Here is a 282,715-nt window from a genome sequence, read left to right on the forward strand (position 1 = left end):
CTGTAACCCTGGATCCTCTTATTGATCAAGAACCTATCCATCTCCATCTTAAAGACACTCAATGACCTGGCCTCCACAGCTCTCTGTGGCAATTAGTTCCACAAATTCACCACCCTCTGGCTGAAGAAATTCCTCCTCATCTCTGTTTTAAAGGACCATCCCTTCACTCTGAGGTTGTGCCCTCAAGTTCTAGTCTCTCCCACTGGTAGAAACATCCTTTCCACATCCACTCTATCTAGGTCTCTCAATATTCTGTAAGTTTCAATTAGATCCCACCTCATCCTTCTAAACTCCATCGAGTATAGAGCCAGACTCCTCAACCGCTCCTCATACGACAAACTCTTCATTCCTGGAATCATTCTTGTGAACCTCCTTTGGATCCCCGCCAAGGTGAGTTGGGACAATGGAATGTCTCAGGAAGGAATTTGAGTTAAAGGAACAAAGAACAAGACGTTGAACAAGGTCATGTTCAGTGAAGTTAAAGTAAAAAGCAGAGAATGTGCTCTGAGTTAAAGAGGCACCTGCAAGAACCCGATTTAAAGCCAGTTAGGTGAGAAGCCAGACATCCAAAGTACATCAAATGTTTGGTGACATATTAATACAGCATGTGAAGCATTGTGTTCTGTTGGCATGGTTGGGTGCCTGAGAGATTGTGTGGGAGCTTGAATGCAGGTGGCAATCCAAAGCAGAGGAATACTGAAAGGAGAGATTGAAATCCTGGAAGTGGATCCTTGGTGAAGATATCCGAGAGAAACCATTGTTTGGGAGAAGATTCCAAGGTGAGAGTGGAGTTTGGAAACACTCAGGTGGAAGTCAGAGTGACAGGCATCGGGAGGGATTTGATGAGAAATCCACAGAGAGGTTGTCTTGGGTGGCATCTGTCACTTGGTTTCAGAGTGTGGTGTTTCTGACCACATTTCACCCATTGGTTTACATTGGCTGTATACTTAAAATAATATTGGAATATAAGGCATATGTTGTAACTGGTGACATCTTTACAAATCTGTATACATTTAGAAAGTGGAGATGCTGGCGTTGGACTGGGGTAAACACAATAAGAATAACCTGGTGTTGTTAAAACTCTTACTACATTTATAAAGACATAGGTGGAGTGAAGGTTTAGTATATTGTAGTGAATCTTTTCTTGTTTAGTAAAGGTTTTATTCTTTTGTTAAAAGTTAATCGCCAGTCCTGCGACTCTATTCATCCATGTCTTTAAAAAGTTTTTAAAATTAATTTAGGGGATGAGCGCTCAGCCAACATTTAATGCCCATCCCTAGTTGCCCTTGGGAAGGTGGTGGTGAGCTGCTGTTTGGAAAGTGCTGTCTAAGGAACCTTGGTGAGTTCCTGCAGTGCATCTTGTAGATAGTACACAATGCCGCCACTGTTCATTGGTGGTGGAGGAATTAAATGTTTATAGAAGTAGGTAGCAATCAAATGGGCTGCTTTGTCCTGGATGCTGTTGAGCTCCTTGAGTGTTGTTAGCTGCCCTCATCCAGGAAAATGTTCCATCACACTCCTGACTTGCTCCTTATAGATAGTGGGCATGCTTTGGGGAGTCAGGAGGTGGGTTGCTCATCACATGATTCCTGGCCTCTGACCTGCTCTTGTAGCCACAGTATTTATATGGCTAGTCCACCTCAGTTTCTGGTCAAAGGTAACCCCCAGGATGTTGATAGCAGGGAATTCAGTGATGGTAATGCCATTGAATATCAAGGGGTGATGGTTAGATCCTTTCTTGCTGGAGATGGTCATTGCCTGGCACTTGTGTGGCACAAACATTACTTGCCACTTGTCAGCCCAAGCCTGGATATTGTCATTGCTGCATTTGGACGTGGGCTGCTTCAGTATCTGAGGAGTTGCGAATGGTGCTGAACATTGTGCAATCATCAGTGAATATCCCCACTTCTGACTTTATGATGGACTTTTTGCAGTCCAGAGCCAATTTTGAGGACTTCTGGGGAACTCCCTCATGACTGTATACCACTGTGTTACCATGTCGGCTGGGTCTGTCCTGCCGGTTGGACAGGACATACCTAGGAATGGCGATGGTGGTGTCTGGGACAGTACCTGTAAGGTATGGTTCTGAGTATGTCAAGCTGCTGAAACAGCTCTTCCAATTTTGGCACCAGCCTCCAGATGTTAGTAAGGAGGACAGTCTGGACAGGGCTGGGTTTAACATTGTCATTTCTGGAGCCTGGTCAATGCCGGGTGGTCCGTCCAGTTTCACTCCTCATTGTTTTCTTTGTAGTGGTTGAATACAACTGAGTGGTTTGCTCGGCCATTTCAGAGGACATTACTGTGGGCCTGGGGTCACACGTAGGTCAGACTGGGTAAGGACAGACCAGGCCCTTCCCTAAAGGATATTAGTGAACAAGGTGGGTTTTTACAACAATCAACAGTGGCTTCATGGTCATCATTAGACTTTTAATTCCCAATGCTTTTTTTTTATTGAATTCACATTGGTGGGATTCAAATTCGGTCTCCAGACCATTACCCTGGATCTCTGGATTACTAGTCCAGTGACAATACCACTGTGCCACTGCCTCCCCTTGAGAAACAATCGAGCCAGGGCTCCATTCTGAGACCCTGGCTAGTAGTAACATCAGCTAGGATCGCAATACTTGAGGGAGGGGAGGGTTCCCACAGCCTTGAGGGGATGGGAGGGGTCCCAGAACTTGGTGGGGGGGGGGGGGGGGGGAGTCACAGAGCTTTGAGGGAGGGTCACAGAGACTTAGTATGGAGTCCGAGAGTTTTACAGCACAGAAAGAAAGAGGCCCTTTGGCCCATCATGTCTGTGCCAGGCATCAAATACCTATTTATTCTGATCCCATTTTCCATCACTTGGTCCATTGTATTCTGTGGAGTTTCAAATGCTCATCTAAATGAATTTTGAGGAGAGACGGTCCCAGAGATTTGTGATGTGGCAACATATTGCTCTGAAGCTCAGAAGTGGGTGGCAGCCATTCCCCGCTCCGGCCCCTCCCCCGCCCCTGGACCACCTGCTACACAACAAGGGGCAATCTTAGACCAAACTCAACTCACCTTTTACTCTGTATGTGGGTAAAGGAAGGCAGCAAATGTCATCTTGTTCCAGACCATCACTCCTTTGCGCACGTATTATGCAGCAGCCAGGGTGATGTTGCTTTTCCGTCTGCAGGTTGCAATTTTAACTCTCCCTTTTACGAAAAGTAATTTTCGAATTTTCTGTTTTAACAACCAGAGACAGAAAGAGTTGCACAGTCCTGTGGTTCCAGATAGTATAACCTGTCTCTATTTTCCTCTGGATCTTACTGTGACGGCGTTTTTAAGAGGAGAGTGGGTGGCTTTTTTTAAAACCCATTTTGAACTTTTAATTTCGAATTTAGTCAAGTAAATGCGTTAAAATACGAATTAAAGCAATCAGTACATTCAAAAAAATCGGCCTTACATTAAATTGCTTGGCCCAATTACATTTCAAAGCGATCACATTATCTATTTCTATTTAAGAATTACTCTTTTCGTTTAACATTCAATATTATTTTACACATTGATTACGTGTTTCAAACCAAACTCCACATCTCACAGAAGTTGTTTTATACTCTTCCACCTTCCTCATTATTAGAAAAGTTTTGGATTTTTCACCAACAATGCGGAGTTACTGGGAGAGCTCTTACTGAGTCTGCCTGTCCCTGGGTGTTTCTGAAACTGGTGCCCGATACCAGACAAGGAAAGGTAGCAATCTTTAATTCAGTTCCGTCCAAAGGCCATGGGGACCTGAAAGCTTAATCGTGTTTCTCTCTCCACAGATGCTGCCTCGTCTGCTGAGTATTTCCAGCATTTTTTGTTTCTGAGTTTTCAATTCGGGGGTTGTTTCCAAAATCTGGGGCTTTTACATTGGAGCAGGACAGAGATATGCGGTTTGGGGGGATCTGTGCATCCATTGTTTTGGTGCCAAATTAAATTAAATGGCTTCTTTGATTCCTTTCCCCACCAATGTAGTCCCCCTCCCCCCACCCCTGTATTCGGCCGATTATTACGATGAGGAAGGTGACGGGTGTGAAATCAGGTGTATCCCAGAGTGAAGTGACCGTCTGCAGGAATGTGAAATGTCCCTGCCTCACTGAACGCCATTTATTTGACTAAACCTTTGGTCCCATCTCCTTCTGAGGAGTAACTGGAGATGGGCGATAAATGTTGGCCTTTCTGACGACCCTCGCATCCCGGGAACGGATAAAGATTATACCCCGTCCGTATTTGTTTGTTCTCCGTCTCTCTGGAAACCTACTTGGGACACATTTCTAAACCATGGGCGCTGTATAAAAAGTGCTGTTGTCTCTTTTACCACATCCTCTTGATCTGGAAGCTAAAAATAATCTGGACCCCCTGCAAAAGTTTGTGTCGTGGTACAAGCGTGCCCCAATAAGAGTCCTGGTTACAGAATGCACTGCATTAACCTTTCCCTGTCAGCTCCATCGCCGACCTCTCTGAGTCTATTCCAGCAATTGCGGCTTCTCTCACCTCGATATATTTCTCCACGTCCATGCGTAGTTAAAAGCGGTATCAGAATGTAACAGATTGCAACTTCCATCCGAATTCAGCCTGTGCTGCCCCAAGATTTATGTTTCATATATAATCCTACCGACCTCCGTCATAGTACACCGAATAGTTGGAACCCATTCAAACCCCCTCAGGCGCTGTGCAATGAATGTTTGACGCGAACAGTATATTATAAATATTGTAAGTATATATATATACAGTAAGGCACCTCATACATGATGTATCGAAAGTAATTGAACTGGATTGCATGTTACCTAGTATCGAATTGTTATGTATTGTATTTTTTTGCAACAACTTTAATGAATATATTTTTTTGAAAATTAAAGTCCTACTTGTGATCCGCATCTTCCCTCTATTAATATAGTTCCTCATGTGATCGTTGAGAGATGATAATCAGGGAATACGAAGGGATGGAATAACATGAAATGTTTACACTGTTCTCTGGGAGGGGATGAACTGTTAGAAAGCAGCTTTTTATAAAATGTAACAAGCTGTCATTGTGATAAAGAATTACCATCAGGGCCCCTATTAAATAAGGAGTGTGGGACAATTAGTGTTGTACACTCCGCCACAACCACACGCTGGACTCGACAACTGCGACTTCTGCAGCCTGTGACCAATGTTCTTATCTCAACCTTTCCACTCGGTCTAAAATAACACTGATAAAACACTTGTGTTCTCCCTGTGCGAACATGACGACATACTCATCCCAGGAGGCACTTTACTAACCGAAATTACCGTGAAAGAAAAACAAAGTCTTGCATTTATATAGCGCCTCTCGCGACCTCAGGATGAACCAAAGCGCTTTTCGGTCAAGTGAAGGATGTCTGAAATGTAGTCTCTGTTGTAATGTAGGAAACGCATTCTTAACATTCTGTTAGTTTGGCGTTTTATCCAACAATGAATGAAGCGAAAAGAAGCTGGCAGATAGCATCATCCGGAGGCTGTTCTCTCTAACAATTGTTCTTTTCATCCGTGAATCAAATCCTCTGCTTGGCACTCTAGAGTTCAGTGGCTCAAGCCAGTTCCCCCTGCAAAGTTTGGACCACTGAGCCCGGAAACCAATGATCAAAAAATAAATAAACCGCAACGATATCTTCCTAAAATTCTAATTAGAAAAAAGTTAATCACAATTACAGCATCCGCCTTAGAAACATCGCTGGTTGGATTATGCTTCAATGCAGAACAAGAGAGAGTTCTGGAAATGACCTGAAAGAGCGGCATTTAAATTAAGAAACGTTTAATTCATAAATCAAAAAAACATTTGACTTCTTGAATTCAATATGCATCTCTAACTTCCCAGACACAGTGCAAAGAGCTCAAAATCATCAGAACTACGGTACTTACATTTCAATTCACGTCCATACCTGTTCTAGTTTGGGCGAAATCGGAAGGCGAAATCATGATCTTAACAGAGCATAGCAATAAGTTGTCCGGGATATATGTCAATCCCTGGACACTATACCGCGGCCATTGCATTGAAGCATTTATACAAACAGCAAGTAATCCCTTACACCATACTGCAAATGCCTGGGGAATTCTCCATTGAACTGGCCACACTGAGTCCCTATTGGTGCTCGGTACTTGCCCATCTATTCCGCTTCTGGTTGGATGAAAGGAAAATCATCTACACTCTTGTATGCTTTCAGAAAGTGCTTTGCTTACTGAAGCTTTGGAGAAAGAGATAAGGAGCAGCACAGTACAGAGGCGACGTGGTTTATATTTACTGCACTGATGATTAGATATTGGCTCCGTGTTCCGTGGCATTTTGGAACAGAAGAAGGCACCTTTAAAACCTCCTTAAAACCTATCTCTGCACAGCACCTTGAGCTACTTCCTCTAATTTCCTTTCTGTCCTAGCTAGAGTTTGACCCCCAGTTGTAGGAGATTTGTCACGTTAAATGTACCGTGCAATTGTTACTTTCCGAAGAAAATAAAGTTATATTTTGATGGGCTCGCTTTATTCTCAATGAGAGGTGTGCGATTCTGAGTAACCAGCGCCCTCAGTCGTTTTCGATGTGGAATTGAAGCAAACCATTTAATATCGAAAATGTCCAGAAAAAAAAGGTTAGCAGTGGGGTCAGAACCCCATCATCAGGGTCACTGTAAAAATTAACCTTTCTTATTGGCTCAGGTTCTGATCGACTTGCGGCTGCGTTCCCACAATGAGCGCTTGCACTTTGATTCACATCATGACTTTGATTCAACACCAACTATCTGACAAATGAAAATGATGCAAGTTTCATTTGAAATAAAATTAACCCTGCATATGCCAACACTCCCGCAACCCCCAGCGTTTCATAATGTGAGTGAGTTGACTGCTGTGGTGTTTTCTTCCACCTGGAACCTCTCCTCAATTCCAGACACGTTCTCCCCGTGTCTGCATGGGTTTCCTCTGGATGCTCCGGTTTCTTCCCACAGTCCGAAAGACGTGCTGGTTTAGGTGTATTGGCCATGCTAAATTCTCCCTCAGTGTACCCGAACAGGCGCCTGAGTGTGGCGACTAGGGGATTTTCACAGTAACTTCATTGCGGTGTTAATGTAAGCCGACTTGTGACACTAATAAATAAACTTAAACTTAAACAGTAAGAATGCATTGTTTTGTTATCGCATCTGTTCTTCTTCTGTCCCAGAGAGAGAGAGAGGCACAACTGGCTGGGAAAAATGCAAATGGTTCTTAAAAAGATTGTTACTGTTCTTTGGAAGGAGGGATTTGATCTGATTTGATTTGATTTTGATTTGATTTATTATTGTCACATGTATTAGCATACAGTGAAAAGTATTGTTTCTTGCACGCTATACAGACAGAGCATACCGTTCATAGAGAAGGAAAGGAGAGAATGCAGAATGTAGTGTTACAGTCATAGCTAGGGTGTAGAGAAAGATCAATTTAATGCAAGGTAAGTCCATTCAAAAGTCTGATGGCAGCAGGGAAGAAGCTGTTCTTGAGTCGGTTAGTACGTGGCCTCAGACTTCTGTATCTTTTTCCCGACGGAAGAAGGTGGAAGAGAGAATGTCCGAATTCAGAAGAAATGAACATGTTTTTAATGTGGTGCCAGTTCTGTGATGGCAATTTGCCAACACGAAGATTTTTCAGTACATGAGGGATGAGGACTGTCAGTGCTGGGAAATTAGTCCCTTTGGCATCAATGTTTACATCAAGCATCACGGAAAGGTCCGGATATTGAGCAAATATCCATTTAATCCAAGAATTGCCACTTTATCTTCAAGCTAACTGAACTTTATATGTTTCAATTTATAGCATTCTCCTGCATCTTCTTGTAAGATTGAATCCTTAAGATTCAATCTATAAGTTGTACATATGTGAAGAAGTTTAAGCTTTACAATGAGTTCAAAGTGGCATCATAATTTGTTCAAACGCTGAATACTGACAGTAAGTGGGTCCAACGAAGAGGCGCCATTTCACACCATCATTGTTCCTGAGTGCAGTCCAACTTCAGTTTACTGTGAAGTCTGATTTGGGACTTATAAAGGTAAATGATAATATATATCACATGAAAGGCAAGTAATTATTTTCTCTCCACCCCTAACAAAAGATAGACACCACAGAAATAGGTAAGTCTGCATTGGGTAAGCATTCACACACAGAACCTCTTTCTCAGAATGACTTGAGACTGCTAGCTGGAATACAAGGGGATAGCTTAATGGACATTCCCTCTTTTTCTTGTGCATTTTACTCCTCTTTCAACCTAATGCTATCTTTATAGTAATTTATGGACTATTTCTTAGTAAAAATCTCCAATTTTTGTCTTCTTGTGCTAACATTGACTGGCATGCAAAAACCTATGGCATTTTCTATCTTCTATATAGAAACATAGAAAACCGCAGCACAAAACAGGCCCTTCGGCCCCACAAGTTGTGCCGAACATATCCCTACCTTTGAGGCCTACCTATAACCCTCCATCCTATTAAGTCCCATGTACTCATCCAGGAGTCTCTTAAAAGACCCCATTGAGTTTGCCTCCACCACCACTGACGGCAGCCGATTCCACTCGCCCACCACCCTGTGTGTGAAAAACTTCCCCCTAACATTTCCCCTGTACCTACCCCCCAGCACCTTAAACCTGTGTCCTCTCGTAGCAGCCATTTCCACACTGGGAAAAAGCCTCTGAGAGTCCACCCGATCTATGCCTCTCAACATCTTATATACCTCTATTAGGTCTCCTCTCATCCTACGTCTCTCCAAGGAGAAAAGACCGAGCTCCCTCAGCCTATCCTCATAAGGCATGCCACTCAATCCAGGCAACATCCTTGTAAATCTCCTCTGTACCCTTTCAATCTTTTCCACATCCTTCCTGTAATGAGGCGACCAGAACTGAGCACAGTACTCCAAGTGGGGTCTGACGAGGGTCTTATATAGCTGCATCATTATCCCCGGACTCCTAAACTCAATCCCTTGATTGATAAAGGCCAGCACACCATACGCCTTCTTAACCACCTCCTCCACCTGCGGGGCTGAAAATGCATATTGTAAATGCATTTGCGATCAGCCTCTCCAATATTAAGTGAGATCCTTGCTAAGAATCATAGAATTCCTACAGTGCAGAAAAAGGCCATTCAGCCCATCAAAACTGCACTGACAATAATCCCATTAAGGCCCTAAGCCCACAACCCCAAGTTATTTCAACCCCTGCTAACCCCCCTGACATAAAGGGGAAATTTAGAATGGCCAATCAACCTAACCCCACACATCTTTGGACATCTAAGGTAGGAAAAGCTCAGCAGGTCTGACAGCATCTGTGGAGAGAGAATAGAGCCAACATTTGGAGTCTGGATGACCCTTCATCAGAATCCTAGCTGCTATCAGACCTGCTGAGATTTTCCAGCATTTTCTGGGGTTTTTTCAGATTCCAACATCAGCAACAATTTGCCTTTATCTTAAGGAAGGAAAATGTTTCCCAAAAGATAATTTATACAGCAAAAAATAATGAGGCAGGTCAGAAATTGGTTAAAATGCAGTGATTTGCTTGCTCTGAAGAGTGAAGGTTATAAAAAGCAGGTTGCCTTCATTCACTCTGGCAGGAGCAGAATGTGGGTGGGAGATAGCTTAGTGGTATTATTGCTAGATTATTAATCCATAAACTCAGCTAATGTTCTAGGGATCTGGGTTCGAATCTCGCCATGGCAGCTAGTGGAATTTGAATTCAATAAAAATTATTTGGAATTAAGAATCTACTGATGATCATGAAACCATTGTTGATTGTTGGAAAAATCTGTCTGGTTCAATAATGTCCTTTCTTGAAATCTGCCGTCCTTACCCAGTCTGGCCTACATGTGACTCCAGAACCACAGCAATGTGACTGACTCTCAACTGCCCTCTGAACAAGGGCAACTAGGGATGGGCAATAAATGCTGGCCAGCCAGCGACACCCATATTCCGCGAATTAATCTTAAAAACCTGATCAAGAGTGACACCGTGGCTAGCACTGCTGCCTCACAGCACCAGGGACCAAGGTTTGATTCCCAGTTTGGTCACTGTCTGTGTGGAGTTTGCATGTTCTCCCGTGTCTGTGTGGGTTTCCTCCGGGTGCTCCAGTTTCCTCCCACAGTCCAAAGATGTGCGAGTTAAACGATCTGGAAGAAGGTGTAACTGGGGTGATCAGTAAGTTTGCGGATGACACAAAATTGGCTGGACTTGCAGATAGTGAGGAGCATTGTCAGAGGCTACAGATGGATATAGATAGGCTGGAAATTTGGGCAAAGAAATGGCAGATGGAGTTCAATCCAGATAAATGCAAAGTGATGCATTTTGGTAGAGCTAATGTAGGGAGGAGCTATACGATAAAGGCAGAACCATAAAGGGTGTAGATACGCAGAGGGACCTGGGTGTGCAAGTCCACAGATCCTTGAAGGTGATGTCACAGGTGGAGAAGGTGGTGAAGAAGGCATATGGCATGCTTGCCTTTATAGGACGGGGCATAGAGTATAAAAGTTGAGGTCTGATGTTGCAGATGTATAGAACGTTGGTTCGGCCGCATTTGGAATACTGCATCCAGTTCTGGTCACCACACTACCAGAAGGACGTGGAGGCTTTAGAGAGAGCGCAGAGGAGGTTTACCAGGATGTTGCCTGGTATGGAGGGGCTTAGTTATGAGGAGAGATTGGGTAAACTGGGGTTGTTCTCACTGGAAAGACGGAGGATGAGGGGAGACCTAATAGACGTGTATAAAATTATGAAAGGAATAGATAGGGTGAACGGGGGAAGCTTTTTCCCAGGTCGGTGGTGACGTTCACAAGGGGTCATAGGTTCAAGGTGAGGGGGGGGAGGTTTAACACGGATATCAGAAGGACATATTTTACACAGAGGGTGGTGGGGGCCTGGAATGCGCTGCCAGGCAAGGTGGTGGAGGCGGGCACACTGGGAATGTTTAAGACTTATCTAGATAGCCATATAAACGGAGTGGGAATGGAGGGATACAAAAGAATGGTCTAGTTTGGACCAGGGAGTGGCGCGGGCTTGGAGGGCCGAAGGGCCTGCTCCTGTGCTGTATTGTTCTTTGTTATCATAGAAATCATAGAAACCCTACAGTGCAGAAGGAGGCTATTCGGCCCATCGAGTCTGCACCGACCACAATCCCACCCAGACCCTACCCCCACATATTTACCCGTTAATCCCTCTAACCTACGCATCTCAGGACTTTAAGGGGCAATTTTTAACCTGGCCAATCAACCTAACCCGCACATCTTTGGACTGTGGGGAGGAAACCGGAGCACCCGGAGGAAACCCACGCAGACACGAGGAGAATGTGCAAACTCCACACAGACAGTGAACCAAGCCGGGAATCGAACCCAGGTCCCTGGAGCTGTGAAGCACTGTGCTAACCACTGTGCTACCGTTGAGTTAGGTTGATTGGCTGTGCTAAATTGACCCTGAGTGGCAGGGGGACTAGCTAGGGATAGGGATAGGGCCTGGGTGGGATTATGGTCAGTGCAGACACGATGGGCCAAATGGCCTCCTTCTGCACTGTCGGATTCTAAATTGGACTGAGATGGGCTCAGTGTGCGCGCATGCGCGCTGGCTCTCTGCCCCGCAGTGCGCCGCAGTGCCCCGCAGCTCCACATTGGACTTCCGGGTCGCGCCCGCGTTGGACTTCCGGATGAGTCGGGGCCGAGAATGGGCGGCGGGAAGGCGGGAGGCGGCTGTCAGACTTGTTTACGCCGGCGGAGCGCGGTCTGCTCGCGACTTGGCGGGGAATCGGCGGTGAAGAGAAGGAGAGGAGGAGGCGCCAAGCTGCGGCCGCTTCGCCTGTTTCCGGCGGCAGCATGATCAAAACGGAGAAGGTGCTGCACCTGCGGAGCTGCAAAGGGAAATCAGTTCGCGTGGTGAGGGAGCATTACCTCAGGGAGTCTGTTCCCTGTAACAGCTCCCTGTGCCAGGCTGAGTGCCATAACGGTAAAGTATGGGCATCTACCCCCAATAACATCCCAACCCTGCAGAGAAACCCAACTCTCTGCGTGGTCCACAGGGCTTTACAGCCAGTGAAGCTGTAAATGAGGAAATATAACAGCCAATTTCAGTTTAAAGTTTATTTATTAGTCACAAGTAGGCTTACATTAACACTGCAATTAACTTACTGTGAGAATCCGCCACACTCCGACGCCTGTTCGGTTACACTGAGGGAGGATTTAGCACAGCCAATGCACCCTAACCAGCACGCCTTCCAGACCACTCACCTGATGAAGGGGCAGCGCTCCAAAAGCTCGTGCTACCAAATAAACCTGTTGGACTTTAACCTGGTGTTGTGAGACTTCTTACTGTCTTTCAGACTCTGGGAGGAAATCGGAGCACCTGGAGGAAACCCTCGCAGGCACGGGGAGAATATGCAGACCCCGCACAGACAGTCACCCAAGCTGGGAATCGAGCCCGGGTCCCTGGCTCTGTGAGGAAGCAGTATTAAGCACTGTGCTGTCCCACACAGCAAGATTCCACAGTCAGCAATGTGACACTGACTGGATAATCTGTTTTGTTTTATTCATGTGTGTCATGTGGATTTCACTGTTGGGCCAGCATTTATTGTCCATCCCTAATTGCCCTTGAACTGAGTGGCTTGCCAGGCCACTTCGGAGGGCATTTGCGAGTCAACCACATTGTTATGGGCCTGGAGTCATATGTAGGCACATTGCCTTTCCTAAAGAGTGTTAATGAACCACGGGGGTGGGGTGGGGGTGTTTGCAACAATTTATGATGGTTTCATGGTCATCATCAGACTTTTAATTCCAGATTTTTATTGAATTCAAATTTCACCAAGTGCTGTGGTGGGATTTAAACCGTGGCCACCCGACCATTATATAAAAGCAAAATACTGCAGATGCTGGAATCTGAAGCAAACAAAAAATGCTGGAAAATCCCAGCAGGTCTGACAGCATCTGTCGAGAGAGAAAAGAGTCAACGTTTCAAGTCTGAATGGGTCATCCAGACTCATAAAGTTGGCTCTTTTCTCTCTCCATAGATGCTGTCAGACCTGCTGAGAATATTTCAGAATTTTCTGTTCTCTCAGAATATTACCCTGGGTCTTGGATTATTAATGATGTGGAGATGCCGGCGTTGGACTGGGGTGAACACAGTAAGAAGTCTCACAACACCAGGTTAAAGTCCAACTTGGATTATTAATCCAGTGACAATACCAGTACACCACCACCTCCCCAGTTGAGAGTGAGATACATATTGGCTGTAATAACAAGGAACATTCCCTTACTCTTATCTGAAATAGTGGTTGTGGATTCTTTTATGTCCACCCAAAGGGCAGTTTGGTTCAACGTCTCATCTCGGCACCTCGGACAGTGCAGCACTTTCTCATGTGCTGCACTGGAAATGTTAGCCTGAATTAAGTAGTCAAATTTCCAGAATGGGATTTGTATGTATAACCTCCTGACTCAGAGGTGAGAAAATGCTACCCATTCAGCCACAGCTGGCACAGTAAGAATTGAATAAAATGATACTTAAAGAATATTCATGATTAGGGTAGAACAGAATTTCTAATCTTGAAAGAATTTCCATTTGTACATGTCTTTCATCTGCGTGGGAAATCCCAAAATGCAATATGATTGATAATTGCTTTTGAAGTGCAGTTGGTGTTGTTACAAAAGTAAATCTGGAAGCCAATTTTCACCCAGAAATTTCTCTCCCAATTCAACCAAATGAGTAACTGGATAATGTGCTTTTGATAATGTTGGTTGAGAGAGGGATGTTGGCCAGAACATTGTGAGAGCTCTCTGGTCTTTCTAATAGTCATGATGTGGAGATGCCGGCGTTGGACTGGGGTAAACACAGTAAGAAGTTTAACAACACCAGGTTAAAGTCCAACAGGTTTATTTGGTAGCAAAAGCCACACAAGCTTTCGGAGCTGCAAGCTCCTTCTTCAGGTGAGTGGGAATTCCCACTCACCTGAAGAAGGGACTTGCAGCTCCGAAAGCTTGTGTGGCTTTTGCTACCAAATAAACCTGTTGGACTTTAACCTGGTGTTGTTAAACTTCTTACTTTCTAATAGTGCCATGGGATCATTTACATGTGTCTGAACATGGAGATGCTAGTTTAATGTCTTTGATAATCCAGTGGGGTTTTTTTTGCAACTAACATACTGTTAAACTGTAGCCTTTATTTTTTTTCTGCTAGTTGCTTAATTCTGTATTAACTTACTGTTTCAGAAGGAAAATTGCTGTCAGAAAGTGCAACTCATTATGTGATACCTGACTGGAAAGTGGTACAAGATTATCTGGAGATACTTGAGTTTCCAGAATTGAGAGGCATTGTCTTCATGCAGACGGCCTGTCAGGCTGTCCAGCACCAGAAGGGACGCAGGTTAGTGTTGGTTATCTACTAGTGCAAGATTTGATGGTTCTAAAGATCATGTAAATCATGGGTCAGCTATTGGTTGGAACAACAACTATAACCTCAACTCCACGTTCCTGGTAATAAACAATTCCCTCAAATTGTTGGAGTTGACATTGCAATCAGATCATTGGACAGTAGAGCAGACTCAAAGGGCCGAGTGGCCTACCCCGGACGCGTTTGTGATTTGCAACTAATCACGATGAAGCGATTCAGTTTTTAACTTTAGTTTGTTATCCTCAAATTTTTACTTCATGGAATTTGCATGGAACAACAATAATATACCATGTGTAGCATTGCCAAAGTAAACAAATCTGTAAACTGAAACTGGTGAAAAGGAGAGATTAGGAAGGGTGGCCAAAGGCTTGGTCAAAGAAGTGGGTCTTAAAGAAGATGAGGGGAGGTAGAGAGACAAGGAGTTATGAAGAAAGTTTTAGTGTGTGGCCCAGGTGCCTGAAAACACCGCTGGCAATGGCAGGGAGAAAGAAGTGGGAAAGGTACAAGTTTGAATGGGGATCCGGGTGGGATTAGAGGGCCAGAGGAGATTATAGAAGCAGGAAGAGTTAATGTGATGGAGCAATTTGAGCAGCAAGGTGAGAGTGATAAGTTTGAGGCAAGGCAGGGGATTCAGGGGTCGAAGTTAATAGAGATTAGTGGAAATGAGTATTATGGCTGAGCGTGACTTGGTGTGGGATAGGGTCTGCTTTGCAGAGGTTTTCATGAGCTGAGTTTGTGGAGCATGGAAAATGGGAGGCCAACCACAAGAGCAATGGAGTCTGGAGATGGCAAAGCAAGGATGAGGATTTCAGCAATTGGTAGGCTGAGGGTAGGGGCAGAGACTAACAGTGTTACAATGGAGGCCATATGCACAAGAAATGTAGTAAAACAGCATGTCAAAGTTGTAAACAGACTAGTTCATTCCAAGCCAGAAGAGCACAAGGTTCAAGTCCACACCTTTCTAAGCCAGTAGACAGTGTTGTTCACTGAGCCAAGCTTGATGTAGAGAAAGGTATGGTTTATCAATGTCTAGATATAAGAATAGCAGCATAGAAGCAGGCATGGTGGCACAGTGGTTAACACTGCTATCTCACAGCGCCAGGGACCCAGGTTCGATTCCCGGCTTGGGCCACTGTATGTGCGAAGTCTGCACGTCCTCCCCATGTCTGCGTGGATTTTCTCCGGGTGCTCCAGTTTCCTCCCACAGTCTGAAATACGTGCTGGTTAGGTGCATTGGCCATGCTAAATTCTCCCTCAGTGTACCCGAACAGGCGCCGGAGTGTGGCGACTAGGGGATTTTCACAGTAACTTCATTGCAGTGTTAATGTAGGCCACTTGTGACTAATAAATAAACTTAAAAAATTTTATAGAGACAATAGGAGATGTTGGAGAGGTACAGCTGCGTGTCATTGATATATGTGGAAGCTGTCACCTTGCTTTTGGATTGTGTCATCAGGGGTTGGTTTGTAGACTGGGAAGGGAGATGGATAATGGGGGACTCCTGAGGCGACTGAGTTGCCAGAGGAGCCATTGATAAAGATGCTCTGGCTGTGGTCAGATAGGACAATTTAACTGGACAGCCATCATCGCCTTCTGTTCTATTATCTTAAATATAGACGTTTGGTACAGAACATATCGCTGAAAAAGACGTTCTGTTTAAGTTTTTTGTCTTGCACTCATCACGACAGATAGCAAGATTACAAACAGTGAAGGGAACAACAGTTTATATTGTATGAGAAGAGAGTGCTGATTGGCTGGCATGTTGACTGATTGGTAGAGGTGTTACTAGGGAGAATGCAGCAGGGAACAGTTAACTGCCAAGCTTTTGTTCAAATTCAATCCAGGCAGGTCGACTCTGGTCAAAGCATTGCCATGGGGAATGAACCAGGAATGGCTGTTCCCAAGCTTTTATTTAATTGAAAAAGGTGCAATGTGTGGACCTGCTCCTCTGTCAGCCTGGCATTCAAATCAGCATGTGCACAATAGGGCTTTCAACTCTCGTGAAATGCAACTTTGAATTGAAATAAGATTCTCTTTTTAAAGTATATTTTTATTTCCCTCTTCCTGTATATGTTTCACCCTGTAGCATTTATCTCTCCTCCTCCCTCCTGGGCCCAGCTCACCACTGAATGCTATAATAGAAGGTGGAATTGTGGGAGAATGCCTTCCCTGTATGCCTCTGTTGATAATTCTGTGAAGGATTCTGAATGCATGACTCTACTGTTCTGCAGTGCCCTTGTTCTTTTTATTTAAAGACTTAATTAGTTTGATTAAAGCAGGAGTTAGAAAGATCAGCTATGATTACAGAAGGATACATTTTGTTAGTGGGAATGTTTTACATTCTCCTATTATTTTATGTTGATTGTTGTTTCTGATTGGCTTCCCCCAACCTCTGCCCAGTAAATGTCTGTGCTGAAAATGAATTATAGAAAGATCCAGCACAGAAAGAGGCCATCCAGCTCATTATGCCCATGCCAGTTTTCTGAAAGAGCAATCCAGTTGCTCTTTCAATCCCTTGCTCTTGCCCCAAAGCCCGGTAAATGTTATCTCAAGTGATTATACAAATTTTTTAAAATGTTGTTGTCAAATCTATTTCCACTACTATTTTAAGGCAGTGCGTTCCAGATCTCTCATTCTCTGTGTAAAATTAAGGAATGTATCATTTATAAACTTTGCTAAGAAAATTTATTTTTTTCCATATTGAAAATAGGAAAACTAGGATTTTATTTCATAGACCCCTACACAAAACTGATTAAATACAATCAATTTCTCAGAGGCCAGAATGTTTTACATTTCACTGAACATTAGAGTTTCTTCTTATGCTAGATTTAAGAGGCGTTGCCTTGTAAGGAGTTGTGAGAGTCCCTTTTTTTTTTAAACAGTCTCTCCTAGGTTTAAAGCCATACTCAGGAATGAGTGACTGTGATGTGAATTGTGTTAAAATGACAATTTTATTGAACAATGTTTATAATATGACAATTCTAATTGATAATATATAGAACAAATATATATATGAGAAAGATAATATATGTAAAGGAAGAAAGTAACTTTATTGAAAGGGGAAAACACTTTGTATGTAATTGAAGAAAAAAAGACAGACAGATGTTTGTTTAAACACAAACAATAACCTCCAATTTAGACTGCTCCATGACAGCTGCCCCAAAACAACACAGGTTATCGCCGCTCTCGGTACATACATTATACCAAGTCGCTGAGTAACCAACCACAACAGGTGGGCACTACAGTCATCAGTCTGTTTCTGCCCCTTCCTCCCATCATCCGTGGATGACTATTCCACCATGGTTGTAGCATTGCGCCAAAGGAACAATGATCTTTGTGCTGGATTCTTGGTTCTGTTCCAGTCTCTTGAGGCCTGCTGTACAGTTTTTCCCAAAACAAGTCTCAGTTCCTCCCACATAGTGCAGGGACCTCAAGCTTATCAGCAAACTTGGCAGTTTTCAAGTTGTTTATGTGCCTCTTGATAGAACATAGAACATTACAGCGCAGTACAGGCCCTTCGACCCTCGATGTTGCGCCGACCAGTGGAACCAATCTAAAGCCCCTCGAATCTACACTATTCCAATATCATCCATATGTTTATCCAATAACCATTTGAATGCTATAGAACATAGCATGATGGTGTCTTCTCACTGGCTATCGTTCAGGTGTTATGTCCATCAATTAAACTTCATCGTCTGATGCTTCAGGTGACCACAACTGGGCTGGGTAATGCTCTTTCGGAGAGTCAGTGCAGACTTGATGGGCTGAATGGCCTCCTGCGCTGTAGGGGTTCTATGGATTCGAATAATAAATCAACGCAAAGCAGAGAAAAATGCAAAATTAGTGGCTGCAGGGCTCAGTTGCACGACCTTCTCAGTAAAGTATTATACAAGATTCTTTATCCTCTGCAATAACATCATTAAGTGTAAAATGGTTTGGAAACTTTGTTTTTTTTTGATTTATTGAACTATACTCTAAACCCATAAAAGAACACTTCCCCATTAGATTACACAGCATCCTTTGAGCCAGAGGGGAACAATGTTACAATGACAGCTGGGAGAGTGTTCCTGCTGCTGTATGAACTGATTTTTCTTTTCATTTATATACTCATGACCTTCTAAAATTTTATGATTTTGAAATCTCGGATGCAACGTGATTGAGAGTTGTAAAATGTTCTTTCTGTGCTTTGCCTTGCTCTGTGCATCTCTGGCTGCTAATATTTATTATTATTTTCTTTCTCCCTCATTGCTAAAAACACATTATTAACCAATGTCATTGTCTCTCACTCCCTCTTTCCCTCGCGCGCCTCTCTTCTAACTGCAATTAACTGTTCACTATTTAGTTTACAGTAGTGGTAGACTCCTCATTGTTCAAGTATGTCCAAGTCGTAAGTGGTTTCGTCATCTTCTGTGAGTCCTCTAATGATATAAATGTCTGATGAAGGATCAGCATGGATGTCCACAGAATTTGCCGTTCATGTTACCTTTGTTGGTACTTGGGGAAACCTCTTCAGCTGTGCCACTTCTGGACTTCCCCTAGTTTACAGGAATGATGAAGGCCATTCACAACTTTAAACTGAACTGCTTAAGGACATAAGAACACGGAGCAGGAATAGACCATCTGGCCCCTCAAGCCTGCTCCACCATTCAATAAGATCATGGCTGATCTTTTCGTGGACTCAGCTCCACTTACCTGCCCACTCACCATAACTCTTAATGCCTTTCCTGTTCAAAAATCTATCTTTGACTTAGAAACATTCAGCTAGGTAGCCTCAACTGCTTCATTGGGCAGGGAATTCCACAGATTTGGATTAAAAAGTTCCTCCTCAACTCAGTCCTAAATCTGCTCCCCCTTATTTTAAAGCTATGCCCCCTAGTTCTAGTTTTGTCCGCCAGTGGAAACAATCTCCCTGCTTCTAACTTATCTGTTCCCTACATAGTTTATATATTTCTATAAAATCCTCCTCATTCTTCTAAATTCCAATGAGTATAGCCCCAGTCTACTCAGTCTCCTCAAAGCCAATTTCTCAACTCTGGAATCAACCCAGTGAATCTCCTCTTCACCCCCTCCAGTGCCAGTATATCCTTTCTCAAGTAAGGAGAGCAAAACTGTATACGTTATTGAATACCTTTTGGAAATCCAGATATACCACATCCACCGGTTTCCCCATTGTCCACCACGCTCGTAATGTCCTCAAAGAATTCCAGTAAATTAATTAAGCATGACCTGCCTTTCATGAATCCAATCTGCGTCCGCCCAATGGGCAATTTCTATCCAGATGTCTCGCTATTTCTTCCTTGATTCAAGCATTTTGCCCACTACAGAAGTTAAGCTAACTGGCCTTTAGTTACCCACCTTTTGTCTATCTCCTTTTTTAAAAAACAATGGCGTCACATTTGCTGCTTTCCGATCTGCGAGAACCATCCCAGAGTCCAGCGAATTTTGGTAAATTACCACCAGTGCATTTGCTATTTCCCCCTCCATCTCTTTTAGTACCCTGTGTGCATTCCATCAGGATCAGGAGACTTGTCAACCTTTAGCCCCATTAGCTTGCCCAACACTGCTTCTTTAGTGATAAAGATCGTTTCTAGGTCCTCACCTGCCGTAGCCTTCCTGTCATCAAATTTTGACATGTTATTTGTGTCTTCCACTGTGAAGAGCGACACAAAATATCTGTTCAATACCTCAGCCGTTTCCTCATTTCCGTTATTAAATCCCCCTTCTCATCCTCTAAATGACCAATGTTTACCGTAGCCACTCTTTTTCGTTTTATGTATTTGTAGAAACCTTAGCTATCTGTTTTTATATTCTGAGCTAGTTTGCTCTCATAATCTATCTTGCTTTTTTCTCCATAGAACCTATATCATTTCTCCCCACTTGCTAGCTTAAAATCCTTGTGACCATCCTATTTATCCTTTCGCTCTAGAACATTGGTCCCAGATCAGTTCAGGTGAAGACCGTCCCAATGGTACAGATCCCTCCTGTTCCGATACTGATGCAAATGCCCCACGAAAAGGAACACCTCTTTCCCACACCACTCCTTCAGCCACCTGTTTACTTCCCTCTTCTGCCAATTCACACATGGTTCAGGTTGCAATCCAGAGATTATAACCCTTGTTCTTTAATTTCGTTCCTGTGCCTGATAATCCCCAAACAGGTCCTCTTTCCTAGACTTGCTTGTTGTTTGTTCCAACGTGGATCACAACTACTGGATCCTCCCCCCTCCCACTCCAATATGCTGGGGGGATAGACTGTGTCTCTATCCCCCCAGGTGCATTGTGGCTGCAATAAAAGCAATCTACAAAATCCACTGCACAAATTCATCAAGGATACGCCCACAGTATTTCCTTCCTAGTGACCTCTACTACTGAGAAGGATAACAGCAGCAATGTCAGGAAACAGCAATCCCTCTCCATGTTACATTCTGATTTGGAATGGTATTGATGTTCCTTCTTCATTGCAAGTCTATACCCTCAAATTCCTGGCCTAATAATATTGTGGACACCATTTAGAGCAACCGTGCAGTTGTTCATTAATCCCACCACCATTTGAGCACAGTAACTAGGGGTGGTCAACAAATATGGATAAATACTGCCATATCAACATTGCTGACTTTGAGAACAAATCAAAAATTGCACAGTTTTTGCTGAGACCAGGCTTGAAGCCATGATATTTACCAGTATGTGGCTGGTCCAGTTATGTTTTTAGTCAGTGATAACTCCTCAGGGTGTTGTTGATACAGGATTCAGCGATGGTGATGCAATTGAATGTCATGGGAGATGGTTAGATTCTCTTTTGTTTGTGGTGGTCATTGCCAGGCACGTGTATGGTGTCAATATTACTGGGCACTTACCAGCCCAAGCCTGAACATTACCCGGGTTTTGTTGCATGCAGACATTGGCTGCTTCAATAACTGAAAAGTTGCAAATGGTGCTGAACATTGTGCAGCCATCGAACATCCCCACTTCTGATCTTATGAGAAGATTAATGAAGAAGCAGCTGAAGATGATTAGGCCTAGAACACTACCCCGGGGAACTCCTGCAGACACGGCTGAACTCCTTCAGCCTTGTCTTTTGCATTGATTTACTAGGCTGTGCCACCAGTGAAGGTGGAGCTAATTGTGGAGTGCACACCTCTGCTTAGTTGTTTAATTATCCACCACCATTGACGACTGGATGTAGCAGGAATGTGGAACTTTGATCTTATCCCTTGGTTGTGGGACCATTTTACTCTATTGCATGTTACTTCTTGTGTCTGGCATGCATGTGTTGTAGCTTACCAGGTTGACATCTCATTTTCAGATGTGCCTGGATAGGCTCCTGGCATGCTGTCCTGCACTGCTCATTGAAGCAGGGTTCATTCTGTGTCTTGGTAATAGTGGTAGAGTGAGGGTTCTGCTGGGTCATGAGATTGCAGATCATGGTTGAGTGCAATTCTGCTGCAGGTGATGGCCCACAGCAGCTCATGAATGTCCAGTTTTGAGCTGCTGGATCTGTTTGAATATATCCTAATCAACACGCTAATGGTGTCCACAACATAATGGAGGGTATCCTCAGTGTGCAGATGGGACCTGATCTCTACAAGGACTATGCGGTAATCACTCCTACAAATACTGCCATAGACATGTGCAGCTGCAACATATAGAGATGAGTGAGGTTAAAGTCAAGTGGATCTTTCCTTCTTGGTTCTTCTACTACCTGCCGCAGGCTCAGTCTGACAATATGCCTTTCGGGATGTGGTTAGTTGAGTTCTGCTCTCCTTTTGTGTACTTTGTTCAACTCAGTCTGTACTTTCTGGATTGTCTTCCAAGTTCAGTGTGCTGCTGAGTGTGTGATTACCTGCAAATTTAATTCCATTTAGCATCAAATAGAAATAATAATGGTCTCAACACTAAGTTTGGGGAACCTTTCGAACTCCCACTCCCATTCACCATTAACTGATATAACTCCCATTCTAACAAGTAATTGTTGCTCCTCACTCCAGTAAATTCCCAGCATTTACCCTGAACGCCTAAAGCTTTGCATTTGCATGTTGAACTTTGTCAAAGATCTCTTGGGCTTTTCATCATTCACGTTGATGTCACTTCCTCGGGAGGTTGGTTAGGGGATGTATTTGCCTTTTGCATCCATGCTGGCTACTTGAATAAGGTAATGATGGCCCCAGTTGAGAAACCATTGCATTGTAACCCTTATTTTGTGGAGACCCAAAATTTGTCCTGTTTAGATCAAGTATTTTTTTTAAAAAAACAAATAAAACTGTCCTGTTCACCTGCCAGTTGCTCCAAGCTAAGTAACCATGAGAGCCAAGCTTAGCTTCTGTCAAATTCTAAATTTAACATTGTGTCCAGGTCTTGGTGCCATATGTGATCAGGGAAATCTAGGTCACATTTTTCAAACAACTTAGCAGAGAGATAAGTTTAGCATGCTGTACCCCACCATTGTACATTCTTCCCCAACACACTGCAAGGATGTTCAGCCTTCCTCTGTGAAACTTCCAATTTCTCTACTCTTTCATGTTTAAAAACAAATTCTTGTTCAAAATCCTTCTAGTCAGTCTTTAGTGTACTATCCTAACTTGTCTAACGTGACATTCTGGTCCTCTCACTACTGTTCTGTAAAGTACAGTGGAGAATTTTGTATTTTAACGGTGCGTTATAAAATCTAGTTGTTGCTTAAGTGGACAATGAGTTTGCTTGTGTGTGACCAGACAGTCTTATTAAATGGTGTCTGAATTAACTGCTGATGTTTTAAAAGTTTACACTGTTCCTGTTTGTTGCATTGGGATACAGTGTATGGCCAAGCAGACTTGGAAGTATATGGTTGAAAAAATACAATACCTACAATTTTAAAAATACATATAGTCAAACAAAATGTCTTGGTTTTGGATTTTTTATATAACCAGTGTTGGTTATATTTTTCATTTTGAAGAAACAAGATTGTACCAAAGTCATCAAATGATTAAATCTGCAATCAGTTAAATTAACTTCCTACTGACATTTTGGAAAAGTTCCCCTCGAGGATTGAGCGTCTGTTAAAAGCCTTGGGCTATTTTAATCAAAGATCGTCAACTTAACAGATTGCAGTTAATTTTGTCCCTGTTGTTCGTTTAATTCCCTCTGTGTACAATATGGATAACTGTACCTGCTGTTACCAGTTAGCATCTGTGGTATTTTTAAGCACTGTAAATTATTTATTTTATAATTAAGAAATTTGACCTTTTGTCAAAATGTAGTGCCTTTAATGCAGTGAAACATCCAAAGGTACTTGGAAATACCAGAATTGGAAAACTTTTCATTGGTATGGGATTCCGGATTGTTATAAATAGTTCTGTAAAGATATAGGAACCATTTCTACCAAATCAGCAAATGTTAGAGGTCAAAGAAGGACATTCTGTGAATAATCAATTTGTTATGGGACTTGTATATAAAATCTTTTCCCCTTTAATGGAGATTGCTTGATGTAACTAGTTTGAAGCAACCAACTTGAGGATGATTAAATTTTGGTAAGCAGATAGTTGGAGAATGGTTTTTATTTATGATTAGATGTTTTATCTATTCCTCAAAATCAGTAAGGTTCTTGAGATGTGGACTTGACGTGTTTATTGTTTTTGTTGAGCTTATTAATAGATGCAATCGTACTTAGTTATACATTTAAAACCATTGTGTTTACAACCATACTTGATGGTTAGAGGCTTTGATGCCCTGCAGTTCAGAGCTCAGTATTTATTGTCCATCAAGTCTTCCCAATTGATATCCTCATCCTCCACTGCAACTTTCCATCTCAAAATGTCAAGCTGTATAGAACTGACCTTGCCTTGTTCACATGTTTAGCTTTAAATTTTTAAACTGCAGAGTAATGGATAGTTTTACAATACATGGGTGCAAGTATTAACTGTATACTTTCCACTTGGGCTGCTCATCTTACCCCTATCAGCATATTTTCACTTTACATGATTACACCAAAAGTTAACATACAACTCTATGTATAAGAAAATCTAATTGAAACTCATGCCATGTTAATTTCTTCAGTTAATAAATTGGCTTCCGTACTAATGAGCTCTGTAATCTTCTCCAGTCCCATAACCCCCTGAGATCTCTGTACTTCTCCAAAGCATAGCTTCTTGAGAATTACCTATTTTGTTTGCCCCACAATTAGTGGCCATGTCTTCAGCTATCAAAAACCTAGGTTGGTGAAATACCCCCTAAACCTCCACCACCCCCCACCCCACGCCCCCCAGCTACCTCTCCTTTAAGATGCTCCTTAAAACTTAGCTCTTTGACAAAGCTTTAAGCCATACGTCCCAATATTACCGTGTGTGATTCTGTGTCAAATATTGCTCTATAATGTTCCTGTGAAGTGCCTTGTTACATGTTATTACATTTTAAGTGCTGTACAAATACAAGTTGTTACTGCTTTTTTGGGGGGGCTAACAAGATCAGTGTAGCTTCTTCATGTTGTTAAAAATTCTCATTACATATTGCCATATGACCAAGTGAAGCTCATTAGAAATCTGTCTTTGATCTGGTACCATTTTTCACCGGCTTTGTTCCCCTCAACATTCTTCAGAAACATTAAAGTTAATGGTTCAAATCTTCATGGAAAAATAATGCCGCGTTAACGTTGCATGGATTTATTAATGTGCAAATCAGCCAGCAAGTTCAGAGGATAAAGAGAAACACCATGAGCTGTGAATCTCCAGAATGTGCTGGTTGATTTATGCCACTTTGCTGTTTTCCTCACATAAATGATGCCTCACCTTTAGCCTCCTCATTATTTTTTTAAAGTACCTACGTTTGAACACTAATTCATTATATAACTTTAGGTAGAAAGTTAATGTGCTGTTTTTTCCCAGCAATATTTGGCTCTTTATGATTTAAGAATTGTACTTCCTTACCTAATTAACAATGGCTAAAAGTTAAAATTAATACAATATAAAGACAAATCAATTGGGGTTTTATGTTAGAACACTTGAACTCAGTCAGAACAGAATAACACCAAGATACGGCACACTGCTCTTATCTTTTTAATGTTTGCATGGATGATATTCAAACTGAAAATGTCACCACCGTTCTGACATTGATAAACAGATGAACAGAGATTTGGAATAAATGGGTCTTTTTTGAAGGGGTAGGCTTTGACTAGTGGGGCCCCGCATGGATCAGTGCTTCGACCCCAGCTATTCACAATATACATCAATGATTTGGATGATGGGGCCAAATGTAATATTTCCAAGTTCGCTGATGACACAAACTGGTGGGAATGTGAGTGGTGAGGTGGATGTTTTGAGGCTTCAAGGTGATTTAGACAAGTGGGCAAATACATGTCAGATGCAGTGTAACATGGATTAATGTGAAGTTATCCACTTTGAATGGAGAAACAGAATGGCAGAGTATTATTTCAATGGTGATAGGTTGAGTAATGTTGATGTACAAAGGGACCTGGGTGTTCTTATACACTAGTCACTGATAGCAAACATGCAGGTACAGCAAGCAGTTAGGAAGGCAAATAGTATGTTGGCCTTCATGCAAACGGACTTGAGTATAGGGGAAAGGATGTCTTGCTGCAGCTGTACAGGGCCTTGGTGAGACCAAGTGGACAGTTTGGTCTCTTTATCTAAGGATATATTTGCCACAGAGGGAGTGCAGCGAAAGTTCACCAGACTGATTCCTGTGATGGCAGGATTGTCATATGAGGAAAGATTGGGTTGACTGAGCTGTATTCACTGGAATTTAGAAGAATGAGATGGGATCTAATTGAAATGTATAAAATCCTGACAAGGCTGGACAGACTGGACGCAGTAATGTTGTTTTCTCATTTAAGAAGGAAATAGATAGATTTCTAGACTGTTAAAGGCATCAAGGGGTATGGGGAGAGTACAGAGTATGATGTTGAGGATCAACCATGATCATACTGAATGGTGGAGCAGTCTCGATTTGCCGAATGGCCTATTCCTGCTCCTATTTACTATGTTTCCATCTGTGATTAAATGTTAAGTGTGCAGCTTTCCTGTAGTGCTGGTTGGACAGTGAGCACACATACCTGCTAAAAGTTGGTTTAAGATGGACCAAGTCTCATTTCACATTGCACAATATTACCGATGCTAGAAATCTGAAATGAAAATACTTTTGCCTGTGTGTCAGAGGGTTATGGGGTATGGGTTTGAGACCAGCTTTAGAGCCTCTGCATGTAATTGAGGGTGACAGCATCGCATTGTTACGGGTGCGATGCATTATGGATGGGCTCCACTTAACAATGTACTTAATGCAAACTTTACCACATGGGAACCCATCATTAATTTGTATACGGGTGCACCAACATGTGAAATCTTGGGATTAGGTTTATCCTTGCAAATCTTCCACGTTACTATGTCTCTTATCTCAGTAAGGATACCATGAAAAATCACCCGACAATGGCTGGGAACTCAGTGCATGAGGGAAAATTGGAATTCTATTTTTCATGTCCTAGTGACCATTTCAGATTGACTCGTCTGACCCCTAGATGTGTGGGCAAACAAACAGAGACAAGGACTGTTCATAACTTCATGAAAATTAACTCCCCAACATTCACATTTCATCTCCTGAGTTAGTATGGGTTTGTATAAAGAAAAAAAACTGGTGAAAGGAAACCGTAATTTTCTACTTTTTGAACTGCAAAAGTATGGACAGGGAGGGAGATTGTCAAAAAGAGACAACCCCACATACTTCTGCACCATTCGGTGACTGACTGCAGAGTGGTAATGTCAGTGCTGGACCCTTTCCCTGTTCTCTAATGAAAAAGGTGATAGGATCTAACGGTGTGATGAAGGAACGATACATTTTTAAAGGTGATTAAGAATGGAAAAACCATTGGAGTGACCTGGTTACACTCATTTGCTGTTTCATTGTAGACAGTACAACAAACTACGGAACCTGCTGAAGGATGCTCGTCACGAATGTGTTATGTTCTTCAACGAATTCCAGCTGTACTCGTATGTACCAAGAGAACAGGGAGAATCTGTAGAAAAATGGCAGACCAGGTTTGTTGTTGAAATTCAACTTGATGTTTGCAGCATTTTAAAAAATCTTGAAATTATATTGTAAAACCATAGAATCCCTGCGGTGCAGAAGAGGCTATTCGGTCCATCGAGTCTGCGGCAACTGTCCGAAAGAGCATCCCACCCAGGTATTGGGAGTATATTTTGTGGGAATGCAGAAGTAATCTGGATTATTTTTTGTGATAAGTGTTATTTTTATGAATCTGGAGTGGAGGCATTTGGTTGTTGCTGGAATATGATTGGGAGAGAAATGGAAACTGGGGAGAATGGAGTTCTGAGCTGTGTTGGAAGTTGATTAGTACCGATAGCCCTGCTATGCTTTGTGTCCCTAAACAGCATGCTAAACAACAACATTTCATCATGCAAAAGAAAGAATAAAAACGCTATTTATTTATTCTAGGTGCATTTACTATGCCACAGTCTGGTACTATAATCACCTTGCAGGACTGATGCCCGTTGTTATGGTAACCGAAGATGCAGAAGCCATTCAGAAGTATGGGAGTGAAACGGATGGAGTGTTTGTCGTTTCTTTTAAGGTATTTTCCACTTCTCTGCAATGTCATTGAGCTCACTAAGCTAGGATGTTACTGTAGAATTGTGTGATGTGGCGTCTTGGAAGACGGGAAGAAGGTGGGAGGTAAGGGATGGGACTTGGGTACGTTGCAAAGCCCAGGCTTCGAAACAGTCGAGAAAGAGAATTGACGTCCAGTGTTATGATCCTGCAGGTGGTAAGAGCCGTGCAAACCAAATCCCAAAGAGAAACTTCGCAAACTTATAACTATTTTCTTTTTGTATTTCGATCATGAGAAGATACATGTACTGAAGTCAGAAGCTACAAGTTCCAGTAACATTTTTGGGATTTTAAATATTAGAATAAAACATTTATTAAGAAAATAAAGTTTAAACACACAAGATTACATTTACACAGTTAAAATTAGTCTTAAAGAACAAGTAGGGAATATTATTGGGGGAATGGCTAGACTCCCAAATAACCATCTCTTTGGGCAATAATCCTTTATCAATAAAAATTCCAGTAATGCCACAAGGCAAATCCACTGTTGCTGTGGGGAAGGTACGTCATGCGGTTTCTAACATTCTCACTCAGTTGTGGACGTTCAAGAAACTTTAAAACTATACCCTGCTCTGTGAAAGAACAGACAGTTTTCTGGATTGGCTGGAAACACAGGCACACAGATGCACAACCACAAGCCAGCTTCACAGAATAACGCAAACCCCAGGAATATTAAAAATAATACCCTCTTCACACTAAGGGGAGGTCTACAGTGAAGTCTGAAGTTTCAGAGGACTCAGCTATTTGGGAAATACTAAAATTGTATTCTATGGATTTTCCAGAGGTTTTAATAATGATACATCTGACGCATGTAAATACTTGAAGCTCTGGATTAAAATAGTTGTATATGTTTAAGCCCATTGTTTGAGTACCACAAACTCAATCCTTAATATATAGCATCAAAAACTATTTAGTTCCGGAGTTGTCACTAAAAGCACACAACCTCTAACGAGAAAACACTGCTACCGATAAATCTGGGGGAAAAAATTATTTGACTGCTGTTTAACTTATTTCTGTATCTGCTGTCTTCCTTTACGTCTACATCTCTCTGCTCTTCTCCATGTTTTCCAATTATTACAGTCCATTAAATGAATAGGATGGCTTTCTACTCGTGAAAAAGGAATGTGTTTGTTAATGGTAATTCTTTACTGTTGCCACTAGATGGCAGTTGTGCTCAAACAATTTACATTATTTGGTTTAATTATATTTTCAGAATTGTGTGAAAGCAAATCTACAGATTTTGGATTTTCAGACATTAACGAGCGTGTTTTTAGGAGTCAACTAAAGAGGCTTGTGGGTTCTGGGAATGGTCTAGAATGCAGGAATGGGATTGAATGGGATAAAAGCAGTTTAAATCTCCTGACCTTTTGGGGCAGCACAATGGCACAGTGGTTAGCACTGTTCCCTCACAATCCCGGTTCGATTCCCGGCTTGGGTCACTGTCTGTGCGGAGTCCGCACGTTCTTCCCATGTCTGTGTGGGTTTCCTCCGGGTGCTTCGATTTTCTCCCACAGTCCAAAAGGTGTGTTGGTTAGGGTGCATTGACCCGAACAGGCGCTGGAGTGTGGCGACTAGGGGATTTTCACAGTAACTTCATTACAGTGTTAATATAAACTTACTTATGACACTAATAAATAAACTTAATTTCACAGGAACATGTCCTGTTGAGTCATAGAGTATTGTAACACTAAAGGCAGCCATTCAGCCCATTGAATCTATGCCAGCTCGGGTCAGTCAGGCCCATTTCCCAACTCTATCCCCAAAACTCTGCAAGTTTATTTTCCTGAAGTATCTTATCCAATTTCCTTTAGAAATTATTGATCGTCTCCACTTCCATCACCCTCACATTCCATCATCTCTTGCCCTAAAATCTATGTTCCCTAATCCATGTAACGTTAGCCAATGGGAGCAATTTTACTTTGTCTACCTTTACCTAAACCTGTCATGATCTTGCAGCACCAGGTTAAAGTCCAACAGGTTTATTTGGTATCACGAGCTTTCGGAGCGCTGCTCCTTCATCAGGTGAGTGGAGGAACAGCGCTCCAAAAGCTCGTGGTACCAAATAGACCTTTTGGACTTTAACCTAGTGTTGTGAGACTTCTTACTGTGCCCACCCCAGTCCAACGCCGGCAACTCCACATCATGTCATAATCTTGATAGTCTTGTACACTTCCATCAAATCTTCCCATAACGTCCTTTGCTCTAAGGTGGTTAACCCCAATTTCTCCAACCTAACCTTGTAGCAAAACTCCCTCATCCTTGGAACCATTCTGGTAAACCTCCTCTGCAACCGCAAGGATCTTCACATCCTTCCTAAAATGTGGTGACCAGATTTGGACCCAGTACTCTAATTGTGGCTTAACTTGAGTTTTATAAAGGTTTAGTATAATCTCCCTGCTTTTGTACTCAATGCCTCTTTTTATGAAGCCCAAGGTCCCATATACCGAGCTCACTACTCCCCCAATATGTTCTACCACCTTCAAATCAGTGTTACATTTTTGGTCTCCAGTGAATGCTATGAACATGCCTAAAAAGCATGTGAATAAAACATTTATGAACACCCTGCAGCTGCCCGTGAATGGATATTTCCATTTCGGCAATTTCAAACTTCCACCACAGAAAGGAGAACTTTATGCTGATCCACTATGCCATTTACATCACACCCCCACATATATTAGCATACTTAAAATATCAGCTGCATCCATGTAATCACTTACCTTTGTTTCAGATTCTGCAGTTCTTCACAATGAACTACCCATAAACACCAAACCTGTGCTCTGATCAGTGTCTTTCTTTTTAGAGCTATCTGGAGAATTTTTGGCCTGACTTGGAGGCTGTGCATCAGCTGTACGAGTCCATTGTTCAGTCTCGGAAAGAACGAGAATGTGAAAATCAGGAAAAGAATGGAAAAGAATATTTGGAGCATCTTGCTGTTGAAATACTGGAGGCTGGCATCAAATCTGGGAGATATATACAGGTGAGATCACTGATAGAATCACATCCTGATTATAAAATATTCCTTTTCAATCTCACAAAACATTGTCTCCACAGCAAAACTCGGAATGAACTTTGCACAGCTTAACAATTGTACAAAGCTGATCACATTGCCTTTAATGCCATGTGTTGGTGAATGTAGATATTTTTCTGTCTATGTTGTGGATGTCTGCTTCTTGCTACGTAACAGGAAACATTTATTTTACATTTGAGCATTACATGTTGCAGGGTTAATATTTGCAGAAGTCATTGCCTTTTTTGAAACTTTCATGAACAAAATGTATTGTTGAACATTGATGTGCGTTTGCTGGAGGAATGGTTTATTTTTTTAAAAACTTTTTTAAAATCCTGAGTATTGATAATTTGTTTAGGAAAATCAACTGGGTGGAGTAAGTTCAAGTATGGTAGTTGAAAATGACAGGATTACTGAAACCCTGGAGCGGTAGGCAAAAAGGAAGTGGAGGTGGGTTTGCACTCTTGATCAGGTACATAATCAGCACATCAGTAAGAGAGGGTCTTCGATCAAAGGATCAAGGTGTAGAATCAATTTAAGCAGAGCTAAGAAACAGCAAGGGGCAGCAAACATTGGTGGGAGTTGTTTAGAAGCCACCAAACTGTAGTGGTAATGTTGGGCATGGTATGAATCCGGAAACTAGCGATACATGTAATGTGGGTAATACTAGTAATAATAGGCACAGACTGAGTTAACCACATCAGCACTAATGCTCTGGAGGAGGAATTCCTGGAGTAGGTACGAGGTGAGTTTCTGGAGCATTGAGAAGCCAGTTAGGGATTGGATTATTTTGGATTTCGTGTTATGTAATGAGAAGGGGCTAATTAATAATAGTGCTGTAATGGAACCTTTGGGAAATAGTGACCATAATATGATGGAATTTTGCATTAACTTTGAATGTGGTTAGTTTCAGGATGAACTATAAATCTTAAATCTGAAGAAAGGAAATTATGAAGATAGGGACAAGTTGCTTATGGTAAATTGGGAAAATACACTAAAAGGTCTGATGGTAGATGAGCAATAGTCAGTATTTAAAGAAATATTACATGATCTAAGGCACAAACACCCAAAGGGAAAAGTAAATCAACCATGGTTAATGAGAGAAGTGCAAGATTGCATGAGATCAAAGGAAGTGGCTTATAAAGATGCAGGAAAGGCTGAGGATTGGGAGCAATTTAGAACCCAGCAAAGGAGGACCATTAAACTGATTAAGAAAGGGAAAAGAGAAAATGAATGCAAACTAGCAAGGAGCATAAAGATTCTTTGGATATGTGAAAAGGGAAAAATTAGTAAGGACAAATGTGGGCCCATTACAGGTGGGGACAGGAGAATTTGTAGTGGAGAACCGGGACAAGACAGAAAAACTGAACAGTTACTTTCCATCTGTCCTCATCGAAGAAGGTACAGAAAAATCTCCCAAAGGTACTAGGCGATCAAGTAACCTGTGAAACTGAGAACTAAAATATATTTTTTTATTAGTGAAGCGTAGTTGTTGAAAAGTTAACTGGATTGACAGAGCTTCATCCCAGAATGTTGAAGGAGGTTGCTAGAAAGAGAGTGCATGCATTGGTGGATATCTTTCAGAATTCTACAGGTTCTGGAAAGGTTCTTGCTGACTGGAAAGTAGCAGAGGAAGAGAGAGAAAATGGAGAACTGCAGATTTCTTAGTTGACGTCAGTGGTATGGAAAATCTGAGAATTTATTATAAAGGAGGTGATAACTAGACATTTAGAAAAGAATGATAACATTGGGCAGAGTCATCACGTGTTTATGAAAGGGAAATCGTGTTTGACAAACTTGTTGAGGATATTACTTGTAGCCTTGAAAGAGAATCAGTGGAGATGATGTATTTGGATTTTCAGAGAGCCTTTGATAAAGTCACGCGCAGGAATTTAGTAAATAAAATTAGAGCTCATGGGATTGAAGGAAATATGGTAGTATGTACTGAGAATTGTTTAACAGACAGAAAAGCAGAGAGTAGGAATAAGTGGATCATTCTCAGGATGGCAGGCTGTTACTCATGGGATATCACATGGATCAGGGTTGGAGCCACAATGGTTCACAATCTATATAAATTATTTAGATGTGAGGACCAATTGTATTATTTCTAGATTTGCTGATGATACCAAACTGGGTGGGAACACAAAGTTGTGGGGAGGATCCAAGGAGGTTTAAATAAGAACTAGGAACAGGGGTAGGCCATCTGGCCCCTCGAGCCTGCTCCACCATTCAATAAGATCATGGCTGATCTTTTTGTGGACTCAGCTCCACTTACCCGCCTGCTCACCATAACCCTTAATTCCTTTACTGTTCAAAAAGTTATCTATCCTTGCCTTAAAAACATTCAATGAGGTAGCCTCAACTGCTTCACTGGGCAGGGAATTCCACAGATTCACAACCCTTTGTGAAGAAGTTCCTTCTCAACTCGGTCCTAAATCTGCTTCCCCTTATTTTGAGGCTATGTCCCCTAGTTCTAGTTTCACCCGCTAGTGGAAACAACTTCCCTACTTCTAACTGATCTATTCCCTTCATAATCTTCTATGTTTCTATAAGATCTCCCCTCATTCTTCTGAATTCCAATGAGTATAGCCCCAGTCTACTCAGCCTCTCCTCATAAGCCAACCCTCTCAACTCCGGAATCAACCTATTGAATCTCCTCTGCACCCCCTCCAGTGCCAGTATATCCTTTCTCAAGTAAGGAGACCAAAACTGTACACAGTACTCCAGGTGTGGCCTCACCAGCACCTTATACAGCTGCAACATAACCGCCCTGTTTTTAAACTCCATCCCTCTAGCAATGAAGGACAAAATTCCATTTGCCTTCTTATTTACCTGCTGCTCCTGCAAACCAACTTTTTGTGATTCATACACAAGGACACCCAGGTCCCTCTGCACAGCAGCATGCTGCAATGTTTTACCATTTAAACAATAGTTCATTTTGCTGTTATTCCAACCAAAATGGATGACCTCACATTTACCAACATTGTACTCCATCTGCCAGACCCTCGCCCACTCACTTAGATTTTCTATATCCCTTTGCAGACTTTCAGCATCCTCTGCACACTTTGCTCTTCCACCCATCTTAGTGTCATCTGCGAATTTTGACACTCTACACTTGGTCGCCAACTCCAAATCATCTATGTAAATCGTAAACAATTGCGGTCCCAACACTGATCCCTGAGGCACACCACTAGTCACTGATCGCCAACCAAAAAAACACGCATTTACCCCCACTCTTTGCTTTCTGTTAGTTAACCAATCTTCTATCCATGCTAATACATTACCCGTAACACCGTGCACCTTTATCTTATGTAGCAGTCTTTGGTGCGGCACCTTGTCAAATGCCTTCTGGAAATCCAGATATACCACATCCACAGGTTCCCCATTGTCCACTGCACATGTAATGTCAAAGAATTCCATCAAATTAGTTAAACGTGACCTGCCCTTCATGAACCCATGCTGCGTCTTACCAATGGGACAAGTCTTGCTATTTCTTCCTTGATGATCGATTCAAGCATTTTCCCTACTACAGAAGTTAAGCTAACCGGCCTATAGTTACCTGCCTTTTGTCCACCTTTTTTAAACAGTGGCGTCACATTTGTTATTTTCCAATCTGCGGGAACCACCCCAAAGTCCAGCGAATTTTGGTAAATTACCACTAGTGCATTTGCTATTTCTCCCGCCATCTCTTTTTAGTACCCTGGGATGCATTCCATCAGGACCAGGAGACTTGTCTACCTTTAGCCCCATTAACTTGTTCAACACTATCTCTTTCATGATAATAGTTTCTAGGTTCTCACCTGCCGTAGCCTTCCTGTCATCAATTTTTGGCATGTTATTTGTGTCTTCCACTGTGAAGACCAACACAAAATACCTGTTCAATGCCTCAGCCATTTTCTCATTTCCAGTTATTACATCCCCATTCTCGTCCTCTGAAGGACCAATGTTTACTTTCGCCACTCTCTTTCGTTTGATATATTTGTAGAAACTTTTGCTATCTGTTTATATATTCTGAGCTAGTTTACTCTCATAATCCATCTTGCCTTTCTTTATAGCTTTTTTCGTGGCTTTCTGTTGACCTTTAAAGATTTCCCAATCCTCTAGGTTCCCACTAATCTTTGCCACTATTATTGCCATCTATTAAAGCGAACTTGAATAGGCTAAGTGAATGCACTGGAACTTGACAGATTAAATATATGAATAAATGTGAAGTTATTCACTTTGGTAGAAAAAACAGAACGGCAGAATATTTCTTAAATGGTGAGAGATTGGGGAGTGCGGGTGTCTAAAGGGACCTGAGTGTCCTTGCGCATGAATGACTAAAAGTGAGCATGCAGGTGCAGCAAGGAATTAGGAAGGCAAATGGTATGTAGGCCTTCGTCACCTGGGGATTGAGTACAGGAGTAAATGTCTTGCTGCAGCTGTTTGGAACTTTGGTGAGACTCCACCTGGAGTATCGTTTTAGTCCCCTTATCTAAGGAAGGATATACTTGTCACAGAGGGAGTGCAAGGAATGTTCACCAGATTAATCCTTGGGATGGCGGAATTGTCTTATGAGGAGAGCCTGTCTTCTCTAGAGTTTCAAAAAATGGGATGATGTGACCTCATTGAAACTTACAAAATTCTTATCGGCCATTACAGTGTAGAGGATGTACCCCTGGCTGGTGAGTCCAGAACCAGTCTAGGAGATATAGTCTCAGGATAAGGAGTTTTAAGACCGGTCTTTTAAGATTGAGATGAAGATTTCTTCACTCAAGGTGGTGAATCTTTGGAATTCTCTTCCCCAAAAGGCTGCGGAAGTTCGAGCATTGAGCGTACCCGAGACAGAAATCGATAGCTTTCTGAAGACTAATGACATCAAGGGATGTGGTGTTGAGGTAGATGATGAGCCATGATCTAATTGAATTGTGGAGCAGGTTTGACAGCACAAATGGCCTACTCCTGTTCCTGTGTGAAGAAGGCATATGGCATGCTTGCCTTTATAGGACGGGGCATAGAGTATAAAAGTTGGGGTCTGATGTTGCAGATGTATAGAACGTTGGTTCGGCCACATTTGGAATACTGCGTCCAGTTCTGGTCGCCACACTACCAGAAGGACGTGGAGGCTTTGGAGCGAGTACAGAGGAGGTTTACCAGGATGTTGCCTGGTATGGAGGGGCTTAGTTATGAGGAGAGATTGGGTAAACTGGGGTTGTTCTCCCTGGAAAGACGGAGGATGAGGGGAGACTTAATAGAGGTGTATAAAATTATGAAAGGCATAGATAGGGTGAACGGTGGGAAGCTTTTCCCCAGGTCGGTGGTGACGTTCTCGAGGAGTCATAGGTTCAAGGTGAAGGGGGGGGAGGTTTAACACAGATATCAGAAGGACATATTTTACACAGAGGGTGGTGGGGGCCTGGAATGCGCTGCCAGGCAAGGTGGTGGAGGCGGACACACTGGGAACGTTTAAGGCTTATCTAGATAGCCATATGAACGGAGTGGGAATGGAGGGATACAAAAGAATGGTCTAGTTTGGACCAGGGAGCGGCACGGGCTTGGAGGGCCGAAGGGCCTGTTCCTGTGCTGTATTGTTCTTTGTTCTTTGTACCCACTTGGGTCAGTGACTGTCTCTGCTGATGTTAACCTAGTTCCCCCAGTATGTTGGAATCAGAAACTTCTCAGTCCTTGTTTCATCTGTTTTTAACCATCTGCAACATCAAAGGGTACTGAAAGCAGACGGAAAATTGGTGAAAGTCATGCTAAGTCTAACTACATCATAAACCTTCTGGTTTTATTTCTTAAACAATTTGTGTACTGATAGATATGTTTTATGTTCTTAGGGTGTTTTAAATGTCAACAAACACAGATCTCAGTTGGAAGCCTTTGTTCGTATGCAAGGATTGACTAATAAAAAATCAGGTAATTTCACACTTTTAAAAAAAAAATCTTTTATAAAGTGATTTGTTTGTCTAAGGTTTTTCTGTTTGTTGTCTGTCAGAACTGGAAATGGACATTCTCATCTATGGCGCTAAGGCTCGAAACCGTGCCATTCAAGGTGATGTGGTGGCTGTGGAGTTGCTGCCAAGGAATGAATGGAAAGGAAGAGTTTCTGTGTTATGTGAGAATGAGTCTGAGGAAAAAGCTACTGAAGAAACTGAAAGTGAACCAATGGCTACGGGTAGGACATTATTGACCAAAACAACTACCCACATGTGTTTAATTGTAATCCTTTAACTTTTTTAATTGCTCCCATTTCTTTTCCTCTGTTCAACAATCCATATAAACTATCCTTTAATGTTATGAGAGAATGGCAGTATAGAGATCCTATTATTGCTCTGCTTGGCAAACCAGCTACGAGCCTTACCTTTTTTTAAAGTTTATTTATTAGTATCACAAGTAGGCTTACATTAACATTGCATTGAAGTTACAGTGAAAATCCCCTAGTCGCCACACTCCGGCGCCTGTTTGGAGAGACAGGGAATTTAGGATGGCCAATGCACCTAACCAGCACGTCTTCGGACTGTGGGAGGAAACCCACGCAGACATGGGGAGAACGTGCAGACTCCACACAGACAGTGACCCAACCTGGGAATCGAACCTGGGTTCCTGGCGCTGAGCGGCAGCAATGCTAACCATTGTGCCACCGTGCTGCCTGTACCTAAGGGATTTAAAGGAACTCTTGATCACGCTTCCTCTTCTCACCTTCATTTAAAAGTGGGATTCAGTTTTTACTTTTCCAGTTTGTGAGGGAGATGTTCAAAAGGCAGCGCGCAATGGCAAACTCTCTCAAAATTACCATTGTCAGGTGCCTCTCAACAGCCCATCAAGAAAGGGCATGGAAATGCACATTGAAACAGCAGAGTTGGGGGAGAGGGGGTCAATGGGTAGTGATTGGTGAGAAGCGACGCTAATAAAATGGAAAATTGTTTGTTTTGTGTATAATTTCCCTGACAAAAATTTTACAGTTAATTACTTCATCCATTATCTTTTACTTAAATATTATATGAAACAAAACAATAAATGATATAAGGGCGAAAACATCTCCCACATTTTCAGTAAAAGGGGTTCAGGTTGACATTGCCTTTTCATTTGTAGGTAGAGTTGTTGGAATTATCCAAAGGAACTGGCGAGATTATGTTGCGTCCTTCCCACCCAAAGAAGACATACAATCTCAGGGTAAAAATACTCGGAAGATCCTGGTTACACCTTGGGATTACAGAATTCCTAGAATAAGGATCAGCACCCAGCAAGCTGAATCCCTACAGGTGGGAATTATAGATAAATCACAGAATTGTTACGGTGCAGGAAGCAGCCATTCGGCCCATCGTGTCTGCACCGGCTCTCCGAATGAATAATTCCCTTACTGCCATTCCACACAACCCTGAACTACCTTCCTTTTCAGATAACAGACTTTTGCATTCTTCAATTGAACCTGCCTCCACCACACACTTTGGCAGCGCAGTGCATTCCAAACCTTAACCATTCACTTTTGCTTCTTTTGCCAATCATGTCTTGTTCTCAGTCTTTTCACGAGTGTGAACAGTTTCTCCCTATCTACTCTGTCCAGACCCCTCATGATTTAGAATACCTCTATCAAATCTTTCAGCTTTCTTTTCTCCAAGAGAAACAGCCATAATTTCTCCAATCTGTTTTCATACCCAAAGTTCCTCACCACTGCAACCATCCTCATGAATTTTTTCTTCATTCTCTCCAATGCCTTAGCATCCTTCCTAAAGCACATTGCCCAGAACTGAATGCAGTATTCCAGTTCAGGCCAAACTAGTGCCTAATATAAGTTCAACCTAACCTCCTGGCTCTTGTACTCTATGCCCCTATGGATAAGCCAGGGATAATGTATCCTTTATTAACCACTCTCTGAACCTGCCCTGCCACCTGCCAATGACTTGTGCACCCAAGTCCCTCTGTTCCTACAGCCATTGTACCCTTTAGTTTATATTGTCTCTCAATGTTCTTCATACCAAATTGAATTCCCAGTATTCAACTTCATCTGCCACCTGCCTGCCCACTCCACCAATTTGCCTATGTCCTTCTGAAGTTCTACAATATTCTCCTCACAGTGCTTCGAAGTTTCTTATCTTTATACCTTATATATCAAAGGAAACTTTGAAACTGTGCCCTATACACCAACTTCTATGTCATTAATATATATCAGGGAAAGCAAGGGTCCCAACACTGACCCCTGGGGAACACCACTACAAACCTTCCTCTAGCCCAAAAATCATCCATTAATCACTACTCTGTTCCCTGTTGCTCAGCCAATTCCATATCTGCGTTGTTATTGTCCTTTTATTCCATGAGCATAGCTTTACACGGAAGTTTGTTGTGTGGCACAGTATCAAATGCCTTTTGGAAGTCCATGTACATTGCCCTCATCAACTCACTCTGTTCCCTCTTCAAATAAACTCCAGCAAGTTGATTCATGTGATTTTCCCTATGAACTCCATGCTAGCTGACCTTATTATCCTACATTTGTCCATGTGGCTATTATTATTTCCCTGTTTACTGTTTCTGGAAGTTTGGCCACCACCAAAGTTAAACTAAATGGCCTGAAGTCATTTGCTGAGCTTTTTGAGCAAAGGTGTAACGTTTAGAATTCTCCAGTCTTCTGGCACCACCCTTACGTACACTGGAGACTGAAAAATTATAGCCAGTGTCTCCGCAGTTGCCCTTCTTACTTCCCTCAGTATCCTTGGAAATACCTTTTCCAGACGTGGTGCCATATCCACTTTAAGTGAAAACAGCTCATCCAATACAGCCTTTTTATTAATTTTAAACCCTTCTGGTGTCTGAATTACCTCCTTTTGCAACATGGCATCTTCTTCCTTGATAAAGACAGATGCAAAGCTGTGGTGGCATGGTAGAGCACGCTACACGGCGATTGAGCGCGAGTCTGAGAGTGCGGAGCAGCAGTTGACCCCCGGGGAGTTGAGGAGTTAGGTGATTTTGTGGTCCTCCCTTTTAAAGTTTTGTTCGAATAAACAATTTGGTTGCTCTTGCAATCGAGGGAGTGGGGGAGGAATGTCTGCCTTTGAAGATTTTTTAAAAATAAATCTCTGCAGCAACAGTAAGTGAAAATAATGCCACTTTTTGGGGAAAGTCGATTCTTCTGACCTAGAGAATGAACACTGGGTTCAGTATATTGAAAGATTCCACTATTTCTTTGCCGCTGATGAAAGTACAAGAGAGGACAAGCAAAAAGTCATTCTGCTTATGATGTGTGCACCCAGACATAATCTCACTAGAAATTTAACATCGCCAGAAACTCTGGATATTAACTCTTTTGACTAGCTTGTAACGTTGGTAAAGGATCATTATGACCCCAGATCATCTATCATCATGCAGTGTTGTAAGTTTAACTCTGCTGTAAGGGACCCGGGGGAGACAATTGAGACGTGCATGGCAAGACTAAGAACTTTGGCAGAGCCGTGTGAATTTGGACCATTGCTAAGTGACATGCTGCGAGACAGACTAATTTGCGGTGTAAATGATATAAATATACAGAAAAGGCTGCTGGTGAAGGATAAGATTTCCTTAGAGAAAGCCATGAAAGTAGCTCAGGCGATTGAGAGTGCAGAGAGAGAGGCACTCTCAAGTTACAGTGCGTGCATACAGGTGAAGTGAATCAGCTATGGTGCACAACCGTTGCAAGTTGGGAGGGCAGAATTGAGCGTGCAGAAGAGAGAGCAGAAACTCACCGAGCAAGGTAGGGAGGGGACAGAAGAAAATAGGTCAACAGCCCAGAAATTCTGATGAATATTATAGATGCGGGGGAGATCAACCCCAGGATGCATATAAATTCCAGAATTCTCTGTTGTGTCTGCAGTCATGGAGGCCACATCAGCATTTAGTGCCGAGTGAAACAGAATGTATCTGACCATAAACAAAAAAAAAGACCTGGTCTCCAGTGCATAATTTGGAATATGATTCAGAAATCCTTTTTGGTCCCTAAAGAACCCTCTTCCTCCTTTTGCCATCCTTTTACAGTTTAGACGGTTTTGGAATTTCCTATTATGTTGGCTGCCAATCTCTTTTCATACTCCCCCTTTGCTTTATTTGTTTTCACCTCTCCTCTGAAACTTCTGTATTCAGTCTGGCTCTCGATTGTATTTTCTACCTGACATCAATCATAAGCATATTTTTATTTCTTTATCCCTCTGGAACATCCTTTTCTCCAGCACTGCAATATTCTCCTTATTCATGCTACTCCTCCACCTTTTCTTCCTAACTTTTCTGGACACTTTGTATCCAGGAATATTTAACACCTATTCCTGCCTTTCATTGACCCAGCTCTGTTGTAGCGATAACATTGTATTGCCAAATGGCAATCTGCGCCTGTAGTTTAGCAGTCTTAATTACCATAATCCGTTTGTTCACATATGTGTACAGTAACCCTGATTTTCTTTATTCACCCTCACTCTGTCCCCACCTATGAACTTACTGTTTCTTATTTTAGAGCTATCTATCTCCCCATCTGGCCTGTACAGTCCCTTCTCCCCATGAGCAGGTCCCAATGCCCCAAGAATATAATATCTTCTTTCTTGCACCATCCTTCCAGCCACACATTCATCTGCTTTATCCTGTTTTTATATTCAGTTACACGTGGGACTGGGAGTAATCTAGAAATGACTATTTTTGAGGTCCTGCCCACTAATTTCCTGCCTAACTCCCTAAATTCGGACCCCATGGGCCACATCTATCTTTCTGTCTGTGTCATTTGTACCTATGTGGACTACAACTGCTGGCTGTTCACCCTTTCCCCTCAGGGTGCTTTGCAGCTGTGCAGTGACACCCTTGACCCTGGCACCGTGTAGCTAACACACCCATCCTGGACTATAACTTAAGAAAAGCCTGTCTATTTTCCGAAATATTAAATCACCAGTCACTATTGCTCTTCCAGGCTTTTTTGTACCCACTGTACAGCTGAGCCACCCATGGTACCATGGACTTGGTTCTGGCTGCATTCTTTAGATGCACCATCATTCTCATCAGTAATCAACTGAATATTCAGAACTGAATACTGGTTGCAGAGTAGGAGACGCCTGCATCACCTGCCTGTTTCTACTTGACTGTCTGGTGGTCACCTAATCCCTGTCTCCCTGCATACAAACTGTGGGGTGACCACATCTATCAGTGTGCTATCCACAAAGCTGCCAACCTCACAGATGTGCCAGCTGCTGCAATTGACGTCACTTGGAGGAGTAGGTCTCGCAAGCCTGCTCCGCCATTCATACAGTCATTGAGATTTACAGCAAGGAAACAGGCCCTTCAGCCCAACTTGTCCATGCCGCCCAGTTTTTACCATTAAGCTAGTCCCAGTTGCCCATGTTTGGCCCATATCCCTCTGTACCTATTACCCATCTAACTGTCTAAATGCTTTTTAAAAGACAAAATTGTACCCGCCTCTACCACTACCTCTGGCAACTTGTTCCAGACACTCACCACACACTGTGTGGAGAAAACTCTGGGCTGCTTTGTATCTCTCCCTTTTCACCTTAAACATGTGTTTTAGACTCCCTTTTCTTTGGGAAAAGATGTTGACTATCTACTTTATCTATGTCCCTCATTATTTTATAGGCCTTTATAGGATCAACCCCTAAGTCTCCTACGCTCCAGGGAAAAAAGTCCCAGTCTATCCAGCCTCTCATAACTCAATCATCAAGTCCTGATAACATCCTAGTAAATCTTTTCTGCACTTTTTCTGGTTTAATAATATATTTTCTATAGTAGTGACCAGAACTGTATAGAGTATTCCAATTGAGGCTTTACCAATGTTTTTGTATAACTTCAACAAGGCATCCTAACTCCTATATTCAATATTATGCCAAATGCATTCTTCACTACCATGTCCACCTGTGACTCCACTTTCAAGGAGCTATGAACCTGTAACCCTAGATCTCTTTGTTCTATAACTCTCCCCAATACCCTACCATTAACTGAGTTAGTCCTGCCCTGGTTCGATCGACCAAAATGCATTACCTCGCACTTATCTAAATTAAACTCCATCTGCCATTCATCAGCCCATTGGCCCAATTGATCAAAATCCCATTGCAATCCTAGATAACCTTCTTCACTGTCCGCTATGTCACCAATCTTGGTGTCATCTGCAAATTTACTAACCATGCCCCCTATATTCTCATCCAAATCATTCTTCACTTTTCACGTTTTTTTGTTCAGTTTCTACTTTGCTCCCAGTCTTAGCAGGGCTTGATCTTTTTCACTGCTCAGTACTGATCCAGATACACGTGCTTTCTGGCATGGATGAGTGGATAGAAACCATGGTCAGGAATCTTGGTGACTTTTGCCGCCCTTAACCCAAGCTCGCTATGTATAGCACTCTTGCCATTGAATTAGCTAGAATGAGCTCATTCATTGCAGACCGGGGTCTAAATGTGAGATCCTGCCTGATTCATTGCCTGTGCTTTAACCGATTCGCATCTCTATGGAAACAAAACGAAACACTGCTTACTGTAAGGAGCCTCCCTTGGTGTTGTGCATCATAGAATCCATAGAATCCCTACAGTGCAGAAGGAGGCCATTCGGCCCATCGAGTCTGCACCGATCACAGTCCCAGCCAGGCCCTATCCCCATAACTCAGTGCATTTAGCCTAGCTAGACCCCTTGACACTAAGGGGCAATTTACCATGACCGGTCCACCTAACCTGCTCGTCTTTGGACTGTGGGAGGAAACCGGAGCACCCAGAGGAAACCCACGCAGACACGAGGAGAATGTGCAAACTCCACACAGACAGTGTCCCAAGCCGAGAATCGAACCCAGGTCCCTGACGCTGTGAGGCAGCAGTGCTAACCACTACCGTGCCACCCCAGTTGCAATTGGTTTCGCATTTGGCACATTTCCAGGTCTGACTTCCGGGTTGTGCCCAAGCCGAAATGTTTGGTCAATTTGTTTGTCTTCGCAAGGTTGTGTACATGCAGCATGGTTTGGTGTGGGTTTGTGTGTGTATTGGTGTATATGTGAATACGATGTTCATCTGGATGTGAATGTTCATGTATTTCATTTCCTTTTTTGTGATCGTGTCCAGGTTTGCACATATATCCGTGCTGGACATGAATACTTTGAATCCATTCTGACTCTAATGCCCAGTTTAGCGTTTCAGATTTTGAGGTTCAACAGGTGGTACCCACTTGGGCAGCTTGCATATTAAATATAAATCATTCTCGGTAGATATAACTAAGGAGATTTAATAATCAGGGAGGAGGGAAAATGAGGCAATTTTTTATCCACCAAGTAGTCTTGTAAAATATTTTTAAATCACACGCTCCGGCAACTTGAAAGGATTCACCCGTAGTCAAAACAGAATGGCAGCCATACTGAACTTTGGAAAATCAGTCATAGAAAAACATAAAAAGATTCGGGTAAATAAAATGGTTTAAATCATGCTGGATTTGTAATGTGACTGTGCCTGCAGGGATCAGCTCCTGCTTTCACTAATGACTTCAATTTTCTACTCTTACTAACCAATGGTCCTGTAGGTTCCAGAGAAATCGTATTAGAGTGGATTACTGTATCCTATTCCCATTGGCTTCTTAATTATTCGGAGTTGGTTTCCTCTGATGAGCCAAAATATTTAAATTTAATTTTTAGAAAATGGTGCAAAGCGCTCTGAGATTCTGAAGGCACAAGGAGCCATTTTTACATCAGAAAGATTAGTAATGCATATTTCTTATTGATTTTCTGCTTTACTTGTTTTTTTCTTTGTGTCCGACTCTGACCAATTGCCAACCCTGTAGCTATGGAAATGTTGAATTGTATACTGTTGGTTGAATCGAGTATGCGCCTGGAGCGAAGTGCGGTAAAAAGAATTGCTACACTCTGTTCTTCAGGTAGTACACCTAAATATATTCATCAACTTTGGAGTATTGTCATGGACTCAAAAAGGATGTTGAATATTTTTTTCTTTCCTTTTCTCGATTACGCAGGATTGCCGAATTATTGTACGCATCGATTCCTGGGATTCTACTTCTCTTTATCCCAACGGACACTTTGTGAAGGTTCTTGGAAAAGCTGGCGATCTGGAGACTGAAGTTGCGGCCATTCTCGTAGAAAACAGCATTTCAGTTAGCCCTTTCTCTGAAGCTCAGGTTACACCGTTATACTTACTAAACCTTGTTGTAAAAGAATGGGATTCTTTAATTGTTGTTGTTGTTAGTAGTAGAATTTCATGTACTGCGATTCTAAAGTAAAGTTGATTTATTAGTCACAAGTAGGCTTACGTTAACACTGCAATGAAGTTACTGTGAAAATCCCCTAGTCGCCACATTCCGGCGCCTGTTTGGGTTACACTGAGTGAAAATGTAGCGTGGCCAGTCCACCTAAAGTGCAGAAACCAATGCAGACTCCACACAGACAGTGACCTGAGCCAGGAATCAAACCTGGCGCTAACTACTGTGCCACCGTGATTCTACACAATGAGCTTGCATTTTAACTAAATTACAAAGAAAATTATTGGACATACAGTAATAGCGCAGGCAGTCCTTGGATTACAACTCAATTGGTTCCTAAAAACTGAGTTGTAGGTCAAAATGTAAGTTGGAACCAGTTTTCCCACGGGGACAATGTTATAAACCTTTCATTATTAGTTCCTGAATAATGAAAGGTTTTTGAGAGTCTGCTTCAGTGTAACTCTCTTACAGTCAGCAATGTGGTTGACTCTCAACTGCCCTTTGGGCAGCTAGGGATGGATAATAAATGCTGGCCAGCCAGCGACGCCCATGTCCCACGAATGAAAGTAGTGTTTCGCGTGATAAAATGGTGCCTACACATTCAAAAACATTTCTGTGCTACATTTGAGCAACAATTTGCCCTTCAAGTCGTTATGAAAGGTGGAACGTTGAGGAACATAATTGGTAAAGACCTACAGTTCGCTGGCGAGGTGCCTTTAAAATCGATTCTGACGTTGAAACGGCGTGTCAGTTTATACATGTTGTAAATGTCGTTCGCTGTAACTCGAGGACTGCCTGTACCCACAGGGTTAGATTTGGCCATGTGACCAAGTAGCGCATCAGCATTCTCGTACTGAAAATATTCATGTGCTTTGTGTGTCAGTGTGGCTCTGTGGAAGCAGCTGACACGTCAGAGACAGAAGGTCGTAGATACAAACCCTACTCTAATTTATCCGAGTATAAATCCTAGGCTGGTGCTTTAACATAGATCTGAGGGAGTGCTAGATTGTCAGAAATGCTGCCTTAAATTAATCTCTGCCTGCCTGTTCAGTTGCAGTATTTGAATGTTTCTGCAGATCCCCTGCCCAACTTTAGACCCTCAACAAACACTGCCAGAAACAAGTCAAGTGGTCATTTATCTCATTGCAACTTCTGGAAATCTGCCATTGTTTGTCAACATAACAGTCACAGAGAACAAGTAAAACTACCTGGTCTTAGCTGGCACTCTTGTATTACTCTGACCACATGCTTGGATGGGAGCTGAGGACAGAGTTAGTTTTGTTTATGGTGCTTCCCACAGTTAGATAGCTTCTTAATAAGATTGTAGGGCTGCTGACTGTATGCTGTATCTTGGCAGCAGGAGGGTGGCAGGGAGGTAAAGGGAAATAATCAGGTAGAGAAACAAAAAAAGATTTTGATGCCAAGTCTATCCTTCCTAGAGGAGATTTAAATTTCATTGTGGTATGTAATCCTTTGAAACCTTGTTTAACAAAAGAAGAGCTGTGAGGTAACTATTGAGCCCCAGGGTGTAGTTGTATCACGTTTGTGTCCATGAGGAAAATCGTACACTTGCATGTTGTATTTTAAAAGTGGCATTGTAAGTGACTGCTCTGCATTTGTTTTGTTTCACAATTCACTGTAGTGAGTTTACCAGGTCTCACTCACAAAAAGGCACAAAGTTAGAGGCCAGATTTCTACTGGATTCTCTGTTTGGGGAGAGGTCACAGAGTGAACCTGTACCATTTCCCTTTGACCCTATTAACTGCATAAGGCTGGCAGTGGTCACAGATCATCAGACTGTGGTGTAAGGGAAATAGGATTCATGATGAGTTTATACCATGTATTAAAAGGGAAAAAATTAAAAATAAAAGAGTTTGACTATTTTTATTGAAATGCAAACTGAAGTATATTTGAAACTTCTCCAATATCTTTTGCTTGCTTGTTCCCATTCTGTAGGTGCGTGAGATGCCAGTGAACACTCCTGAGAATCCCTGGAAGATTGGTGCTGAGGAGCAAGGCCAGCGAGTAGATTTACGGAGTACTCACCTGGTGTTCAGCATCGACCCCAAGGACTGTGAGGATGTGGATGATGCACTTTCTGTTCGCAAGTTAGCAAATGAAAATCTGGAACTAGGAGTTCACATTGCAGACGTCACTCACTTTGTGAAATTAAATTCTTATACAGACCTGGAGGCTAGATCAAGGTACTGTAAAATAAAAATCATAACGGAAAAGACAGCTTTTGAAATAAAATAAAGGGTGGCACAGTGGTTAGCGCTGCTGCCTCACAGCGCCAGAGACCTGGGTTCGATTCTGGCCTCAGGTCACTGTCTGTGTGGAGTTTGCACATTCTCCCCGCGTCTGCGTGGGTTGCCTCCGGGTGCTCCGGTTTCCTCCCACAGTCCAAAGATGTGCGGGTTAGGTTGATTAGCCATGCTAAATTGACCGTAGTGTCAGGGGGGTTAGTAGGGTAAATATGCGGGGATATGGGAACGTGGCTTGGGTGGGATTGTGGTTGGTGTAGACTCGATGGGCTGAATGGCCTCCTTCTGCACTGTAGGGATTCTATGATTCTAAAGAGGAAAGAAATTCGGGGAATACATTCTGTTCAAAATACTATCTCAAAAAAGAATTCATTTATCAGAAATGTATTTGATATTTTCATTAACCAATGGGTTTTTTCCCTGGTGTGGAATTTTCCAGTGAGCACTGCTCTTATGGTTTTAGTGGTGTGGAGCAAGCCCTGTGTATTCTGGAACCTGAGCAGCTACAGCACAATATGTAGGTGCCCCCCAGAGCTGAGAGACCTGTGGGTGCCGTACCACAGAATGGGGAATTAGTAAATATACTCATTAATACACTTTTGTGGTAATCATGATGTGGAGATGCCGGGGTTGGGCTGGAGTGGGCACAGTAAGAGGTCTCACAACACCAGGTTCACTCACCTGATGAAGGAGCAGCGCTCCGAAAGCTCCTGATTCCAAATAAACCTGTTGAACTTTAACCTGGTGTTGTGAGACTTCTTATTTTGTGATAGTTGACACCTGCCATTGCTCCCCCTGTTGTGAAGTTGTGTAAATGTTATGATCTCCAGACAGGACTGCTGAGCATTGTTGGTGTAAATTTATCTCTATGCATAATATTCATGCGCAAACACCTGCCACTTTCTTGCAGGGCAACAACGTGTTACCTAGCAGATCGCCGATATGACATGTTACCAACCATCCTCAGTGCAGATCTGTGTTCTTTACTTGGAGGTGCTGACAGGTAAGTGTCACCTGTATCAGGTTTGCAAAATGCTATGAAAGAGAAAAATCCCATTGTTGCAATTGGGGGATTTGTACCTGTATTGTCTGTTTGCCCTTTGCCCTAGCAGAGAGCAGGTAGCTGTTCCAGTTATGGTAAAGCAGCCTGTACAGGGCCTTGGTGAGACCGGAAGATTGAACAGAACAGGGCAGGGTGGGAGAGGTAATTTATGCAGTACAGTTTTACGCCCCCCACCCCGTGGGGAAAATCTTGGTCTCCAATTGGCACCTCTACTGAACAATCTCTTTGAAAATGCAACCTACTATAAGGGCCCTGGTGCTAACACACAATCTGTGGCACCGTATGTTAGATCCCTGCAGAAGGTTCTTTGATTCCTTCCCTGTTAACTCCAGAAAACCGATGGTGCCTCTTCTGATTCAACAAGAAGTTTGTGTAACAGAAACTTATAAAATAATTTTTTCTCCAACTGAAACTGACAGCTTTGTGCCACCTCAAAAACCAAAACTATTTGTGATACACTTCATATTTTCTTCTCTAGCTTCTGGTGAAGGAAGATTCAAGGGCATAAAATCTAATAATCGTATAATTTTAACTTAAATTGGGACTCGGAGACGGGGAAAGGAAACTATGACACTAATGCAGTAATGAGTGCACTCGGGGAGGTTGAGGTTATGGCACATTGTAAGGAGACCTACCCTAAGCTTATGAGGATTTGCCCAGAACAAGGAAATTTCTCAATGTCTCTGTACATAAATATTTTTTTTAAACGTAAACATTTGAGGAAGCAAAACGTAGACACTGCTGCTGTATTTACTGTGAATGATAAATGACTTGTATACGGTCTGCTGTGGTTTCAATTCACCTTTCAGAATGAAGGTTAATCTTCTGCATCCATTTTGCTTTTCAGGTACGCAGTGTCTGTGATGTGGGAGCTGGACAAAACTAACTATGAAGTCCTTAAGGTGTGGTTTGGACGAACAATTATAAAATCTGCGTACAAGATGTTCTATGAAGCTGCTCAGGCCCTGTTGGATGGAGATCTGAGTGTTATGGCTGATATCACTGAGCTCAAAGGGCTTGACGAGAAAGATAAACATAAAATAATGAATGACTTGATTTGGGCGATAGAGAAGCTGACTGAAATAGCTCGCCACACTCGAGCTAAACGCGCCCTTGGCGGCGCCCTGGAGCTGGAAGGCATTGAATTACGAGTGCAGTTAGATGAGAAGAAGAACATCAGTGACCTGGTCCCAAAGCAGCCACTGGAAGTGCACGAGACTGTAGCAGAGTGCATGATTCTGGCTAACCACTGGGTGGCAAAGAAGATAACTGAGAATTTGCCTCACCAAGCCTTGCTGCGTCGTCATCCTCCGCCACAGCAGGAGTTCTTCACTGAGCTGGTTGATTGTGCAAAGGCAAAGGGTTTCGAAATAGATACACGGTAACATATAGATAAAAGCAAATTACTGCGGATGCTGGAATCTGAAACGGAAAGAGAAAACACTGGAAAATCTCAGCAAGTCTGGCAGCATCTGTAAGGAGAGAAAAGAGCTGACGTTTCGAGTCCAGATGACCCTTTGTCAAGACTCGAAACGTCAGCTCTTTTCTCTCCTTAGATGCTGCCAGACCTGCTGAGATTTTCCAGCATTCTCTCTTTTGGTAACATGTGAATAACATTGTGTGTAAATTCTCATGGGGGATTTTTATTCTATTTTAATTTTTACAAAGAGTAGGATAAAAGATAAGGTAAATGAATAAAGATTAATGAGTTGAAGGCAAGCTTGAATTCATTGGTTATATTAAGGGATATTTGGGTTTGGAGGGGGTGGAGAATGAGTAGTTCTGTAGTCTTGCAGAAAGTGAATTGGAGTAGGAGATTTTGTGATGAGTGTGTCTGTGTGTACACGTATGTATATGTTCTAACTTCAAATACTTACGTTGACAATTGTAGCTCCAACAAGGCTCTGGCAGATTCACTGGACATGGCAGAAGACCCAGATGATGCTCAGGTGAACAAGCTGTTGCGATCCATGGCCACGCAGGCAATGTCCAACGCTGTTTATTTTTCGACTGGCTCCTGCTCAGAGGATGAGTTTTATCATTATGGTATGTGAAGTTATATATAGGTTATTTTTATATTTCTATGTTGTAATGTTCTGATGCAGATAAAACCGAATGTACAGGGTATGGGATTAATTTGGAGAATGCAATCTCGGATGTTTCTTGAGAGTTTCAATTGGTTTTCTCCCGCCCCTCTATTACTTCCATATTAACTTCAGTTGCAGCAGAAACTAGGAGACGTAAATCCTTTAAATAATTTTAAAATGTTTTCAAATGTATTTTCTGTCCACTTTGGTGTCTCTTGAGTGAGACAGGGTTTATGATTAGTGAAAGGACCACAATAAGTATTTGGATATTCTGACCTTGAATAAATAAGTATCTTTTCGAGACATCCTGGTCAGTCATTGCTGCTTCTATTAAGCTTCTCCGTAATGCAGAAATCAGACTGTTATTCAGTGCCTGTTCACTGCTGCATTGCAGGTGTCTGTTAAGGTATCTTACAGAATTCCTGGGCTGAACTGACAGGAATCATGGCATTTTAGTAGATTAATGTTCCAATTGGATTACATGTATTTGCCATGAATATGTGGAAAATAAAAATAACCTAATATTTTAAAAGCCATTTTGCAAAATAGAGTGTGTTTGATAGGAACATACCTAAATGGAGCATTTATATAAGAATGGTGCTTCACTTACAACAACAGCTTGTATTTATATAAATAGCACCTTTACCATCGTTAAATGTCCCAAGGCACTTTACGGGAGCATTCTTGAATTAAATTTGACTGAGCCACGTTTTTAAAAATTCTGTTGGGTTTTTGAGGTTACGTCAAAGAGTTTGGTTTTAAGGGGCATCTTGCAAGGAGGAGGGAAAGGTGGGTGGATTTAATGAGGAAATTTAAGAACTTTGGGCCCAAGCAGGGATGCCAAAAGGGGCGCAGTGGAAATCAAGAGCATGCAAGAGGGAAGAATTGGAGTACAGAAATTTTGGTGAGTTGGAGGAGGTTACAGAAATAGGAAATTATGAGGCCATGAAGGGATTTGAAAACAAACTTGAGAATTTTAAATTTAAGGCGTTGCTGAACTGGGAGCGCACGCGGGGCCAGCGCACACCCGGTCAGCAGCACGGGGCCAGCGCACACCCGGTCAGCAGCACGGGGCCAGCGCACACCCGGCCAGCAGCACGGGGCCAGCGCACACCCGGTCAGCAGCACGGGGCCAGCGCGCACCCAGCCGGCGACACGGGGCCAGCGCACACCTGGCCAGCAGCACGGGGCCAGCGCGCACCCAGCCGGCGACACGGGGCCAGCGCACACCCGGTCAGCGACACGGGGCCAGCGCACACCCGGTCAGCAACACGGGGCCAGCGCACACCCGGTCAGCGACACGGGGCCAGCGCACACCCGGTCAGCGACACGGGGCCAGCGCACACCCGGTCAGCAACACGGGGCCAGCGCACACCCGGTCAGCGACACGGGGCCAGCGCACACCCGGTCAGCGACACGGGGCCAGCGCACACCCGGTCAGCGACACGGGGCCAGCGCACACCCGGTCAGCGACACGGGGCCAGCGCACACCCGGTCAGCGACACGGGGCCAGCGCACACCCGGTCAGCGACACGGGGCCAGCGCACACCCGGTCAGCGACACGGGGCCAGCGCACACCCGGTCAGCGACACGGGGCCAGCACGCACCCGGTCAGCAGCACGGGGCCAGCGCGCACCCAGCCGGCGACACGGGGCCAGCGCGCACCCAGTCAGCAGCACGGGGCCAGCGCGCACCCGGTCAGCAGCACGGGGCCAGCGCGCACCCAGCCAGCAGCACGGGGCCAGCGCGCACCCGGTCAGCAGCACGGGGCCAGCGCGCACCCAGCCGGCGACACGGGGCCAGCGCGCACCCGGCCAGCAGCACGGGGCCAGCGCGCACCCGGCCAGCAGCACGGGGCCAGCACGCACCCGGCCAGCAGCACGAGCCCATTTCCAATGCTGGAAACAACTTGCCAAATTGGTGGAAAGGTACTTACTATAAAATTAAATAGAAGGATCTGGTTAAGCAAATGCACTGCGGTTTCTGCATATTTGAACTACCTGCAATCTCACAGCACTTGTCCTGTCGAAACTGTCGTCATTTTTCAGTTGAGGGCCATGACCAGATGAAAGTTTGCAAAGTCTAATTGTCAACATTTCAAAATAAGGGAATCTCTTCCTGAAGCAAATTGTGTCATAGGTTAGTCAGGCTTTTTTGAAAAGTAAAACTAAGATAAGGAGGGTTTAAAAATTGGTACCTTGCTGGGGCCTCTGATCAGGGTTGGCACCCTCTAACTGTCTCCCAGATAAAAGTGGTAATGCCCAGGGCTCAGTCTTGGTCCCATTGGCCCTGACTATCCTGCTAGTCCCCAGTGGCTCACAAGTCTGTTCTAAATTTGTTTAACTTTCAAGACTTTCAGCTGTCTGAGCAGGGGAGAGGTCTATCAAAGAACAAAGAAAATTACAGCACAGGTACAGGCCCTTCGGCCCTCCAAGCCTGCGCCAACCATGCTGCCCAACTGAACTAAAAACCCCTCCCTTCCAGGGACCATATCCCTCTATTCACATCATATTCGTGTATTTGTCCAGATGCCCCTTAAAACTCATTATTGTATCTGTTTCTACTACCTCCCCCGGCAGCGAGTCCCAGGCACCCACCACCCTTTGTGTAAAAAAACTTGCCTTGTACATCTCCTTTAAACCTTGCCCCTCGCACCTTAAACCTGTGTCCCCTAGTAATTGACTCTTCCAGCCTGGGAAAAAGCTGACTATCCACTCTGTCCATGCCCCTCATTATCTTGCAGACTTCTATCAGGTCGCCCCATAACCTCTGTCATTCCAATGAGAACAAACCAAGTTTTCTCCAACCTCTCCTCATAGCTAATGCCCTCCATATCAGGCTACATCCTAGTAAATCTTTTCTGTACCCTCCCCAAAGTCTCCACGTTCTTCTGGTACTGTGGCGACCAGAATTGAACACTGTATTCCAAGTGCGGCCTAACTAAGATTCTATAAAGCTGCAACATGACTTGCCAATTTTTAAACTCAATGCCCCGGCTGATGAAGGCAAACATTCTGTATGCCTTCTTGACTACATTCTCCACCTGCACTGCCACTTTCAGTGACCTGTGCACCTGTACACCCAGATCATTCATCAGTCTGGCTGTATCTGAAACAAGGCTTTAGAAGTGATGGACTGTTAGAGACAACTGTGGTACCTTGTTCTTTGCTCAAATCTGTGCTGCTTTGGTATCATTATACTTCCTCCAGCACTTTCATTCTACCCTTTTGGTAAAGGATAGTCCAACCGAGTCCCTGTTAGTAACCCAAAAGCAATGTGTAGGAAGATCGGTGCCCATTAGATTAGCTGCATTAGTTGTTCAAGTATAATACAAGGAAACAAGTTCATTTTATAATTTGGAGATGAATCCAGGTTTAGGGTCTAATACAGGTTATGATTTATTTTATCAGTGGGAGCTGCAGTATTACTGTGTAAAATATTGGTTAACATTTTGAGATGATCTTGGAAAGTGAGGGGTGGAAATTGAAACCTGTCCCTTCTCTTGGTAAAGTCCTGAAACCAGGTTATCTACACAATTTGACACAGATCTATATGGTAAGAACTGCTTTGTGTCTTGTCACAGGTCTTGCTCTGGAGAAATATACTCACTTCACTTCTCCAATCAGAAGATATGCAGATATAGTGGTGCACAGACTACTGATGGCAGCAATAATGAAGGATAAGAAATTGGAACCAGAAGATTCATTACTCAGCAACAAAGATTTAACGGAATTATGTCAGCATATTAACAACAAGAATAGGGTGAGTAGGCAAACACTTCAGTAAGCGTTTTCCCCTTGCTTACAAAGCATAAAATAATTGTACACATGTCATCATAATCACATTAGGGAGGGAGAACAAAAGACTTGCCAATTTTATCAGTACCATTGCACATTGACAAATGTGGGGAAAGGTTAAGCAACTTTTCCCTGATAGTCCTTTAAAGAGTGAGCTGGAAGAGTAGACATTACTTTGGAACAATCCTGTGACCTACATTTGAATCCAGCCTAGATTAATGGTCAATGGACATTTAAAATTGCAAGTTTTACTCATAGAATCCCTGCAGTGCAGAAGGAGGCCTTTTGGCCCATCGAGTCTGCACTGATGACAATCCCACCCAGCCCTATTCCTGTAACATATTTACACTGTTAATCCCCCTGACACGAGGGTCAATTTAGCATGGCTAATCCACTTAACCCACACATCTTTGGAGTGTGGGAGGAACTGGAGCACCCGGAGGAAACCCACGCAGACATGGAAAGAATGTGCGAACTCCACAGTCACCCGAGGCTGGAATTGAACCCGGGTCCCTGGCGCTGTGAGGCAGCAGTGCTAACCACTGTACCACCATGCTGCCCACTCAGGCCATAAGATATCTTGTTCACCCTGTGCAGCTTTGAATGCAACTCTATGGTTGGGATTGAAGCATACTTGAGGTGGAGTGTAAATGGCACCTCACCATTCAAAACCTGACCTGGGAATGCTTGGTGCTGTCGTTGGGTTCAAAGTGAAAGGTCTTCCACATTTTGAACAGTAGAATATAAAAATATTCAACAATCAACGTAGATATCAAGCTTGTTGAGGAGTACTTTGCAGTTGAGAAGCCATACTCTCTTCGATAAGTAACAATTGAACACATCTCTAGCAAGTTTTTAACTCAGCTAGATCATAGAAACCAGATTCCTTAGAGAGGAAAAGTGCCAGATATACCTCCCAGTATTCTGCTCGAGTCCCCGGACAACAGCTGGCTTGGACCACAGAAGAAGAGGGAATAGAAATATCTTTAAAATATAGAAAAAATTGTTTAATGCTCACTGAATTGAGTGCCATGAATATTTTTAAGATTGGTGATGTAAATATTCAGGGAAATCAACTAGTAACTTCCTTCAGTAACTTGCATCTGCGGAAAATATTTTTTTAAAATCAAGCAATTGTTATATTTAAAAAAGATAATTCAGTGACTGAAGCTGGTAAGTATTCTGGGCACTGACAGTACTTGATATGAAGACCATTCTTCATATGTGATCCCATCATTGATTGTTTGGCAAACAGAATCTGTTCAACATAGGCTAAACGAGACAGACAAACTTCATGAGCACTTAGACTTCCCAGGAGTAATAAAATAATCTCTATCCTGTCTGATTTCTCTGCTCCTCCCTGCAAGGGATGCTGAAGGAATTTAATGTCAGCTTAATACTTTTGTAGTTACACTAGTCCCATCAGCATGATCGATATGTTGTTTATAAATTTTAGGACCATGGGTTCATAGGAATATGGTAGAAATTCACACACAGGCAAGTTAAAATCACGATTGCACAGTCGAATGCTGTGGCCTAATTAAATCTGTTCCTGTTCCATTCTTAGGCAGCTCAGCGTGTGCAGAAGCAATCTATAGAGTTATTTCAGTGCATGTACTTTAAGGATAAAGACCCTTCTGATGAGCGTTACACAGCAGATGGTATCATCTACTCAATACGGGCAAATGGCGTGCTGGTCTTTGTACCACGGTAAGTTGCTGAAAATGCTCACTAGAATTTAAAAACTAATCTTGATTGCAATTTGCTAACTGATCATGAATGCATACACTAAAGAAAAGTTTGTACGTCTCTTTGTGTTGTGGCCTATACTTGCAAAACATGGGACAAGCCAACTCGTATCCCGATTGAGTGATGCTTATGGCTGTTCAGGGCTACATTAAAAAACAAAGTCTTGTATTTATAAAGCATCCTTCACATTCTCTCTGTCCTAAAATGCTTCAAAGTCAGTGAATTGTTTTTGAAATGGTTGTCACTTGTTTTGGAGGTAAATGTACCATCCAATTTGCACAGCAGTGTACCACAAAATCAACCATATTCTGGTTTGTTGATTAAGGGATCAGTGGCCAGGATACCAGACTCCCTTAACTGTACATTCAGTGGAAAGGTGAATAGAGTCTTGGTTTCTGACAATCCCTTAATCATAATAGGAGGGATTTGCTATTTGGCCCATCACGCCTCCTCCATCATCAATAACATCATGGCTGATCTGACTGTGGCCTTAACTCCACTTTTATCTGTCCCATGACCCATAGCACCTTTGCGGATCAAAGAATCCGTCTAACTCTGCCTTGAATGCATTCAATAACCCAACCACCTCTCTCTGTGGAAAAGAATTTCAAAGACTAATGGCCTTCTAGAAGAAATTCCTCTAAATCGGGAACCTCTTTCATTTTAAAAACTGTGCCGCTTAGTTCTAAATTTCCCACAAGAAGCAACATCCTTCCAGCATCTACCCTGCTAAACTCCATCAGAATCTTCTATCAATAAGATCACCACTCATCTGTCTAAACTCGATGAATATGGGCCAAAGCTCCTCAACCTAAGACAACCACTTAATCCCAAGAATCAGCGGTCTTCAATGTAAATATATCCCTCAAGTAAGGAGACCAAACCTGCACACAGTACTCCACGTGTGGTCTTACCAATGCCCCGGACCGCTGTAGCAGGACTACCCTACTTTTATACTTTATTTCCTAATTACTTGCTGTACCTGCATGTTAACCTTTAGTGCTTTGTGTACAAGGACACACAGATCCCTCTGTACTGCAACATTCTGCTGTCGCTCTCCATTTAAATACTGAAGTGAAACATAACTCTAGACTATATTCTATTCTAAATCATACAAATACTGCCATTGAGCTTGAAACTACAACTTTGTCTCAGAAGCAAGCGTAGATTGGCTGTCCATAGTTAACAAGAGATTGAAATTCTGAATGAGCCTAAAAGGGTGAGGGGCAAATGTACCTTCAAGCAAAGTTGCAAGTTCTCACTCAGGTCACACACAAGTTGGGTCCTTTAAATTTCCGTGTGTGTGTGACTAAACCAAAATACTTAAAGGGCCCATGAGCTTGTACAAGATGACCACACGGCACAAAACAAAAGCTTGTGTCAGTCAGTGGTGAGTGGAGTAAAGGGAAAGGGTTGTTAGTTGGCAGCAGTCCTGCTCCAGAGAGTGGAGCACAAAATTCAGGTGAGCACTCGAGAGAATGGAGGAACTGCTGCACGGTTGGAGGTGCCGTCTTTCAGATGAGACATTACACCCAGAGATGGGCAACTCCTATTCAAGAAAGATCACCAACATCTCAAAAACAATTACCTAGTCGCCATCACATTGCTGATCGTCAGAGCGCGCTGTGCAGATTGGCTGCTGCATTTCCTACATTACAGCTGTGACGACACTGGCTCATTGAGTGCAAGATTTTTCTTCCCCCTTTAACTCTTATGTTTCTGTAATGTTCCCAATGGTGGGAGAGTCCAGAACTAGGGTCATAGTGTGAGGGTAAGGGGTTTAGGACTGAGGTGAGGAGAAATTTCTTCAACCAGGGGGTGGTGAATGTGTGGAATTCACTACCACAGAATGCAGTTAAGACCAAAACATTGTCCGATTTCAAGAAGAAATTAGATATAGCTCTTGGGGTTCAAGGGATATGGTGGGGGGGGGGGGCGGGGGAAGGTGGGAGTCAAGATATTGAATTTGATGATCAGCCATGATCAAATGAATGGTGAAGCAGGCTCGAATGGCCTCCTCCTGCTTTTATAACTCTCCGTGAAACTGATCGCATTTTATATCTGGCACAGAAGGAGTACAATGACCTTCATTGAAAGAATGATTTGATGCCAGTAATTTAGCTAATGGATGAGTATAATTTTCCTTCTGTACAGAGCCATAACAAAGAGACCATTGGATCTTCCACAACTCCTGGCATATACCACCAGAGTTTATTTTATTCTTTGTAAGCTTGCTGTGATTAAATTGCTTCGGTATAGTGTTCACTAAGACTTTTTTTACATTGAACTTTTTTTTAATATACCTTTTTTCTCCTCCTGTACGTGATTTAATGGCAAAAGTAAATTGAGATGTACTGTGTAAACCAGGTATGGCATAAAGGCTCCAGCTTTCCTAAAGAATAAAGAGGGTCTTGTGATCTCAGCACAGCTTGATGGGTCGTGTGTCTGGAAACCTGGCTCTCTCAAACGCCTTCGAGACAAAATTATCTCCAGTACTGTGAATGGAGAATCGGTTACTTTCTCTCTGTTTGATCACATCACTGTAAGTATAGAGTTTTATAATACATATACAAATGGCACGGAATTTGAGGTTTTAAAAAAAAGCATCACATGGAAATCTAAAATAAAAAGTAGACAAATATAGAAACGTACAATATTCAACAGAAAGGAGGACAGATTTGAGTTTCTCCTTTTGCTCGTACTTCTGGCAATGTGATAACTTTGTTATTCTGCAAAGTTGGTGAGCTTTGAGTGAAGGACAAACAAATAGCAAGAGGATGTGATTCATTAAAGTAGAAAATTCATTTGTAACATTAATAAAGTTTTGTAATTCACAGCGTCATTGCCATATGGTTTAGTCCTTTTCCCCCTATTGTAACGTGAATCATTTGATCGTTTTTATTCTTCCCTTGCACTGACGGACTGAATTCATAGTTGCTATTTGTAACTCCCCAGAGCCTGTGGTAGTGTCCAGTATTCTTTATTACAGCTCTAGTCTGATTTTAGAGCATTTTAAATTCGTATCTTATAACAGACTTTTGATTAAACTTTTGCTTTCCCTCATCTTGATCAAAAAGGTAAGAATATCTGAACACTCATCCCGGTCACATCCTGACAGTATCAAACTGGACATCATCAGCAACCAACCGTGTAACACAGCCAGCACTGAACCTACACATGAAGCTTCACACACTTCAAAGACAGACTTGGTACAGGATGTAATCAGATCTGCTGAAGAGGCACAACTTGCTCAAGAGCATGCAAAAAATACCTCAATCAGAATTGAAGATAAAGAATACTGTCAAACCCAGGGAAACAGTCTCTATTCATTGTTAGAAGAAATCAAGGAATTGGCATTACTTGATGTTACAGTTGGTTGATTGCCCTGCTTAAGTCAGGACTTTAAATCTGTTGTAATTTCTTAACCAAAACCACTATTGGAACAGATTTTTTAAAAAAAAAGACATACCCACGTTCTGGTTTTTAAAGCAAATTTGGCAGCAACTTGTAATTGCAGGCAGTTAGAAGTAAAGAAAATGGCAGGGTCCAGTAACTTTAAAGCAGCTGTTACCTATAAAGCCACTCGAGCTTCTGTAAATGTTTCAATGCAAATAAGATGTACAAAGATTTTTTGAACTGGATGTAAATATTTGTAATTTTTAATTCAATTGTGATTGGCACAAATAAAAGTACCATGGTTCAATTAATCTTCACATCCTTTCCAGGGAGGTTAAGAAGTAAAAGCTTCTAATGGATGACAGTTTTGTCATTAATGTGAATGTCCAGTTTGGAGCAATTTCTTTCTTCCAAATAAATACAGAACTGATCTCTCAAGTTGAATTCAAAGTTATCCTATACAGACTAGATGTTTCTACCAAGCAAAAAAAATTTCAATTTTTTGAACAGTGCTGGAAAAACTCAGCAGGTATGTTGAGTCTGATTATTACTCTACTGGGGTAGAACTCATTGAACTCAATGTTAAACTTGGTTGCTCTCTCCACAGAGTATTTTGTGTTCATTTCAGATACAGTATTTTGCTTTGCTTCCAATTTTTGAAAACTTATGCTAGATAAAAGGTTTTTTCTCAAACTTAGGTTATGGTTTAAGAGTATTTGGAGTTATACAGCATGGTTTAAGCTAATGGATCATTTGTGATTTTTTTTTCTTTCCCTTTATATATTGGTAGCAATCAATACACTCATAACTTTAATACAAATCTAAATTTGAGGTTACTGTTTGAGTTAACACGCACTGATGCTAAAAATGTAGCATCAAAAGTAGACATCCATGCCAGATTTATACAATACTTTTAACATTGCTGTGAAGCTGAAAATATTTTACTCTGAAACTGCGATGAGTTCCTGTGCGTGGGGAATAAACTACAACCAAAACAAACCTCACCACCATTCTACTCTGCTTGCACAATAAAATACAAAACCTTAAAGCAATCACCAGCAAATCTTGATCACATATTTAATCAACTTCTGCGGCGTTTTCCACCTCTTGTACCAGTTGAGAAACATCTGTTTTTTCAGTTATCTTTTCCATGGACAGATTCTGTAATGGTGTTGCTTCTGGGATGAGTTTGGAAGAATCACTGTTTTCAGATTGTGTTGGTTGAGCAGAGTCATTTGTTTTGATTAACTCGGGTACGTGTTCTAGAGTTTCCAGAGCGAGGTCTGCTTCTGACGGAGTTTCACATTCCTGAGCAGGCTTACAAGACTCAGGTGTGTTTACCTCTTCCAAAGCTTCTACATTTTCTGTATCTGGATCTCCAAACATGTCATTAGGATCTTTCAACACAGCGGTTTGATTTGGTTCTGTAGACTGACTTGAGGATAGAGAATCAGCTAGATCTGAAACAACAGGTAAATGTAAGACGCCTTCATGCAGGAATAATCCAAATTTTACTTTAACATCATAGCACAAAGTACCGGCAGAATGGTTTACTTGCTTTCACCTGTTTGGTTCTGCTTGCCATACAGAATGACCTTAACAATATGCTCTTGGAAGAAATATAACTTTCAATTCTACACCATAAAAATTTAAATTTGGAAGATACGGGGTGGCACAAAGGACCGGGCTTGGGTCAGTGTGTGGAGTCTGCATGTTCTCCGTGGGTTTCCTCCCTCCCACAGTCCAAACAACATGCTGGTTAGGTGCATTGGCCTTGCTAGATTCTTCCTCTGTGTACCCGAACAGATAGTGTGGCAACTAGGGGATTTTTACAGTAACTTCATTGCAGTGTTAACGTAAGCCTACTTGTAACACTAATAAATGTTAAAAGATGGTGAATCAGTTTAACAAGCTTGGCAAAGAGGAGGCAATAAGGTTAAATTTTGCTTTAGTCCCTAATCTCTACTATAATAATAACGTACAATAGAATTGAACTGATTGGCAACGAATCTTGAATCCAAACACTGGGACAAGTCTTTCTGCAGTTATACATTAATTCTAGTCACTGTTGTAACTGAGGAAATGTGCCAACATGCACACAGCAAGGTCCAAAGGAATGCTTGCCACTTTATCTGGTTTAGTTGTGTTGGTTGAGTGGTGGCCAAAACACTTGAGAGTTCCTGCTTTTTGAAGAGTGACATGGGATCTTATGACCATCTCAGGGGGAAAGACAGCAAGTTGGGATTCTCCAATAATGCAGACACATTTTTAACACATTGTAGAAAACAGATTGATTTGCAATTGACTGTATTTATGTAGTGCTCTTCACAGCCGCAAAGCACTCTACAGCAAATGAAGTATTTTTGAAGTGTAATCCTGTTGTACTGTAGGGGAAACTTTAACACTTGCCTGAACTGAAATGGTGTTGAAAACATCCAGTGCTAACCAGATGCAGCAAGTGCCAGGGCCCTTAGAATCTTAAACCTACAGCACAGAAAGGGGCCATTCGGCCCATCGAGTCTGCACCGACCACAATCCCACCCATGTCCCTACATATTTACCCATTAATCCCTCTAACCTACACATCCCAGGACACTAAGGGCAATTGTAGCATAGCCAATCAACCTAACCCGCACATCTTTGGACTGTGGGAGGAAACCGGAGCACCCGGAGGAAACCCACGCAGACACGAGGAGAATGTGCAAACTCCACAGACAGTGACCCAAGCCGGGAATCGAACCCAGGTCCCTGGAGCTGTGAAGCAGCAGTGCTAACCACTGTGCTACCGTGCCGCCCCCTGTACCAATGAACACAATATGAAATACTATACTTTCTCAGCACCATCCTGGTTTCAGTATGGCACTGCCTTGTCACTATATTCCAGTTATAATGGTATAACAAACTATAAAAGTCAGTTTTACAAAACCAAATCTATTTGTTTAATCAGATTGTCAAAACTACCACCAAAAGACACATTCTGTTGAAGTCCAAACTCTAATCTTACAAGAATGTGCTCAATTGTAAATTCAAACTATAGATCTAACGCGGTTTGAGCATGGCATTGCACATGGTTTAAATTAATGGTATACTTTGGGCAGTCATTGAATCAAATTTCCTTCTTGGCTAACGAAAGTAGGCCTGCTCGGATAGGCAGGAGTGGCAAGAGCAGTAACAGATTTTAAAATGATTAGTGAGTTTTAAGGGGCATCTGGACAATACATGAATAGGATGGGAATAGAGGGATATGGTCCCCGGAAGGGTAGGGAGTTTTAATTAAGTTGGGCAGCATGGTCAGTGCAGGCTTGGAGGGCCGAAGGGCCTGTTCCTGTGCTGTAATTTTCTTTGTTCTTTGATTAAAAATTAGGTCAAAAATGTGCATTTTGCAATAAGCTATCATAAGAAAACAAACTTCATAAGCCCTATGGGCAGGAACCACATTTAACCAGAGCCTTTTGTTTCAGCCACACATCAATCACCAAGTAATGGAATAAATGATAAACTGAGCACACTTGTAGATTCTTGAATTCCAATTTACAAGATAGTGGTTGTAATCTTTTTGAAGGCAGATTTTGCAGAGAAGTAAGATAAAGGAAATCTCAAAACTTCCTACTCTCTAAAACAGATTAGTGGCAGATTATTCAGAAGTATGGAAATTAAACAATTTCCTGTATTAAATTTGATTTAAAACACACTTACCACTGGAGGGCATCTGATTTGCTGACTGGAGTTTCGCTCGTCTCTGAAGTGCAAGCTGTTTGTTCCTTTCAATTCTAAATTGCTGTTCCGCAGAGAGTACGATCGAGCTCGGGGTCGATTCTGCAGCTGGCTGGTCAGGCAGTGAATTGAATGATGTTTCCAAGTTATCAGTTTGGACGCCATCTTCGTTATCTACAACTGGAATAACATGTTATTTTAAAGAAGAATTGTGATTTTTGTGTCAATTTATCAAAAACCAACAATCCTGTTTATGCCCCAGTATTATCCAGAAAAAAATTGAATTCCGAGACCAAGTTTCTTTCTGTCCCGATGTGTGATGAGACAACTTAAAAACGGGACCTTCTCCTAGTTGCCATCTCTTTTTCCCTAGAGAGAGATTACACGATTATTCATGCTTTAAGACATCACATGGCTTAGCAATGATACTCTCACACTGAAGAGCCCACAGCTATTTTATTTTTAAGATTCACACAGTAATGGCCACTTGAGAACCTTTCAGGGACATCAGGTGCCCAAAGGGCAAGGTTTCAGCAGAGTGGAGAAACAAATTGTAATAATGGATTCCACATTTAAAACCACAAGTTCGGGTGGGTAAAAGCAGTGTCTAATGTACATTGTCACAAAGATAGAAAAAAAAACCCAGATTTGATCAGCAGTCTTTTTGGATTTGCTGTTTGTCAAGGCAGTATTGTGGAAGCTACAAGTAGTCTCTGTTCCCCAGGGCTGGGTAGTGATTCCTGCTGGCAAGTGATCATGTTGGATAAGATCATACAAGATTAAATGTGAGAGACTAGAGACAGAAAGCAAGAGAAACATTTTTTAAATGACAGGGCTGAGAGACTGGAATGCCTTGCTAGTGATTGAAGCAGAGAATATATCATTTAAGAATCAGATAGGAAAGGGAAATAAAAGGTATAGGGACACACCTAAGTGAAGGATAACTACTGTATAGTGCTTTAGTCGTGTGTGCTGGTTTTTACATTGCAACTTGTGTGTATTATCCACAGGTTATGATTTAAGTCAACAATGAAACAGTAACCTGAGGCAGGTTAGCAGGAGGGTTCAGGATGCAGCAAAAGCTGTGATTTCCGCACCGAGTCAAAACTCTCTTTTTGTAAAAGTTAAAGAACACACACCAGGAATACCTGGTCCCCTAATGCAACTGAAGTTATGTAAAATTGGCCAAGGCGCACACTAATCATTTATAATACTCAGTGGCAGCATGCAGAGAGCTTCAGCCTCGCTTACAGTTAAACCACTAATTGCATCATACACAAAAATGCATCTGACTCATGGAGGCGTGCAGTCAACACCCTCGCGAAAGGGAGCAGGAAGAGGTTCAAAACTGGCATGACAATTTTTTATATTATTATGGAGACAAAACACAAAATCACCAGAACTGAGCGACTCTAATTCTACAAAGCAGTAAATTTAAAAATGTTTGATGTAAAATGAAACGTGTCGCTTTTCAGTCTATGGTTAGGGGCTCGGTATTTAGACAAAAGCTAAATTAAAATGAAAGGTGGACTTGATGCCCGTTTCTTCTTTCTGCACTGACCTTGCATTTGCAGAGCTCCTTTCACAATGTCAGCAAGTCCTAAAGACAATATTTAATGTGCAGGCACTTGTGGGATAGGTGGCAGCCAATGTGTGCACAGCAAGGTGCAACAAACACCAATGGAGGGTGCAGCAGAAAGTGAGGAGATTTTAAAAAATGACAGTCAAGTGTTTGATTTTGTTTTCTATGCATTGTTTCACAGATTTTAATTAATGTTGTAATCCCTGGCTGCATTGCTAGATTAGACACACAACTAAACTATCACACCTTTCACACACTAGAGAGAGCGGAACGGAGTGGAGTTCTAATACACCATTCAGACCATCATTTAAAGCAGGAAATTACATCGCACCACTAAAAACCACACACTACGCAATCAATACAAGCCTTGCAGCCTGGAACTAACGCTCTATAATTACTAAAACAAAATCTAGAATGATTCCATTGGTGCCCAAACAGTCCCTGAACCCCAAGAAAACTGGGAACGTTTAAGACTTATCTAGATAGCCATATGAACGGAGTGGGAATGGAGGGATACAAAAGAATGGTCTAGTTTAGACCAGGGAGCGGCACGGGCTTGGAGGGCCGAAGGGCCTGTTCCTATGCTGTATTGTTCTTTGTTCTTAAAACAGCTGTGAGTTAGAGAAAAATCTGATCTTATTCTGCAATGTCGTGAACAAAGGTTAGAATTATTTTTTTTAAATACTGAAAAAAGTCTCAGCATCTGAGTAGTTTAGAATCAGAAATATATTGGCTGTAAAACAGGATTGAATGCTTATGTCCCATTTGAATTGTCACAAAGTTTCTAAAGAAATGTTGAACAAAGATTTGAAAGGAGAACGTACCTTCGTTAGAAATAAAGTCTTCGTGTGTAATGGGGATATCAAGTCGAATCTTCTTTAAGCAGGCCTAGAATGAAAAAAACAACAAATATTAAACGGGGGAAAGTGCGTTAATGCTGCCTTGCTTTCTACAGACGTCACCGTTCATCTGCTGAATGTTTCCAGTTTATTCTCTTTATATTTTAATAAATATTGTCGATTTGTAAGTAAAACTGAACAAATATAGAAATCAATCTCTGAAAATGGTGCTGTATATGAGGAGAGTTTGCAAGATCTTGCCCATGGTTCAGTTGATGAGTTTTTAAAGACAATATGCAAAATGGAACTGGGAAATTGTAGAAACTCACCCCAGAGCCACCTAGTGGCTTGAGCTTCCACCGACACGGTGACGACGGAACAAATAAGTCAATGGGAAATGTTGACCTCACAGTTTACAATGGCGAATACTGAGAAAAAGCGTGACCGAAATCGCAATGTTCATGGACAAAACAAATAAAGAGCAAATTAAGTTGTCCGTGGAAGTCTGCACCATTTCACACAGCAAATGTTGATGGTGCTGCTCTTAGAGGCCAGGTTTTTAGCATGTAATTTAGCATGGCCAATCAACCTAACCCGCACATCTTTGGATGTGTGGGTTAGGTTGATTGGCCATGCTAAATTGACCCTAGTGTCAGAGGATGAATAGGGTAAATATGTGGGTTACGGGAACAGGGCCTGGGTGAGATTGTGGTCGGTGCAGACTCGATGGGCCCAATGGCCTCATTCTGCACTGCAGGGATTCTGTGATTCTAAGGAAACTCTGTTTTGTTATCTAAAAGGAGGGCGAGGAAAGGGGAACAGCTCAATGTAAAAACTGATGCAGGAAAACAAAACCAGATCAACCGCAACCTTGTCGAATAAGAACAGCCCAGCATCTTAACAGAAATTAATTACCCCCATACCTGCACAAATTTCCCTTTCAAACCCTGGGAGTATCTTACAAAGTCTTAACTAGAGATTAACAATCACTGGTATCAAAGTCAGCACAGGAATAATTCAACAAACATCACTCACGAACCAATATTAATACTGGAACCAAAAGACAAAATGCTGGAAAATCTCAGCAGGTCTGGCAGCATCCATAAGGAGAGAAAAGAGCTGACATTTCGAGTCCAGACGACCCTTTGTCAAAGCTTTTATCCAATATTAATACTGGGACTGATTTACTCACACCAACACCTTTTTGAAGCAACCCCATTCAGTGTTTGTTGCTAAATATGAAATGGTATACAGTATCAATCGTTTAAAAATCCATTTTTGGAAACAACTGCATCCCAATTAGGATGGGGAGAGGAAACTGTGCAATATTGGAAAGATACCTGAACTTCTTTTTTACCACCCAAGGCCTCCACTTTGTCAATGAAGTCCTCAAATTGTAGTTTAGGATACAGCCTATGAGCCCAGTGCTCCATGTGCCGAAGGAGAGTCTTCAGATCTTCACTCTTAACACAAAAGTGGAGAAAGGAGAACAAAAATAATGGATTAAAAATCAAAATCACATCTCAGAAATACACAATGGACGGAATTTAATAATTTTCCCCCAAAAGTGTCAGCTCGGATGGGGGAAGTGGAATGTAGCCGAGCAGCTGCGCTTTGGGGGAAAGAATGACATTATCAGAGTCCATTCTGTCAGCAACTCAGGCTTCAGGAAGAATGGGAAAAAAGCACACTGATTTTAAAAACTTTAAATGGAACATAGCCATCCCGTCCCCTCCATACAAACCAACCCCACACACACAATGAAAATCCCCAAGCCCCCCCCCAGCACTGATCACCTGTGCGCCTCCAGCAGGTTCTGCTCACCAGGCGCACATCATGGCGAACAAAGAACAATACAGCACAGGAACAGGCCCTTCGGCCTCCAAGCCCGTGCCACTCCCTGGTCCAAACTAGACCATTCTTTTGTCTCCCTCCATTCCCACTCCGTTCATATGGCTGTCTAGATAAGTCTTAAACGTTCCCAGTGCGTCCGCCTCCACCACCTTGCCTGGCAGCGCATTCCAGGCCCTCACCACCCTCTGTGTAAAATATGTCCTTCTAATATCGGTGTTAAACCTCCCCCCCTTCACCTTGAACCTATGACCCCTCGTGAACGTCACCACCGACCTGGGAAAAAGGTCGGTTCATCATAGAGTCATAGAGGTTCACCCTATCTATGCCTTTCATAATTTTATACACCTCTATTAGGTCACCCCTCATCCTCCGTCTTTCCAGGGAGAACAACCCCAGTTTACCCAATCTCTCCTCATAACTAAGCCCCTCCATACCAGGCAACATCCTGGTAAACCTCCTCTGTACTCTCTCCAAAGCCTCCACGTCCTTCTGGTAGTGTGGCAACCAGAACTGGGCGCAGTATTCCAAATGCGGCCGAACCAACGTTCTATACAACTGCAACATCAGACCCCAACTTTTATACTCTATGCCCCTGTCGTGAATCACGTCGGTGTGAATGTACAGCCTAACGTGAGGGGAACAATCAGGCTTAACTGCCTGACGTGCATATTCAAGTAGATTAAACATCATTGGCAGGGGAGCAGGCGGGAGAGCAGTGACAATCGAGCAGGGAATCCCACCAGCATAAATGCCACTTTGGGTCACCTGCTTGATTCACTTAGGTGATGAAACTTTAAATCTACTTCAGTGCCTGTAACGGTGCACTGATTTGTAATTTTAATTCAATATTCCCATCGAGCACCACTTCCCTGTTTAATTCGTTTGCTTATTTTTATTGTTACACAATTGTCACATTTTTATGTTTGTAAACTTGATTAATTTATAAATGGATTTTTTGATGATATGTCACACTGCAATTCAACCTTTGTGCTGCAAATATTTTCTTGAATAAAATACCATCACTATTAAAAGTCAATTCAAAGCACATTGGTAAGCCAGTTCCAACTGCCAATTTCAGGGTTTTACTGAGGTGGACAAGGGGTGCGCACCCAACACACTCCCAGTGGTGGCTTGGCATTTTAAATATGTGACAGACAGGAAGCTCAGATTTAACCTGGGCTAGTTTGACCTTGTTGAGTTCCCAAGTGCCAAGAAACCCAGCAGCCGCAGGGAGGCAAGGACAGCCGTGGGAAGATAAGTGTCTCAGCAGCACCTCCCTGTGAGCCAGGAGGAGCAAGAACATTTCCCACCATTGAACCTCTGCTCTCCCCAGGGATCAGACCTCCCTGGTACTGCCGCCCCCTCTGGGACACTTCTTCCCAACTGGAAGCAAAACCTCCCAATCAGCCTGACTTCTGGGTGGAGCATCTGTCAAGGCTAAAAGCCACACATTGTGGATTTAAAATTCCACAGCAAGTGGGGAAACCCTGACTTGTTTCCTGTCCAGTATGGGACCCTCCACTCCCAGCACGTTGCCAAATAGGTTAATGCTCCAAGTGGAAATCCTCCAAGTGTTGTGAGGGACAAACAGCCTCAGTGAAACTTTAACTAAAGTCACAGTTTTAAATCAACAAAATCCATTCTGCTGCTTCACTATAACGTACATCCATTGACATGGATCAGTCATGAGGGGACATAGGTTCAAGGTGAGGGGCAGGAGGTTTGGGGGGGGGCGGGGTGGATGTTGTGAAGTTGTACGAACTAAGTAAGGGCATGATGGGAAAATTGGTCAACTATTTGTTACAATATAAAGAACGGCTGACCAAAGCTATTTCAAAATGCCAGATCCCTGTAAGAGTTAATAAGGCTATATGAGTAAATAAAATATGATAAGGACAGGGAGGAAGGAGTCACCGACCTTCTTCTGTTCCATCAAAGGACAAGATAAGGGTGTGAATAATGAGACAGAGAGTTCTGGAAGGTCAGCAAGTTAAAACCTGATTAATGATATTGCTCATGATTCTATTACTAATCGAATTCCTGAATATGCTCTGGTCACGAAAACTGATAATGATTATGTATAAATACTGAACCGTTCCTCCATGTAAGCGCGGAGTTGTGGAAGAATCAGCAGTTGAACCAACTGCTCTCTGACCCCAAGTTTCAGCCATATACTGCACGCAATTATTAGTAAATAAATGCTTGTTATATTGACGAAACGAATTTTGTAGAGTCCATCTTTCACAGTCAAGAAGCAGGGAAAGTTTCCACTTCAACAATGTGAGGAAAACCTTTTTTAACCCAGAGGTTGGTGACGGTCTGGAACGCGCTGCCTGGGAGGGTGGTGGAAGCGGGTTGCCTCACATCCTTTAAAAAGTAGGCGATTGAGCACAACATAATATTCAAGGCTATGGGCCAAGTGCTGGTAAATGGGATTAGGTGGGAGGTCAGGCGTTTCTCGCGTGTCGCTGCAGACTTGATGGGCTGAAGAGCCTCTTCTGCACTGTATGATTCTATGAATTCAGCAAGGAACCTGGCACTCAGGTCAGGTTAGGCATGACTCATGGCAATTGTCTCTGCTCCAATTATTCATTGTGTCCATCAATGTTAAAGATTCATGAAATAGCTAAGAGCTCAAAAAATTTACAAAACTGCGTTTGCCAACGGTTCAGACCACTGCTTTAAACATGTTTAATTTGTACTCCCGATAGCTGCGTTTTTGTCTCTAGCGATGTCAGTGTGAAGTTGCTGCTATTTTCCAACAAACAATAGACAAGGTGCCAAATGGTGACAGACTCCTGAAGAACTGCCCCATTACAAGGACTCACTGTTCAGGAAAACTGGAGTAAAACAAAACACAAAACATTTCAAACTACATCTGCAATGATTTTTTCTATTACAGCCAGTCAGTATTTAACCAAGAGGGAAAGTGTAGACATGTTGCAGAGAAATCTAAAATTGACAATCTTGGTCAAGGCCAGCGACCATGAGAAACATCAGTGACACAGGAAGAGGTTCCTTCCACAGGCTGAATTCAGGACCATTAACACTGGGCAGAAAGAATAAGTTGCATTTATATTGTGCCTTCGCACAGTAAAACACGCTTCACCGGAGCATTATCAAATAAAACTTAACACAGCCACATAAGGAGATGTTAGAAACTTGGTCAGAGGTAGGTTTTAAGAAGCGTTTTAAACAAGAAGAGAGGAAGGCAGAGGTAAAGCAGTTTAAGGCAGCAATTGAGCCCAGGCAAGGCAAAGCCACTATGGGCGAGTGATGAAATCAAGGGTGAGTAAGAAGCCAGAGGATTTGGGAGGTTAATGAGGGTGGAGGAGCTTGCAAAAGAGAGCGTGACAAAACCATGGTGAGATTTGAAAACACGGATAAGAATTTTAAAATCATTGTCAGATTGGGGGAACAATATAGACCAGAGAGGGTGTTTTATTCTTCCAGCTTACCTCACATCCTTTGCCTTTAAATCGAACCTTATCGAACAAATTCCGTAGAGCTGGCAATCCTCGATCTGAAGTCAATCTTCGAATACAGAAAGATTTAATAAAACTCAGATCCAAATAGACTGCATAATGACTCCTGTTAAACCCAGGCCACAATCCAAAGCTAAGGTTATAAAGCAGCGATATTCACTAGAATAAAGAGTGAGGACAATTGGAACATTGTAAAATGTTGTTTGGGCCCCATGTAGGCAAGAGGGACTCAGTGGAGAGATGTGGGAGGTGGAAATAGTTAGAAATAAATAATTAGGTATAAAACCTATTGCCTTTTATTTTCTCAGGAGATTCCAAAGTGCTTCACAGCCAATATAGGAAAGAACTTGCATTTATATAGTGGCATCTATGACCTCAGCACATCCCAAAGTACCTTACAGTCAAGGAAGTACTTTTGAAGTTCAGCAACTTTCATAATAAAAGAAACTTGGTATTTTATTTATATACAGCATGCTCCCACGAACAGCAATGAGATAAACCGATGTTTTATTAGTGATGTTAGTCAGGATGCCAGAGGAAGAAAACAGGGCCTCGGTTTAACATCTTGTCTGAGAGATTCATCTCCAACATTGAAGCACACCCTCCATAATGCAGTGGGGTGACAGCTTACATGCTTAACCCTTCAAATGGAGCTTGAACCCATGACCTTTTAATTGAGAGGCATGAGAGCGAGTACTGTAGCAATAGTCAGATTTCCAACCCTGTTGAAGCAGCAACAAGGGCAAAACAGAACTCGCATTGCTGGACTGGAAGGAAGAGGGTAAATGAAGGGGTCCCACACTCTCAGACCAGGAACTGCTGCTGAAATAGCATGGCAGCAACCAATAGGCAAGGGCTGAAATCAGCACTTCAGGAAGAACATTCCAGCAAAGAGTAGATGTGAGCGAGAAGCCCACTCTTGACCATTCTCTGATAAGACAGAGCAGTGGCTGCAAACAGCCGGTTCCACTCCTCAAGACATCGGGATAGAATTTTCACTGGCAGTTTTTAAATCTACTTCTTGAGGTGTTCTCAGTGCTTCAAATGACACTGTTTGTAAGAACATTACTAATTTTTACCCACAGGGGACTTGGGTGAGTGATAAGATGTGATAGTATAACATTGAGTCTCTACACTGTACCAAGCACCAACAGGGAACTGATTCTGTCTACGATGCTAATCACAGGAAGCGAAACTGCCGTTTGAATAAAGTTGAAAATGTTAATTACCGCTGAGCATCCAGCTTAGGCCGTGGTCTTTTCACAGTTTTCCTGACAACTACCAGCTCTTGTCTGCCTTCCTCCTCTGAGAGAATAAAAACAAAAGCAAATCAAATAATACCCCGTCCAACAGTGCAGGGGCAATATTACTGGACTAGAAATCCACAGGACATTAGCTCAAATCATCGCATTTTGAGAATTGAAATGTAGTTTGCTGGGTACTTTGGGTTAGAAATCTACTGCAGATTTTGTACAAGTTTGAATCTTGCCAACTATGGCCAAAACTTTCAAAATACTCAAAAGGAAAAAGATTGCACGTCTATGGACTAACTAGATTAGCTTCCGAAAAGGCTGGCAGACTCAGCAAAAACCCCCAGAGCTAGACAGAGCCCTTCGGCCAAAACCTCGCCCTGGCAATCCCCGCAAGTCACGGTAATACGGTTCCATCGCTAATGCCAAACAAATCCCCCAGGAACTTTGCCATTCTGTAGATCTGTCGCTGGGGTTTTCGCTGCTTAGGCCAGAACATTACGCAATCTCTTGCCCTCTTTTTAGGTCAAACCAAATAAACAAGTTCTTCATAAAACAAACTTTACAAACCTGATTGCCAAAATTAAGGTGGATTTACAGCGCTGGGATAGTTTGTCTCTTTCCTTAACTGGCAGAATTCAGTCAATAAAAATGAACATTCTGCCCAGGTTCTTGTTTCTTTTTCAACGTCCTATCATTTTACCAAAATTGTTTTTGTTATGGTTAACAAACCGACCACTAGAGCCCGTAAAGCAATACTTCAGAGAGGAAGACAGGATGGACGGCTAGCACAACCTAACCTACTGTATTATTATTGAGCAGCCAACACTCAAAGGATTTTGATATAGTGTCACGATCAAAGTATAAACTGGTGTCTTATGGAAGCACATTTCTACCACTCTTCCTCACCCCCTGCCTTAATTTGTGCCCCACTATCCTTATGCTCTCTAAATACATGTCAAACAATGTGAACATTTTAAACTTACTTAAACATAGAAACATAGAAGATAGGAGCAGGAGGAGGCCATTTGGCCCTTCGAGCCTGCTCCGCCATTCATCACCATCATGGCTGATTATTCAACTCAATAGCCCAATCCTGCTTTCTCCCCATAACCTTTGATCCCATTCACCCTACGTGTTATATCCAGCCGCCTCTTGAATACATTCAATGTTTTGGCATCAACTACTTCCTGTGGTAATGAATTCCACAGGCTCACCGCCCTTTGGGTGAAGAAATGTCTCCTCATCTCCATCCTAAATGGTCTACCCCGAATCCTCAGACTGTGACCCCTGGTTCGGGACTCCTCCACCATCGGGAACATTCTCCCTGCATCTACCCTGTCTAATCCTGTTAGAATTTTATAAGTCTCTATGAGATCCCTCCCTCATTCGTCTGAACTCCAGCAAAAGCAACCCTAACTTAGTCAACCTCTCCTTGTACATCAGTCCCACCATCCCCGGAATCAGCCTAGTAAACCTTCACCGCACTCCCTCAAGAGCATCCTTCATCAGAAAAGGAGACCAAAACTGCACACAATACTCTAGGTGTGGCCTCACCAAGGCCCTGTATAATTGCAACAACACGTCCCTGCTCCTGTACTCGAAACCTCTCACAATGAAGGCCAACATGTCATTTGCCTTCTTTACCGCCTGCTGCACCTGCATGCTTACCTTCAGTGACTGGTGCACAGGGACACCCAGGTCCCGCTGCACACTCCCCTCTCCCAATTTACACCCATTCAGATAGTAATCTGCCTTCTTGTTTTTGCTTCCAACGTGAATAACCTCATACTTATCCAAATTATACTGCATCTGCCACTGAATAGCCCACTCACCCAACCTGTCCAGGTCATTCGGAAGGATCTCTGCATCTTCGTCACAGTTCACCCTCCCACCCAACTTGGTATCATCTGCAAACTTCGAGATGTTGCTTTTTGTTCCCTCATCCAAATCATTAATAAATATTAGTATATATAGTTCTCCTCTATCGAGCCCTATTTGTAATAAGCACTTATTCTTGCTTTCCAAGCTTGACTCGGTGTTTGCCTTGTGGAGGGAGAAGGGACTCGAACGTTTTACTGATTTGTTTGTTCATGGGACGTTTCATAGAATCCCTACAGTGCGGAAGAACGTCATTCAGTCGGCCCATCGAGTCTGCACCGACCACAATCCCACCCAGGCCCTTTCCCCAAAACCCCACGTATTTACCCTCGCTAGTCCCCCTGACACTAAGGGGCAATTTAACTTGGCCAATCCACCTAAGCTGCACATCTTTCAACAAATTTGCAGCCAGATTTAACCTGCCCCAATCTAGTCTTTACTGTTATTTTCAAGCCCGTGGTTTTGATCGTTTTCATTGTTCACCCTTTCCTCGCCTACCTCTAAACACATTATTGGGAGGGATTTTGTCGCTGCCTCAAACTCAGAGAGATTTTATTTCCAGATTGTATTATATCATGCTGACCTCTGGGAAGCAGAGCTTGGGCTTGATCGCGTGGACAACTGGTGGGAAGAGGTACGCCTTAGGGTCAACTCCACACCTCCTGCGCTCGGTTAAGCTAAATTCAGCTTAAAGGTTTGCCCAGAATTCACTTCACCGAGGCCAGAATCAGCAAAACACAAATAATAAACATGACAGGTGTTCACATGCCCCCCCTTGCCCCCCCCCTTGCCCCCTGCACCTGACTGGATTTTGGTCACCCTTCCTTGACACTCTCTCCAAAGTTCTAGATACCGACTCACAGACCTTTCCATTGATATTTGGAGTCCTATTTGAACTGGCCAGTCTCACTAAGAATGAGGCAGATGTCATTGCATTCACTCCATTGATAGCCCACAGGAAGATTCTATTAATCTGGTCCCCCAAGCCACCAATTGCCTCATCCTGGTTAGAAGGCTTGATGTATTTTCTTTATTTGGAGAAAATTAAAAATACTACAAAAGGATCGACTGAGAAATGTTATCGTGGGTGGCTGCTTTAAACAGTTAATTACTGTCAACTTTTAATTTTTTTTCCCGCATAGTTCTTCTTTGTGACTTTTACTGGGGGTGGGGTGATTCACTATTGTACTTTTTTGTGACTCCTTATCTCTTTTTGAAAACAAATATAAAGAATTTTAAGAATAGTTCTAAATGACATTACGACTGCAAATGACTGAACTTTGACCCTATTTCTTTAATTACTCAGGGCAGAAACACATGCCTTTAATGTCTTTCACTCTTCGACTGGGGTTTCTGACTTTACCAGATGGATTTCCCTCTTTTCACCTTATGCAAAAGAAAAATGATGGTCCAACTTCTGTTAAAACTGTGTGCGGCAGTAAGATTGAACAGCAAATACTAGGCAGAATTTCTTTTCTAGTCTTTCATGATAGGTGGGTTTGCTGGCTAGGCTAGCATCTCTATTGCTCGAGAAGGTGATGGTCAGCTCCCTTCTTAAACTGCAACAGTTTATGTGGTGTAGGTATACCCACAGTGAGGTTGGGGAAAGGAGTTTCAGGATTTTGACCCAGCAATAGTGAAGGAATGGCCATTGTATTTCAAGTCAGGATGGTGAGTGCCTTGGAGGGGAATTTCCAGGTAGTGGTGCTCCCATGTGTCTGCTGCCGTTGTCCTTCTAGATGGTAGTGGGTTTGGAAGCTGCTAAGGACCCTGGGCGAGTTGCTGCAGTGCTAAGTGTTAATGGTGCACACTGCTGCCACTGTGTCAATGGTGGAGGGAAAGCATTTTAGAGGTGGTGGATGTGAATGCTGATCAAAACGGCTGCTTTGTCCTGGATGGTGTCAAGCTTTTTCAGTGTTGTTGGAACTGCACCCATCCAGGCAAGTGCAGAGTATTCCATCACACTCCTGACTTGTGCCTTGTAGATGATGATGTGGAGATGCTAGCGTTGGACTGGGGTAAACTCAGTAAGAAGTCTCACAACACAACACAAATTAAGACTTATCTAGATAGCCATATGAACGGAGTGGGAATGGAGGGATACAAAAGAATGGTCTAGTTTGGACCAGGGAGCGGCACGGGCTTGGAGGGCCAAAGGGCCTGTTCTTGTGCTGTATTGTTCTAACACCAGGTTAAAGTCCAACAGGTTTATTTGGTAGCACGAGCCACTAGCTTTCGGAGCGCTGCCCCTTCTACCTGATGAAGGAGCAGCGCTCCGAAAGCTAGTGGCTTGTGCTACCAAATAAACGTGTTGGACTTTAACCTGGTGTTGTAGATGATGGACAGGCTTTGGGGAGTCAGGATGCGAGTTACTTGCTGCAGGATTCCCTGCCTCTGACCTGCTCGTAGCCACAGTATTTATATGGCTAGTCCAGTTCAGTTTCTGTTCAACGGTAACCCCCAGGATGTTGACAGTGGGAGATACAGCAATGGTAATGCCACTGAACGTCAGAGGGAGAGGTTAGATTCTCTCTTGCTGGAGATGGTGCTGCTTGGCACCTGTGATGGAATACTTTTAATAAACAGCTAAACAAAATAACTGACAACCATTCACTGGTTCATTTCTCAGAGCAATGCCTTGACTAGAGTCGAGCTGCTGGCTTTAAATTTTAAACAAAACTTGGCAGTTAATTGTCACCACCTGCTGGTGCATTCTCCATGGCAACGTCTCCACCAATCAATCAGCAGTCTCTTCTCACATAGTCTAAATTGTTTCCTTTACACTTGGTATTTTTGCAAATACCCCATTGCATGCAAGACAAAAAGTATTTTTTTCAACAAAACATGGTACTGTTTAATTCATTGGAACTATTTAAATGAATACAATAACTGAAGAGTGATTAGGATCATCAAACGGGAGGGATGAACAAACTATAACATTTGAAAAACATATTCGAGACTTTTTACTTGCTTGTTTTTGAGGTGGGAAAAAAATTACACGGTTATTTCTTTGAAGTTTAACTTGTTGTAAGCCATTTCCAACAGTAGATCAATTAGCCTCCGACAACCTAAATGGCACATGCTGGTTTACCAAGCCGAATAGCTTGTTCTTAATTTCAGGCTGTCGCTTCATTAAGTTGTTTTATTTTCTGCATTCCAAGTCTACTCTTAAAAAGACTATATTTTTCTATCCAGTTGGAATAAAACTATTTTTCCACTGTTCTGAATCTCAAATTTCAAATTGCCAACTTACCACCAGCACCGAAAGCTTCACCATCTTGTACTTGTCCAGGTGACAAAGGAGGAGGAAGAGGTGGAAAGATTTCATCTTCTAAACGATCATAGTCAGGGATATCGAACAAGCCATTTTCCGAGGCGCCACTCATCACAGCAGCTTATCCTAGCAATGTTACAAGAATAAATTAGGATGGTAAAGTCAATGGATCATTGATATCATTATCTGAAAGTATATGCAGTAGCTAGTTTCATACCAGCATTTGTTTATATGAATCACAGAATACTACAGTGCAGAAGAGGCCCTTCGGCCCATCGAGTTTGCACCGATGTATGAAAGGCCCTGACCTGTCCACCTAATTGCTAGCACTTGGCCCGTAGCCTTGAATGTTATGGTGTGCCAAAGTACTCATCGGGTACTTTTTAAAGGATGTGAGGCATCCCGCCTCTACCACCCTCCCAGGCAGCGCATTCCAGACCCTCACCACCTTCTGGGTAAAAAGGTTTTTCCTCAAATCCCCCCTAAATCTCCCACCCCTCACTTTTAACTTTTGTCCCCTCGTTACTGACCCTCCAACTAAAGGGAACAGTTGCTTCCTATCCACCCTGCCCATGCCCCTCATAACCTTGAACACCTCAATCAAGTCACCTCTCAGTCTTTTCTGCTCCAACAAAAACAACCCAACCCTATCCAACCCCTCTTCATGATTTAAATGTTCCACTTAAATATGGTGTTATTGTGTTATATTGTCACCTAACATTTGGCAAAAAGGACTGAGTCAAGCAAGCGTTCTCATTATTCTGAAAGAGTTAGAAGGGGAAAAATGCACTTCTAACTTCAAAGTAACTATTTTAAAGACCCATACAGAGCCCTGCTCGGGATACCTTTGGAGTCTCCCCACACCAGACCCCCACAGAGGTCTCCTCATGTCAGCATGGTAATAAGTTAGAGGTTATGGTACAGGTTGATATCAACAAAATAGGTAGAATGAAGGATGAGGTTTTGCATCAAGAATTCAGGGAGTTGGGCAGCAAATTAAAAAGCAGGACCTCGAAGGTTGTAATCTCAGGATTACTCCCGTGCCGCGTGCTAGTGAGTAAAGAAATAGGAAAACAGGACAGATGAATGCGTGGCTCTAGAGTTGGTGCAGGAGGGAGGGTTTTAGATTCCGGGATCACTGGAGCTGTTTCTGGGGAAAGTGGGACATGTACAGGTGGGACCAACATCCTTGTGGGTTTGCTAGTGCTGTTGGGAGGAATTTAATGAGTTCAGCAGGGGAACATTAGTACAATGGGGACACAACATACTATAGTAAAAGGAATCAAGACAGAGGGAGTTTAGCCATGTAGAGTTCCAAAGGTATAAGGGGAGGTTGGTGGCCTCTAATTCTATAAGTATTGTAGGCAAGACTGAGGAGTTTGGGGTGTGGTTTGGCATGGAATTGTGAGGTTGTTGCCATCACAGAGAGGGGCAAAACTGGCAACACAACATTCCAGGGTATAGGATCTTCAGGAAAGACAGGGGAGCGTGTAAAAAAGGAGCTGGTGTCCCATTATTAATTAAGGAGTCAATTACTGCAGCGAGGAGGGATGATATCTTGGAAGGGTCTTGAAATGAGGCTTCGTGGTTAGAATTTAGGAATAAAAACTGGGAGTGTACTATAGACCCCCAGACAGTCAGTGGGCAATAGAGGAGCAGGTATGTAGACAATTCACTGAGGTGCGTATGAATAACAATAGAGTAATTATACTCGGGGATTTCAACTTCCTCAACATAAACTGGAATGGTCATAGTGTAAAGGCTTTAGAGGGACAGCGCAGCGGTCAGCACTGCCGCCTCGGCGCCAGGGACCCGGGTTCGATTCCCGGCCTCGGGGTCACTGTCTGTGCGGAGTCTGCACATTCTCCCCGTGTCTGCGTGGGTTTCCTCCGGGGGGCTCCGGTTTCCCCCCCCAGTCTGAAAGATGTGCTCATTAGGGTTCATTGACCCGAACAGGCGCCGGACTGTGGCGACTAGGGGAATTTCACAGTAACTTCATTGCAGTGTTAATGTCAGCCTGACTTGTGAAACTAATAAATAAACTTTAAGCTTCTTTAAACCTATCCAGGGGTGTTTCAATGTCCCACAAGGCGCCGCTCCGGGAGAAACCCGCTCCGTATTTTTACTCACTCGCGATTTTAAACAAATCCTCTCAGGGCGATAGCGGGGCGAGATCCCGCGGAACCAACCGGAACCCGCGGCGCTCTCCCGGAGCTCAACTCACCCGATTTTAACCCGCCACAAACCGCCCGCGCTCCGCTCAGCCAATCACAGCCTCGCACTCACGGGGGCGGCCCAGCCTTAACCAATCGGGTTACTCTTTACTGACCAGCCAATCAAAGGGCGAGATTGGGAACGTGTCGGAACCAATCAGAGACCGGCGCCCGCCCCCTCGCGCTGCCCCGAGTGCGCAGGAGCGGAAGCGGGAACCAGGGGGTGGGGTGGGGTGGGGTGGGTATGGGGGATGAATATTGGGTGAGGTTAATACATTGGGGAGAAATGAATATATGGAGTGGGGGGATGAAGATATGGGAGGGGATGAATGATTATATGGAGGGATTAATATATAGGGGAGTGAATATATGGGGGAATGAATATACAGGGATGAATAAAGTTAAAGTTTATTCATTAGTTCACAAGGCTTACATTAACATTGCAATGAAGTTACTATGAAATTCCCCTAGTCGACACACTCCTCCGCCTGTTCGGGTCAATACACCTAACTAGCACATCTTTCAGACTATGGGAGGAAACCGGAGCACCCGGAGGAAACCCACGCAGACACAAGGAGAATGTGCAAACTCCACACAGACAGTGACCCAAGTCAGGAATCAAACCCAGATCCCTGGCACTGTGAGGCAGCAGTGCTAACCATGGTGGTGGATGAATATATGGGGGGGAAATGAATATGTGGGGGGATGAAAAAGTGGAGTAATGGGATTAGGGGGAAGATGGGGGAAAGGGAGGAGGATGGGGAAGGGGTGGATGGAAGGGGATAGGGGCTGGAGGGAGGGGGAAAAGGGAGGGAGGGGTGATGGAGGAGGGGGAAAAGGGAGGGAGGGGTGATGGGACAGGGGTGGAGGGAGGGGGAGGACTGGAGTGGCACATATGGAAGTATGGGACGGGGAAATGGTTGGGGTGGGGAAAGGGAAGATGGGGACGGGGTTGAGAATGACATCAAGACTAATATTTCAGAACAGTGCTGAAGGAGTGTGGCAGTGATGGAGGTACTGCTATCTTTCACATGTTAGACAATGTTCAGGTGAATGTAAAAGTTCTTGTAGAACTATTTAATAAAGGTGTCCTGGTGAACTTTTACCACTTAAATGTGACCACTGAAAATTTTGGGGACATTGCTGTGTGGAAATTTGCTGACATAACAATAAATACAAACGATTCAAAAGGCTGCAAACAGAACAGTGCTTGAACATTGCTGAAAAAAGCAATGTCGAAGCTTTTCATCTTGTATGCATCAGGATAATTCACAAGCATGCCAAATTGTAAAGGAACTATGGTCCTGATGAGTGCAAGCCAAAAAGCTTTGACAACATTTGTCTTTTTCCAGCAATAATCAAGTTTTTATCTCAACTGTGGAGAGAGACGAGAGCCAATGTTTCAAGTCAGGATGACCCTTCATGCGAGAGAAACATTGGGCAGGATTTTACAGTCTTGCCCATCCCAAAACCGTAAAATCCTGCCCGAGGTCAATGGGCCTTCCCATTGTCCGTCCCTCACCCACTCCGATTCCCGTGGTGGGCGGGGCGGTAAGGTTATGGCCTCTCCACAGATGCTGTCAGACTGGTTGAGATCTTCCAGCATTTTCTGCTTTTATTTCAGATTTCAGCATCTGCAGCATTTTGCTTTTATTTTTATCTAAACTAATTGGAGTGGATTTCTTAACAATACCTTACAATAGAATAAGTTGTTGAACCATTTAAAAATAGGGAAAGGAACGTTGCAAGGAAGTGGAGTCTATTAAAAACCAATCTACTGAAACGAGACACTAAAAAAAGCGTTTCTCTGAAATCATTAATGAAATATAGATTCCAGATTAATTATTAAATAAAACACACTTAGAGAAAATGGGAGCAAGTTAGCGTAGGGCTTTTGGCATTAATTCTTTAAATGAAATGTACAAATTCAAAATTAATGTGAAGAGAAAGAAAAACCAGCAAAGTTCAAACACAGGAAGAAAACACTTACAAAATAGTGGAAATATAAAACTGCATTAAATTGAGAAAATGAAGATGGCAAAGGTTTATGTTTTACAGGGTTAAATGTGATGAGAGGTACATTTAAGAGGGAGAAGGGATCTAATAAAAACTGGTTCACGTTAAATCTCTCTATGTTTATTGAATAACAAAACATGTCGGGTGGGAATATCTTGGAAATAGGAAAGGAAACAGAGCGAAAGAGAATGTTAATAAAAAGGAATCTGACATAAATGTCCTTGTTATCCAGGTATTCCAGGGTTGAGTGTAGGGCCAGGGAGATGGCGTCTGCTGTGGACTTGTTGTGGCGATAGGCGAACAGTAATGGATCCAGGCAATCTGGAAAACTAGAGTTGATGTGTGCCATGACTAACCTTTCGAAGCACTTTATAATGATGAATGTCAGAACCACCAGGTGGTAGTCATTCAGGCACAGTGCCTGGCTTTTCTTTGCAGACAGGGATGACAATAGATGTGACTCCAGGTTGTGACCGTGTTTTGTGTTACAATGTGCGATGAAACACAGAAAGTTAATAGGTATTCTCATGAGCGTTTAACAAAATAAAGATGGATTATACAATTTATAGAAAGAAAGAAATAAGTGCCAGACAACAGTAGTAGTAATTTGTCAGATTTGGAGTTTGACATTATGAGCTGAAATTCAGCTTCACTCGTAACAAAGACCAGGTAATAACAAATCAGCCACCTGTTTTACCCACTGCTTATTAGAATAGAAAGTCGAGGCTGGTGTAAACAGGCAGCTATTTGCTATTAACTATTCTACACCATCTCCCAAGAGCGATTTCACCCCCTGCATGCTTTGTTGTAAGATGAAGCCAACTGTTAATCCACCTGAATGTATCTCAGAAGCAGTGACTGCTGAAAGATTCTTGTAGGTTGTACCATTAACTCACTGTGATGTTAAAGCAATTTATTTGAACATTGTCCCTGACAAACAACTTTGATGAGCTTCTCTGCATTGATGCGAGGAAATCAGAGAAGAAGGGGCAGACTCATTCATGCCATCTGACCCCGATCCATTTAATACTGAATAAAACTGCAGGTGGAAAAATCTTAATTGATATGGGTTATGAGATTTCTCACACCTGAGGGCAATCCATTCCCTTCTCAAAGAACAGTCAATGATTACATTAACCTATGATGAAAGAAAGAAATGCCTTGGAAATTTAGCCCTTTAGTCTGCAACCTCCCCTCAACCCCACAACAAAATTCTTAGCATCAATCACCCTTTCCTTGATATAATTGTTTAATCTCCTGACTTTAGAAATAAACCGAAAGAAGTTTCCAATTTGTGAACTTTTAGTTACTTTACTGAAAAGCAGAGGTGATGATTTTTTTCTGGAAACCCAGGCCTACGTGCTTTTCAATCTATATGGCAAGTGCGTTCTAAGGCTGGCGTCTGCCTGCCCAGTACCCGGAATCCTCCGGAACAGAATTGAGGAGAAACTACTTCCCCCAAATGGTTGTGAATCTGTGGAATTCGCTACCCCAAAAGTGTGGTGGATGCTGGGACAGTGAGTAAATTTAAGGCGGAGTTAGATAAATTTTTAATTAGTAATGGGTTGAAGGGTTATGGGGAGAAGGCAGGAAAATGGGATAAGGAGCATATCAGCCATGATCGAATGGCAGAACGGACTCGATGGGCTGAATGGCCTAATTCTGCTCCTATATCTTATGAACTCCAACACAGAGCGGAAACCCAACCCTGTATATATTTATAAACTTTATCCTTAATACTATTTCTTATTTTGAACCTGGGCTTTTCTGCTCAACACAGATAATTAAGATGGTCTCTTGTCAGTTGACCATTGCGTGCTTATGTGAAAGACTTCCTAATTGGACTCTGACTTTGGGACTCTGGAACTCCTGTGAACCAATGTTCATTTTTCTCTGTGTCCTTTATTGTAAAACCTCATTCCCTCTATCCCTCCCTTTACTGTGTGAATGGAGAATGGGAGGTTGTTTTCATGGTTTTGAATATGTACGATAAACTAACCTGCTGAGTTAATCCTAACTCGAGTTTGCTGTGGGATTATTAGTAAAGTTGAAACACACAAAAAGCAAGGAGTTGGGAAAATACGCCACTGCTTATTCTCAGAAAATCTGATTCAAGACACTTTTGTTGATGGACAGGTGGTAAGAGGAGAACAGTGCTGTTTGAACTGACCGCCCTTTCTGTCTGTAACCGCAGGAATTTCAGGTCTGAATTTCCCCCTCAGGAAACAGTGGCTCTATCTGTTATCACACAGCATCTGTTTCTATGCACAGATTGTAAATCAACACAAACATGCTGAGTCTTCAGACAAACCTGTCAATGTTTGCTGGTGTTCCAGCCTCTGACAGTCTTGACATCCTCAGCATATGAATCATCTCTTAATGGATCAGGTTACATCCGTCTGTGGGCACTATCTCACTTGGAGAGAATGTGGCTCAGATAAGGATCGACCCACATGTTCTAAGCACGGATTGGCAAGACAAGCCTTTCCAAAGGGATGACATTCTGGGATGTTCTCTGTGTTAATAGGAAGACCTATTTTCTTTGGCTTGTAAAGGGCTCTAAAAATAATAACATACAGTGCCTTCGACACAGTAAATGTCCCAACCTCTTCAATGGAGGAATTACCAAACAAAACCAGACAATAAGCCTCTTAAAGAGATAGTAGGACAGGTAACCAATTTTTCTTTCAGGTTTTTTATCCAATTCCCTTTTGAAAATTACTATTGAAACTGCTTCCACCATCCATCAGGCAGTGTGCTCCAGATCACAACAACTCGCTGCTGTAGACAAAGTTCTCCTCATGTTTTATTTTCCAATCACGTAAGATCTCTGCCCCTCTGGTTACTGATCCTCCTGGCACCAGAATAAGTTTCTCTTTATTTAGTCTGTCTGAACCTTTCACAATTTAGAACACCTCCATTAAATGTCCTTTGAATCTTCTCTGCTCCAAGGAGAAAGACCACAGTTCCTCTCGTCTCTCCATATAAGCAAAGTCCATCATCTCTAGGTACCATTCTAGTAAATCTCCCTATACCTTATCTAAGGCCATGAAATCCTTCCTAAAATATAGTGCCCAGAATTGAACACAATACTCCAGCAGAGGCCTGAACAGTGTTTTACAATACTTGCTCTTATCCTCTATGTTAAAAAGCTAAACATTCCTTGTACCTTTCTAAAAGCCTTCTCAATTTGCCGTCAAAGGTTTGATATGTAAACCCTGGGTCTCTGCTCCTTTGGACTTTAACCTGGTGTTGTGAGACTTCTTACTGTGCTTATCCCAGTCCAACGCCGCAGCTCCACATCTCTGCTCCTTTAACATTGCCTCTCCCCATTCTTCTATCCAAATGTATCACTTCACACTTCTCAGTGTTAAATTTCATCAATTCTGTTACTTCACCGGCCTATATCCTCCTGAAATCTGTCACTATTCTCCTCACTGGTTACAATATTTCCAAATTTTCTGTTTTGTTAACTGCAAACTTTGAAATTATGTCCTTTATACCAACACCAGATTATTAATATATATCAAAAAGATATAATATGGACCCCTGCTGAACACCACTGTATATTTCTACTATCGTAGCCATGGATGAATGTTGTTTGGTTGCTCTCTCGGCTGGGATGTAGCTAATAGACTGTTGATTATCTGAAGGGTAGTAATAGGGCCTGTAGTTACGTAAAAGGCTGAGCATTTCATTAAAATGTTTTTAAGTGGAGTCTATTCTAAGAATGTTAATAATGTAGACAAAGTAGATCTGTACAATTGATCTGAGTGGTGTCAGCACAAAAGTGTTATTAAATGTTAGTGTTTTTGGTTGCCATAGTTTCCTGATCCAGATTCCTGCTGGTATAGACATGTCTAATGTTGCTTGTTCCCTGTGTCAGTCATTGAATCATAGAATCCCTACAGTGCAAAAGGGGGCCGTTCGGTTCATCGAGTCTGCACCGACCACGATCCCACCCAAGCCCTATTCCTGCAACCCCACATATTTGTACTCTGAACACTAGGGGTAATTTAGCATGGCCAATCTACCTAACCCGCACATCTTTGGACTGTGGAAGGAAACCAGAGGAAACCCACGCAGACACGGGCAGAACGTGCAAACTCCACACAGACAGTGACTCAAGGCTGGAATCGTTCCCAGATCCCTGGGGTTGTGAGACAGCAGTGCTAACTGCTGTGCCACCCCAGTCACTGCAGTTTTGTGAAATCATAATGTATTCCCATTTGTGCTTGTTTCACAGCTTTGCATTTCATAGGAATTGGAATCAATACTGCAATTTTAAAAAAAAACTTTATCCTCGTCTACACTAAAGATGATGCACTTTGTGCTGACGTTCCACTTGCTCTCATTCAAACCTCTGCTGCCTGTGTCCTAACCTGCACTAGGTTCCATTTACCCATTCTCCTGGTGCACACTGACCTACCTTGGCTCTTGGTCTGGCAATGCCACAATTTTTTAAATTCTTATCTTTGTTTTAAAACCCCTCCATAGCTTTACCCTTCATATCTCTGTAATCTCCATCAACCTCACAACCATCTGAGACCTCTGTGCTCCTCCAATTCTGGCCTCACGCACCCCGACTTCACTGGTCCCTTTGGTGGCCTTGTCTTCAGCTGTCCAGGCCCTAAATTATGTTAAAGAAATGCAAGTTATTATTGAAGGTTCATGCTAGGGTAGACTTTCATGACCAACACCTCTTTGGTACTTTTCCCAGGTGGTCATCCTATTGTGTGAGCCCAGATGATAATCTCTGGGTTGCAATCTCAGTAATTAGATCAGGATTGTGCTCTCCCAGTGTGGGTGTTGCAGAGTGAGTGGGACTGGGGGTATCTGTGCCACTATGGGTGCCCCAATATTGCTGGAAACATTACCTTCTTCTAAAACCCGGCACTTTGTCACACCGAACACCTTGGCCTATGGTGTTGTTTTTTATTTATTCATGGGATATGAGCATCACTGGGTGGACCATCCCTGAAAGCATTTAAGAGTTATCCACATTGTTATGGATCTGCAGACACATGTAGGCCAGACCAGATAAGGATGGCAGATTTCCTTCCCTAACGGGCATTAGTGAACCAGATGGGTTTTTACAACAATTGAAAATGTTTTCATGGTCATCATTAGACTTTTAATTCCAGATTGTTTTTGTTGAATTCAAATTTCACCATCTGCTGTGGTGGGATTTGAACCCATGTCCCCAGAGCATTGCCCTGGATCTCTAGATTTCTAGTCCAGTGACAATATCGCTACACCACTGCCTTCCTCATTACACCGGGTCCCTGATGCCAGGGAAGCAGAATGGAATAGAATCCTAACAGTGCAGAACAGGCCATTTGGCCCATTGAGTCTGCAGGAACTCCCAGCATTGAGAGTCTTTAGCTCTGGACTCACCTCCAGCCCATCTGATTGGGCTGCTCTTGTTACCAGGTTCTGACCTCATTCCAAGTGCTTGACCAGTGCTTCTGCTGGAGTTGTGCTGGGAATCTGTCCAAAAGTTCCAATGTCGGAATCTACTCTTTAACGGGACATATAAATGAACCCTCAAATTATCATCTCTTTCCATTGTGCAAGTCTGGGGGAAGGATGGGAGAGGGAGTGGCTGAATTTCTATTGTAGAGAGCTGATGTGGACACAATAGATCTAATGACCTCCTTCTGTGCTGTGACTGTTCTATGATTCCGATATCCACACAGGAACATTTTCCAGAAGGATTGTGATCAGGAGTGGGAACCTTGCCAGATTTTTCCTCTCAGCGAGTTGGAGCACATGACATCCAATCTGATTGACAGCTCAGCACAGACTGGGACCCAGTCTGGGATCTTTCTGTGCCACATTACAAACTCACCTGCTGAAGAATCAGGAAGCCCAATGTTTTATTATTTTCCATCACAATTTCAACAATTATTTTGAAATGTTTTCTAAAATATGAATTTGTAAAATATGAAGCTTCTTTCGAATTTCTGAGCTCCTTGCATTATAATCTTGTTTGTGCATTTATTTCATTGTCACCACTGGAATGCCTCATTCGACTCATTAATATGATTTTTGCTGCTATTATTGCAATGACATCTTATGACTATTAATATTTCCAAAAATGTCCATGAACAGCACAATTTGCAGTTTGAAAAGCTGCTGCTGAATTCGATTACATTCAAAGACAAGATTCAGATTCCAAATTTGTTGTATTTTCTACAGCTTGGCTTTTATTTATTCCACCTCCCACTCTCCTCCACCCCCACTCGAACTCCCACTTGCCACTCTAGAAGACAGTGGCAGATGCTTTCTTGCTTATCTCCTCAGCAGTCCCCAGGATGAGTGTGTGCGTGGTGAAGAGGCTGTGATTATTTCCCACTCTTTTTTCTTGTGGATGTGTGTGCATGGCCAAGATTTGAAGGAGAACCTTGACCAGTTGGATGGGTTAATCTCAATAACCCAGGATGAGGGTATAACGTGAAGATTTTCTCAGTAACTGATTCATTTGAGAAAATGTAATCTGAGCATTCTGTTCCTATTAATTGCTTCTATTAATGAAGCTGTTACTATCGTTACAGTTTGAGTTTTAGGATTAAAACAAGTTAAGGAATTTTTTTGGGATACACTAGTCAATCTCCCATGGCGATACAGAGAAGAAGTCAAGATTAAGTTTATTCATCAGGGTGAAGAAGTGAATTAGTGGGAAGGGAAATGAATAATTGACCCAGAGTACACAGATAAGATTCAGTCCCTATTTTAAAGTCACATACTCTGTTCACATTTTTATATTTTCATTATAAATTCCTATATTTACATTTACAAGTACTCATGTCACCTTGTCACACTGTAATTACATCTCCTCACCAGTAATAGTGCTGTAGTGTCTCCTCTGGTAGGAAGATATAATTACAGCATGACAAGTTTACATATATTTTTTCATTTTAAATGTAGACATAAGAATGTATATTTTATAGTTTCTTACATTATAAAAATGACTGTATACACTTCAAAAATACTTTTGTCCAAAAAGCCATGCTTTTTCCTTGAATACATACAGTCCTTATTTTTATAATTCCATTCTGCCCACGTCTATGATGAAAATCCCCATGTCGCCACATCATGTTGTAGCACCATCCTCCCACCAGCAGTAGTGCTGCAGTGCCTCCATCGGTGGGTGGATACAATTGCAATGTAACAAGTGGCGCAGAGTGGGCGGCACTGCTGCCTCACAGCGCCAGGGACCCAGGTTCGATTCCCGCCTTCCCTGCGCAAAGTCTGCATGTTCTCTCCATGTCTGCGTGGGTTTCCTCTGGGTGCTCTGGTTAGGTGCATTGGCCATGCTAAATTCTCCCTCAGTGTACCCAAACAGGTGTCAGAATGTGACGACTCGGGGATGTTCACAGTAACTTCATTGCAGTGTTAATGTAAACCCACTTGTGACACTAATAAATAACTTAAGTTGCTGTCATAGTTTCTTTCGTAAATGTAGACACAGGAATTTTGACAAGAACTGCGCACAGATGTAAAATTTTAAAGTATGTTGTGGATGGGCCTGTGATTTCTGTGCCCTCTTGATTTGGGGTACATCTCACCTGAGCCTAGCTGACTCTTCAGTCTCTGGGCCATTATTAGTTTGGAAAAGGCAATGAGAAATCCTGCTGATTTGTGGTGTGAAATTGGAAATACTCAGTCTGTAATGCCTACCTGAAGCTAACAAAGCAATAGCTAGGATCATATCAATTTCATGGAACCTTCATGTAAAAACATCAATTAAACCAGACGTAGAACTAGGACAACTTCCAGAGTTAATGATATTGTGAAAAATATAACTTGCTTATTTTATTAAATTTAACACTTTATTTTGCTCAGTGCTTTCTATACTGTACACAGAATGGTTTATCTGTACAATAACATACAGGAGTGATACGAAGCAATAAAATAGTCAAAGAATACAATTCAAAAGGTGTTCAAAATGATCTCACGGGATCCAGGGTGAGGTAGCTAAATGGATACAAAATTAGCTTGATGACAGAAGCCAGAGGGTGATTGTGGAGTGTTGTTTTGCAAACTGGAGGCCTGTGACCAGCGGTGTGCCTCAGGGATCAGTGCTGGGTCCACTGCTACTTGTCATTTATATTAATGATTTGGATGAGAATATAGGAGGCATGGTTAGTAAGTTTGCAGATGACACCAAGATTGGTGGCATAGTGGACAGTGAAGAAAGTTATCTCCAATTGCAACAGGATCTTGATCAATTGGGCCAGTGGGCCAACGAATGGCAGATGGAGTTTAATTTAGATAAATGTGAGGTGATGCATTTTGGTAGATCGAACCAGGGCAGGACTTACTCAGTTAATGGTAGGGTGTTGGGGAGAGTTACAGAACAAAGAGATCTAGGGGTACAGGTTCATAGTTCCTTGAAAGTGGAGTCACAAGTGGACAGAATGGTGAAGAAGGCATTCAGCATGCTTGGTTTCATTGGTCAGAACATTGAATACAGGAGTTGGGATGTCTTGTTGAAGTTGTACAAGACATTGGTAAGGCCACACTTGGAATACTGTGTGCAGTTCTGAACACCCTATTATAGAAAGGATATTATTAAACTAGAAAGAGTGCAGAAAAAAATTATTAGGATGTTACTCGGACTTGATGGTTTGAGTTCTAAGGAGAGGCTGGATAGACTGAGACTTTTTTCTTTGGAGCATAGAAGGCTGAGGGGTGATCTTATAGAAGTCTATAAAATAATGGGGGGCATAGATCAGTTAGTCAATATCTTTTCCCAAAAGTAGGGGAGTCTAAAACTAGAGGGCATAGGTTTAAGGTGCGAGGGGAGAGATCCAAAAGGGTCCAGAGGGGCAAATTTTTCACACAGAGGGTGGTGAGTGTTTGGAACAAGCTGCCAGAGGTAGTAGTAGAGGTGGGTACAATTTTGTCTTTTGCAAAGCGTTTAGACAGTTACATGGGTAAGATGGGTATAGAGGGATATGGGCCAAACGCGGGCAATTTGGACGAGCTTAGGGGTTTAAAAAAAAGAGCGGCATGGACAAGTTGGGCCGAAGGGCCTATTTCCATGCTGTAAACCTCTATGACTCTATGATGAACAATTTTGACAGGGCAAAGGAGGATATTCTGTTTCCACCAGTTGGTGCGTTAGTGACTAGGGGTCACCATTTTAAGATGGTCAGCAAGAGAGCTAGAAATTAGATGAGGAGAAACTTCTTTACTCGGAGATAAATGCGAAGTGATGCATTTTGGTAGAACTAACGTAGGGGGGAGCTATACGATAAATGGCAGAACCATAAAGGGTGTAGATACGCAGAGGGACCTGGGTGTGCAAGTCCACAGATCCTTGAAGATGATGTCACAGGCGGAGAAGGTAGTGAATAAGGCATATGGCATGCTTGCCTTTATAGGACGGGGCATAGAGTATAAAAGTTGGGGTCTGATGTTGCAGTTGTATAGAACGTTGGTTCGGCCGCATTTGGAATACAGTGCCCAGTTCTGGTCGCCACACTACCAGAAGGACGTGGAGGCTTTAGAGAGAGTACAGAGGAGGTTTACCAGGATGTTGCCTGGTATGGAAGGGCTTAGTTATGAGGAGAGATTGGGTAAACTGGGGTTATTCTCACTGGTAAGATGGAGGATGAGGGGTGACCTAATAGAGGTGTATAAAATTATGAAAGGCATAGATAGGGTGAACGGTGGGAAGCTTTTTCCCAGGTCAGTGGTGACGTTCACGAGGGGTCATAGGTTCAAGGTGAAGGGGGGGAGGTTTAACACGGATATCAGAAGGACGTATTTTACACAGAGGGTGGTGGGGGCCTGGAATGCGCTGCCGGGCAAGGTGGTGGAGGCGGACACACTGGGAACGTTTAAGACTTATCTAGATAGCCACATGAATGGAGTGGGAATGGAGGGATACAAAAGAATGGTCTAGTTTGGACCAGGGAGTGGCACGGGCTTGGAGGGCCGAAGGGTCTGTTCCTGTGCTGTACTGTTCTTTGTTCTTTGTAGCTGTTGGGATTTGCAATGCGCTGCCTGGGAGAGTGGTGGAAGCGAATTACATAGGAGGTTTCAAACGAGAGCTGGATACATATTTGAAAGTGATGAATTCAGATGGCTATATGATAGGGCTGGAGAATGGGACTAGCTGGTAGTTCCTTTAGGAGTAGGTGCAGACACGATGAGCTGATGGATTCCTTCTGTGCTGTAAAATTCTATGATTCTAACTAAATGGAAATTATAACATGGAGCCAGACCATTCAGCCCAATCAGTCAGTGTTGATGTTTATCGTCCACATGAGCAACAACTCCATTACATAGCACCTTTAACATGGCCAAAAAAAAGGAAGAGGGAAGCTTATATAGGGATGAGGAAACAAGGTTCAGATGGCTCGATTGAGGGTTACAAGTTAGCAAGGAATGAGCTGAAAAAGGGGCTTAGGAGAGCTAGGAGGGGACACGAGAAGTCCTTGGCGGGTCGGATCAAGGAAAACCCCAAGGCTTTTTACTCTGTGAGGAATAAAAGAATGACCAGGGTGAGGTTAGGGCCAGTCAAGGACAGTTGTGGGAACTTGTGTATGGAGTCAGTAGAGATAGGCGAGGTGATGAATGAATACTTTTCTTCAGTGTTCACCAAGGAGAGGGGCCATGTTTTTGAGGAAGAGAAGGTGTTACAGGCTAATAGGCTGGAGGAAATAGATGTTCGGAGGGAGGATGTCCTGGCAGTTTTGAATAAACTGAAGGTCGATAAGTCCCCTGGGCCTGATGAAATATATCCTAGGATTCTTTGGGAGGCAAGGGATGAGATTGCAGAGCCTTTGGCTTTGATCTTTGGGTCCTCACTGTCCACGGGGATGGTGCCAGAGAACTGGAGAATGGCTAATGTTGTTCCTCTGTTTAAGAAAGGGAATAGAAATGACCCTGGTAATTATAGACCAGTTAGTCTTACTTTGGTGGTTGGTAAATTGATGGAAAAGGTCCTTAGAGATGGGATTTACGACCATTTAGAAAGATGCGGATTAATCCGGGATAGTCAACACGGATTCGTGAAGGGCAAGTCGTGCCTCACAAATTTGATTGAATTTTTTGAGGAGGTCACTAAGTGTGTTGATGAAGGTAGGGCAGTTGATGTCATATACATGGATTTTAGTAAGGCGTTTGATAAGCTCCCCCATGGTCGGCTTATGATGAAAGTGAGGAGGTGTGGGAGAGAGGGAAAGTTGGCCGATTGGATAGGTAACTGGCTGTCTGATCGAAGACAGAGGGTGGTGGTGGATGGAGCTATTACAAGGGGGCATAACTATAGGGTTCATGGTGGGAGATATAGGAAGGATGTCCGAGGTAGGTTCTTTACTCAGAGAGTGATTGGGGTGTGGAATGGACTGCCTGCAGTGATAGTCGAGTCGGACACTTTAGGAACATTTAAGCGGTTATTGGATAGGCACATGGAGCACACCAGGATGATAGGGAGTGGGATAGCTTGATCTTGGTTTCAGATAAAGCTCGGCACAACATCGTGGGCCGAAGGGCCTGTTCTGTGCTGCACTGTTCTAGGTTCTATGTTCTAAATGTCCCAAGATGCTACACATGAGCATTATTAAACAAAGTCTAACACCAAGCCATGTAAGGAGAGGCGACCAAAAGCTTGGTCAAAAAGGTAGGTTTTAAGCAGTATCATAAAGGAGAAGCAACAAACAGAGATGTTAGGGATTGAATTCCAGAGCTTAGGGCCAAGTAATTGAAAGCACACCCACTAATGGTGGGGTGATTAAATTTAGGGATGTTCAAGTCAAAATTGAAGGAACACATAGCTTGAAGGGTAGTGGGGCTGGAGGAGATTATAGAGATATGAAGGAGCAAGGCCATGGGAGAGATATGAAACCAATGATGAGGATTTTAGAATTGAACATAGCTGGATGGGGAGCCAATGTCAGCCAGTGAGGATAGGGTGATGGGTGAATGGAACTCGGTGTGAGTTACATGGACAACTGTACCCTAATCCCATGTACCAGCTGTTTCCTCGTTCCATGTTTTCTCATTTTCTTTAACAATTTGCTTATGATATTCTTAAACCTTGGCAGTGTCTGCTTCAGTCACAGCCTCAGTTCCCTGGACAAAGATTTCTGTAAATCTAGATATACAGTGATTGGCTGTTCCCAAAGTACCTATCATGTCGTAAGTGCATTTTGCCATTAGTGTGAATCAAACACATTTTTCAAACAACTCATAATTCTTGATATAATAAATAAATGAAACAAGCGAGTGGTTTGATTATGGATGATGATGAAACTTGAGTAATAGAACGTTGAAACTAGCTATTAAGACTCATCAGAAATATTGGAAGTAGCATTTAAATCCTGACAGCTTCATGGAAATCTCTAGGGAGCTTGATAATTATTATATTTTCCCTCTGCACTGATTCAGTGGAGATTTACAAGTAATCATACAGAACACCATGACCTTTCATGCCAGATTAATGCTGAAATCACAACCGGACCAAGCAGCTAAACGAGTGGGAAATTTAACCGTTTATGGAATTAAATGAGGAAGAGAGAAGTTTCAGAAATGCCAAAGTATAAACCACGAGAATACTGGAGGAGAGACAAGTGAACCGGAGCAACAAAACAGTGAGAGGTAAGAGAGGGAGGAACTGATTCTGGCTCAGTACAAGCTCCACAGAAGCTCTCAGCTATATAAAGTCTTGGATGTCTCGCCATCATTAAGCTTCTAGTAAGAAGTCTCACAACACCAGGTTAAAGTCCGACAGATTTATTTGGAATCACGAGCTTTCGGAGCGCTGCTCCTTCATCAGGTAAATGGGCCCACCCCAGTCCAACACCGGCATCCTCATGTCATTAAGCTTCTAAAGTGACCATTCAAAATGGCACTGTAAATATATATGTCATATCGGGTCTGACACAGTGGTTAGCACTGCTGCCTCACAGCGCCAGGGACCCAAGTTCGATTCTGGCCTTGAATGACTGTCTCTGTGGAGTTTGTAAATTCTCCCTGTGTCTGTGTGGGTTTCCTCCGGTTTCCTCCCACAGTCCAAAGATGTGCAGGTTAGGTGGATTGGCTGTGCTAAATTGCCCCTTAGTGTCCCAAGATATGTAGGTTGGGTGGATAAGCCATGGTAAATGCACAGGTTTACAGGGATAAGGTGGAGGGGAGTTCAGAGAGTTGGTACAGACTTGATAGGCTGAATGGCCTTGTTTGAGCCTCTCCAGGGGCGTAGCCAGGTTCTAAAGTTAAGGGGAGCGAGCACATAAAAAAGGCGCCACGACACAAAAATTGACTGCCCCCCCCCTCATTACTATTCCACCAATCCCCGCCCACCTTGTCCAGGCCCCGCCTCACGCTGACATCACCACAGTCTGGCGTCATCACGTCGCACGCAAACCAACCGTTCTTTTCTCAGTAATTTATTTTCTTTCCTTTAAAAAAACATTTATTTTTGACCAAAAAACCTTCTCTTTTCTCAAAACAGAAAAATAAAATAAACACCAAAAATATTAAATACATTTATATTTTCTCGGGATTTTTCAAACACCTCGTTGAAAAGGTGCCACTTTTGAAGGATGAGCTCGGGGGAGCGACCGCTCCTCCTCTAGCTACAACACTGAGCCTCTCGGTTGCTGTAGAATAAAGGAGACAGGAGTTCTGCTTCTTCATAGAATACTTTCATTTCTTTGATCCAACTCCACATACACAATTCTCCACCAACAAATGGTACCACCTGTTATGTATCAGTGACTTCTGCTGAATAATTAACATCAAATTAGAACTTAATTGGAAGGTCTGTTAACCCATTCCTAACAGGTCTCTATCTGCACTGTATGGATTATATATGGGGATGCTTTATCCTGGATGGTGTCGATGTTCTTGAGTGTTGTTAGAGCTGCACGCACTCATCCAGGCAAGTGCAGAGTATTCCATCACACTCCTGACCTGTGCTTTGTAGATGATGGACAGGCTTTGGCGAGTCAGGAGGTGAGTCACTCTCCATAGGATTCCCAGCCTCTGACCTGGTCTTGTAGACGCAGTATCTGTATGGCTGGTCTTGTTTTGTTTCTGGTCAATGGTAACCCCCAGGATGTTGATAGTGGGGGATTCAGTGATCATAATGCTGCTAAATGGTGATAGAATTCCTACAGTGCAGAAGGAGGCCATTCAGCCCATTGAGTCTGCACCGACAACAATCCCACCCAAGCCCTATTCCCATAACCCCCTGCTAATTCCCCTGGGGGCAATTTAGCATAGCCCGCCAACCTAACACGGTCTGTGGGAGGAAACTGGAGCATTTGGAAGTAACCCACGCAGACATGGGGAGAATGTGAAAACTCCACAGTGACCCGAGGCCGGAGTCGAACCGGGGTTCCTGGCGCTGTGAGGCAGCAGTGCTAACCACTGTGCCACGGAGAGGTCCTCTCTTGTTAGAGATAATCATTGACTGGCACTTCTTACCTGGTTCCTCCTCAGGAGCAGGGGCCAAGAATTTATAAGTGATTGTCAATCTTTGCCACTTCCTTGCTCCAGAATCATACCACCTCTGTAATCTGATGAGGGAAAAGTTATGATAAAAGTCCTGAATCCCAAATGTAATCACATGGAATAGTAAAATATCTTTATATTCCAATATTCATCTCACCATTTCATGGAGATTGATAGATCTGTTGATTCTAAGGGATTGGAGGAATATGGGAATTGCGTGGGAAGATGTAGCTATGATCTCATCGAATGACAGAACAGATTCAAAGGGCTGAATGGCCTCATCTTGCTCATATTCTTATATTCTCTTCCCTTGAGCCACAGCAGCACAGGGATTATTATTCCCTGTCGAGTATTTCATTTCCCTGGTTTGTATATATTCTCATCACTTAAAATTCTGATCCAACCAAATAATGAGAAAACCCATTTTTGATCGGCCATCTTCCACTTTTTCACAGTTCTGTTGGTATCTAAAAAAAATCTTCACTTTCACGTGAATGTGAAAAGCTGTTTTCTCCAATTTACAAATTAAATGATCTGCTCATATCCATTCCTCAAAGAATTTAAATATTTGAATATGGCCCCATCTCAGTCTGCATTCATTCAGTGGAAACACATCCAGTTTTGAGAGTCTCTCCTATTAATACTGGACTTCAAGCCTTAGAATTACCTTTGTCGCTGTTCCTTGGACCTTCTCCAATCCTCAGTGTCTCCAATATTCTAAATGTAGCCTCATTAGTAATCTGTGCAAGGGCAGAGTGACTTGTTACATGAGAATGATTTAATCTTCCATTGGGGTTTTAGATCACACCCACACTTCCTCCCTAACAGCACAGTGGGTGTTCTTACACCACACGGACTGCAGCGGTTCAAGAATGCTGCTCACCACCACATTCTCAAGGGTAATCAGGAATGGGCAATAAACTTAGCCGGCCTGTAATTATTGTCTTGTAATTACCCCCTTGGTTCTGATATTGCTATAGATTTTTTTTTAATTATGGGGTTAATTCAAGCAGAGTTGCAGCGTTGTTATTCTGCCATTTGGACATTTTCAATTCAGTGGGTGTGGGAGTTCCCATTGGATGTGATGGTGTAACACATTGGGTGTTGAAACAGAGAATGGGATCAGGCTGAGATGGGAGACAATAAGTGGGGATGTGAGTGAGATAGGTGGCAGCAAGGTGTTATGGCTCCAGTTCTTCACTTATAATAAAAATGAATTGAAAACCTTCAAAATATTGACGCCTGATGCCTGTACATTCCATGTAGGACAAGTGATTTGTTGCATCAAGTGTCTTCTCAATTATCTAAGTTGGGTTCTGGGTTGGCAACACCGCCTCTCCTTTGCACTGTTATCTATTGCCCTTCCTTCACTGGTACGCTCGGGAACTGGAGCGCTGGTTCACTAATGTCCTTTAGAGAAGGAAATCTGCCATCCTTACCCGGTCTAGCCGACATGTGACTCCAGAGCCACAGCAATGTGGTTGCCTCTCATCTGCCCTCGGGCAACTAGGGATGGGCAATAAATGCTGATCAGCCAGCGACACCCATGTCCCACAAATGAATTTAAAAAATGATTGGAACTTCCTCTCCAACAGCACTGTGGGCGTTCCTGCACCACACGGATTGCAGCGGTTTATGAAGGCAGCTCACCACCACATTTGAGGCCAATTAGGAATGGGTAATAAACCTTGCCGGCAATACCCACATCCCGTGGCTGAATTTTTTAAAAACTAAGTTAGTGGTGGGGATTGAAGATCATGACTTCAATCTTCCCAGTTTTATTTGGAAGAAATTTCTGCTTATCCAGTACTGGATGTTGGACAAGCAGTCTGATAATTTAGCAACATGGAAGAGTCATAGAATCCCTACACTGCAGAAGGACGCTATTCTGCCCATCAAGCCTGCACCAAAAACAATCCCACTCTGTCCCTATCCCTATCCCCAAAACCCCACATATTTACCCTACTAATCCCCCTGACATCCCCCTAACAGTAAGGAGCAATTTAACATGGCCAATCAACGCAACCTGCACATTTTTGGACTATGGGAGGAAACCGGAGCACCCAGAGGAAACTCATGCAGACACGGGGAGAGCGTGCAGACTCTGCACAGACAGTGACCCAAGCCTGGCGTTGTGAGGCAGCAGTGCCAACCACTGTGCCACCCAGTCAAGGGAGATGGTGGTAAAAGTAGAGTAGGGCAGCACGGTGGTACAGTGGTTTGCCTCACACGCCAGGGACCTGGGTTCAATTCCAGCCTCAGGTCACTGTCTGTGTGGAGTTTGCTCGTTCTCCCCGTGTATGTGTAGGTTTCCTCCGGGTGCTCCGGTTTCCTCCCACTGTACAAAGATGTGTAGGTTAGTTGGAGTCACAAATGTATGGGCGTTACGGGGATAGGATGGAAGGGAGGGCCTGGGTGGGATGCTCTTTCGGAGAGTCAATGCAGACTTGATGGGCCAGATGGCCTCTTCCTGCACTATAGGGATTCTATGGAGTTGGGTGTCATTGTGAATATATGAAAAGTAACACTGTGTTTCTGGATGATGTGCTGAGGGGGAGCATATAGACAAAAAGTATGAATAATACAAATGAAAAGTAGAAACAAAAGGCAGAATTTTCCAGCATCCCCCGTCTGGTTTTCCAGCAGTAGCGATCTTCCAGTTCCAATGTACCTAAAGGCAATTTGCGTGGCTTGTCCATCTTGCTGTCGGGAAACCCACGACAGGGTCAACTTTGGCAGGACCAGAAGACCCTGCTGGCTGGGAACACCTGAAAATCCTGCCCAAAAAGACCAATATCTGTAAAATTAACCATGAAACTGTCTAAAAATGTCCTTTCAGGGAGAAACTTGCCATTTCGCTTATGTGTGACTGATTAGAGGTAGGAACACAATATGCATGCATTTATCAGCCACCAAATAGATAACTGACTGCAAAGTGCCTTGTGACACCCTGCTGTTGTGAAAGTTGCTCTGTGCTAATGCTTATAAAACCATTATAAATGATTATGTCCACATTTATAATGGGGAATGCCTATGTAAACCTGTCACACTGCAAGAACACGTCTCCTGTTGGCTGAGGTACCGCCGTGCCTCCACTGGGCGTAATTACAGCATTTCCATTCTAAATGTGAATGCAAAGTTTGTAATAAAAAATAACCAAGTTCACTCAGATGTGAGATAATACATAAAGCAGTTTTGTAGAGATCACATCGAAACCAGAGTTATAAAATTATCAATTCTAGGTACATAAGATATACAAAGAAAAAGAACAGTACAGCACAGGAACAGGCCCATTCAGCCCACCAAGTCTGTGCCGACACAGATGCCTCTCTAATCTAATATTTTCTCGCCTCTGCATGGTCCATATCCCTCTAATCCCTGCCTATTCAGTTTCAAAGAGATGTAAGAGGCAAGTTTTTCACACAGAGGGTGGGGAGTGCCTGGAACGCGCTGCCGGAGGAGGTGGTGGAAGCAGATTCTATAACAACATTCAAGAGGCATCTGGATAGACACATGAATGTTCACTTTGACCTTACAGTAGCGTCTGCTGTTACCAGGTAACAGGGATGTAGTTAGAGCCAAAAAGGGAGGCGACTTCCAGACTTGAAGGACAAATAAAATATCTCTACGCTATTAAGTATCATATGGTTGGCTGAGGTACTTGACAGAGATTTGCATTGATGCATGACTGTTAAATAAAATTGATTTTAAGCTAATGAAAGGCAGAATTATTAATTAGAAAAAAACTATAATTGATCTGTATTTGATTGTGTATGTTGGATTTTTCGGAGTGGTTCTGTAGCTCTATTCCCAGAGCTGTTTAACCTTCTGGAAGTCTCTGGTCTGCTGCATGTTAAATTTTGAAACGTCTTTGCACAGAGATATTTACCTTGCGAGTTCACAGTTGGCCACTTTCAAATTTCCCCACAACAGTGGGCCAAAGGGCCTGTGCTGTACTGTTCTTTGTTCTTCTTTCATAAAAGCAAAATACTGCGGACGCTGGAATCTGAAATAAAAAGAGAAAATGCTGGAAAATCTCAGCAGGTCTGACAGCCTCTGTGGAGAGAGAATAGAGCCAACCATATTCTCTGTCCACAGCACTGCCTGATGCAGGGGGGGCGGGGGTGCTTCAGGACTGTCCCTCAGCATCTAGACTCTATTGGAAGGACTCGGAGAGGGCGGCTGAGATTTAAATAGCTTGCCATTTTTTTTGGCAAATGTATCAGTGACGCATTTCCGCAAATCAGGTCTGGGATCGACGATTTTAGGAGGGGGAAACATGTAGCCAGTTTGTTCAGACAAAGCCACAGCCACTGCCTGCAAGGTAGCAGAGTTTGGGAGAAAGTATCAAGCGGCCGCGGTTTGTTACATTGTGACCCTGAGTGTTAGCGACACTCAGACTGCAGCCGCCCGCAGGGCTGGGCTTTCTGGGGAAGGGGAGCCGGGCTTTTTAAAAGATCCTCAGCAAACGGGAGCTCGCAGCGTTTGACGTGCTGCTTTTCTCTCTCTCTCTCTCTCCCCGTGCCTCGCAAAGAAAAGGCGGAACTGAATTTCTAAACTAGAAAAGGGCGACCGAGGGAAGAGCAGCTCCCGGAACAGTGGCTGAAAAGCGCACACGTGTGTCAATCCAGCCCCGCATCCCTCCCCGGCAATGCCCAAGAAGAAGCCGGGACCAATACAGCTGCACCCGACTCCCGATGGATCGGCTTTGAACGGGACCACATCCGCAGAGTAAGAGAATTCAGCCCCTTCTAACGATACTGTGTGTGTGTGTGTGTGAGTGGCAGCGCTGATAGAGAATTGTGTTCCTGTCAATATCCAGGCAATGACATTGGTTAATTTCATGACTCTGGGAGCCGCTGGCCCCTTGCTGCGGGCCTGCACTGTTACATTACACAGGGCGCTTCCCTTCAGGAGAAGGAGCTTGCTGTGTTTTATTTTGCCTGCCACATCCACTGATGTCCAAACCGTTTAGTGCATTAAACCTCTGCCACTCCCCAATGACAAACCTGTTATGCAAACCTTGTAATTACCAGTACCTGGTACACAACCGTCTAGATTCGGGCTGAATCCGCCATGGAGTTTTGCAAAATATGTTTGGCTATTTGACTGACCATTTAGTTATCCTGGGATGGAGGGGGTGGGGTCAGAGCCAAGTGTAATCTTTTTTGATTTATTATTGTCACATGTATTAGCATACAGTGAAAAATATTGTTTCTTACGTGCTATATAGACAAAGCATACCGTTCACAGAGAAGGAAAGGGGAGAGTGCAGAATGTAGTGTTACAGTCATAGCTAGGGTGTAGAGAAAGATCAACTTAGTGTGAGGTAGGTCCATTCAAAAGTCTGATAGCAGCAGGGAAGAAGCTGTTCTGAGTCTGTTGGTACGTGACCTCACTTTTGTATCTTTTAAGAGGACCTTTAAGGGCTTGGGTATAATTGGAGTTAAACACGGATGTAACTCGCTCTCCATTTTAAAGCCTCCATAGATTCATTTTTAAATTCCCATTCTCAATGGACATTTACAGTGGAAACTACCTATGTAAACATCACGCTGCAGCGACACCTTCCTGCCAGTGGTGGCAGCACCCCACCCCAGGGGAGGTGTAATTACAGCCTAATCAACTTGCATTTAATTCCCATTGTAAGTGTGGACATTGGAACTTCAAATGGTTAAAGTTGACAGGAAGTGAATGTAGATATAAGATTATTGTATCTATTGATATTAATTTATAAAAGTCTGGAGATATGGAGAAATACATATTGAAATGCAGAATTGGATCATTTCCATGGGTTGAACGATGTCATGAGCAGCGGTGTTGCGAAGGAATTTTGGTCTTCAATGATATGCTGAAGGTGTGAATCACCACAAACTGAAACGGGCCAGTCACCAGAGTAGCAGGAATGGCGCTGTGCTGTTGAAATATTTCCTCCTTGTGTCTTGTTCTCTATTTTCAACGTTTCTCCCATTTTTCAAGTTAGGAAATCTTTTTGATTTGATTTATTATTGTCACATGTATTAGTGTACAGTGAAAAGTATTGTTTCTTGCGCGCTATACAGACAAAGCATACCATTCATAGAGAAGGGAATGAGAGAGTGCAAAGTATAGTATTACAGTCATAGCTAAGGTGTAGAGAAAGATCAACTTAATGCGAGGTATGTCCATTCAAAAGTCTGATGGAATTAGAGCATTGCTACAGAGTTTAAAAGAGTTAGAATGAAGTTTTAGAAGCATAGAACGAGAGTAAAAGATAGAATTAGAATGTATGCTGAGCACAGCTTGCAAGAAGTCGCCTTGTGTTCAAGTTCTGCTCTAGACACTGGCGCACCTAATTCAGGGATATACTTTGCAGTGCAGTGCTGAGGGAGTGCCACAGTGTTTGAGGTGCTTTTGTTCAGATTAGACATGAAACTGAGGCCCAATCTTCCCACTTGAGTGGATGTAAAAGATCCCATGGCTACTGCTCCAAAGAAGACCAGGAGAGTTCTGACTGGTGCGTACAAAGATATACATAGATACGTAGAGGGACAGGTAGTATTGAGGAAGCAGGGGGGCTGCAGAAGGACTTGGACAGGTTAGGCGAGTGGGCAAAGAAGTGGCAGATGGAATACAATGTGGAAAAGTGTGAGGTCATGCACTTTGGAAGGAGGAATGGAGGCATAGACTATTTTCTAAATGGGAAAATGCTTAGGAAATCAGAAACACAAAGGGACTTGGGAGTCATTGTTCAAGATTCTCTTAAGGTTAACGTGCAGGTTCAGTCGGCAGTTAGGAAGGCAAATGCAATGTTAGCATTCATGTAGAAAGGGCTAGAATACAAGAGCAGGGATGTACTTCTGAGGCTGTATAACACTCTGGTTAGACCCCATTTGGAGTATTGTGAGCAGTTTTGGGCCCCGTATCTAAGGAAGGATGTGCTGGCCTTGGAAAGGGTCCAGAGGAGGTTCACAAGAATGATCCCTGGAATGAAGAGCTTGTCGTATGAGGAACCGTTGAGGACTCTGGGTCTGTACTCACTGGAGTTTAGAAGGATGAGGGGAGGATCTTATTGAAACTTGCAGGATACTGCGAGGCCTGGATAGAGTGGACGCGGAGAGGCTGTTTCCACTAGAAGGAAAAGCTAAAACCAGAGGCACAACCTCAGGCTAAAAGGACGATCCTTTTAAAGCCGATGAGGAGGAATTTCTTCAGCCAGAGAGTGGTGAATCTGTGGAACTCTTTGCCGTAGAGGCCAAGTCATTGATTGTCTTTAAGACAGAGATAGATAGGTTCTTGTTTAAGGGGATCAGGGGTTATGGGGATGAGAAAAATATCAGCCATGATTGAATGGTGGAGCAGACTTGATCGGCTGAGTGGCCTAATTCTGCTCCTATGTCTTATGGTGCCCTGGAGCCAATATTCATCCCTTAACACTCATCACATTGCTGACTGTGGGATCTTTCTTTGCACAAATTGGCTGCTGTGCTTCTTACATTACAACAGTGACTTCACTTCCAAGAAGTACCTCATTGGCTTTAAGCCACTCCAGGACATGCTAAGGTTGTGAAAGGCATTATGTAAATACAAGTCTTTGTAAACGATGCTTTGTCCTGAGCTGCCTCAGGTTCTCAATCCCCAACTACAACTTGTTGACCTGGTGCTAATGAGATCCAGCTTTCAAAATGGGCCATGTATGCTCAGTGTGAGGCTTAAAGAAGGCAAGAGCAAGCAATAAGGAATATAACAATGAACCTGAAACCAGAAGATGGGAATTTGGCCAGTGTTGAATCTGTCGGAAAGAAACTGGAGGGTGTGTAGAGATTAGTGATGGTACCTCCAACATTTAATGGTGACCAGGAGAAGCCGAGGCCAACTAGCTTTAGTTTGTGGCTGATGACTGTCTAATTCAATGTCAGACACCAGTGATAAAACAATGGCAAAGATAGAACCGGTTGCAGCACTGAACCGAGCCATTCGGCCCATCATGCCGGTGCTGTCTCTCCACAAGGGATTGCCTCCTTTCCCCAGAACACTGCAATATTTTTTTCCCATCTCTTTTGAAATGCGTGATTGAATCTGCCTCCATCTCACTCTCTCTCAGGCAACAATCCTAACCACTATCTGAGTTTTCTTTTTTAAAAGAAAGGATCCTCGTGTTGCCTCTTTTTTGCCACTCATCTTAAATTGCTAGTCTTTGATTTTCGGCTCGTGGGAAGAATTTCTCCCTATCTACTCCGTCCAGACCCCTCATGATTTTGAATACCTCTATCAAATCTCCCCTCACCTTCTCTTCCCCAAAGAAATCAGTCCCAGCTTCTCTGGTCTATCCACGTAACTGAAGTTCCTCATCCCTGGGACTGTTCTCGTGAATCTCTTCTGCACCGTCTAAAACATTGACATCCTTCCTAAAGCGTAGCATCCAGAATTGGACAAAAGATTCCAGTTGAGACCAAATGTGTTGGATAGCCGCCCCAACACGAGGTATTTTGAAATCCATTCCATCCCCTCCCCTTCTGCCTCCAAAGCCCCACCTCCGAGCAGCTAATTTGATTCTACCCAGTCTCTGCTGGGAAACAAGTCTGTTGGGTTTTAGAAACCTGCGCTTGATAAAGTGAATGGAACCAACAAGGCTCCAGTTTACAGCTGAGATTGCTCAGAGTGGGAGCTGTGGACTATTGAAGGAACTGATTTGGCATTTCCTCCTGTGGAAGTGGGGTCCATCGGGGCACAATTTACTCTGTCCGACTGTTGTACATCAGAATTCTTCCCCTGGAATTTTAAAATTCCAGTGTTTGTTTTTTGGAATCTGATACAGCTAACCCCCATTTTAATTGCACCAATCATGATGAATTGTGACTGCAACAAAAATATTGGCTGATTGAAAATCGCTTAAATAGGGGCCAGTGTTATATAACCTGTGAAATATCCTTTAGATTATTGTTACATAATGTGGCAAAGAGACAACTGCATTAAAGGACCAGGAATACATGTTGAGAATTTTGAGTAGAAGAAAATTCTCAGCATAAAAGACAAAATAGATAAAATGATAAATAATGGCACTGATGTGGGGAAAAAAAAGATTATTGAATCATTCTGGAAAGTGAAGACTGGCACAAATGATACTAAGTGAATGTGTGTGAAGGGGATAGTTTTATAAAAAAGATTGAATATTTATAAGAATATAGACATTTTCTTTTGTACCACATTGGAAAATTTTCAGTTCCAGGTTTGCTGTGGATATAAAAATGGATATTTTTAGGATACAGACAGGGGTTAACACTTCAAATGTGGTTTTTAAACTTGATTATCTTTGAAAGTCAGGCGGAAAATGAATAATTTTAGCACAGGGTAACAGTTTAATTGTCAGCTATGGCTCTGTGGGTGGCCCTCTCACCTCTGAGTCAGGAGATTATGGATTAAAATCTCACTCCAATGCTTTGAACACAGAAATCTAAGCGGACACTCCCAGTGTAGTACTGAGGGAGTGCTGCACTGTCAGAGGTGTCATCCTTCAATAAGACATTAAACTGATGTCCTGTCTTAGGTGGTTGTAAATGTTCAATTTGATTTATTATTGTCACGTGTATGCAGTGAGAAGTATTGTTTCTTGTGCACTTTACAGGCAAGAAGAACAACAGAGCTCTCCCTTGTATCCTGGCCACTATTTATCCCTCAACCAATGTCACATGCATCAAAAAAGACACATTGATTACAAGGACATGAATAGCTAATGACCCTATCTGTTACGTAATATCTTAAACTTTGATCAAAACATTGAATCCATAGAATCATAAAATCCCTACAGTGAAGAAGGAGGACATTCGGCCCATCGAGTCTGCACTGAACACAAACCCACCCAGGCCCTATTCCCGTAATCCCTTGCTAATCCTCCTGACACTAGGATTAATTTAGCCTGGCCAATCCACCTAACCTGCACATCTTTGGACTGTGGGAGGAAATTGGAGCACCCGGAGGAGATGTGGGAAGAACGTGCAAACTCCACACAGACACTGACCTGAGGCTGGAATGCCCCTGACCTTCTAAATTCCAGGGAATACAGCTCTAGTTTTTTTTTGTGTGTAATAAAATCAGAAAATGCTTGAAAAACTCTGCAGGTCTAGCAACATCTGTGGAGTGAGAAAGAGTTAACGTTTCAAATCCATGTGTCTCCTCTTTCACCTAGTTTGAGTTTAATCTCTCCTCTTAATTTAAGCATTTGGAGTGTGGGTATCATTCTGGTAATTCCATGTTGCACTTCCCCAAGGCTGGTATATCCTTCCTAAGGTGTGCTGTGCAAAATTGCTCTCAGTAACTCCAGGTGTGGTCTAATCGAGGCTCTGGTGAGCTGAGGCATGACCTTTACCCCCTTGTATTCTAACCCTCTGGATATAAAGGCCAGAATTCCATTAACCTTTTTGATGATTTTTCTCTACCTGTTTGTAACGTTTTATTGATCTAAATGCCTGGATCCTTGGGTCTCTTTGGACCTCCACTGTTTCTAGATTTTCACCGTTCCCTCATCGCTGTTTGTGGCAGTTTGATGTGCATGAATTCACTGCTAAAGTAGAACAGTGGCTAAACTCTCAAATCATTTCATTGACTGTAAAGCGAGATGCTCTGAAGTTGTGAAAGGCACTATATGAATGCAAATCTTTTGTTGTATTTTGTTTGTAGCATTCTCACCACTGAGTCAGCAGGTATGGATTTAAGTCTCACTCTAGTACTTAATCTACACTGACACTCTGGTTCCGTATTGAGGGCGGCACGGTAGCACAGTGGTTAGCACTGCTGCTTCACAGCTCCAGGGTCCCGGGTTCGATTCCTGGCTCGGGTCACTGTCTGTGTGGAGTTTGCACATTCTCCTCGTGTCTGCGTGGGTTTCCTCCGGGTGCTCCGGTTTCCTCCCACAGTCCAAAGATGTGTGGGTTAGGTTAATTGGCCAGGTTAAAAATTGCCCCTTAGAGTCCTGGGATGCGTAGATTAGAGGGATTAGCGGGTAAATATGTGGGGGTAGGGCCTGGGTGGGATTGTGGTCGGTGCAGACTCGATGGGCCGAATGGCCTCCTTCTGCACTGTAGGGTTTCAATGATTTCTATGAGTGCTGCACTGTCTCGAATGCCATCTTTAGATGCAATTCTCAGGTGGATGTTAACGATCCCATGTGATTCTTAAAAATCTGTTTTTATTTTGTGTAAGCTCCAAAGTAGGACAACTAATTCCAAGAAGTGATGATCTTGGAGAGGGTGCCACACACACACATTCACCAGAATGATATAGAGTCATAGAGGTTTACAGCATGGAAACAGGCCCTTCGGCCCAACTTGTCCATGACGCCCTTTTTGTTTTTAAAAGCCCCTAAACTAATCCCAATTGCCCATATCCCTCTATACCCATCGTATTCATGTAACTATCTAAATGCTTTTTAAAAGATAAAATTGTACTTGCCTCTACTACTGGCAGCTTGTTCCAGACACTCATCACCCTCCGTGTGAAAAAATTGCCCCTCTGGACACTTTTGTATCTCTCCCCTCTCACCTTAAACCTATGCCCTCTAGTTTTAGACTCCCCTACCTTTGGGAAAAGATATTGACTATCTACCTTGTCTGTGCCCCTCATTATTTTATAGACCGCTATAAGGTCACCCCTCAGCCTCCTACGCTCCAGAGAAAAAAGTCCCAGTCTATTCAGCCTCTCCTTATAACTCAATCCATCAAGTCCCGGTAGCATCCTAGTAAATCTTTTCTGCACTCTTTCTAGTTTAATAATATCCTTTCTATATAATAGGGTGACCAGAATTGCACACAGTATTCCAAGTGTGGCCTTACTAATGTCTTGTACAACTTCAACAAGACGTCCCAACTCCTGTATTCAATGTTCTGACCGATGAAACCAAGCATGCCGAATGCCTCCTTCACCACTCTGTCCACCTGTTCTCCACTTTCAAGGAGCTATGAACATGTACCCCTAGATCTCTTTGTTCTGTAACTCTCCCCAGCGCCCTACCATTAACTGAGTAAGTCCTGCCCTGGTTCAATCTACCAAAATGCATCACCTTGCATTTGTCTAAATTAAACTCCATCTGCCATTCGTCAGCCCACTGGCCCAATTGATCAAGATCCCGCTGCAATTGGAGATAACCTTCCTCACTGTCCATCATGCCACCAATCTTGGTGTCATCTGCAAACTTACTAACCATGCCCCCTATATTCTCATCTAAATCATTAATATAAATGACAAATAACAGTGGGCCCAGCACTGATCCCTGAGGCACACCGCTGGTCACAGGCCTCCAGTTTGAAAAACAACTCTCTACAACCACCCGACAGAAGCCAATTTTGTATCCATTTAGATACCTCACCCAGGATATGTAGGCAAAATTGGTTAAAGTTTGAGGATAGGTTGCCTGGACTCGACTTGTATTCCATCACGTATAGAAGACTGGGCGACATGGTGGCACAATGGTTAGCACTGCTGCCTCACAGTACCAGAGACCCAGCCTGGGTCACAGTCTGTGCAGAGTCTGCACTTTCCCCCAGTTTCTGCGTGGGTTTCCTCCCACAGTCTGAAAGACGTGCTGGTTAGGGTGCATTGGCCGTGCTAAATTCTCCCTCCGTGTACCCGAACAGGTGCTGGAGTGTGGCGACTAGGGGATTTTCGCAGTAACTTCATTGCAGTGTTAATGTAAACCTACTTGTGACTAATAAGCAAACTTTAGGTTAGGGGGTGATCTTTTTGACGTTTTTAAAATGACTAAAGGATTTTATTGGGTAGATAGAGAGAAGTTATTTCTGCTGGTGGGGAGTCGCACACAAGGCAGTGGAAATCTCTCCTCAAACGGGTGGGGGGGATTAGGATGAATCATGATCCAGTTTAGTAGTGGAACATGGCTTGAAGGTTTGAATTACCTTCTGATCTCATCATGTTAGCACGGACAGCCACAAACTCAATGTAAAATTGTTGGGTGTTGATGGAACTAGCTACCATGGGAACAATATCACTGTGTGATATTGTTAGGGGATCAATGGCTGTCATATTTGCCTAGAGTACTGTGGTCGTTATATATTGTGATTGTCTTTGTCTTTGAGATGTTCTGAGCAATGCAAATGTTTTACCTTATTGCTGGTTACGTGTGAGCTACTGATTAAAGCTGGTGAATGGCTGTTTATTTCATTTCCTCTCTAACTGCAGGTGAACATGTTACAGGGTTCTCCACTATGAGGGACTGCCAGAACCCTTGAAAGTGACTTGTTTATCCTTTTTCTCAACAGCTCCACAGACCAGAATGGCGATGTATACAACTCGTTGTCAAACCTCGCCTCTTTCCATCACCACCTTTTCCTTGAGTGTTGATGATTTTGTGGACAATGATCGTTTTGTATTCCATTTATATCTGCCCCTCTCTCATTTTGATTGTCATTGTTAGAGCCTTTTCCTCTTTAAATAGCTCATTTTAAAAAGATTTTGTCCTCTTTTTTTAAAAAATCAAATTCCTCCATGGCCCCTTCCTAACTCTGTAACCACCACAAACCCCACAACCCTCTTGTGTTCCTCCAATTCTGGCATCTTGTACAAATTAATTTTAATTTATCCATTATTGGCGGCCGTGCCTTCAACTGCCTGGGCTCGAAGCTCTTTCTGACTCAGCTCCTTAAAATCTACTACTTTGATCAAGGTTTTGGTTGCCAGTCCCAATATCTCCTCCTGTTTTGCTGTCAAATTTGAGTTGATCATTTTCCTGTGAAGAGAGATTTTGCTATGTTAAAGGTGCTATATAAATGAAAGTTGTTGTTGTTAATAGGCACCGTAAACTGTTCTTGATCCCCGAGAATAATAGGTCTCAGTCACCCCCACGGCCACTGATCTGTCAAGTGTCTGCGTGTGAGAGGGCAATCTGAGATCAAGGACAGCCCTGAAGTGACATGCCAGTCATTTCACCCTACTTGCCCTGGGGTGAAACAGAAAGATAAAGGCTTTAACTCATTGAGCTCGAGCTAGTTCCAGGTCCGAATTATCTAAAGGAGGAGCAAGAAAGAAACACTTGTATTTATAAAGCACTTTTCTTCACAGCTGGATGTCTCGAAGAGCTTTACAGCCAATGAGTTACTTGTGAAGTGTAGTCACTGTTGCATTATAGGAAACATGGCAGCTGGTTTCTGCACAGCAAGCTCCCACAAACAGCCACGCGATAATGACCAGAATCGTGTTGTTTTTTTTGTAGTTTTGATTGAGGGATAAATTGGTTAGGACACCAGGGTAATTTCCCTGCTCTTCCTATAGTGCCATAGGATATTTGATCCCATCCACTTGAGCAGGCAATTTAACATCTTATCTGAAAGACAGCATCTCTGACACTGCAGCACACCCTCAGTACTGCACTGGGGAGTGTCAGCCTTGATGTTTTGCTCAGGCCCTGGTGGTGTGACTTGAACCCGGAAAGAATGTTGTTTGGAGATTCCTGGTGATTCTTCACACTATTTAACATTTTCTTCATGTGTTATCTAATTTTCCCCCTTAAATGTTGAGATTGGCTTGGTTTCTGTAGATAGTTATGGTGATACATTCCAACCTATAGGCAGGAAAAAAATAGTTCAAGCTCTCCTTCAATACTTTAATAGCAATCCTCAGTTAATGTCTTGTTACTAATCCATCGGCCACTGAAAATAATCTTATATTTATGCTGTTGAAACCTGATTTTGAACTCCTTCAGGTACCCTCAACCTCGGATCAGGAATTCACCCAAATGGACACTTAGAAGAGCTGAAATAACCGTGCCATTCCTTGTTGCAACTTGTTAATAACGCAGCTGTACTGTTTAGATTCAAACTTCAGAGCAGGAGATTTAAGAGTTGCAGTAAAGATCAATGTAAACAGTGACATGAAGGCATGTAATTACTGAGTTAAAAGTATTTGTAGCACAGAAACAGGCCCATACTGGTGTTTATGTACCACACGGGTCTACATCTACATCTGCCCTATCGAACCGTTTAATAACCTAAAGGCCTCGATCAGGTCACCTCACCCGGCACAGTCTTCTGACTCTTCACGCTGGTGTTTCCCAGCAGCATGGGGTGAAGTCGATGGGAAATCCCATTGGCAGCGGAGGGACCAGAAGCTCCCACCACCCAGCCAATGGCAAGCCACCTCCTGCCTCCGAGAAACGCGCCATGGGGTGCCAGAGAATCCCAATGTCCATCTCCACTTTTCCAGAGGAAAGAGCCCTAAATCTTTTCCCATGGGAACAACCTCTCAGCTTTGGTATCATTCTGGTAAATCTCTTTTGCATCATCTTCAGTGCCTTTGTATCCCTTTTTTATAATATGGAGACCAGAACATAAATCATAGAATCCTACAGTGCAGAAGGAGGCCATTTGGCCCATCGAGTCTGCACCAACCACAATCCCACCCAGGCCCTAACCCCATGCATTTACTCTAGCTAGTCCTCCTGATACTAAGCGACAATTTAGCTTGGCCAATCCACCTAACCCGCACATCTTTGAACAGTTCACGGTATCTGGATATATACACAGGGGATTACAGGGTTCCAATCCAGTCCAAAAGTTGAGTTGAGTCATTCGCTCTTCTTGCTGTAAATACCTGAAGTAAAATGTAGTTAAAAAACAGCCTAAACTCATTTCTCAGTAACTGCAGGTTCACAGTGCAAACCTGATGATACTATTCTGCATTCCACCGTCTCTCAGACATGCCAGAAGCAATGTTTCTGTGGGAAATGTAAATGCCATCCTGGTATGGATGTAACGGCTGCTCTGAGTAGAGTTAAAGCACTTTAGTTTATTTTTGAAAACTGTACAAACACATTAGTGGTACCTTAGTAGATTGACTCAAACTACCTCGAGTAGAACCCCCAGCACAGAACAGACCACCGGATTAGGAATACACTTCTGAATTTTTCAGCGGATCACTTCCAACTGGACCTAAATACAGTTGGACTGAAATAAAGATAATTAATGTCTTCTGCACCTGATTTATGGAGTGGCTGCATCAAAATGATGCGCTGGCTAAAAGGGTTAAAGTCTGGGACCTGGTTTTTATTCCTTCAGGTTTACATTCCCCTCTCTCTCTCTCTCTCTCTCTCTAGGTATCATGCCCTGAAAAGGTGTTGCCAACCATGGATTTCTGTGTTGGCTCATGGTTCTGCTTGGTGAGGTACTGCAGTAGTTTGCCATTGCCTTCTGCAGATGGCTGACCAGGAATCTCTTCCCCTCTTACCACCTGCCATTGGCATGTGTTGGAAGGATTTACAAGTTAATACTCAAACCCTGTTTGGCCGCGTTATGAACACACCTTCCTTGGCCACCAAGTTCTGGAGTGGAGCTTGAACCCGGAGCGGTTGCCTTGCAGGCAGGGATGCTGCCCTCTGCGCCACCAGACCTCTGGGATGTAGGTCAAGAAAAGGAGTTGACAGAGTGGATAAAGAGAAATTGTTTCTTCTGGTGGATGTCCGAACGAGGCAGCATAGTCTGAAAATTAGAACTAGACCAACATTCAGGAGCAGAAAACACTAATCACGCAAGGGGTAATCAACTCTTTCTCCCTCCAGCGACAAGCTGTGAATGCAGGAGATTTCAAAGCTGAGATTGATAGACTTTTGTTGATTTGATTAACAAAAATCAATCTTGGCTTTGGAAGAATCAATGGATAAAAGATGGGTAATTGGAATTGAGGTACAAGTAAACAAAGGTTTAATTGCATGACAGGACAGACTTGAAGGGCTGAATGGCCTCCTATTTCTATGAATCCTTGCTAGCATGAAGTGGATACATGTATGAGATAATTCCAGCCCCAGTGTCCCTCAAACTCAGCACAGAAAATTATTTTCCGTTTTATATTTTTGTAACGTTCCTGATGGGCTATATGAAAAAAAAGGTGAGAGGAATGTTTTGAATAATTTACAAGAGTTTTTGTTAAAAGCAACTCTTCACAGTCTCCATGGTAACCTCAATTCTATGATAGCTAACAGTGTCATGACAACCAGCTCCAGTATCCTCTTATTGCTACATCATACATTCAGTATTTTGGAATTATTTTCTCTCTCCGCTATATGTTCCAACATTGAGATGTTGGGGTTTGTGGCGTGAATAGTTTAGTTGACCCGTGTGTGTCTCTGATTGAAATTGGTGCTAATGTGGCCTGAGGAGCTACCGTGAAGACTGAGTTTGTGTATTAGCATTTCAGTCAACACTAAAAACTTGCATTTATATAGCACCTTTTAACATAGTCAGATGTTCCAAGCTAACTCAGGGGAGTGTCATCAAACAACATTTCACACTGACTCACATTTAGGGATTTCAAGACAACTGACCAAAACTTGATTAAGAAGATAGGTTTTAGGGAGCATCTTGAGGAGGAAAGGTAGACAGACAGGTAATGGCCTGGGTTTGATCCCCAGTCCTGTGTTTAGCTGGCAGATCTTAGCTGGGGCCTGTAGTTGGCCTCAGGACACTGGGTTAGGGAGGAAACAATTGGCCAAAGTTCCTGTCCCTACCCAGTGGCTCAAAATGTGAGAATTCAAGCATGAGTTACACATCCTGGAGTAAATGGGACCGTAGCAACATGGATACAAAACTGGCCGAGTAACTGGAAACAGTGAGTAAATGGTCGATGGATATTTTTCGGGCTGGAGGAAGTTTTGTAGTGGTGTTCCCCAGGGTTCAATATTGCAACCCTTGCTTTTCCTGATATAATTAATCATCTGGATCTTAGTGCGCAGGGTTCAATTTCAAAGTTTGCAAATGATACAAAATTTGGAAGCATTAAAAACTGTGAGGAAGACAGTGTAGAACTTCAAAAGGACGTAGACAAGTTGGTGGAGTGGGAAGATAGGTAGCAGCTGTTCAGTGTGGAGAAGTGTGAGGTGATGAATTTTGTCAGGAAGGACATGAACAGATGAAATAAAATAAGAGGCAAAGGAGGGACCTGATGTACTTCCTTTCGTTAACCAAATAAACTAAATCAACAAACTGTGGGGATCTGGTGAGTGTGCATGAATCATTAAAGGTAACAGGGCAGCTGGAAAGAGCAGTTAATAAAGCATATAGTATTCAAGGCTTTATTAATAGGGGCACAGAGTACAAGAGCAAGGAGGTTATGCTGAACTTCTACAAAACACTAGTTAGACCTCAGCTGGAATATTGTGTACAGTTCTGGGCATCACACTATAGGAAGAATGAACACGTTGGAGAGAGTGCAGAAGAAATTTACAAAATTGGTTCCAGGGATGAGAAACTTCAGTTATGAGGATAGATTGGAGAGGTTGGGACTTCTTAGAAGAAGGCTGAGGAGTTTTGATAGAGATGCTCAAAATCATGAGGGGGGCTGGACAGAGTAGGTAGGGAGAAACTGTTCCCATTCGTAAAAGGATCAAGAATGAATGAGTTGCAAAAGAAGCAAATGTGATGGAAGAAAGCTTTTACACAGAATATATGCACATTTGGAAGAAAATGGAATAGTTGGTGACAGGCAGTGTGGCTTTATACGGGGAAGGTCCTGTCTCACCAACTTGATTGAGTTTTTTGAAATGTGACAAAGATGATTGACGAGGGAAGGGCTGTGGATGTAGTTTCTATGGACTTTAGTAATGCGTTTGACAAGGTTCCACATGGCAGATTGGTACAAAAACTAAAATCCTGTGATTTGGAATGGGCTGGCTAGATGGATACAGAACTGGCCTGGTTATAGAAGACAGAGTAGCGGTGAGTGTTTTTCAGAATGGAGATCTGTAGCTGGTGGTGTTCCACAGGGATCAGTGCTGGGACCTCTGTTTGTAGTGTATATATAAATGATCTGGAGGAAAATATGGGTAGTCTGATTAGGTAAGTTTGTGGATGAAACAAAGATTGGTGGAGTTACTGAAAGTGCCAGGGATTTGCTGATAGTGCACTCCACCTGACGAAGGAGCAGCGCTCCGAAAGCTAGTGGCGTTTGCTACCAAATAAACCTGTTGGACTTTTACCTGGTGTTGTTAGACTTCTTACTGTTTACCCCAGTCCAACGCCGGCATCTCCACATCATGAGTGCCAGGGATTGTCAGAGGATTCAACAGGATAGAGATAGATTGGAGGCTTGTGCACAGAAATGGCAGATGGAGTTTAATCCGGACAAATGCGAGGTGATGCATTTTGGAGGATCAAATTTAGGTGTGAATTATACTGTAAATGGCAGAACCCTTGGGAATATTAACATCGTAAGAAGTCTCACAACACCAGGTTAAAGTCCAACAGGTTTATTTGGTAGCACAAGCTTTCAGAGTGTCACTCCTTCAGGTGAGTGAGGAGTTGCATTCACACAGGGCACATAAAGACACAAACTCAATTTACAAGATAATGGTTGGAATGCGAGTCTTTACAGGTAATCAAATCTTAAAGGTACAGACAATACGAGTGGAGAGAGGGTTAAGCACAGGTTAGAGATGTGTATTGTCTCCAGCCAGGACAGTTAGAGATTTTGAAAGTCCAGGCAAGTTCTGGGGGTTACAGATAGTGTGACATGAACCCAAGATCCCGGTTGAGGCCATTTTCATGTGTGGAACTTGGCTATCAGTTTCTGCTCAGCAATTCTGCGTTGTTGGGGAACACTTCAGCAGTCACGGGGCATTCAGCCTCTGATCTTCGGGTAAGCGTTCTCCAAGGCAGCCTTCACGACACACGACAGCGCAGAAACGCTGAGCAGAAACTGATAGCCAAGTTCCGCACATATGAGGACGGCCTCAATCGGGATCTTGGGTTCATGTCATGTTATCTGTAACCCCCACAACTTGCCTGAGCTTGCAAAATCTCTCTCTCTGTCCTGGCTGGAGACAATACACATCTCTTTAACCTGTGCGTAATCCTCTCTCCACTCACATTGTCTGTACCTTTTAAGACTTGATTACCTGTAAAGACTCGCATTCCAACCATTAGCTTGTAAATTGAGTTTGTGTCTGTATAAGCCCTGTTTGTAAACACAACTCCTCACTCATCTGAAGAAGGAATGACACTCCGAAAGCTAATGCTACCAAATAAACCTGTTGGACTTTAACCTGGTGTTGTGAGACTTCTTACTGTGCTTACCCCAGTCCAACGCCGACATCTCCACATCAATATTAACATAGAGGGATCTGGGCGTGCAGGTCCACAGTTCCCTAAAAGTGGCAACACAGGTGGCCAAGGTGATTAAGAAGGCATACAGCATGCTTGCCTCCTTCAGCTACGGAGTACAAGAGTTGAGAAAACATGTTGCAGCTATATAAAACCTTGGTTAGGCTGTATTTGGAGTATTGCGTGCAGTTCTGGTCACCACACTATCAAAAGGACATGGAAGCTTTGGAGAGAGTGCAAAGCAAGTTCACCAGGATGTTGCCCTATCTTGAGGCTGTTGGCTATGAGGAGAGGTTGAATAAACGGGTTATTTTCACTGGAAAGACAGAGACTGAGGGGAGACCTCAGAGGTATTCTAAATTATGTGGGGCATAGACAGGGTGGAGAGTCAGAGACTTTTTCCCAGGGTGGAAATGTCAATTGCAAGGGGGCACAGGTTCAAGGTGAGAGTGGGAAAGTTTTTAAGGGAGATGTGCGGGAGAAGTTTTTCATGCAGAGAGTGGTGGGTGCCTGGAACGGGCTGCCAGAGGAGGTGCTGGAAGCAGGGACATTAGCAACATTCAAGAGGCATCTGGATGGGTCCATGAATAGAGGGATATGGACCGAGTAAGAGCAGAAGGTTTTTAGTTTAGTTAGGGCAGCATGATTGGCACCGGCTTGGAGGGCCTGTTCCTGTGCTGTACTTTTATTTGAGTGGTTTGGGTCAGGAATGCACTGCCTGCAAGTGTGGTGAAGGTAGGTTCAATTGAGGCATTCAGATGGTGGCATTTGATTCTATTCAAATTATCTATGTGCTGGGGGTACAGGGAGAAAGCCAGGGGATGCCACTAAGTGACATTCTGGTCAGCCTTTCTTGCAGCCAATCTTTCATGATTGGTCAGCCAATCGCTGGGTTAGTAATCCAGAGGCCCAGGCTAATGCTCTGAGGGCAGGAGTTCGAGTCCCATCATAGCAGCTGGTGAAATTTAAATTTGATGAATAAATTAACGTCCTGTAGGAAAGGAAATCTGCTGTGCTGACCCAGTCTGGCCTACATGTGACTCCAGACCATAGCAATGTGGTTAACTGCCCTCCTAGCAAGCCATTCGATTGTGGCAATGAAGGATAGACTACAAATGCTAGTCTTGCAAGTGACAGTCACGTCCCATGAAAAGAATAAAGAAAACGAGGCAAACGATTTCTGCTCCATTGAGTTCCATAAACAACAATGAGATTAAATACCAGTTATTCCAGTTTTAGTTTTGCTGTTGGCTGTGAGAACACAGATCTTTTCAGCTCTTCTAATCGTGCCCTGGGATCTTTCACATTCACCCGAGCGGGTCTGATTTAATAACTTGTTTGATGATACCTCTGGCAGTACAGCATGTCCTCAGTATTGCACTGATGTATTGGCCTAGCTGCTGACTCAGAGGTGAGAATGCTCCCACTGAACCAAGCCGAGAGTGTGGAGAAACTTTTCACGCAGAGTGGTGGGTGCCTGGAACGTGCTGCCAGAGGAGGTGGTGGAAGCAGACACGTTATCAACATTCAAGAGGCATCTGGATGGGTCCATGAATAGGGAGGGAATAGAGGGATATGGACCGAGTAAGGGCAGAAGGTTTTTAGTAGGGCATCATGGTCAGGCTGAAGGGCCTGTTCCTGTGCTGTACTTTTCTTTATTTGAATGGTTTGGGTCAGGAATGCATTGCCTGAAAGTGTGGTGAAGGCAGGTTCAATTGAGACATTCAGATGGTGGCATTAGATGATTTGAATAGTAACAATGTGCTGGGGGTACAGGGAGAAAGCCGGGGAATGCAGTCTTACTCTGAGGCAGTGCTTTCAGCAAAGGAGGGAGGGAATTGAACTCTCAATGTGGTTTTGAATTTAAACCCAGGCCTATCACTTAGTCACCAGTTCAAGGAGATTACTCTGTCCAGGATCCAGTCATTGGGACTTATTGTGATACAGATACAGTCGGAGGCTGTGATCCCTGCAGAGTCAGAACGCTAGCGGTCATTGAAGTCATGGACATTTTCGTGTGGAACTGCAGAAACAAGCCCTTGTTTTGTCTGTACTGCAGTTTTAAATGTGGCTGCGTCTCTGAGACTAACTTTGACTTTTGCATAAACAAAACAGATGGTTGTGTGCTCACTGAGCTGCCATACAAGGAGCGACATTAGCCTGACAGTGTGCACATAAAGCAAACTGCCACAGGCCACGCAGTATCAGGCACTTTCCCCTGTGTGTCTTGTACATGTACAGGAATTGATACCAGATGGGAATGGATTGTCACCCAGTGCACATAGTGTCTGGTGATGAATGTACTCATGCAAGCTGATGCAATTCGTTTTTAGCGATTAGGCATGGAGGTTTGCATCCTTTATCTGTTTCAAATCCATTTACCAGATGCTGCATCAAGGATTTTCACCATTATTGACTTGACTGATGCACTTAGTCACCCAGAATCAGAGCCGCTCGGCTATATGCCATTGTTTAAGTTGAAAGTGCCAGGATGTCACATACTGAAGACATCCCATGGGCACCTCCGTGAAGTGAATGGGATGGTAAAAAAGCAGAGAATGTAGACTTTATCAGGGATACAGATGATGGAGGATTAATATTCTTGTGACGATACAGAGCTATCTGATCCGGTAACGAGAAGCCGTGAAGAATGAGTTGTCACCAGTATTGTGGCTCAGTTCAGAAACTCCAAAGTGCCTGAATCGTAAATTTTCCATCTTGAATTTGGCTCGGATAAGCTGGATATGTTCCACTTCAGGTGTGATTCAAAAGACCCACTAGGGAGCTTTTATCAAACAAAGTTTATTTAAGAATATGGTTAACATGTATGGAAAGAAAATTAGCAAGAACTTTTATTAATTGCAATCATAATGTATATCCCTTAACACATATCTAATGTGTTCCGATCAAACCAACCTCCATAAACAACCCTTTAAACAGGTTCAATACAGCAAAGTCTACAGCTCACGTGATTATGGAAATTGAGTCTTCTCGGCCTTTTGACTAAGATCAAGTGTAGTTATGCTGATGCTGCACTCGGTTAAAGTCATTGGGTTGCATTTAAGCTTCATTTTCATTTGAAGCAATTTTTAAAAGCGGCATCTCGGCCTTTTGGCTAAGATGCAAATGAGATCAAGCCTTGGAGGAGGAACCTCCGCCTACTCCAATCAGCTTGGCTCATGTCGATCAGGCCCAAGACAGGGTAAAGGGTTGCATACCCTGTCTTGTCAGCTTGGAATGGAAATGTCTCAACTTGTTGAGACTCTGAATTGGACTGGATTTGATTGAATTGGAAAAGTATAAAACAAAACAAAAAAAATTGAGTCCTTTGGTTGATGTCTGCAGTTCTCTGGATTCACTCCGAACAGTTTGAAGACAAGGCAGCTTCCCAAAACACGAGAGAGACTCTGGTCCAGCCCCCAATAACAGCAGGTTTTCACCCTTGAGGAAAACAAGATCTTGTTTTCAGCTAACCAACAGAATTTTCCAAACAGGGAGAGAGGGAAAACACTTCTTTTCAGCTTGCTGTCCCTTCTAAAACTAAAACTCAAACCTGCAGCTCCAAACTGAAAATGAAACCCTGTCACCTGATCTACCCAGTTTTGTTTCTCCTCCCAACAATTACATCACCGAAGGCTGTGAGCATGAATTTAAAAAACAACTTTTAAAGGTACACTAACATCACACCAGCAACAAAGCCAGGAGTCAATATCACAAATTGGATATACAATGGGCAGGATTTTACAGTGTCGCTCGAGCGAGACTGGAAATTCCCACCTGAGGTCAATGGACATTTCCATTGTCTGCCCCTTGCCCACTCCGAATCTGTGGCAGGCGAGGTGGTAGAGTTCCAGCGTATATATCATTGGTGTCTTCAGCTACTTGGGCCGTCCACTCTGGGATTCCCTCCCTCAGCTTCTCCACCTCTATCCTCCTTCAAAACGCCTCTTAAAATCTCCCTCTTTGACCAAACTTTTTAATACCCTATCCAAAAGTCTCTATGTGGCTGGGTATAAAGTTTTGTCTGATAATTTTGCTGTAAACCTGCCTTGGAAAGTTTTACTGATCTTAAAGTTTCTATATAAAGGCAAGCCATTGTTGTTGCTTCTACAAACTATTAGATATTGAGCTTTTTGACTTTGGCCTCAACTTGGAACCTCACTAATGATTTGCTTGACAGCAGTAGCTTGCCTTGCAGAGTCGAGAGTGGGACCTGCTCCCAATGACACTGTGGCACAGTGTGTTGGAACAACAGTCTCTGAAATACTTTCCAGACAGGCTGGCGCTGATAACCGATTGGCAAAGGCACAAATTCTGTAACTTTGATAATGAAGTAAAAAAACTTTCAAAAATTCCAAACTTACCACAAACTTCAAATGTAATGGATGCAGAGTGCCCAGAGCCAGATAGTCTTTTGTTCTGGGCACTGTGAACTATGAAAAGAGTTTTCCTTAAACCTCTCAGCACCTTGCCTCACCTTCACCTCCTCCCTCAATCCATTAAAACTCAAATGTCTGAGGAAATCGGCACTAAAACAGTTACAAGATGCATTAATAATAAATCATACCACAATATGCTGCTCCTTAACTGGGTTGTCAACCCTCAAGATTGCTCTGGAATCTCCAGAAAGTTTGGATGGACTAAAACATCATAGGGACATTAAAAAATCTGTTTTAATTCATTTTCTTGAACATTATTTATAGGTTATTGGAAATGGGTGGGGGGTGGGTGTTGCAGGTCTCGGCGGGGGGGGGGGGGGGTTCTGTTTGACAGGGCACACGGTTGGAGATGGGAAGCCACGAGTTAAAACACCCAGAAATATGCCCAATGAAAGTTGGCAACCACAGCTCTAAACCAGCCACTTATTTACATTATACCCCTGTAAGGTTTTGATAATCCTACTAACCTTTAGGTTTGGTCACGGGTCTGTAACATCGATGTGTTTTATTCCTTAACCTTTTAAATAGTTCAGCTTGATTTTCTGCTAGTTGGGTTTCTTTACAGCAAGGCTGTTGTTTATGAGAAACAGATATTTAATTGTTTTACGACTTGGTAAGTTCCTATATTCTTGAGTTGGAGCAGCTGTATGCTGTCGTAATTGTCCACAATACAATTAGTTTTTTATCTATTTGGAGAAATGGCTAATAACTGGTCCTTAGAATGGCACTTTTATCTTTAAACAAAAGCCATGTATTTAATTGATTAACTATATTTGTAGGGCAGGACATCTCGGAGAGGAAAGTTACGGAGCAGGAGGAGGCCATTTGGCCCCTCGAGCCTGCTTTGCCATTCAATGAGATCATGGCTAATCTTTTCGTGGACTCAGCTCCATATCCCCCCGCCCCCCCCCCCCCCCCCCCGCCCCTCAACCTCACCATAACCCTTAATTCCTTTACTGTTCAAAAATTTATCTATCTTTGTCTTAAATACACTCAACAAGGTAGCCTCAACTGCTTCACTGGACAGGGAATTCCACAGATTCACAACCCTTTCTTTGGGTGAAGAAGTTCCTCCTCGACTAAATCTACCCCCTTATCTTGAGGCCTTGCCCCCTGGTTCTAGTTTCACCCGCCAGTGGAAACAACTTCCCTGCTTCTATCTTATCTATTCCCTTCATAATCTTATGTTTCTGTAAGATCCCCCCCTCATTTTTCTGAATTCCAATGAGTATAGTCCCAGTCTCTCCTCCATAAGCCAACCCTCTCACTCTGGAATTAACCTAGTGAATCTCCTCTGCACCCCCTCCAGTGCCAGTATATCCTTTCTCGAGGAAGGAGAAATAAACTGTGCACAGTACTCCAGATGTGGCCTCACCAGCACCTTATACAGCTGCACCATAGTCTCCCTGTTTTTAAACTCCATCCCTCTAGCATTGAAGGACAAAATTCCATTTGCCGCCTTAATTACCTGCTGCACCTGCAAACCAACTCCTTGAGATTCCTGCACAAGGACACCCAGGTCCCTCTGCACAGCAGCATGCTGCAATTTTTACCATTATCATGATATGAAGTGTTATTGACGGGAGGATGTAACTGTTTTGTATCTAGAGGAAATGTGTTGTTTGTTTGCAATGGAATGCAAACATTGAGGGGTCCAAGATAATGAGTAGAACAATTGTTCTTGGTCTATTTTGCTCAAGTTAGAGAGGTGGGGTTACACAAGATCACTTGCATCCTTAGCCAATGGAGGAGGTGAACTTGGACTATTCCCAAATAAGGGAGGGGGAATAATGAGAAGTGGGGATAAAAGTTGGAAAATCGTAACCATGGTTGGCACACTGTTACCATGGCTTCTGAAGTATGGCTCTTCCGCACACAGTTCAACATCACCTGAAAGACACAGAAGAAAAAGACATCACCTGTGCTGGTAATAGTCAAGAACTCTGAGAATCATGAGAATTGAAAGGCTTCTATAATATCTCCACTGCTTTGTGTTCAGTATATGTAAAATCTTGCTTAATAAATTCTACTTGATTCATAGGTACTAGTTATTCGTACCTTGTAGATCAACTGAGGACCCTCGTGTTAGAAATTAAACATTCAGACCTTTAAGTTTTTAATTAGAAAGGTTTTATACCTCAAAACTCTCAAATTTTACACCCTTGATTCAACATGATTTGTGTGTTAATCCATCACATGTAATATCCACTGAAGCATCAACATGCCTACCCTGTTAAAATGGTGAAATTGCCACAACGTAGAACCAAAAGACTTCCATTTATGTGGCATCTTTCATAACCTCTGGATGTCCCAGATGTGTGGTCACTGTTGTACTGTAGCCGGTTTTGTGGGAACTGCACCTGCCTGAAACCTGACTGCATTAAACTCCCAACTGCCGTTAGTGCAAACACACTGCCTACACCTTAGACACGGTGGTTATGGCCAACACTCTGTCCACTTGGATTGGTCTGAGTGCAGAGCGTATTTCAATAATTGAAGTCATTTTAGCCAGAATGGACAAATCGATTCATAGCAACTTTGCATTACTGGAAATGAATTTGATGCAGTATGTTAACAGATCGTGATGTGCTGCGTGAAAATTATTCAGCTTTGCATTTGGCAGACAATGCAACGGAATATTTAATGTATTTCTCTTTTGTGCCATCCTGTTAGTTATGTTAATAGACAGAAGCAGTCAGTGAAATCCAACTCCAGCAAGTTGTTCTACATATGAAAGATTTTGCACAATAGGAAATTGAACATTTACCCATAGATGACCAGGAAAAGGCTTTTATGTTCCATTTGAGTGAGAATTCAAAAGACAAATGAAATTGCTAATTTATTTAATTATTTCCGTATTCTTTCCACCTACCTGTGTTGGTTTCTCTGCTTTTGGAGCATTCCTCAGTTTGTGGGAAGCACCTCCCAAACTCCAACACTTGTTATTCTGACTCCCATTGTCAGGAAGGGAAGATCAGAAGATCTCCTCGGATGTGGCAGCTCTCGAGAATCCAAATGGTTCATCTTGTTGAAGCAATGGGTCATGATTATAGGTTTAAGCAGTAACACTCGGCTGACTCCTCATTGCAGTGCTGCAACGCTGTCGGAGATTTCATCTTCCGGACGAGATGTTAAACTATCTGCCCTCCTAGTTGGATGTAAAATATCCCATGTACTATATGAAGAGCAGCACTTTGTGTCCTGGTCAACATTTATCCCTGAACTATCATCTAACAGCTCCAAATGATCACATTGTTGTTTGTGGGAGCTTGCTGTGCACAAATTGGCTGCCAAGTTACCTGCATTAAAGCAGTGACTGCATTTTAGAGGTACTTCATTGGCTGTCGAGCACTTTGGGATGTCCTGGGGTATTGGAAGGTGCTATGTAAATGCAGTTGCATTTTTTAGCAAGACGGGAAAAGTTATTGAACTGCCTGGAATATCTGGCACACTTGTTATTGTAATTGACTTGTAGAAATGGTTAACGTTATCTAGCCGATTATAGACAACTGCTTTTGGTGAATATGGATGGTAAGGGTGGCGGGTACTGTAAAGATACCTTGAAATTAGTATTCACTGGATTACCTTGCCCTTTAGTATTGAGTAATGTCTTGACTAGATGCTAACTTTTTTTTAGCATGTACACAGTGTTACTTGTCCTAAATGGGTCAATGATGGAGGTCCCAGTCAAACAGACTGCCCTGAGGCTTTGGCCGCATTGAAGAGTCTGGCCTCGTGTGTCTGTAATGGCTGTCAGTGTATGGCTCTTTATTGTTCTTGCAGACAATCTTTCATCCACTCAGCTTCCCACAGGCATCCTTCCTGTGCAGTCAGAGACCTCAGCCCCTGGAGCAATCCACATCCAGTCTGAGGAATGTAAAAAATGTGAAACACCCAACCCCTAAATTGCACAGTGAATAAATCTCATTGTAAACAAACGCAGGATCACCTCAGAATTCACCGACAGCGGGAAGAAGTTATAATATCCAATATTAAGATAAAATTTGACCTACTGACGTAACTGCAGCAGTGATGGGCAGACCAGGCTGTACAAATCATAACAGAGGATCAATCAATGATGCAATTCACAGAGAAAGGGCCCCAAGGAGGAGAGGGAGGAGTTGGATTTGAGCAGCTGTAGGAAGAAGGATTAGGGAAGCACTGGCAAAGAAGTGGATATTAAAGAAGCTTTTAAACTGAAGGGAGAAGCCTATTGGAGTCTTTAGGGTGGATAATGTGAGGGTTGGGAAGTCCACGGGCGAGACCGTGGACCGAGACCGTAGGGCGGCATGGTAGCACAGTGGGTAGCACTGCTGCTTCACAGCTCCAGGGTTCGATTCCCGGCTCGGGTCACTGTCTGTGTGGATTTTGCACATTCTCCTCGTGTCTGCGTGGGTTTCCTCCGGGTGCTCTGGTTTCCTCCCACAGTCCAAAGATGTGCGGGTTAGGTTGATTGGCCATGCTAAAATTGCCCCTTAGTGTCCTGAGATGAGTAGGTTAGAGGGATTAGATATGGGGATAGGGCCTGGGTGGGATTGTGGTTGGTGCAGACTCGATGGGCCGAATGGCCTCTTTCTGCACTGTAGAGTTCTATGAATCTATGAACCTTCTGGAAAACAGACTCTTGCTGGGATGTTCGGGTAATCATTTGGTCTCGGATTCAGCCAAGGTTTAAGAACCATTTGAGTTTTGCCTTGTGATTTCTCCCGTCTGTTTGTTGCATTGGCTTTTACAGTTATTTCACAACTTGAATTCTGAAATGCAGATATAGTTTCAATAAGACATAGGAAGGGCACGGTGGCACAGTGATTAGCACTGCTGCCTCACAGCACCAGGGACCCGGGTTCAATTCCGGCCTCAGGTCACTGTCTGTGTGGAGTCTGCACATTCTCCCCGCATCTGCATGGGTTTCCTCTGGGTGCTCCGGTTTCCTCCCACAGTCCAAAGATGTGCAGGTTAGGTTGATTGACTAAATTGACCCTAGTGTCAGGGGGATTAGCAGGGAAAATATGTGGGGTTACAGGAATAGGGCCTGGGTGGCATTGTGGCCGGTGCAGACTCGATGGGTCGAATGTCTGTCTTCTGCATTGTAGGGATTCTATGATGCTAGAAGCAGAGGTAGGCCATTCGGCCCATTGAGTCTGCTCCGCCATTCATTGAAATCATGACTGATCTGATATAATCCTCAACTCCACCACTCCACCTTCTCCCCATGACTCTTGATCTCTTTACTGAGTAAGAATCTGTCTTATCTCGGGTGTGAACGTACTTAAGGACCCAGCCTCTATAGATTCACTACCCTCAGAGAAGAATTTCCTCCTCATTAATTGGATGACCCCTATGTCTCAATAAGGTCACCTCTCATTCTACTAACTCGAATGAGTACAGGCCAAATCTACTCAACTTCTCCTCAGAAAACCCCTCGATACCCAGGATCAACCTATATCTTTCCTTTAGATTAGTGCATTGTATAGTTTTAACAAGGCTTCCCTATTTTTATATTCCATTTCCTTTGAAATAAAGGCCAACATTCCATTTGCCTTCCCTATTAGCTGCTGAACTTGCTGCTAGCTTTTTGTGATTTATGCATGAAGACCCCAAATCCCTCTGTGCTGCAGCTTTCTCCATTTAAATAGTTTTCAGCTCCTTTACTCTTTCTATCAAAGTGCCTGACTTCACACTTTCCTACATTATATTCCATCTGCCAAGTTTTTGCCCACTCGCCTAACCAGTCTATAATCCCCCTTTGTATCATCCTCACCACTTGCCTTCCCACCTGTTTTTGTGTCATCCACAAACTTGGCAATAGTACATTCACTTCCCACATCCAAGTCAATACATATTGTAAATAATTGTGGCCCTGACACTGATCCCGTGGCACTGCACTAGTTACAGGTTGCCATCCTGAAAATGCCCCAACTCTCTCCTCTTCAGTGCTGGTAAACATTCACACTCAGGGATTTGTAGTTTGTTTTCTCTGTCCTGAAGGTTTGACTCTCCCAAATGGGCTCAATCCTGGACCACCACCTCCACATCTGAAAGACAGCACCCCAGGCAGTGTGACACTCCCTCTGTGCTGCTCTGGGAGTGCCAACCTGGATTTTGTGTTCAGGTCTCTAGAATGAAGCTTGAACCATCATACTTCTGGCTCAGCAAAGCGAGTGTTACCCGCAGAGACATGGCCAGCACCCCTGTCGGTATTGTAGGGTTCACCCGTCAGCCAGTAAATGTGGGGAGATATTTCTCCCTTGCAATGGAGATGAACAGAGTGATCAGCTCTGGATGAGTGTGGTCACAGTAAGAATTTTAACAACATCAGGTTAAAGTCCAACAGGTTTATTTGGTAGCAAATGCCATTAGCTTTCGGAGCGCTCGCTGCTCCTTCGTCAGATGGAGTCAGACGAAGAAGCAGCACTCCGAAAGCTAATGGCATTTGCTACCAAATAAACCTGCTGGACTTTAACCTGGCGTTGTTAAAACTCTTACTGTGTTTACCCCAGTCCAACACTGGCATCTCCACATCATGACTACCATAGAGTGTGGTCAAACAGAGGAAGGTGTGTACACTTGGGAGAGAATCTCACTTAGGTGAGAATGCAGCGGCATGGTGGCACAGTTAGCATTGCTGCCTCCGGCCTTGGGTGACTGTGCAGAGTTTGCACATTGTCCCCATGTCGGCGTGGGTTTCCTTCAGATGCTCTGGTTCCCTCCCACAGTTCAAAGATGTGCAGGTTAGGTGCATTGGCCGTGCTAAATTGCTCCTTAGTGTCAGGGGGATTAGCAAGGTAAATACATGGGGTTACGGGAATAGGGCCTGTGTGGGATTGTGGTCGGTACAGATTTGATGGGGCTGAATGGCCTCCTTCTGTACTGTAGGGATTCTATGAACCAGTGATGGGAAGAACGTTAAAGGATTAAGTGTGGAGTGATTCCAGGAGAGTGTGTGGGCTTCCTGCAAATTGCCCTGTCTCCTTGTGAGTGAACAAACATTTCCTGTGAGAGTTGATCTGTCCAACGCCCTCGGGTTTGATCTGTACAAAGCCATTCTCGCCAGTTGGAAATAGCTGAGTGTTTAATGCAGGCGCTATTTCTGAAGTACGGGGAGTGTTGTGCAAAGATTCTGTTCTGGCTGCTGTCCATAAGCTGTGATTGCCATTCCACAATCTGAGGCACTGATGCAAATGCCATGGTTAGAACCAAGTAAATGCCAGGGTTACATCATTACTTTAAACTCATTACCTGTGACATGTTGGCACTGGCAAAGGGACTGTCCAGTTTGGACCCCCAGAACACGTAGGTGAGCCCAATATAAAGTGAAATAAAGCATTTAACTCTCTGCCAATAACATGGCTCAATTCCACTGCCTGACAATCACTTTTCTAGGTGTCAATTGTGGCTTAGTTGGTCGCACTCTCACCCTGAGACAGGAGGCTGTGGATTCTAACCCTAACCCAAATTCCAGTCCAGAGATTTGAACACAAAATCCAGTCTGAAACTGCAGTGCAGTACCGAGGGATTGCTGCACTGTTGGAGGTGCTGTGTTTTGGCGAGATGTTGGGCTGAAGCACCTTCAGGTTTCTCGGGTGGCATTTTGAAGAATGGCCAAAATGATCCCATAACCAGTATCCCGCAAACAAACCATCTTATCTGGTCATTATCTCATCGCTGCTATTGGAACTTGCTGTGCACAAATTCACTGCTGCATTTCTGACATAACAGTGACTCCATCTCAAATGTAGTCCCTTTGGGATGGGTTGACTAAAAGCTTGGTCAAAGAAGCAGAGTTTAGAAAGCATCTGAAGAGGATGGAGAGTAGAGGCCATGTTTTGGGTAAAGAGGGGAGACTTAATTAGTGACAAATAGGACCCCAGTGAGGGTTGGTGCAAGTGGTGCCTGTACCCCAGTGAGGGGGAGGGGGGGGGGTGGCACCCGTACCCCAGTGAGGGTCGATGTATTCTGGGGAGGAGGGTAGAAAAAGTAACAGTCACATGTATGGTAATGAGAGCTAGAGACATGCCCCTGAGTCAAGGGACTACAGGGAAATTAATGAGTCACTTCCTCTGAGACACCACTTCGACTAACTCACTGATCTGTTTATTTAGGGTTGCAGAAATGAATTCCAGAATTTCTGAGTCAGTCATTCCCATCCTCTGGTTGCTCAATGCAACTTACAAAATAATAAATGGATTTAGTTTCTAGAATGTTTTCCTAATAAAGATTTACAATGAAAATCTTGTACCTCAATTATAATTGATTCTAACAAAAATACTGCCACCTGCTGTTCCCTATTGGTGTTTATGGTTATGCCACTGATATGTCCATTATTGTATGAAAGGTGTTAAATTAGTTCAAGTTGAGTTAAACCTGTTAAGAACATAAGAACATAAGAAATAGGAGCAGGAGTAGGCCATCTAGCCCCTCGAGCCTACCCCGCCATTCGGTAAGATCATGGCTGATCTGAAGTGAATCAGTTCCACTTACCCGCCTGATCCCTATAACCCCTAATTCCCTTACCGATCAGGAATCCATCTATCCGTGACTTGAACATATTCAACGAGGTAGCCTCCACCACTTCAGTGGGCAGAGATTCATCACCCTCTGAGAGAAGAAGTTCCTCCTCAACTCTGTCCTAAACTGACCCCCCTTTATTTTGAGGCTGTGCCCTCTAGTTCTAGCTTCCTTTCTAAGTGGAAAGAATCTCTCCACTTCTACCCTATCCAGCCCCTTCATTATCTTATATGCTTCTATAAGATCCCCCCTCAGCCTTCTAAACTCCAACGAGTACAAACCTAATCTGCTCAATCTCTCCTCATAATCTACACCCCTCATCTCCGGTATCAACCTGGTGAACGTAGACCTAGAACAGTACAGCACAGAACAGGCCCTTCGGCCCACGATGTTGTGCCGAGCTTTATCTGAAACCAAGATCAAGCTATCCCACTCCCCATCATCCTGGTGTGCTCCATGTGCCTATCCAATAACCGCTTAAATGTTCCTAAAGTGTCTGACTCCACTATCACTGCAGGCAGTCCATTCCACACCCCAACCACTCTCTGCGTAAAGAACCTACCTCTGATATCCTTCCTATATCTCCCACCACAAACCCTATAGTTTTGCCCCCTTGTAATAGCTCCATCCACCCGAGGAAATAGTCTTTGAACGTTCACTCTATCTATCCCCTTCATCATTTTATACACCTCTATTAAGTCTCCCCTCAGCCTCCTCCGCTCCAGAGAGAACAGCCCTAGCTCCCTCAACCTTTCCTCATAAGACCTACCTCCAAACCAGGCAGCACCCTGGTAAATCTCCTCTGCACTCTTTCCAGCGCTTCCACATCCTTCTTATAGTGAGGTGACCAGAACTGCACACAATATTCCAAATGTGGTCTCACCAAGGTCCTGTACAGTTGCAGCATAACACCACGGCTCTTAAGCTCCAACCCCCTGTTAATAAAAGCTAACACACTATAGGCCTTCTTCACAGCTCTATCCACTTGAGTGGCAACCTTTAGAGATCTGTGGATATGGACCCCAAGATCTCTCTGTTCCTCCACAGTCTTCAGAACCCTACCTTTGACCCTGTAATCCACATTTAAATTAGTCCTACCAAAATGAATCACCTCACATTTATCAGGGTTAAACTCCATTTGCCATTTTCAGCCCAGCTTTGCATCCTATCTATGTCTCTTTGCAGCCTACAACAGCCCTCCACCTCATCCACTACTCCACCAATCTTGGTGTCATCAGCAAATTTACTGATCCACCCTTCAGCCCCCTCCTCTAAGTCATTAATAAAAATCACAAAGAGCAGAGGACCAAGCACTGATCCCTGTGGCACTCTGCTAGCAACCTGCCTCCAATCCGAAAATTTTCCATCCACCACCACCCTCTGTCTTCGATCAGACAGCCAGTTACCTATCCAATCGGCCAACTTTCCCTCTATCCCACACCTCCTCACTTTCATCATAAGCCGACCATGGGGGACCTTATCAAACGCCTTACTAAAATCCATGTATATGACACCAACTGCCCTACCTTCATCAACACACTTAGTTACCTCCTCAAAAAATTCAATCAAATTAGTGAGGCATGACTTGCCCTTCATGAATCCGTGCTGACTATCCCGGATTAATCCGCATCTTTCTAAATGGTCGTAAATCCCATCCCTAAGGACCTTTTCCATCAATTTACCAACCACCGAAGTAAGACTAACCAGTCTATAATTACCAGGGTCATTTCTATTCCCTTTCTTAAACAGAGGAACAACATTCGCCATTCTCCAGTTCTCTGGCACCATCCCCGTGGACAGTGAGGACCCAAAGATCAAAGCCAAAGACTCTGCAATCTCATCCTTTGCCTCCCAAAGAATCCTAGGATATATTTCATCAGGCCCAGGGGACTTATCGACCTTCAGTTTATTCAAAACTGCCAGGACATCCTCCCTCCGAACATCTATTTCCTCCAGCCTATTAGCCCGTAACACCTTCTCTTCCTCAAAAACATGGCCCCTCTCCTTGGTGAACACTGAAGAAAAGTATTCATTCATCACCTCGCCTATCTCTACTGACTCCATACACAAGTTCCCAGTACTGTCCTTGACCGGCCCTAACCTCACCCTGGTCATTCTTTTATTCCTCACATAAGAGTAAAAAGCCTTGGGGTTTTCCTTGATCCGACCCGCCAAGGACTTCTCATGTCCCCTCCTAGCTCTCCTAAGCCCCTTTTTCAGCTCATTCCTTGCTAACTTGTAACCCTCAATCGAGCCATCTGAACCTTGTTTCCTCGTCCCTACATAAGCTTCCCTCTTCCTTTTCACAAGACATTCCACCTCTTTCGTGAACCATGGTTCCCTCACTCGGGGAACCTTCTCTGCACTCCCTCCAAGGCCAATATATCCTTTCGCAAGTAAGGGGACCAAAACTGCACACAGTATTCCAGCTGCAGCCTCACCAATCCTTGTACAGATGCAGCAAGACTTCTCTGCTTTTATATTCTATTCCCCTCGTGATAAATGCCAACATCCCATTTGCCTTGTTAAAAGAGCAAAGCAAGAAATAGCAAGTGTGGAAATAGCTGGTGTTATGGTATTGTCACTGGACGAGTAACCCAGGGAGCCTAGCTAATACTCCAGGGCAACCTAGGCTGCTGAGTGGGCCACAAGATTGAAATCGGGCTTTTTTTTGCTAACTATGACCCCATGAATAAAGTTAAACAGACTTAATACACACCAAATATTTCACAATGAGTTATAGAAAATGCTTAGAACTGTTATCAACTTTAAATGGTAAAAACAAAAGAAATATTGACGCTTTGGGCACAGAGGGAGCGCACGGCTCTCAATGGTGTGAGCGATCAGCGCCCACCTCACTTCACTTACCCTCGCTTTACGTGCAAATCACTTCAGTCACACGGGTCGGAAAAAAAACGACACGGATGTAAATCATTCCACTGAATGTGGCCACTCTGCACGTGGGCAACAGTCAACAAAATGTCTTGCGGGCCGGGCCGCACTCGAGCCAGATGGGCCGCAGGCTGTCCACCACTGCTCTAAGGACATGAGTTCAAATCCCACCACGGCAGCTGGTGCAATTTGAATTAAATGAGTAAGTCTGGAATATAAAGCTAGTCTCGGTGATGGTGACAATAACTATTGTTGTAACATCCTAACGGGTTAACCAACACCCTTTAGGGAAGGAAATCTGCTGTCCTTACCCGGTCTGGCCTACGTGTGACTCCAGAGCCACAGCAATGTGGTTGACTCTCAACTGCCCTCTGAAGTGGCCGAGTGAGACACTCGGTTCAAGGCTAATTAGGGATGTTGGCCTTGTTAGTGCTGCCCACATCCCATGAAGGAATTTTAAAAAACATTGAGAATTTTCAAATCGGAGGGGAAAGGGCTATGGGGATAGTTGGGAAGGTGAAAATGAGGTCAAAGGTCAGCTGTGATCTATATGCAGGTTCGAGGAGCAGAAAGGCTGTTTCTGATATTCGGATCATAGCCGCCGGTCCTAACTGTTCTTGTTGTTGGGCCAGACAAAGGATTCAATGTCCTTCATCCTACTATTGGTCGCTGTGCCTTCAACTGCCTGAGCACTAAATTCCAGACTTGTCTCCCCCAACCTTTCCTTTTCGGAATCTGTCTCTTCCTTCTCCTTTAAGACTCACCTTTAATTCTACCTCTTTTTGACCTAACACTCTCTCTCTCCCAGATAGAAAGCAAATGACTGCGAATGCTGGGATCTGAACCAAAAACACACGATGCTGCTGAGATTTTCCAGATTTTTGTGTTTTTGTTTGTTACTCTTCCCAATTAAGTGAATTCTTGCATTTCTATAGCATCTCAGGCTTTCCAGAAATTGCTTTACAGCCAACGAAGTGTGTTTTGAACTGCGGTCGCTGTTGTAATGTGGGAAACTTGACAGCCAATTTGCGCACAGCAAGATCCCACACACACAGTACTGTGGTGATAGTCAGGTAATCTATTTTAGTGATGTTGGATGAGGGATAAATATTGGACCCAGGAAAAGCTAAAAAGATTTACTGTGTGAAAGCGGCGATATGAATGCAAGTTGTTGTTGTGCTATTCACTCAAGTCTGATCAGCTAACTAAGCACACACATGGGGGAGGGAACCTGTGACATTCTGTTCTGGTTGGTTCAATGCCACATCAGGCTGTCAGTTTACCCATGACACCATCAAGGGAGTAGTTGGGAAACCTTATCCACAGCAATGCACAATGTTTCCTTGCCCACAGCCGCCAGAATATTTATAAATTATTATCTCATGGCTGTAAAGAGGCAAAGATTAGTTTGTTTCCAACTCCGAGTGCCTGTTGTGCCTTGTTTGGCTCCGTTTCCTTTGACTGATCTCTCCCTGTCTCCAGTGGCCCTGGGCAGCCTGCTACATCAGTACAGATGGGTACTGGATCAGTCTTGTCTGGGGAAACACAGAAAATAGAAGCAGGAGGAGGCCATTCAGCCCGCTCCGCCATTTATTATGATCATGGTTGATCATCCAACTCTATAACCAGATCCCCTTCACCCCCCCAAGTGCTGTATCTAACTCCGCCTTGAAAACGTACAATGTTTTGGCCTCAACTGCTTTCTGTGGTAGTGAATTCCACAGGCTGACCACTCTCTGGGTGAAGAAATTTCGCCTCCTAGACGGACACATCTGGATCACAGACACACACGCACCCTCCCTGCCGCCAACACCATTCCTCAAATAACAACTAGCTTTCATTTCGCACCTGTGATGTGATGTGAAGTGAAATCGGTCATTTGTAAAGATTCACAACCAGTCGGAGCTGTCGGAGTGTCGGTGTGAAAAGAGAAGTCTGTTTCTCTCACTCTGGTTAAACCTGCACACTCTCCATAAATATTCAGCTCTGAAAGCAGATGCCTCGATAGTGTCAAAACATACAGGACCTGATAGTCAAAAAAGACGGCTTAAATCAAAATGATAACCAGCAAAATGAAAAGCTTTACTTTAGATCAACATTAATATTCAGAAAAATGCTGTTTTTAACTTTTAAAATGTAATAGAGCAGTTGTGAAATTTGAAATAATTTTAAAGGGATGATTTCATCATTCTCCGACCCGAGAAACAAACCAGTTTCCTCATTCTAAGAACAGCTCTGAATTTTTTGATTTGATTCATTATTGTCACACGTATTAACATACAGTGAAAAGTATTGTTTCTTGTGCGCTCTACAGACAGAGCATACCGTTCATAGAGAAGGGAAGGAGAGAGCACAGAATGTAGCGTTACAGTCATAGCTAGGGTGTAGAGAAAGATCAGCTTAATTCAAGGTCGGTCCATTCAAAAGTCTGACAGCAGCAGGGAAGAAGCTGTTCTTGAGTCGGTTGGTACGTGACCTCAGACTTTTGTATCTTTTTCCCGACGGAAGAAGGTGGAAGAGAGAATGTCCGGGGTGCGTGGGGTCCTTAATTATGCCGGCTGCTTTGCCGAGGCAGCGGGAAGTGTAGACAGAGTCAATGGATGGGAGGCTGGTTTGCGTGATGGATTGGGCTACGTTCACGACCTTTTGTAGTTCCTTGCGGTCTTGGGCAGAGCAGGAGCCCCAGACCGAGCTGTGATACAACCAGAAAGAATGCTTTCTATGGTCCGTCTGTAAAAGTTAAATTAAACTTGTGGAGGAGAAAGTGACTGGATTATCTGAAGTGGCAGCAGGAGTGGGGGTTGCCAACCCTGGCCGATGACCCTGGAGTCTCCAGGGTGCTACTGCTAGCAAACAACTCGGCGAGTAAATCACAGGGTGTGATTTAAAAATAGGTGCCGTATATTTCTTCAATTTCATTGCATGATTTGTTTTTATTGATTAAAGTATTGAATTTGGGGAGTGATGGAAAGAGGCTGGCGGACTGGCCCAGAGACCAGAAACATCCAGTTGAGTGATGGAGAGTCTTTGCACTTTTTCCAATTGATTGGGAGGGCAGGGCAAATGTGTGGATTGACCAAAAGGGAGGAGGTGGCTGTGGCGGCAGAGAATCCCATGGTGAAACTTCGAGAAATATGTCCAATTGGAGTCGGCAGCCCCGACCCAGGAGTCTAATTGAATCCTGGATAACAGCCTCCAGTGGGGTAACTTCAGCCACTCATCATCATAGAAACTCTACAGTGCAGAAGGAGGCCATTCAGCCCATCGAGTCTGCACCGACCACAATCCCACCCAGACCCTACCTCCACATATTTACCCACTAATCCCTCTAACCTACATCTCTCAGGACTTTCCGGGGCAATTTTTAACCTGGCCAATCAACCTAACCCGCACATCTTTGGACTGTGGGAGGAAACCGGAACACCCGGAGGAAACCCACGCAGACACGAGGAGAATGTGCAAACTCCACACAGACAGTGACCCAAGCCAGGAATCGAACCCAGGTCCCTGGAGCTGTGAAGCAGCAGTGCTAACCACTGTGCTACGATCTCTCCATGTTTAAAATAATCAGTCCCGGTAACTTCACAACGGATCAGTCTGCACATTTAAAAGACATAATAAGTAGTCTCACAAAACCAGGTTAAAGTCCAGCAGGTTTATTTGGTAGCACGAGCTTTCAGAATCTCCCGTTACATTTTGACTCTTAACCCCAGACTTTATGTGAACAAAGGGTTAAAAACCCCTCCTTTCCCCACCCCTCACCCCAGATATACTAGACCTGTGTTCTTCTGGACAGGATACAGGGGAAGACCCAACATGGCATACTCAAGCACTCCTATCATCCCTCCATGCCAGTCTTTCTGCCAATCATCATCTTCCTCGTTCATGCTTGGTGCAAGGCTGCATTCTGCGCTTTGACCCAACGTCTGGCTTTAACAATTAAACCCCACTGAGGGGCTGTCCCAGTGCCGGGACCTGGATTTGAACCCCCGATTCCCATGATCCAGTGTGTGAGAAGATGAGGCATGACGTTCAAGGGAGAGGCAACAAGTAAAGTTCAGGTTTGCAGTCTCCCTGACATGAACTGGCCAGCACTGGCTTCAGTTTGATTTATACCTCGCTGCTTTGGATGATTTATCAGTTTGGTCCCTTGACGTAACCATTATTGATCAGAATCTGCCTGCTGATTGGACAGGGGCAGAGGTGGAGAAATTAGCTGGAGAAGGTAAATGCAGAGTTGGAGTTTGGGAGTTTGCCGCCTTTTTGCGTCCATGTTTCCCAGTATCTGATTTTCATCGATATTGACGAATAGAAGCTCTGTTGTTTGTCTCTGGGTGTACATGCGGGTGTGCTTTCTTGAGAATCCAATTCCAAATAACAGCTGAGATACACGGCGGGGGGGGAGGGTTAGTTGGAACTGACGGGGCGGGGGAGGGTTAGTTGGCACTGACAGGGCGGGGGGGGGGGTTAGTTGGCACTGGCCTGGGGGGAGGGTTAGTTGGCACTGACGGGGCGGAATGGAAGTGTTAGTTGGCACTGACGGGGCAGAATGGAAGTGTTAGTTGGCACTGACGGGGCAGAATGGAAGTGTGGCTATTTTCAATGAAGAATGCATCATCCCATAACTCACTGAACTGGACTGAGATTTATGTCCTGACATAAACCAATTAAGGAGCTATTGATCCGTTGTCTATTGACCTACTTACCCACCCTTGCTATCTATATATCTCTCCATTTCCCTATTGATTTTTATATCTTTCTGTGCATGTCTCCCTCATATTCGCTCTGTGTCTTATCTGTTTTGCTCAGTCCTCCCCTCTGACAAATGGTTTATACAGACAGATGTTTATTAAAAAAGGATTTTGTTTGTGTTCAGATAGGATTATATAATTGTTTCTTTCCAGTTGAGCATGAAGTCATGCCTGGAGGCAGTCGGGTGTGATGGGCAACTTTACCATTGATCAATCCTCTGTCGGTGCCTGGCACTCCGTCAGAGCTTCATTATGGGATGTGGGCATCGCTGGCAAGGGCAGCATTTATATCCCATCCCTAGTTACCCTTGAACTGAGTGGCTTGCTGGGCAGTTAAGAGCCAACCACATTACTGTGGGTCTGGACACACGTGGACCAGACTGGGGGTAAGGACGGCAGATTTCTTTCCCTAAAGAGAACAAGATGACTTTTTAGGACAATTGAGAGTTTCATGGTCACACTAAACTAGCTTTCAATTTCAGATTCATTAATTGAATTTCAATTCCACCAGTTGGACTTGAACCTGTGTCCCCAGGGCATTAGCCTGGCTTTCTGGGTTACTCGTCCTATGACATTACTCCACTGCCTCCCCTTAAACATTAACCCAAGGGATTGAGGATATGCCCCCAAGAGCAGGGTATTGCTAATAGTCACACTTCCATTCCGTATTGTGCTCTCTCTTAAAATACTGTTTTCCGTTTCTTGCAACATTCTAGAAGAAACCTAGAAGCTTTGCAGAAAAAGCTCGAGGAACTCGAGTTGGATGAACAGCAGCGCAAACGGCTGGAGGCGTTTCTGACTCAGAAACAGAAGGTTGGAGAGTTGAAAGATGACGATTTTGAGAAGATATCTGAACTTGGCGCGGGGAATGGAGGCGTGGTTTTCAAAGTTTCTCACAAACCGTCCGGTCTCATTATGGCTCGCAAGGTAAAACAAGTTTTCTTTCTTTTTCTAACCCCTTTCTCTCCTGGAACCTTATCTGGGGTTTTGTTCTCCCATTGTTCAGACACCAGGTCTCACAGTTAGCAAACACGTACACAGATATTCACACATGTGTTCGCTCTTCCTTTTGTGCTTAGCCACACATACACTCAGCGAGCTAACTCCATTTGAATCATCTTTAAAAGCTGGGTAGGCTGTAACAAAAAAAATGCACCTCATTTACAAATCATAATGCGCTGTGTTCGCATCATGTTGACGTGAACACAGCATCTGTCAGTACAGAAGGAGGCCATTTGGTCGGTCTTTCCTGAGTCAGCCTTCTGAAAGATTTGTCCAGTTGATTCTGGAGAGGGTGAAGAGGAGATTCACCAGGATGCTGCCTGGGATGGAACATTTAAGTTATGAAGAGAGGTTGGATAGGCTTGGGTTGTTTTCTCTGGAGCAGAGAAGACTGGGGGGGGCGACCTGATTGAGGTGCTCAAGATTATGAGGGGGATGGACAAAGTGGATAGGGAGCAGCTGTTCCCCTGAGTTGAAGGGTCAGTTACGAGGGGACACGAGTTAAAAATGAGGGGTGGAATTTGAGGAAAAACCTTTTTATCCAGAGGGTGGTGGAGGCGGGATGCCTCACATCCTTTAAAAAGTACCTGGATGAGTACTTTGGCACATCATAACATTCAAGGCTATGGACCAAGTGCTGGCAAGTGGGATTAGGGGGCAGGCCAGGGCCTTTCACGCATTGGTGCAGACTCGATGGGCCGAAGGGCCTCTTCTGCACTGTCGGATTCTGTGATTCTATTCCAACGCCCCAACTTTTCCCCATAATCCTTGAATTAATCCACTAGTAATCCTTTTACTTGTCTAGTTGCACTTTGGAAGTTCCGATGGAATCTGATTCCACCAAACTTCCAGATATTGAATTCCAGATATAAACAGCACCCTGTGTGGAAAATGTATTTAGTTCTTTAGCCAATTATTTTTAAATCTCTGACCTCTGGTTACCAACCCATTCTCCAGAGGAAGCTATTTCTCCTCATCCCTGCCATCCAAACCTCTGATAATTTTGTATTTTTCTATTAAATCTTTGTAACGCTTCCCTGTTCTACGGGAAACAATCCCAACTGCTCCATTCTCTCCACTAAAGTGAAGACCTTCATCCCTGGCCTTAGCCTGCTGTGCCCTCGGTATCCTCTCCAGCACCTTTACATCCTTCCTAACCTGCTGCCCAGAGTTGAACACTACTCCAGCTGATGCCTAACCATTGTTCATAAAGATATAGGGGGCGATTCTCCCATCCCGCTGCGCTAATCTCGCGTGGTCGATGCATGGGATTTGTGCATGCGTTCCAGCCCGGATAGCATCTCTCAGCGCAGATTTCCAGCGGCGTCAGCTCCGTGCTGGAAATCGGCAGGAAGGCGCCAAGACCGTTTAAATAGATAGTTCCATATATTTTAAATATCATCATTAGTGGGCTCGGGGCCGCAGTCTCCACTGGCATTTCCCTCCCCCGCCAGAGTGGTTCACTCCAGCTGGGATTACACCAACTCCCCACTAACAGGGAACTAGTGGCCTGACCTTGCTGGAGTGAAGGGGAGGGCAACTGGGACCCCCTGGGGGTGGGGTGGTGGTGCCCAGGGGCATTGACACTTTGGCAGTGCCAACCTGTGCTCCCTCGCAGTGCCCAAGGGACAAAGTTCCAATGCCCAGGGGGCACCTTGGCACTGTCCATCGGGCATGGGGCAGTGCCGGGGGGGGGGGGGGGGGGGGGCAGGGGGGGCAGGGCCTGGTGGGACAATCAGTGTGAACTCTGGACTCCCACTGAAAAAAACACGCGTGAATTACTCCAGTTTTCATGCGAATTCGAGGCACAAATTTTTTGGGAGAATTCCAGCCACTGGGAAAGAGAAGGCCGAGAAGTGGCCTGACAGAAGTCCATAAAAGATGAAGTGGTGGGGGGTTAAAAGGGAAAGGCACCAGGGAGTTTCCACTTGTGGGTGAGTCTAAAGCTAGGATAAGACGGTCACTAATGAATCCAATGGAGGATTTAGAAGAAAGCTCTTTATTCTGGAGACTGATGACAATGTGGAATTTGCGGAATGATTGCGGTGAATATTATGGATGCAGTTGAGGGAAAGCCGAATAAGTGCCTGAGATAGACGAGAGTAGAAGACCCTAATAGGGTGAATTGAAGAGTATTGTGAGGAGGTATAAATATCAGAACAGGCCAGTTGGGCCGAATGGCCAGTTTCTGTGCTGTGGATTCTGTGTAATTATGAAAGACTAGAAAAGTGGGCTGAATTTATTTGTATTTTCTGTTTGTAGCTAATTCACCTGGAGATAAAGCCAGCCATCCGGAATCAAATCATTCGAGAGCTGCAGGTTCTACATGAGTGTAACTCTCCGTATATTGTGGGATTCTACGGAGCTTTCTACAGTGATGGAGAGATTAGCATCTGCATGGAACACATGGTACGGAAGCTAAAAGTGTTTGCTGCCTTGGAAAATCGTGAGGCAGGAATGAGAAACGGCTGCTTTTTGGGTCCAGTTGCAGGAGCGGCCAAGATAATTTCCATCTTCCTTTAGCGAGACGACCTTGTCTCCACTCCTTGAATCATCTCGTCTTTCATCTGTCCTCAGTCCCAGAGTTTGCTGCACCTTCTCTGCTGTCCTCAGCCTGTCCCGCAGAGGCCAGTCCACATCCATCCTTGCCATCTCGGGTGTTCCTTGTGCATGTTTTCTTGGTGTTTTGCCTTGAGTTACAAACACTGCGCTCCTCCTGTTTGCATCACGTGTCCAAAGCTTCCTTAATATCAGTGCCTCAAACAACAAATTCCTCTTAACATCATCTTTCTTGGGCATCCACTCCATAGAACATAGAACATTACAGCGCAGAACAGGCCCTTCGGCCCACGATGTTGCACCGACCAGTTAAAAAAAAACTGTGACCCTCCAACCTAAACCAATTTCTTTTCGTCCATGAACCTATCTACGGATCTCTTAAACGCCCCCAAACTAGGCGCATTTACTACTGATGCTGGCAGGGCATTCCAATCCCTCACCACCCTCTGGGTAAAGAACCTACCCCTGACATCGGTTCTATAACTACCCCCCCTCAATTTAAAGCCATGCCCCCTCGTGCTGGATTTCTCCATCAGAGGAAAAAGGCTATCACTATCCACCCTATCTAAACCTCTAATCATCTTATATGTTTCAATAAGATCCCCTCTTAGCCGCCGCCTTTCCAGCGAAAACAATCCCAAATCCCTCAGCCTCTCCTCATAGGATCTCCCCTCCATACCAGGCAACATCCTGGTAAACCTCCTCTGCACCCTCTCCAAAGCCTCCACATCCTTCCTGTAATGTGGGGACCAGAACTGCACACAGTACTCCAAGTGCGGCCGCACCAGAGTTGTGTACAGTTGCAACATAACGCTACGACTCCTAAATTCAATCCCCCTACCAATAAACGCCAAGACACCATATGCCTTCTTAACAACCTTATCTACTTGATTCCCAACTTTCAGGGATCTATGCACACATACACCTAGATCCCTCTGCTCCTCCACACTATTCAAAGTCCTCCCGTTAGCCCTATACTCAACACATCTGTTATTCCTACCAAAGTGAATTACCTCACACTTCAGGCGTTACAATCCTTAAATCTTCTCTCCTGGTTCTGCTCAGTGACCTTCTGCATGTTTACCCCGACAGTTTTCATAGAATCATAGAATCCCTTCAGTGCAGGAGGCAAACATTCGGCCCATCGAGTCTGCACCGACCACAATCCCACCCAGTCCCCATTCCCGTAACCCCACTTATTTACCCTGCTAATCCCCTGACAAGGGGCAATTTAGCATGGCCAATCAATCTAACCCGCACATCTTTGGACTGTGGGAGGAAATCTGAGCACCTGGAAGAAACCCATACAGACACGGGGAGAATGTGCAAACTCCACACAGACAGTGACCCAAGACCGGAACTGAACCCAGGTCCCTGGCGCTGTGAGGCAGCAGCGCTAACCACAACTTGACAGATACGGCAGGTCCTTCATGTTTTCCTAAGATCTGATAGAGCAGCTGGTGCTGGCTCCTTCACAAAGCTTTGAAGCTAGTTTCTAACCCTTCTCTTTCCCCAAAACCTGTCAATATTTTCCCCTTACCAGTATTTCTCCTGTTTGCCTATGAAGGATGGAATTGAATTTGTTGCCCCAGTATTTTTCAGAGCACATCCCAGTTCACAGGAACTCACTGCATGCAAACATTTCTTCTTTTGTCTTTGGTGCTTTTGTCGATTATCTGAAGCCTGTGTCCTGTGATTACTGACCCACCTTGCCTGTTGAAGCTATTTCAAAGCCCCTCTTTTTAATGATGAATCATCCCTTAAATCTCCCCTGAACAATCTCAGCTTCTCCACACTCTCCACATAACTTTTTAAAAATTCATTTGTGGGACATGGGCATCGCTGGTTGGCCAGCATTTATTGCCCATCTCCAGTTGTCCATGTTCAGAGGGCAGTTGAGAGTCAACCACATTGCTGTGGGTCTGGAGTCACGTGTAGGCCAGACCAGGTAAGGACAGCAGATTTCCTCCTCTAAAGAACATTAGTGAACCAGATGGGTTTTTCTGACAATCGGTAATGGTTTCACGGTCATCAGTAGATTCTTAATTCCAGATAATTTTTACTGAATTCAAATTCTACCATCTGACGTGACGGGATTCGAACCCGGGACCCCAAAACATTTGCTGATTAATAGTCAAGTGATAATACCACTAGGCCGTTTCCACCCCCGATAGTTCTTTGTTTCCTGGTGCTTCATTTGGTTTTTGTTTTGACAAATAACCATTTCTCCAAACTGTATTTTAAGTAAAAACCATAAACTGTGTAATCATTGCTGGTTTACAGAATTAAAGTTGCTGCATTTCATTTTTACTGGTGAATGAATGTAATGTGTTTAGTTGTTCTGGTTTGTTGTTCTGCCGATCCTTTGTTGTAACTGATTCTTTGCTTGACTGTTGCGACCTTCATCTCCTGTGTATTTCAAGGAGATATCGCCAAGTGTGGGCGTTTCCCGTGGGGTTTTTTTTCAGATTCCTTCTGGGAATCCTTCACTTGGGGGTTCTCTGCAACATTCACAAAGGGCAGCTGTTAAACACGTGGATTGTGAGTGGAAAGGAGACTGGCATTTTTAAAAACCTAATGGGAAAAAAATTAGATCTTTACAGCATATCCTGAAACTAGATTTGATAAAGACTAATCACAAACGAACGCCAGGCAATAGGAAGATTCTCAATCACGTTGCTTCATTGATCGTGCTTCATTCTGATGGATAATCTATAATATGTTCACAGGATTGCCCTGTGACACTGAGATGACCAGGATATAGTGCTGTTTAGTTCACTCTCTGAATAATTCTAACTTTTAACTCTGTATTAGGATGGTGGATCATTGGATCAGGTACTCAAGAAAGCTGGAAGAATTACAGAACAAGTCCTGGGAAAAGTCAGCATAGCTGTAAGTACAACTTAACAGGGGGGGAGGGTGAGTGAAGGGAGCAGGGGTCAGAGAATCCCTCGCACAGAGTCTAACTGTGTTGCTGAGCAGTTGTTGTGATCAATCATTCACAAGTTCCTGCCAATTAGGAAAGTAACTGATTGACAGGTGCCTTGTTTTAATTCATTGTACGTGGAATGTTGCTGAAAAAGACACCCCGAATTGCCCTTGAGACAATTGCTGTGAGTCTGGAGTCACATGTAGGCCAGACCAGGTAAGGATAGCAGATTTCCTTCCCTAAAACACTTATGGCCACCATTATTGGTGAGACCAGCTTTCAATTCCAGATTTTATTAATTGAATTTAAATTCCAGCAGCTGCCTTGGTGGGATTTGAACCCATGTCCCCAAAGTCCCTGGATTACTAGTGACATTACCACAACGCCATCAGTAAATTTCTACCTTCAGATTAAAAAAAAAACAGTTTGAAATTACTCCGTGTCTTTTTAATATGTATGCTTTTGACGCTTTTAAATGTGATGTCTGTATGATAGGGCAGCACGTTAGCACAGTGGTTAGCACTGCTGCCTCATAGCGCTAGGGACCCGGGTTCAATTCCGGCCTCAGGTGACTGGCTGTGTGGAGTTTGCTTTCCCCCGTGTCTGTGTGGGTTTCTTCCGGGCGCTCCAGTTTCCTCCTGCAGTCCAAATATGTGTAGGTTGTGAATTGGCCACGCTAAATTGCCCCCTAATGTCCAAGATGTGTAGATTAGGGGGATTAGTGGGGTAAATACGTGGGGTTACAGGGATAGAGCCTGGATAAGGTGCTCTGATGGCGAGTCGGTACAGACTCGATGGGCCGAATGGTCTCCTTCTGCACTGTGGGGATCGTATGATTCCAACATATTGACACTTTAAATTGTATCATTAACCACCCGACTGAGTCACAACAGACATTTAAGTTCAGGACTTAAGTTCATAATGTAACTTGCACAGTGCAGAACTGAGTGTTGCACTGTCAGAGGTGCCATCTTTCAGATGAACTGTTAAAACGAGGTTTCTTCACTCTCGGGTGGTGGAGCCACTGTGGGTGCACTTGTCCCACACGGACTGCGGCGGTTCAAGAAGGCAGCTCAACACCACCACCTCCAGGGCAATTAGAGACGGACAATAAATGCTGGCGTCACCAATGGCTTTGTGTCTCGTGAATAAATACTAAAATCTCACGGCGTTATTTTAAAGCGCAGCGGAATTCTCTCTGCTATCCTGGGGTCAACATCTATCCCTCGATCTGCATCACAAGGACAGATTATCTGGTCGTTGTCACATTGCTGTTTGTGGGAGCTTGCTGTGCACAAATTGACTCCAATGCTGAAACATTAAAACGGTGACGACACTTCAAATGTAGTTGATTGGCTGTCAAGTGTTTTGGGGTGTTATGAGGTTTTTGAATGTTGTTAATTAAACATTTGTTTTTCTATAATGTCATGGAATGAGAAATATTAATCTGTGAATTGGGGGATTTACTGCTTTATTACAATGAGGGTGTTGCCCCCACAGTCTGGCACGTGTTAACAGCAGGAGGTACGTGCTACAGCGATCCCTCTGCTACTGTAATGGTCAGTTCATTGAGAATGGGGAGTCAGCACCAGCTGTGGATCTAGGGTGAAATGGGATTAATTGTTGTGGGTAATTGGACGAGGGTCTGCAAGCATAATGTGGTTTCAGCTTAAAGTTGTGCGTTCTGTTATTTTTGTATTTCTATTATAAATTATTTTCTCCATTTGAAACTGGAAATATCCTTTGTAAAGCTGCCACCCTGTAATTACACTTTGCTGCCAATGTTGGTGCTTCATTGTGAATTGGGACATTGTTTAAAATGAGAAACCCGATAGCTGGTGGACGGGGATTGTTAATGCATTTTCGATATAAACAGATCGACTTACTCCTAGTATGTCCTCTAAAGAAAATCATCATTTACAAAAAAATGTAATCTTTGCAGGTTAACAAGGGGCTGGCGTACCTCCGAGAAAAACACAAGATCATGCATCGAGGTATAGTAATGACTTGCTGTTTTCATGTGGGCATCTCCCACTCCACTGGACGTACAGCGTTTATAAGTTGAATGGTCACGTGGAAACCAGACCAGAATCCGTTCCACACCCAATACTGTGCCGTGTGTTTACCTGACTGTCACCAGCATCAGTCTGTGTGAGTGACTCAGTCCCAGGCAGTCGATAGCCCCGATGATTCATGTTGTCTCACTGAGCTGGTTCAGGGCACTTGTGTTATGCACAAAATAATGTTCACACCATGTTGCCATACCAACAATCCATTTTCTGAGCATAAATACACGACAACATGCAGTGAGTGGTTAAGCTCTAGAATGCACTGCCTGAGGGTGAGTGCAGGCCAGTTCGATGGAGGCATTCAAAAGGAAATTAGTCAGTTGCCTGGAAGGGAAGAATGTGCAGGGTTCTGGTGAGAAGGCTGGGGGAATGGCAGCCCATCAGAGAGATGGCATAGACATGATGGGCTGAACTGCCTCCTCCTGGCACTGTTGCGATTCAGCATTTATACAGAACTGTCATGTAGTGAATAATCCCAAGATGCTTCACAAGATGCTAACCAAAATCTGAGCCATACAAGGATATGTTCGGAAAGGTGATCAAATACTTGGTGAAAGAGGCTGGTTTTCAGAAGCGTCTTAAAGGAGAACGAGAGAGAAGGAGAAATTCAGGGAGGGAATTCTGGAGCATGGGGCTCAGGCAGCTGGAAGCGTGACCACCAATGGGTAGAATTCAAGAAATACTTTCAGATACTGCTTCAAACATTTGGTCAAAAAATAGGTTTATCACCTGCTGTAATATTGCCTTCTGTGGCTTTGTGTCATTTGTTTTGTTTGATTGCGTTTCTGTGATCTGACTTGAGACATTTTAGTTAAAGGCATTGCCTGAAGTACATTCAGTCGGTACCGTCATGTGGTCGTTGCCACACAAAGCAATGCCTTTTACTTTTCAGTTTTTGGTGCTCAGCACTCCACACAAGATGATTTGCTCCTGCTTAGGATCAGGTTTTGGGTAAAATAAATCCATTTTAATCTTACTATTGGCTTCATCCTGGTATTTCTCTGTATCTCTCTCTCTCTCTCTCTCTCTCTCAGCGAGCAGCTCGATAGGTTAATTAATGCCTAAACGATGCAGTTTGATTCTCTGCTTCACTCCACTGGGACTTTGCTGTAACTCTTTTACCTGCAATAAATAATAATGGAACTTCGGCAGATTAGCTGAATCTGGGGAGAGTGCACTGGATTAAAATGTGCAGTCTGTGTAATTAATAAAGCAAGAGACGCAGTGATTCATTTATACTGAATAACAAGATATCCCTCTAAACCCGTCCCTTCAGTTCCTTTGAGTCACATGGATTCAAAAACACAAAGCTGCAGATAGAACTTTAAAAATAAAATAGTCTACAATTATTTTGCACCTTTCCTCCCTCTTCCAAATATCCTGAAACCCTTGATCCCTCTGACAACGCTCGCTGAGGTTATTATCGACGTGCAAGGTGGTGAAAGGTTGTTCACCTCGGTGCGGCGATCAGCCTTCACACAATGTTCATGCATGCATACATCCAGCTAAGAGTCAGCTGACTGATCTTTGCTCCAAAATTAAGACGTCAAGTATTCATTCATTCGAATTCTATCATAGAATGATACAATAGAGGAGGAGGTTGTTTGACCCATTCCACCCACACTGGCCTTTGTGAAAGAACTGACAATTTGTCCCACTCCTTCCTCATACGCCTACAAGTTTTTCCTTTACGAGTATGTCGTCAGATTTACCCATAATACTCCCTTAGATTGCTTCTCCTTCATCAACCTATCCAGATGATTATTAATGTTGACAGTTCCTGCCTCTGGTTGTGAAATCTGTATATTCCTGTGACATCATTTGCTGCTCAATTTTCTCACCTGTTGAAATTTATGAAGGTTATTTTTTATGTTCGAATTCAACTGCGCTGCTTTTCCCAAAGAACCTGTCAAAGCAGCAGCCAGAAATCTATCATTTTTTTTTGTATTTCCAAAGTGTGTTTCTTTTCCAGATGTTAAACCTTCGAACATCTTGGTGAATTCTCGCGGTGAAATCAAACTCTGTGACTTTGGGGTTAGTGGACAGCTGATTGACTCCATGGCTAACTCATTCGTCGGGACAAGGTCTTATATGTCAGTAAGTTCTGTTCAGTTATTATTGTCGGTGGGTGGGCGGGCGGGTGGGCGGGCGGGCGGGGGGGGGGGTTGATCTTGGTGACACTGCGGAAGCTTGCTCCAGGAAAATTGAATCTTGGAATCTGAAGCAAGATAAGGAAAATGGCGGCTCCGTGGTTAGCATTGCTGCTTCACTGTGCCAGGGACCCAGGGTTGGGGGACTGTCTGCGTGGATTCTGCACGTGCTCCCCATGTCTGCGTGGGTTTCCTCTGGGTGCTCCGGTTTCCCCTCTCAGTCCATTAGATGTGCGGGTTAGGTTGAATAGCCATGGTAAATGCACAGGGTTAAAGGGACAGGGCAGACGGGAGGGCCAGGGTGTGATGCTCTTTCGGAGAGTTGGTGCCGATTTGATGAGCCGAATGGCCGCCTCCTGCATAGCAAGGATTCTATGGAAAATGCTGGAAGCACTCGGCAGGAATTCCGATAATGAATGAATGTTTTGCAAGATTGTGCGGAATGAACAGGAGGAGGGTGACTAATTGGAGAGTTCTTTCAAAGAGCTAGCATTGGTGTGATGGGCTGAATAGTGTAGCCAAGAAAACATCTCACAGAAGAACTAACCTCATGGCCTCTATATTTTGACTTTCTTTCAGCCTGAAAGACTCCAGGGGACGCATTACTCTGTGCAGTCGGATATCTGGAGTATGGGCCTCTCTCTGGTAGAGATGGCAATCGGCAGGTATCCAATTCCTCCACCTGATGCTAAGGAACTCGAACAAATCTTTGGCTGCCACACGGGAGAAGACTCACCCTCCTCGGAGCCAAATCCTCAACCTCCTGGACGCCCAGGGAGCTGTGAGTTTAGACTGTATACTCGTTTCCCATCATTCACAGAGTGAAATCTCTGAGATAGTGAGGCTGTATCAATAGGATAATGTGGGCATGTATTGCTAGGGCAGTTCACTCAGTACCATCTACAAGATGCACTGCAAGAACTCAACAAGGCTCCATAAACCACACCTTCCAAACCCATGACCACTACCATCTAGAAGGATGATTGATAGGTGCATGGGAACACCACCTGGAAGTTCTCCTCCAGGTCACTCACTCATCCTGACTTGGAAATATATCCTTCATTGTCACTGGGTCAAAATCCTAGAACTCCCTCCCTAACAGCTCTGTGAGTGTACCTACACCTCAGGGACTGCAGCGGTTCAAGACGGCAGCTCACCGCCACCTTCTCAAGGACAATTAGGGATGGGCAATATATGCTGGCCTAACCAGCAACACCCATAGAACCATAGACTCCCCACAGTGCAGAAGGAGGCCACCTGACCTATCAAGTCTGCACCAGCTCTCTGAAAGAGCATCTTACCCAGACCGTTCCCCCCCCTCCCCGCCCTATTCCCGTAACCCTGCAAATTTAGCATGGGGTCAAACCCAACTAATCTGCACATCTTTGGAGCACCGTGGAAACCGGAGCGCCCAGAGGAAACCCACGCAGACACGGGGAGAACGTGCAGACTCCGCACAGACAGTCACCCGAGGCCGGGATCGAACCCGGACCCCTGGTGCTGTGAGGCAGCAGTGCTGGCCACTGTGCCACCATGCCGTCCACATCGAATGAATAGAAAATAGGTTGTTGAATGGAGGGATTGGGCAATCCAAGCTTCCACTCCCCCTCACAGTGTTTTAAAAGGATTTGTTTATTTTGTTGCAGCTTTTGGTGTGGATTGCCGACCCCCCATGGCTATATTTGAACTGTTGGATTACATTGTGAATGAGGTCAGTTCCACACTCGATACCTTTCCTCTGTTTCGATCTTACCCACCGCGTTGTGTAACAGGCTCAATAATTTAGCTTTATTTTTCACAGTGATTCTCACTCGGGATCTTTGCAGAAGGCTTGTGATGTTACAGCACAGAAAGAGGCCATTTGGCCCATTGGGCTGGGCCCGTGTTAGTGATGCTCACAAAATAAGATCGAATAACAGGATTGGCTACCACAGTGGATTGATTGCTAAAGTATAAAATAGGCCACTGCCTCTTTAAAATGGGTTTAAAGGGGATGCTATCGCGCAGCTGGTGAACCCGAACTCTGACGCTGCCTCAAATTTTAATTTTAAACGCCAATCTTCATGTCTGTCGATGGTTAGTTGCTGGCTGTATTCTCTCACATCAGCAGGGAGTTTCTGATAACTCCCCCACTGGCAACAAAAAGGTCAAATTAAAAGAGGAAACATCCCAGAAAAATGCCGGGAATACTGGGCAAGGTGGTTTAGTTAGAATTGACAACCGAGTCTGATGAAGGACCCATACATCAAACTTCACAACCTTTCGTTTAATCTAACGTAAAATACTGCGGATGCTGGAAATCTGGAATAAGTGGAAATTGCAGGAAATACTCAGCTCGTCAGGAAGCATCTGTGAAGGGAGAAATGAAACTAACATTTTGGATTTCGGAGCAGTTCTGACGAAGGGTCATTGGGCTGGAGTGTTAACTGTTTCTCCTCACAGATGCTCCCTGACTTGCTGAGTATTTGAAGCATTTTCTGGGGATTAAGGTTCTGCTTGTTATTTGCTTCCCCCTTCTCTCCTGAAGGCGTTGATGAGGATTTGGTGTGCATTCAATTCCAGGCCATTATTTGATCTGAGAACCTTGACTGACTGAGTGTTGACAGACTGTGGAAACATCAGAATTGCCAAATGATAAAAGATCAAATCCATCTACCACTCTGGTTCTTTTCCTCACACAATAATAACGGGAGTTGTTGCCTAACCGGAGCAACCAATCGCTGTCAATTAAAGACAAATCTTGCGTTTTCGTAGAATCCCTACAGTGCAGAAAGAGGCCATTCGGCCCATCGAGTCTGCACCAACCACAATCCCACCCAGGCCCTATCCCCATAACCACACACACTCACCCAGCTAGTCCTCCTAACACTAAGGGGCAATTTAGCCTGGCCAATCAACATCTTTGGTTATGATCACAGCAACTTCCACTAGGATGGACCTGAGACAAGTTTTCTTCTGGTCCCTGTGTCCACACAGGGCAGTGAAAATCTGGAACCCTCTTTTCCCCCAAAACCTTTGAAACTTTGAAAAGTGTGATTGATCGATTTTGTTTGAATTGGGTAAAGAATTTTGTATCTCGGTACGGAGCTAAAATACAAGATCATCCACGATCCCAATAGATCGGGCTGAATGGCCGCCTCATGTTCCTATCTTGACTGGCTGTGGTTGCAGTTGTGTGGGTAAAGAATGAACAATATGTTTGGTACACGTTTCCCCTTTTGGGTCAAACAGCAGATCCCTCGTGGCATTGCTCATTGAGTTGGCAGGTGCACCAACATGTGACAGGAAGTAAAATGCCACTTGCAGGAAATTACATAATCAAGCTTTTAATCTGGATATTATAAAATATATCCATTATTACTGCAGAATTTTAAGGCTGTAACACACTGTCTGTTGTCAGGAATACTACACATTATTTATCTCCTGTCTTTCTAATAACTGGTTCTGCTTCCCTGCTGCTTTTATTCTGCTCAATAATGGTATCTCTGTTTTTAAATTATTTATTTGTTAATTCTCTTTCCAGCCACCCCCTAAGCTGCCAACTGGAGTATTTAGTGAAGAATTCCAGGACTTTGTGAATAAATGGTGAGTAGGAGGAGTTTGGAGGAGCCCCCAGCTGGGAATAGTGGGGGGGGTGTTGTGGTGGGGGGGAGGCGGGGGGTGTTGGGGTTGTGGTGGAGGGGGGTGTCGGGGCTGTGGTTGGGGGGGGGGGGGGGGGGGCGGGGGGGTGTTGGGGTTGTGGTGGGGATGTCAGCGTGGGGTCACTGCCCAATCTCGGGTATGTTCCTCTGGGCTGACACTAGGGGATTGGAGATTGAGAGAGGGAACCATTTGTTGGGCACTGTGTAGTTTGTAGGGAGCTGTGGGCAGGTGGGTCATTGGCCAGCCCATCAACACAAGCAGCGATCGAACTGATTCATGTTTTCGTTTATTCAAATAAACCTTCCAGCAAAAAAACTTCTGTATTGTGTCCCAGTTAATTAAGTGATGGTGAAGGAAAGACCTACATTTATATAGCACCATATTACATTGCAGGAACAACAGGGATTCGGATGCAGTGAATAGCTTTGACAGCCGCATTTACTTTAGCCTATATTTATGTAACCACCTTTTGTTCTAGTCTCCAATCAGCCCCGGTCACAGAATCAATTGTACATCCTGACCATGAATTTTGACACTGAGTTTGGCCACACTGCTCGCATCATCAGGGCTCCAACTGTTGACATGTACAGCTGAGGGGATTGCCGATCTGATGGCAGAGCGGGAGACCAATAATATAGCAGGTTCGCAAGGCCACAAGCACAGGCAGTGCAAGAGCTGTAGACTGTCCAGAGTTTCAAGTCAGTGATGAATGGCACTGACAGGTTAAGATCATGTTTCCAAGCAGTGACTTCACCTTTCAGCCAGGCTATACAAGGCCAAGCATGTTCCTGTTGGAAAAGGAGAGGAAGGGAGTCTCGCCCTGCTCTCCCCAGGATCCAGTTTAAAGAGCCACACTGGCCTGGGATTGAATTAAAAGCAAATGACTGCGGATGCTGGGATCTGAAACCCTTTGGATCACCAGGACTCGACGTCTTTTCTCTCCTTCCAGATGCTGCCAGACCTGCTGAGATTTTCCAGCGTTTTCTCTTTTGATTTCTGGGATTGAATTACCTGCCCGCTCTGTAATATTGTGCTAATAAGCTGTTACATAAGGAGATCTTAGAGGAGAGAAAAACACCTTTCAGTTAAAATTCAATAAAGTTATAGTGTCGGACAGCTTGGACATGTTGCAAATAAACCCAGTAGGAAGTTTGGGGGAAAAAACATCTTTACCCAGAGGGTGGTTACAGTGTGAAACTCCGTTCAGGATGATTGATATGAATGCTTTTAAAAGGAATCCTGAGGTGAGGGTGGAAGGGACAGGAGGTTATGTTGATCGATTGAGATGATGCGGGGGAGGTTTGTATGGAGCATAAACACAGGCACCCACTGGTTGGGTCCAATGGTCTGTCTCTGCTGGAAATTAGTGTAAAATGACACTGCTGAACCTACACTGACAAGCAAATCCTCCCAACCTACAGATCATTGGTCTACTCCTATTAATCATCACGTTTTAAATACAGACCAAGGGATTGAATGCACAATAGTCTCTACTCAAAAAGCAACTCCTTCTAGTGGTTAGATACAGAATTACACAAGAAAAGTCAAGATTATTTGTACAATCACAGAATCCCTACACTGCAGAAGGCCATTCGCCCATCAAGCCTGCACTGACCACAATCCCACCCAGGCCCTGTATATCCACATATTTACCCAGCTAGCCTCCCTGACACTAAGGGTCATTTTAGCATGGCCAATCAACCTAACCTGCACATCTTCGGACTGTGGGAGGAAACCGGAGCACCCGGAGGAAACCCACGCAGACACGGGGAGAACGTGCAGACTCCACACAGACAGTGACCCAAGGCTGGAATTGAACCCGGGTCCCTGGCGCTGTGATATGGAACCTTTCATAGCCTCAGGGTACTGTCGCCAAACGTTGTGCAGCTAATACTTCTGGGAGTGTGGTTGCCTCTCTATCATAGAAATCATAGAAACCCTACAGTACAGAAAGAGGCCATTTGGCCCATCGAGTCTGCACCGATCACAATCCCACCCAGGCCCTACCCCCATGTCCCTCCATATTTTACCCACTAATCCCTCTAATCTACGCATCCCAGGACACTAAGGGGCAATTTTAGCATGGCCAATCAACCTAACCCGCACATCTTTGGACTGTGGGAGGAAACCGGAGCACCCGGAGGAAACCCACGCAGACACGACGAGAATGTGCAAACTTCACACAGACAGTGACCCAAGCCGGGAATCGAACCCAGGTCCCTGGAGCTGTGAAGCAGCAGTGCTAACCACTGTGCTACCGTGCCGCCCCTCTAATGGGAACCACTAGACAATAATGTAATAATGAGGAGAGAGTCTGTTTTTAGTGATATGGCTTGGACACTGGGGAGAAATCCCCTGCCCTTCAGAATGGTGCCATTTCCATCCAGCTGAGGAGGCAGCTGGGGCTTTGGCTTGGACCTCATTCTGAAGATGCTGCTGGAGGCTGAGCCCGCTGTTTGTGCTCAAACCTCTGCTAAGGAGCTTGAACTCCTGACCTTCAGACTCTGAGGTGAGACAACTACCCACCAGGTGAGTGAGTGAGCACAGCTACTGCCTGTGCCAGGAAGCTGAAAATGTAATCCTTGTCCTTATAGTAAGACCGAGATAGTGTCCTGCTCTTCATGAGGATGGTTTAAGTAAGAAGATACCAATACTTCAGAACCTGTCCCCTCCTTGCATCAACACAGTGCTTCAGAGCGTTTCAACTAAGCTCTGCGTCTTGATTTAATTTAAAGGAATTGACTATTTTGACTTTGAAAAAATTAGAGTTAAAATCCAGGAAGCAGCCGCAAAGGGTACAGTGATTGGTTTGGCTGCTCTGCTCTGAACCCAATCAATGTTTTCCTCTCGATAGGATGGATCTAAAACAGTTTATTTCTAAAGATAATTCCCTGTTCATTCTTCAATCTCTCCCATTTCTTTCAACTTTTCTGTGGCACGATCTGAAGTTGGGAGAGAGCTCTCACGCTCAGAAGGATATCAGAAGGACGTATTTTACGCAGAGGGTGGTGGGGGCCTGGAATGCGCTGCCGGGCAAGGTGGTGGAGGCGGACGCACTGGGAACGTTTAAGACTTATCTAGATAGCCACATGAACGGAGTGGGAATGGAAGGATACAAAAGAATGGTCTAGTTTGGACCAGGAAGCGGCGTGGGCTTGGAGGGCCGAAGGGCCTGTTCCTGTGCTGTATTGTTCTTTGTTCTCAGTGGCAGTCTTATCTGCAGTTTGAGAATCCATTGAATTTTCCTCCTCCTCCAAGAAGTCTGTGTCCTTGACTTGGCTTCTCTCCCTGGCAGCCTGCAGGATGCAGGGAATGCCATGGAAAGAAGTCTCAAAGCTGATACCTGCTTTTTAAAAATCCTTCCGTGGATGTGACCGTCACTGGCTGGGCCAGTGCTTGTTGCCCATCCCTAATTGCCCCTTGAGAAGGTGGCGGTGAGCTGCTGCCTTGAACCGCTGCCGTCCATGTGGCGTAGGTACACCCACAGTGCTGTTAGGAAAGGAGTTCCAGGATTTTGACCCAGTGGCAGTGAAGGAACGATGATATATTTCCAAGTCAGGATGGTGAGGGACTTGAAAGGGAACTTCCAGGTGGTGGTGTTGTTCCCGTGTGTCTGCTGCCCTTGTCCCTCTAGATGGTAGAGGTTGCAGGTTTGGAAGGTGCGATGAAGGACTCTTGGCAAGTCGCTGCAGTGAATCTTGTAGATGTTACACATGGCTGCCGCTGTGTGTCGGTGGTGGAGGGAGTGGATGTTTACAGCAGTAGATGACGTGCTGATCAAGTGGCTATTTCTCTCCAAAGGCTTTTTAAAAAAATCACACCAATGCTTTACAATGTTTTTCTTTTCTTTAAGCTTGATAAAGAATCCTGCAGAGAGAGCTGACTTAAAGCAGCTTATGGTGAGTGAGTCAGAGTGCTGATTTTCAAGTTTTTGAATCATGTTGCAACTAATATATATTGAGTTGTCACAATTCCATTACATTTTACAATGAAGATACAAAGGAGTTTCCTCCAAGGTTGTGAGTAATGTGTCCCGTGTTTTGTGCTGGGTTAGTTGGCCCTGAAGCATTGCACGGGTGATGGTGCTATAATTGGACCCCCCCAGCCACCATCCCCCGCCCTCTGTAGATTTGAAAATGATAGATTGGGGATGTGCAAATGGAGGGGGAGGGGTTTGAGGTAAAAATAACAAATTAGTCTTTTTAATCCTAATCCAGAGATCCTGTGGGGAAAGTACCCATCGGGTGAGGACAGGATTGGGCTTATATGTAACGCCCCATAGTCAAAGATCCTGCTAGTTGGTTATAAACTTACAGAAGGCAATTACCGAAAAAGTATGATAGTGATCAGTCTGATAAGGATAGGAGAATCCTACCATGGACAGGAGTTTGGGAACCAGGGGAAAGATTTTAAGCTTGTTGGCTAAAGAACCAGGCAATCTGGGACTCTCAGAATCACTGGTTACAGCACCGGTGGCCATTTGACCCATTGTTTGTGTGCTGGCCCTCTGAGAGCACAATTCACCCATTGCCATCCTCACCATAATCCTGCACATTTTTTTTCCAGATTTTGTAATAATCCCTCTTGAAAGCCTTGATTGAATCTGCCTCCACCACACTCTCAGTCAGTGCATTCCAGATCCTAACCACTCAGTGAAAAGGTTTTTGACAATTACTTTAAATCTGTCCCCTCTCATTCTCGATCCTTCCGCCAATGGGAACAGTTTCTCCCTATCTACTCTGTGCGGATCACTCATGATTTTGAACACCTCGATCGAATCTCCCCTCAACCTCCCCTTCTCCAAATTTGCCAATCTGTCTTGTAATCAAAGTTCTTCATCCCTGGAAACCTTCTCAAAAAGACAGTGAAAGCTGATACAATTGTAACTCGTAAAAGAAAATTAGATTTCAACTTGAAAATTAAATTGGTTGTTGGACAATGGGACTAATTGGACACTGGTTATTTCAAAGTGCCAACTCAGTCACAATGGGCCAAGTCACAGAATTGTTGCATAAGAACTAGGAGCAGGAGTAGGCCATTCAACCCCTCGAGCCTGCTCCTCCATTCAATATGATTATGGCTGATCTCATCGCGACCTCATCTCCACCATCCTGCCCACTGCCCAAATCCCTTCATCCCGCTACTAATTACAAACCTATCTATCTATCTATCTCAAATTTGTTTAGTGTTCCGGCATCCACTGCACTCTGGGGTAGAAAATTCCACAGATTCAGCACCCTTTAACTGTAGTGATACCTCCTCATTTCTGTTTTAAATCTGCCACCTCTTAGCCTAAAACTATGGCCTCTCGTTCTAGAATGTCCAACAAAGAGAAACATCCGCTCTGCGTCTACCATGTCAGTCCCCTTTAGCATCTTATATACCTCGATTAGATCTCCCCTCGTTCTTCTAAACTTCAGCGAGTATAGATCTAAACTGCTCAATTTCTTTTCACAAGACAAGTCCTTAATTCCTGGAATCGACCTAGTGAACCTTCTGTGAACCGCCTCTACTACATTTATATCCTTCCTCAAATAAGGAGACCAAAACTGTGCGCAGTTCTCTGGATGCGGTCTCACCAATGGCCTATACAGTTGCAACAGCACTTCCCTACTTTTATACTTTATTCCATTAGCAATGAATGCCAACATTTGCCTTCCTTATTACCTGCTGCATCTGCATACTATCTGCAATTCGTGCACAAGGACACCCAGATCCCTCTGTACTAAAGCATTTTGAAGTCCCTCTCCATTTTAGATAAGTTGCCTTTTTATTCCTCCGACCAAAATGAAAAACCTCACACTTATCTGCGTTAAATTTTGGTCCATTCACCAATGTATCCATAAATTTGTAAATTTCTTATTTCCTCATTGCAAATTGCATTCCCACCTATTTTAGTGTCATCTGCAAATTTGGCTATCGCTGCATCCAGGTCATTAATATAGATTGTAAATCAATGGGGCCTGAGGACCGAAGCCTATGGCACCACACTACATCTTGCCAACCCGAAAAAGAACTTATCCCACTTTCTGTTGGTTAGACAATGCTTTATCGAAACTAATGTATTACCGCCAACCCCATGGGATCTCGCCTTGTGTATTAACCTTTTATGCAGCACCTTATCAAATACCTTCTGGAATTCCAGATACATTACATCTACAGGACCCCCATTATCCACTTGAATCATTACATCTTCAAAGAACTCCAGCAAATTAGTCAAACATGATTTGCCCTTGAGAAAACCATGCTGACTCTGATGGATTGTGTTCTGACTTTCCAAATATCCAGTTACTACTTCCTTAATAATGGGTTCCAACAGTTTCCCAACAACAGACATTAAACTAACTGGTCCACAGTTTCCTACTTTCTCCTGTTTTGAACAGGGGCATTACTTTAGCCTTTTCCAATCCACTGGAACCTTTCCTGAATCAAGGGAATTTTGGAATATTATAACCAATGCCTCCACTATCTCTGCTGACACTTCCTTTAAGATTTAGGCCAAAAGGAGGCCATTCAGCTCATCGTGTCTGCACCAGTTCTCCAAACGAGCATCATGGCTTAGTGCCATTCTCCTGTCTTTTCCCTGTATTCATGATGTGGAGATGCCGGCGTTGGACTGGGGTAAGCACAGTAAGAAGTCTCACAACACCAGGTTAAAGTCCAACAGGTTTATTTGGTAGCAAATACCATAAGCTTTCGGAGCACAGCTCCTTCGTCAGATGGCTCCTTAAGTCAACTAATGTCTTGCCATCTGACGAAGGAGCTGTGCTCCGAAAGCTTATGGTATTTGCTACCAAATAAACCTGTTGGACTTTAACCTGGTGTTGTGAGACTTCTTACTGTCTTTTCCCTGTATCCCAGCACATTGTTTTTATTCAAGTAATCACCCAATATCCTCTTGAATGCCTCGATTGAACCTGCTTCCACTGCACTTCCAGGCAGTGCATTCCTGACCTGAACCACTTGCTGGGTGAAAAGGATTTCTCTCGCATCACATTTGCTTCTTTTGCAAATCACTTAAATCTGTGTCCTCTCGTTCTTGATCTTTTTACAAGCAGGAACAGTTTCTCCCTGTCCACTCTGTCCAGCTCCCTCATGATTTTGAACATCTCTTATCAAATCTCCTCTTAGCCGCCTTCGCTCCAAGGAGAACAGTCCCAACCTCTCCAATCTATCCTCATAACTGAAGTTACTCATCCCTGGATTCTTGTAAACTTCTGCACTCTCTCCAATGTGTTCATATCCTTCCTATAGTGTGGCGCCCAAAACTGTACACAATATTCCAGCTGAGGTCTAACTAGTGTCTTGTACAAGTTTAGTATAACCTCCTTGCTCTTGTACCCCCATTAATAAAGTCCAGAATACTATATCCTTGATTAACTGCTCTCTCCACCTGTCCTGCCACCTTCAATGATCTGTGCACATATACACCCAGCTCCCTCTGCTCCTGCAACTCTTATTCAAATTGTCTCTCCTTGTTCTTTCTACAGAAATGCACCATCTTGGGCCTCTTTCTGTGCTCTACAATTGCCATAGAGTCATGGAGGTTTACAGCATGGAAACAGGCCCTTCGGCCCAACTTGTCCATGCTGCCATTTTTTAAAAACTAAGTTGATGCCAATTGCCCGCATTTGGCCCATATCCCTCTATACCCATCTTACCCATTTAACTGTCTAAATGCTTTTTAAAAGACAAAATTGTACCCGCTTCTTCTGCTATCTCTGGCAGTTTGTTCCAAACACTCACCACCCTCTGTGGAAAAAATTGCCCCTCTGGACACTTTTGTATCTCTCCCCTCAGCTTAAACCTGTGCCCTCTAGTTTTAGACTCCCCTACCTTTGGAAAAAGATATTGACTATCTAGCTGATCTATGCCCGCTCATTATTTTATAGACCTCTATAAGATCACCCCTTAAGTCTACTACGCTCCAGTGAAAAAAGTCCCAGTCTATCCAGCCTTTCCTTATAACTTAATCCATCAAGTCCCGATAGCATCCTAGTAAATCTTTTCTGCACTCTTTTAGTTTAATAATCACCTTTTCTATAATAGGGGGACCAGAACTGTACACAGTATTCCAAGTGTGGCCTTGCCAATGTCTTGTACAACTTCAACAAGATGTCCCACTCCTGTATTCAATGCCCTGGTTCAATCTACCAAAGTGCATCACCTCCGCACACACGCGGACGGCCTCAACCGGGATATGGGGTTCATGTCACACTATTTGTAACTCCCACAGTTGCGTGGACCTGCAGAGTTTCACTGGCTGTCTTGTCTGGAGACAATACACATCTTTTTAGCCTGTCTAGATGCTCTCTCCACTCCCATTGTTTTGTTTCTTAAAGACTTGATTAGTTGTAAGTATTCGCATTCCAACCATTATTCATGTAAATTGAGTCTGTGTCTTTATAAGCTCTGTTTGTGAACAGAATTCCCACTCACCTGAAGAAGGGGCTTAGAGCTTCGAAAGCTTGTGTGGCTTTTGCTACCAAATAAACCTGTTGGACTTTAACCTGGTGTTGTTAAACTTCTTACTGTGTTTACCCCAGTCCAACGCCGGCATCTCCACTTCAATGTTCTGTCCAATGAAACCAAGCATGCTGAATGCCTTATTTACCACTCTGTCCACCTGTGACTCCACTTTGAAGGAGCTATGAACCTGTACCCCTCGATCTCTTTGTTCTGTAACTCTCCCCAACGCCCTACCATTAACTGAGTAAGTCCTGCCCTGGTTCAATCTACCAAAGTGCATCACCTCGCATTTATGTAAATTAAACTCCATCTGCCATTCGTCAGCTCACTGGCCCAATTGATCAAGATCCCGTTGCAATTGGAGATAACTTTCTTCACTGTCCACCATGCCACCAATCTTGGTGTCATCTGCAAACTTACTAACCATGCCCCCTATATTCTCATCCAAATCATTAATATAAATGACAAATAACAGTAGATTCCTGAGGCACACCGCTGGTCACAGGCCTCCAGTTTGAAAAACAACCCTCTACAACCACCCTCTGACTTCTGTCAAGAAGCCAATTTTGTATCCATTTGGCTACCTCACCCTGGATCCCGTGAGATTTAACCTTATGCAATGACCTACCATGCGGTACCTTGTCAAAGGTGACTTGATCGTGACTTGATTTGCAATATTAAAAGAATTCGGAGGATGTAGTTAATGTTGGCAAAGCCAGCATTTATGGCTCAATTGCAGTTGTCCCAGTGCCAGACTCCCACAGTGCTATTTAGACATTCCAGGATTTTGAGCCAGTGACGATGCAGGAATGGTGATTGATGTCCAAGTCTGACTGGTGATTGTCTCATTTTAACCAATGGTCTTTGTTTTCACAAATATCTCTCTCTGTCACAGGCACATGCTTTCATCAAGCGATCGGAGGCGGAAAAGGTGGATTTTGCAGGTTGGCTGTGTACGACCATTGGCCTGAAGCAGCCAAGCACACCAACGCACACTCCTGCTGTGTAACCACCCAGTGCTGCTAAACCTCTGATGGATGTTTCTGCTAACATTACCTCATCAATTTCCCCCTGTCCCATAAATAATTCTAAAGATATATATTTAAAAAGAAATGTATTTTCATTTTTAAAGGAAGGATGTCTGTTTAAAAATAATTGCCAAGATATTACTGCCCTCTTAAACATTAGATCAATGGGAGTCAGTATTGAGTTTTGAATGGGGCTCAGTTTAGGAGCTGAAGGCAATGGAGCATCTCATTTATCCATTAGGAAACCCATTCTACTGCCCAATTTAGTGGCCACTGGTGGAGACATCCCATTTTGCCAAGTTATTACCCATCCTTTTAAAGGAGAATGGCGCCTCACCCTCCCTTAGGTGACACTCAGAATATCAATTGCTTAAACATGCACTGTAAATGGGAAACTATAACAGATTAAAATTACATTTTTCCCCAATTTATTTTTACTGCATCTCTCATCCTATCAGGGAAGATTATTTATCTGCTCACTATTGTTCGTCTGCAGCCAGAAGAGGAGTTTGGGTCATTACTCTTTTTCTACCAAGCAGTTGGCCCTGAACAATAAGACCGATTGGGAACTTGCTGCAGATTGGCAGCCGGAACAGGGACATTGTAAACACAGCCGGGGGCAGGGGGAAGAATTTACAGGCATAGTTCATCCTATGGGAAGGTTCTGGACCTTTACCTTCATTAAATAATCCCAGAGATTATTAGTGAACCTTGATTTGGAGTTATAAAAACAAGGCAGGATTAATGTTGTGTGGATGCCTTCCTCAAGAAGTTAAAATATAATTTCCAAGTTGCACACCGGTTGAATGAGATCAATTTAAATCAAGATGAAGCCTGTGTCCAGTTATTGCAGATACTCCGCAAACCCAGATATCAGCATAATCCAAGGAGAATCAAATGAAATAGCAGCAAAGATTGTATAATTTTAAACAAGTGAGTTACAAATATTTTAGTCCTGATTATATGGTTTGTCTGTTCACGAATTGGGAATGTTTTGCCCATTAAGTGCAGGCAACTGTAGTCTCGCAAATTCAATGTGTGGGGCATCAGCCAATGTGTGGCAAGACCAGCATTTGTTGCCCATCCCTAATTGCCCTTGAAAACAGTTAAGAGTCAGAGTCACATATAGGCCAAGTGTCTTTCCATTTGGTGCGAAGGAGTTTGCTTTGTGGCCTGCTGCTGCACACCCTTCACCTTCTTGCCTTCCTCCACCGTCAGATATACCCTGACGCTCTGTTCTGCTGTCTGGCAGTGGGGGGGGGGGGCTTGGGGCTCCGAAAGCTTGTGTGGCTTTTGCTACCAAATAAACCTGTTGGACTTTAACCTGGTGTTGTTAAACTTCTTACAGTGGGGGAGGACCCCAGTGGAGGGCTCTCTGTGGAGAGTCCTCCCTTTCTCCGTCGGGAACCTGGCACTCATCAGTGCCATGCAACCGTAGTTTGTGGTTTACAGACTCCTAGGTTGCGTGCCTTTTCTGCAGCCAAGGGGAGTCTGTGTTCCACGTTTATGTAGATTGCAGCCCCATTTTTGCTATTTGAAGGAGCTGTTCCTCAAGTTTTGGTTTCACTTTAGCCCCACACTCCCCATGTTTGGCCATCCGGTGCACAGAGAGGTGGAACTCGTAACCAATCCCAGGAGCAGGCTTAAGTTAGCCATTAACAGGTCTAGGCAGCGGGTGGACATTTGCCCCTTTCACAGCCAGGTGGCCTTGGAGAGGGAGCAGACAGTGTCCATTGGCACACTTCAGGCCTTCTGTGCCTCGTGGACGTCATGAGGTTGGGGTGCATCATCAGCTCTGGGAATATTTTAATTTTAAAAAATGTTTTATTTTCGTTCATGTCCCACCAAGGCTGTCACCCCTACCGTTTTTGCTTAATTTATTGTTTTTCTTAAGGCCAAGGATGACATTTCCTTCCTTTAAAAGACTTGAGTGAATCAGAGGTATTTACAATAATTTGCTGTTTCACGGTCACTGTTACTGAGTCTAGTTTGCAATTCCATCAGCTGGTGTGATGCGATTTGAACCCAGAGCATTAACCTAGACTTCAGGATTACTCGCCCAATGATATTATCACACCACCGTCTACAGGACAAACCTGTGTGGCACCAATTGACTGTTGACCACAGGATTTGTACACACTTAGAGCAGCTCAAAGCTAAAGGTAAAATATACTGCAAATAATCAGCAATTTAGGCAGAATCTGTAGAGAAAATTGGTTAACATTTCTGATCTGTAACCCTAAGTCACAATGGAAGAATAATTTTCAGGTTAAGCAAAGAGGCAGGGAAGGTTTGTGATAAAGGCTGAAGAGAATAAATGTCAAAAGGGAATGATAGGGCAAGGCAAAAGTGTAGCAGTAATAGGACAAGAAAATAAAAAGGGTTTAGAGGAGCCGTAAATGGCAACAGAAATATTTCCAGGACCTGGTTATGATCGGAAGTTGTTGAATTAAATGTTGAGTCAGGAAAGAGGTGTTGTTCCTTAAATGTCACATGAAGCAGAAGTCAGTGTGGGAGTGGGGTTGAGAATTAAAATGACAAGTGACCGGATGCTCGGGGACATGTTTGCAGACTAGAGATCAGTCAACTTAAGACCAAGAACAGTACAAGTCAGTTGAAAAAGCTCATTCCTGGTGATGCCACTCTGTGCTGGCGATTGCTTGTTCCAAAAACTGATTACACTTGCTGCAGATTTGGGCGTTTGCACAGAAACTCGAGTGTCACTTTATCGCAGCTTTGAGTGGATCATAAAACACAGGAGTACCACTGTGACAGAACAGGGCAAATTAACATCCCTGACAATTGCATTTGATTTCAGTTGGTACGTTGAGGAGATATCCTCTGTCTCATCTCACTGGGACAAGAGGATAAAATATTATCAGGTAGGAAGCCATTACTGACTTCATCCAGCAATGTGCCTTCACAAAATAACTATACGAAAAAGCTAAACAATACCGTATGATGTATTTCCAATCTTTTAAAGAAACAAATTGTGATTTACAAGTGAGCAGATAACCTATATTCTGCTTAGGTTGAGTAATCGGTCACTAGATGCTAGGTGAATAGCTGGTTTAACATAGAACATAGAAAGCCACAGCACAAACAGGCCCTTCGGCCCACAAGTTGCGCCGATCACATCCCCACCTCTAGGCCTATCTATAGCCCTCAATCCCATTAAATCCCATGTACTCATCCAGAAGTCTCTTAAAAGACCCCAACGAGTTTGCCTCCACCACCACCGACGTCAGCCGATTCCACTCACCCACCACCCTCTGAGTGAAAAACTTACCCCTGACATCTCCTCTGTACCTACCCCCCAGCACCTTAAACCTGTGTCCTCTCGTAGCAACCATTTCAGCCCTTGGAAATAGCCTAGTTTCTATCTACACCATCACTGAATAGGTGAGAATTGGGTTTAATTCACTTCACAAAAAGGAATTAAAATCTAAATAACAAGAGCGGAAATCTGTATATATCAGTCAATAAAGTGTACCTTAACTCGAGGATTATCATGGTGTAAGCTCTTCACCGTCTCATGATGCAGTTATTGAGAATTGCAACAAGGCTCCACAATTGGTATTTCTACTGGCTAGTTAAACAAATCAGTTCTTGTTCAAAACCACTGGATTTGTATAAATTAAGGGCAGTGCTGAGATAGACCTATAATCAGTAACCCAGAATGGATGCCAGAAGTCAAGGGGTTCCAAAACTTTTACCCTAGCAACTATCTTGGCTTATCCCCCACACCTTCAGAAGTGGCACTGAACCAATGTACAAGGTAGAAGTGCATCATTGTTCAGTCTCCCCTGGGAAGGAGACAAGCATGGATTCATTTGCACTCCACATCTTTAGTGGTGTCCCTTATTTCAGCAGTTCTCAAACCTCTTTGGTTGAAAGATCCCTTCAAATGGTTTAGTTATAACTTAGATCAGGGTGGTCTATTTTGTTAGGAGTGCTACATGTAAATAATGGGTACTTGCAGAAATTAGAGAGATGGATAAGGTTACTTCTCACTAGTTTGTACCCTTGTGTGATGTTTACTGCACTCCCAGCTTGCAACAAGCCCCTTTGCTTTGTTTTTGCAGGTCCCAGTTTGAGGACCACTACCCTCTTTCATGGTGGTTTTTGGCCTTCACCTGGGTTTCCTATGGTGCAGCCCTCCCACATGCTGTCAAAGCTTAATCCTGCATCCCTCCCACTCACATTAAATAGTTAAGCAAAGGTCCAATTTTGAAAGATAACTGTTTTGTACTGAACTTTTTTTGAAATTGTGGAAACCAAACTAGAAAAGTCAGGGAATGAGATGTGCAGTACACTAAATCAGACAATCTTTCTTTAGACCAAATACAACCTGTGTAAGAAAATATTGTTGACTGCTAGAAGTGTGTAAATGTGTAAAAGTGTGTAATTTTGAACCCCTTCAACCTGTGTTCCTGCTAAAGTTTTCACCATTTACCGGATGTTGCAATAAATGATTGTAATGTGATCTTAAACTGTTTTCCTCTTGCCATTTTGCTGCTTTTAAATCAACTAGTGTGAGAAACGAAGCTCACTCTTTAATAATTTTACATGAGTCAAATTCTGAAGAAACGTCTTTTAATCGATCTTGCAAGAAAGGGTGTCGCTGAGCAGGCACACCCTAACATAATTACAGCATGTATTTTATAGTTTCTCCAAAGCCCCCGGTACTCTTTCCCCCCCCCCCCCCCCCCGCGCTATTGATTATGTTATGTGATTGTGTCTCCTATTTCTTGCCTATGTGGTAGTTTCTTAACTGCTGCTATGTTCAGATAAGCTACTTTCTTTGTTCTTTCTTGTTTCGGTCCCATGTTGTGTATCTTCGGTGGTTTCTGTGTTCAGACTGATGTTTGCACACTATAACCTGCTTTAAAGCCTGCTTATGGTTCTACAATTCAGCTTCATGTAGAAGCAACATTATGCCATATCTCACACTAGAGTAACAATTGTAATTGACATCTTTACAGATCACTAAACCCCAAACACATCCATCCACAAGCCCCAGCCTCTTGGTGATTAGCAATCTGCATGTGGCCCATTTGGGTTGAGTACAGCCCATAAAATATTTTGACTGTTCCATCCCTGCATAGTTCTCCTACCAGTATGACTGAAGTGATATGCATGTAAAGCATGGGGTATGTGAAGTGAATTGTGTGCTTCCAGTGTCCAATCCAGTATGAATATTGCTTTAAAGTGCTATTATCTATAATTGAAATATTCAGCATGGAATGTATCCAATCTTGAAAGGGTCATATAGTAAACATGGTAGATTTCAATCTTGTGGCCCAACTGAGATGGAGGGCCACTCACTGTTCCATTTGTGAACATACATGGAAACATTGTACATTCCATAATTGATTCAGGACATTAAGGGTAGGATGATTTACTTAAATTCTACAGTCAATAGAACAAAGCTCACTACCAAGAATTTTTCAAAGTTAACCATCTTTCTTCAGTCTATAACTGAATTACAATCATCCAAGGACAATAGTAGCAGAACTGGGTAAAAGTTTCAAAGTTTTAGTCACAAGTAGGCTTACATTAACACTGCAATGAAGTTACTGAAAATCCCATTGCCACATACTGGCACCTGCTCAGGTACACAGAATTTAGCATAGCCAATGCACCTAACCAGCACATCTTTTGGACTGTGGGAGGAAACCCACAGACACAGAACATAGTTTCTGCACAGACAGTGACCAACCCAGGAATTGAAGCTGGGTCTCTGGTGCTGTAAGGCAGCAGTACTAACCACTGTGCCACCATGCTGTCAAATTCCTGAAGGTAAAAGAAACTGCAGGCTGTAGGGGAAAAAAAATAGTGCTGGTTGGATAAATCTACCAAAGAGCTGGCACAAACAAAGAGCAAATAGCCTCCTGTTGTGCTGTTATAATTCTACAGGTGACAAGCTGTAGATGCTGCAGCACCACCAAAACAAGTGATCAACCAGAACATATGATACGGTGGTCCAATCTTTGAATTCCACAACAGGATAACTTCCTGTTCAATTAACTCTCATTGACCATGATTACTATCTTTTAAATGAAATGATTGATCTGCACAATGGAAAAAGCTGCATTATATACTTTAAATAGATTTTATTTAGATCAAACCCATATGGCAATGTAAAGAATCCATGACAAGATGAGCACATCTGCAAATAGGAGCTTTATTTTGCTGTTGTCGCTGGTTCTGTCGCTGCCGCTGCCACCTTTTGCTTCTTCTCCAGTTTGGCTTTGTACTTAAAGAGCAAAGAAAATCAGTTCAGTATTCAATATCCGCACCAACCTCACTCACTTCTTAGAAACTGGATTAAATTGCATCTCTGCACCAACATTTTAAAAATATTTGGAAGTAGCATGACAACTTAAACCACTGGTGTATTTTGCAGGGAATTAGGCCATTACACCCACTGCAACAACCAATTCATGCTCTCAGGCATCAGAACTTCCACTAATATCACGATTTATCAAAAACACAGACCATAAAGTGCAATCTCATCACGGTCACAGGATTATAGCTAGTCCCCAATTTTGCCCAGTGGGATAAAGAAAACACAGGGTTCAGCAGAGTAGGAGTGCTGAATCAAAAAATTGTGGAATTATTTGATTAGATACCAGCAGCAAATTAGATTCAAATTTGAAAATGAATTGTCTGAAAAACACTCCAGCATTCAGACTCTGGGAAAGGCCACTCTCACTTTGCCCTCTGGTGCCACAAAGGAACTGTTTTCCAACCAGTTTTTTTGCCCATATTTTCTAACAAGCATTTGAGATTAATTGCATACATAACATTTCGGCTACAATCAGAACCCTGCAATCAAAAGTTGAAAAATATCCCAACATTTTCAGTGCAATTACCACCAGCTCAACTATGACCGTCTACAGAATCTAAACAGTTTAACTGGCTATCAAGGCTCAAACGTGGCCAGACATCCATCAGGTCTCGAGCACAAACCAATACATAGCTGCACTTACATTCTTTTCCTGCAGGAGGATTGCACGGCGTCGTGCAGTCTTGGAATATGGATTCAGTTTGATCATGATCCTCAGGTTCTTCAGTGGGTTCTTCTTGAGTACCCGGCGCTGAACCTTTTTACTGTGGAAAATATGAACATAGGTTGTAATGCAGAGAGGCACAGTAAAACAAACAGGTCCTTAGTTTCAGTTTGGTACAGGAATTAGTGTGGCAACAGTTCAACAAAGTCTGTGATCTGTTGTGCCTTGATGGAAAAGCAGCACAATCAAGGCATTGCAATAATACAGGTGGCAGTGACACCTTATGGTGCATGTCTACCTCTAGGTCGGAGATAGGTGGATAATGCCAAGTTAGTTGACATTAGCATGAATATGGCTTCCCTACAGATACATTTAAAATGCTTCACATGTCCTCCACCCCCTGGCAATTATCCCAACTTTAGCTTCATGTTAGTCAAGACATCAGAACTTCCACTCATATCACAAGGTATCAAAAACACGGACCATGAAGTGGATCATCATCATGTCTAACTCCAATACACAAGTTGTGCATTCACTCATTAATTCCCATTAAATATATGGAATTCAACCGAAATCCCAGGGCAACAAAGTTCAGCTCATAGAAAAATCAGGAGAAACATTCCAACTTACTTTGGTGGACGAAGAGCCTTCTGGATTTCTTGACTCTTCATGATGCGACTCAGATCTGTGTTCGTCATCTTGTGAATAGGAAGGCTGGATTACAAAAAGAAGAAACAAAAGCTATAAGGAAAGGGCACAAGCAACACGACAACTTAAACCACTGGTGTATTTTGCAGGGAATTAGGCCATTACACCCACTGCAACAACCAATTCGTGCTCTCTCAGGCATCAGAACTTCCATTAATATCACGATTTATCAAAAACACAGACCATAAAGTGGAATCTCATCACGGTCACAAGATTATAGCTAGTCCCCAATTTTGCCTAGGGGGATAAAGAAAACACAGGGTTCAGCAGAGTATGAGTGCTGCCACTGGCTTTCAACTTCCTGGGTTAGAGATGAAAGGTCCATGAGGTGCAAATCAGACCCAACAGGATCAGGTAACGATGCTCATACACTTAAAAGTGCAATTTTGGCAAAGAGACAGTAACTTCAGACAATGGGAGAAAGTAGAGAAGGGAGAAAGCACATAAAGATCAACTTAGATGAAGAGCTTCATTCTCCCTGAGGATAGGTGAGAGCACTTACTTGTATCCAACCTTCAATTTGGAAGGCTTGCGCCAAGTTCCATACAGGTCATCCAGCTTACGGAAGGCACTCTCTGTCCAGATGCAGAACCGCCCTACGTGGCCACCAGGAGCAAGTCTCAGGACATTTAATTTGCTGACGTTGAGAAGAGTTATGCCTGAAGGTGACAATGTAGAGCAGCATTAGATTCTCTGCCAAGTACAACTACCTTCAACTCAAGTAACATTACAATAAGCTGTTGCAAAAAAAAAGCAATTGCCACCAGTATAAAAACAAATTTGCCCATGCCATCTGGGAGCGATTATAGACAGCCCAGTACCATCCTTCCCCCATCAGAATGGACTGAGCCAGAAAAGAGCAGGGTTAAAAAAGATGTAATGCACTATTTTAGATTTAAAAGGGTTTGTAAAATGAACTCCAGTTTAAGATGCATTACCCAACCTCTGCTACTGAAGTCAGAACTTCCACTCATATCACAGGTTTTCAGAAACACGGACCTTGAAGTGGAATCTCATCATTCTATCCAGCTCAGAGCAGACAATTAGCTGCCCCCGGTCTTTAACAGTACATTACTGATCCTTCTCAAATTGAAAAACAACAGTTGTCCCAAAAATGCTAATTGTATTAATGAAAAATTATAAAACATTCATAAATGCACTCCTGCCCATTAGAACACACGTTGCAGTGCCAACACCGCCCCCCAACGAGATTACCTGGGATGTTTCTGAAAGCTCTTACAACACCATTGTCCTCATTGTAGATAACGCATGGGCCCTTCCGCCGGATGCGACGACGGTTCCTCATTTTACCTTTGCCGGCACGCATACGCTGGGAAGCATAAACCTGCAGGGATAAAAATCAATCCCATTTTGACCAATTCCAAGTAATAGTCAATTGTTTTTCTAAAAATTCAGCCAAGATCAGATCTTCCAACTCATCTGTCATCAGAAACACGGACCTGAAGTGAAATCTCATCCTCTCTCTCTGTATATCATTGTGATTAAGGAAGAGAGTTGCTTGCCTTTTTGATATCATTCCAGGCCTTCAGTTTCTTTAGCATCAGAACGGCTTCCTTTGTCTTTTTGTAGCTTTCAATCTTGTCTTCAACCACAAGTGGGAGCTCTGGGATTTCCTCAATGCGATGACCTGCAGATGATAATAAAATTAGTTTCTGGAAAATTCAAATCCCAATTCAGCTGGACAGACAACTCCAAATACAAGTTACAAAGACCCAAATCAGAACTGGTCAAAGCAAAAACATTTCCCACCCGAGCATCAGTACTGAAAATGTCTTCCGCTCCATGCATCTCTTGCTACTGGAGTCAATAACATATATAATGATCTGGTTAGAATTGCATACAGCTGATTCTTAGGATATGGAATTACTTACCAGGAACAGCAGCACAAACAGAATTCATTTTAACAAAGGGAAATGGGGTTTAATTATTTGAAAAATTTTGATGGGCAAAGCAAAAGTTGCCAGAGCCAACAGTCAAAAATGGGGCAAATTGGCCAAAAAAATATGATGCACAGTGGCACAGATATGAAATTAAACAGCTGGTGTTGGCTGGCTTTGAGGAAAGCTTAAATTCCAAGTCGCTCAAATTTGAAAATCTCCATTAACATGTCTAGGAGCTGCTCAGATCTAAATGGTCGTCATGTGTCTGCACCAGTGTAATAACAGAAGGCAACTGTCACTGTGCACAGAATTAGACGCAAATTACACCATCATAGCAAGTCCTGCCAAGTTTCAGAGTACCACTCAAACTATGGCATTGAAGCCCATTTCAAAATAGACCCGAAAGATCTGCCTGTAAAACACAAATATGGACCCTCAGTACATAGGACCAGGCAGCACAGTGGTTAGCACTGCTGCCTCAGCGCCAGGGACCTGGGTTCGATTCCCACCTTGGGTCACTGTCTGTGCAGAGTTTGAACGTCTTCCCTGTCTCTGTGCAGGTTTCCTTGTGTGCTCCGGTTTCCTCCCACAGTCTGAAAGACGTGCTGGTTAGGTGCACTGGCCATGCTAAATTCTTCCTCAGTGTACCCGAACAGGCGCCGGAATGTGGCAACTAGGGGATTTTGACAGTAACTTCATTGCAGTATTAATGTAAGCCTACTTGTGACAATAAATAAACTAAACTAATTCCCGCTAGCAACATTTCAAAATCCTTGCACTCAATTTCAGCCAACCTCATTAAACATTTTCTGCCTTCAATGCCACTTAAATTCATAAATAATTTATATGTCAAGACTGGAACATATTTCAGCAGACACAAGTAACCCACTCACCTTTTTAATTCCAGAATGTCTCACCTTGATGCAAGCAAAGAAAACTCTCCAAGTGATTGTACTCATTGTAATCTCTACAGAAAAAAAATCCACTAAACCAAACTACTCTACAACACTGGCGGTAATTACTTTGAAAAGGCACACCTGTTGTATTTACTAGGTCACTGCACTCAATAGAAAGCAATTTACAGCAGCCAACACGAGTGAAGCCAGTGAAATAAAATCACCAATCTCACCGATTTCTCAGGCATGACATACCAAAATGACATGTGCTTTGACCATTAACACCAGGTTAAAATCCAACAAGTTTATTTGGTAGCACGAGCTTTCAGTCACGGTGGCATTTGACCATTAACAATTTTCACAAAGCACTGAACTTTTATTCAGTGTGAGCCAAGCATTTTAACCTCTGCACATTCTTACCTTTTGACAGGACCAAAGCAGGGAGGGCAGATGCAGCCAGAGAAGAGCAGATGGCATATCGCTTCTGGGTTATATTCACCCTGCGGTGCCAACGGCGCCAAGTCTTCGTGGGAGCAAACATGCGGCCACCACGACACATCTGATGTGGGTTAAGGTGTATAGCTTTGCCAAAATAAACAACGTTGGACATCCATTTCTGCTCAGATTTCAACATTCGTCACTCCCCTGTACCAGCTTAATGACAGTAGGCAACTGCCACTGCGCACAGTGTAAGACGCAAATTACACCATCATAGCAATTAGGAATATTAGGCCAACAAATTAAGCAGCTCAAGTGAAACAAATTTGTTTGTTAAAGGACAGAACACAAAATATGATTGCAACAGTTAGTGTGCATCTGCAATGTTTAAACACACAAAATAGGATACATTGCCAAAAGCACCCTGGCCAGAGCGATGGGTGCCACCACCTCGTACGCGGGGAATACGAGCTACAGCCCTGCCAGTACCCCATGATTCAGCACTGGTTTGGTGACCTGAAAAATAAACATTTGTTTTAATACAAATAATGGAGTAGATTTCCAAACAAAGTCACCGACTAACCTATACCTACAAGTGAATTCCAGTTTGTTAACTGTCACCATTCAGTAAGCTGTAAATAACTAATGCAGTATCAAGCATAAAATCACAGATGGAATGGACAGAATGGAAAAAAGCCATTCACACATCCATGCCAGTGCTGATGCTCCATACATACTTCCTTCCACCCCTTCATCTCATCTGCACATCCTATTACTTCTTTGTTAGTTTATCTAACTTCCTCTTAAAATGTATTTATTTTCTATTCTCATCAGCTCCTTTCCATGGTAGAGTTCAGTATCAAACCACTCTCCATGAGGGGCTGAGACAGATTGGACAGGGAAAATTTGTTTCCCCTAGCAAAGAGATCAGTTACCAGGGATTGGTAGAAGGATTAAATGGGACATTATTTCACCCAGAAGGTGGTAGGTGTCTGGAATCCAATGCCCAGAATGGTGGTTGAAACAGAAATCCTCAAATCATTTAAGGATCTACACCTGAGGTGTTGCAACCTGCAAGGTTATGGCTCAGGCGCTGGAACGTGGTTTTAGATTGGGCAGCTAGTCACATCAAAAAAAGCAACATTTTGAACATAATCTTACTTCCTTTTAACTTAAATCTATATTTATAAAATCAAAATATTTCTGCACAAAATATCTTAAAAGTGAGCTACTACTCAGATAGTAACATAATAGTCATGCCACTTCACACAATAGGATGGATTTATCTTCAAATGTTAACCTTTTTAGAACTAAACATATTCCACACTCAAATTCAACTTACTAGATAAAAAGTCACAGAAGTAGCCTTCTCTAAATTAGTTTAAAAGATCAATATACTTTACCTGCATCTGCACTCACAGCATATGGCTGTCTGCTGTTTTTGCGTAGATTTGTGTGAACAAAGTTCACGATATCTGGCCGAATAGGAGCCTTGAAAACAGCAGGCATAACAACATTTTTGCCTGATAGTTCACCCTTGTCACTGTACACTGTTATTAATGGTCGAGCACATGCCTGAAATGTATGAAAGAAAGCCATTAAGATACAAATGCTGCAGAAGTCTGAACCTCAGTTCAGTAGTACAATTTACTACCTGGGTCTCTTGCCACTCAGTGATATTGAGACCCATCCTCTGGCCATAGGCACTTTCTGTAACCAGACAGCTGCCAACCATAAGTGGTAACTAAATGGTGCTCGGTAAGGCACCCGAGTATGTAATAAACCACATATACTCAACTCTGCCAATATACAGCATCACATTTAAAATCACTCAAATTCTTCTGATGGTTCTCACATTAAGTTAGGTTATTATTTTCTAGGAAATACCTCAAATAAACAAACACCCCCGTTATTTCACGACTAGAGATCCACCCTGCTAAATAAACTGCGATAAATGGTCTCAAAGGCAAAGCACGAATAACTTTCCCTTACTGGGTTACAATTTTTAAAGATTTATAATGATCCGTGAAAACACAGAAGGTTCAACAGTGCTGTGATTGTTCTATTACGTTAGGGGCTATGACCTCAAAACTACTTAAAAGCCATTTCTCTAACACGAAAAATAGTTGGCAAAAATACGAAAAATCATGTTCAGTAAAAGCACCCAGTCACATGGCGCCGCTTCATTCAGCAAGGCCTTGCTTGGAAATGAACCCCCTTTATTTACAAGATATCAGGCAAATCTGAAATAATTCCAGCACTTAACCCCAAATTAAGAACATTGACAATGGAAAATTGTTAGAAGTGAACTTTCTCATCACCAGATTCTGCTCCGTGCCGTCTATTCGCAGCTCTTTATTAAAAGCAGCTTTCGTGGCTTCCAGGAGACAACGTGTCTCCCCCTCCCCCACCCGCCTATAAAATGGCGGCCCGGCCTCGGCATTTACTCTCTTTCACAGAAACTTTATATTTATATATATTTTTTAAATAGAACATTTTCTAGGTGCTGGGAGGGTCCCGCGGGGTGTGGGCGCGGGGTTAAAGACGGGTTTTACAGCTTTAACCGCCGGCTTTCCTCTCTCACCATCTCCGCTGCTGCTCCCCGCGCTCGGGATGGCGGCGGCCGGAAAAGGAAGAACACATCACCGCCGCGCCCTTAAATAGCGGCCGCCGCCAACCTCCCGCCCCGGGAAACACCGCCGGCAGCCCGGCCACTGGGATCCAGACACTCACACACCGGCCCCCCCTCACCAATCACACATTGAAAACCAGTAAAACCTCCCGTTTCCCCTCAAAAAAACACTAAAATATCGCCGGCACTATTTTCTTTTAGCGGCGGCACTATTTTATAGCGCGGTAATGCGGCCGCTGAAGTAAAATTTCTTTTTTAAAAAAAATAAAAAACCATTTCAGACAATAGTGATTCTTGGGAAAAGTTGTTGAGCATAAATCCTTCGTTAAAAATAAATAAATAAAAATATTTGGACCGACTATCGGTGGGAGTGACGGCGGAGAAACGCGCGCGCCGGGCGGCGGTTTGAATTTGAATTCCTGTCGGTTTTATTTTAACAAGTTGAGTTTTTGTGGTGAATTCAGCTTCATTTCTCCTCACAGCTCCGTTCAGAATGGACTCTGCCGCTCTCCAGTCCATCCGAGGCTTCCACACCTTCCTTCTGGGGTAAGTGCCCAGGGAGCTGTTGATGCAACCCAAACTCCTGCTGTTGTTTAAGGAATGATGCCGGTGTTGGACTGGGGTGGGCACGGTAACAAGTCTCACACCAGGTTAAAGTCCAACAGGTTTAACTGGTAGCACGAGCCACAAACTTACGGAGCGCTGCCCGAATAGTGCTCCGAAAGCTTGTGGCTCGTGCTACCAAATAAACCTGTTGGACTTTAAGTTGGTGTTGTGAGACTTCTTACTGTTGTTAAGAAAGCCCCACCACCAACACCTCTTACTATCTCAGAAGACTAAGGAAATTTGGCATGCTATGGCTCTCACCAACTTTTACAGATGCACCATAGAAAGCATTCTTTCTGGTTGTATCACAGCTTGGTACGGCTCCTGCTCTGCCCAAGACCACAAGGAACTACATAGGGTCATGAATGAAGCCCAGCCCATCAAGCAAACCAGCCTCCCATCCATTGACTCTGTCTACACTTCCCGCTGCCTCGGCAAAGCAGCCAGCATAATTAAGGACCCCACGCACCCCGGATATTCTCTCTTCCACCTTCTTCCGTCAGAAAAAGGATACAAAAGTCTGAGGTCACGTACCAACCGACTCAAGAACAGCTTCTTCCCTGCTGCTGTCAGACTTTTGAATGGAACCAAAAGAGCTTTGACAAAGGGTCAATCTGGACTCGAAACGTCAGCTCTTTTCTCCTTACAGATGCTGCCAGACCTGCTGAGATTTTCCAGCATTTTCTCTTTTGGTTTCAGATTCCAGCATCCGCAGTAATTTGCTTTTATCCAGACTTTTAAATGGTCCTACCTTATATTAAGTTGATCTTTCGCTACACCCTAGCCATGGCTGTAATACTACTATATTCTGCACCCTCTCCTTTCCTTCTCTATGCACAGTATACTTTGCCTCTATAGCATGCAAGAAACAATACTTTTCACTGTATACTAATAATAAATCAAATTGAATCCTTCATTGAAAATTGGGGCGGCACGGTAGCACAGTGGTTAGCACTGCTGCTTCACAGCTCCAGGGACCTGGGTTCGATTCCCGGCTTGGGGCACTGTCTGTGTGGAGTTTGCACATTCTCCTCGTGTCTGCGAGGGTTTGCTCCGGTTTCCTCCCACAGTCCAAAGATGTGTGGGTTAGGTTGATTGGCCAGGCTATAAATTGCCCCTTAGAGTCCTGAGATGCGTAGGTTAGAGGGATTAGTGAGTAAATATGTGGGGATATGGGGGTAGGGCCTGGGTGGGATTGTGATCGGTGCAGACTTGATGGGCCGAATGGCCTCCTTCTGCACTGTAGAGTTTCTATGATTTCTATGATTGAGTGAAGCTGAGTTCTTGTCTCCTCAGCCCCTTCTCTGGGTAATGATTTGATTTATTACTGTCACAGGTATTGGTATACAGTGAAAAGTATTGTTTCTTGCGCACTATACAGACAAAGCATCCCATTTATAGAATATATGGGGCAAAAGAATAGGGTGCAGAATGTCCCGTTACAGCTATTGCTAGGGTGTAGAGAAAGATTCACTTAATATAAGGTAGGTCCATTGAAAAGTCTGATGGCAGCAGGGAAGAAGCTGTTTTTGAATCGGTTCGAACGTGACCCTCAGTTTTTTGTATCTTTTTCCTGATTAAGAATTGAGTGAAGCTGAGCTGTTATCTCCTCAGCTCCTCCTGTGGGTAATGGGAACAGAGGAGCAATGATCATTGGGTTGAAGAATAGGCTGGGTAATCTATCTATTTGTCTGTCTCTCACTGTCAGTGATATTGCTTTGTAGAGAAACACCCACAGAAACAAAAACAGAAAATGCTAGAAAATCTCAGCAGGTCTGACAGCATCTGTACAGAGAGAACAGGGTCAACATGAGGATGACCATCAGATTCCAGCATCCACAGTATTTTGCCTTTAACATGCATAGAAACAGAAAATGGGAGCAGGAGGAAGCCATTCGGCCCTTCAGATTTGCTCTGCCATTTAATTTTGATCATGGCTGATCATCCAACTCAATAGCCTAATCTCGCCTTTCCCCTATATCCTCTGATCCCCTTCCCCCAAGTGCTATATCTAACTGCCTCGTGGAAACATTCAGTGTTTTGACCTCAACTGCTTTCTGTGGTAGCAAATTCCATAGGCTGACCACCCTCTGGGTGAAGAAATTTCTCCTCATCTCTGTCCTAAACAATCTACCCTGTATCATCAGACTGTGATCCCTAGTTCTGGACATCCCCACCATCGGGAATATTCTTCTTGTGTCTACCCTGCCTAGTCCTCTTAGAATTTTATAGGTTTCTATGAGCTGTTTGAAGTGAGGGATGAAGAACATTACTTCATGCAGCATCATTCTATCCTAATTTTAGCTTTTGATTTTCCACTCCCCCACCCCCACTCTAGTTCCTTACTTCCATAGAACCAAGGAATTCCTACAGTACAGAAGGAGGCCATTCAGCCCAACAAGTCCGCACAAGTCCCACCATCCTCATATGCCTGTGTATTTACCATGGCTAATCCACCTAACCTGCACATCATTGGACATTGGGGCCCAATTTAGCATGGCCAATCCACCTAACCAGCACGTCTTTTGGACTGTGGGAGGAAACTTGAGTACCCAGAGGAAAGCCAAGCAGACACGAAGAGAACGTGCAAACTCCACACAGACGCGAAGAGAACGTGCAGACTCCACACAGACACATTTCTTTTTCCAAATGCTAATTGGCCTTCCATATACTTCCAGCATTTCATTTCACTCTTAATTTTCCAGTTTATTTTTATTTATAAAGTAAAGTTAATTTATCAGTCACAAGTAAGGCTTACATTAACACTGCAATGAAGTTACTGTGAAATTTCTCTAGTTGCCACACTTCGGCGCCTTTTCGGGTCAGTGCACCAAACCAGCATGTCTTTCAGACTGGGGAGGAAACCGGAGCACCTGGAGGAAAACCATGCAGACGTGGGGGAAATCGTGCAAACTCCACACAGACAGTGACCCAAGCCAGGAATTGAACCCGGGTCCCTGGCGCTGTGAGACAGCAGTGCTAACCATTGTGCCAATGTGCCGCCTGAAATGTTAACAGATATCTTAGTGCTTTAATAATGCAAGCTGTTTTATTTTGTTTGTATCTATCATAGTGTTAGAGATACTTGATTCCATGTTGAGCTCTGCAATCTAGAAGTACATGGCTAAGGCCTTCATTCTAGAATACAGAGAAAACATGTTGAGAGAGTTTGAAGAAGAAAGAAGCATCTGTCTCAAACATTGAAATACAAAATGAGATTGTGTCAATACATTTATTCTGCTTCTAGACTCTGTGACCAAGAAAACAAAGGGATGTTAAAGGAGCCCATGCTGTATGAGGTAATCTACTTGAACAATTTTAGTATTTTATTTTCTCCAGTGCACCTCTTGCATGATCCAGCTCCATAGTACTGTGTCTACTATGTTCCACTCTCTCACTTCATGCACAACCAGACCCCCCATCTCCAGTGGCTTTATATTCTTGAACTTGATCAACGCATTTCAGTAGTGGATCAATACAGTGCACCTATTGGACCCAGTAACAGCACATGCTCATTGTACAGTGCTCCTATACAACTGAAACTTTAACCTTCTAAATCATGGTTAAAGTAAGCTTATGATGAAAGTAAGGAGGTGTGGGATGGAGGGAAAGTTGGCCGATTGGATAGGTAACTGGCTATCTGATCGAAGACAGAGGGTGGTGGTGGATGGAAAATTTTCGGACTGGCGGCAGGTTGTTAGCGGAGTGCCACAGGGATCAGAGCTTGGTCCTCTGCTATTTGTGATTTTTATTAATGACTTGGAAGAGGGGGTTGAAGGGTGGATCAGTAAATTTGCTGATGACACCAAGATTGGTGGAGTAGTGGATGAGGTGGAGGGCTGTTGTAGACTGCAAAGAGACATAGATAGGATGCAAAGCTGGGCTGAAAAATGGCAGATGGAGTTTAACCCTGATAAATATGAGGTGATTCATTTTGGTAGGACAAATTTAAATGTGGATTACAGGGTCAAAGGTAGGGTTCTGAAGACTGTGGAGGAACAGAGAGATCTTGGGGTCCATATCCACAGATCTCTGAAGATTGCCACTCAAGTGGATAGAGCTGTGAAGAAGGCCTATGGTGTGTTAGCTTTTATTAACAGGGGGTTGGAGTTTAAGAGCCGTGGGGTTATGCTGCAACTGTACAGGACCTTGGTGAGACCACATTTGGAATATTGTGTGCAGTTCTGGTCACCTCACTATAAGAAGGATGTGGAAGCGCTGGAAGGAGTGCAGAGGAGATTTACCAGGATGCTGCCTGGTTTGGAGGGTAGGTCTTATGAGGAAAGGTTGAGGGAGCTAGGGCTGTCCTCTCTGGAGTGGAGGAGGTTGAGGGGAGACTTAATAGAGGTTTATAAAATGATGAAGGGGATAGATAGAGTGAACGTTCAAAGACTATTTCCTTGAGTGGATGGAGCTATTACAAGGGGCATAACTATAGGGTTCATGGTGGGAGATATAGGAAGGATGTCCAAGGTAGGTTCTTTACGCAGAGAGTGGTTGGGGTGTGGAATGGACTGCCTGCAGTGATAGTGGAGTCAGACACTTTAGGAACATTTAAGCGGTTATTGAATAGGCACATGGAGCACTCCAGGATGATAGGGAGTGGGATAGCTTGATCTTAGTTTCAGATAAAGCTCAGCACAACATCGTGGGCCGAAGGGCCTGTTCTGTGCTGTACTGTTCTATGTTCTATGTCTATGTCTAAAGAAGTAGTTTTTTTTAGTCTCCTTCCCTAGATGTGTCTTTGTATTATTCCCCTGGGAGTTACCAATGGGCTTTACTGCCATTCAGATTCTGGGAGGCAATGGCACAGTGATATTGTCGCTGCACTAACAATCTACAGACCTCGGGAAATGATCTAGGAACCTGGGTTCGAATCCCACCATGGCAGATGGTGAAATTTGAATCTTGAAAATATCTGCAATTAAAAGTCTAATGATGATTATGAAACCATTGTTGGTTATTGTGGGGGGAAAAACAAACAACTGGTTCACTAATGGCCTTTAGAGAAGCAAACCTATCATCCTTACCTGGTCTGGCCTACATGTGACTCCAGACCCACAGCAATGTGGTTGACTCTGTTCAAGGGCAATTAGGGATGGGCAATAAATCCTGGCCCAGCCAGCAACACCCAGATTCCAAAAACGAATTTAAAAAATACACGTGAACTCTGCCTGCTGTGACCACCCTGACATTTCTTCTGCTTTCACCTCTCCATTATGTCACAATGTGTCTTGTACAATGTGATTGAAATTTAGAATTTATTATAAAGGAAATTACCTGTGTCCATCTTTGTTTTGCTGCTCTCACATATCAAAGTAGAGCATCAATGTACTGTGCTAACTTCCTATCCCTCTACCAGTACTGTGTTTTCAATTGTTTGTGGATAGGTTAGACTTAATTTAGTTTGAGATTTTCACTCTTTTCTGGGGTATCTTTTAGGATGATGTCCAAGTGCATATTGTAAGTGAAGTGAAAAAAAGTCCCTTGCAAGCTTTCTGGAAGGAGAATGTGCCCATCTTTATAGCGGAGAAAGCAGTAAGTATGTAAAGTTAAGTAAAAAGTAATTCCATGATTTACTGAGACATGTTTACAGGAGGTTCACACGTGTCAATGGTGGGCTTCATGTGACATACTTTTGAGACCCGTTATCATTCAAGATTGGAGTAAAGATATGCTTAATGGAGTGGTTTGACTTGATATCTGTGCTCTTTAGCTTCTCACTATTCCAGCAAGTTAAAAGAACTGCATCTGCATAATAACCATTTCTCAGTGATCCCTTGTTTCTGTGTTCTTTATTTGTTGAGATTTTCTGGCTATTTAGGGTAACGTTTTCATTTCCAGCCTACCTGGCAATGATTCATGGGGTACTGCAGGGATCAGCGCTAAGACCCCAGCTATTCACAATGCATATTAATGATTTAGATGAGGGAACTAAATGTAATATCTCCAAATTTGCAGACGACACAAAGCTGGGTAGGAGGGTGAGCTGTGAGGAGTTTGCAGAGATGCTTCAGTGTGATTTGGACAAGTTGAGTGAGTGGGCAAATGCAAGGCAGATGCAATGTAATGTGGATAAATGTGAAGTTATCCACTTTGGTAGCAAAAACAGGAAGGCAGATTATTATCTAAATGGCTACTAAGAGAGGGGAATGTGTCCTTGTGCATCTTAAGCATGCAGGCACAGCAGGGGGTAAAGGCGAACGGTATGTTGGCCTTCATAGCAAAAGGTATGAAAGAGTACAGGAGCAGGGATGTGTTGCTGCAATTATACTGGGTCTTGGTGAGACCACATCTGGAATATTGTGCAGAGCTTTGGTCTCCTTATTTAAGGAAGGATGCTCTTGCTATAGAGGGAGTGTGGTGAAGGTTTACAAACCGATTCCTGGGATGGTGAGACTGATGTACGAGGAGAGATTGAGAATTATATTCGCTGGAGTTTAGAAGAATGAAGGGGGAATCTCCTAGAAACCTATAAAACTGAGACAGATTGAATGCAGAAAGGATGTTCTCGATTGTGTCCAGAACCAGGGGTCGTAGTCTAAGGATATGGGTAGGGTAAACCTTTTAGGACTGAAATGAGGAGAAATTTCTTTACCCACAGAGTGGTGAGCCTGTGGAATGCATTACCACAGAAAGCAGTTGAGATCAAAACATTGTATGTTTTCAATAAGGAGTTAGATACAGCACTTGGAGCGAAGGGAATCAAAGGATATGGGGGAGAAGGCGGGATCAGGTTATTGAGTTGGATGATCAGCCATAATCATAATGAATAGTGGAGCAGATCTGAAGGGCCGAATGGCCTACTCCAGCTCCTATTTTCTACATTTCAATGTTTCATTCTTGTTGTCTTTCTAATTTGGGTTGCTGCTTTGCTAAATTTGAATTTATTTTTCTATCAATGAATGAGAGCAATTAAGCATTGGAGTTAGTGCCCTATCACAGCTGCGGATTGCTGATCGGAAGAAACAGAATATGAGATAAAAACTCTAAAAGGAGTGGTAGGAATATATTAAATACAAGAAGAAAGAACTGAGCATTAATGGAAGTAAAATTACTGCAATTTTTAATGAGCATTATAATATAGACCTGAAGAAATCCATTTGATGACTTGAGTTGGCAGAATCTTTAGCAAAGCGATGTTGAACTAGCCTCAGTATCAATATTTTAGAGAGGATAAAAATGGCCTGGGTTTCGTGCAGCTGATTCCTACCTGTTGCTGATACTAAATTGCTTGCATGTAAACATCTAGTCAGAAGAGGACTGGTGTGGGCTTTGGTGCCTCTACAAGTTGAATAGCCACTGATGATCACTGTTTAGGGTCACACTTGAAGGAGTTTGGGAATTCTGAGTCTTTATGTGTGGCATGGCTTTAAACAGAACTATCCCTCTTGATGAGCTTTGCAACCATGCTGCCATTGTATTATTTTCAATTGATTGGCCTGACTGCAGTTCTCTCTATTTGCAGCCAGTTAAAGTAGATGAGGACCACATGGAAGACTCCTATAATAATGAAACCAACGATCTATCATCTAGCAAGTTAGAAGAGAATATGGGGCCTTTGCCGCTCTCTGTCATGAAGGCAAGGTAATCAGCAAAGTAACGACCAAGCTAGTAATCTATATACTGGATATATTTAGATTTAGAAGAACTGGATTCTTGTGGCCAACAGTTTTGCAAAAATGCTGTTCATCGTTCCGATTTTCTACCCAAATAAAGCGCACTTTGAGATTTAAGAAAAACCAATGTTGGTTCCTTGAGATGGCTCTGTGAATTATATTAGAATATTAACTGTATGCTCTCCCTCTTCAATCCCCTCCCTATACAACTCAAAAATAAAAAATTTTTCAAGAATAATTTCTTCATAACTTAAACTGAGAACTGTATGTTAAGGGAGAAATCGCGTAACTACTGTGATTTCTTAAAGATGATCTGATTTCTTCACTTTGGTTAATGACTTGATTATTTGGTACTTGGGGGTTAAATTACATCTAAAAAATGAGAAGAGCCGTACCAAAGACAGATTACATTACATCGCACTGATTGTTGGTGATAACCACATTGAAGGATTAATGGAAGTAAAATAACTGCAATTTTTAATGAGCATTACGTGCTGGGATGAAAGTGAGAGATCAGTTTTAACACAGTTCTCAAGTGTAAGTCAATCTGCAGTGGAATAATAGCCATAATTTCACCTGTAAATGTTTAATGTGATAAGGCATAATGTTGGAACAGAAAATGGGGATCTTTACTCTGCACCTGACCTGGGAAGTCTCCAGATCTCTAATAGTTGCCAGAACTGGAACAGCTTTTCATTTTTAATGATAGCCTTTCTTTTTGATATGTGCAAAAATTCATCTGACTACTTGACAAGGTGCCGCATAGGAGACTGTTAAATAAGTTAAGTGCTCATGATGTTAAGGGTAAGATCCTGGCATGGATAGAGGATTGGTTGACTGGCAGAAGGCAGAGAGTGGGGATAAAGGGGTCTTTTTCAGGATGGCAGCCGGTGACTAGTGGTGTGCCTCGGCGGTCACTGCTGGGACCACAACTTTACACAATATACATTAACGATTTGGAAGAAGGAACTGAAGGCACTGTTGCTAAGTTTGCAAATAATACAAAGGTATGTAGAGGAACAGGTAGTATTGAGGAAGCAGGGGGGCTGCAGAAGGACTTGGACAGATTAGGAGAGTGGGCAAAGAAGTGGCAGATGGAATACAATGTGGAAAAGTGTGAGGTTATGCACTTTGGAAGGAGGAATGGAGGCATAGACTATTTTCTAAATGGGGAAATGCTTAAGAAGTCAGAAACACAAAGGGACTTGGGAATCATTGTTCAAGATTCTCTTCAGGTTAATGTGCAGGTTCAGTCAGCAGTTAGGAAGGCAAATGCAATGTTAGCATTCATGTTGAGAGGGCTAGAATACAAGAGCAGGGATTTACTTCTGAGGCTGTATAAGGCTCTGGTCAGACCTCATTTGGAGTATTGTGAGCAGTTTTGGGCCCCGTATCTAAGGAAGGATGTGCTCGCCTTGGAAAGGGTCCAGAGGAGGTTCACACGAATGATCCCTGGAATGAAGAGCTTGTCATTTGAGGAACGGCTGAGGACTCTGGGTCTGTACCCTTGGAATTTAGAAGGATGAGGGAGGATCTTATTGAAACTTAAAAGGATACTGCGAGGCTTGGATAGAGTGGACTTGGAGAGGATGTTTCTACTAGTAGGAAAAACTAGAACCAGAGGGCACAACCTCAGGCTAAAGGGACGATCCTTTAAAACAGAGATGTGGAGGAATTTCGTCAGCCAGAGAGTGGTGAGTCTGTGGAACTCTTTGCCGCAGAAGGCTGCAGAGGCCAGGTTATTGAGTGTCTTTAAGACAGAGATAGATAGGTTCTTGATTAATAATGGGATATGGGGTTATGGGGAAAAGTCAGGAGAATGGGAATGAGAAAAATATCAGCCATGATTGAATGGTGGAGCCGAGTGGCCTAATTCTGCTGCTATATCTTATGGTCTTAATGCCAATTATGTTGACATTTTTTGAAATCTCTAATGCTTATCCATTTTTTCCCGATTTGTAGACAGTTGGTTTCCTGGTACACATTGGCTCATAATCCACATATGTCCCAGGTGGTCAACTGCAGTGCACCTACTGCCTTTCCTGTGCTGTGGGTGCGATGTGATGGCTCTGACCCTGAGGGTACTGTTTGGTTGGGAGCTGAACCCGTGAAAACAGGGAAGGAGATTACATCAATAGTCTTCCATATAGTCACGTGCACTGGTAAGATGTCAAAATTTTAAAAAGAGTTGTGTTAACCATGAGTTTAGTCATTTATACTGGGACGCTGTAATTGCAGCCTGATAAAGTTATACTTGACAGTTTTCATTTTAAATATGGACATTGGAGTTTATAATGGAAGTGTAAAAATAAGGACAGAATATGACGTGACTTTAAAATGAAGCTATAGTGGCTGGTCCGATAGACCCTCACCTAACAAAGTTCCAGCTAAAGCTCACATTTGAATTTGGCTCCCTGTGTGAAATACTATGAGCCATCAACCATATTTTATATATTGAATAATTGAACTCTGGAAGAACAACTCTATGAACTATTGTATATAGCATAATATAGTATATATACACACAACTATAGTACTACATGCTGTTGTAAAAAATCCTTATGTGGTTGTTTTTTCTGTCTTGTCAATATTAGATAGGATTTGAATATATGCAACGGATTACAGGCCTAGTGACTTTCTACGTTTTGAACATTTAAGTTTATTGTGGAGAGAGCTAGACCAGCTTTGCATTTGAACACTATTTTCAAAGTGTTATTTCTCATTATTTTAGGACCGATTGTCGACAAGAGCTCTTTCGCAAGCACAGAAAGATTGAAGACTGCCCATAAGAATAGACATTCCTGTTCTGCTGTAGGTATTCCAATTTTTTTCTCCCACCCAACCCCCATCAGTTATAAATAGCTTTGCTAAATCTGAAAAATTCTAAAATCAAACAAATGATATTTATATAGGATTTTAACATAATAAAATGACCTAAGGTGCCTCAACAATGTTAGGACTGATGGCCAGAAGCTTAGCTAAAGAGAGAGGTTTTGAGGAACGTCTTAAAGGAAGAAATAGAGGCAGAGAATTTTGGAGCTTAAGGCAGCTGAAGGCTCATCCATCAATAGTGGAACGATTAAAATCAAGGATGCCCAAGAGGACAGAATTTGATGAACATGGATCCCTCTGGGTGTTGTAAGGCTGGAGGAGATTACAGATATAAGGAGGGGCCATGCCAGAGAGGGTTTTGAAAACCAGGATGAGAAATTGAAGCATTGCTTGAGCTGCAGCTATTGTCGTTGAGCTGCAATGGGTTGAAACTTAATTCATATAAAGATGTGGGCAACAGAGTTTTGAGTGACCTCAAATTTGTGAAGGATAGAATGTGGAAGGCTAACCAGGAACATATTGGAATAGTCAAGTCTAGAGGTAATAATGGCTTGAATAAAAAAATCATCATTAGGTAAGCTAAGGCAGGGACAAAGTCGAGCAATGCTACACAGATGGAAATAGATGGTCTTAGTGAAGGTGTGGATATCTGTTTGGAAGTGCCTCACAAAAGCAGAAAATGTTAGAAATTTCAGTAGTCTGCCATATCTGAAAAGAGATGATTAAGGCTATTGGTACTACACCTTCGTTGTAAGGGACTTACAAAAGGTAGTAAATTAAATGTTCATCTGGGCTTTCTCTTTCAGGTGCTGATATCTACCATTTTCTACTTTTATTAGGTTTCTCCTCCTGGTTTTCTAATTCATGACCTCGACCCTCCCTATCTCATCATCTTCTCAAGCCCCACAACCCTCTGAGATATTTATGCTCATCTAATTCTGGCCCCTTGAGCTGATTTTAATTGCTCCAACTTTGAGGTGGAATTTTACTGCTTTGTCACGTTGGGGGCAGGACAGTAAAATGTGGTGAGTCATTCAAAAGTTTGTTAACTTTGGCAGGACCAGAAAACCCTGCCGGTAGGAGAGGCCATAAAATTTTACCTCAGCTGTCTGGGTGGGTTCTGGAATTCCCTCCATAAACCTCTCTACCTCTCTCTCATTCTTTTGACATACTTTTAAAAATCTACCTCTTTGACCAAGGTTCTGATCATCTGCCCTAGTGTCACCTTAAGTGACTTAGGTATTTTGTTAGGTTAAAGACACCATCTAAGTTGTTATTTTCAGTAACTGCTATTGAATTTTTCTGAACTAATATTTTGGATTGTAGGAGTGTGAGCATCATTACCTCAGTATTTTGAAGCAACAAATGAATTCTGGGATTATAAAAGTACTTGGAAACTTCCCAATATCTGAATTATCTATTTGTATCTGTGTATCTGCAATTACAAACACTGATGGTGTCTGATCACAGATGTAGGTCAAAGGAGGAAGAGAGCAAACGGCTAGAAATAGAGCTTGGGCCATTCTGCGTCAATGTGTAAATATAACTCATTGTGGCTGACAAGAATCAATAGTGGAGGCATCCCTGCTCTCTTGGCAAGAATATATGATGTGAAAAATCTTAAAAGAGAGTGCAGGGAAATGTATTTAATTTGGGTGGAAAAGTATTTGGTTACAACTGTACTTATTTTTAAAGTGTAATGGCTTTTTGCCTTGATTCAGGTAATGACCAAGGGCTATGCACAGTATGACCTGTTTGGTGCCTCTGTATTAGAGAATACAATTATGGAGTCCCAGAGTAACATTATGGTGGATTTAGCTTGGAATAATGTGGAGAAAATCTTAGAAATTCCACCACTCAGATCCATTGCTACGCTGGTAAGGAAAACAAACTTTGATACTTGCTGATTTTACTGCACACATCATTATACAAATGAGGACAGATGTCTGCACACACACTGATAGCATATTCTCTGATTTTTGGAGACAGTTTTGTCGTCTTTCTTTTTGAAAGTCTCCAGATACCATGTGATTGCTTGTCCAGAGACGGACAGCTGACCAATCCAAGGTTTCAGCCAATGGAGCTGTAAATTCTGTTCAGCCATTGGAAGATTGTTGTCCATGGTGATAACCTCTAATTTTTCTCTGCCTATCTCAGTGTGGGGAGATCTGCACTGTGTTCCTAAACTTGTTCTTGGCTGAGTCACAAGGGTTTTTAAAAATCCTTTCATGGGATGTGGTACGGTCAGCATTTGCTGCCCATCCCTAATTGCCCTTGAGAGGGTGGTGGTGAGTCACCTTCTTGAACCGCTGCTATCCATGTGGTATAGGTATACTCACAGTTCTGAGTTCTGCGGTGTTGGATAAAGGAAAGTGTTTCTGTGCTGGAGAGAGAGAGTTACTCCTGGCCTTGTCTCTTGAATCCTTCGAGAATCAGTTGCACAGTAGCATTGTTAGATATTTGGAAACCAGCTCCCTGCTTGATTTTTAAAAAAATATATGTTTTTATAAAGGAGTCTTTGTAGAACGCTTTGTGTGTGTTCCCATTTTACCTAATGTATTGCCAGATCTCTGTTTATTTTCGGCTTTGGGTTAATCTGATTCCTATTTGAAGGTTGTATGTTCAAGTTTGGCTTTATTTTTCTGTGCCAACTAAGTCCCATAAATTAAATGCTGCACACAAATATTGGACAAAAAAAGGGAATTAATATCTTCATACAAATGAAATGAAAGCTGATTTACAGAAGTGTTGATGACATATGCATGGATTGCAGGTACAAGTATTCATACAAGCCTCCTATAGTCTGACAAGGATTGGCCCCCAAAAAATTCAAGGGGAGTTAATTAAGCTTATCACAATGCCATCCAATTGAGTTCTGAAAAACTCTGATAATTTTGCTTCTATGAGTTACCTTCTGGTAGGCTTTTCTAAATGTTCTATACTTAGCTTACCAGCTAGTAGTATTTGATATATTTTGATGTTATTTAAATTTTTTCCAGATTGATGTAATTTTAATATTTTGCACAAGAATGAGAACTTTTGAAATAATAAATCGGTGATTTCACTTCAATAGTTTGTTCGATCCAAGTCTGAGCTGTATACTGCAGCCCAGAAATGGGGTTAAGGACCTTGATGTACAAGTTTAGGTTTACCTTCCAAATTCACAGTAGTCGGTTAGATTGAATTGGCCTATTTTGCATTGTGCTTTTGCTACAGTTTTATCCCCCTTGTTTTTGTGGTTGTTTAGAATATCAAAGTGGAACCTGGAGACATGAGAAGTCCTGTTATTCAAATATATAAGGAGCTAGAATTTCTCCTTGTAAGTATTTACTTTAAATAAATATGGCATTTATAAAGTTCTTTCACAAGTTGATTTTTAAATTCGTAATTGTAAAGATGTATTCCAGTGGATTGCAACCTGAATACATTTCTTGTTTTAAGCAAACATTTCATAAATGTTTCTGTAGTGTGATCTTGGGTCACAAAATCTGAAAGCTTCTCTTTATGATGAGGCATACAAGGTTGTTTTACATTGCACACCAAGGAAGTATCCCTCTGTGGTAGTATATGTGGGACCTGGGTGCCTTTAGGCATATAATTCTTTCTACGTTTGTCTAAAGTTTTGAACTTCCTTTTGTTTAATTTAATATGTAATTTTAAAAGCATTACTTTAAGTTTGCATTGGTAGTAAAATTGGAACTTTAGCAATCACCAATTTCTTTTTCCTTTTAAAAAAATGTTTGTAGTTTAGTTGTATCTGTTCTTCTTTAACAAAGCAACTCTCCAGCTCTCTTCTGAAGTATCGGGGTGCAAGTTTGCTGAAGAAAGTCTGTGTCTCCTGAGAGTGCCATATGCTTGACTTAATGATCCCTAAATAGTGTCTTTAATCTGCATGCTGAAATAAATAATCCAGTTCAAGGTTCTTCACCCCACTCAATTCAAAATTAATTGGTTGGCCCACCCTCCCCTAGGAGCTCACAGAGAACGGCACTTGATCGGTGCAGATATAGCCCAGCAAAAGTACACCGGTAAGGATGACTAGGATTTTCCGACCCTATCATGACAAAGCCCATCGTGGGGGATGTGGCTTTCCAGTCAAAAATCCATTGACATTTAATGGAACTGGAAGATCCCTGTGGCAGGTGGAGCCAGAAAATCCCAGCCGATGAGAAGAAATAAGAAAGAATTGCAATTATATAGCACCTTTCATAAGCAGCAGCCATCTGAAAGCACTTTACAGCCAATTTGATTGTTGCTGTTGCTTGTAATTACTCCTACCATGTTCGTCTATCTTGTGCCATCATCAAAAATCCACTGTAGGCCATTTGCAATCGCTAATGCTGATTGAGAGATAAATATTTCCCAAAACACCGATAATAATTTTCCTGCCAATCTTCAAAAGAGTACGGTGGGATCTTTTGTGTTTATCTGAGAAGGTTACCGGGGCCCGGTTTAATGACTCACCCAAAAGACAGCACTTCTGACAGTACAGCACTCCCTCAGTGCTGCACTGGAGTCTCAGCCTAGATTTTTGTGTCCAAACCCTGGAGTGAGACTTGAACCCTGAAACTCAAAAAAGCGAGAGTGCTACCAATTTTAACCTAACCTTGATTGGGATGTGAACGTTGCTGGCCAGGCCATCCTTAATTGCCTGTGAACTAAGTGGCTTGCTTGGCCACTTCGGAGGAAAGTTAAGAGTCAACTACGTTGCTATGGGTCTGGAGTCGCACATAGGTCAGACAAGGTACGGTTGGCAGATTTCCTTTCCCAAAGAACGTAGAGAAGCAGATTTTTTTTTTACAACAATAGATAACAGTTTTATGACACCTTTACTGAAACTAGCTTTCAATTAATTAATTGAATTTAAATTCTACAAGGTACCATGATGGGATGTGAACCCATGTCCTGAGGACAGAGCCTGCTCCTCTGGATTATTAGATATTACTGGATTACTGACATTAACACTGCCACCATCTCCCCTGGCTGAACCACAGCTGATACAAAGGGGTAAAACTTTAGGGAGAAAGGATTGGGAAGAGATTTAAAAAATAAACAAATTTAAAACTTGAATGTTCTTAGAGATGTTAAACATATGCATGTTTTGATTGAATGACCTAGTTTCTGCTGTGTTGTTTAACAGGTTTTAGCTCAAGGTTTGAAAACAGGTGAAACAGAGTGGCCAGAAGTGTTAGAAGAAAAATCTGCAGTTACTCTTGTGCAGGAGTTAATTGAAGGTACACACTTTTCACATTTGAACAATATCAGCTATAAAATTTAGACTATTTTAGGCTGGATACTCTACAGTCAACAGTAGGATTGCCAAGTTATCTGTGAGCTCAATTTACTCTTTACCAGACAGTAATCATGTCCACAACATATAAGACTGGCAAGGTTGTTTTCCACAAAGCATTGTGCCTGAAGTGGCATGTTAAATCCTTTCAAACATTTTCAATCAGAAGTAAAGCTTTCTTTTCTTGAGTGCTCATTAAAGTGAGCAAAGATGATGCTGGAGAATAAAACACTCTCCCATTTTTTCCAATGACAATGACTGCGGTTTCATCCCCAGAAGTTTGGAGATGGGATGGAAAATTCCACACATTTGTTCATGTTAGAAATGGCATTTAATTCCCATCTCATATATGTTAATATGATTGGAGTAAAATAATTGGCTAAATTATACTGAAAGTTATGAAAATGTACATATACTATAATATGGGGATACACTTTGGGAGTTGCTTCTACTATGAATAGACATTTACATTTCACTGTTTGTTTTCATGTCTGATACAGAGCTAAAGGACCAGCTCAATGCCTCTCAACAGCAGCCGAAGAGCAAGGAGACTGAGGTAAGATCTGTTGGTGGGAAAACCTGTTGGTGGGAAAAGATATGGGAAATGTAACTTTACCTTTATTCTGTTAAGGGCAGGTTCTCTATAGGTAAACACTTGTTTGTATAACATCTGCAACATGTCAGCCATTCTTTCATTCCAGTAACGCCATGACACAGATAACCCCTAGTAAGGTCAACAGAATCTGGTCTCTTAGGGTGTACCTGCTGTGGTTCATTTTCCCAAAGCAATTGCAATAATTTCTAGTCAGTACTGGTCTACAGAGTTTTAGCTACATCATCAAGTGAAGTTGTACTAATGTAAGGGGATTTTGTTTGCAAAGGAATAATGCTAAGCAAATGTATGTTTGAGTCTCCAGTAATCTAGATTCAGATATGTTTGCAGTGTGTGATGAGAGAATGCTATCTTGGGTTTTGTTTGTGGCATTCTGTTAAAAGATAGTGAATGCAAATGAGCCAAGAAATATTTTGTTTAATTCATGTATTTAGGTTTCATAAGACTTAAAAAAATTAAATAGATAATTTAAAATGAGTTTGGAGAGAGTTCGGAGCATGCAAAAAAATTTAACTTCTCAATAGTTATTGTATCACGTTGCTGCTACTATGGATACAGGGCAGCATAGTGGTTAGTACTGCTGCCTCACAGCGCCATGGACCTGGGTTCAATTTCTGGCTTGGGTCACTGTCAGTACGGAGTCCACACGTTCTCCCTGTGTCTGCGTAAGTTTCCTCCGGATGCTCCAGTGTCCTCCCACAGTCCAAAAGACATGCTGGTTAGGTGCATTGGCCATGATAAATTCTCCCTCAGTGTACCTGAACAGGCGCCAGTGTGGCAACTAGGGGATTTTCACAGTAACTTCATTGCAGTGTTAATGTAAGCCTACTTGCGACACTAATAAATAAACTTTAGACTTGTCAATTTGCACATAGTTATTTTGTGCAGGTTTTGAAGCTTTGCTTCATCAAAACTGACATCTGAACATTAAGAAACAGAAATTTGCAGCAGTGTGGGATTAATTGGATCATTTTAAAGCACGGGCACAATGTTTTTAATGGCCTCCTGTGCTATGACTCAATGTAACGTTATGTGTTCTGCCTTGCAGTAAGATAGCACCCAAGATTTATTTATGGTGGGTTAGTGTATTGTAAACCTATTTAAGGATTTATGAGATGCTAATCATGGATTTTGGACCAACACTTTGTTTTTATTAAATTTATTTGTTTTAATATCAGAAATTAAGAAGTGATGTAGCCGCTGTTGAATCAACTATTCATGCATCATTTGCCCCTGAACGTGGAGATCTTGATTTTGCAGAGCAGCTTTGGACTAGAATGAGGAAAGGTATGTATGCCTGTGGGTCAGATCACCTCTGCAAGGAAGCACAGATATTGAGTATTGATGTCCAGTGGCACAGAGTGGGACAAATGCAGATCCTGTCTCTTATAGTGCCCTTACCAAGAACAAGAGCTATGAATATAAATTATGGAAACTATAGAAGCAATTCTAACAAGGTAAGAGGCAGTTTCCTGATTCAGTAGGGGGCTCATGACTTTGTGGAAGGCAAAAGTATTGAAAGAGTTTTGTGATTATGAACATAGATTTAACTGAAAATATGTTAGATGGGTAAACAATTTCTTATTATGAAAACAGAATGCTGAAAGTACTCAGCAAGTAGATGATAGCTACAGCACAGCTGTAAGAGTCCAGTGATTTACTAGGAAGAGCTGCAGTAATGGGACTAGATATTCATTTTTGCTTCTTTCCTCGTTCTCTCAGTAACCTGGAATTTATTTCCTTATGATTGACAAAAACTCTTTTCTGCTAATTTCTTTCTTTTAATTTAGCTATTTCTTCATACCAAGATGTGGTAGACTGCTTGGTGCTAGTTATTCAGCATCTAAAGTGCAAGGACATTCAACCATGGGTATGTAACAAACTCATTATTTTGATGTTTAACTAAATGGTGCAGCCTACGTGCTACTTGTACAGATGGCACCTAGCATTATAAAGGATGAGTCCTGGGAGATCCAGTTAGGGACCATATGCTTTCATTTAGTGACACAGATCACATCTCTCATGTATGCTGTTAACCTATTTAACCTTTATTCCTCCTCTCTTGATTTCCTTTCGTTATTCAATTCTCTAACTGCCCTCTGATATTAATTCTCAGATTAATCGAACTTTCCTTTAGCAAGTAAAACATGCCTCAACCTGAGAGGGTGGTGGATTTGGGGGCTAAGTTTGATGGTGTGGGAACGTGTTACTTAATCTTGAGCTCAATTAATTTCTCCAAATTTAAGTTCCAACCTTTGCAATCTCATCCATTTTAGCTCCTTTACTGACTATTGCTGGGACTTTAATCCACACCTTTTGACCTCAGTTTCTCTAATGTTCTCCTAGTTTGTGTTCCTACTTCCATAAAGCACAAATATTGAGAATTACTTGTGGCAGGCAGGAAAGTAAAATTAGGGTCACGATCGGATCAGCCACGATCTTATTGAATGGTGGAACAGGGTGGTTGGGCTGAATGGCCTACTCATGCTGTTTTTTTTAATGATTCTTAAATTCTGCATTTGAATTATTTCTGTTCTGGTTTTGTGAGATTATGGGCTTTGTGAAATCATAATAGTTTTTCTGTAGCTGGAACATTGAACAGCCTCTGTTCACATTTTAGATCCACCGAGGAAGCAACAGTTCTCTCAGCAAGCTGATTCAGCAATCATACCATAGCACCATGCCCACTGTCTCTGTTAATGGACTTACTGCTATCCGAATGCTATTGGAAATAGGACTGGATAAATTGCGGAGGGATTACATAAACTATTTTATAGGTAAATATTTTTTCACTCATGTCGAATGTTTGGTGGGGTGTTATTTGATTTTTAAAATGCTTCATTTGATTGTAAGTTTCTTTGCACACAGTGTTGCATAGAGTCAGAGTTTGATCGTGATTTCCAGATTTTACCGTGCTTCTGGAGAGAGCTTGCAACCTCTCCAAATGGAGAGAGGGGAAAGGTCTGTGATAGGGATGAAAAGCAGGGGAGATTAAATGACAAACATTTTCATGGTACAAACGTGGGTGGTAATGGAACAAGTAAAGAAAGAAGAGGTTTGAATGGCAGGGTCACGAGTGGCTGCCACCTAAAAAATTTTTTTTTAGAGAGAAACCAGAAAGGGAAAAAAAATCAAAACTATCAAAGTAAAAAAAAAAAGAAACAAAATGGGAGCAGAGGTTATGATTGAACTGCGTGTTGAGTCCAGAAGTCAGTAAATTACCTAGTGAAAGATGAAGTGCTGTTCCTCGAGCTTGTGTTGAACTTCACTGAAACACTGCAGTAGGCCAAAGACAACAAAATCAGAGTGTAACAAAGGTGGATAATTGAAATGACAAGCGATGGGAAGCTCAGGGTCATACTTGCTGGCTGGATGGACGTGTTCCGCAAAGTGGTCACCCAGTCTATATTTGATCTCTCTAATGTACAGGAGACCACATTGTGAGCAGTGAATACAGTATAATAAATTGGAAGAGTTATAAGTTTCGCTTGGAAGGAATGTTTTGGGCCTTGGACAGTGAGAAGAGAGGAGAATTGGTGTCATTGGAAGGGTGTGTAAACTAATGTCATGAGGTCTGGGATGAGAGAGAGGCTGCTGTGTTAAATTCTATACAACAAAGTGAAAGTCATTATTGAAAGAAGTATTTTCTTCTAGGTCAAGAACTCACGACTTTGAATTATTTGGTAAGAACAATGAATGGATTTTAGAAATTACAAAATACTTGAGATTTAGTTTCTATTTTATTTTAATAATTCGTTTTTCATGATTTTCTTCTGCAGGATTATTTTGTGAATTGCACTGTAACTCTAGATGAGCAGATACTCCGTCTCCAGAAACTGCACCATATACTCGAGTTGGTGGTGAGTTGCAGTGCCTTCCTCAACTTGAGCCATGAAAACCTCTTTACATTGACACAGTAAGCACTTTCCTTACTTCAGATGTTCTGGTACAAATAATACTCTCAAGGGTTACAGCAACACATAAATACACTTTCTTTGCCTGTAATGTTGCATTGTTCCACCTTGATACTTTTTTTTATAATGAACACCATGTCTCTCAGTTGGTATGCTGTGCTGTGTGCTGTACCCTCTGCTGAGTTATCGGTGTGCTGAAACAAATATTCATAGCAATGTAGTCCCTTATACTCCGTTTGTTCTTTTCCATAATCTCCGGGCTGTTCAACTTTCTATCTTTTATTTTTTCCAATCTGAAGGTTTTTAAAAGCAAAGCTGGATATTACCTCACTACCACTACCCAATTTGTCTCATTCTCACTTCTTACTGCTGTCCTGCGTTATGGCCAAGACTCATCATTTCTTTTCTCCATTCCAATAAAAGAAGCACCTAGACACTACTATAATAAAAGCTAAATACTGTGGACGTTGTAAATCTGAAATAACAGAAAATGCTAGGGGAAAAATTCAGCAGGTCTGGCAGCAAGAATGACAGAGTTAACGTTGGGAGTCTGTATGACTCTTCAGAGCTGGACACAGCTGTCCATGTAATACTTCAATACCTTGATTTCAATTTATATAGCTGAACTTTGTTATATTAATTCATAGAACCTAATTTTATTGTTTGACTTTAGAAGAAACTAAATTCTGCAAATTTTGGCAGTTCAATACAAGAATGTACAAAATGGAAAATTTAAATAAATATTTCTGGTAAAATAAAAGGAGGGAAGCTTTTCTAAACATCGAAACATATTTTAACACTAAGATTGTGATGGAAGAATGTTGTTCAAGATCATTTTAACTTGGGAGAAGCAGAATTTCGGGCAGTTTGCATAAACATTTAATGGACCCATACTGAGTGATTGTGATGCAGTAATCATAATAAAATGATCTTTCAAACTGAGTGGCTTAACTTTCTGAACTCCATTAAATTATGGTTTGAAATCTCTTTAAAACAGATGAAGGTAAAAGTCTATGAAGTGAGATCAAGCAAGACATTGGCATTATCTTGAATTGCTGTAGCAAGGAGCTAACCAAGACAGTGGGGACACGGTGGCCTCCTTCTGTACCTTAGATTACAGCAATGGTTAAGTCAACCCCCATTTTTGAAGGATTTTTTTGAAGCCTCAAAGTCAACTTGTATGCCACAATCTACAGTAAATATTTTATTTCTTGACACACTAAGAATAATGGTGCTGACTTTGTTGTGAGAGTAGGAATTGACTGTACATTCCATGTTTTACACACTTGAGGGTTTAGTGATTGTAAAGTTATTGCAAGTTTCTCCTCATTGGTTATAAATGTACTATGTCTCTTTGGTGATAGGTCGTGCACACGATACTACAAGGACAATCCACTGGATGAGCAGCATGTTTTTCAGTTGCCAATCAGACCCACTACCATCAATGCTTTCTATGAGAAGTAAGAATCATAACTAAGATGTTGTAGTGTTCACACAGAAGCAGTTTTACATTATTTATTTGCGGAAAAGAATATTTGAGTAAGAGGGGTTGATACACAGCAAAAGTAGGAAGACCTTTCAAAACATTTCACTGTAATGAGGGATAAAAAACATTGGATGCTCAATAAGCTAGGATAAAGGAAAAATAGCCTTGAAGTTATGTTAAAGGGGGCAAAGACATTGTTTTGGAGAAGGGTAATAACTTTCTTGAAGGAAGGTGCCAATGTGAAGAGAGTCAGTGGTTTCCAAAGAACAGGAACATAAATATGGAGCAGGCCAGACCTATGTGGCGAAAGAAACTGGACAGCGATGGACCACATCTGGTAGAGCAGGAAGCTGGATAGTGATGTACAACAGTGAAACAGAGCAATCGTGGAGAAAATAACATTGGTTGAACCTGTAATTCAAGTGTAGAGAGCATGAGCCAGTTAAAGAGGAAAGGAGTAAGCAAGCCAACCGATTAATGTATAGGAGTCTATATACATGAAACTTTGATTTATTTACAGCCCCCTCCTGAATGTATGGTCAGCTTCAATTTTTGGGTTGCCTAAAGGTGTCTTGTGCCTGTAGATAACTGTGCACATTGTGCTGCCAACGTACTCAAATACTGTGATGTTTGGATGTTTTAAGGTGTCAGATATGATTCTGCCTGACCCAGTGTTTTAACAACTTACTCCGTTATTGTGGAAACTGTATCTGACTTCTACTCCAAAAGATTGGGCACCCCTGGATTATTAGAGTATGGGGTGTTGGAGTGATTAGAAATACTTGTGGCAGCTATTTAAATATTTAGAAGTGATTTCCTGATGACACAGGTTTCTTGCATTCTAGTGAGCACCCCATCATGTGGCGAATGGAGATCATTAGTTGCCACGGACAGAGAGAATTGAAGACTATTTGGCAGCTCAACACTAGGCCACCAATGGATCATGTGACATTTACTACCCCAGGTATTTTCTTTTACACAATCAAACTCCTCAGGAATACTTTTCCTGGTACACCTTTAGCCAATTTTTAAAAACTGTGTGCCTTTAGTGTTCAAGTTGACTGATTCCATTTGATGGCGATCTTGCCCCATAGTGAAAACTGAAAATCTTCTGAAATAATCATTTCCTCTAAAATAAAATACAAAACTGGAAAGCAAAAGCTTCTATAAGTATTTAAAGAAGAAGAGAGTAGCTGAAGTGAATGTTGGTTTCTTGGAAGATGAGGCTGGGGATTAATAGTGGGGAATGCAGAACTGCCTGAGACACCAAATCAATATTTTGCCTCGGTTTTCATGGCGGAGGACACGAGTATTCTCCCAATAATAACAGAAAACACAGAGGAAATAGAAAAGGGGAGCTTAGAACTATCATTGTCACTAGAGATACAAGCAGTTGGTCTAAATAGGACAACATGATCGGCGCAGGCTTGGAGGGCCAAAGGGCTGTTCCTGTGCTGTAATGTTCTTTGTTACATTCATCGAGTTTATTGTTGCATTTCAACTCATCTCAGAAATTAGTGTTAATCTGTGATGTCTCTCCATATGGCGTTGGCGCGGTGTTGTCCCGTGAAATGGACGATAGTTCTGAAAGGCCAACAGGGTGTCTCTCGAGAACCCTCTCAGAAGCTGAAAGAGGTTACTCACAAATTAAGAAAAGGATTATCGATAGTTTTTGGTGACAAGAGATTCCACCACAAGGGAAAAAAATACCGAGCAAACTATTGGGATTGAAGACTGGCAAGCTCCCAGGGCCTGATGGCCTACATCCCAGAGTCTTAAAGGAAGTGGTGTTGGAGATAGTGGATCCATTGGTTACAATATTCCAAAGTGCCCTGGGTGCGGGAATGGTTCCAATGGATTGGGAAAATGCTAATATAAGGCCCTTATTCAAAAAGGGAAGGAAGCAAAATGTAGGAAACTATAGGCCAATTAGTTTAGGGAAATTGTTAGAATCCATTATAAAGGAAGTAATAACAGGACATTTAGAAAATCAAAATGCAAACCATCAGAGTCAGCGTGGTTTTATGAAGGGTAAATCATGTTTGACTAATTTGAGTTCTTAGAAGCTGTAACAAGCAAGGTGGATAATGGTGATCTTGTAGATGTAGTATATCTTGACTTCCACAAGGAGTTTGATAAAGTGCCACACAAAAGGTTAATACTCGACGTTAGTTCATGTGGGATTAGGGGTAATTTCTTAGTTTGGATAGAGGATTGGCTAACCAACAGAAAGCAAAGAGTTGGGATAAATGGGTCTTTCTCGAGTTGACAAGATGTAGTGGGCTGCCACGGGGTTTGGTCCTCGGGTCCCAACTATTTACAATCTATATTAATGACTTGGATGCAGCAGTAGTCAAATTTGTAGATGACACTAAAATACGTGGGAAAGTAAGTTACCATAATGAAATAAGAAATTTACAAATGGATATGGATAGGCTAAGTGAATGGGACACAATTTGGCAGATGGAGTTTAACATGGATAAGTGTGAAGTTATCCATTTTGGTAGGATAAATACAAAAGCAAATTATTATCTAAATGGAGAAAAACTTTGAAGTGCTTCGGTGCAGTGGGATCTGGGTGTCCTCGTGCATGAATCGTAGAAGATTAGTATGTTGATGCAGCAGGTAATAAGGAAGACAAATGGAATTTTGGCACTTATTGGTAAAGGAATAGAATATAAAAGTAGTGAAGTGTTGCTGCTACTGTACAAAGCATTAGTGAGACTGCACTTAGAATATTGTGTACAGTTTTGCTCCCCTTACTTGAGGAGGGATGTAGTTGCATTGGAGGCAGTTTAGAGGAGGTTCACTAGATTGATTCGAGAGATGAGAGGTTGTCTTATGAAGAGAGATTGGTCAGTTTAGGGCTGGAATTTGGAAGAATGAGAGGAGATTTAATCGTGATATACAAGATGATCGGGGGATTGACAAATTGGAGAGGATGTTTCCTTTTGTGGGGCAATCTAGAACAACAGCTCACAGTTTTAGGATAAGGGGTGGCAGATTTAAAACAAGAGGAGAAATTACTTCTCTTAAAGGGCCGTGAGTCTGTGGAATTCACAACCCCAGAGAGTGGTGAATGCCAGGACTTTGGCAAATTTAAGGAAGAAATGTACAGATTTTTAATTAGTAAGGGTTTGAAGGGCTCTGGTGAGGGGCAGGAGTTGAGGCCGAGATGAGATTAGCCATGATCATATTAAATGGCGGGAGCAAGCTTGAGGGGCTGAACAGCCTACTCCTGCTCCTAGTTCTTATGATTCTTCAGTTGGGAAACAGCAAGCTGAAGAATGAAAAAAGCCAGCACACAGCCAAACCCAGCAGCCATTGCTAAGAGTCTTCAAGAAGTGTGGCATCTTGGGTGCCTGATACAAGGAGAAGTGTGGGAAATCCCTTTTTATCTTGGAGTCAAATTCTGTAGGCTCTTAAAGCTGCACATATTTTTAACATTGATTTCAATTCAACACTCAGTTTGGACTAACTGGAGACCCAGAACTCTGGCTTTTAATGATGGACACTTCACGTTACAGGTTAGGCAGGAATCTGACTTCCTGGAGCCACCGCGTGTATGGCAGAAAACAGATCTTTGAAGTGATGCAAGTCATATGTAACCAGCCTCTCCCTCTCCTGAGCAGGGATGCCTGCATAACCTTGGATCTCCACCAGGCGGCAGAGGATGCTAACACAGCCAATGTCATTAGCCAACCAGAACTACACGGTGTGGAGTACTCGAACACTAAAGCATATCCAGGCTCTGACTTCTCTTTTTCCAGAGCGGGTTTGACCATTCTCATTGCAGGACGCAGAAAATTCCCAGTGGTCAACCCTCCGACCGGCCACAAGATGACCATGACACCTCCAGTGGAAGTCGAAAAAAGAGAGCAATCAGCAGCCCAAGGAGTCTCTACATCCAACCATGGCAAAAGTACAGCTGGTCAACACATGACATGAACACGAGTGATGCTGGAACCTGGTAGTAGTCTCCCACCATCGACAACAAAAGACAGAGATGAGCATACCACTAAACTACCTTCTTGTCTCAGGAATGCTCTTCCTCAGCCACAAGGGGCATTAAGTTGGCCACCCGGAGAAAGAAGTGACTTGGAGGTGAGCATGATGCAAGAAATTATTTAGAGTAGCAGCAATCACTGATCAATGCAACAGCTGGATCGATCAAGTTCAACACTAAGGACTGGACGAAAAGAATGAAAGCATACCCAAATGCCAGTCCAATCTCCAAGCTAACAGCAAGAACTAGAACTAACAAAGCCTACCACTCCTCCGACAGAACAGCGAATGAGATACGGAAGGGTTATAAGGCTTCCTGATTGCTTGAACCTGTAAATTCAAGAACTTGCAGGAGGAAAATGGAATAGTGAGAATGTTGTAATGGTGCTAATGCACTGATATTGATAGCAACAATGTAAATTGTGATGATGGAATACTCCCCACTTGCCTGGATGGGTGCAGTTCCAACAACACTCATGAAGCTTGACACCATCCAGGACAAAGCAGCCCGCTTGATTGGCACCACATCTACAAACATTCAATTCCTCCACCACCGACGCTCAGTAGCAGCAGTGTGTACTATCTACAAGATGCACTGCAGCAATTCACCAAAGATCCTTAGACAGCACCTTCCAAACCCACAACCACTTCCATCTAGAAGGACAAGGGCAGCAGATACATAGGAACACCACCACCTGCAAGTTCCCCTCCAAGCCACTCACCATCCTGACTTGGAAATATATTGCCATTCCTTTGCAGTCGCTGGGTCAAAATCCTGGAATTCCCTCCCTAATGGCATTGTGGGTCAACCCACAGAACATGGACTGCAGCGATTCAAGAAGGCAGCTCATCACCATCTCCTCGAGGGCAACTAGGGATGAGCAATAAATGCTGGCCAGCCAGCCAGCGACGCCCATGTCCCATGAATGAATAAAAAAAAACACTGTAAATGTATGAGACTGATAATGTCTGACGTGTAGCAAACTAGTGTAACTCCACACACATTGGATAAAGACTTGGGCGAAGGTGTAGTATAAGGATCTGGGTTTATGTGGGACTTAAGTACAGTGCTGCCCACACAGTGATGTAAGAAGGCATATGGTCCAGCAGTTAGTGGTGTTGAGAAAAGACGAGTTAAGTCCTAGGCATTGAGATAGCTTCTAGCCTGTACCCTTTACTGTACATGTATAAATAGTTCTATTGCTAATAAAGACTTTAATTTACTATAACCAACAGTTGTTAGGGAGAGTGTTGGAGCTACTGTAATTTCCTGAAAGTCCCAAGCCCATCTAAATGTAAGCTTTTCTAATCATGTTTTTAATGCATTTGAGATACTTGTGGCATTGAAGAAAAGTAGATATTTACTTGACTGGATATTATCTTTCTCTCTCATAATCTAAGACAGAACAGTTACTACTGTAGACTGTGTATGTGACAGTGTACCTTTAAGAGATTTTTTTAAAAAAATCAAGATCTCTGCAGGTCACAGCGTTCGGTGATGTCATTGTTGGGAGCAGAGAAAAGCTGTGGAGCTCAGGTGGCAAGGGTTGTTTTAGTTTCATTTTGGCTGCAGTGTTAGAAGCATAGCTGAAAAAAGTCTCTCTTTCTCTTTTTATTTTTAAAGTTTTACCAGTTAGCTGAAAGCACAGCTTGTTTGCCATCCTGCAGTAAAGAATCTGTGTTTTAGTGACTGGAATAAAGAATCCATGTTTTGGTATTTTTGGGAAGCTGAAAACTACAAGCTGCTCTGAGTTTTCAAGATCATTTGAAATCAGCATTCAACCCAGGGAATTGAATTCCAGTATCATGTGAGCTTTAGCCTGTGCAGTGATAAATCTGTTTCAAGGGTTGTGTTTATTGGATTTTTCTTTTAATTGGAATACATGAGAGATATTCATTAAGAGTTATACATTATAGCGGTTGTTTTGTTTCTTGTTTGTAATGGATAAAAGTTCTTGTTAATTTTCTTACTATACATGTTAACTATATTCTTAGATAAACCTTGTTTGATAAAAGCTCCCTGGTGGGTCACTTGAATTATACCTGAAGTGGAACATCCTAGCCAAATTCAATGTAAACTTATGCTTCAGGCAGTCTTCATAAAACACTTAGGTTTCTAACCTGAACCATAAAGTGTATCTATCACAAATTGGATTAAATCAAAATATTATTCCACCCATAAAGTATAAATGGTGCTTGGTATTCAGAAAATGTCACAGCACTTCCCACTTCTGTGCTATTATATATGTAGAGTTTGATTTGACAAAAGTGCTTATTTGGAAATGTGTGTGGTCATTTAATCCTTACAAACAATGGACTGCTGACCAGTTGATGGAGTTATTTCAAAATCCAAGGTTTAGTGCACTTCAAATTGAGTGCGAAGAAACTTGGCAAGACAAATAAGAGTCTATCACTAATACTATTATCCCATTGTGTTTTTAAGATCTGCCAGTTGATGATACAACTTTGAGTAGTGATTACGAGGAGGCATTTTATTACAACACAGTGATCAGCTGCAGTCAGGCACATTTCGTATAAACCTTTGGGAGAAAAGGTAAATGCAACCATCGTGTAAATTGATCACTCTTTTCCTCCACTCTCTTTGAGCTTATATGTGTGGTGACATCCCAGCATTTTTGGATGTGGGAATTCAAGCAATCTATCGCAGTTCCTGAACACAGGCCGGGTATTATAGTTATGAAAATGGAAACCCGAAGAAGAGTCATATTGGACTTGAAATATTAACTGTTTCTCTCCACAGATGCTGCCAGACCTGCTGAGATTTTCCAGCACTTTGTTTTTATATCCAATCTCCAGCTACCACAGTATTTTGCTTTAGTACCAAAGTGCTGAGCAATTCGTGTTGCTTTTACACTCCACCCAACATACTTGTCTTGCCTCAGTGGAAGTGAAATGAACTGGCATGATGCTGCATCCTCCTGGCTCACACTTACCTGCATCCTCCTGGCTCACACTTACCTGTATGGTAAAAACCACATCAATCTGTTCTCTACACACCCACACCCACCACACATACCACCACCCCCACACGTCAAATTCCAAACAATAACGTTACTTACATTAATTTCAGTTAGCAATGCAGTCTATGAATCAAATTAATTAACACAATTCAGTCATTTATATTCTTAAATCAACTGCAAATTTATTTTGTTTTTAAAAAATCTTACATTACTAAAATTAGGATCTAAATTCCATCTCATAAAAATGGCATACCATGGATTAAATTTAAATATATTTTGACTGACATATACTTTGTTTGATCTTTTATTTCTGTCTTGAATTTATTTTGTGTAGTGTTGGGTAATTAGAATTGGACGAATTGAAATTATTGGTCATTGTATGTGACATGTTACAAAGTTAAATTCATAGTCTAAAGATCCGAGTTTTCACAGCCCATTATATTTAAACCAGACCAAACTAAATTACCCTGAAATCTGACTCGCAACAACTCTAATGCCTATGAGTAACATAGCAGTAAAATAATTAATAAAACTTGTTCTGAAGATAATATTTATCCCTAATGAAGTGTGTGGTTCAAGTAGTACGCAAATTTGTAACAGTTGAGAACTGCTCTAGTTTGGTCTAAACGTTAGCCCAATAATAGAGTTTACAGATTGTGGACTAACTCATAGATGGATTGGCTATTTCTTCAGTTCACACCTTCCATTTTTTCTCAAGCCAAGGGTTTTATTCTTCCTATTGTTCATGTGCATTTCTTTATTGTTTTTGGAAAGATGTATGTTTTTTTTAATGAGGAAACAGCTCTCCTGCAGGAATCTGCTCTGTTATTAGGAGACACCATTACAAGTAAATATTTGTTATCCTAAATCCATAGTGAAACCATGATAATATAGACCTGGATTGGCACCACACCCATTAGGGAAGGACATATTGGAAGTGAAATCACTTTATCATGTTGTGAACTCCTTTACCTTGGCTGTGGAATTGAAATCTGGAATTTGGTTGATTGAGTTTGTTTATAATGCAGTTTTACTATCCTGGTGATGGCTGATATTCATTCGTAATAAAGCCATCAGATCCTTGATGGTGACAGTAGCGAAGTATCAATTCAGTTGTTCGAACACTTCATAATTTAACAAACTTGAAGTAGCTAGTCATCTGTTTATGTTCTTGTACATCTACCATTGTATTGTCACAACAGCAATCTGGGTTTTTCACTGCCTCCGAAGTAGGAACATCAGTAATATAGCGCTGAGCAGTATACAAAGGGTGCACACGGTTGGGACAACTATCTCAGTAACCATCTCCATATGATTGACAAGAGGATCTAAAATTAAAGGGGAAAGGAAAAATATTACACTGCAAAAATTATATTCAGTTATTTTAGAGAAATGCTTTATTTTGCACCAAACCAAATCAATAAGCATATTTAACATGTTTCCTTACTGTGTGCCTTGTTTAAATTTCTTCGAAGTTGCATCTTTGCTTACCATAATTAGCCTGAGAATATTAGCAGCAGCAATATACTATTGTTCCTCTAATGTTAAAGGAAAAAGCTCATTACTGAACTGTTCACCAAAGCCTTCCTGTCTGGCTATACTGTACATTCTTTGCCCCCCCCCCACACACACACACACCAACACATTCAACTCTTTGTCCTCATCTTGAAATCCATCCAACATCTCACCTGCCCATTCCACCTTTTGTAATCTCCTCCAACCTTAAGTTTCCTTGTCCTCTTCAGCTTTCTGACTCTAACCTTCCATGCAACCTTTTCTCACACCCTAGTCCCAGAATTAATGGTAAAACTTTAAGCTGACTAACCATTTGGTCAGGAATTTCTTCTATAAACTCCTCCATCTCTCTACCTCTTCTTTAAAGTCTCCTTGATGTGTCTTTTCAGGTGAAGTTTTGTCACCTCTCCCAACCTTTCCACCATACACTCAAATACATAAAGGGCAAAAGAGTAACAAGGGAGAGAATAGGGCCTCTTAAGGATCAACAAGATCATCTATGTGCGGATCCAGAAGAGATGGGTGAGATCCTAAATGAATATTTCTCATCAGTATTTACTGTTGAGAAACGCATGGATGTTAGGGAACTTGGGGAAATAAATAGTGATGTCTTGAGGAGTATACATATTACAGAGAAGGAGGTGCTGGAAGTCTTAAAGCGCATCAAGGTAGATAAATCTCCGGGACCTGATGAAGTTATCCCAGGATATTGTGGGAGGCTAGGGAGGAAATTGCGGGTCCCCTAGCCGAGATATTTGAATCATTGATAGTCATGGGTGGGGTGCCTGAAGATTGGAGAGTGGCAAATGTTGTGCCTTTGTTTAAAAAGGGCTGCAGAGAAAAGCCTGGGAACTACAGGCCAGTGAGCCTCACATCTGTGGTGGGTAAATTGTTGGAAGGTATTTTGAGAGACAGGATCTACAGGCATTTAGAGACGCAAGTACTGATCAGGGACAGTCAGCATGGCTTTGTGAGTGGAAAATCATGTCTCACAAATTTGATTGAGTTTTTTGAAGGGGTGACCAAGAAGGTAGATGAGGGCAGTGCAGTTGATGTTGTCTACATGGACTTTAGCAAAGCCTTTGACAAGGTACCGCATGGTAGATTGTTGCATAGGTTAAATCTCACGGGATCTAGGGTGAGGTATCTAAATGGATACAAAATTGGCTTCTTGACAGAATCCAGAGGGTGGTTGTAGGGAATTTTTCTTCAAACTGGAGGCCTGTGACCAGCGGTGAGCCTCAGGGATCAGTGCTGGGTCCACTGTTATTTGTCATTTATATTAATGATTTGGATCAGAATATAGGAGGCATGGTTAGTAAGTTTGCAGATGACACCAAGATTGGTGGCATAGTGGACAGTGAAGAAAGTTATCTCCAATTGCAACGGGATCTTGATCAATTGGGCCAGTGGGCTGACAAATGGCAGATGGAGTTTAATTTAGACAAATGCGAGGTGATGCATTTTGGTAGATTGAACCAGGACAGGACTTACTCAGTTAATGGCAGGGCGTTGTGGAGAGTTACAGAACAAAGAGATCTAGGGGTACATGTTCATAGCTCCTTGAAAGTGGAGTCACAGGTGGACAGAGTAGTGAAGAAGGCATTCGGCATGCTTGGTTTCATCGGTCAGAACATTGAATACAGGAGTTGGAATGTCTTGTTGAAGTTGTACAAGACATTGGTAAGGCCACACTTGGAATACTGTGTACAGTTCTGGTCACCCTATTATAGAAGGGATATTATTAAACTAGAAAGAGTGCAGAAAAGATTTACTAGGATGCTACCGGGAGTTGATGGATTGAGTTATAAGGAGAGGCTGGATAGACTGGGACTTTTTTCTCTGGAGCGTAGGAGGCTGAGGGGTGACCTTATAGAGGTCTATAAAATAATGAGGGGCACAGATCAGCTAGTTAGTCAATATCTAGTAGGGGAGTCTAAAACTAGAGGGCATAGGTTTAAGGTGAGAGGGGAGAGATACAAAAGTGTCCAGAGGTGCAATTTTTTCACACACAGGGTGGTGAGTGTCTGGAACAAACTGCCAAAGGTTGTAGTAGAGACGGGTACAATTTTGTCTTTTAAAAAGCATTTAGATAGTTACATGGCTACGATGGGTATAGAGGGATATGGTCCAAATGCGGGCAATTGGGATTAGCTTAGGGGTTTTTAAAAAAAAAAGGGCGGCATGGACAAGTTGGGCCAAAGGGCCTGTTTCCATGCTGTAAACCTCTATGACTCTGACCATAGCTTTGCTCTGTAAAATAACTTGATGTGCTACATGTGCAGTTTTGTAGCTTGAGTAGTTGTGTGTACATTGGTCAAAGAGAGCGTTGAAAGCCAGCCATAGCCCACTGCTGTTGCACTTGGATGAATGCTGAAGGTCAGTGAAGTAGACAGGAGCCCATGCTGGTGGTCTGGGGACATAAATCATACAGCCACCCCCCCCTCCTTTCTCGGGGGCAAATAACACTGCGTCCAGATGAACTTTAAACATTGTAAGTAATTTGCATTTCATAATCAAGTAATTGCTCTTTCTAGAAGTGCAATGCTGTTATTTTGTTTGAAAAACTATGGCAAACAGTAAAGTCTTGAAAAAAACCATTTGGTTTTGAGGATTGTTCAGTATGAGCCATTCTTGAGGTGTGAGTGATTTTTGGCTACCATGGGCGAAGTATTACAACTTAATTAATTAGCCATAACCAGGAAAGCTAAGATTAAACAGACAATTAGGATGTTGCTTTCAAGGCTGTAGCTCAGCACTGAGGTGACACAAAGCCCCTAATACCTAAACTTCATCGTGCACTGGCCAAACCGTTGGCATGTTTGCCTGCTTCTCAATTGTTCGGTCTGTTCTTCTAGCTGAAAAGGGCAAACAAAGAAGAACCCATTAGCCTATGATTGCTACTATCTCCTTCTGCCCCTCTCCTATGTTGTAAGTGAAATGGTGTCGGTGAATTTTCAAAGAACTCTATTGAGGAAAGTATTTTAAAACTGGTTATTGTCTTAACATGTAAACAGAACTTATAACATGGGATTATATATATTTTTGGCCCATTTAAGGGAGAAAGCTGTGGTATTGCTGCATATTGATCTCTGTCTGTCTATTTGACAGCATTGTTTCATCAGTATTTTTGAGCATTATGCTTTTTGGAATTTGGACAGTGTTTGGCTCCTGCCCCAGCCGTCTTAAATTGAGAAAATGGGACAGACTAAATTTCTTCTGAATAGAGCAATTTCATGTTCCTATCTTTAACAACTCCCAAGAAAGACCACGTTATACAGCAATACTTTCCTTGCTTTGCTCTATATTTAACTTCTAGCCTTTTGCCTGATATAAGCTTAAAAACTGCAATATTGCACGTTATCCAAGAAAAAGGGCTAGAATTTTAGTCAGAATAGTAGAAATGTCAAGTTTGTGTACTTAATTTAATATTGCACTAAAATGTGTCATCATATATAGAAGTGCCATTCTGTGCTAATTGCCATTTTAAAACCTTTATTTGCCCTTTTCAAATGAGAACAGAAACAGACTATATGTCAAACAGGGAACATATTCCTTCTCTTAGGGCAACATGGTGGCACAATGGTTGGCACTGCTGCCTCAGCACCAGGGTTCAATTCCGGCCTTGGGCGCTGTCTGTGTAGAGATTACACATTCTTCCCGTGTCTGTGTGGGTTTCCTTCCTTGGCCAAAGGTGTGCGGGTTAGGTGGATTGGCCATGCTAAAATTGTCCTTTACTTGGGGTTATGGGCTTTGGGCCTGGGTTGGTGCAGATTCAATGGGCCAAATGGCCTCCATTCTCTGTTGAGTGGGGGGGGGGGGTTATGATTGAGAGTTATAGAAATGTCAAAAACATTGCTCGATTTTGTTTTCTCTCTGAAGCTGGCAGAAAGAACTTTTGACCTTTACTTTATGGGATGCAGAAGCTAGTGGTGGCAAAGGAAGAGCTTGTGGTGGAATTATTATACATAGGCTCTGGCCATAGAGGACAGATGGGCTGAAATGCCGAGTGACTGCATTCACATACCTGCAGCAAGCAATGCGTTGGTGGTAGAACAAGTCTCTGCAGCCTTGCGTTTCCAACTCTCGATCTAGCCGAAGAGGAAAGCGGAAAGAGTATTTTTACATCGCCTTGAGTAAGGGTCAAAATTCTATGGTCATGAGAAAGGGTGACTAAACATCAGACCAGAGGTTAACTGTTTACTGGAACTGCTTAATATGATGTTGAACAATATTCTGTCTCTGTGCAACATTAGTGCATTCTTTTGTTTTTTTGCCCGCTCTTTATTCTACAGAGAAACTAGGACACAACAGGCATAAAGCAGCAATTACTTAATAATTCTGTAGGATTCTCTGAAGTAAAATGCACATAGTGTTCTAAGTTGGCAGTTGCCTTTTATTCAAAATATTCACTTTATCTTTCCCCCACTGCTGTTCAAAGTGAAATGCCTTAGCACAGCAAATGCTGAATCTGTTGGTATTCTTATTCGCCCCAGTATCGTTATTGAACAAGCCTGAGTCAGTTTACAAACAATGTACAGTACATAATCTGGCCCACTGCACTAAAGTCTCCCTTCAGTTTTCCATATTATTCACTTGCACTGCCTCCCTGGGCAATCTCTTTCCTATATTCATCAGCTTCTCCATAAAACATTTATATCCAAGCTTCCTTCTATGTTTGTTTCCGTGTTTGTGATTTGGAGCTTCATGAGAGAAAGCTGTCATCTCCTGCCAGGATTGCCAATAATGTATTGTTTCTCTTTGATAAGAACGGTACTTACTTCTCTCTGGTTAGGAAATCCATTTGAGCTGATCATCTTCCTGTAGTATTGAACCGAGGCTTTGGGATACCTCCTCTTATTCTTGCTTTTAAAATCGATGTAGTATAGCCCAAATCCTTCTGAATAGCCTTCATCCCATTCAAACTTATCCAGCAGTGACCAGGACGTGTATCCCTTGACTTTAACACCATCCTTAACAGCTGCAACAAGTTTTAAAATCATACTAGTTTTTAAAAACACTACCAATGTAAAATGACAGAAAATGCTGGAAATTCACAGCAGTTTCATGAATGCTGATAAAAGGAAAAAGTTTGATTCATGCACTGTCAGAACAGAGTCTCTGCGCAGTGTTAACCTGGTTTCTGTGCATTTCCTGTTTTTATTTCAGAATTGTCCTGCCAGGAGCCTCTGTCTGCTACCTCACTCGTTACAACCTCTATCTCAACTGAATGACAAATAAAACAGCCTATTGAATGAACTGCTGTTGGTTTAATGAAAAGACAAAAGATTGCACTCTTTTCCCCACTCCTCACCCCACTCCTGAGTGGCTACTCCCTCTCTCTAATGCCCTACCCATGCCATGTTAACTTCCCTTGGCGAAGGGTTGAGTATTGCCCAGTTATTGAATGATATAGCGAACATGTTGCTTGTTACCACCTCCTTGGTATGGTAGTGATTTGTGGCTAAGGGATTACCCCCCACCACCATTATGATTATTAGTTTGGTAGCTGTGGTTAATTACTATTTGTGTATTATTTGAGTAATTTTATGTGACAAAACCTTCTTACAACAGCCAAAATTACAAAACAAAAGAGATATATCTAAATGCCAGTTTTTCTGTGTTAATCTGCTAATGGAATTGCAAGGTTGACTGATTTTTGAGAATAGCTTTGTTGGGGTGGGAGCAGGATGGTGGGAGGCATTTTTCTCTCCCCCATTAAAAGGAATTTTTCCTTTCATCCTTCCTTCAGTAGTCTCTCCCATTCCATTTGTAAGACACTTGAATCAGAATTTTTTTCTGCTTTATTGTTGTTATCCCTTCCCATGTCGGAGTTAACTACCTAGTTTTATCATATGCCACCCTTACTGAGGAATATGTCATATTTTGATAAAAAATTAGCCACCTTTAAGAATCTCGTTAACGTAATTGTTCATGTACTGCATTCGCCACTTGTCACAGAGCTCGGTACACTGCTGTTTTTCAGAAACTCCGTTTTCTGTCACATAGATCCTAGGGTTTCCATAGCGACTCTGAAACAAAATAGAATAAGAAGAGTCATAGAGGTTTACATCATGGAAACAGGCCCTTCGGCCCAACTTGTCCATGCCACCCTTTTTTTAAAAAAAACCCCTAAGCTAATTCCAATTGCCCGCATTTGGCCCATATCCCTCTATACCCATCTTACTCATGTAACTGTCTAAATGCTTTTTAAAAGATAAAATTGTACCCGCCTCTACTACTACCTCTGGCAGCTTGTTCCAGACACTCACCACCCTCTGTATGAAACAATTGCCCCTCTGGACACTTTTGTATCTCTCCCCTCTCACCTTAAACCTATGCCCTCTAGTTTTAGACTCCCCTACCTTTGGGAAAAGATATTGACTTTCTACCTTATCCACTCATTGCAACTGATCAAATTTCAGCCGTGCACAAACTGAAATAATCTTAATGTACGGTGTTTATACGGAGTGAGTTGCAATGGAAGAAAGAACAAAACTCGCAAATGACAGGATGAGCTAATTAGAATCTGCTTAGAAATGATTTGAATTATAATTGATATTAGGATTATTACTTAAAACATTAAATTCTATAATTGGGACAAGGGTGAGTTGGCAATAAGTAACAGTCTCCATTTAGTCAAACATTTTGACTATCAAATCAATGGATGTGAGGAAATAGAATTCTGCTGGAATTTTGTTGCTGTACAGTCAGTTTGCACACTGAAGGCCTTGCCATCTCTACTGACCTCGCTACTCCTGAGGTCACCTGCAGCCACTTTAGTTCTATCCCTCACCATCCACATTCACAATCCACATTCACAATTAACTTACGACACACTTCCAACTCCCAGCTGCTGGGCCTTTGGTTCTCCATTCTCCAGGATGCCATTGTAGCCTCAATTTGCTCCCTTACTTCCATCTTTGACTTTGATCTCAAGTCAAATCTTCCCAATATAAGCATGCCATCCCTTAAGGGGCACAGCCTTGACTGTTAACTTCCTTGACCGGATCTGACTGCACCATAACATTCTCATTTTCCTTTACCAAAACTACCCACTGCTCCAAACTCTCTTTCTGGAGATTATCCCGTTTCTTTTCTTCAATACAGACTTTATCCCATCTCCTGTCCCCACCATTCTCACTTCTTAACAAGTCCAAGGAGCTTAAGGGCTTATTTGCCATCAAGATTGAAACCATCCATCTTGCTCCTTCTCTCTTCCCTTACCACTGCACATCAACCAAACCTCTCGCTGTACCCCTGAAACAGAACTGTCCCTAATTTTTCTCCCATTTGCCCGCATGCTGTCTGAGTAAACTAATTCCATCCATGGACCTACTCCCATGACTCCATTCTCACTAAACTGCTGCTAATGCAAGTGTCCATTTTTGTCTGTTTATGCTGCTATGAAGCATACCAAGATTTGTTTTTCCCCTGTGTAAGGGTGTCATATAAATGCAAGTTGGGATTAAGTGATTCTGCAATCTAGTCCTGTGTTCATTATTTCAAGTCCTAAGATTTGTAGATTTTACAGATTGAAAACCTGGTGCAAGACCATACCAGTGTTTGTGCCATGTGTACTGTCTACACTCAGATTTTCTGTGGTTGAGTAGAATCATAAACCATTCTCTTCAAATTATTAGATTATTTTTTTAAATAGCCCATTCTTTTCCCCTGACATGTTAACCACACATGATATCTTCATGATTGCATGCATGTTGTACAACAGAACGCATCAGGGGTTGGTCATTTGTGGAAAATAAACCACCTGTGCTGAAGGTGATCTATCATACAATGCTCAATAATCAATGATAGTTGGTGATTTACCTTTTGTAAAGTTGCTGATGACTGAGAAATTGGCTGCTGCATTTGCATACATCAACCATGACTGCAAAGTAATTCATTGCGTGCTGAGCACTGAGATGTGAAGAGGATGAGAAGTCACTATCTACAAATGCAAGAATTTCCATGTTTATGAAGCAATTTGTGATTTGGACCTTCCTGATTCTTTTCCAGGTTGCAGGACTATATGCCTATGCACTTCAGCACCTTGTATCCAAGACATTAAGACTGGGATCTTCCGATCCTATTGTGGGAAATTCGACCGTCTCGCCAAAAGTCCAGTGACTTTCAGTGGGACTGGACAATCCTGGCAGCCGACAGGGCCAGAAGATCCCACCCCATATTCTCATTTTTCTCCTGGATTTTTCTACTTTTTCTATCATCTTGCTCTTTGCTGCAGTTTTACAAATTGTTGTATATTATTTTTATTCCTAATAAAGATATTTTGTGTGCTTCCTTTGTGACCTGAATGTGATGTGGTTTGTAGTATCCAACACTCAAAGCCACAGTTGTATCGCTCCTGAGCTTCTCTCTTTACCCACTGTGTATGCACTAAAGCAAGTCACCAAAGCTTCTTCAACATCACCTCCCAATCCCATGACCTCCACCACTTAGCAGAACATGGGCAATAGTGGATGGAAACACATCGTCCTGACTTGGACATATTTTGCCATTCATCATTGCTAGGTCAGAATCTTGAAATTCCCTACCTTCATCATACAGATTAGTGCGGTTCAAGAAGACAGTTGACCACCACCTTCTCAAGGGCAACTTGTGATTGGCAATGTTAGCTGTGCCAGTGATGTGTCCCCAGAAGGTGTTTGGACCTACATTTCCTTCATGTAGCGATCTTGGTTTACTGAGATGAGAAAACAAAATACCTAAGCTGATGTACGAACAAAATATCTCCTCCTTTTAAAAACCATTGCCCAGAACATCCTTGTGGCTCGGCCAAGGTTTGGAAGCGATTATAAGAATTGTCGGATGAGCCAGTCATTTACCTCACCGGCCTCGATATTGCACTTCTTCAGGTATTTCTTGTTTGTCATTCCAAAGTCAGGAAGCTTGGACAGTGGATTAACTGACTAATTACTAAGAAGTTGATGTATTCAAGTAATAACTGGTTTATTATATACAACTGAACAATATTTAGCCACTCATGATTAGGTGTCACTGCTGAAGCCATGAACATTCTCCTTCGTGACTCCTCTTCATGTGTTCTCTTATATCATCATTATGGGAGGTGATATTCCCACAGTCCCACACATTAACCCTTACAAATTCTAATACTGCAGTTTTCAAAGGGCAATTGCATAAGCACCTGAAGAGAAAACATGCAAGGTCACACAGGAAGCACAGAACTGACAAAGATGCTCTTGCAGAGAGCTTTGGGATGGCTTGAGGTTGTGAAGGACACAAACAACATATTAAGCTATGTATCTCTGATTGGCAGTAAATACCTTAATATAATTCAGAATCCTCCTGAAACCCCAAGGTACAGAGTACAGCCACTCAGAACCTGGATCTGGCCACCGCGGGTCAACAAGTTCTGCCAAGTCACGGTCTGTATAATAACTTGGTCCCTTGCTGTAATGGTAGTTCCTGTGAGTGATGTAGCGAGTTGTGAAGTGACCCAGCCCAAAGAAGTCTGCTGTGCCTTTGATGAAGTGTTTCTCCTGTGGAGTAAAGGCAGGCAACCTGGAGCTGCTCAGGCCTTCCTGTGAGCTCTTCCTCCCTGTTAACATAGCAAACAGCAAGTTAGATCAAATTCAGGTACAAAGATTAAACAGTTTAAAGAAGACAAATGCTCATATGCAAAACAAAGTTCTTGTTCTGGCTTGCCTCTGGTTGTGATGTAAAATGCATATGTCCTCATAAACATTAAGTCATGTCTGCCTCAGATTTGATTAAGATCCACGTCTGCACCAACATTATTTAAATGTTTAAAATAGAAACCACAGGAAACGATTGGACAGTGAAATGGAAGTTTGTAGAGACATTTTACACACTTGTGACTTCCTTGCTAAAAAAGTCATAAAAGCTACAAGCATGCAAAATAAATAAATACAAGGCCTTTCTATTTATGCAATTTTATACTATGCTAGGACTTGATTATAAAACGCTTTTATCTTTCCCCAGCCAACACGTTTGGAATCCTACTGTAAGGCACGTTTGCATTTGCTTTGCGTATTTAAACTCATTGCATTGATGTGTATAGAAACCCATTGTGGAGAGCTTTGAGGAGACAAGCCCTCAAGTTGCTAACCCACTGTACATTATATCACTGCCCACATTACTCTACAGAAACTGAGTCTATGTAGGCTCACCCACAACAGCAGGGGTTCCTGGGGTTACATTATCTGTCTGGCTTTTGACACACAGAAAGTGAAGGGAGATAAAATGAACACTCCAAATTAACCCTTCTCCATACTCGCTATGAGAAAACAAAATGGATTCTGTAGCATTAAATGCTGGAAAAACTCTGGCAGCATCTGAGAGAGAAATAGTTAACATTTTGAGCCTGTAAGACTTCTTCAGAATTGTTCAGAAGAAGTTATATGGACTCGAAGCATCAACTCTCCTCACAGATGCTGCTAGACCTGCTGAGTTTATCCAGCATTTATTGTTACATTTCAGAATTCCAGCATCCACAGTATTTTGTTTTTGGCGGCACGATAGCACAGTGGTTAGCACTGCTGCTTCACAGCGCCACGGATCTGGGTTCGATTCCCGGCTTGGGTCACTGTCTGAGTGGAGTTTGCACATTCTCCTTGTGTCTGCGTGGGTTTCCTCCAGGTGCTCTGGTTCCCTCCCACATTCTGAAAGATGTGCTGGTTAGGTGCATTGACCCGAACAGGCGCCGGACTGTGTCAACTAGGGGAATTTCACAGTAACTTCATTGCAGTGTTAATGTAAGCCTTACTTATGACTAGTAAATAAACTTTACTTTAACTTGTATTTGCTACCTTGTTAATGATATTTTAGATCCCTAAATAATCCACCAGCAAGCGAAAACTCTAGACCTCAGCAATAAAACCAGAGAAAATGCTGGAAAAAATTCAAAACACATCCGTGAAGAGGGTATCATGACCTGAGCAGACTGGGTCAAATAGTCCCCTCATTGCCCTCTCCTCATTTGACTGCAATGGGCTTCTATTTGATAAGAACATACTTGTCTATTCAGTGAGTTTATGGACTGTGATCATAAAAAAAGAATAGGGGACAGGTTTAACAAAAAAGAGGTTTTATTACACTTAAACTGATCTAAGTCATTAAAATATGCACTGACTTTTGCATGCACCCATGCATAATCAAATTTCACAAGCAAATACAGATTACAGAGTGGGGAAGGATGGGTTGGGCAAATTCAAGTTAATAAAAAAATAGAAGAGTATTACTGTTAGTAATTTGCTGACTTCTTGCTGAATTCAGTGTTCTTGATGCATCCAATTTAAAATGTAGGTGACTGAGTTTGTTCCTTGGGAGATGATGGTGATAGTCTGGATTATTTTAAGAAATCTCTGAGTGCAGTGGGGTGTCCCTGGGTGATCATAGTTTGCGAACAGGGCTCAAAGTTTACCAACTGGGCTGGGGAAAGAAGGAAGGACCCCACTTGGGTCTCCTCCCAAAACTGATTGTCCTCAGTTCTGCAGAGAAAGCATGCATTTAAAATATACAAAGGGTTGGGTTGTCATGTGACCTCCAACTGCCAGAGGAATTGGAAAAACACATTATCCATGAATTCCAAAGGTGACTTGATTAGCTCATGTCTGGAAGCTAATTTAGCCACGGTCCCATTGCCCAAGTGAATAGTACAAAGGGCTGTCTTCAACAGTTGAATACCTTAGGAGATTGCTGTAGATGATTTGCTAATGAGACAGGGGTTGGGAATCTCATGCTCCCCGAAGTCAGCTTTTGACAGGTTTTATGGGCAGATGGTCTCCACTCCAGTAAACTGAATGTGGAACAATATAGTAATGCAAATTGAGGTTCGCCATCTTGGGCTGTGAGTTCAAATCACTTTAGTCTCAGCACTTTTAAAATTTTTAAAAGTTCAATTCAGATTCCCAGCCGGTGGATTAAAATCATTATTTAGCATAAAGCACACCAGGGAAATCTGAGTTAACATTTCTGAGAGTTGGTAATTAGAAGGTTCATCAACCTGAAACGTTAACTCTTTCTCTCTCCACGGATGCTGCCTGAGCTGCTGAATATTTCCAACATTTTCACTTTTTACTTTAAATTTCTGGCATTTGGGGTATTTTGCTTTTGTTATAGATCCCAGCATCTGTTTATCTGTGCTTTTGGGTCTCAGTATTCCAGCTTGTAGTCAGTGTGCATATGTGTGCGCTCAGTATTCCCTCCCATAAGTTACACTTACCAATGCAGTCCTTCATTACTTGAGGGTAGTCCCCATTGAAAACTGGGTTGGCAAACCAGCCGAGATAAAACTGGATGTATCGCTCAGCAGCCTCGATATCCTTTTGGCTTGTAATGTCGACCGGCTCTCCCCATTCACTCGTGATAGAAATACCCACCAGTCCTTTCATATTAAGAGAATATTGAATGAATTATTTGCATCATACAAATAGTATCTCAATTAGAATATGCATGAATCAGCTGCAATTTTTAAACATGTGCAACTGATACATCTCTACAATGCAGCATGGGACTTTATAGAATGAGGCCATTTGGCCTCTCATGCCTGTGCTGGCTCTTTGAAAGAGCTTTCCAATTAGTCCCACTTCCCTGCTCTTTTCCCTTAGCCTTGCTTGTTACCTTTTCAAGTATTCATTGAATTTCCTTTTGAAGGTTACCATTGAATCTCCTTCCACCAGCCTTTTACCTTTAACTTACTGCATAAAAATATACTCAAATTCCTTCCAGTTCTTTTGCCAGATTGCCTTAAATCCATGTCCTCTGGTTACTGATCCTTTAGTAAGAAGTTTAACAACACCAGGTTAAAGTCCAACAGGTTTATTTGGTAGCAAAAGCCACACAAGCTTTCGAGGCTCTAAGCCCCTTCTTCAGGTGAGTGGGAATTCTGTTCACAAACAGAATTTGTGAACAGAATTCCCACTCACCTGAAGAAGGGGCTTAGAGCCTCGAAAGCTTGTGTGGCTTTTGCTACCAAATAAACCTGTTGGACTTTAACCTGGTGTTGTTAAACTTCTTACTGTGTTTACCCCAGTCCAACGCCGGCATCTCCACATCATACTGATCCTTTGCCAGTGAAAGCAGTTTCTCTCTGTTTACTCTATCTTCATTATTTTGAACACCGCTTTTAAAACTCTTCCTAACCTTCTCAACTGTAAGGAGAACAGCCCCATCAGGGCGGCATAGTGGCACAGTGGTTAGCACTGCTGCCTCACAGTGCCAGGGACCCGGGTTCGATTCCCGACTTCGGTCACTGTCTGTGTGGAGTTTGCACATTCTCCCCGTGTTTGCGTTGGTTTCCTCTGGGTGCTCTGCTTTCCTCCCACAGTCCGAAGATGTGCAGGTTAGGTGGATGGGCGATGCTAAATTGCCCCTTAGTGTCAGGGGGATTAGCTACGGTAAATGCATGGGGGTATGGGGATAGGGCCTGGGTGGGATTGTGGTCGGTGCAGACTCAATGGACCAAATGGCCTCCTTCTGCACTGTAGAGATTTTTTGATCTGCTGTCACTCCACATAACTGAAATTCCTCATCCCAGATCTAACTGAAATAAGACAAGACATGCTGGGGCTGAATAGTTATAATAGATACTGCCAATCCATGACTTCCTATATATACAGAACACAATATTTATTTATATTTACACACAACTTGCATCTACCTGTAAACAGTGACAATTCCATGGAGTTGTGTCCATCTATCACTCAAATCTCAAACACTATTTGAAGCTGATGAAACATTTGACTCGATAAACACTACAATCTTTACAGCAGAAACTAGTGGAAGAGTACAATATGCATTACTCCGGCTGAGTCCCGGTGGTAAATGTTTGCACTTTGATTTGGTTCTGTCTGATCGGTTAGCTCAGTTACCTTTTTGATGACTGCGCCAGAGCCTGTCGTATGTGTGCCAAGCCTTCGCGTGAGCCTGTGAAGCAGAAATCAACGCCGATCGTGTTACTGAGATTACGGTTTGTTTGTATTTTCCTCCCACACAGTCTTTTTTTGAATTTCTCAGTTCTCATCCCCACCTTAATGAGCTCTGTCCAAAAGTAATCTACATCGCAAAAGTTTACAGATTTGTTTTATAGTTTTGCTGCAGATCTTCAATGTAGGGGGTTACAAGGCCGGTGCTTTCTTCTGAAAGTTTACGGGTAAGCTTGGCTCCGTGGTAACACTTGAAATTCTGAGTTAGGTTTGTAGGTTTGAGCCACACTACACAAACTTGAGCCACATGATCTAAGTTGACATTTCAGTTCAATACGCAGGGGTGCTAAGGTCTCCTGATTATTGTGTAAAATACCCAATGGATAAGAACAGGGGTGTTCTCCTTATGTCTTGGCCAATATTTATCCGACAACCAAAAGCAAAAGATCTTCTCATGTCTGTTATACCTTGCCTAAATTGTCTGAGCATTTATAAAGAACAATACAGTACAGGAACAGGCTCTTTTGCCCCCACCAAGATTGTGCCGATTCCTAATCCTTTTTGATCCACTATTTATTGCCCATACGTGGTTTCTATTCCTCTGTTTGCCACCCATTCTATGTGTCTATCAAGATATGCCTTGAACGTTGCTAAAGTGCCTGCTTCTACCACCTCCACTGGCAGTGCTTTCCAGGCACCCACCATCCTCTGTGTGAAAAACCTACCCCACATATCTCCCCTAAACTTTCCCCCTCTTATGGGAGGCGAGGGAGGAGATTGCGGAGCCTTTGGCGATGATCTTTGCATCGTCGATGGAGACGGGAGAGGTTCCGGAGGATTGGAGGATTGCAGATGTGGTCCCTATATTCAAGAAAGGGAACAGGGACAGCCCGGGAAATTACCGACCGGTGAGTCTAACCTCAGTGGTTGGTAAGTTGATGGAGAGGATCCTGAGAGACAGGATTTATGATCATCTAGAGAAGTTTAGTATGATCAAAAGTAGTCAGCACGGCTTTGTCAAGGGCAGGTCGTGCCTTACGAGCCTGGTTGAGTTCTTTGAAAATGTGACCAAACACATTGACGAAGGAAGAGCGGTGGATGTGGTCTATATGGACTTCAGCAAGGCGTTCGATAAGGTCCCCCATGCAAGACTTCTTGAGAAAGTGAGAGGGCATGGGATCCAAGGGGCTGTTGCCTTGTGGATCCAGAACTGGCTTGCCTGCAGAAGGCAGAGAGTGGCTGTGGAGGGGTCTTTCTCTGCATGGAGGTCAGTGACCAGTGGAGTGCCCCAGGGATCTGTTCTGGGACCCTTGCTGTTTGTCATTTTCATAAATGACCTGGATGAGGAAGTGGAGGGATGGGTTGGTAAGTTTGCTGACGACACCAAGGTAGGTGGTGTTGTGGATAGTTTGGAGGGATGTCAGAAGTTGCAGCGAGACATAGATAGAATGCAAGACTGGGCGGAGAAGTGGCAGATGGACTTCAACCCGGATAAGTGTGTAGTGATCCATTTTGGCAGATCCAATGGGATGAAGCAGCAGTATAATATGAAGGGTACCATTCTTAGCAGTGTAGAGGATCAGAAGGACCTTGGGGTCCGGGTCCATAGGGCTCTTAAATCGGCCTCGCAGGTGGAGGATGCGGTCAAGAAGGCGTACGGCGTACTAGCCTTCATTAATCGAGGGATTGAGTTTAGGAGTCGGGAGATAATGCTGCAGCTTTATAGGACCCTGGTTAGACCCCACTTGGAGTACTGCGCGCAGTTCTGGTCACCTCATTACAGGAAAGATGTTGAAGCCATTGAAAGGGTGCAGAGGAGATTTACAAGGATGTTGCCTGGATTGGGGGGCATGCCTTATGAGGATAGGTTGAGGGAGCTTGGTCTCTTCTCCCTGGAGAGACGAAGGATGAGAGGTGACCTGATAGAGGTTTACAAGATGTTGAGAGGTCTGGATAGGGTAGACTCTCAGAGGCTATTTCCAAGGGCTGAAATGGTTGCTACGAGAGGACACAGGTTTAAGGTGCTGGGGGGTAGGTACAGAGGAGATGTCAGGGGTAAGTTTTTCACTCAGAGGGTGGTGGGTGAGTGGAATCGGCTGACGTCGGTGGTGGTGGAGGCAAACTCGTTGGGGTCTTTTAAGAGACTTCTGGATGAGTACATGGGATTTAATGGGATTGAGGGCTATAGATAGGCCTAGAGGTAGGGATATGATCAGCGCAACTTGTGGGCCGAAGGGCCTGTTTGTGCTGTGGCTTTCTATGTTCTATGTTCTATCTTGAACCTGTGCCCTACATAACAAGAATGACCATACCACATTGGCGATGAAGCACCTTAGGATGCCCCAGGAACATGAAAGGTTCTGTACACAAGCAAGTTCTTTTGTATTTCAATGAGTTAGGCATTTTTTGATACTGAGAAAAGGGAGAGTACTTACCTTAATGATGTTGTGTGCAGCCCTGTACGCTCCTACTCCTTTCAGCTGTAACCCCGGAGCATGCTCTCCCACCTCATATCCCTCCACAGCCGTGGACTACAATGAAAGATGCAATACTTTATTATCCAAAGGAATCACTTCACACAGATCTTCATTACTGATAATGACCTATGAAACCTCCTCCTTATGAGTTTGGATCTAACAAACATAAATATTAGGAGCGGAAGTAGGCCACTTGGCCCCTCGAGCCTGCTCTGTCATGTAATCACATCAAGGCTTATTTGAATGAATCGTTTTTGTCCATGTTAAAGATTCAGAGTGTTGTTTTTTAAAATTCATTTATGTGATGTGGGTGTCGCTGGCTAGGCCACCATTTATTACCCACCCCTAGTTGCCTTTCAGAAGGTGATGGTGAACTGCCTTCCTGAACCGCTGCAGTCCCTGACATGTAGGCACACCCATAGCGCTGTTAGGGAGGGAATTCCAGGATTCTGACCCAGCGACAGTGAAGGAAGGGTGATATATTTCCATGTCAGGATGGTGAGTGACTTGGAGCAGAACCCCCAGGTGGTGGTGCTCCCAGGTATCTGCTGCCCTTGTCCTTCTAGATGGTGGTGGTCATGTATTTGGAAGGTGCTGTTGGTGAGTTCCTGCAGTGCATCTTGTACATGCTACACACTGCTGCCAATGTTCTTCAGTGGTGGAGGGAGCGAATGCAGCAGGATGGACATTGAAGCCCCACATCCAAAGTAATTCTGCATCCTCAGTGCCTCCTCCAAAAGGTGTTCAAAGTGATTAATCAGCAGGAGTTTGACCGGATGCCATGAGACTATATGGAGTCTAGAGTTGACTGTATACCACTGTGCTGCCACCTCTGCTGGCTCTGTCCTGCCGATGGGGCAAGACATACCCAGGGATGGTGAATGTGGTGTTTGGGGTGTTATCTGTAAGGTATGATTCTGTGAGTAAGATTTCAGGCTGTTGCTTGACTAGTCTGTGAGACAGCTCTCCCAATTTTGGCACTAGCCCCCAGATGCTAGTAAGAAGGACTTTGCAGGGTCGACAGGACTCGGTTTGCTGTAATCGTTTCCAGTGCCTGGTCAATGCCAGGTGGTCCGTCCAGTTTCATTCCTTTGTGTTTTCTTTGTAATGTTTGAATACAACTGTGCGGCTGCTGGGCCATTTCAGAGAACATTTAAGAGTCAATCACATTGCTGTGAGTCACATGTAGGCCAGACCGGCAGATTTTCTTCCCTAAAGGACATTAGGGAACCAGATGAGTTTTTACAACAATCACTTGTCATCATTAGACTTTCATTTTTTGATGTTCTATTAAGGTTTAAAGTCCATCATCTGCTGTGGTGAGATTCAAACCCGGGTCCCCAGAGCATTACCCTGGGATTACTAGTCCAGCGACAATACCACTACGCAGTGTCTCTCCTTGAAGGATAAAGGCTAGAACCAGGACTCTTCTCAAACACAGACTTCCCAACTTCCATTCAGTGGGTTTGTTGGCGGAAAGGGCAAGTGGAAATCAGGGGAAGTAAAACAGGAATTCCCTAAAATAGGAATAGGATAATTGGTGCATATCTCTTATCAGCAAATCAGGAATATCCTAAGCAAGATATCTGCCTGTCTTCAACTGGAGAATGACAGAAGTAATCTAACTATTCTAGATATTATTCCCACTTATCTGGAAGCAGAACAAGTCTAAACTTTGTGTCCTGACCTACTCAGGATAGGTTAGCTGTGCTGTCTCCCAAACTATGAGAAACATTCTGGCTGTTCCAGTCCAGTTTTAACTATGGAAGAATGAGAAACTAGATCTGTCTGCAACGTTTGGAGTCAAGACCCTCTCTGATGATGTGGCAGAAGCATCCTTGAGTTCCCACCATCATCTAGCACCATGCAGAGTGTATGTGCCAAAAGTAGAAGTTACATCACAGATCATAGATAATTAGAGTGTCCAAGGTGTTTGTCTCCATGGCTACTAAAGTGCACATCACACGCCTCAGATTAAAATAGTAAATAGTACTTGTGTTCCTGTTAATGTGCAGATATCTCAATCTGCCAGCTTTAATGGTTCTCAGTGCTTTGACCTAGAATTTATCCACCGACAACAGTGCCAGGAAGAAGCCTTTCTAAACCTGCCAGAGGACAGAATTCACACAGGATAAAATCAGTATGTACCAGTGTAAGACAAGAACCCACAGACTGTGATCAGGACTGTCCAATATAGAGGATGAATCGTTGTTACTGAGCCAAGGACTTCATCTATTCACCCAAACAGTTCACGTAAGAATCAATAAACTCTTTGATTTTTCAATTGTATTTTCATGTAATTCCTTATTATCTACACCCTCAATTACCACACAATGGACAAACCACAAACCGCAGTGTTAGATCAGCTTTAACTGAAGAAACCATTTAAAAGTAAAATTAGAAAAAGGTTTTGGCCTCAAGCAATCACAATTAATCTTCATTTCGAAACAATTTCCAAAACTCTTTAAATATTTTACTTGGAGGTAATATTTAAGAGAATAGATTGAAGTCTTTAATTTTTAGTGGGGGCGTTCAGAGAATCATATAACGCAGACGAGACCCTTTGGCCCCTCGAGTCTGCACCGACACGTGAGAAACACCTGACCTCCCACCTAATCCCATTTACCAGCACTTGGCCCATAGCCTTGCTGTGTGGAAAATGGCTGCCATGTTTGTCTACATGGCAGTGTCACTGCTTCTCAGTTCATGCATTCTGAAGCACTTTGAGATGATACTGTGATTCAAGGCACAGTATAAATAGAAAGCCTTTTCACTATCTGAGATGGGAATACTGTTGGACATGTTGACAATGGTGTTGTCAAACTTCACTCTGGTTCCAAGTTTTAGTCATCCTGAGACGTTGACCAGTGGTTGAAACCTGACTGAATAAAGAATCTGATAAAAGGTTAATCAAATAAGAGCCATTCTTTAACAGGGGAAGCTCTGAACCAATTTATTGACAAACTTACAAAGAACAAAGAACAATACAGCACAGGAACAGGCCCTTCGGCCCTCCAAGCCCGCGCCGCTCCCCGGTCCAGGATTGAATCCTGAATCCAGGATCCCCGCCCAATTTTCCAGCCTATCTACATACCAATATCCTATCCACCGAGCTGTCCCTCACAGCTACGATGCTTTGTTCATTACAACCTATTAACTCACCCCCACCCCCCCATTCCAGACCATGTGATCTCCAGGGAGAGGCGAAAACCCAGAGTGAAAAACCCCAGGGCCAATATGGGGAAAAAAAATCTGGGAAATTCCTCTCCGACCCCCTGAGGCGATCGAAACGAGTCCAGGAGATCACAATGGCCCTGATCGGGAAATGCTTCCCAACCCTAGTCATTTCCACTTCCACAAACACCATATGAATTCCCTGCCCCCGAGACAGGTTCCCAACTATCCGCAGTCTCGCTCTGTACTGGCACCAGCAAGATGATCATAGAATGAAGCCTTGAAACGAGAAACAAGGAACAATTAGCCCGCGCCGCTCCCTGGTCCAGACTAGACCACTCTTTTGTATCCCTCCATTCCCACTCCGTTCATATGGCTGTCTAGATAAGTCTTAAACGTTCCCAGTGTGTCCGCCTCCACCACCTTGCCCGGCAACACATTCCAGGCCCCCATGACCCTCTGTGTAAAATATGTCCTTCTGATATCTGTGTTAAACCTCCCCCCCTTCACCTTGAACCTATGACCCCTCGTGAACGTCACCACCGACCCGGGGAAAAGCTTCCCACCGTTCACCCTATCTATGCCTTTCATAATTTTATACACCTCTATTAAGTCTCCCCTCATCCTCCGTCTTTCCAAGGAGAACAACCCCAGTTTCCCCAATCTCTCCTCACAACCAAGCCCCTCCATACCAGGCAACATCCTGGTAAACCTCCTCTGTACTCTCTCCAAAGCCTCCACGTCCTTCTGGTAGTGTGGCGACCAGAACTGGACGCAGTATTCCAAATGCGGCCGAACCAACGTTCTATACATCTGCAACATCAGACCCCAACTCTTATACTCTATGCCCCGTCCTATAAAGGCAAGCATGCCATATGCCTTCTTCACCACCTTCTCCACCTGTGACGTCACCTTCAAAGATCTGTGGACTTGCACACCCAGGTCCCTCTGCGTCTCTACACCCTTTATGGTTCTTCCATTTATCGTGTAGCTCCTCCCTACATTATTCCCACCAAAATGCATCACTTCGCATTTATCAGGATTGAACTCCATCTGCCATTTCCTTGCCCAAATTTCCAGCCTATCTATATCCTTCTGTAGCCTCTGACAATGCTCCTCACTATCTGCAAGTCCTGCCAGTTTTGTGTCGTCCGCAAACTTACTGATCACCCCAGTTACTCCTTCTTCCAGATCATTTATATAAATCACAAACAGCAGAGGTCCCAATACAGAGCCCTGCGGTACACCACTAGTCTAGGTTTATATACAACGGGAAGTGCACTATGGGAGATCCACCATTAAAGTTTATTTATTAGTCACAAGTAGGCTTACATTAACACTGCAATGAAGTTACCGTGAAAATTCACTAGTCGCCACACTCCGGCATCTGTCCGAGTACACTGAGACAGAATTTAGCAAGGCTAGTGCACCTAACCAGCACGCCTTTCGGACTGTGGGAGGAAACCAGAGCAACCGCAGGAAACCCACACAGACACGGGGAGAAAGTGCAGACTCGCACAGATAGTGACCCAAGCCGGGAATCGAACCTGGGTCCCTGGCGCTGTGAGGCAGCAGTGCTAACCACTGTGCTAACCTCTGTGCCACCCTATTTGGGGCAGCTAACAGCTAACGAAGTAGCTGTTCCAACGATGGTAAAAGTTTCAAGGCCTCAATAAACATTTTATTATATTTTTTAAAAGCTGTAACTGCCTACTGTAATCCATAAAGCAAACACTCTGTGTTTCTATGTTAAACTTCACCTCGCTAGTATTGTGACAGTGAAATGTTGCTTTCAGTTCTCACCCACCTTGGAAAGGCCAGAATTAAATGCTTCTTGTGATTTGAGTTGGGGTGTGCAGGATAAATCAGGGAGAAAATTAGATTTCTCCCTAAGGCCTTGGCTGTTTTTAATCTTGACCAACTAAAGGGGGAGCTCCTTACCAGGAATTTAATTCTAAGTTTGTCTTTTTAAATGCAGAAACCAAAGCAGGAAGGCTGAACACAATAACATTCGAAATAAAAACAGAAAATGCTGGATAAACTCAGCAGGTCTGGCAGCGTCTGTGGAGAGTGAAACAGAGTTAACATTTCGAGTCCTTGTGACTCTTCAGAGTAATGTTAGATTGGTTCATGGTTCAGTTCAGAGATTAGTTTCAAAAAATATACTGTAATTGGAAGAAGATTGCAAGAGATAGACTTAAACAATATAAATATCTATCTTTACTTTGCTATATAAACTGAAATCATGTTATCTTTAGAAACCCAAGAATTGAGTGGTTCCTGTACCTAAGATGGGATATGTAATACTAAATTGGTCATCTCCAGAGTACCGTGGACACAGATATAAATCTCAATCCATGATTCCTATAATAAGTTAACTAAAATATTTAAAAGTGGAATATTTAATATCCATTAAACCCAATCCCAACTGGAACATACCCAAGGATTATTGAAAGTAATCCAGTGTTTCACCCGATCACCAAACTTCTCAAAACACAGGTTGGCATAATCATTGAAGAAGTTGACCAGACTGTTGTTCTGCCAGCCTCCATATCGATCCTGCAACACCTAAAATAATAATGATGATAGATTGTAGTCAGTTTCAGGAAGAGCATTCAATGTTAAAAGGCCATTTGACTCATCATGTCTGTTCCTTCCTATGTAGAGTTTAACAACCTCTCCCAAGCTTGCATAGCAACAAATAAAACTTCCAATAACATGAGCCTCCTGGTCACCAAAACTAAACTTAGATCTTGGCAGGACCCTGGAACTGGGGAGCTTTAATCTGCAGTGTGAGCTCAGACTGTGGGGGGAGGGGATGAGTGGAGGTGGTCAGAGTGTTACCATTGACCTCAGTGTTCAGACTTGGAAAGAGTTCCGGTGAGGATATGATTGGGACGAATTGGAATCTCCATTAATTTTACTGGGATCCCATGTAAGGGTAACGCTGGACTCTGGGTCTGTACTCGATGGAGGGGGTTCACATTGAAACTTACAAAATACTGAAAGCCCTGGATAGAGTGGACGTAGGGAAGATGTTTCCATGAGTAGGAGAGGCAAGGATCTGAGGGCATAGCCTCAGAGTAAAGGACTCTTTAGAACTGATGAGGATGAATTTCTTCAGGGTGGTGAATCTATGGAATTCATTGCCACAGAAGGCTGTGGAGGCCAGGTCATTGAGTGCATTCAAGACAGAGATAGGTAGGTTATTGATTGGTAAGGGGATCAATGGTTACAGGGAAAAAGGAGAATGAGGTTGAAAAACTTGATTGAATGGTGGAGCAGTCTCGATGGGCCGAATGGCCTAATTCTGCTGCTATATCCTATGGTCTTGTATCAGCCATTGAGAGTGTGGGGTCAGGAACAGCTTGGGGTCAGCACTGAGCTGTGGATTGTAACTTCACAATGTCAGGGAGGTTTACAATCTGCTGGGAACATAGTGAGTGATCTACTTCATGGAATATAGCAGATCACAAATAAAGTAACACTGATTCTTCTCAATAAAAAGACAGATCCTTTGGAAGAGTTGAAAAAACTCCATGGAAGATGGCCACATTGGTGGGGCATGTCCTGTGTTCACAGAACTCAAACTCTCCATTGTTCACCTCCTTCCATCGGGAAAAGGACACAAAAGTCTGAGGTCACATACCGACCGATTCAAGAACAGCTTCTCCCCTGCTGCTGTCAGACTTTTGAATGGACTTACCTTGCGTTAAGTTGATCTTTCTCTACACCCTAGCTATGACTGTAACACTACATTCTGCACTCTCTCCTTCTCTATGAATGGTATGCTTTGTTTGTATAGCACGCAAGAAACAATACTTTTCACTGTATGTTAATACATGTGACAATAATAAATCAAATCAAATCAAATGATCAAGAGAGGAAAAAGACTTGAATAAAAACCATAAAAATATTTAGTATTTGTAGGGATTGTCAGTGTTTAGTGTTCGGGTGTAGCTCTGGGCTTTTTTATTCATTTTGGGATGTGTAATTCTGCCACTTACTGGCCCTGTCTAGCCCCTGGGGTGATGTTGTGCCTTCTCCTTGAACCTCTGCAATTTTTGATACTCCCACGGATGTTAGCACCTTCCAAACGGTGTTCAAACACTTTCACATACCTGAGGCAGATCGCCATGGTACAGGGTCACTATGGGCTGGATCTTGCTCTCCAGGAGGGTGTTAATTAGCTCATTATAATGCATGATTCCTTTGTCATTGATGCGCTCAGCTGTATAATACGGAGAGGTGAGAAACAGACAGACTATGACTTAAAAAGGAAACAATGTTATTTGATAATGTTAAAGATTTTCTCAGTAAGAAGTCTCACAACACTAGGTTAAAGTCCAACAGATTTATTTGGTAGCACAAGCCACAAGCTTTCGGAGAGCTGTCCCTTGAAGGGGCAGCTCTCCGAAAGCTTGTGGCTTGTGCTACCAAATAAACCTGTTGGACTTTAACTTGGTGTTGTGAGACTTCTTACTGTGTTTACCCCAGTCCAATGCCGGCATCTCCACATCAAGATTTTCTCCACCAGCCTCCCCATTTTATATTCTTCCTCCAAGATTCCTGTGCTGTATATACAGTTTCACCTGGTGGCAATCTCCTCCCACACGTATACAGAGATGCCTCATTATTCCTGTGTGAGGGCAAAACTGGGAGTCAGTGCTCAGCTGTGGATTTTTCCCTTCACACTAGGGTAGAATCTCATTGGCAGGAAGACTTGAAACCATCTGGGGGCACAGTGATTGACCGTTTCAGAGTTCAGTAAGCAGGTTCAGATAGGACTGCAGCATCACAAGTAACCTGCACATTACAGTAAGTGTGCCATCTCTTCTCAGTAGAAAGACAGTAGCCTATGGAAGAGGCAGCCACGCTCTCACGCCTGAAGGATGGTCTGTTGGGGGCGGGTGCCTACCTTGTTTTTCACTTACAGAGTGACTGATGCTAACCTTTGGCTGTGTGGAGAATGTTAAGAAAGATTCCAAATCCCAAATGTGCCAAAAAGACATGTCAACAAGATCCCTTTTTATTTCTTGTTAATAGAAAATAAAAATGCATTATGCCCAAGTACTTTCTCTACTCTTGCTCAGCAGACACTAATCCCTAGTCGACATCCCCTCCAGCTTAGAATCATAGAATCCCTACAGTGCAGAAGGAGGCCATTCGGCCCATTGAGTCTACACCGACCACAATCCCACCCAGGGCCCATCCCCACAACCATTTATCCTAGCTAGTCCTCCCGACACTAAGGGGCAATTTAGCATGGTCAATCCAGCTAACCAGCAAGTCTTTGGACTGTGGGAGGAAACCGGAGCACCTGGAGGAAACCCACGCAGACACGGGGAGAACGTGCAAACTCCACACAGACAGTGACCCTAGCCAGGAATCGAACCTGGGTCCCTGGCGCTGTGAGGCAGCAGTGCTAACCACTGTGCCACCGTGCCACCTGCTTCTACCAGCTCAGCTGCAATCTGTGGCTCCTGGAGTTGGACCCTAGATTAAATTTGGCTTAGTTTTATATCTTGCTGGCAGCAGTGTTGCAAGTTGCTTTCTCCATTCCTTAACCTCAATTAATAGAAGGAAGTTGGCATTTTGCAAAGATTTGACCAAAGCCCCGGCTGAGGCAGCAATGATCAAAAATATAACAACACCAGAGCTGTTACCTTTGATTCCTGTGGGTATGATTCGAGGCCAGGAGATAGAGAAACGATAATGATTGACTTTCAACTCCTTCAACAGGACAATATCCTCCTGTAAGAGAAGCCAGTATTAACCATGCCTTGCACACATGAGGGACCATTGATTCAAACAGCAGAGAAAACATCGAGTCAAAACCAGGTAGCAAGCAGAGAGAAAAAGAAAGATTCCTGTTTCAGACACCGTCTCTCCTCAAAGCTCAAAAGGAACAAAACCCTTTCCAACAGGGGCAAGGATAAGGTGCGAGTGACGTAAACAATTCTTTCACCTCTAGGCCTTAGATTTGAACTCAGCCAAAAAATATTTGATCATAGAATCATAAAGCCATACAGCGCAGAAGAGGCCCTTCAGCCCATCAAGTCCACACCAACACATTAGAAACACCTGAACTCCTTCCTCATCCCATCTTCCTGCACTTGGCCCATAGCCGTGAAAGTTACGATATGCCAACTGTTCATCCAGATACAAAGAACAAAGAACAGTACAGCACAGGAACAGGCCCTCCGGCCCACCAAGTCTGTGCTGACACAGATGCCTCTCTAGCTTTTAGTTTATTTATTTATTGTCACAAGTAGGCTTACATTAACACTGCAATGAAGTTACTATGAAAATCCCCTAGTTGCCACACTCCGGCGCCTGTTCGGGTACACTGACGGAGAATTTAGCATGGACAATGCACTGAACCAGCACGTTTTTCAGGCTGTGGGAGGAAACCCACGCAGACACAGGGAGAATGTGCAGACTCTGCAGAGAGTGACCCAAGCCAGAATTGAACCCGGGTCCCTGGCGCTGTGAGGCAGTAGTGCGAACCATTGTGCCACCGTGCCTCTTTAATCTAATATTTTCTTGCCTCTACATATCCCTCTATTCCCTGCCGATTCATGTATCTATCCAGATGCTTCTTGAACGTTGTTATAGAATCTGCTTCCACCACCTCCTCCAGCAGCGCATTCACCACCTGTAAAAATCTTACCGCTTACATCTCTTTTAAACTCTCCCCCTCTCACTCTCAACCTATGCCCCCGAGTAACTGACCCTTCCACCCTGGTAAACGGACTCTGACTATCCACCCTATCCAAGCCTGACATAATCTTGTAAACCTCTATCCGGTCCCCCCTCATCCTCCGATGCTCCAAAGAAAACAATCCAAGTTTGTTCATCCTTTCTTCATAGTCCATATCCTCCAAACCAGGCAACATCCTGGTAAATCTCTTCTGCACCCTTTCCAATGCATCAACATCCTTCTGGTAATATGGTGATCAGAATTGTATGCAATACTCCAAATGCGGCCTAACCAAAGTCTTATACAGCTGCAACATGATTTTCCAATTCCTATACTCAACGCCCCGACTGATGAAGGCCAGCATGCCATACGCCTTCGTGACCACCTTGTCCACCCTAGTTGCCACCTTCAGGGAACTGTGGATCTACACGCCTCGAACCCTCTGTATGCTAATATTTCTAAGGGCTCTACCGTTTACTGTATACTTTCCTTCTGCAATGGATCTTCCAAATCACATCACCTCACATTTGTCTGGGTTAAATCCTATCTTCCATCTTTCAGCCCAGGTCTCCAGCCGATTTATATCATAAGACCATAAGACATAGGAGCGGAAGTAAGGCCATTCGGCCCATCGAGTCCACTCCACCATTCAATCATGGTTGATTTCAACTCCATTTACCCGCTCTCTCCCCATAGCCCTTAATTCCTCGAGAAATCAAGAATTTATCAATTTCTGTCTTGAAGACGCTCAACGTCTCGGCCTCCACAGCCCTCTGTGGCAATGAATTCCACAGACCCACCACTCTCTGGCTGAAGAAATTTCTCCTCATCTCTGTTCTAAAGTGACTCCCTTTTATTCTAAGGCTGTGCCCCCGCGTCCTAGTCTCCCCTGTTAATGGAAACAACTTCCCTACGTCCATCCTATCTAAGCCGTTCATTATCTTGTAAGTTACTATCAGATCTCCCCTCAACCTCCTAAACTCCAATGAATATAATCCCACGATCCTCAGACGTTCATCGTATGTCAGGCCTACCATTCCTGGGATCATCCGTGTGAATCTCCGCTGGACCCGCTCCAGTGCCAGTATGTCCTTCCTGAGGTGTGGGGCCCAAAATTGCTCACAGTACTCCAAATGGGGCCTAACCAGTGCTTTATAAAGCCTCAGAAGTACATCCCTGCTTTTGTATTCCAAGCCTCTTGAGATAAATGACAACATTACATTTGCTTTCTTAATTACGGACTCAATCCGTAATATCCTGCTGTATCCTCTGACAATCCTCCTCACTATCCACTACTCCCCCAATTTTTATTATCATCTGCAAATCAGACTACTTACACATTTTCCTCCAAATCATTTATATATATTCCAAACAACAGAGGCCCCAGCACTGATCCTTGTGGAACACTGCTTGTCACAGACCTCCAGTTAGATAAGTACCCTTCCACTGCTACTCTCTGCTTTCTATGCCCAAGCCAGTTTTGTATCCATCTTACCAGCTCACCTCGGATCCCATATGACTTCACCTTCTGTATCAGCCTGCCACGAGGAACCTTATCGAAGACTTTACTAAAGTCCATGTATACAACATCCACTGCCCTGTCCTGCTCAATGTTTCTTGTCACTTCCTCAAAGAACTCCATCAAGTTTGTGAGACACGACCTTCCCTTCACAAAACCATGCTGCCTATCACTAATAAGCCTATTCTCTTCCAGATGTAAGTACATCCTGTCCCTAAGAATCTTCTCCAATAATTTCCCCAGCACTGATGTAAGGCTCACAGGCCGGTAATTTCCTGATTGTCTCTTCTGCTATTCTTAAACAGAGGAACAATGTTAGCTACTCTCCAATCCTCTGGAACCTCGTCCGTGGCTAAAGAGGATACAAAGATTTTTGGCCAAGGCCTCAGCAATTTCTTCCCTCGCCTCTCTCAGTATTCTGGGATAGACCCTATCTGGCCCTGGGGACTTGTCCACCTTAACGTTTTCTAAAACCTCCAATACCTCCTCCCTTTTTATCTCAACATGTCCTAGAATGTCAACATCCTCCTTTCTACACTCACCATCCACCACATTCTTCTCCTTTGTGAATATTGATGCAAAGTACTCGTTAAGGACCTCACCCATCTCATCTGGCTCCATACTTTTTAAAGGATGTGAGGCAACCCACTTCTACCACCCTCCCAGGCATTCCAGGTCATCTATGGTGTATCCTGGTTATCACCACTATAAAAATGATAGCTGTGTTTACAGGTTAAAGTGGTTCAGTCGAAATGGTGCTGGCCTCTCAGTCAGACTGTTGTTAATACAAATCCCAATATGGTTCATTAGGAAACTGAATTCAACAAGTCTGGTAAAGTAATCTGTGGGATGAACCATGATAGCCCCGGGTTGTTGCAAAATTCCAACTGGTTAACTCATGTCCATAAGAGAGGGGAATATATCTGACCCATTCTGACAGACACCCAGTCCATGCAGGAGGCAATTTGTGAAAAAAAACCTTTTCACCCAGAGGGTGGTGGGAATCTGGAACTCGCTGCCTGAAAGGGTGGGAGATGTGGAACACTCAAACATTTAGGAAGGATTTAGATGAGCACTTGAAAAGCCACAGCATACAAAGCTACAGACTAAGTGCTGGAAAATGGGAGTAGAATAGATAGGTGCTTGATGGTTGGCATAGACATGATGGGCTGAAGGGCCTCTCTGTGCTGTAAAATACTATGATGCTTTGACTTTTAATATCCTCAAGGTGAGGGAGAGTAAAAAGCACAGCTTCGTGGGTGAAACTCACACCACAAAAGTAAAGAAAATAATCCGATGTTCTGTATCTGTTTAGGGTAACCTTGATTCGACTCCAAATGGAGTTAAGAATGGATGCTGTGGAGTTTGGAATTCCAAACTGGGGAATGCTCGACAGTGGCTGCAGTTTACACATATTGTTAGTGTAGAACAGGGGGAGCTGCTTTCTTGTACCCCCACCTTGTGTTGGCGATAGTTGTAAGATGCTGTGTAGTTCAGTAGATCTCATGAAGAGGTTCTGAGTCCTTTTTCAGTTTAACAGCAAATGTTTATTAACTACTAGTGACTATACATTTAGAGAATGTGAGGTCTAAACTAGGAGCTGTCTTCATGCTTCCCTCTACACTGTCTCTGTCCAGTACGAGACTGCCCTCAGATTCAGGTCACATGTTTCTTTACATCACACTGTGGGCGGTACTGTACCCAGTCCCACATTAATCCTTTCCATGCCAGACCCTTATCCCAGACCTCCCCCAAGTCTTTATCCAATGTGTTTACAGACCATTCCTGTTTACCTCCCCCCCCACCCTCCAGCTTCTGCTCTTACCAGTTTGGGCCATTTGGAGACTTCATCATTCTTTCAGGTCTTGTCTTTGCAATGATTGGAGCAATGGCAGGCTCTGTTGCAGCGGGGAGGTTGATTTGGATGTGGTTGTTGTGGTATTTTCTCCTTTTCAATTTCTCTCCAATACATCACATCAATTGTGAGGAGAAGGTTCCTCCTGTTCCTGTTGACTGTATCTTCTGGAATACTAACGAGGAATGGCCGTGGCTAGTCAGCATCTCTCTGGACAATAACACCCCCTCTATCCTTAATCCAGAGTCTGTTACCCTTGTATGAACAAGCGTCTGCCTGTGGGACCACTTGCTGGCCTGAATGTTTTGGGAATTTTTGGCTGCTGACCCTGGGATTAGTTTAGCAGGATTGGGATTTGTTTGTGGAGTTTTCTGCCCATCAGGAGTTCAGAAGGGTCTAAGCTACATTGTAGTGGGGGTTGACCCGGAGGTTAAGAGCGCTGCTGGGAAGTTGTTATTCTGCCTCAGGAGAGCTCTTATGGTGCAGGCCCCACTTTCTGTCTTGGCTGTTCGACTGAGAGTGTGCTGGGGAGCAGGTACAGTTCTGGAAGCTGTAAGTGATGGCAGATTGAGCAGTGTAATCGTTTGCAAATTGTGCACCATTATCTGGTCTGTGATGCCAGAGTTCGGAGTCTTCCCCACAGAATCGAACTATTTCCAGGTTGTGAAGCCGTCAATTGCCAGATTTTGCTGTTTTTTTAACTGACCGAGTCTGGCCGAGAACTTGAGATTTTATTTAGCTGACTCCTGCTCTGACTCTTTGGGGATTGATGTTGGACTTCCACAGAATATAATGGAGTTTCTGCTGCATTGTGGAGTTCTATTTCTGTCTCGGCTTCCAGGCTTGCTTTGGAGCTTTACTCTGGCGATCTCTTTCTGCCCCTTCATTTCCTTCAGGTGACATTGCAGCTCCTTTACTTTTTCATACTTTTGGGATTTTGGGGTCCATCCTACATTGGCACCCTGTTGTAATATGTTGTATGTAGTTTTGTGGGTCTCACAAAGAGGTTCTGAGTCTTGTATAGTTTAACAATATATGCTTATTAATCTCTACTAACTATGTACATATACAGTATAAAGTCTAAGCTAGAAGCTGTCTCCATGCTTGCCTCGACACACGTCTCTGTCCAGTACAAGACTGCCCTCTAGACTCAGATCACGTATTTCTTTACATCACACTGTAATAACTCCATGGAGGCGAAAGTCCTGTCACCAAGTTACTTTATTTACACCATACATCTGTACACAGCCAGTTGCTCCCTGCTGAATGCAGGCTGGGAGTCTGACTCACCTGCTTTAAATAGGGAGCATGAGGCTCCCTGATTTAACCATCAATCAGGACTCATCAGGTAGTTCATACTCTAGCAAGCCAACCTCATTAACCTCACACACACTGAGGGCGATACTGTACCCAGTCCTACATTAACATTTTCTATGCCAGACCCTTATACTATTGGTTCAATGTTGTCCTTCCCAAAAATGGCAGCATTGTTTAAAAAAACACGGATGTGAAACCCACTCGCACCCGAGATCTTGTTGTTAACACAAAATTATGCTCGGTGGACAATTAAGGCCAGTCTAGTGTGTAACAAGTCTTCCAGTTGGGTGTCCAGCAGGCTGGGAATGGTGTGTGACTAATTGCCAGAAGCAGCACAAATCCCCCACTGAGCCCTGATGTCAACCAGAGACGTAGAGATTGAGGGTCAGTGTGACCTTCAACATCACCAGCATGGGGTAACCTCCCCACCACGCAGGATCTCTCATTTCGCAGAGACATGTCACTGTGTTCCTGGAGAGGAAAAGTCTCTTGTAGCACCAGGTTTGAGCCATCTGCAGGTCGTTGCTGCACTCTAGCCACTGGGTAGTGGCGTCTTTGGCAATCCCTCCTGTTGACCCTGCATCAACTGAGCCTCTTCCAGCTCTCTGCCTGGGGCGCTGCCTGTGCTGACCCTACCTCCTCTCCCTTTGCTTCCTCTTCAGAGGAGATCTCACCAGCAGGGGACACTATCCCCATTGGATCAGACGCAGAGGGCCAGTGTCTTGGAAATGATGACACAATGTTCTCCAATCCTCAGGAAAACCTTCCAGGGAAGTCCTGAAATGTTGGAAGTCTCACCTCAAATGCTGAACAACAGGAAACTCAAGCTAACAGCTACACTAACGCGGCTCTGAGCGTTATTACTGAGAAACTGCTGCTATTCTGGGGGCCTCTTATCCTGCCCTTGGAGGACACCTGAAGAATTTAATGGACAAGCATGACAAGCTACAAATGGAACGGGCAGAAAAATCATCGTCGATTGGACTTTTACTGGCCTTAACTGGCCCTTTAATTGTGAGCGGACGTGCATCCAATTCACAAACAGCCCACCAAACTCGAAATTGCACTTTTTAAAGTTTATTTATTAGTGTCACAAGTAGGTGATATTAACACTGCAATGAAGTTACTGTGAAAATCCCCTAGTCGCCACACTCCGGCGCCTGTTCGGGTACACTGAGGGAGAATTTAGCACAGCCAATACACCTAACTAGCACGTCTTTCGGATTGTGCGCGCATGATGATGTCAGGAAACACTCCCAATATCATCTCACGAGATTTTATGCACTTCCAGGTTGGGCATGTGTCCAGCCCAGACACAAAAAGCACTGGCCCAAGTGTTCTTACCTTGAATTTATAATAACTTTCACAGGATGAATCCCCTGTTTCATTCAGGTGCACTTTTCCTTTGACGCGGGTGAAAACATCCCAGATACTGAGTCCTTTCCCATCTTGATCCCAAGCCCCTTCTGTCTGGTAAGCAGAACTCCCCACACCCCAGGAGAAACCTGCAACCAATGGAACAGTTAAACTCGGTGTTTCACAACACTGTTGAGACACTGAGCGAAATTTAGCTACAAACCAAATGATTCTAAAAGTAGATGGCAGCAACTGAAAAGTTCCATGTCAGAAAGTTAACGTATGTACTGCACAACTTTCACCCCAAATACAACTTATAAATCAGCTCAAACATTATTTCTATAAATTATAGCTGCTTCAATCCAGGAAGCAAATCAATTAGAAAAAAAGCCTTGTTGTCAGAGATGAGGTGCAGTCAGTATTTGTACCAGTTTTACGCCCCTTCCCCACTTTACCCCCTCTGACTATTAATTCCCTCACAATCCCCTCTCCCACTCCATATCCCCTCTCCCACTCCATACCCCCCTCCCACTCCGTACCCCCTCTCCCACTTCATTCCCACTCCATACCCACCTCCCGCTCCATACCCCTCCCTCCTGCTCCATACCCCCTCTCCCTCCATACCTCCCTCCCACACCGTACCCCCTCTCCCACTCCATACGCCTCTCTCCCGCTCCATACTCCCCGCTCCTTCCCCATACTCCCTCTCCCGCTCTATACCCCTCCCTCCCGCTCCATACCCCCTCTCCCTCCATACCCCCCTCCCACTCCGTACCCCTCTCCCACTCCATACCCCCTCTCCCACTCCATACCCCCTCTCCCACTCCATACCCCCCTCTCCCGCTCCATACCCCCTCTCCCACTCCATACCCCCCTCTCCCGCTCCATACCCCCCTCTCCCGCTCCATACCCCCTCTCCCACTCCATACCCCCCTCTCCCGCTTCATACTCCCCGCTCCTTCCCCATACCCCCTCTCCCGCTCTATACCTCCGTGCTCCATATCCCGCCCCCTCTCTTTCTGCCCTATAAACCACTCCTTGCTTTATCCTTTGTCGTTTTTTAATATTTTCTTATTGAGTTGGTTATCTAAAATTTCTTTCGAAATGTTGTGGATATCTTTGCTTCTACCTAACTGCGAGGATTAGGGCAAACCCCCCATCACAGGAAGACATCCTCCCCCAACACACGTAAGGGAAACCCCACATGGGGCTCTCCAGAGGGCCCACCCTGGCACTGCCAGGGGGCAACGACAATCTGTGCTGGGTCAGTGCCAGGGGACAGTTCCAGGGCACTGCCCAGGCATGTCCCTCTCCTGCCAGCAGCTATACATACCTTGGCGTCCTGGCAGGTTCCCCTTGACTGATTCATAGAATCATAGAATCTACAGTGCAGAAGGAGGCCATTTGGCCATCGAGCCTGCACTGACAACAATCCCACCCAGGCCCTATCTCCATGCACTTACCCTAGCTAGTCCCCCTGACACTAAAGGCAATTTAGCACGGCCAATTAACCTAACCCGCACATCTTTAGACTGTGGGAGGAAACCGGAGCACCTGGAGGAAACCCACGCAGACACTGGGAGAATGTGCAGACTCCACACAGACAGTGACCCAAGCTGGGAATCGAACATGGGTCCCTGGCACTGTGAGGCAGCAGTGCTAATCACTGTGCCACCGTGCCGCCTGTTTGTATTAAACTGCTGACGGGTTATGAATATTCAGTGAGGGGGAATCATGTGGCTGGGAGACCCTTTAACAAGAAGTAAATGTATTAAAATGTATTCATCTCTCCAGCGAGGGACGGAGAAAATTGGGAAAGGGGATCTCACCAGTGAGAATCTCAGTTCCCGATTCTCGCAGATTTGGCCCACATTGCCAGTGATGCTGATGGTGAACATGGGATCAAAATTACCCTCACCATGCGTGGTGAATGGAGTGTGCTTGTCAGGGACAGGCGACTTTGGATCTATTGTTCCTAAGAATCTCTGTCACTGGGGGCTTTTCCTTATTTCATGTCTGAGTCTTTTGTAGACTCATTGATAGACATCGATCAATGTAATTGATAATAACTAATAACTATTATTGTTGTCATGTGGCTGCCAGGACAGTGGAAGATGAATTAAATGGACCAGTGTCTTTTGTCTAAAATTCCGCTGTTCTCCTTATAATCTTTAACACGTCATGAAATTAGTTTAGAGAATCAAGATTTTGAGAGCTTGTCTTGTTTTTAAATCTAGGTTAATGTAACTCTGTAACAGTACAGAATGCTTACTGCAGAATTCACCAGACTTTCGATAGTTGCAAATCACAGAATAATCTAATGTTCAAAATCCAGCTCCCACAATGCAGGGAATCAGTGTTAAACTGGTAAAGGTTCCGAATCCCTTCAATACACAGAAAGTATCAAAAGTGCTCAGTTTATTCTGAAAATAATTAAAATGGAAAGAATAGTGTTCTCGTGTGAAAGAGGTATTCTTGAAGGCATCATAAATTGATGGATTAGTGACAAGATCTGGACATTCTGGGAAAATGGACATGCTATAAACACAAAAGACATCTCACAACTGAACGTCTCAAAGGTGCTATTTTTTAGCACTTGCTACAGCAGTAAATAAAGACACAACAAACATCCCACATTTTCTTGGGTGTTTCGCTTACCAGGAGGGAACGTTCCGTAATAGAAGGATCCGCCAGGGTCTTTTGTCCAGTCGAATTCTTGAGACAGACTGAGAGGTAGCAGCAGCAGAAAGGCCCGGGACACAACGTGTAGAGTTGGAGGCATCATCCTCCACTTAGTGTCAGTCTAGCACTCTCCCACCTGTACCAAGACAACAACCTGTCGGCATACAGAGGGCAGGAGGATCATACAAACTGCGAGGAATGCAGGAGGAAAAAGAAGTCAGATTGAACAAATCGCGGCTCTTCCCTTTAGAAAGGACCTCGTTGAGGTCTTTAAATTATTAATGGGTTTGATGGGGTAATTGCAGAGAAGATATTTCCACTTGTGAAGGAAACCAAAAGCAAGCACTGTAAATATAGGAAAGTTGCTAATAAATCCAAAAGGGAATTTAGGAAAGACTTATTGACTCAGAGTGGTGAGAATGTAGAATATAGAACTTGCTACCATAAGGAATGGCTGAGGGAATAAATTAGATGCATCAAAGGGGAAGCTGGATAAACACATGTGAAGTAAAGGGATTTAGAAGGATTTGTTTATGAGATTAGATGGAGGGATGGGGCTGTCAGGGAGAGTTGGGTGAGGGGAAAGAGTCTTTGGTGGAGGATAACAGGGACCAGTTGGCCCAGGTAGTCTGCTTCTGTCTTGTGTAAATTTAATTCAAACAGGAGCCAGCACTGGTTATTAACCATCACAATGTTCAACAATTAGAGCAGATATCGAAAATGTACTTTTCTATCTTTATCTATAAATAGTCATTTTATTTTGTGTTCTCTTTAAAACGGTCACCCCCCATCCAGGTAAATACACGAGGGATCAATTCAATGAATGCCAAGGACTCAGCCTAATTCTGTCCTACCCAGAAAACCAGAATAGTTTCTCCATAACAACATCCAACTTTCTCTTGACGTTTTGCTCCATTTTTCTTGTGTAATGGATTTCCAGGTGATTGTTGGAGAATATTTACACCGGACAGTTAAAAGGCTCACAGAATGACAGCGTTGGGTGATTTTTTTTGTGTGGTACAAATAGCACTTTCTGATATTTCTCCATATACAAAAAACAGGTTAAAATTACAGTTCATACATCCGTTTCAATTTCATACAAAATTTGGGAAAATAAATGTTGAAATATTGATGCATCCAGATATTAAATATAGAAATTTACGACACACAGCATTCCCTACTGCACTTTAAGTTTTAAGTTCCCTTACATTTCAAACAGTTATCAGGTTGCATCTCAGCTATCAATTAAATATTGTTTATTAATTTTAAATAATTAGTTTTAAATAAACCTTCCCTATCCTCCTTAAACAGTATAAAACCCAGTGGTTGGCACTGCTGCCTCTCAGCGCCAGGGACCTGGGTTTGATTCCCACCTTGGGTCACTGTCTGTGTGGAGTCTGCACGTTCTCCCCGTGTCTGCGTGGGTTTCCTCCGGGTGCTCCAGTTTCCTCCCACAGTCCGAAAGACGTGCCGGTTAGATGCATTGGCCATGCTAAACTCTCCCTCAGTGTACCCAAACGGGTGCCGGAGTGTGGCGATGAGGGGGTGTTCACAGTAACTTCATTGCAGTGTTAATCCTACTTGTGACTCTAATAAATAAATAAAAATTCTCCCTCTCTTTAATTCTGTAGAAAATTCACGGACTCAACATTAACTCTGTTCCTCTCTCCACAGATGCTACCAGACCTGCTGAATTTATCCAGCATTTTCTGTTTTTATTTCAGATTTCCAACATGGGCAGTACTTTATTTTTATTTCTCTAATCCTGTCTCCTCAGTTTCCTGGTGAAATATAAAATATCGGATTTCCATGATTAAACAGTCACATGCACAACCAAAAATTGTCAGGTTTGGCAAATGGAATCTTTGGAGGACAGGTTATCTCCTGAATGACCTATAGCTGCTCTGGAATGTATCTTACCTGCTAACCTTTCTTCATTTGTCTAGTCTGGAGAGAGAACACGAGCTACAGGCGATGCAGGGCGTCCGCAGAATGAATCCAACAAATCCAAAATAGCCTGCAGCCCCACACAGCCCCAAATCTAGCAACACTTTGAAGAACAATCCAGCACATCATTCATTACCTCTGAACAGAGAGCAACTCCCTTTGGAACTCAGTGATGCATTACCAAATTTAGCTTATCCACACACATCTCTTTGTACAGAGTGAGTTTCCCGAGGTAAGCAAACTTTTTTGCTGTATTTGAACCGGCAACTCATCTGTTTTTTTTTGATGACATTACCTTACAATGAGAAGGGACCGAGCTCTCTCGTATTTGATTGGAATAGTTCCGAGTGTAAGCGAATACCTGGTGAGGCAGGAGGGCAATGAATAGCAGAAATACACCAGAAATGTGGATAATTGCTACAGTGACAATCACAGACAAAGCCTGACCCCAGCGAACTTAAACAGGATTTATATATTTCAACAATTTGTAAATTTAGTTATTACCATTTTAGATTTTTCCGAAAAATAAGTTTCCACTTTATAGAGAAATACTATTCTCGCAGCAAAGTTAGACCTTATTGTAAAATTATAACGTATTGTTACTCTCTCTCTCGCCAATCGGATGGAGGGAAAATGGTCTTTAGCATTTGTAGCGGTTTTAACCATTCAATAGATTCGGGATAGTTGCAAGAACAATCTACACTGGTCCATAGTATCCGCCCATTGACGTAGCTGTGTATTTAATCTGTCCCTTGCCTGCACCATAGGGCCAGAATCAATATCTTCACTTAAACCCCCTAAGCAGCAGAACAGATCAGGTAGGATTGTGTCTGGGTGGAAATGGTTCCCCTTCGGCAGGCTCACATTTCCATTTGGAAAATCAAGGTGCCACTTTCTCCTTGGACACGCGGTTTTGTCCTGGTAGACGGTGAGGCGGTTGGATGTTGCTATTGAATGGGAGCTTTGAACAAGTTCAGTTCCACTTCTCACTGAGTAAAACAAAGCCTGTGGTTTTGCACTCGGATTGGTTGGGGGTAAATTAATCCCATTCTTCACAATCTCACGGAAATGATGGGCCTGTTGACAGCCTTTTTCACACAGAGGGTGGTGAGTGTCTGGAACGAGCTGTCAGAGGCAGTAGCAGAGGCGGGTACAATTTTGTATTTTTAAAAGCCTTTAGAGTGTTACATGGATAAGATGGGTATCGAGGGATATGGGCCAAACACAGGCAATTGGGACTAGCTTAGTGGTTTAAAAAAAAAGGGCAGCATGGATGAGTTGGGCCGAAGGGCCTGTTTCCATGCTGTAAACCTCTATGAGTTTATGACTCTGGATGTTTTTTGAACCAATTTTGTTCTAGTCGGATCTCACCATTCTCCACCAGTTCTGCTCCTTGTACACAGGAGTTTGATCTGAGGTCTGTCTCTTGAAGTGTTCACCTCCGGTCACACAAAGCAGAGTTAAAGTGACAACTACTGTGGCGTTTTCTGTTTTGGTTTGAGGCCCTCAGGCTAATGTTGGGGCCGTGGGGATGTGTGAGATTGGAAAAGATATGTCCAATCGCATTTCTTTATATTCGTCCAGGGGAATGTGTTGACTGAGGGATAAATACTTGTCAAAGACACTCGGTTCTTAATAATCCAGGATTGAGAAAAATCTTTTTCACATAGCGAGTGGTTTGCTGTCTGGAATGTTTTGCCTGGCAATGTGGTGGAGGCAGGTTCAATTGAGGCATTAAAGAGGGCGTTAGATGATGATTTGAATAGAAACAATGTGCAGGGGTACGGGGAAAAGGGTTGTAAGTCGCGATGCTCTTTTGGAGAGCTGGTGCAGACACGATGGGCTGAATGGTATTCTTCTGCGCTGTAATAATTCTGGGACTCTGCTTTGGTGCTTTGCGCCCAGCTGGTGGGGTTTATTTTATACAAAAGTTCATAATGTCATAACTGCTGCTAATTGTCTCCTTTGGATTTTTCATTTGAACCAATATTTTTATCATTACAAAGGATATTATTAAACTAGAAAGAGTGCAGAAGAGATTTACTAGGATGCTACCGGGACTTGATGGATTGAGTTATAAGGAGAGGCTGAATAGACTGGGACTTTTTTCTCTGGAGCGTAGGAGGCTGCGGGGTGACCTTATAGAGGTCTGTAAAATAATGAGGGGCACAGATCAGATAGATAGTCAATATCTTTTCCCAAAAGTAGGGGAGTCTAAAACTAGAGGGCATACGTTTAAGGTGAGAGGGGAGAGATACAAAAGTGTCCAGAGGGGCAATTGTTTCACACAGAGGGTGGTGACTATCTGGAACAAGCTGCCAGAGGTAGTAGTAGAGGCAGGTACAATTTTGTCTTTTAAAAAGCATTTAGATAGTTACATGGGTACGATGGGTATAGAGGGATATGGGCCAAATGCGGGCAATTGGGACTAGCTTAGTGGTTTAAAAAAAAGGGCAGCATGAACAAGTTGGGCCGAAGGGCCTGTTTCCATGCTGTAAACCTCTATGACTCTATGACTGTAAGTGGGGGATGGGCTGAACTTCTCATGAGTTACTAGGAGAGGCTGGATAGACCGGGACTTTTTTCTCTGGAGCGTAGAAGGCTGAGGGGTGATCTTATAGAGGTCTATAAAATAATGAGGGGCATAGATCAGATAGATAGTCAATATCTTTTCCCAAAAGTAGGGGGGTCTAAAACCAGAGGGCATAGGTTTAAGGTGAGAGGGGAGAGATACAAAAGGGTCCAGAAGGGCAATTTTTTCACACAGAGGGTGGTGAGTGTCTGGAACAAGCTGCCAGAGGTAGTAGTAGAGGCGGGTACAATTTTGTCTTTTAAAAAGCGTTCAGACAGTTACATGGGCAAGATGGGTTTAGAGGGATATGGGCCAAATGTGGGCAATTGGGATGAGCTTCGGGGTTTAAAAAAAAAAGGCGGCATGGACAAGTTGGGCCGAAGGGCCTGTTTCCATGCTGTAATCCTCTATGACTCTATGACCAAGTCTCGGGACGTTTTGTGATTAGCCAGTTTCATTAATTTATAGGCTCGCTGTAGGTTGGGACCCGTGGCCTCCTAGTTTGAGTTTCCAGTTAACACTGCTGGGTTTGGGAAGCTGTAGGAATCCTCATAGATACCAACATTTATATACACAGTCTAAGGCAAAATAATGTTCCCCAAATGTTAAATGCTATATTGATATTGTAGGAGTAAATATTTTCTTTACTTTTAATGTTTTTGTTACAAATTCTATTTTTAATATTAAATCCTCAATTTAGCGGAGGATATTAACTACCTTTATCATAATCATGACATAGCTCTGACGAAGGGTCATCCAGACTCGAAACGTTGGCTCTATTCTCTCTCCACAGGTGTTGTCACACCTGCTGAGATTTTCCAGCATTTTCTGATTTTGTTATATTGGTAATTGTTGATGACTGCCGTTTTTTATTTGCATTGTTTTGAACTTTGGGGAGGCAGTGGTGTAGTGGCATTGTCACTGGACTAGTAATCCAGAGACCCATGGCAAGATCCGGGTTCAAATCCCACCATGGCAGATGGTGGGATTTGAATTCAATAACAGTGGGAGACACAAATAACATGTCAAAGATTGATGACAGGAAGACTATGGCAGGTGAGGACCTAGAAACGATCGTTATCACTAAAGAAGCAGTGTTGGGCAAGCTAATGGGGCTAAAGGTAGACAAGTCTCCTGGTCCTGATGGAATGCATCCCAGGGTACTGAAAGAGATAGCGGGGGAAATAGCAAATGCACTCGTGGTAATTTACCAAAATTCGCTGGACTCTAGGGTGGTTCCCGCAGATTGGAAAATAGCAAATGTGACGCCACTGTTTAAAAAAGGAGGTAGACAAAAGGCAGGTAACTATAGGCCGGTTAGCTTAACCTCTGTAGTGGGGAAAATGCTTGAATCTCTCATCAAGGAAGAAGTAGTGAGAAATCTAGAAAAAAAAATTGTCCCATTGGTAAGACGCAGCATGGGTTCATGAAAGGCAGGTCATGTTTAACTAATTTATTGGAATTATTTGAGGACATTATGAGTGCAGTGGACAACAGGGAACCAACCAGTGGATGTGATGTATCTGGATTTCCAGAAGGCGTTTGACAAGGTGCTGCACCAACAGCTGCTGCATAAAATAAAGGTGCACCGTGTTACGGGTAATGTATTAGCATGGATAGAGGATTGGTTAACTAACAGAAAGCAAAGAGTGGGGGTAAATGGGTGTTTTTCTGGTTGGCGATCAGTGACTAGTGGTGTGCCTCAGGGATCAGTGTTGGGACCGCAATTGTTTACAATTTACATAGATGATTTGGAGTTCGGGACCAAGTGTAGTGTGTCAAAGTTCGCAGGTGACAAAGTGTGCAGACGACACTGAACATCTGCAAAGGGATGTAGATAGTCTAAGTGAGTGGGCGAGGGTCTGGCAGATGGAGTACAATGTTGGTAAATGTGAGGTCATCCATTTTGGTAGGAATAACAGCAAAATGGACTATTATTTAAATGGTAAAAAATTGCAGCATGCTGCTGTGCAGAGGGACCTGGGTGTCCTTGTGCATGAACCACAAAAGGTTGGTTTGCAGGTGCAGCAGGTAATTAAGAAGACAAATGGAATTTTGTCCTTCTTTGCTAGAGGGATGGAGTTTAAAAACAGGGAGGCTATGTTGCAGCTGTATAAGGTGCTGGTGAGGCCACACCTGGAGTACTGTGTACAGTTTTGGTCTCCTTACTTGAGAAAGGATATACTGGCAGTGGAGGGGGTGCAGAGGAGATTCACTAGGTTGATTCTAGAATTGAGAGGGATGGTTTGTGAAGAGAGACTGAGTAGACTGGGGCTATACTCATTGGAATTTAGAAGAATTAAGGGGGATCTTATAGAAACATATAGAATTATGAAGGGAGTAGTTAAAAAAAGAAGCAGGGAGGTTGTTTCCACTGGCGGGTGAAACTAGAATTAGAGGGCATGGCCTCAAAATAAGGGGGAGCAGATTTGGGACTGAGTTGAGGAAGAACTTCTTCACCCAAAGGATGGTGAATCTGTGGAATTCCCTGCCCAGTGAAGCAGTTGAGGCTACCTCGTTGAATGTTTTTAAGGCAAGGATAGATAGATTTTTGAACAGTAAAGGAATTAAGGATTATGGTGAGCGAACGGGTAAGTGGAGTCCACGAAAAGATCAGCCATGATCTTATTGAATGATGGAGCAAGCTCGAGGGGCCAAATGGCCTATTCCTGCTCCTAGTTCTTGTGTTCTTATAAAAAAAATCTAGGATTAAAAGTCTAACGATGACCAGAAAACCATTGTCAATTGTTGTAAAATCCCATCTAGTTCACTAATGTCCTACAGGGAAGGGAATCTGTTATCATTACCCACTCTGGCCTACATGAGACTCCAGACCCACAGCAATGTGGTTGGAACTTAAATGCCCTCTGAAAATGGAGGGCAGTTAGGGATGGGCAATAAATGCTGGCCCAGCCAGCGACGCCCACATGCCGTAAATGAATAAAAGAAGTTGGCAGCTTGCTTTCTCACTGACATATACACCCACTGGTCAACTTCTGCCGGCCTTATTTATTGGAGATTGTTTGATGAGAGCCGTATTGAATCATTTCATTCAGAATGTATTTTCCTGAGAACACAAGGCTGTGTTCTCAGCCCCCTGCCATACTCCGTATACACCTATGACTGTGCGGCCAAATTCCCCTTCAATTCAATTTTCAAGTTTGTTGATGACACCACTGTAGTGGGTCGGATCTCAAATAATGATGAGACAGAGTACAAGAATGAGATAGAGAATCTGGTGAACTGGTGCGGCAACAATAATCTCTCCCTCAATGTCAACAAAATGAAGGAGATAGTCATTGACTTCAGGAAGCATAAAGGAGAACATGTCCCTGTCTACATCAATGGGGACGAATCAGAAAGGGTCGAGAGCTTCAGGTTTTTAGGTGCCCAGATCACCAACAATCTGTCCTGGTCCCCCCATGCCGACACTATAGTTAAGAAAGCCCCACCAACGCCTCTTACTTGCTCAGAAGACAAAGTAAATTTGGCATGTCAGCTACGCCTCTCACCAACTTTTACAGATGCACCATAGAAAGCATTCTTTCTGGTTGTATCACAGCTTGGTATGGCTTTTGCTCTGCCCAAGACCACAAGGAACTACAAAAGGTCGTGAGTGTGGCCCAATCCATCACGCAAACCAGCCTCCCATCCATTGACTCTGTCTACACTTCCCGCTGCCTCGACAAAGCAGTCAGCATAATTAAGGACCCCATGCACCCTGGACATTCCCTCTTCCACCTTCTCCCTTCGGGAAAAAGATACAAAAGTCTGAGGTCTCGTACCAACCGACTCAAGAACAGCTTCTTCCCTGCTGCTGTCAGACTTTTGAATGGGCTTACCTTGCATTAAGTTGATCTTTCTCTACACCCTAGCTATGACTGCAACACTACATTCTGCACTCTCTCGTTTCCTTCTCTATGAACGGTATGTTTTGTCTGCATAGCGCGCAAAAAACAATACTTTTCACTTTATGTTAATATATGTCTCACAATATCAGGTTAAAGTCCAACAGGATTATTTAGTAGCAAAAGCCACTAGCTTTTGTACAACCAAATAAACCAGTTGGACTTTAACCTGGTGTTGTGAGACTTCTTACTGTGTTTACCTCAGTCCAACGCCGGCATCTCCACATCATGTTACTATATGTGACAATAATAAATCAAATCAAATCAAAATCAAATTCCTCTTGCTAAACTTGAGATGTGCTGAAAAGCTGCAAAACCTCTTAAAACTCAGTAAGTCTGCTTTCTCCAAGTGCTGCAATTGCAACGTCAGGTCAGGACAGCCTAACTGGTGTTGGATTAGGCAACATCCCCGATTGCAATGTTTCAGCTTGGAACCGAAGATTGCATTTGAAACTCCCTTTACTGCTGCAACAAGACTGGGGGGTAACGTGAGTGCACTCTGATGGAGCAGTACTCAGATATCATTAGTGGAATAGTTGCTGATGTAAATTAGATGATATATACTGAATTACTTTGATTTTTAAATTATTTTCACATGTATTAACATGCAGCGAAAAGTATTGTTTCTTGTGCGCTATACAAGACAGAGCATACCGTTCATAGAAAAGGAAAGGAGAGAGTGCAGAAAGTACTGTTACAGTCATAGCTAGGGTGCAGAGAAAGATCAACTTAATGCGAGGTAGGTCCATTCAAAAGTCTGACAGCAGCAGGGAAAAAGCTGTTCTTGAGTCGGTTGGTACGTGACCTCAGACTTTTGTATCTTTTTCCTGACGGAAGAAAGTGGAAGAGAGAATGTCCGGGGTTCGTGAGGTCCTTAATTATGCTGGCTGCTTTGCTGAGGCAGCGGGAAGTGTAGACAGAGTCAATGGATGGGAGGCTGGTTTGCGTGATGGATTGGGCTACATTCATAACCTTTTGTAGTTCCTTTAGGTCTTGGGCAGAGCAGGAGCCCAGACCAAGCTGTGATACAACCAGAAAGAATGCTTTCTATGGGGCATCTGTAAAAGTTGGTGAGAGTCGTAGCTGACATGCCAAATTATAACATGTAATGCACGATGTATTCTTATGTGTTATATCTCTTTAAGGTAACAATCTCTAACCATTGTTGAGAAACAGGTTCCGAACACTCAGAGTTTAATTTGTTTTTATCTTAAGAGTTTAATTCTTGTTTGGTCAGAAATGTTACTCATCTGATTCAACCTCAGGGCATAAACAAACCCAACTAAGTGACTGGCCTTTTTGTTCTGAATCTATAACACAGCCTGTGTGTGTGTGTCAGTGTGTCTGTGTGTATGTGTGTGTGTGTCAGTGTATGTGTCAGTGTATGTGTGTGTCAGTGTGTGTGTGTGTATGTGTGTGTGTCAGTGTGTATGTGTGTGTGTGTCAGTGTATGTGTCAGTGTATGTGTGTGTCAGTGTGTGTGTGTGTATGTGTGTGTGTCAATGTATGTGTGTCAGTGTATGTGTCAGTGTGTGTGTCAGTGTGTGTGTCAGTGTATGTGTGTATGTGTCAGTGTGTGTGTGTCAGTGTGTGTGTGTGTCAGTGTGTGTGTGCCAGTGTGTGTATGTGTCAGTGTGTGTGTGTGCCAGTGTGTGTGTGCCAGTGTGTGTGTGTGTCAGTGTGTGTGTGTATATGTGTCAGTGTGTGTGTGTGTCAGTGTGTGTGTGCCAGTGTGTGTATGTGTGTCAGTGTGTGTGTATATGTGTCAGTGTGTGTGTGTATGTGTGTCAGTGTATGTGTGTGTGTGCCAGTGTGTGTATGTGTGTCAGTGTTGGTGTGTCAGTGTATGTGTCAGTGTGTGTGTGTGTGTGTGTATGTGTGTCAGTGTGTGTGTGTGTCAGTGTGTGTATGTCAGTGTATCTATGTGTATGTGTGCCAGTGTGTGTGTGTGTCAGTGTTGGTGTGTCAGTGTATGTGTCAGTGTGTGTGTGTGTGTGTCAGTGTGTGTGTGTATGTGTGTCAGTGTGTGTGTGTCAGTGTGTGTATGTCAGTGTATCTGTGTGTGTGTGTCAGTGCGTGTGTCAGTGAGTGTCAGTGTGTGTGTGTGTGTGTTTGTGTGTGTTGCCCATATACTGCTGTTAATATTCTGATAGATACAAAGGTTTTACTGACTGTCACTGTCTTACCCCCCCGCAGCAAGCTGGGGTCCGTACTCCAACGTGCTTTCTATGGGTCTGGTGGCTGTGTAAGTATAAACTAGGCAGTTCTTAACAGGATTTCCACCTTGCTGAACATTGTGTGTGATCACTGATGTGCCAATCTTTATGATCTGTCTCAGGTGACCCTATATGAACAAAGAAACTTCACTGGAAGGCGCTTGGCAGTTACCAGTGACTGTCCAAATCTGGCAGAATGTAACTTCCCTGAGAGATGCAATTCTGTGCAAGTGGAGAGTGGGGCGTAAGTAGCTGAAAGTTAAACTGTTGGATGTATTTTTATTCCCGCCCCTTGGAGAACAATGTGAATTGTTGGAAGGCGGATTAACAGTGACAGGAACACTCACTGGCCATAACCCTTCTCATAGTAGCTGGCGGTGGTCAGTCCTGTGGAGGGAGTGGAGAGACACCCACACTAACCAGACACACATGTCCAACTGGATGCAGAATTGAGAACTGGAGCTCCGGTTTCCATTTACTGGGACTGACTGGAGTGGGATTCACTCCCTGCACCATCCGACTGTGCTGGGAAGCCCCATAGCACAGAAGTGATTGTGAGTCGGGAACTGTTTTTCATTCATGTCTGATGCTCTTTACCACGGCCAATATTATACACAAAACATATTGAGCAGTATGTAAAAGGGGCTAGCGCTTGCCTCCATTAAGTCACAAAACTCCTTCAGTTTCAGAAGCTTGAAAGCTCTCCCAATATTTGGATGCATATAGCCCACAAGGAAATCATAGAATCGTAGAATCATAGAAACCCTACAGTGCAGAAGGAGGCCATTCGGCCCATCAAGACGGCACCGACAACAATCCCACCTAGACCTTACCCCCACTACCCCACACATTTACCCTACTAACCCCTAATCCCTCTAACCTACACGTCCCAGAACACTAAGGGGCAATGCTGCATGGCCAATCAACCTAACCCGCATATCTTTGGACTGTGGGAAGAAACCAGACTGTGGGAGGAAACTGGTCTTAATCTGTACAACCACAATGACCCAAGGACAACCCCTGGTCTTTGTTGAGTTTAGCTAATTCGCTGCTGCCGCGGTGATTGGATTGTTACATTGGGAATTGGCCAATTAGATCATGGCTGATCATCTATCTCAAGTTCATTTTTTCACCTGACTCCCATATTCAATCTACATGAAGTGCTGTTGGAGAAACATTGGTGAATTGACAGCAAGTAACCTTCCCCCATCTAGAAGGACACCATCACCTCCATGTTCCCCTCGGAGTCACACATATCATCCTGACATCAACATGTATTAACCAATCCATCATCATTACTGGGTAACAATCCTGAAACAAGTGTAACTATGGATGGGCAATGCCAGCTTGCCAGCAACACTCAGATCCTGAGCTAATTTTGAAAAAGTGGATTTCTTTTAAGACAAGATTGGGCTCGGCCTAGATTAGCTCGACACCACCTTGGAGAGGATGGAACGGGAGAAAAACTGTTCAAAGACAAAGCTCCTATGGAAAAAATCACTCTACTACATTGCAAGGTCTCTGAATGACCTTCTTGTGCTAACAGAAGATTAATGTGGGTGTACTATCAACACAGATTGAGAGCTGTCATTCAGAAAGCACCTTCCATGTCCTCAGGAAATCCCAAAGTTAGGCATAAAAGATCAGGAAATCCCAAACTTCTTTACAACCAATGGAATATATTAGAAGCACAATCACTGTTGCAGCACGGCCAACGTGACTGCCAATTTGCGCAACATAACTTTCACAAACAACAAGAAGTTTGTGATTCCCGGCTTGAGTGACTGTGCGGAGTCTGCACATTCTCCCCGTGTCTGCATGGGTTTCCTCCAGGTGCTCCGGTTTCCTCTCACTGTCTAAAAATGTGCGGGTTAGGTGGATTGGCTATGCTAAATTGCCCCTTAGTGTCAGGGGGACTAGCTGGGTAAATGCATGGGGTTATGGGGTTCGGACCTGGGTGGGATTGTGGTCGGTGCAGACACAATGGGCCGAATGGCCTCTTCCTGCACTGTAGGGATTCTATGCTGTTGCATAAGATAAAGGTGCACGGTGTTATGGATAATGTATTAGCATGGATGGAGGATTGGTTAACTAACAAGTGGGGCGGGGGGGGGGGGGGGGGGGGGGGGGGTGAAAAAAGAAATGTAGTCATAATTGGGGATAGTATAGTTAGGGGCTGTTCTCAGTGACCAGGATCGAGAATCCTGAAGGTTGTGTTTGCCTGGTGCTCAGGTTCGGGACATCTCATCTGGGCTGCAGAAGAACTTGGAGTGGGAGGGTAAAGATCCAGTTGTCTTGGTCCACGTAGGTATCAACGATATAGGTAGAACAGGAACAAAGGTTCTGCTAAGGGAGTATGAACTAGGAGCTAAATTAAAAAGCAGAACCAAAAAGGTAATAATCTCTGGATTACTACCTGAGCCACGAGCGAATTGGCACAGGGTCAGTAAGATTAATGAGGTAAATGCGTGGCTCAAAGATTGGTGTGGGAGGAATGGGTTTGAATTCATGGGATATTGGCACCAGTATTGGGGAAGATGGGACCTGTTCCGATGGGACAGTCTTCATCTGATTCGTGCTGGGACCAGAGTCCTGGCAATCGGATAACTAGGGCTGTAGATAGAGCTTTAAACTAAATAGTGGGGGAGAGGGTTCAGTTGTATGGAGAATTGGAAAATCAAAGTTAAAGGAGAGGGTAGAAGTGCAGGATAATGATGAGGACTTTCAACTAGTTAAAGGAGCCGAGGGCTCAGGAGAGGTTAGTAAAGTTTCCAGACCACGTAATAGAACAAAGAGTATAGAAGATGGCAGGAATATAACCTCCGGCAGAGCAAAAATGGTGACAAGTATGAGAAGGGAGGTGGTCAATGCAGGACTGAGGGTGTTGGACCTAAATGTGCGCAGTATATGGAACAAGGTAAATGAGCTTGTTGCGCACATTGAAATTGGTTGCTACGATGCTGTGGGCATCACAGAGACGCAGCTGCAAGGGGATCAGGGCTGGGATCTAAATACCCAAGGATATGTGTCCTATCGAAAGGACAGGCAGATGGGCAAAGGAGGCAGGGTTGCATTGTTAGTAAGGAATGAAGTTAAATCAATAGCAAGAAGCAATATAGGATCAGAAGGCATAGAATCTCTGTGGGTAGAGTTGAGGAATCGCAAAGGTAAAAAGACCCTGATGGGAGTTATGTCTGAAGGTGGATAAATCACCTGGATCGGATGGACTACACGCCAGGGTTCTAAAAGAGCTTGCTGAGGAAATTGTGGAGGCAAAGGTAGTGATCTTTCAGGAAGCACTGGAGTCAGGGAGGGTCCCAGGAGGACTGGAAAGTAGCTAATGTAACACCGCTGTTTAAGAAGGGAAGGACGCAGCTGTTTGGCCCGGAAATACTTAGGAAATCAGAAGCACAAAGGGATTTGGGACTCCTTGTTCAAGATTCTCTTAACGTTAACGTGCAGGTTCATTCAGCAGTTAGGAAGGCAAATGCAATGTTAGCATCCATGTCGAGAGGGCTAGAATCCAAGGGCAGGGATGTATCTCTGAGGCTAAGGCTCTGGTCAGTTCCCATTTGGAGTATTGTGAGCAATTTTGGGCCCCGTACCCAAGGACGTGTTGGCCGTGGAAAGGGTCCAGAGAAGGTTCACAAAAATGATCCCTGGAATGAAGGGCTTGTCACATGAGGAACGGTTGAGGATTCTGGGTCTGTACTCGTTGGGAGTTTAGAAGGTTGAGGGGATATCTTATTGAAACTTATAGAATAGTGCGAGGCCTGGATAGAGTGGACGTGGAGAGGATGTTTCCATTTGTAGGAAAACTAGAACCAGAGGGCACAACCTCAGACTAAAGGGACGATCCTTTAAAACAGAGACGAGGAAGAATTTCTTCAGCCAGAGAGCGGTGAATCTGTGGAATTCTTTGCCGCAGAAAGCTGTGGAGGTCAGGTCATTGAGTGTCTTTAAGACAGAGATAGATAGGTTCTTGAGTAAGAAGGAGATCAGGGGTTATGGGGAAAAGGTAGGAGAATAGGGATGAGAAAAATATCAGCCATGATTGAATGGTGGAACAGACTCGATGGGCCGAGTGGCCTAATTCTGCTCCTTTGTCTTATGGTCTTAACAGAAAGCAAAGAGTGGGGGTAAATGGGTGTTTTTCTGGTTGGCGATCAGTGACTAGTGGTGTGCCTCAGGGAATCAGTGTTGGGACCGCAATTGTTTACAATTTACATAGATGATTTGGAGTTGGGGACCAAGTGTAGTGTGCCAAAATTCGCAGATGACACTAAGATGTGTGGCAGAGCAAATTGTGCAGAGGATGCGGGAAGTGTGCAAAGGTATATAGATAGTCTAAGTGAGTGGGCAAGGGAGTGGCAGATGGAGTACAATGTTGGTAAATGTGAGGTCATCCATTTTGGTATGAATAACAGAAAAATGAACTATTATTTAAATGGTAAAAAATTGCAGCATGCTGCTATGCAGAGGGACCTGGGTGTCCTTGGGTATGAATCACAAAATGTTGGTTTGCAGGTGATTAAGAAGGCAAATGGAATTTTGTCCTTCATTGCTAGAGGGATGGAGTTTAAAAACAGGGAGGTTATGTTGCAGCTGTATAAGGTGCTGGTGAGGCCACACCTGGAGTACTGTGTACAGTTTTGGTATCCTTACTTGAGAAAGGATATACTGGCACTGGAAGGGGTACAGAGGAGATTCACTAGGTTGATTCCAGAGTTGAGAAGGTTGGCTTATGAGGAGAGACTGAGTAGACTGGGGCTATACTCATTGGAATTCAGAAGAATGAGGGGAGATCTGATAGAAACATATAAGATTATGAAGGGAATAGATAAGATAGAAACAGGGAAGTTGTTTCCACTGGCAGGTGAAACTAGAACTAGGGGGCATGGCCTCAAAATAAGGGGGAGCAGATTTAGGACTGAGTTGAGGAGGAACTTCTTCACACAAAGGGTTGTGAATTTGTGGAATTCCCTGCCCAGTGAAGCAGTTGAAGCTACCTCATTGAATGTTTTTTAAGGCAAGGATAGATAAATTTTTGAACAGTAAAGGAATTAAGGGTTATGATGAGCGGGCGGGTAAGTGGAGCTGAGTCCATGAAAAGATCAGCCATGATCTTATTGAATGGCAGAGCAGGCTCGAGGGGCCAGATGGCCTACTCCTGCTCCTAGTTCTTATGAAAGTTGAATATCAATATTTTAGTGATGTTGGTTAAAGAATAAATATTGACCAGATCATTGGGGCAACTTCTCTGCTCTTCATTAGATCTTAAGAGGGAAGACAGGATTCTAGTGCAAACGTCCACCTGGAAGATTGTGCTGCACTCCCTCAGTATTGCATTAGTGTTAGGCTAGATCACGTGCTCAAGCCTCTAGAATAACCTTTCTGCTTCCAAGGTGAGAGTGGTGTCAACTGAGCCACACCATCACTCTCCTCCCCACCCTCCAAAGTTCCCTCTCCATGGGAGAAATTGATTTTTTAATCCATTCTTTGCAGCCTCGTAATATTTTGGTCTGGATGGTTGCTATGGAGCCCATGTCAACATCATTTCCCACTATTACTCCTCTACTGCTGATTTATCGGACCCAAATGATTTTAACACCTGTTGCAATTCTTTATTTTCCTTTGTCTTTAACAGTTGGGTCGGATACGAGGGTGAAAATTACAGTGGGCGCCAGTTTCTCTGGGACGTGTATGAGAAACGAGAATACAGCAACTATGACAAGTGGCTCGGAACATCAGATCACATCTCCTCTGTAAGAGCAGTGAGAGAGGCAAGTTTAAACAAAATCTGAGAATCTTGCACAATGCAGTAAGTTACCAGCCATAGACAAGGCCATTATTCAGTAAAAATCCTCCGAGCAGAGGGTAGACCCAGAAAGATAGAAACATAAAATTTACAGCACAGAAGGCAGCCAAAAGTGGTAATCAAAAACAAATCGCTTCTTTTATCAGATGGCACGTTACAGAACAAAGGCTCCTGGCCAGAGTACCTCACGCCATGCACCCTTCAGCATTGCTGTATTGGGTAAGAGGGATACCAAATGGAAGTTAATTATCTGATAGGTTATCAGACACAGAGATGAGAGAGGCACAGTGGGGCGGCACAGTGGTTAGCACTGCTGCTTCAGTGCAGGGACCCGGGTTTGATTCCCGGCTTGGGTCACTGTCTGTGTGGAGTTTGCACATTCTCCCCGTGTCTGCGTGGGTTTCCTCTGAGTGCTCCGGTTTCCTCCCACATTCTGAAAGACGTGCTGGTTAGGGTGCATTGACCCGAACAGGCGCCGGGCCGTGGTGACTAGGGGAATTTCACAGTAGCTTCATTGCAGTAAGCCTCAATTGTGACAAATTAACTTTAATTTTGTTTGGAACGGAATGAACAGAAAGAACTCTCAAGAATTAGGAAATATTACAACACAATGTCACTCAGCCTTTTAGTGATATCAAAAGCCGTCTTGGTCGATCCAAGGAGCTGCTGTGAAACTGGGAAGTTTTACAAAGCAGATGGAAAAAAATCTAATTAATCAGGAATACAGAAAAAAAAATCAGAATCGAAGAATTAGAAAAACTGCAAGCGTTGACATATTAAAGAGATAAGTTTTTGTGCCTTGAATCCAATAAGGAACGTTCTCCATCCAAAATCTGGCTGTATGAAAAACCTGGCTTTTCTGGAAGGAAGGTGGAACTCCAGGAAGACATTTCAAACCTCATTTCACGCTTCAACCTCAATCGCTTTGCTTCCGCCAAGGTTCTTGGAGGAGTGTGAGTATACCCTGTGAGAGTGCAGTCTGAGCCAGGCTGGCCATACAGCTCACTGTACTTGAGAAGCATTTTATTGTTCAATGTTAAAGTGTTGAAGCATTTTTATAATTTATCACTGCAGTTCAAACTTTATTTACACCATTTGCACAGTGAAGATTCCCAACTTTTTCCCATTCTTCAGGAAAGTACGGCTGACAGAGTCGTAGAGGTTTACCGCATGGAAACAGGCCCTTCGGTCCAACTTGTCCATGCTGCCCTTCTGTTTTTAACGACTAAGCTCGTCCCAATTACCCACATTTGGCCCATATCCCTCGATAGCCACCTTGCTCATGTAAGTCTAAACGCTTTTTAAAAGACAAAATTGTACCCGCCTCTACTACTGCCTCTGGCAGCTCGTTCCAGACACTCATGTTGGGACTCAGTTGGTGCCTTCATGATCTCACTTGTGCCCATTCATCATACAAGCCCCCAAACTGTCACTGGGCTATCTGTGTTCACAACAGAGCCTGATTACATCAACTGCAGGAGTCACTGGATAACGATCAGAAGCAGAAGTCCTGGCTGATATCTCTCTCTCCCCCCCAGCCTGGCTGGGAAGGAGGTTTGCAACCACTTACTGAAACCCTCAACTGAGATCATCCATCTCAGCACAGAAAGGGAATCCTTGACCTGTATGGACAGTGCAGCTACCTACAAGGCACAAAGAACATTTTTGACAGAATATTTCCTCATATCCCCCTCTCTACAACGGTTGAAAAATGGGAGTATTATACACTGAATATATTTCTGGAAAAGATAATGTTTTAAGTAAAGATTGAGCATCAAGAGGAGGAAGCAAATTTAAATAAGCATGAAGTTATTGGGTCAGTGCCTATTTCATTATTATTTTTCATTTTCATCATAGCTGGGTAGCCTACCAGGATGCACATTACCGGGGCCCTCACTATGTTTTGGAAAAGAGAGACTTTAATAATTATACCGAGTGGGGAGCAACTGCTGCTTATCTGGGCTCCATTCGACGTGTACGTTTTCACTGAGTTAAGAAGCGAATTTCCACTGTTGTCACAATAAAAATATCAGAATTTTATTAGCCATCTTTGTAGCAGTGCAATTATTAGCTGCAATAATCTTCCACACTTTTCACAAAGCCCCAAAGTATTTATTTTATAACAATACTGCAAATATGAAGTAATCCGGAGCGTGCTCACCGGAAGGGTGGAGGGAACAACCTCCGTCAACTTTGTTCTCAGTTTCCTAGTCATGTTTTTAGGAGGGAAGTGTCACAAGATGCAGTCAGTATCTAGCTCTCTCGTAAACAGATCCATTGTCCCTGCATCACCACTTTGTTGGTTCATTTCTGTTTGAGCGTTCCCCCTTTAGCTCACCACTGGCTCTTGCCCCATCAGCCAGAATGTTGCACATTGGTGTTAACTATTGGCCACACATTTCAACTGATGGGTTCGATTTGAAACAAAATCAAATGGAAAACAAAACACAGCCGATATCTTATTTTCACTAAATAAGATTCACTGGCCAGGCTAAGGTGTCACAGGACTCACAATCTTATTAGGTTCCTTTTTTAAAAAACAGACAATTAAACTTCTACATTCACAGTTTTACTATCAGACAAAAGCTTAACAATTCCTTTGAGCAGTACCTTGAGATCTTGACTATTAGAACCTAAAACCATTCATGTATTTACTGGTGGTTCACAGCCTGCTGCATTGGTAACACTACACAAAAAAAAATCTTTATAATGTGGTCATTAATCCATAATATATTAAGACATTTCACATGTGGGTGTGGATACAACATAAATAAATTCCATAGTGGCACTACTTGGCCTGTCTCTCTCAGGCTGTGGAATAGGCCACTACACTGGGAGCCCAAAAGCAAAATAATTACACTGTAAAAACATAGGGAATGATTGAATCACAGAGGGTCACTGTACAAATCTGCACGGCTGTTCTGCTGGCCTGGAGCACTGACGTATATGCTACACTTCCAGTGAGGCTCCACAGATTCACCTGTCGATATATCTGCAAGCTGCAATATAACTGCAGTCACACAAATCAATGAAGAAGCAAGTGTGGAGTGTCTCAGCAGCTTTGTGAAGAATATCCAAAGGACTCTGATAGTGGTTCACTGAAGATGATGATTACAATCCCATGCCAGGAGGCTGCAGTAACTGAACGCGTCAGCTTTTTAAACAAAAATACACAAATTGGCGCTCATCCAGCTGAACAATAATGTTTAAGTCAATTCCAAAATTCAACAAAACAGCAAAATGTCTATCCAGACTCGACTCAGTCTCGGATACTTTCAGTATCAAATACACTCTCCTCCTTTAACACGTTTAGGAGTGAAACATTATTTTAAAGACATGTTTGCTCAGCAACTTGTGTGTGTATGTGGTGCAGTATTGGTTACCACCATTAGAGGATCTCAGTGAGACACACAAACAGTAAAGTTCCCTAATTAGCTAAGAACAGATACTGCAATATTTGAATATAAACCCAAGGTCCAGCTGACTTTTATACCTGTCTATTGTTCTGATGTCCTGACACCAATACTTCAAAAAACAGTTTAGGATTGTAGAATCTTGCACCCTCTCTTATTCCACCATCATGCTTTTTAGTTTCCATTTTATTAATCCAAAGATTTTTTAGTGCCAGAAGCATACACATCATTCCAACAAGCAAATGGTTAAGTCCCCACTGCCAGCTTTCAATGTCAATCTTCCTTTCACTGTTTCTCTCAAGAAACAAGGCACAACGATGAAGACAACTATTTCACCATTTCAATTTCTGCTCAATATTCTAGTAGTTAATGAACTGAAGGCTCAGAAATGGCAGAAAGGCTGTTCCCCACCTGTGACGACCATCTGCCCATTGCCTAGCTTACTCCGCAGCTACTGGAAAGCCATGCATTGACACATCAGATTGAGGCTTCACTCTTTACAAGTACAGTTCAACACTTCACCTTAAACAGGAACTGAGTGCATTCTATTTGTGCAACTTCCTTGCATTCTTGTCTGAAAATGACCCATTTAGGAGTTGATTACGTCATCCTCTTCCTCCTCCTCTTCCTCATCTCTCTGTCTTACATTTCGAACCGTCTGCAGCGTGGTTAGCTGAAGCTGAGTTTGATTGATAACGCTTGCGTCGTCCACCTGCATCGAGGACTGAAGAAAAAAAATAGAGCAAGTGAAAAATATCACAATAGCCACTGATGGTAAAGTAAGGCTCAGCTAAAACTTTAAAAGCTTCCGAGGTTTCTCATATGTTGGGAGCACCACTTTCCCGCAATTATCACTCTGCTGTTAAACTCTGTGCATTAAATGAAGAGCTTTCCTCCCTCCGCCTATTTTCTGCACTGATTGCTAACTTCGAAGCTCATTGGGGAAGTGGATGAAGGCAGTGGAATTAAGGTGTGTATGGACCACATATTAGCCATTACATTGGAATACTGCACAGAAACAGGCTATTCAGCCTGACCAGTCCATATTGGTCTTTATGCTCGACTTGAGGCTTTTCATTAATGTATCATTCCAGGGATTATGGATGTCACTGGCAATTTGCCGTCATCTCTAACTACATATGGCTTGCTCGACTCTTGCAAGGGGTTGGTAAGAGTCAATCACATTGCTGTGGGCCTGGAGTCACATGTAGGGCCGACTGGGTGAGGATAACACATTTCCTTCCCTAAAGATAGTGAACTAGGTGGGTTTTTACAACAAATGATGATAGTTGTCATGGTCACCATTACTGAAACTAGCTTTATTTTCCAGAGTTATTAATTGAATTTAAATACCACCAGTTGCCGTGGTGGGATTCGAATCTTGGGTCTCTGGATTACAAGTCCAGTGACATTACCACTACATCACAGTCTCCTTCCATCCTTCCTCATCTAATGATATCAGTGCAGCCCTTTATTCCCTTCTCTCTCATGTGTTTACCCAACTTACCCTTCAACATATTCGCTAAAAAACAAAGCATGTCCAGGGTTACAGGAGGAGGCAGGGGATCGGCACAAAGTGAACTGCTCGTTCAGAGGGTCAGCACAGAAATGATGGGCTGAACTGCCTTTTTTGTGCTGTAACAGTGATTCTACCTTATACTGCTGGCCTCCAGTCATCATCTTCCCCACAAGAAACATTCGCTCTGTAACCATTACACCAAAACCACTCAATGTTAAAGACTTCCCTTTTCAAAAGAGACCCAACCCTTCGATTCTTTCCCGATTTGCAAACTCAGACATTTCTGGTATCCTTGTAAATCTTCTCTGCACTCTCTCCAATGCTTCTATATGTTTTTATATAATTTGGCAGCTAGAACTATAAGCTGTACTCTTAAGTGTGGACTAACCAAGGTTTGGTACAACTTCCCTACTCCAATTCCATCCCACTAGAAATAAAATGGAGTGCTTGTTTTTTTAATGGCCTTGCAAACCTGTGGCTCATCTTTCAGTGATTGACGTATTTGTATCACAAACTCTTTGTTCCTCCACCCACCTGGATTTACATCTTCCAATTAATAAGTGGCCTCCCCATTTTTCCTACCAAGGTATACTACCTCACACTTGCGCATTATAGTTCATTTGCCAATTATTTACCCAATCTCTATGTTTATTAGTGTCTTCCTGTAATTTGCTTAGGAAGGATGCCAGGGCCTTGGAGAGGAAATTTACTAGGAACATTGGATCAGGAGGAGGCCATTCAGCCCTTCAAACTTGAACTAAAGTTAAAAGTTTTAAAGTTTATTTAATAGTCACAAGTAGGCTTACAGTAACACTGCAATGAAGTTACTGTGAAAATCCCCTTGTCGCCACATTCTGGCGCCTGTTCGGGTACATTGAGGGAGAATTTAGCATGGCCAATTCACCTAATCAGCACACCTTTGAACTGTGGGAGGAAACCGCAGCACCCGGAGGAAACCCATGCAGATGCGGGGAGAACGTGCAAACTCCATACAGACAGTGACCCAAGCCAGGAATCGAACCCGGACCCCTGGTGCTGTAAGGCAGCAGTGCTAACCACTGTGCCACCGTGCCCCTGGGAATCGAACCCGGGCCCCTGGTGCTGTAAGGCAGCAGTGCTAACCACCGTGCCACCGTGCTGCCCCCATTCAATACGATCAAGACTGATCGGCGACTTCAATGCCTTTTACATGCACTGTCCCCCATAACCCTTTTTGCTCGTGTTAATCAGAAATAAATCACTATCATTAGAATGGTTCTAGGGGTGAGGGATTAGTTAAGAATCGAGATGGGTATCAAGGGTTATGGGGAAAAGGCCGGAAAATGAGGATGAGAAAAATATCAGCCATGATTGAATGGCGGAGCAGATTCAATGGGCCGAGTGGCCTAATTCTGCTCTTATGTCTTATGGTCTAAACTGGGGTTGTTCTCCTTGGAAAAGAAAAGGTAAAGAGGAAATCTGATAGAGATATTTAAAATCATGAAGGATTTCGATAGAATGAAGAGTAACTGTTCTCAATGGCGGAAGAGTCAAGAGTCAGAGGACATCGATTTAAACGATTGACTAAAGAACCAGAGGGGAGATGAAGAAAAACTTTTAACTGCAACCACCTCACTAGCTCTTTTAGACAGCAATCTATTTAGCCACACTCCAATGTTCTTTCCCCATCACCCTGCAACTTCTCTATACAGAAGAAATTGAGCACAGAGTGATCCAACGAGCAGTTGGAAAGCACAAGCCAAAATAGAGGGGGGGAGGGGGGGACAGAACGTGTGAATGTCATTTTGCAACAAGGAATTACACACGAGTAGAGAAATTTGATAATAGAACAAACATCAATAAAGGCTTTGTATCTTGAAAGCATGACGCATTCGGAACAAAATTAATGAGTTAACAGCACAAATAAAGACAAATGGGGTTGATGTGGTGGTAATTACTGAGACATGGTCACAAGGAGATCAGGTCTGGGATTTGAATATCCAAGAGTACTCAGGAAGGATAGACAGAAAGGAAAATGAGGATGTGTAGCTTTGCTAGTGAAGGAAGGAATCAGTACTGTGATGAGAAGTTACATAAGCACTGGAGATTAAGGTGTGGGATCAGTCTGGGTAGAAATAAGAAACAGCAAAGGAAAGAAGTCCCCGGGGAAGGGTGTCATCTATAGATCCCCAAAACAATTGTTCCGCAGTGGGGCACAGTATAAACCAGGAAATACGGGGCGGCTTGTAAGAAAGGTATGGAAATAATCATGGGTGATTTTAATATGCACAAAAACTGGATTAATCAAATTGGCAAGGGTAGCCTCGAGGGAGAGTTCATTGAGTGTATTAGAGATTGTTTCCTGGAGCAATATGTTGTGGAACCAGCCAAGGAGCAGGTTATTCTGGATTTGGTATTGTGCAATGAGCAGGGATTAATTAATGACTTCTAACCTAAGGATCATAGTATGATAGAATTCAAAATTCAGTTTGAGGGCGAGAGACTGAAGTCTCACACTTGCATTCTGGAATTAAACAAAGATAATGTCAGCACGAGGACAGACTTGGCTCTAGTGGACAGGGCAGGAAGATTAAAAGGTAGGATGAGTAGTGGCAGTTGTTTAAGGAGATATTCTGGCTAAACCAATAGAAGGCAGAGAGTCGGGATAAATGGATCTTTTTCTGGTTGGCAAGATGTAACTAGTGGGTGCCACAGGGTTCGGGTCCTCAGGCCCCAACTATTTACAATCTATATTAATGAATTGGATACAGGGATGGAAGGTACTATAGCCAAATTTGCAGATGACATGGGATATTAAGTTGCAATGAGGAAATAAGAAATTTACAAATGGATATAGATAGGTTAGGTGAACGGGCCAAACTGTGGCAGATGGAGTTTAATGTGGATAATTGTGAGGTTATTCACTTTGGTCAGGGAAATGGAAAGGCAACTTATTATTGAAATGGGGAGACACTTTGGGGTACTTCGGTGCAGAGGGATCTGGGTGTCATCGTGCACGGGTCCCAGAAAACTAGTATGCAGATAAAGTTTAAGTTTAAAGTTCATTTATTAGTATCATAAGTAGGCTCACATTAACACTGCAATGAAGTGACTGTGAAAATCCCCTAGTCGCCACACTCCAGCGCCTGTTCGGGTACACTGAGGGAGAATTTAGCATGGCCAATCCACCTAACCAGCATATCTTTTGGACTGTGGGAGGAAACCAGAGCGCCCGGAGGAAACCCACGCAGACACGAGGAGAATGTGCAGACTCCGCACAGATGGTGACCCAAGCCGGGAATCGAACCCAGGTCCCTGGCGCTGTGAGGAAGCAGTGCTAACCACTGTCCCACTGTGAAGGTAATAAGGAAAGTAAATGGAATTTAGGCATCTATAGCTAAAGCAAGAAAGTGATGCTGCAACTTTACAAGGCATTGGTGAGGTCCCACCTGGAGTACTGTGTATAGTTTTTTCCCTTATTTGAGCAAGGATGCAGTGGCATTAGAGGCACTTCAGAGGAGGATTGATTCCAGAGATGAGGGGTTTGTCTTACGAAGAGGGATTGAGCAGTTTAGGTCTGTACTCCCTGGAGTTTAGAAGAATAAGAATATACCTTAAGAATAATTAAGATATAAAAGATGATAAAAGGTATTACAGAGTGGAAGTAGAGCTTCCTCTTGTGGGGCAATCTAAAACAAGAGGTTATAGTTTTAGGATAAGGGGTGGCAGATTTCAAAGAGGGATGAGGAGAAACTACTTCTCTCAAAGGATGGTGAATCTGTGGAATTCACTCCCCCAGAGTGCGGTGGATGCTGGGACATTGAATAAATTTGAGGAGAAAAGATTTTTAATTAGTAATGGGGTCGAAGGGTTAAGGAGAATGGGCAGGAAAATGGGGCTGAGGCTGAGATGAGATTAGCCATGATCGCACAACACTTTTTCCATGCATCTTTAAAGAAATTCAAACATTTCCATCTCAGCTCAGACTCCTCACCTCTACAGGTTCAGGTGCCTGACCACAGCCGTCACTGTCATCATCGTCACCATCTTGCCTGTTGTTGATCATAGAGCGCAGAGCCAACTCTTCAACCTGAAGGCACAACACACACACTGGTACAATTCCAATATATTGCTCTCATCAAATATTTATAATGATTTGCATTCTTGCAGCATTTTAACTTATCAGGTACACCAAGGTGCTTAAAGAGGAACAAAGCTGCACAGTACCTGGGAGGGACAAGAGATTGTTGAACCCCTCAATTCAATTGGACCATGGCTGATCTGTACCTTAACTCCACTGCTGTGGCTTTCCCAGATCCAAATGACTCAGGTGTTCAGCCCTGTTCAGGGCCAGGCTTTTAGGAATCCCACAACCTGCCTATACCTGCAGGGCTCAGGCTACGCCCAGAGCCACTAGGTGAGTGCAGCCTGCACAATGTTAACCCAGAATTTAGAATCGGAACTCAACCCTCCACCCCAAGATCCAAACTTTCCACTTACTGACTTGGAAGGAATGCGAATCACTAAAGTCTCACTCCACTTGATGCCTTTACCTAAAAATAAAAATCATTCACAATCTTTCAAATGACTCTGTGTAGCATCTTGGTGGAGGTGGAGTTGGGCAAGGACCCTTTCCACTGTCTGGGAAAGTGTTTACTGATTTTTCCAGGGCGATTAGGGATGGGTAATTAAATATGCTTTCCTAGCCAGTGACGCCCACATCCTGCGAAAGACTGAAACTCGAAGTATTAGATTCTCTGCATCTAGGGTGTGAGGGGAAGTTGGAACCAAATCCCTGGCTTTGATCCAACAGGAGTGACTCAACATTTTGCTGATTTTATTTACACTGATGGACAGGGAAGGGCCGAGTGAAAATGTAGTCAGAACTGTCAGAAGGAACATCTAGTGCCAGTCACCATAAAAATCTTGTCACAGCGCCGGACATACAGCTTGACTCAACTTACAGCACCAAGAGCGAGGGGGTGCTGCAACACCAAGGATACTTATAAATAAAAACTCCCCCTGGCACGGTGGCACGGTAGCACAGTGGTTAGCACTGCTGCTTCACAGCTCCAGGAACCTGGGTTCGATTCCCGACTTAGGTCACTGGCTGTGTGGAGTTTGCACATTCTCCTCGTGACTGCGTGGGTTTCCTCCGGGTGCTCCGGTTTCCTTCCACATTCCAAAAGATGTGCGGGTTAGGTTGATTGGCCATGCTTAAATTGCCCCTTAGTGTCCTGAGATGTGTAGGTTAGAGGGATTAGTGGGTAAAATATGTAGGGATATGGGGGTAGGGCCTGAGTGGGATTGTGGTCGGTGCAGACTCGATGGGCCGAATGGCCTCTTTCTGTACTATAGGGTTTCTATGATTTCTTAGTTATTTTTAATGTAAAAGAGAGCACGATATTCCCAGTGTCGTGCACAACATTCCTTCCTCAACCAACAACTTGCAGGGCACCAATTGGCTGCTGTGTTTGCCTGGCACTTGGTCATGGACAGAGTGAGCTTTGGACCACCCTGAGAGACCGGGTTAGGGGATGTAAACAGCAAGCTCCCAGTGATGGAATGGCACAAACACGGAGGAGTGAAAAAATACTTTTCAAAATAGAGATAATGATGAATCGTAGAATCGCTACAGTGCAGACGGCCATTTGGCCCATTGAACCTGCATCAACAATAATTCCACCCAGGCCCTATCCCCATAACCTAATGTATTTACCTAGCAAATCCTCCTGATACTAAGTGTCAATTTAGCAAGGTCAATCAACCTAATCCACACATCTTTGGACTGTGGGAGAAAACTGCAGCACCCGGAGGAAACCCACATGGACGGGGCGGGGGAAACGTGCAAATTCCACACAAACAGTGAACTGAGGCCGGAATCAAACCCGGGTTCCTGGCGTTGTGAGGCAGCAGGACTAACCACTGAGCCATTGTGCTGCCCTACTCCATCCAAAATGTAGCTTTTATATGCTTACTGCACTAAAGGTGACTGACCCAGGTTCGATTCCCAATTTGGGTCACTGTCTGTGCGGAGTTTGCACGTTCTCCCCATGTCTGCGTGGGTTTCCTCCGGGTGCTCCGGTTTCCTCCCACATTCTGAAAGATGTGCTGGTTAGGGTGCATTGACCCGGACAGGCACCGGACTGTGGCGAGTAGGGGAATTTTACAGTAACTTCATTGCAATGTTAATGTAAACCTTACTTGTGACAAATAAATGTATTTTGCAGCGAATGCAATAGCGCTGGGTCTGCTGATACAGCGTGACTGCAAAATACTGCAACAGCCTAATTTAATCAAATGAAAGTTCAGGAGATGCTTTATTGACACCACAGGAGGAACAAAATATAAAACTCAAGAGTGCGTTTGGTTGGGTGATGGGAGCAGAGAGCCCCTTCATCCTCGAGCCCCCCCCCCCCACCCCCAAACTGCTCCAAAGGCAGGGTGGCAGGAGCAAACCTCAGCAATAATGAAGTGGTGGAGATGGGGAGAGTGTTCATGAGTTTTACCTTATTGCCAGCCTATTCCTTACTGGGAAACACTTGCTTACTGGCCCTGGGTGAAAAGGCACGTACGGAGCAGAGGAAAAGTTAATTCTATATATAAACAATAACTATGGAACGTTCTTTGGGTTTACCTTGAGTCGGTTTAATTGATCTTGTAAACTGGTTTTGATTTTCAGGAGAGCTTCCTCCTCTTTCTTCAGCTCCTGTAGCCGGCTCAGCATTCTAAACCCTTGATTGCTTCCTACCAACATCTGAAACAGAAAAGACAGTTTGGCAGCTTTGACAGAGTCACAATGTTAAGTAATCCTTTGAATTATTGCTACACTGTTCACACATGCCACATTTTTAAATAGCAGAAGGCCCTTTACACCCTGTCCACACTCTGCCTAATTCAAATCACAGTAAGAAGTTTAACAACACCAGGTTAAAGTCCAACAGGTTTATTTGGTCGCAAAAGCCACACAAGCTTTCGGAGCTGCAAGCCCCTTCTTCAGGTGAGTGGGAATTCTGTTCACAAACAGAGCATATAAAGACACAAACTCAATTTACATGAATAATAGTTGGAATGCGAATACTTACAACTAATCAAGTCTTTAAGAAACAAAACAACGTGAGTGGAGAGAGCATCAAGACAGGCTAAAAAGATGTGCATTGTCTCCAGACAAGACAGCCAGTGAAACTCTGTGGGGGTTACAAATAGTGGGACATGAACCCAATATCCCGGTTGAGGCCGTCCTCGTGTGTGCGGAACTTGGCTATCAGTTTCTGCTCAGCGACTCTGCGCCGTCGTGTGTCGCGAAGGCCGCCTTGGAGAACGCTTACCCGAATATCAGAGGCCGAATGCCTGTGACCGCTGAAGTGCTCCCCAACAGGAAGAGAACAGTCTTGCCTGGTGATTGTCGAGCGGTGTTCATTCATCCGTTGTCGCAGTGTCTGCATAGTTTCCCCAATGTACCATGCCTCGGGACATCCTTTCTTGCAGCGTATCAGGTAGACAACGTTGGCCGAGTTGCAAGAGTATGTACCGTGTACCTGGTGGATGGTGTTCTCACGTGAGATGATGGCATCTGTGTCGATGATCCGGCACGTCTTGCAGAGGTTGCTGTGGCAGGGTTGTGTGGTGTCATGGTCACTGTTCTCCTGAAGGCTGGAGACAATTCTTGTCTCTTCTTGTCTGGAGACAATACACATCTTTTTAGCCTATCTTGATGCTCTCTCCACTCATATTGTTTTGTTTCTTAAAGACTTGATTAGTTGTAAGTATTCGCATTCCAACCATTATTCAGGTAAATTGAGTTTGTGTCTTTATATGCTCTGTTTGTGAACAGAATTCCCACTCACCTGAAGAAGGGGCTTGCAGCTCCGAAAGCTTGTGTGGCTTTTGCTACCAAATAAACCTGTTGGACTTTAACCTGGTGTTGTTAAACTTCTTACTGTGTTTACCCCAGTCCAACGCCGGCATCTCCACATCATAATTCAAATCAGGCAGAAAATGTCAAGAGGGTCCTCCCCAACTTGAGTTCAGAAGATTAATGGATGATTTAACAGATGTTTAAGGTGATTTGACAGGTTAGAAACATAGAAAACTACAGCACAAAACAGGCCCTTCGGCCCCACAAGTTGTGCCAAACATATCCCTACCTTTTAGGCCTACTTATAACCCTCCATCCTATTAAGTCCCATGTACTCATCCAGGAGTCTCTTAAAAGACCCTATTGAGTTTGCCTCCACCGCCACGGACGGCAGCCGATTCCACTCGCCCACCACCCTGTGTGTGAAAAACTTCCCCCTAACATTTCCCCTGTACCTACCCCCCAGCACCTTAAACCTGTGTCCTCTCGTAGCAGCCATTTCCACCCTGGGAAAAAGCCTCTGAGAGTCCACCCGATCTATGCCCCTCAACATCTTATATACCTCTATTAGGTCTCCTCTCATCCTTCGTCCCTTCAAGGAGAAAAGACCGAGCTCCCTCAGCCTATCCTCATAAGGCATGCCACTCAATCCAGGCAACATCCTTGAAATCTCCTCTGCACCCTTGCAATCTTTTCCACATCCTTCCTGTAATGAGGCGACCAGAACTGAGCACAGTACTCCAAGTGGGGTCTGACGAGGGTCTTATATAGCTGCATCATTATCCCCGGACTCCTAAACTCAATCCCTCGATTGATAAAGGCCAGCACACCATACGCCTTCTTAACCACCTCCTCCACCTGCGGGGCCGATTTTAGAGTCCTATGGATGTGGACCCCCAAGGTCCTTCTGATCCTCTACCGTACTAAGAGTCTTTCCCTTTATATTGTACTCCTTCATCCCATTCGACCTGCCAAAATGGACCACAACGCATTTATCTGGGTTGAAGTCCATCTGCCACTTCTCCGCCCAGTCTTGCATCCTATCTATGTCCCTCTGTAACTTCTGACATCCCTCCAGACTATCCACAACCCCACCAACCTTCGTGTCGTCGGCAAACTTATCAACCCATCCCTCCACTTCCTCATCCAGGTCATTTATGAAAATGACAAACAGCAAGGGTCCCGGAACAGATCCCTGGGGCACACCACTGGTGACCGACCTCCAATTAGAAAAAGACCCATCTATACCCACTCTCTGCCTCCTTTGGGTAAGCCAGTTCTGGATCCACCGAGCAGCAGCCCCTTGGATCCCATGCCCTCTCACTTTTTCTAGAAGCCTTGCATGGGGGACCCTATCGAACGCCTTGCTAAAATCCATATAAACCACATCTAGGTTAGATATAGAGAAACCATTTCCTCTAGTGGGGGAGACCAGAGAAAGGGTCACAACATTAAAATTAGAACGAGGCCATTCAGGAGCGAGATCAATCTGAAATGGTTTCCCATAAAAAGCTGCTGTTGCTGGGGACAAACCATCCGTTGGGTAAGGATGTCGATGAAGATGGAGCTGAGGGGAGTCAATGGGATTGAGATTACAGATCAGATATAAGTGAATGTTGGAACTGACTTGAGGCCGAATGGCCGACTTGCTGCTAATAATCTACAAACATCATCCTCAGAGTCATCACGTTCTCGCAGGACCTGTTAGAGGGTAATAACACTGCTCTTAGTGTCAAACTCAGCAATTTATTTCAGAGTTCTTGCAATTTCTCTTGATACTGAAAATTTTTAAAAATCCTTTGCAAGCAATACTTTCTCCCATTCCTTGGCTTTTGTTAGTTATGAAACGCTGGTAAAGGTTAACTTCCCGACACAGTCACAGTTTATACCTGCAGCAATGCAAACTTTAATTGAAAGAAATATTCATAGTTTTTGGCTAAAAGCTTTTTTCTCAATTTGTACTCGCAAATCACAGAATCTTACAGCACACAAAGAGAATGCCCATTGTGCCAGCGCTGCCTCTTTGAAACATTTATCCAATTACTCTGTCTTTTCCCCTCTGCATGATTAATTATCCAATGCAGTGCATTCAGATTATCATAATTTGTTATAGAAAACAAAATTCTCACCATCTGGTTCTTTGACCCAATATCTTAATCTGTCCCCTCCGATAACCCAAAGTTCAATCTCTCACCCTGTTCCATGCTATAAAATCCCCTCAGGATTTTAACCCTGCTCTCAAATTTCATCCATTTTTAGAAAAGATCAAAGACTTAATATCTATCACTTGCCAAAAAAATACTTAATCAACTTAACTTGCAGAAACTGACAAACAGAAATGACTTTAGGTGTAAAATATCACACCCCCAACTCCAATGTGACATTTATTATAGACCGTGGAAAATTCTGGAAATGCATACCATGGATACCAGCATCTCAGGAAGGTTCCTCCTGTCTACACTCTCCCTACCCCTCTCAATTTTCTATACCTCAGTCATGTCACCCCTCAGCCTTCTCTCTTCCAAGGAAAATAACCCCAACCTCTCCTCATAGCTAAAATTCTCCAGCCCGGGCAACATTCTAGTAAATCTTCTCTGCACTCTCTCCGGAGAACTGCACACAAAATACTCCAGTTGTGGCCTCACCAGTGTCTTATATAGTTCCATCATTATAACCCTACTTTTCTATACCTCTGCCAATGAAGGACAGCATTCTATATGCTTTATTTACAACCTTATCTATCTGTACTGCTACCTTTAGGGACCTGTGCACTTGCATAACAAGATCACTCACCTCATCTATCCCTCTCAGTATATTCCCGTTTACTGTGTTTTCCCTTTTACTGTTTGACCTCCCTAAATGCATTACCCCGCACTTGTCAGAGTTGAACTCCATCTGCCGCTTTTCTGCCCCATCTATATCATTTTGGACCTTACAGCGATACAGCTACAGTCAATTTTTGTGTCGTCTGCAAATCTTTCAGTCATACCCCCCACGTTCAAGTCCAAATAGTTAATATATAAAACAAACAGCAGGAGTCCCAACACGAGTCATGTGGTGTGTCTGTGCCCTGTTTGAGAGCAGATTTCCACTCCATCTGACAAAGGAGCAGCGCTCCGAAAGCTAATGGCATTTGCTACCAAATAAACCTGTTGGACTTTAACCTGGTGTTGTTAAAACTCTTAAAGGGTCAGTAACCAGAGGACATGGCTTTAAGGCAATCTGGCAAAAGAACTGGAAGGAATTTGAGTATATTTTTATGCAGTAAGTTAAAGGTAAAAGGCTGGTGGAAGGAGATTCAATGGTAGCCTTCAAAAGGAAATTCAATGAATACTTGAAAAGGTAACAAGCAAGGCTAAGGGAAAAGAGCAGGGAAGTGGGACTAATTGGAAAGCTCTTTCAAAGAGCCAGCACAGGCATGAGAGGCCAAATGGCCTCATTCTATAAAGTCCCATGCTGCATTGTAGAGATGTATCAGTCGCACATATTTAGAAATTGCAGCTGATTCACGCATATTCTAATTGAGATACTATTTGTATGATGCAAATAATTCATTCAATATTTTCTTAATATGAAAGGACTGGTGGGTATTTCTATCACGAGTGAATGGGGAGAGCCAGTCGACATTACAAGCCAAAAGGATATCGAGGCTGCTGAGCGATACATCCAGTTTTATCTCGGCTGGTTTGCCAACCCAGTTTTCAATGGGGACTACCCTCAAGTAATGAAGGACTGCATTGGTAAGTGTAACTTATGGGAGGGAATACTGAGCGCACACATATGCACACTGGCTACAAGCTGGAATACTGAGACCCAAAAGCACAGATAAACAGATGCTGGGATCTATAACAAAAGCAAAATACCCCAAATGCCAGAAATTTAAAGTAAAAAGTGAAAATGTTGGAAATATTCAGCAGCTCAGGCAGCATCCGTGGAGAGAGAAAGAGTTAACGTTTCAGGTTGATGAACCTCCTAATAACCAATTCTCAGAAATGTTAACTCAGTTTTCCCTGGTGTGCTTTATGCTAAATAATGATTTTAATCCACCGGCTGGGAATCTGAATTGAACTTTAAACATTTTTTAAAGTGCTGAGACTAAAGTGATTTGAACTCACAGCCCAAGATGGCAAACCTCAATTTGCATTACTATATTGTTCCACATTCAGTTTACTGGAGTGGAGACCATCTGCCCATAAAACCTGTCAAAAGCTGACTTCGGGGGAGTATGAGACTCCCGACCCCTGTCTCATTAGCAAATCATCTATGGCAATCTCCTACAGTATTCAACTGTTGAAGACAGCCCTTTGTACTATTCACTTGGGCAATGGGATCTTGGCTAAATTAGCTTCCAGACATGAGCTAATCAAGTCACCTTTGGAATTCATGGATAATGTGTTTTTCCAATTCCTCTGGCAGTTGGAGGTCACATGACAACCCAACCCTTTGTATATTTTAAATGCATGCTTTCTCTGCAGAACTGAGGACAATCAGTTTTGGGAGGAGACCCAAGTGGGGTCCTTCCTTCTTTCCCCAACCCAGTTGGTAAACTTTGAGCCCTGTTCGCAAACTATGATCACCCAGGGACACCCCAATGCACTCAGAGATTTCTTAAAATAATCCAGACTATCACCATCATCTCCCAAGGAACAAACAGCTCAGTCACCTACATTTTAAATTGGATGCATCAAGAACACTGAATTCAGCAAGAAGTCAGCAAATTACTAACAGTAATACTCTTCTATTTTTTTATTAACTTGAATTTGCCCAACCCATCCTTCCCCACTCTATAATCTGTATTTGCTTGTGAAATTTGATTATGCATGGGTGCATGCAAAAGTCAGTGCATATTTTAATGACTTAGATCAGTTTAAGTGTAATAAAACCTCTTTTTTGTTAAACCTGTCCCCTATTCTTTTTTTATGATCACAGTCCATAAACTCACTGAATAGACAAGTATGTTCTTATCAAATAGAAGCCCATTGCAGTCAAATGAGGAGAGGGCAATGAGGGGACTATTTGACCCAGTCTGCTCAGGTCATGATACCCTCTTCACGGATGTGTTTTGAATTTTTTCCAGCATTTTCTCTGGTTTTATTGCTGAGGTCTAGAGTTTTCGCTTGCTGGTGGATTATTTAGGGGTCTAAAATATCATTAACAAGGTAGCAAATACAAGTTAAAGTAAAGTTTATTTACTAGTCATAAGTAAGGCTTACATTAACACTGCAATGAAGTTACTGTGAAATTCCCCTAGTTGACACAGTCCGGCGCCTGTTCGGGTCAATGCACCTAACCAGCACATCTTTCAGAATGTGGGAGGGAACCAGAGCACCCGGAGGAAACCCACGCAGACACAAGGAGAATGTGCAAACTCCACACAGTGACCCAAGCCGGGAATCGAACCCAGATCCGTGGCGCTGTGAAGCAGCAGTGCTAACGACTGTGCTATCGTGCCGCCAAAAGCAAAATACTGTGGATGCTGGAATTCTGAAATGTAACAATAAATGCTGGATAAACTCAGCAGGTCTAGCAGCATCTGTGAGGAGAGTTGATGCTTCGAGTCCATATAACTTCTTCTGAACAATTCTGAAGAAGTCTTACAGGCTCAAAATGTTAACTATTTCTCTCTCAGATGCTGCCAGAGTTTTTCCAGCATTTAATGCTACAGAATCCATTTTGTTTTCTCATAGCGAGTATGGAGAAGGGTTAATTTGGAGTGTTCATTTTATCTCCCTTCACTTTGTGTGTGTCAAAAGCCAGACAGGGACCCCTGCTGTTGTGGGTGAGCCTACATAGACTCAGTTTCTGCAGAGTAATGTGGGCAGTGATATAATGATGTGGAGATGCCAGCGTTGGACTGGGGTGAACACAGTAAGAAGTCTCACAACACCAGGTTAAAGTCCAACAGGTTTATTTGGTAGCAAATACCATAAGCTTTCGGAGCACTGCTCCTTCGTCAGATGGAGTGGAAATCTGCTCTCAAACAGTGCAAACAGACAGAATCAAGTTGCAGAATACTGATTAGAATGCGAATCCTACAGCCAGCCAGGTCTTAAAGGTACAGACAATGTGGGTGGAGGGAACATTAAACACAGGTTAAAGAGATGTGTATTGTCTCCAGACAGAACAGCTAGTGAAATTCTGCAAGTCCAGGGGGCAAGCTGTGGGGGTTACTGATAATGTGACATAAATCCAACATCCCGGTTTAGGCCGTCCTCATGTGTGCGGAACTTGGCTATCAGTTTCTGCTCAGCGACTCTGCGCTGTTGTGTGTTGTGAAGGCCGCCTTGGAGAACGCTTACCTGAAGATCCAAGGCTGAATGCCCGTGACTGCTGAAGTGCTCCCCCACAGGAAGAGAACAGTCTTGCCTGGTGATTGTCGAGCGGTGTTCATTCATCCGTTGTCGTAGCGTCTGCATGGTTTCCCCAATGTACCATGCCTCGGGACATCCTTTCCTGCAGCGTATCAGGTAGACAACGTTGGTCGAGTTGCAAGAGTATGTACCGTGTACCTGGTGGATGGTGTTCTCACGTGAGATGATGGCATCTGTGTCGATGATCCGGCACGCCTTGCAGAGGTTGCTGTGGCAGGGTTGTGTGGTGTCGTGGTCACTGTTCTCCTGAAGGCTGGGTAGTTTGCTGCGGACAATGGTGTGTTTGAGGTTGCGTGGTTGTTTGAAGGCAAGAAGTGGGGGTGTAGGGATGGCCTTGGCGAGATGTTCGTCTTCATCAATGACATGTTGAAGGCTCCGGAGGAGATGCCGTAGCTTCTCCGCTCCGGGGAAGTACTGGACGATGAAGGGTACTCTGTCCACCGTGTCCCGTGTTTGTCTTCTGAGGAGGTTGGTGCGGTTTTTCGCTGTGGCGCGTCGGAACTGTTGATCGATGAGTCGAGCGCCATATCCTGTTCTTATGAGGGCATCTTTCAGCGTCTGGAGGTGTCTGTTGCGATCCTCCTCATCCGAGCAGATCCTGTGTATACGGAGGGCTTGTCCGTAGGGGATGGCTTCTTTAACGTGTTTAGGGTGGAAGCTGGAGAAGTGGAGTATCATGAGGTTATCCGTGGGCTTGCGGTACAGTGAGTTGCTGAGGTGACCGTCCTTAATGGAGATGCGTGTGTCCAAGAATGCAACCGATTCCGGAGAGTAGTCCATGGTGAGTCTGATGGTGGGATGGAACTTGTTGACGTCATCATATAGTTGTTTCAGTGATTGCTCACCATGACTCCAAAGGAAGAAAATATCATTGATGTACCTAGTGTATAGCATCGGTTGAAGGTCCTGTACGGTGAAGAAGTCTTGTTCGAACCTGTGCATGAAGATGTTGGCATATTGAGGTGCGAATTTGGTCCCCATGGCTGTTCCGTGTGTCTGGATGAAGAACTGGTTGTTGAAGGTGAAGACATTGTGGTCCAGGCTGAAGCGGATGAGTTGTAAAATTGCACCTGGAAACTGGCAGTTGACGGCATTGAGTACTGAGGCCGTTGCAGCAATGCCATCATCGTGGGGGATGCTGGTGTAGAGTGCCGAGATATCCATTGTGACGAGGAGTGCTCCTGGTTCAACTGCTCCATGTGTGCTGAGTTTCTGTAGGAAGTCTGTAGTGTCACGACAAAAGCTGGGGGGTCTTTGTACAATGGGTTTCAGGATGCCCTCGACGTAGCCGGAGAGGTTCTCGCACAGGGTTCCATTGCCTGAAACGATGGGACGGCCGGGTGTGTTTGCCTTGTGTATCTTTGGGAGGCAGTAGAGATCTCCAACGCGTGGAGTACGTGGGATGAGAGCACGGAGGGTGTTTTGAAGGTCCGGATCAAAGGTTTTGATCAGAGTGTTGAGTTGACGGGTGTGTTCTTTGGTCGGATCTGTGGGTAACTGTCTGTAGTGTTCCTCGTTGTTCAGTTGTCGGTACACTTCTTTGCAGTAATCCGTTCTGTTCAGTATGACGATGGCCCCTCCTTTGCTGGTTTGATGACAACGTTGCGGTTGGTCTTGAGAGCATGGATGGCGTTGCGTTTTGCTTGGGTGATGTTCGGGGCTGTCTTTTGAGTGCAGCTGATGAATCTGGTGTTGATGCACCTCCTGACGGCTTGGGCATACATGTCAAGTCGAGGGCAGCGGCCTTCCGGAGGAGTCCAATTCGACTCTTTCCTCTTCGGTTGCACTGTTTGAGAGCAGATTTCCACTCCATCTGACGAAGGAGCAGCGCTCCGAAAGCTTATGGTATTTGCTACCAAATAAACCTGTTGGACTTTAACCTGGTGTTGTGAGACTTCTTATAGTGATATAATGTACAGTGGTTAGCAACTTGAGGGCTTGTCTCCTCAAAGCTCTCCACAATGGGTTTCTATACACATCAATGCAATGATTTTAAATACGCAAAACAAATGCAAACGTGCCTTACAGTAGGATTCCAAACATGTTGGTTGGGGAAAGATAAAAGTGTTTTATAATCAAGTCCTAGCATAGTATAAAATTGCATAAATAGAAAGGCCTTGCATTTATTTATTTTACATGCTTGTAGCTTTTATGACTTTTTTAGCAAGGAAGTCACAAGTGTGTAAAATGTCTCTACAAACTTCCATTTCACTGTCCAATCGTTTCCTGTGGTTTCTATTTTAAACATTTAAATAATGTTGGTGCAGACGTGGATCTTAATCAAATCTGAGGCAGACATGACTTAATGTTAATGAGGACATATGCATTTTACATCACAACCAGAGGCAAGCTAGAACAAGAATTTTGTTTTGCATATGAGCATTTGTCTTCTTTAAACTGTTTAATCTTTGTACCTGAATTTGATCTAACTTGCTGTTTGCTATGTTAGCAGGGAGGAAGAACTCACAGGAAGGCCTGAGCAGCTCCAGGTTGCCTGCCTTTACTCCACAGGAGAAACACTTCATCAAAGGCACAGCAGACTTATTTGGGCTGGGTCTTAAAACTCTTACTGTGTTTACCCCAGTCCAACGCCGGCATCTCCACAACACCACATGAAACAGCTTACTATTCACAAGGCCAGCCATTGATGGTTAATTCGTTTCCTGTTACTAAGCCAGCTTTTTATCCAGTTTGCCATATTACCTTTTACTCTTTTGACCAGTATGCTATGTGGGATCTTGACAAATGTCTTACTGAACTCCATGTACACAACATCCATTGCACTACCCTCATCGATCCTCCTTGTACTTCCTCATGTACACAACATCCACTGCACTACCCTCATCGATCCTCCTTGTACTTCCTCATGTACACAACATCCATTGCACTACCCTCATCGATCCTCCTTGTACTTCCTCATGTACACAACATCCACTGCACTACCCTCATCGATCCTCCTTGTACTTCCTCATGTACACAACATCCATTGCACTACCCTCATCGATCCTCCTTGTACTTCCTCATGTGCACAACATCCACTGCACTACCCTCATCGATCCTCCTTGTACTTCCTCATGTACACAACACCCATTGCACTACCCTCATCGATCCTCGTTGTACTTCCTCATGTACACAACATCCACTGCACTACCCTCATCGTTCCTCCTTGTACTTCCTCAAAGAATTCAATCAAATTTATAAGGCATGACCTTCCCTTAAAGCCATACTGACCGTGCCTGACTAGTCCATGCCTTTCAAAGTAACAGTTTATCCAATTTCTCAGGATTGATTCTAACAATTTGTCCTCCACCGAAGTAAGACTAACTAAACTAATTATTTGGCATCTCCTTCGTACCCTTTTTAAACAATGGCACCACATTTGCATTCCTCCAGTCCTCCGGCACCTGAACTGCGTCTAGTGAAGATTGGAAAATAATCCTCAGAGCATCTGCTATTTCCTCCGTGACCTCCTTCAACATCCTAGGGAACAATCCATCCGGCCCTGGTGACTTATCCACTTTCAAGAATTCTCACTCCTTTAACACTCCTCTCACTTTTCGTGCCTCTCACTGGTTTACCACAGATTTATCCTTTAGCAGTTTTGTCCAGTCCATCTCAGCCAAATCAGTTCTCAGTTTTGTAAAATTTGCCTCCCCCCCAACTTTTACTCCTGCTTTATCTCTGTCCTTTGCCTTAATGGTGTGGAGATGCCAGCGTTGGACTGGGGTGAACACAGTAAGAAGTCTCACAACACCAGGTTAAAGTCCAACAGGTTTATTTGGTAGCAAATACCATAAGCTTTCGGAGCGCTGCTCCTTCGTCAGATGGAGTGGAAATGTGCTCTCAAACAGTGCACAGAGACACAAAATCAAGTTACAGAATACTGATTAGAATGTGAATCCCTACAGCCAACCAGATCTTAAAGATACAGACAATGTGGGTGAAGGGAGCATTAAACACAGGTTAAACAGATGTGTATTGTCTCCAGACAGAACAGCTAGTGAGATTCTGCAAGCCCAGGAGGCAAGCTGTGGGGGTTACTGATAATGTGACATAAATCCAACATCCCAGTTTAGGCTGTCCTCATGTGTGCGGAACTTGGCTATCAGTTTCTGCTCAGCAACTCTGCGCTGTCGTGTGTCGTGAAGGCCGCCTTGGAGAACGCTTACCTGAAGATCCAAGGCTGAATGCCCGTGACTGCTGAAGTGCTCCCCCACAGGAAGAGAACAGTCTTGCCTGGTGATTGTCGAGCGGTGTTCATTCATCCGTTGTCGTAGCGTCTGCATGGTTTCCCCAATGTACCATGCCTCGGGGCGGCACGGTAGCACAGTTGGGGCGGCACGGTAGCACAGTGGTTGGCACGGCAGCACAGTGGTTGGCACGGCAGCACAGTGGTTAGCACTGCTACTTCACAGCTCCAGGGACCTGGGTTCGATTCCCGGCTTGGGTCACTGTCTGTGTGGAGTTTGCACATTCTCCTCGTGTCTGCGTGGGTTTCCTCCCACAGTCCAAAGATGTGCGGGTTAGGTTGATTGGCCATGCTAAAAATTGCCCTTAGTGTCCTGAGATGTGTAGGTTAGAGGGATTAGTGGGAAATATGTAGGGATATGGGGGTAGGGCCTGGGTGGGATTGTGGTCGGTGCGGACTCGATGGGCCGAATGGCCTCTTTCTGTACTGTAGGGTTTCTATGATTTCTATGATCCTTTCCTGCAGCGTATCAGATAGACAATGTTGGCCGAGTTGCAAGAGTAGGTACCATGTACCATCTACCAGGTACACGGTACCTACTCTTGCAACTCGGCAAACATTGTCTACCTGATACGCTGCAGGAAAGGATGTCCTGAGGCATGGTACATTGGGGAAACCATGCAGACGCTACGACAACGGATGAATGAACACCGCTCGACAATCACCAGGCAAGACTGTTCTCTTCCTGTGGGGGAGCACTTCAGCAGTCACGGGCATTCAGCCTTGGATCTTCAGGTAAGCGTTCTCCAAGGCAGCTTTCACGACACACGACAGCGCAGAGTCGCTGAGCAGAAACTGATAGCAAGTTCCGCACACATGAGGACGGCCTAAACCGGGATGTTGGATTTATGTCACATTATCAATAACCCCCACAGCTTGCCTCCTGGACTTGCAGAATCTCACTAGCTGTTCTGTCTGGAGACAATACACATCTCTTTAACCTGTGTTTAATGCTCCCTCCACCCACATTGTCTGTACCTTTAAGACCTGGCTGGCTTTAGGGATTCGCATTCTAATCAGTATTCTGTAACTTGATTTTGTGTCTCTGTGCACTGTTTGAGAGCACATTTCCACTCCATCTGACGAAGGAGCAGCGCTCCGAAAGCTTATGGTATTTGCTACCAAATAAACCTGTTGGACTTTAACCTGGTGTTGTGAGACTTCTTACTTTGCCTTAATAACATTAAATCTAACCAAACTGCCCCTCCTTGAGCCAGGTTTGCATTTTATAGCAATGACATCATGCTGCCATGTGCCAATCTGTGCCCTTAGTTCATCTATCTTGTTTGTAATACACTTTATATTGAAGTATAAACCGTTTAACCCTGTCAGTTTACTTTGATGGATTCTTTATAACCTTTGCTTCTTTTGTCTTTGGAGTTTCGGATTACATCACCAACTAATGTACTACCTCTCGTTCCCTGATCTGAATCTGACCCTTCAAAGCCCACCCTTCGATTCCCATCTGCCTGCCACACTAGTTTAAACCTCCCCAATAGAACTCCCGCCACCCCTCTCTACCCTTCCCTGCCCCGTCCCCCAGTGTCACACCCCAACTCCCCTTCCCCAAGTTTCAATCCCCATCTCCGCTTCCCTCAGTGTCCCCCCCTCCCCCCCAATGTCCCTCCTTCCCCATCCCCTTCAGTGTCCCCCCTCCCCTCTCCTTCCCCCTCCCAAGTCCCTCTTCCCCTCCCTCCCCCTCAGCGACCCCCTTTTCCTCCCCCCTGCCCCCCTTTCCCTCCCTACCCCCATGCCTCCTTCCACCCCTCCTCCCCCATGCCCCCTTTCCCTCCCCCTCCCCCTCCACCCCCGTGCCCTCCTTTTCCTCACACCCCACATGCCCCCCTTTTCCTCCCCCCCTCCACCGCCCTGGCCCGTCCCCTCACCCCGGGCCCCCCTTCCCCCCCCCTGCCCCCCTTCCCTGCCCCCTGCCTCCCTTCCCTCCATTTCCCTCCCCCCCCCGTGGCCCCCCTTTCCCTCGCCCCCCCCGTGGCCCCCCTTTCCCTCCCCCCCCCCGTGGCCCCCTTTCCCTCGCCCCCCCCGTGGCCCCCCATTCCCTCCCCTCCGCCGTGGCCCCCCTTTCCCTTCCCCCCTCCCGTGGCCCCGCTTTCCCTCCCACCCCACACCCTTCCCCGACGCCCCCTAACCCTCCCCCCTTTCCATCCCCCACGCCCCCCCCACCCTCACCTTGCGACCCTCTTTCACTCCCCCCGCGCCCCTCTTTCCCCCCTCGTGGCCCCCAATTTCCCTCCCCCCCTCCCGCAGCCCCCATTTCCCTCCCCCTTCCCACCCCCTGTGGCCCCCATTTCTCTCCCCCTTCCCGCCGCCCCGTGGCCCCCTATTTCCATCCCCCCCCCCCCCACCCGTGGCCCCCCATTTCCTTCCCTCCCTCCCCCCCACCCCCCCCCCCCCCGGTGGCCCCCTATTTCCCTCCCTCCCCCCCGTGGCCCCCCATTTCCCTCCCCCCCCCCCGTGGCCCCCCATTTCCCTCCCTCCCCCCCGTGGCCCCCCATTTCCCTCCCTCCCCCCCGTGGCCCCCCATTTCCCTCCCTCCCCCCCGTGGCCCCCCATTTCCCTCCCTCCCCCCCATGGCCCCCCATTTCCCTCCCTTCCCCCCCAGCCCCCCGTGGCCCCCCAATTCCCACCCTTTCCCCCCGACCGTGCCACCCCATTTCTCACCCCCCCCCGGTGCCCAGCATTTCCCACACCCCCCGTGGACCCCCCATTTCCCCCCCCCCGTGGACCCCCCATTTCCCTCCCTTCCCCCCGTGGCCCCCC

The 282,715-nt window shown here is 43.4% G+C and overlaps 9 protein-coding genes and 7 non-coding genes across 26 annotated transcripts in view; 5 read left to right on the top strand and 11 right to left on the bottom strand.

Annotated features, from left to right (window-relative positions):
- Nucleotides 1-11,631: 11,631 nt before the first annotated feature.
- On the top strand, nt 11,632-59,843 carry dis3l (DIS3 like exosome 3'-5' exoribonuclease). Of its 6 annotated transcripts, none has more exons than XM_078241151.1 (17): nt 11,656-11,883; nt 14,206-14,359; nt 27,273-27,401; nt 27,820-27,955; nt 30,791-30,967; nt 36,817-36,895; nt 36,975-37,154; nt 38,072-38,241; nt 44,936-45,097; nt 47,135-47,382; nt 48,353-48,445; nt 49,353-49,886; nt 50,397-50,551; nt 54,176-54,354; nt 55,957-56,099; nt 58,506-58,680; nt 59,216-59,843. In XM_078241151.1, exons 2-17 carry the CDS (start codon nt 14,316-14,318, stop codon nt 59,516-59,518), a joined length of 2,907 nt encoding a protein of 968 aa, XP_078097277.1. In that variant the 5' UTR covers nt 11,656-11,883; nt 14,206-14,315; the 3' UTR covers nt 59,519-59,843. The 6 variants fall into 6 exon arrangements, 5 of the variants coding, with proteins under 5 accessions (XP_078097278.1, XP_078097277.1, XP_078097275.1 ...); XR_013500752.1 differs by having other exon boundaries at nt 11,662-11,953; nt 58,479-58,680; nt 59,216-59,839; XM_078241149.1 differs by having other exon boundaries at nt 11,662-11,953.
- Nucleotides 59,773-96,824, bottom strand: tipin (timeless interacting protein). Of its 3 annotated transcripts, XM_078241156.1 has the most exons (9): nt 96,782-96,824; nt 86,146-86,272; nt 77,393-77,539; nt 72,238-72,313; nt 70,982-71,057; nt 67,010-67,132; nt 65,655-65,718; nt 63,231-63,428; nt 59,777-60,994 (listed from the first exon to the last, which is right to left on the bottom strand). In XM_078241156.1, exons 3-9 carry the CDS (start codon nt 77,523-77,525, stop codon nt 60,612-60,614), a joined length of 1,053 nt encoding a protein of 350 aa, XP_078097282.1. In that variant the 5' UTR covers nt 77,526-77,539; nt 86,146-86,272; nt 96,782-96,824; the 3' UTR covers nt 59,777-60,611. The 3 variants fall into 3 exon arrangements, with proteins under 3 accessions (XP_078097281.1, XP_078097280.1, XP_078097282.1); XM_078241155.1 differs by lacking the exons at nt 86,146-86,272; nt 96,782-96,824 and adding an exon at nt 79,638-79,671 and having other exon boundaries at nt 59,773-60,994; XM_078241154.1 differs by lacking the exons at nt 86,146-86,272; nt 96,782-96,824 and adding an exon at nt 79,544-79,671 and having other exon boundaries at nt 59,775-60,994.
- A 3,535-nt stretch (nt 96,825-100,359) lies between these two features.
- map2k1 (mitogen-activated protein kinase kinase 1) lies at nt 100,360-165,125 on the top strand. 3 transcript variants are annotated; one of them, XR_013500753.1, is made up of 12 exons: nt 100,360-100,845; nt 137,496-137,706; nt 140,044-140,190; nt 143,155-143,232; nt 145,212-145,263; nt 147,311-147,435; nt 148,068-148,269; nt 149,135-149,199; nt 151,012-151,073; nt 154,984-155,029; nt 160,495-163,696; nt 164,004-165,125. XR_013500753.1 is itself a non-coding variant. In XM_078241165.1 (11 exons), exons 1-11 carry the CDS (start codon nt 100,766-100,768, stop codon nt 160,606-160,608), a joined length of 1,182 nt encoding a protein of 393 aa, XP_078097291.1. In that variant the 5' UTR covers nt 100,360-100,765; the 3' UTR covers nt 160,609-165,125. The 3 variants fall into 3 exon arrangements, 2 of the variants coding, with proteins under 2 accessions (XP_078097291.1, XP_078097293.1); XM_078241165.1 differs by having other exon boundaries at nt 160,495-165,125; XM_078241167.1 differs by lacking the exon at nt 100,360-100,845 and adding an exon at nt 136,165-136,253 and having other exon boundaries at nt 160,495-165,125.
- A 1,594-nt stretch (nt 165,126-166,719) lies between these two features.
- On the bottom strand, nt 166,720-174,386 carry rpl4 (ribosomal protein L4). The gene is made up of 10 exons (XM_078241169.1): nt 174,171-174,386; nt 172,990-173,161; nt 171,996-172,102; nt 171,569-171,707; nt 169,875-169,999; nt 169,567-169,696; nt 168,854-169,010; nt 168,274-168,357; nt 167,623-167,743; nt 166,720-166,886 (listed from the first exon to the last, which is right to left on the bottom strand). Exons 1-10 carry the CDS (start codon nt 174,171-174,173, stop codon nt 166,815-166,817), a joined length of 1,110 nt encoding a protein of 369 aa, XP_078097295.1. The 5' UTR covers nt 174,174-174,386; the 3' UTR covers nt 166,720-166,814.
- Nucleotides 167,083-167,154, bottom strand: LOC144511610 (small nucleolar RNA SNORD18). The gene has a single exon (XR_013500858.1). It is a non-coding gene; the product is annotated as a small nucleolar RNA SNORD18 (small nucleolar RNA).
- LOC144511608 (small nucleolar RNA SNORD18) lies at nt 168,081-168,152 on the bottom strand. Its single transcript, XR_013500856.1, has one exon. It is a non-coding gene; the product is annotated as a small nucleolar RNA SNORD18 (small nucleolar RNA).
- LOC144511609 (small nucleolar RNA SNORD18) lies at nt 168,489-168,560 on the bottom strand. The gene has a single exon (XR_013500857.1). It is a non-coding gene; the product is annotated as a small nucleolar RNA SNORD18 (small nucleolar RNA).
- Nucleotides 169,305-169,376, bottom strand: LOC144511607 (small nucleolar RNA SNORD18). The gene has a single exon (XR_013500855.1). It is a non-coding gene; the product is annotated as a small nucleolar RNA SNORD18 (small nucleolar RNA).
- Nucleotides 169,770-169,836, bottom strand: LOC144511611 (small nucleolar RNA SNORD18). The gene has a single exon (XR_013500859.1). It is a non-coding gene; the product is annotated as a small nucleolar RNA SNORD18 (small nucleolar RNA).
- On the bottom strand, nt 170,490-170,589 carry LOC144511613 (small nucleolar RNA SNORD16). The gene has a single exon (XR_013500861.1). It is a non-coding gene; the product is annotated as a small nucleolar RNA SNORD16 (small nucleolar RNA).
- Nucleotides 171,766-171,865, bottom strand: LOC144511612 (small nucleolar RNA SNORD16). The gene has a single exon (XR_013500860.1). It is a non-coding gene; the product is annotated as a small nucleolar RNA SNORD16 (small nucleolar RNA).
- An 84-nt stretch (nt 174,387-174,470) lies between the features above and the next one.
- On the top strand, nt 174,471-213,384 carry zwilch (zwilch kinetochore protein). Its single transcript, XM_078241170.1, has 19 exons — nt 174,471-174,764; nt 178,072-178,123; nt 180,267-180,362; nt 182,293-182,411; nt 184,406-184,605; nt 185,175-185,254; nt 186,997-187,152; nt 188,523-188,594; nt 190,416-190,509; nt 191,066-191,121; nt 192,357-192,465; nt 192,969-193,048; nt 193,799-193,955; nt 194,833-194,861; nt 194,958-195,094; nt 196,457-196,552; nt 197,424-197,542; nt 203,027-203,137; nt 213,096-213,384. Exons 1-18 carry the CDS (start codon nt 174,712-174,714, stop codon nt 203,119-203,121), a joined length of 1,800 nt encoding a protein of 599 aa, XP_078097296.1. The 5' UTR covers nt 174,471-174,711; the 3' UTR covers nt 203,122-203,137; nt 213,096-213,384.
- Nucleotides 203,732-240,301, bottom strand: lctlb (lactase-like b). 2 transcript variants are annotated; one of them, XM_078241172.1, is made up of 14 exons: nt 240,064-240,301; nt 237,394-237,554; nt 230,322-230,409; nt 228,777-228,886; nt 227,095-227,223; nt 221,440-221,535; nt 218,951-219,005; nt 217,303-217,464; nt 214,382-214,656; nt 210,985-211,111; nt 209,861-210,060; nt 209,107-209,170; nt 207,864-207,937; nt 203,732-204,892 (listed from the first exon to the last, which is right to left on the bottom strand). In XM_078241172.1, the coding sequence occupies exons 1-13, from the start codon at nt 240,188-240,190 to the stop codon at nt 207,864-207,866; spliced, it is 1,668 nt and encodes a 555-aa protein (XP_078097298.1). In that variant the 5' UTR covers nt 240,191-240,301; the 3' UTR covers nt 203,732-204,892. The 2 variants fall into 2 exon arrangements, with proteins under 2 accessions (XP_078097298.1, XP_078097297.1); XM_078241171.1 differs by lacking the exon at nt 207,864-207,937.
- A 10,257-nt stretch (nt 240,302-250,558) lies between these two features.
- crybgx (crystallin beta gamma X) lies at nt 250,559-258,538 on the top strand. The gene is made up of 5 exons (XM_078241896.1): nt 250,559-250,759; nt 250,853-250,974; nt 256,378-256,513; nt 257,362-257,501; nt 258,406-258,538. The coding sequence occupies exons 1-5, from the start codon at nt 250,559-250,561 to the stop codon at nt 258,536-258,538; spliced, it is 732 nt and encodes a 243-aa protein (XP_078098022.1).
- Nucleotides 258,539-259,985: 1,447 nt separating this feature from the next.
- On the bottom strand, nt 259,986-268,919 carry snapc5 (small nuclear RNA activating complex, polypeptide 5). The gene is made up of 4 exons (XM_078241174.1): nt 268,788-268,919; nt 268,097-268,216; nt 265,454-265,549; nt 259,986-260,685 (listed from the first exon to the last, which is right to left on the bottom strand). Exons 1-4 carry the CDS (start codon nt 268,902-268,904, stop codon nt 260,551-260,553), a joined length of 468 nt encoding a protein of 155 aa, XP_078097300.1. The 5' UTR covers nt 268,905-268,919; the 3' UTR covers nt 259,986-260,550.
- A 3,969-nt stretch (nt 268,920-272,888) lies between these two features.
- Nucleotides 272,889-282,715, top strand: part of LOC144511512 (retinol dehydrogenase 13) — a 44,632-nt gene continuing 34,805 nt past the window's right edge. The window contains exon 1 of the mRNA XM_078241897.1: nt 272,889-273,057. Within this exon, the coding sequence (XP_078098023.1) occupies nt 272,889-273,057 (169 nt within the window). The remainder of the gene's footprint in view (nt 273,058-282,715) is intronic.

Source organism: Mustelus asterias, chromosome 24 (assembly GCF_964213995.1).
Source record: "Mustelus asterias chromosome 24, sMusAst1.hap1.1, whole genome shotgun sequence".
In the NCBI taxonomy this organism is placed as follows: Eukaryota; Metazoa; Chordata; class Chondrichthyes; order Carcharhiniformes; family Triakidae; genus Mustelus; species Mustelus asterias.

Excerpts from the sequence above, each read along its gene's own strand:
- map2k1 (XM_078241165.1), top strand. The coding sequence starts at position 100,766 with ATGCCCAAGAAGAAGCCGGGACCAATACAGCTGCACCCGACTCCCGAT. Across the intron at positions 100,846-137,495 it reads AACGGGACCACATCCGCAGA|AAGAAACCTAGAAGCTTTGC; the intron begins GTAAGAGAATTC and ends GCAACATTCTAG. Across the intron at positions 143,233-145,211 it reads TGGGAAAAGTCAGCATAGCT|GTTAACAAGGGGCTGGCGTA; the intron begins GTAAGTACAACT and ends TAATCTTTGCAG.
- tipin (XM_078241155.1), bottom strand. The coding sequence starts at position 77,525 with ATGAGTGGCGCCTCGGAAAATGGCTTGTTCGATATCCCTGACTATGAT. Across the intron at positions 72,314-77,392 it reads TGAAGCTTTCGGTGCTGGTG|AGGAGGAAGGCAGACAAGAG; the intron begins GTAAGTTGGCAA and ends TTATTCTCTCAG. Across the intron at positions 60,995-63,230 it reads AAATCAGATGCCCTCCAGTG|ATCTAGCTGATTCTCTATCC; the intron begins GTAAGTGTGTTT and ends CTGTTGTTTCAG.
- crybgx (XM_078241896.1), top strand. The coding sequence starts at position 250,559 with ATGTCAGTGTATCTGTGTGTGTGTGTCAGTGCGTGTGTCAGTGAGTGT. Across the intron at positions 256,514-257,361 it reads CTGTAAGAGCAGTGAGAGAG|GAACGTTCTCCATCCAAAAT; the intron begins GCAAGTTTAAAC and ends GAATCCAATAAG. Across the intron at positions 257,502-258,405 it reads GCCAAGGTTCTTGGAGGAGT|CTGGGTAGCCTACCAGGATG; the intron begins GTGAGTATACCC and ends TTTTCATCATAG.
- snapc5 (XM_078241174.1), bottom strand. The coding sequence starts at position 268,904 with ATGCAGACACTGCGACAACGGATGAATGAACACCGCTCGACAATCACC. Across the intron at positions 268,217-268,787 it reads ATTCGGCCTCTGATATTCGG|ATGTTGGTAGGAAGCAATCA; the intron begins GTAAGCGTTCTC and ends TTTCTGTTTCAG. Across the intron at positions 260,686-265,453 it reads AGGCACCTGAACCTGTAGAG|TCCTCGATGCAGGTGGACGA; the intron begins GTGAGGAGTCTG and ends TTTTTTCTTCAG.
- lctlb (XM_078241171.1), bottom strand. The coding sequence starts at position 240,190 with ATGATGCCTCCAACTCTACACGTTGTGTCCCGGGCCTTTCTGCTGCTG. Across the intron at positions 230,410-237,393 it reads AAAGTTATTATAAATTCAAG|GAGGATATTGTCCTGTTGAA; the intron begins GTAAGAACACTT and ends CTTCTCTTACAG. Across the intron at positions 217,465-218,950 it reads CTGGCGCAGTCATCAAAAAG|GACTGGTGGGTATTTCTATC; the intron begins GTAACTGAGCTA and ends TTAATATGAAAG.
- dis3l (XM_078241149.1), top strand. The coding sequence starts at position 11,824 with ATGATCAAAACGGAGAAGGTGCTGCACCTGCGGAGCTGCAAAGGGAAA. Across the intron at positions 49,887-50,396 it reads GGTTTCGAAATAGATACACG|CTCCAACAAGGCTCTGGCAG; the intron begins GTAACATATAGA and ends TGACAATTGTAG. Across the intron at positions 54,355-55,956 it reads ATATTAACAACAAGAATAGG|GCAGCTCAGCGTGTGCAGAA; the intron begins GTGAGTAGGCAA and ends TTCCATTCTTAG.
- rpl4 (XM_078241169.1), bottom strand. Across the intron at positions 171,708-171,995 it reads GCCAGGGTGCTTTTGGCAAT|ATGTGTCGTGGTGGCCGCAT; the intron begins GTATCCTATTTT and ends AACCCACATCAG. Across the intron at positions 169,011-169,566 it reads AGCTTTCAGAAACATCCCAG|GCATAACTCTTCTCAACGTC; the intron begins GTAATCTCGTTG and ends TGTCACCTTCAG.
- zwilch (XM_078241170.1), top strand. The coding sequence starts at position 174,712 with ATGGACTCTGCCGCTCTCCAGTCCATCCGAGGCTTCCACACCTTCCTT. Across the intron at positions 188,595-190,415 it reads AGGAGCTAGAATTTCTCCTT|GTTTTAGCTCAAGGTTTGAA; the intron begins GTAAGTATTTAC and ends GTTGTTTAACAG. Across the intron at positions 193,956-194,832 it reads TTACATAAACTATTTTATAG|GTCAAGAACTCACGACTTTG; the intron begins GTAAATATTTTT and ends ATTTTCTTCTAG.